Source organism: Melopsittacus undulatus, chromosome 5, assembly GCF_012275295.1.
Source record: "Melopsittacus undulatus isolate bMelUnd1 chromosome 5, bMelUnd1.mat.Z, whole genome shotgun sequence".
NCBI classification, from domain to species: Eukaryota; Metazoa; Chordata; class Aves; order Psittaciformes; family Psittaculidae; genus Melopsittacus; species Melopsittacus undulatus.
This window is the reverse complement of record NC_047531.1, coordinates 52,718,229-52,990,000: the sequence shown is the minus strand read 5'-3', so window position 1 is coordinate 52,990,000 and position 271,772 is coordinate 52,718,229. Positions and strand designations below refer to the sequence as shown.

Genomic DNA, 271,772 nt, shown 5'->3' with positions numbered 1-271,772 from the left:
GAGGGAGGAAAGAGTATAATACAGTCCTAGAGAAAGGAAATTAAATCCCTGTGTTGGTTTCTTTATATATCTCTCAACAGATTTCAGGGATTCATGGTATTTCAGAAGAAAGATCTCCAGTAGGTAAGGGATTTCTTACCCCTTTTTACAGCTTTTTAGAAATAAACCCTTACAATGCATGCAGCAGAGGAAATGTGGAACAGTCTCACAAATCTGCCAGGGCAGAAAGAAAGCAATACCCTTTCTTTTTCCAAAAGCCTGAAGAAAATAAGACATCACAATTTTGGCACAGAAGAAAGCACTACAAGAACACCATATTGGCACACGCTTAGCTTAATGAAGAAAGAAGCTCAAGGAGCCACAGCCTTCCTCCTCCTCATTTTCAGCAGCCAGTGAAGCAACATGTCCCAGGAACACATGATGTGCTCATTCCTGCAGATGCAGCTGCCATTTCTTTTCCCACATAGGAATCGGGGTTGCTCCCACACAACGTATCAGGCTTGTCATCAGCCCTTAAAAGAGGCCAGGTGTTTAGCATAGAAGGATTTCAGTGACTAGAAGAACCTACTGGCTACCCTGAATTCATAAGTGCCCAGTGTTGTGCTTCACTGGAAATCTTACCTTTCCACACTGCTTACATTTCCCCTCTTGCCTCCGCCGGTGCACCCAGTGATGGCGAACAAAGTTCTACAAAAGAAGGACAAAAAGATGTGTTATAGGAAGCAATGGCAGCTTGAACTTAGTGCTACCATCTGTGTGAAATTAGTTTACAGACACAAAAGCAAAGCTCCCTTCAATCAATGCAATCATCTCTGGAGCAAAATTCAGCAGTCCCAGCAGGAAACCCAGACACTGCCAAAACTGGAGAAGGAACAAGGATGAGATGATGTTCTTTTATCCATATTGAAGTGTGGCCAGGACTACTCTTTTGGTGCTCTTCTACTAAAAGAAGGAAGTTCATCATATGATGTGAAGATAATCGTCACCTAAATACAGAGTGCAGAAGTGCCCAGCCACTGCTGTGTTCAGCCACAATACAGGTCCCCACTCTTCTGCTTGGCAATACAACCTCATAACACAAAAATTCACAAGTCAATGCAGGAGAAGGGAAGGAGGGGGAGAAGTAGCAGTCATTGAAGCATTTTTTTCTCCATGTTTGGACTACTTACATCCAGAATGGCAGGAAGAATTGCGCAAGAGACGGGAGGGTGAGCAGGGCTGCTTTCCCTGCTGCTGTGCAGGCAAGGGAGTTAGAAGGGATATGCTTGCACCATGCTGTCACACCAGCCAACGTTAAATCGTTGATGTGGAAGGGAATTGAGCTACCTCTGCTAAGAGCCAGCTGGCCACCAAATCAACTATAAAAGTGAAGAGGTGTTTTTGAAACACTAGCTTCTAACTAAGTAAGGCAAATATACAAATATAAGAATAACAATAAATATCCAGCACCTTCAAAGGAGCTGAATTCATACAGTAACTGGAGGTAAATCACAAGGGTTTAGAATGTTTGATTACTTTTTCTTTTCTTTGTTTTTACTAAAAATATCTCAAGATGTTAGAGATAAGGGAAAAGGGAAAAGAAAAAAAAAGGAGGGATAGGTAAGTGAAAGGAGAGGAAAATAGAGAAAAAAGTAAAGAATGATAAGGAAGAAAAAAATACAGAAATGCAACCAAAAAAAAAAGACAGACAAAATAGCTGGATGAATGGAAAAAGAGAGAACGGAAAGATAAAATTGTTTCTGTCAGTTTAAGTAATGGAGTGCTTCAGCTAGAATTCATTTTACATTTATTCTGGGGAGGAGAACATGTCCCACTGGGAACCAATAATCTGTCTGAGATTCTTCTGAATCTAAAAGCACTGCTGCAGGTCCACACCAGACGGATCAGCACACAAATCAAATGAAAAGCAATCTTCATTTGTCCATTACTTACTTCTCTTGGAGACCTGGAGCCTCCTTCTCGGAAAGTTGGTTTGCAGCGAAAATTAATCTGGCATTAAAATAAAGCTGTTAGAACTGAAAACAAGCTAAGACAGAATTATTCCAATATGTTGATCTAGGCCAAACTTCCAAAATACTTATTATCTACTAAAATATTAACTTCAATAGCTGATCAAAGTAACTAATCTAGATGACAGCAAATATATGCCATAATAATTCTCCTTGCTAGACCTCTACACAACCCTCATCTTCACTAATGCTATTGCTGCCTGCTCAGCTCAACTATTTAAACTGTCTCCCCATTGCTTAGAAAGAAACACTTCATCTGTTTTGGCCTTTTTGTTGGTTTGGGGTTTTGGTTTTTTTGTGGGGAGGTTTGGTTAGGGATTTTGGTGGGGGTCTTTTGTTGTTTGCTTTTTTTTCTGATGAAAGTCATTTGCAACCTGAGGACTTAAGCTACAGTCTCAAAAGTTAATAGGACCTGGAAATCTAACCTCTGTAAGACCTCTTTGCGAATTCTAGTGTATAGAGAAAAAAAAAAGATACATTGGAGAGAGGCATGGGAAAAGACCAAAGGATATGTGAGTTAAGGATACACTAAATTAAATAGATTCAGGCTCAAGGTAACTATCTTTCAAAGGATAAAACACTTAAGGAAACTGCACAGCTATGTTTTTGTTATGAAAATAGAAGGATCAAGTTCCCCTAAATTTAAATACAACCCTTCCCATATAAAAAAAGTTTAATAGTGACCTTCAAAATAATAGCTCAAAGGAGAAAAAAAAGACGAAATACTCATTACTGAAGAAGAAACTGATGACATAGCAATATTAATCTTTCTCCTGGGACTGCTATTCATTTTTTTTTTGTTGTCGAGTTGTGGCAGCTTCACAACAAACAAGACCCACAGGTTATGTTTATTTTACTTACAAATGTACATCTTTGCAGGGAGGGACAAGCAGAAGACTTACGTACCAGTTTTAAACTCCACAGGCTTTAAGAAGAATGCAGACTTTATGAAATCTTCTGCTAAGAGGTAAATTTCATGGTCTTCAGAATGGAATAAACAAGCTCAACAGAATGGAGTTTTCTCTAAGTGCTTATTTTCTCTGGCTGGCAATGCCACCAGCTCACTGTGCTATGGAGAGTCAGTGAGCACTGCTGATGATGAAGGAAGTCATGAAAAATTCACTGGTAGCACTTTGTGCTGAAAGTGTGTGCTAATGCTAATTTCACTGTGGGTAAAAGCATTGGGGGTGGAAATGGTGCCTCTCCAACTTGGCATTATGGCAATCACTATGAGATTTGTCAACACAAGTCCAAATACTTGGAAAGGAAAAAACTCGTTCCAAAGGGTTGCTGCTATAAATTTGTTATGCATCAACTTATTTTATGAAGGACAACACTGCAAAACATACAGGAGTAAAAAAGCAGCTCTAATGAAATCAGCAGGGAAATTCCCACTCATATTTCTTTACACATATCCCACCAAAAAAGAAAAGGGTGGGGGGAGATTTCTTTAACACATTACCAGTTAAACTTGAAGACAAACTGCTGTGGGGAAAACTGAAGTCAGTGACAGATATTCTACAGGTGCTTGGGGGTGACAAGGGCTCCTTGAAGGAACTGAGAAGCATGACAGGTGCTCACAAAAAAAAAAAAAATAAAGGTACTAAAAAGCAAAGTTTTGAGCAGAAAATACTATAATCTAGTAAATACCGTGAAAAACATTCATTGTGCTGCTTTGCTTGTGATAAATACAGCTGTCATAAAATGAGTTATGCTGGGTTAATTGAGGAATTTTGAAAGTCCTGTTTTGTACGTGATAAGATTATGCATTTTCTAGCTTCAATCTTCAACCTAGAAGTAGAGGGAAATTAATTTTTAAACAAAAAATGTGGAAGTATTCCGTGGTGGAGTGGGGGTTGGTTTTGTTTGGAGCTTGCTTTGGTTTTGGCTTGGGTTTGGGTGGGTTTTCTACCTTGTTTTGTTTTTTTAATGGCTCTCGTGGTTTAAAGAAATATACTTTAAAGCATAAGCTGTAATTTAAAGTCAACAAATATATCGGTAAAACAGCTATGAAAACCCACTCGGCATAAGGCGTTTTCCGGCACTGAAGCCTCAGTAAGACTTAAGTGTTGTCTACATCAGGCTCCAGCAGATGGCAACCTCTTACCTTCTCTAACTGCTCCATGCACGCGTTGTGGACCACAATCTTGCAGGCAGCACACTTCCTCCGCAGAGCAGATTTCTGCAAGAGGAAAATGAGACGCGTGTGCATAGAGGTGCGCTATTCCCAGAGGAAAAATAGCTGTAAAAAAAGAGATGTTTCGCTCCTTGTGCAACATATATTTTTTTCCTGTCTTGGTGCTCTCAACTGTTCTGTATACTGAAGAGCGTTCTGCAGCTCTTCCAGTTTAGAGTTGGACTTTGTGAAAAAGACAGAGCCACAGTACTCCAGCTTCTGAACTAGAAGTAAAAGACTCCCTTTAAGTAGCAGATGAGGTTGTTAACAGTGCAGATCACCACTCCAAAAGGGAGCAGCCTGTGAAGATGATGAGCAGAGACAGTGAAATGAGGAGAAACACCACACATGCAAATCAGACAACTCAAACCAGTTCAGAACAGTCTGTCATTTAATGCTTTTTATATAACATTTAATTTGAAAGGCCTGACCATTGCATTGCAAAAACACATTTGGGTGCTTGGATGATTTAGCAGAGGATGATAACCTTCTCACAGAATGTTGTTTAATGATTATGAAATATTACAGCAAGGACAAAATTCTCAACCTAATTATGCTGGTTAGTTTTATTAATTTCAGTAGGGCTTTTAAAATAATTCCAATTGAATCCCCTGACCAAAGCATATCAAAGGCAAGAGACTGCCTCCAGGAGAGAAAGGAAATATATTTACTATTATTTCTTGCATATACTCAATGTAATAAGCCAGATGGAATTAATTTCCATAGAAGTTTGACTTATAAACTTGTGCTTGAGGAACAGAAAGTTTATTAAACACATAATAAGTAGAGACTGATTTGCTTCAGATTTTTACATTCAATTTATTCATATTTATTTAAATCTCATAAACTATTTCTTTAGAATTTTCAATATACTGTAAATAAACTCTAGAAGAAACAGGAAGTACAGCTTCATCTCACATTATAGATAAATTATTATAAATTATTATAATTTTACTGAGTCTCATAAGTCTCATAATTATCTAGTTACACCATATCTGTACGTGCTTACAGTATGTGGAGTGTTGTTCTAATGGTTCACCTGAAGAATGATGGTATCGTATAAGACTAAGCTTTCATGTGTTTTGTGATGTGCTAGCTTTAAGTGTGTTTTTAGTCTCTGTGTTTCCCAGGAAGAGTGAAACAATATAAAGTAATCCATCCCTAAGATGAAAAACTGCAAAAAGCAAACAAAGATAGTACCTTATGAGCAGCTTTTATATCTTGCTTTTTAAGTTCTCATGATTCTTGAATATTGGTGGCATGGCAGGTAGTTACAATCATTTATAGTGAGAGGCTATCTTTTCCATTACTTTTAACTACTTTAATTTATCATAAAATGTCATCTTCATTTTCCAGAGATTATGAGCTAATGTTCTTTATAGGCTAACATTATATGCAAAGTCTGTGCAGTTACAGCTTAATTATTTGTCACCACTTCTCCATTGAAAATATTTTATCTTAAATAATCTCCATGTAAAAGAGCTAAATCAAAGGAAGACGAGGGAGGGCATAGGAAAACACAGTGCCTTCAAAAGATTCAAACTGGAAAAACATTAGCTTCTTGACAGATCAGGTTAAACTAATCACTGTTGAAGTTAACTGGATTTTCCTTTCCATCTCTAGTTCTTAAGCTAATGAAAGCCCCATACCCTGGGACTATAAACTCAGATCTTACTTCCCCCAGATGGAACCAATATACTAGTACCTAAAGTGGAAAGATTCTCAGTAAGGTCAAGCAAAGTCCAGGCAATTAAGAACTGAGCAAAGTTCTGATGCTTCCTAAACATGACTAAACGTCTCTAGGCCTATTGGCGGGAAAAGCCTGTCATCACATAAGATGCCTCCTAACATTCCCAGATAAAAATGTAAGGCAATGGATCTAATTCATCAGCTACTGCAAACAGTCCTTCCAGCTCCTAAAGAGACACATGTTTAAAACTAAGACACAACCTTGAAAATCATATGCAGCATATTACTAAATTTCCATGCTCCTTTCAAGGAGCTAATTCATAGGGAATTATTTACTTAGTCTTAGAAAGGCAAACTTCTATTAAGACCATAAGAACAGTCATACTGGGTCAGACCAAAGATCCACTTAGCCAAGTAAATCCTGTCTCTAGCTTTGCCAAAGCCTTGTGCCTTCAGACCAGTATAAGCACAGGGTAAACACAGAATGACATTTCATAGAATACCAGCTTGGAAGGAACCTCAAGCAACCTTTCTTGGAAAACACAGCCTGGTAAGACAGCCCAACACCCTTTCCAACTGAATTGTAAAAGTACCCAGTGCTGGGGAATCCACCACTTCCCTTGAACACCACCACACAATCAGCAGGCTGTTACTGTTGGGACTTTGCTTCAGTATTCTTTGAAAGCAGGCATAGACTTCCCAGGCTTGAACTTAGTATTATATCCCATAAAGTAACTAATTTGCTTGAGAAGTTCTGGGGGATGGATATTAAATTTGAGCTACGGAAAGCACTAGTATTTTGGATCAAAGGGCCCCAAAAGCTGGAGGTGATTAGTGAATCAGAATGCTCTGATTTGGATCAAATGATCTGAGGTTTGGGCTCAGGGGTTGTTTTATTTTTTGAGCAAAAGCAAAAAAATGGTATCATGAAGAGCCACAGGTGATATTCAGAAACACCTTAGAGAGGAAGGATTCCCCTTATACTTTACAGTCTAAGGCCAGATGCTCCCTTAAGCGCTGATTCAAAGCAAGGGCTTGAACACGGGATTTCTACTGTCTCACCATATTTTCTAAATACCAGTTTAAGAGGGGTATGGTATAAGATGGGTTTGGTCTTTTTCTTCTCTTCTGCTGAAGCAGTTTAACTAAAATACTAGGTGAAGAGTTGCTGAAGCAGACTGGAAGTATGAAAGTAACTCCCCAGTCAAAGAAGAGATACACATGAGTTAGAGATCAACCCAATAAAATTTTCTTCATACACAGCAGAAAACCTTCAATACAAAAAGACAAACCTCAAATATTCTTGAATAGGAGAAAGCAAACACGGGAATATGAGCAAACTAATGAGTGCATTCAAGAGTTTGGAAAATTCAGTTCAAGTCCTTGCAGTGATTAAAATCACAAAAATTTGGTCACATCCTATTCTCAGAGATATTTTTGCACATAAATAAAGTAGGCTAATTTATTTGAATTCTGAAACAGCTCAATATTCTAACCTTTTTTCCCCTTACCATATCAATAAAGATACTCCTTAAAGCTATTCTCACTGTGTATATAATCTGGGTCACACAAAAATCCTTAGGGCTTTTTACCCAAGCAACAAAGTCTTCAACTAGAAGCTTTTTGTTCCTTTTGCATTCTTTCTGGAGCACAGGCATGAACAACAGCAAACAATTCAAGCTCCCAAGTGTCTGAGTACTGCATCAGTCTGAAGTCAGGCTTGTTACCTCAAAAAGAAAGAAGAAAAAGTGGAAATAACTCACTGAGAACTTGACTTGGCAGCTTTCCTCCCCCAGGTAGCAGAGGTCCCCAGAAACATTTGTCTCCAGCCACAGATGCTCTCCATTCACAGCATTTTCCTGAGGAAAGATGATTGTTATTCTGGTTTGTGAAACTCAGCTATGTGAGTACAGAGGGGGAAAATAAAGCTCTGATTTTCACCACAAATTCACATGTTGTTTTGTTTTTCTACAACGCAAAGACAAAAGCCATATCAGTATCACCCTGGGAGACCAGGACTGCTTAAAAGATGTTGATGATACAATGAATAATGTGTCACCAATCAGAAACACAGTATTTTTATGTACAGTTCAGTGAAACTTTGCGCTCATGTTCTTCCCACATGCTGTACAGTTTAACTGAGACTCTAGCATGACATATACACAGAGTTGTAAATAAACAGAAAATTAAGAGAGATTAATAAAAACCACAACTACTGAACTTTGAACTGGAGAAGACAAATATTGGAGAACCAGGCCCAGAAGTGCAAAATAACATACTAACTATGGCTTTAGGATAATGGGATCGTTTAGACAAGGAAAAATGCTTTCTTTAGAATGGCTGGATCAACACTGTATGTTTATGAAAACATCAACAAAAAGTTAAGTGGCCAGGAGAGACCAGACTTCAATTTTATACCTGAAAGAATGATACTTACACTGAGAGCACTCTCAGAAGAAAATAATCTACCTAGCACACTCACAGCTAGTCGTGATTGACGTGGTAACATCTGATTTTTCTTTGACAGACTCATTCGACCAAAACTGTACCTCAGTTCTGTAAAAAATCTAGTTCTGAGGAAATTTGGTTGTATGAGTTTTCACTTGACCATAATCCTGGCTTGACAAGAAAGCTTAAGAAGCCTACTGTACACTACCTGAGCAAAGTGAATAAACATGATTTCTGTTCAGCCAGAATTGGAGCACGATGGAAAATGCTTTGACAGTCTCTGACATTTGGTTCCCACACTGCAGAAGTCACAAATGATGACGCTTACCAAACAGATGGCGTCCGACAGCAGGATGCTCTGAAATAGCCATCTTGGTTAAAATAATTTATTTTAAATACCACTGACAGCTTCAAAGTGCTGAAATGAGAAAGCTTCTCTTGCTGCACAGATTTCTTAGGTAATGCAGAGAAGCAGAAGTGGCAAAATCCTTTGCCTTCTGGGGTACGAGTGCATCCACAATAGCCAAAACCTGTGCAAGTCTTTGTGTGGTGCCTACCACAACTATGGTGCTCACTTCAAATAAATAAAGACAACAAGAAAAACATCGAGGTTTTCTAGTACAAGGTCTACCTGTCCACAGGTCTAACTTCATCAGAGATGTTCCCATTGATGTCAGACTCAATGCTATCCTTCAGCACAAGGGGCTGGAGGAAAGTGAGACTAGGATTCCAGTCTACTTCCATTACACCCTAGTTAGTCTTCATTTAGTGGCACTGAACTATACTTCCATTTCTTCTCATCCTGTTTGCCTCTCCACCTCAACTATAGATTCTTTGGGACAAAGTTTTTCCTAAACTGTACAGTTCAGTGTACAATAGTTTAGGTGAGGATTTTTATTATGCAAAATAATTTCTGAGGACTTGAACTAGCTTAAGAAATTCTTTGAGACTTACTCAGATGATAAATCATTCAGACTGTAAGTTCTTTCCCTTCGAGTTTATATTCATATTAAAGTAATTTTCTTTGACGAGAACAGCACCAGTTTTACAGCATACTAATAAGACCACTATGTCCACAGTACTGCCCAACACATGAACTTCCTGTCTGGTTTGTGATGAGCCAGACAAGAAGACCAAAGCAGAAGTGTATGAGCTCAAAAAGTTTTTGACGTGAGCACATTCTTTGCTGATGAAACAGTGCAAACTCAACATTATAACCTAGAGTTAAATTTCACAGATTAGAAGAGATGTTTAGGAATGATCAGCTGTTAAAGCTAAGTAAGAAAGCACACAGCTCTTGGGACACAGTTTTTAATGAGGAATCAAAATTACATTAAAAAAAATAGATTAAACACCCTTTCATTCAGACCATGTCCACATAACTTGCCATCCAGGATTTCTAAAGATAAAGTGGCCTATTTCCATAACCTAGTTTTGACTGATTCTGTTCTTTACCATCCCAGACTGTATGACAGATTCACATGTTTGATTTTACATCCCAGTGTAAATAAAATCAGTAAGTAGCCTACAAGGATGACCTTTGTAGCTCATGCTATGATAGAGTTCTGACAAGAGTAGATAATAAAAATGTAAATATCCTGATATGCTGTAAGTGGCAAACCTCCAGATACCTACTGCCACAAACAATTTCACAATGCTGTGTGTCAAAACTCACAATTTCAATTCCATCAATCTGACATTGGAAAAAATCTTCTTTCACCCTGAATTAGAGCAAAGACCTGAGGCTTTCCAAGATGAAATGTCTTCTCGCAGAAGAGCTTTTCCTCTCTATTACTTTGTCTCAGTAAGATCAAAGGGAATTATTTGAACCTCACTGTTTTGAATTTTACAGGGCGCTGTCATTTATATGATGAGGCATTTGGTTGCTGCATATGAGAATCAAGATGATATAGTCAAAGGAAAATGCTTTGACCTTTTCTAAACCTGATTTTCCTTTCAATTCTAATAGTGAATTTTGTCTCTAGAAAATCAGCATTTTCTACTCCAAAATTTACAGGTGGTATTTCACAATGTGCAGGACAAAGGGGTACTTCATCTACCAACACATAAGCTGACAAAAGGTCTCCAGGATCATGTTTGGCACTATCTCTGATTTAACACAAAATTAAAGCACAATAAAGGCTACATCATCACTTATATATTTTGATACAGGTTTGGTTTTTTTTTCCCACAACAGTTTTGAATTCAGTGTTCAGCAACCTTTTCATAAGTACTTTGCCAGCTTGGTTTATTTTGCACTTGACATCTTTGTTTGGCTTTAGGAGTAAATAGCTACTAAAGAGGGTGTCATCCTCTTTCTGTCCTTTACGCTTTAAACTCCAGTCTCATGCTTTTGCTATTTCCCTCATGCTGGAGCTAGGGGCTGTGAAGCTACACATGAACCAGTCTAATTGCAAAAAATAGATAAATTTTATCTACTAAATCAGTGAGACAAAATTACTTACCCTGGGACAACATAACTGCTGAATCTGACAGCAGGAGTGGTGGCTTAAAGGCTGGATGAGTGGGACCTGATGGTTTTAGTACCAACTCAGTGTTAGAGCAGTTTAACTGATCTGTCAAATCACGCTTTTAGTCTGACACGCTTTGCTTTGACTTGCTATGTAGGAAAGGGACAGTGCATCATCATGGTTAAAACAGAAATGACCATAGCCTAGTATTCTGCTGTTAAAAAGAAAATTGGGAACTCTCCTTCCTTGCCTGGCTTCCTAGACTTTGCAAGAGTGGGAATTCAGTGTCCTGTGAAGACCTGCTCACTGAAGCGAAGGCAGCAGTGCTTCCTAGTAGATGCAGTCTGCCTCACAGGGGATGCATGAACTCAATATGCTCTCCCACATGGAGACCTCTCATTTGATTGCTCCTGATCCATTACCACCTTAATAGCAAACAAAAATAATTTCAGTGCAACAAACATTCCTTGCATATGAAACAAAAAACACACACATTCCCTTCTCTCCCTGATGTGAGAGAGAAATATGGATTCAAGGGCTAGGAGTTTGGGAACAGTGTAATTACATGTGTATGATCATAACTTGTGCACATTTCACCAATTCACCTACATTTCTTCTCTTAAATGCCTCATCATGGCTAAATGACAAAGTATTACCATTTTTCTAAAGCTCTTAAGTACCTCTATACCTCACTGTTCTTCAGGCTGCAGTCAGGATGGTTGCATGGTTTCAAAAGCAATACAGATAAACCCCAGTAATTTGCCATGACAAGCAGCTACAGATATTCAAACACATCAGTCAGTCCAACTTTCAGGTTCAAAAGAGTTGTAACTCCAATTGTAATAGGAAGAATGAAGCATTCCAACACTCCTGCCATGACTGGCCTTCTGCAAAAAAAAATTATAAGACAGATTCCTAAAATGAGCCATTAAGAATTTTTTCCCCTTGTTAACACTCCAGTGAGAGAGATTATTCTTCTTACGAATATACATTTAGGTGATAAACTTATTAGTGTAAAGTTAGTGCTCATCAATCTAAATTTAATTAAACATGTTTGTAAGCAAAAATTATCTTCATCCCTTTTCTTCAGGATGTTACTATTAAGCAGAAACAAACTTGTTTGAATGTCTTTTTCTCGAAGGCGTGTGTCTCACATTTGGCTTCTGGTTTACCCTTAAATCTGAAGTTCCAGAGTTTGTAATGCTTATGTTGTAAACAGCGGCAATGTCCTAAATGTTTTTCTGTTGAATTATATTCTCAATTTAGCGCATTTTAATTTCAGAATATTCTTCATGTAGAAGTCTCCGTTTCTTTAATTATTACAAATGTAATACATGGACATAAAAAAACCCCAACAAACCCCATTGTGCAGATGCAGTACTATATCTTTATTTCAAAATAACTTGCAAATATGTAGGCTCCAACTTTCAGAACTATTTTTGAACATGTAACTTTTAGGCCTAGTTCACCACATTCTCTATCTTATTCTATTTCCTTTTCCACCACCATGCTTTCCAGCATCCCTGCATCAGTTGCCTACACCTGTATTCTTTGTTGACCTCTTGAGACTACCATCATCTAAAATATCATCTGTATGCTGAAGCAGAATAACGATGTTTGTCTTCACAAATGGGCAATGTCCAGATGCTATCAACTGAGATGATGATTCCCTATGTTCTCATGAAGCATTATTTCATCTGACAAAAGCTTTGCTGCAAAAAAGAGACTGAAGTTAAGGGGAAAAATATACCTGTTTTCAAGAAGGGCATCTTCTGTAGTATTACTACATCCTCTATAATACTGAGGAAAAAATAGAAATGGCCACCATTTTGAAATATGACAACCCTCTTTTTTCTGTTTCAGTCTCTCTGGAAAGAATACTAGTTCAAGAAACCTCAATGAAAAAGGAACAGCAGGGTAAGACTACTGATTCTGAACACACAGCTTCGTGTGATCTGCACACAAAATTTCAGCAGTTTTTAAGTACGCACTAGTTAGTTAAGTGGAACTAAAGCTCCTAGCACCTGTACATGTTTTTATGTGACTAATGGATATCCATACCCCAGGGTTCTCCTTTCTCATGTGAGCATCTGATAATGTAGATCTCTTCAACTGAATACTCACTTCCCAATTACAAAACTTAGTCATGCAGAAACTCTAATGGAAGGGAAATATCCTTCAGTGTAAAAATCAGTATAGCTTTTAGGAATTGATGATACAGAAGCCAAACATTTCACGTAGAAAAAAAATGCATTTATCCACATTAATGAGAGAAATATTTCATCCTATGTAAAACACATTAGCATATTAAATGCATGTTAATTATCTGAAGTCTACATCACTAGGCAGTTATAAACACATACTGTCCATGAAAGTTAATGAACAGCACTACTGACTAATGCTAAAAAGACCCAGAACATAATGCACTGCAAAGTCACGTTCACTGATTATAAATACCTCACTAGCACAGGCCTTCTCACTGTCTGTTTATCTAGCCCAAACTTCGTCAGTTTGTCTACAAGGGTGTAATGGGAGATAGTGTTGAAAGCCTTCAAAAGTGAACGCAACAGCCATTGCTCCCGCCTCATCCCCTAATTAAATGACCAAACCAGTCATCTAATTATAGAAGGCTGTCAGGTTTGTCAGGCATCATCTCCTCTCCATAAATCCGTATTGACCATTCTCAAATACTTTATTATTCTTCGTATTTTTGGAAATGGCTTCCAGAAAGATTTGCTCCAACACCTTCCTAGGAATCAAGGTGAGGCTGATCAGTCTGTAGTTCCCTGGATCCTCCTCCTTGTTCTTGAAGGCAGGATTGACGTTTGCCTTTTTGCAGTCCTTGGGAACCTCGTCTGATCATCATGACCTTTCAAAGACAACAGACTGCTCCTGCAATTATATCAGCCCGCTCTCTCAGCACTTGTGTGTACATCCCATCAGGCCCCATATGTTCAACCTGAGCCTTCTGTAGTTGAATCATTCTCTACAAAAGTAAATCTTCCTTGTTTCAGTCACTGATGTCAGGGACCTGGCATTCTTGAAGGCAGGTCTTACAGTAAAAAAATAGGTTAAAAAAAAAATAAACATTGAGCACATTGGGTTTTCCAGGTTCTTTGTCACCACATCCCTTGCCCCATTCAGCAATGGCCTAACATTTTTTCAGTGTACCTATTGCTGTTGATATGCCTACAGAAACCATTCTTGATGCCCTTCACATTCCTGTTAGATTTAACACTGGATGAGGTCTGGCTTTCCTTACTCCGTATATATGCAATTGTGTAGTGCTTTTTACAATTCTTCTGGGTGGGCCTGACCCTGTTTCCATATATTGCTAAATGCCAGTTTTCAGCTTCTACTCAAATACATAGTTTTCTATTCCTGTTAAGATGTATAAGGTTTTTTTTCTTTTACACATACAATTTATGGTATAAGGTTATAATATTTCTCATCTGAAAAACATTCAGCTTTCACACAGAGAACTCTGACTGTGCATTCACAGAACACAAACCACAAATCAGTCTCACATTTTTTCATAGAACTCCAAGAATGGAAGTTGAATGTCTTCAAATGATTCTTTACAAGACATAAGCAGGGTTTTAAGTTTTGTGGTCATGGGCCATAAATGCCTGCTAAAGAAGAAGGTGAGAAATAGATATCAATAGACAAATGCATTACAGACAAACAAAATGAGATATATTTGACCAGCAGGAAGCTCAACACATGAACATCCTAGTGGATGTCAAGATTTTTGTAGGCACCAAACAAAGCAAGACCTAGAAGGCAGTACTTCGGAAGGAAATTACAGGATGACTTTGTGCAAAAGCTTATGGTTATTTTCCTTGGGAGTAAATGGCACCATGAATATATACAAATATCTAGATCCCCACTGGTACACAGGCACTGTATGAGGTGGTTCAATTAGTACTGGGCTAGAATCTCAGCCCAGATCTTGGCTAGAATTACTTAGTTTATCATTTAACACATGGGAGTGATGCCTAAAATGGTGCAGGGTGGGAGAAGGGGCTATGCTTAAACATATCACAGAGACAGGCATTTGGGGTGGTTCCTTTATAATAAGACATATTCTGCACATTCCGCTCTGGCTATAACACCACATACTCCAGAGAATATATTTCCTATGGCCCTGCTGTGAAAAGATTAAATTAGACAAAACAGCTAGAAGTTAACTTGCATTAAGTGAAGCAAATGTTATGAAACTAGGCATTTGTAAGTCTGTTAGAAAAAAAGAAACCTCAGGGATGATAGATAGTAGCAACAGCAATAATAAAGGCATACTGTTTCTTATGTAAAAGGGTTTCAGAGGCATCAGAATCCTCATCTCCATTTTACAGGAGAGAGGCTAAGGTATCAAGAGGTAAAAGAATTCATCTGAGCTCACTCACAGGGTAAGTTGGCAGAGCAGAGAATGGAAATCACACTCTCTTAATCAGTGTTCTGTTCACAAGACCATCTGATACTGGCAAATTACCTTGAAGGAATAAGCAAAAGTGGAGACTATAGCCAGGGAATTCCACTTATTACTGTGAAGACAACAGTGAAGAAACATTTCCTAGTGCAAAGTGACAGTATATGTTCATGTCATTTAGAGTTTGGAAAGTTCTCCCATCATGGGTCCTTGGAGAATCCTCCTCAGAAATACTGAAGAGCAGGATGACATAGATGGGGATACAAAATGTACTGATTAATGCTGCCTTCCAGTGACTAAACATGAAAACTTCGTGTCTGTTTCCAACACATCTTGATCTATCTTTTCACTCTACCAAATATTACTTCGTATTTAAACATTTGTATTTAATTTTTTTTTTAATTGACATTCGCTACCCATTATAAAGTTTGGTCGCTCAAGAGGATTCTGTGTAAGCTTTCAAACTATTCTTAGCACATATCAGTGCATAACCACATGGGAGATGCATGGGAATGGTTCAAAGCTGTACCAGAGGAGGTTCAGACTTTACGTTAGCAAATATTTCTGTAGCGACAGAGTGGTTAAACACTGGAACAGGTTTCCTAGAGAGGCAGTCAATGCCCTGAGCCTGTCAGTGTTTAACAGCATCTAGACAATGCTCTTAACAAAGTGCTTTAAATTTGGTCAGCCCTGAAGTGATCAAGCAGTTAGACTACATAATAGCTGTATATTCCTTCCAACTGAAATACTATATTCTATTCTAAAGAGGCACCCTATATAGTAGTCCAGAAACACAAGAGAAGGAAGATGAGAGAGATGGAAACACACTCTCTTTCTACAAACCAGCTTGGGCCCAGAAGATATCTAGCCCCACCTACAAAGCATTGTAAGCAAATATTTCTATTATCTACTTTACAGACCCACTCAACTCGACATGGATCTTTAGCCTTAAATAGTTTAAAAACCCTGCTGTGCTAAAATCAGTCCCTCTTTGGACGGCAAGAAGGCAGTGACCAAATGTAAGAAGACAGTTCCTGACCTGGAAAAACTGAACAGCTGTCCTGTGCTGCTCAAGTATCTATAAGTTTCCATCTCTCCCTTGTGCTTTGTTTCATAACAGAAGCATGCTCCTAATGACCAGCACTAATTCTCATAGCAATACAATGTCTTATGTTGATTTAAGGATGGAGACAGCACTAGTGAGAGATACTGCTCAAATTAACTGCCAAAAAAACCCAAATACCTACAGTCCACTCTAAGGCTGCCCTTGGTTCCTTCACAGGTCCATTGGAGACTGCAATGTTGACAGAATGCACAGGAGCCAAGTGCTGGAGGCCTGACCTGGAGATTGCTTTCCTGCATATTAAAAAAACAAAAACAAAGCAAAAACAAAACCAAACAAACAAATAAATAGAGTGTATATCCAGTATAACTACCCAACATAGTTATCCACCCCACCCTTCTGCAGAAATCAGAGGAGCCAGTACAGCATATAATTTCAGCTTGGGTGAAATGGGGCTTGAATTACATCCCCAGCTAAAGCAGTTTAGGAAAAGAATAAAGTAATCTGATCACTGAAAATTATTGTTTAATGAAGATAGTTACTCATCTGGCACTAAGCTGAAATATCAAATCCAGTGGACTCCATATGGTTCTATCTGCCAGTTTCAGTGGAGTCCTCATTTGTTACACCTATTCCTTACTTACCAGCTGAACCTGTTGAATCAATCTATACGTAATTCCAAATAGCTTTTATTGTAGGAATGAAATATGAGACTATATGAAGAGAGGAGCATCTGTTGCTTTTACCTAGTTTATAGGCTTGGAAAAATCATGCATTCAGCATCCGACTACAACAGAAGATGGGGACACTACGTAGTCAGGAAGGGGAATCGTACGTTAAGAACTTATTTGATCATAACAGCAGCCCTCAAAGTATTGCAGCTTCTTTCCACTTATATTTCAATTCTTTTTGGTCCCAAGTCATTCTAACAGCTCTTGAGGCACAGATATGGCCTTCCACAATTCACAGATGGTGACCAAAAACCCTCCCGGAGCCACACGAGTGCTGAGGGAAACACTGCCTGTTTCCCTAGACACATGCTGTCCTGTCGTATCCACCTGGAAATGGCAGAAACCCAGTGCATTGCTGATATAAAGCTCAGCTGCACTTGGACAATAGGTTTCATAAAGCTTAATATTATTGTGTTGCATATTTTAGCACCTGATGGTGGTGGCTGAAGCAATCTCACAGCTTCAGCTGCAATGATTCACAAGAGGACAAAAACATCTGAAGGAGAGATCTCCTTCTGAAAGCCAAATACACTCATCCCCCACAAAGCAAAATGACAGTCCGGTTGTGTAAAATGCATTTTTGTGATACCACTCCCACAGTGCGACAGCTATTTATAGCATTTCCTAATCTTACCACTGTCCCAAGGCAATAAAGGTCAATTGAGCCAGTGATGACAATCCAGGTCAGCCATATGCTAAATGAATCTTTTCATTGTCCTGAAAAAATACAGTGCAATATCTATCCACAGTAAAGGAGCTTGGAAGCCTCACTGCTCACAGTGCACGTCTGGAAAAATCAAGTGGGCCGAATCAGAATCTCTTAAATTCCCTTTCCTGTGGGTAGCACGAATAACTCAGAACATTAACATAAGCCTCTGATCATCTAATGCCCCCTTTCCACTTAATGTGGGCAAGACACTGACATTAAGGCTTTTTTCCAAAACATTTTGCATCTGATAAAAACTTTTTAGAGGGAAGGAGCCCAAGGAAAAGACTTGCACTACTTGGCAATATATGAGTGAACAACTTAGCAAGAAAGATTTTATGCCATATATGTCAGTACAACATAAGCTACACATCTCAATGACAGGATGAAGACCTTAAAGAAATAAACTGTAAGAAAGTACAATTTTTTTTATACCTATATTTTTCCAGAAAATTGGCAGTTTTCTTCCATGCTGTTTTGGGTATCAATTTAGTTATTAGTTCTTCCTCAGCACAAGAGTACATTCTATGTGTATTCATGGCTTTCAGTGAAAATAGGGCAGTATCACATTTTTCACCCTATGTCACTGACAGCAATAAACCTACCTAGTCCTGTATTGTAACACGGTAAGTTAGAACCCACTTTGTGCACAGTAGTTCTTAAGCAAAGGTGGTTGAATAATAAAGAGTTAGCAATTTATTATTTGATGAGAAATGCCAACATTTCCAGCCAACGTGGCTTACAGCCTATTACTTGTCAAGCAATACAGGCTGTAAAGTTGCATGCATTCACTAAGCAAATTTACTAAAGCAAAGTCTAATGGTGAGTACTCCTAAGACCAAATTTATCTGGCCAGTCTTCAGACAAGGCTTCTCCAGTTGGAAGGAAAATTCAGTAGAGACTTAAAAGGTAAATATGCCTTATGTATGGCTACAGACGTCTCAGCATCAAGCCTTGGATACAATTTCAAGTCATACTGGAGATGTGCAAGCCTCCTGTAGCAGAATCTAAGACTTGGCCCACATCCCTTCAAAAGCAAGCAGAGGCTGATGAGCCTTTTGGGGGAGACTTGGCAGTGTTTTATGCCAACAGCCTGCCCTTTCTCTGCATGCCAAGCTGGATTTATGGCTTTGTCTGAAACACAGACATGACAATAATGCCCTTTTTTCACTTTTGTTTTAAAGTAAAAACCTTAAAATTACCTCGGGGATTGCAAATTTGCATGGACCAGCCAGAGGTGACCCTTAGGCCCAGGGACGAACTAAAAATGTCTACTTTTGCACAGCTTCTTATCAGAACTTTGTCTCAGAACAAAGAGAGACAGAATGTCAAAACACACTGTGTGCACTGCAGAAGCCTTTCCCATTAAAAAAAAAAAAGAGGTCAGGCTAAAGAGCAAACACATGGCCTTCTAATTAATAAGTGCAAGGCAGATGAGACAGGGGAAAATAGGGGGAAGGGATGGTAGCGCAAATCTGATAACAGAACAGATGCTGAGTATCCAGGAGATCATATCTCATATTACTTTAACTAGCACATTACACCACCTGGCACTTTTCCAATAGCAAGGTAACACCAGTGGCTTTTACTTATCTTTCCCAGCAATTTCATCTCCACTGCTCTGAGTGCATGAATGAAAACACAGGCTTCACAGACAGCCTTTCCCATAGAAGCAGAAGTAATCGCTGTTCTATAGATAAAAGACAGCCATAAAAAGTGAAACTGTGTTCTCATGATATATTCCATTCCTGAGGCTACAAATCCACAACTTTGTTAAAATGGGTACACCAGCCAGCTTGCTGATGTAGCAACCAACAAGTAAACATTACATGATAAGTAATGAGCTGTAGTTTGATAATGACTTCTTCCTATCCAGTAATTTTTAGTAGATGTTATTATCAACTTAGCTGACACACCACCACTGTGAATAAGCATTGGTCCACATAGAAGTGTATGCCATTAAATATACAATAAACAAAAAGATCTGATACTAATTCCACAGTTGATATCATTAAGAAAATTTAAAGTAGTTCATGGTCTTGGAAACCAAAAGCAAGCAGGTATTCAAGATATTCAAGTATAACATGTTTCTTTTTTTAAAAAAAAAGCATTACATTTTCATTTTGCTGAAAAGTCAGGCGAGACTCAACCTACTTATTAGATCAAAGGATACATATTTGATAAGGGGGGATTTGAGTTTATATCCCAGTCTTTGGCTCTATTGAGCCTTTTCTTCCACCTCAGGCATGTAAAAATCCTCCAAAGATTTGTTTAGACTGAATAGTTATGCCTGAATCCTCAAAGACTGCAAAAGACAATTTGTCAATAGTGTGAAGCTTATTTAAATATTAGGAAAATCTATTTGGAAAGGAGAGAGTAAGCTAGTGCTGTGCATAGCTAACAGATCTGAGTATCATTTTAGTCAGTACAACTGTGGGAGCAGTCACTTTTCCAGGCTGGAGTTATTTCCCTTCTTTCCATAGGGGCATAAGTTACCATTGGAGTAGTCTTTCAGTTGCATGATTGAAAGATCATAAAAACAGAGACTGGCTTCTACAGATCCTATGGCTAGGATATCTGCCAGGAGAGAGATTTCTGTAAGTCTTTTCTCAAAGTTAATCCAGATATTTACACAGAAAAAGACAGCCGTTTCTATACCGACGCTTAAGTTACAATAGCTCCACTCTTTTTTAATATCCAATGCAGATACACCCTACACCTGCCAGCTTTCAGCTTTGCCAGCCACAACTTGAAAATCCTTGTACAAGGCCAGACAATACATGAACAATTTCTATGTGACCAAATTTATTTGGAGGCGGTTTTCACTCCCACCACTTGGTGCTTATGAGAGTCACAAACAAAATGTACTGGCTAAACTCAGTCTTTATTTAAGTATTCCCTATGCATCTCTGATGACTGCACAGTGCTCCTGCAACCTGCTGTTCCCGGCTTGCCTTCTGAGTATGTAATATTCTCCTCTCAAGCTGACCACAGGCCAAGGACTATTTCACTGCAACAGCAAGATTCCCAAATTTTTTCCAGCCTGTATAAAATAAGACAACTTCAGTCAAATCAAATAATTTGTTTAATCTAGTATCCTATCCCTGACAACAGCAAGTATCAGGTGTTTAGAGAAGCACTGGCACAAATTAAGTGGTCCTCCCCCTGATATACTCCAGGCCCAGCTTCCAGTAATTGGTAGTTTAAGGACTTCCTGAGCTGGAGGCTGCTTCCAGACCTTTGTGCTTAATAGCCTCTAATGGTTCTTTACTCTAGGAATGTGTTGGTCTTTCCCTGAACCCATTTATTCTCTTGGTCTCCACAACAGCCTGTGTAATGAGCTCCTCAATTTAATTAAGGCCAGTGTAAAGTACTTACTTCTGTCTGTTTTCAAAATTCTGCCTGATAATTCAATTGGTGCACCATATTGTGCAGAACAGCAAGTAATCACTTGCCTCTCTACACCTCCTGTGATTTTATGAATCTATCCATATACCCCTCCATCCACATTCCCCTCTGAAGTGGAAGCACCCTAGACTGTGTTGGCTTTCGCTGATACTGAAGCTGTTCGACCTTTGTCAGTTTTTTCTAGCTCGATTATATCTTTTTTTGAGGTAGGACTACCAGAATCAGAACAAGTATTCCAGAGGTTTATCAGTGATGTCATTGCACTATCCCCATTGCTGTCTTTTTTTCCCCTCCCTCATTCTGAGCCCTTTATTTGCCTTTTTATCACTGTGAGCACTAAATCTAAAATAGAAGTACTTGTAACTATCCAAAGATCCCTTTCCTGAATGTTAAATGGTAATATCAAGCCCAAACTTTTAAGCTTTTTTCCCCTCTGTGCATTATTTTGCCTTCATCAGTCTGACATTTCAACTGCAATTTGCTGCAGTCATTCAGCATCATAAGATCCTTCTGCAAATTTTCCCTGATTAATTGTGCAGAGCAGCAGCAAGCTTTCCCCTCTCACACTCTGCTCTCTATAAGCAGCGCTGCTCCCCATCACAGACCCTCAGTTTAACCACGTGGACATCATCCCTTTTAGCCCTAGTTTCTGTGCCAAATCCTTTTTTTCCTGCCTCACTGGAAGCTTTCTGAAAGCCCACATGTGCTCCCCTTCAGCTAGACCATGCCAGTTCATGGGTCTCATGCCTGTCAGCAATTTCAGCAAGACTCACAAGACCTGACTTCCTTAGGAAAAGCTGTGCTGGCTCTCCTCCAGCACATCACGTTCAGCTGTTCATTTGTTAATCCTGCATCTTATCAGCAGCTCTACCAGTTTCTCTGACTAAAAATTGCGGCTGGGTTACCCCATCAGCACTCTGTGAGCCCCGATGTGACTACCTCACCCCTTCAAGACTGGAGCTGGTTTAAGGGAGCTATTATAAAATCATAGAATAGTTAGGGTTGGAAAGGAACTTAAGATCATCCAGTTCCAACCCCCCTGCCATGAGCAGGGACATCTCACACTAAACCATGTCACCCATGGCTTAGTCCAACCTGGCTTTGAACACTGCCAGGGATGGAGCATTCACAACCTCCCTGTGCAACCCATTCCAGTGCCTCACCACCCTTACAGTAAAGAATTTCTTCCTTATATCCAATATAAACTTCCCCTCTTCAAGTTTCAACCCATTACCCCTTGTCCTATCATTACAGTCCCTAATGAAGAGTCTATCCCCAGCATCCCTACAGCCTCCCTTCATATACTGGAAGACTGCTATGAGGTCTCCACGCAGCTTTCTCTTCTCCAGGCTGAACAGCCCCAACTTCCTCAGCCTATCTTCACAAAGGAGGTGTTTCAGTCCCCTGATCATCCTCGTGGCCCTCCTCTGGACTTGTTCCAACAGTTCCATGTCCTTTCTATGTTGAGGACACCAGAACTGCACACAATACTCCAAGTGAGGTCTCAGGAAAGCAGAGTAGAGGGGCAGGATCACCTCCTTCGACCTGCTGGTCATGCTCCTTTTGATGCAGCCCAGGATATAAAGCCCTTTCAGCAAATTAGTGTTTGAGTTCCATCAGGACACTTAACAAAATCAAATCCTAGTGATTAGATATTGGCCCTTTTGTCAATGTGGTTTTTATCTTTTTACATTAACCTTACCATTTTCCTTGGGTTCACCTACACAAATAACGGCTCAGCCTTAGATACTCTTGGTTACCTTCAGCAGTGAACACTGATGCAAGAAACTCAATTAGCACTAAAAAAACTCAACTCCTTGTGAAATACTCCCTTATGTGTGTGTCATTACCTGTTGCCCAAGGAACCAGGGTATGGAAAAGCAAAGATCTGGGTAGCTTCCCAGCCACCCAACATCAATATCTCTAAGACCCCAACAGATCTTTCCTCCCTCCCTCTCAACCCTTCACCACACAGCCCAGTTTGATAAAAGTTGCATGGAAACTGGTACACCTCCATGAAACACTGCAGCTCTATGCAGCTCTGTCCAGCTTTGCTTTCAGCCTCAAGCCTATCTTTCCTGTACCTAATATGCAGCTTATATCCACTAGAGACAAACTTGAAGACAATGAAACAAATTTCTACTAATAATCTTACCAAGCTCTTCAAAGAGCAACCCCAGAGATGAGAGGCAACTACAGTACATCAACTCCCCAAATATGTTCTGGCAGGAGCATTTGCATCTATCACATCAAACAGCTTGTATTGATGAGGTGCAAGACAAAATAAACCATCCTAAGTTTTCTGCAACCGTCTCCTTGATTAAAGTAAGAAATCCAGTAGACACAAAAACCCCACAGGAATTCTATGAAAGGAAATAAGAGACAAAGTTGAAGGAGTATAAGACCTGCAGAAAGTTCAATGAGGATAACAGAGGAAGAGTCTGTATCTCATGATGTTGTCTTTTCTGAATTAAAACTGCAGTTCACTTGTGTTTCTGTGTTCTTCATACAAAAGGGATATTCTGTAAAAGTAAGTCCATTCAAACTCTGAGAGCAAGAGTGGTAGGTTACTTTTCCTATCCCAAAAGGACAAAACAGATTCATGAAACAGGTTGTATGTTAAGAGGCATTCACAAGTTGTGTCCTGAATTTACAGCTTTTTAAATGCAGACATGCAAATCGTTACTACTCTGCAGTTATACTTGGACCTCAGATTAGTGTCAAGACAACACAAGTAGGAGTAGTCCAAATGCTGGTCAAAGATCTGTAGTATTTTAATTTTTCTGTTCTCTGCTTAGCATCACCAGTAGACATATAGTAAGCAACGGATTTTACTTTCTGGAAAGTAAATTATGGATGCAATTAGATCCAGAGCTGTGTTAAATTACCCAATCCCTTAAATTTTATTTTACATCAAGAGTTAATCATCTCAGAAGTTGGAGAAAGCATATACCTTCATGTCAATTCCTATAAAGGTGTCTAATATCTTGGCCTAGATATATAAATCACTTCAGAGTCTATATTACATTAAAACCACTGTGACTTTGCTCCTACATGCCTTCATTGGTCAGGCCCTGGGTTCACCTAGTTTCCCTGGAAATTCCATAACAGTCCTCAGCTGGAGTGGGGAAACTAAAAAAGCCTTACATCCGAGAGTTGGATAATTAATCAGATACTTCATTATAAGAAAAAGTCAAAGTCATGTGGAATCTCTGAGCTCATATCAGAGCTCAAATATATATATATATATATATATATATATATATATGATTCATATACATATATGTATATGTATCACTGAGTATCACCCATTTCTTGGTCTTCTTTTTGTTCACTTCAGGTGTTTTTGTCTTCACTCGCAATTTATTCCCTAGATTTCTTTCTAAATAGGAAAAAACATCAAGGGTACTTTATAAAGTATCCTTTATAGGGTACCTTGATAGAAGGCAACAACATTTTAAGACAAACAGGGTCCTTCCCAATCTTTTGTTTAAATGGTATTTCTGAAAAGGTATGTTCAAATGTGGTGACTACTCTTAACCAGGAAAAAAGTGACAAACCTTGGAGGACTCCTTGCAGCAACAGAAATGTCAGTATTAATTTGTTCAGGGAGGAAAGGAAAAGGTTTATACAGTTGGTGATGCAATAAAGATTAGGAGTATCCTTTACCCTTGTAATTCACCAAGAAAGAGACTAATAAAGGAGCCTATGAAAACAGGAACAAAATACAAATGTTTTCTTGAAGTGAATTATTTTGCTTGATTTTTGCTGCAGTCAAAACCGATTTGTTTTAGGAGAGGCATTTTATTTCTTTTTTTAGCCTTTAGCTATGAGTGCCAGGTCTGGAAAAGTCCTCCTAGGACACGAAATCTAATATTCATTGTTTCAGACAAACTTATCGTCCATTTGAATTCAGAAAGTTATCAAGGTCCATCTCAACTGTTGTTCCTCCTCTCTTATTTCCACTGAGAAGCTATGCCAGATCTCTACTCCTATCAGTAAGATATTTTTTTTGTAATTTCCATCCAATATGCATCCCCCTGCGTAATCTTCCTTAAATTTCTACTACTAGAATTATCATATTTCATGCAAAGATTAAAGTTGAACTGACAAGCAGTGTTTTTTATATGACATTTCTACACAGTAAAGACACCTGAAAGCCTTGATCTAGAAATTTTTAAAGCCTTGAATCAAAACTTTTTGAGTGAGATTATGTAGGATGGAAATGTGCATTGCGACTTGGAAGCTCACATTTCAAAGATTCTGGAATCAATCAAGTAACTGGGATGATAAAATTTAATAACTGTCTTTCCAAGTAAACAATGAGGAATGCTCTAGGGAACTCTGAGCATAAAGCATTTCCAGCTACATTACAGACTGGACATTAACATTACAGAAGATTGATACACTTTTACTATTTCAGAAAGCAAAGGAAGTCAGAATGGGAAATATTTTCAAGAGAATACATTTGATCCAGACAAAATCACAGGATATGCAGAAGCTGTATTCTGCAGTTCAAGTGTAGACAAAACATGACAATACCTAATTGAAAGGACTTGACTACAATATGATCATATGATTTGGAGTTTTTTTTCACCATGTGCTAAGTAATATATACTGATTTTCAAAACGGTGCAAATATTCTATGCTATCACTCTGACATCCAGAAAAAAAGTCAAAAGATTAACATCTTGGTGGCATCAAATAAGCTTCATTTGTTCTGGAAGATAGGGAAAACAAAGCAAGACAAGAAAGGGAGGGAGAGAGAGGACTAAACCCTCAGCAATTTAGAACAGTTAATAAAGGAGTTATTTTTACTGTTTAACATTAGTCTTGGAAATGTTTTCTTGCTTCTCAGATGTTAGCACATTGTTTTCAAAAATAACTTAATTCAAGGTAATTTATCAGACCAGGATCCTCCACTGGCATAAGCTATTTACAAACTGTAATGTCATTAAGACTTGAGAACTATTTGGTCTCACAAAACTGTATAATGAAGTATTTTGATTTTCTTCTTTTCTATAAATCAAACGCATGCCTTCCAGTTTTGCACTATGAGCTTCAAAAAGTTGTTTCAAATGTGTATTTTTGTGAACCTGTTTCCAGGTTCCTGAATCAATAAATGTCCTTTTCTTTCCTTGCGTAGTTTCTCTTCCTTGAAAATTGAAATAATTGGAAATTCTCACTGTCCATCTCCACATTTTTTCCTCATTATAAGCTTCCATTTAGCAAACAGGTTAAAAATAAAGTCTTCCATTTCTGAGTATGGAAAAAAAATTGAAAAGGTAATGACGATCCATGTCACTAGTCAAGTAAAGAATACTTCAAGAGTTTTTAGACTGTGGATTGAAGAAAAAAAAGAACATTATATGTGATACTAGAAGAATTTTACCAAGTATTGATACAAGAATCAAATTCTCTTCCTCCCAGACTCACAAATATCCAGGACTGCAGGAATGACCCAGAACAACATCAAGCTTTAAAACAATCTAAAAATAACATTTTTTTCTAACAAAAGATTTCAAAAGCACATAGGACAGAAAAATACTCTCTTCTGAAAAGTCAGACTTGCAAATTCCAAACACAATTTTTACAGAAAGAAGGAAGTCTAAGTAACAGAGCAGGGAAGAGAGTTCAGGCTTTGCCTGTATAGTTCAAGATGGGGAGGGAAATATCTTACATTTTCTTTTCATTACAGTGACACTTGGCAAAGATAGATAAAAATTAAAACTACCATTCACTAACCAAATTCATTTTATTTTCTCTGTAAGGCAGCAAACCAAGAAACTGAGGTGAGACAAAGGTTTTATCCCTCACCTTCCCTCCCCAGGACTGCATGAGATACAAAGACACAAAAACCCAGTGAGTACCTTTTTCTTCTCATTCCTCACCACAAAGACTGTACAGTTCAATGTCATATACTGCTGTGCTTATAAGATCTTGATCTGAGCACCTGGGACAACAGGCACCTATTTCCTAGCAAGGCTGGACAAACACTGCCGAACTCCTGCACCTTTGTCCCCTCCACACCACTGTTGACTTTCCCCCATTTCCTCTGTCATGGTTTGTATGCAGCTGACTAAATCCTAAGGGAGCAGGTGTGTGTCCATCACTTCCAATTCCTCTGTCTGAAACAAACTGAAAGACTTCAGCAAAGGGCAGAGAAAGAGGATGTGTTGCAGTAAGTGAATAGCAGATGAAGAAAATGAAAAGCAAGCGACAATTCCCCAGCAATTCTGTGCAGCAACCTGTTCCTGCAGGACCTCATCCAAAGCTCAAATTCAGTCAAAAGGTTTTGGTTACTTTTAACAAGTGCTAGGATCAAAGTCTGGAGGCTTCAGGATGAATTTTCAGATTTTTACACAAGCCAAAAAAAATAAACAAGTAATAAGGGATCTGGGTAGAAAATATAAACCGTAATAAATCACCACCTTTCCCTCTTTCCATCACCAACAATTGCCTGGCGATTTAGACACAAGTTAAAAAGTATATCTGATGTGACAATATTTCCTCTCCTTCAATGCACAGAAAGCAGAAAAGTTAAGAGAAAAGCTGGAGATAAATTTTCAGAACTGGAAGAGAAAATGAGAGAAAAAAAGAGATCTGCTCTGAGGTGTTAACTTCAGAATACCCAGTATGTTTAGAAAACATTAATTCATGCTTACTTAGCCCTGAATAAAACACAAATTGTCTACCAAAAATACTTACATTTGAAATTTATTCTGAGTAATCAAATCTTTGTGTAACCGTTAAAAAAATGAATAAATTTTTTAAAATCAGTCTCTGTACCAAACCTTGTTATTTCTGCCTGGAGGAGTGTTTCACATCAGATTATGACCATAAAATCACCTATGTCATACAAAAGTACAAATCTCACTAGAATGCCATCGAGGGCTGCTACCTTTAGCATGCAGCAGCCACTTAAATGGTGCTGCAGTGGAGGTCCAAGACATGCTCAGTCTGGAGGGTGGTTATTGGCCTGCCTCCAGACCCCGAGGTACAGCTATCACGGAGTCGCGCCTAGGTCTCACTCTTGGAATAGGAAAGCTTTCAGTGGGACACCGAGGCAGAAAAGTGTAGGCAGTACATGAACAAGAGCACTGATCTTTACAGCTGAGAAGTGGAGAGCTTCAGCACTCATGAGTAGCTCTGCTCAATCGAATTAAAAAGATGCTGTAACTGGAGTATTTTCTTTTTTCTTTTGGAACTAATTTCAAAAATGCTCATTTTTCTCATGATCTGCCCTTTAAACATCTCTTTTCTTCATCTGAATTCTGTTAAAATATACATATGGGGTTTTTCTTCCTCCCTGTTGACTCACCAGTTGTATATAAGCAGGCTAAAAAAACCCACCACACAATACAAAGCAGTGTCAAATGCACATAACAAGAAAACAGCAGGGAGGAAGAAGATTTGATTTTCTTCTAATTTCTTTTTGGCTACAGTAATACTGGATATTGTTTCTGCACTGCCTATACAGCTAAAGGAAAAGACACAGTTTGACAGTGCTCCTTAAGGGTCAGATAAATCCTCAGACACCAGGACCTGACAACAGCCTTCCCACTTCAAGCCCACCTAGAGCTGGAAGGGATCTTGACCTTAACCTCTTTACAGGGCATGTCACACTACTTGCACTTTAGTTTAATTGGAAAGATTTCGAGAGTACAAAAGGGACTCATAATGCCACACTTAGCTTCTGTGTTGATGTATTACTTATTTGCTGGAGTCAATATACTAATATGAAACGAAGTCACTGAGCAAGACCACCATGGAATTGAAGGAAAATATTATGTTTATGCCTGGGTTTTATTATGAAATAACAAGACCAGCTTCTCAGACTTCTATCAGTGAGCATTAAGATGTGAATAAAACTGACAGCCTGAGACACAAAAATCCTTTACCACAAAATTACTAGAGCAAAAGGTACCAACTGTACAAACTTCCTGCCCACTTTTACCCTGGAGCTCCTCACCCTGCACCCAGAAGTAACACTTTGAGCAGCAAGAAAGTCCGTCAATAGATAAGTTCAACCCAACTTTGACCTCATCTTTTTTTGAGGCTTTTAAGAAGAGATACAATCGCCTTTTTCCTCCTGAACAGAATAAAAATACACGTCCCCTAACAGTTGACCTGTGCGGGAATACTGCCTTATTTTACAGTTTCACACAACTAAATAGTCATTAAATCATGGTGTTTTCAGCTAGAAATAACTTATGCTGTGTTAAAATCAGCAAGAGAAAGTGGATTGATCATCATGACTTGAACTGTTACTCCAGATGCAGAGTTATTAAAAGAAAAATAACACAACTCTTCTGAATTAAAAAATAACACTTTCCTTAAAAACTTGTTTTATTATCTCAACCACACCAAAACCCAGTAAGGTACAGAAATAAACTTGCTGTATTTTTCCTTTCAGTTATTTTAATGTTACATAACCTATTCAAAAAACACACACAGAAGGAAACCATTTCTTTAGACAGTAACAATCTGATGCACAAAATCACACCTTGACAATAAAATGGCCATTGCTACAATAAATGGGAAAAAAATATCCCAAGTGCTTTTTGCTGCTGATAGATACAGAAGATGCCAGGCCAGGCTGCCCTCTGCAAGCTCATTGCATGTGTATAACTCAGGAGAGATAAAACCTGACCTTTCCTTTGCATGGAAATCCAAACCACTTTAGAACATCTGATCCAATGAGATTGTACTACATATGTGAAAAACATCCAAGCACAGGACATCTAGGTTACTTATGGTTACTTCTTAAGTAATTTCCCCAGCACTCAAAATTGCATTGAATCACTAGGTGTTATGCTGATTTTGGTATTACATCTACTTAAAAAAGAGAAAGAAATCCATCCTGTATATCCCTTGAATAAATAAAACCTTCACAAAACACTAGTGGACAGTGAAGAGAGGTGGGAGAAGAATTGTTTCTCGTAGGGTGCTGCTGTAAATGTACCTTGCCCTCCTTCTAGCCATACTCATCAAGAGAGGTAACAGGACAGCTCAACCAATCCAATTTGGGGAGTTGACCCACAGTACACCAGTCACAAGGAGGAGGATGTGAACAAGGCTACATGCACACCCCCCCAGCATGCTACTGTATCAAGATGTTCCAGCTATGTTCTCTTAGCTTCATTTTCTAGAGCAGGACAGAGTGAACACAGTGAAGGTAAAAAAACAAATCAATGCCCCATAGCAAAGGATAGCTTGATCATCAGATTTTAAGAGGGGAGTGTGCTCAACTGCTGCTCTACCCAGGATTCAAATATACTTTTTAGTATTAACTTTTGCTGCTCTTAAGGTGAACACAGTCACTGCTGGTGATAGGGGAGGTACCCACAGAGGAACTACTAGTAGGGACTGAGGACCTGCTGGCCAGAACCATTACCGGCAGAAATACAGTGATGTTGTGCACAGCTGGAAAAGAGCTCACATACCAACATATCTACTACAGCAACAGAGAAGGGTAAACCACTGGTTCCAAATTTTGCAAGAAAAAGTACTGAACTGACAAAGTTACTATGCCCACAAGACCATCCTTGCTGGCTGCCTTGCTGGCTCTAGAGCCATGAAGTGATACTGAAAGGTTAAGAAAAGTTCCTACAGAGAAAAATTCACTGGGAAGGCAATTACAACTACCCAGTAGGGTCCTTGCAATTACAGACAGGTAAGTTCTGTAAAGCAAATACTACAGTAAAGCTCTTGCACAGCTAAAGTGGCATAACTCTGGACTTCAGTAAAAGAAAACTGCTTTGTATCACTTCAGGTGTTACCCACAAACTAGATGTTCCTAACAGTAACATACTAAATCAGTTATGTAAAAGGACTGAGTTTAAAAAATAAAAATAAAGAATAGGCACTTCCAGGAAATATTTAAAAGAACAAGAAAAACTCTCAAATCCCCATTGCCGTTGGAAGCACAGAAACAGGTAACTCCTATGTACTGGAACATTATAACCCACACCCAAAAAATCTTTTTCTTTTTTTTTCCTGAGAAAATTGCAGTGCTGCAATCTAATTGAATTTTTAAACTACTTTAGTCTTACTAGTACAAATCAGAATGTGAAAATTACTTCCCCTTAATGATGTGTCATTGTAATTGAGGTCAAATCTGCGTCCCTTGGACGTAAGCTAACTTAAAAACTTGTTAAGGGAGTGTTTACAGAAGTTATAGGTTCTCTGGAGCTATTTATTTCACACTAGTACATAAATCAAATATAAACTTCCCACTTAGTAAAGCTCTAAGAAAAACATAACAGTAAATTTTGTACAGTAATAAAAATTGTACTATCTACCATGTAATAAATACCAATTCAGATTCTCACATCTATTTTGCTATTCTCATTGCTTTGTATTTCAAGGCACCTGGTTGCAGAGAAATATTGAAACCACAGCCCATTCACAGTGCAGAAACATCTACCTCAATTTGCAGAGAAACTGGTACAGCAATTTTGCTTATGAAAGGGTCATGATTCAAATGCCAATGGCATTACTTTAACACTGTTGACAATACACTGCTTATCAAAGCATACAAGAGAGATGAGGATGAATACCTACACAGGCTATTTGAGTGACTGCTCATTTTGGTAGGCTTTTAAAACAACATTGCTGGTAGCAGCAACACTGTAAGCTTCATTTTCTTCACCAGTCAGGATTCAACTTTCAAAACTTGAGAAATGCTGTATTAACTGATGAAGACTGTAATTTCATCCGGAGGGAACACAATAAATTCGAGCTTTGTTCTCATGGTCTAACATGTCACCAGAAACCTTTGCTGGAGTTACAGAAGTACTACATACAGATGAGAGTGCATTACCTCATCAATAAAATGTTTCAGAAGCTTTTCCAGAAGCAGCAGCAAAAAACAAAGAACAATTGGGATTTGAGAGAAACTATTTGTTCTATCTTACGAGTTAATTTATAATGCCAAAATATGCCATTAACTAAAGTAACAGTTTATTTGTAACTTCATTTTAAAGTCATCAGTAAAAAGCATGTTTACAGCACTATAAATTGTGAAATTTCATTTCTACAGAGTTGTTCATATTGTAGATTTTAACATTCATTGTAGAACAAGGAGTAAGCCTTGCATTTGTAGATATGAACCAAAAGAAGTATTTTCCTCAGCCATATTTTTTTCTCACATTGCTCTGGATCTCAATTAGCTTTGGTCAGATCTGCTAATATTTTCAACAGATGCTGAGGATTGCGACTTTTTTCTTTTACAACAAAGAAAAAGAATTTGTCATCATATCTCATCTGAATAACTGCATCCTAAATTTAGAGCAATACTTATCATTGTAATCTGTACAAGATATTGTTCTGGGATCGTGTTCACTTTAGTGTGTCCATCTTCACTGGCTTGAAATTCAAATGAGAATGGAAAGCATAAACTGTTTTCTGAGAAATATTTCTAGGGAGTACATGGGGAGAAAGGAGAAAATTTTGCATAATGTGCGTAATCTGTCCCACTAACATTAGACTCTTCTAAAAGCTTCTTGAAAATGAACTTCTATTGAGCTGATCACCCCTAACTGAGCTACTCACCAACCTCATCTTTCCCAATAACTTCATCTGACAAGCAGACACTCTCAAGAAAATTAAGCCAGAGTCTATACCAAAGGAACAAGGCAAACCAGAATCGTGCAGGAAAAGTAGGTTGCCCAGAAGCAAGAGGTCTGTTGCAGGTACCCTGAGCCTCCCCCTACAATCCCCACATTTAAGAATCTCCTGTGTTGCACTGAAGACCAAGTGGCAAGTCTGGTGCTAGTCCCCTCAGGTGGAATATTTCCCCCCAGATACCTACACACCCTGATCTCATATTTTTTCAGAGCTGCCTGATGCTGAATTAAAAGCAAACACACTTGCCGTCTTTTGTTCAGCTCTGTATGTGATGTCCTACATTCAGGGATCTCAAGTGAAATGTTACCACCCTTCATCAGCAAGGTTTGGAGAGGCAAAACATGACTTTGTCAAGGTTGCAGTATAAGAGGAGGATTCAGATGGAAACAAAATTAAAGCCACTGCTAAATCCAAAGCCACCTCTGTATTCTGATTTTACTATTTATAGATGAAACATCATGCAGCTATCTAGTCACATTTTAGGTTTAATTATCTACATGCTCCTTTGACAGTCTGACAAGGGACATTTATATATGCAGTTTTCATTATTCCAAACAGGTTTTAATATTTGCAGTTGGAGAGTTTTCAGAAGGTTGTGACAGAAATGAACAAAGTTCAGATACAAAATAAACATGAACAGCTTTTATTCAAGTGCAGAAAGAGAGGACATCATTTAAATCAGAACAGGGACTTGACTCAGAGGTGGAAATAATCCGGTGATTTGTGAGGGGATGTATAACATTACCATTGACAGTGACTGGATCAGAATTTTATCCCTCAACTTCTGTAAATGTGTTAAAAAATGTAGTTTCTTGTGCAGCTAGTTAAGCCTTTTTAACCATATTATTTACTTTACCTTTTGTGCATTTCATCTCTCCATGCACTATTCGTTGCATGAAGTATGTTTATAAAGTATTTTATTAGTCTTCTATAGTAAAAATGTAATATATAAAATATATATCAAGCCTGAATATTCACGGTATCCAGATTATATTTAAGCATTCATTCATAGTGTTGTGTGTCTCATACTAAATGGCTACCAATATGCACCTACAGAAAAAAAAAGGTCTACACAGTTACTGGTTTCCTCTAACACAAAACAATGTGAAAAAATAAGCCATTTAGGCATTAATAAATCTTACATCAGGAAATCCATGAGCATAATAATGAATTAGAAAATGTTTTAGATGATCTTGTTCATTTAGCAGTTGGAGTAGAACTTATACTTCCAATACCTGTTCAGGGATTTGTCTTGTCAAGCTATGACTTTTGAGTGACAGAAGTCCCATTGGTTCCCTTAAGAATCTAACCTACAGACTATCAGAGCTCTGGTACAAATTTGTGGCTGTTGTAAAATGGTGTAGCTCTGTTGGCTTCAGGGTAACTAGTCTGATTTTTCACCAGCTGGTATATTTTTACAGGATTACAGAGCAAAGTTAAATGTCATTTTTCTAACTGTCCACCTCATTTAACACTCTATCTCTTAAAAGATTTCAGCACTGTAGGCTTCTTTGTTTTAAATGCTTAAACAGGAGAGAAAATGTTACCCAGTAAATAAAGGACCTTTAAGATTCCAAAGCCATTTCCCCATGTTTCCACGGAAATAGGGACCTTGATCCTTAACCAAGATCACATTAATGATCAGGTGCCCGGAGTCACACGAAAGAGAGAAAGAGGACAGAAATTACCAGCTACTCAACAGTGTGTCAATCTAGAGCACAATCTTCCCCCTCAGGGGTAGGACTTGATACCGATTTTGCAATCACAAAACTCAGCAGAAACAGCTCTCACAGAGTTAGACCAGAGAAGGGGGTTGCTGTTTTATTTTTAATCTGGCTTGCTAACTAAGTTTGCTAACTATAGAAGTAAAACAAATAAAACAATGTCATCATCATCTGAGGGAGGAAGAAGAGGAGGAGGAGAAAGAAAGGGCAGCTTCAATAAAAGCAACACTATAAATGTGTTGCCACACTCCAGCCCCCTCGCAATGTGTCTGTATCTCGGTTTTATGTAGCCCTGCCACCCATGGCTGCGGACTGTAAAGGATCACTCTAGATTGCTATGTCTGAGATTATCACCATTACACCACAAGTTGAAACCAAAAATCAAAGCTTTACTGAGCTAGGAAAGTATACTGTAAGTGAAAGACCTTGCTGTTAAAAGCTATTGGTGTAACAGCAAGTAGAAAGGAATCAGTGTGAAATAACTTGTTAAGGTTCAGTCTTTGCCATGGCCAAGACAAGAGAAGTCAGGTTTCCCCAAGACCCTTATTGCATCTGTCAGCCACTTGATAGCACTGCCTCTGTGCTGTGCTGAGAAGGTTTGCAACCTGGCAGATACAAACTGCAGTTGACTTAAGTCATATCCCTTTCTTCGTTCATTTGCGTCAGTGTCCCGACTCTCCACCTGTCCCAACTGCAAACTTACCATTCTTCTCTGAACAGAACCAGAGCTTTTAAAAGGATTCAGATAAAGAATGTGCAAGATCAGTTTGCACAGTGCCCACCCAAAGGAGAGAATTTGGGCAACGAAACATCACCCAGTACACAGGTGATAAAATGTCACAGAAACAACCCTCACACTTCAACCACAGAAACTTTTCAGTGTGCCTTGAGATCCAAGAGAGAAAAATGCAGTATGTGGGACAAACAAAACCTACATGTCACACACAGGTGTATATTTGGCAGAGAAAGTATCTGCCAGATTACTATTTTTCAGGACTTGAAGAAAGGATACCAAAACCCAGTATTTCGTGATTATTCTGACATGAGTATTTTTACTTTGGATCCTCCTGTTTAATGTTGCTCAGAACATGGGTCTCTTGAGGTGTCACTGGGACTAACCTCTTGGGAACTGGTGTATAACTTTGTGATTTTTAATACATAAATATTGCCAATAAAGTGAAATTAAGACTGGATCTGTAAGCAGGCTCGCCAAACAGAAGCCACATTGTGAAAACTAAAATCAGACTTAATTTAATAGCATGCTCTTCTAGGCATGCACAGCTGTAAAGAGACTGTATAAGGGACAAAAACATTTCCTTTCTCTTCCCAAATTTAGATCCATTAAAGAGAGTGGCTCCAAGTTAGTCTACAAAGAGACCAGCCTGGGGTCCTTTGCACCATGACAACCCATGAACACTGAGGATCTGGGGCAGTAGATCTAGAGGTGTGAAATCTTGTTTATCAATTCTGTACAAAAGTGTTGCCTCCCCCTTCAGATGAGCTCAGAGCACCAGAGGGTAGAAGGAATGCCAAAGGTGATACTTTAGTGTAGATTAGAATAAAAGACTAGCAAACATTCAAGAGTTTTTAGGTTTGTTTGAATATGAAACTCTTAGGAGATTTCACTGTGGACCAGAAATAGGGAAAACATATGCAAAAGAAGTATCTTATATACAGAATTTCCCAAATGCTGCTGTAATTCTACACGTAAATCTGGAGACAATTATAATTTTTCAGAATGTATATATTTACAGCATATTGTATAAAGAACTGGAATCCAAAGAACACGAATAATTTTCAGAATAACATGTATTGTATATGCATACAATAATACCTGCAACAAAAGTGTTCTGGCAAAAAAAGGTACTCATTTGACAGCTGTGGTGTTTCCCTTCTTATCTGAAATATGGTCAAATCAAAAACCTCCCCAGAGGCCCAACCACCAATCTGTTTCTGGATCAACTGTGATGCAAATGATCAGCTCGAAGCCTAGTCATGACAGTAACCTAACAACATGACACTGAAACAAGACTCTCAAGACACTTCGGCGAAATGGAGTACTTAACCCAGAGGAAAAGAGTAGTCAGTATGTTTTCTTCTACACTATACTGATCAAAAGAAGCAGTGCTTTGCCAACTCAGACTCCAAAAACTCAGCTTTACAGAAAGACCAGAACTACAAATAACTTCATGTTTTGGGTAAACTCTGAGAAGATACCAAATATAAACATTAAACACAATGTGCGATATTGATTACAGTAAATGTATGAATCATGGTGCTATATCTACATGTCAATATATTTTGTACCAGGATTGCCTTTGAAGCTAATATACTGGTAAATCAATTAAAATGCAACCAGCTGAGTAAAACAACAATCATCTTATTTGGCTTTTGCCACATTTAGTATTTCAGCACCCTCCGGCATTTATTGATTTTCCTAGTAGTGCCACCATGACAGAGAAACAATAATGTTTTGGCTTTTAGAAATTAAAATGGAAGCAAGAATGCACTGGTGCTTTGTTCAACTACCTACAGAAACTCCAGAGCACTGAAGGAAATCAAAGCTAGACTCTTAGACCATTACCTGAAACCAGAAGACCCACATGTTCTCCACCATCTGTTACTGCTTGTCGGTAAGAAAGCACTGTGCTAACCTACCAACATAAAGAAAGCTGACGGGTGGTGTTTGCATCTTCTCAAAGCACTAATTAAAGGAAACAAATGGAGAAATTTCACTGAAGCAGGCAAGACCAAGCATTTTGAGAAACACAATGGAAAGTGGATGTAAAAACCATTTTGCCTTTCCTGTTTAATTTTTCTCTCTCCTATGGGTCTCTAAGCATTAATTTTAGTAGAGATCTGGGGCTCTATTCCATTAGAGGATATCTCCAGAAAATATCTTAAAACCACATGTAGGTAAAAAACCAAAGAAATTTATGTATTAATTTACTTCAAAAAAAAAAACAAGTAAAAGAAGGTGGGCATTCATCCAGTGTACAGCCTTTGGAATAAAAATCGGAAACACGCAATCCATTATGGCACTCAGCACAGTTACAAATGTTGAGGGGTAAAGTAATAAAAAACACCAAGCAGCTAATGATATTATTGTTACTTGTGTTTGGAAGACAGGTTTTGAACTACCAGAGCAAGAGTCTGAATGGCAAAACACTAATGATATTTTTCGAGGAAAGTTACTCTTCTTTGCATCCAAACTTTGTTTAGGTAACTGGTTTTGAAAGCTGCTGGATAAACACCTCTGTTCAGTTTAAGTCTACATTGCGGCATGCTGTTCTCTGTTGAAATGCCAGAGCTTGCTCTGGAACATGGGCAACATACAGATCTGTTAGCATGTTGCTCTGGCTGGCATAACTCCCCTGGCCAAGAAGACCAGAGTTGCTCTGTGGTAACACAGGTGCTCTGTACCCTGCACCAAGCTGCTCATGCCTTTTCATCACACTGCACCACATAGTATACACACACCATCCATGTTGCATCTAGCTGTCAATTAATCTCAGCCCTCCATTTACTGCCCTACTCCCCAAAAAGATGAATCCTTGCTGTGAAAGCAGCTCTCTCGACAGGGTGCAGAAAGCACCCCCCCTCCCTGACCAAGCTCACCTAAATGCATCTAGCAGGAGAGCACAGATGGTAATCAGGAATAGAAATAGCACCCCTATAGCACTGGGAAGACCCAGACGTGACCTCTTCTGGTTGGTGCTCTCTGTGCCACCATTATAAAATAGCTGAGAAAAATAATTTAACTTCAATGACAGTACTGTGAAAAAAGATAAAATCAGATCAGGACCCATCAAGCAGCCATACTGAGTAAAGCTAAAAATGTTTATTGTATCATACTCAACTGTTCTTAGGCCAGACAAAAATTCCTAGTCGAAGGCCCTAGTTTTCTTGCATATGGGCTGTGCTATCCTTTGAACACACAGCCTGAATTTTCCTGTGACAGGTTGCTGCCTCAGGATGATGACGGGTTTTTTTTTTTCAATTTTAACAAAAATACTTCAGCTGTAACCCAAAACAAAACCAGAAGAACACATTGTTTGCTTGGTGTTTAAAATATTCAGGAACCTTTACTTCGATCTATTTGTTTGCAGCAGTAGCTTTGATTTGGCAGAGGACAGGGTATTCTGTGACAGACAAGCACCTTTTGTTGTCCTTATGAAAATCTGCTTGAACTTGCCCAAGGTTTTGAAATTTCATACATCTTTCATGCTTTCTGCAGTTTGCTCTGAATTAGAGCTGAACTGCCCAAAGACCTGCACCAAGGCTGAACAGGTTTTTCCCAACAGTTACCAGTCTGAGCTGCTAAATTCAGGCTCTGATGAAATTAAATGAAATTAAGAAGCCCGTCTCTGTCTTGCTGCTCATAATCACAGCCACATCCAAAAGGAATAAAAGACAAAGATCTTTTATGAAGATTATGAGATACCAGCTCACTGAGAGAATCAACTTAGGTATACCAAGGACTAAAGCCAGGCAGGAAGGGAGGAAAATCCTAGGACTGGGATTTAAAGTGGGACACTCTGGATAAGGATTATAAGATAATAGAGATAAGGAAATCAGAAACACTTGCTAAAGCTGTTTGGCCAAGGCAGACACTCAATGTTCATGTATTCCCGGTTTGTAAACGGGGCCAGCACAGCATCCAGGATCAGACCAGGCCACTGCAAAGAGTGTTCATGAAACACTGACCGCTTACAGTATGGTGAAGACAAGCAAGAAAACAAAACCATAAGGCTGTCAGTAATCCCTCATTCATTGCATGGCCTAAATAATCTCATGAGAAACAGTATGGAGAAAACAAAATATCAAATAGCTTCTCACTCAAACAGCCGCGGACAACCTGTGCACAGAGGGAAGCAGAAATTCTGTGGAAAAACAGCGTGCAACTGTGTAATTAAAGACTGAATCATAATGCACATGCACAAGCGGGTGGGAAAATTAACGTCCTGGCATTGCCTAACTTTTGCATGTTTGATTTTGCAGGCCTCATAGGACTCTTTTTTCATAGGGCACAAATGTGTGTCCAGTATGTAAACAAACTCTCGGGGCTGCAATTCAGCATTGTGCTCCACAAACGGAATGGTTGTACTCTGTTGAACCACTTCCTTGCACGTGCAGCCATCAGCTGGTGCACTTGGATCACAGCAGAATAGTGGTCATCTGGAGTACTGCTACTGGGGAGAGTGCCCAAGCCCAAACCAGATTTATTCTCACTCTATAGAAATACTCTGAAAAGGAACTATAAGAACAGGCCAATTTCTACAAGCAAAGGATCCACTAGAAAGGTAATAAATAAAGTGTGAACAGTAGATATAGAAAAAATAGCCTTTATAAGAAGATGGCAGCTGGTGCACAAGCACTAGCACTAGCAACTTGCTGTAACTCAGAGGAAGGGAGCCCAGAGAAGTCAGTCACTAAGGGAATAGGTTCCAACATCAAGCTCTCAAAGTGTTGTTGCAGCATCACTGAGGGGGTAGAGGAAGAAAAAATGAAAAATCTCAACAGTGTCTCCTTTTAAGGTATTTAGATTGGCTGCAGTCACCTAACCCAGCCCACAGGCCATGCTCCACTTCAAGCCACTTCTCTCTCCACCTTCCTCCCATAACTCTTGCCTGCCAATAAAACGTGATAACAAATAATGATATTTCAATAGTCTGTTTTATGATACTCAAAGCATTGTGTGAGCAGTTCAAAGGCTTATGATATGCATTGTTTCCTCTTCTTGCAGAGATATGCTTTTGGCTTTAATTATTCCACCCCAAAGCCAACATAATGACTCGATGATTCCAGGGCTGACTGTACTGTACTCACTTCCAGAAGAAAGAAAGGAGGAAGGTCACATCTTACATTTGGATTACCTATAGAAAAGCTTGTAATTAGTCCAGTTGTTTGATATTAAGTGTTATTTAATAAGAAGTGAAAATTAATTTATGATATAGCAGGTTTTGTAATTTTCACCTCCTCTGCCTGTGCCCTGAATACATGTGGAGGAGCAGGGGAAAAACAGATATATCAAGAAATGGAACACCAGCACATCCTAGGAATAGCTGCATTTCTGCTCCCACTCCCAGCTTCTCATCTCCCTAACCAGTTTTCCTCAGGCAGCATGTCTCATTCTCAACTCTCTCAATGACACCACATCCTCAAACCAGGTCTTGGGGTACAACACATCACTCAGCCACCAGTATCTTGCAGATAAAACTAGGGTTAGCCAGAAGTCTTCCTTTGGGGAAACCAAACTGTGGATCACATGAAAATAGAGTATCAATTAAGATCGGTCAGTCCTAAGAGCAAAGCAGAGCAAAAAGTACTGAGAGAGGGGAAGGGAAACAACTTACAACAAAAATGTCTTGCTAGCATGATCTCTTTACATCATCATAAATGGATGTGGTTTAGTATCTACATAATACAGGTGCCCATCTGTCTTCACTTCTTCCTGTGCTTTAAAACCTGTCTTATATATAATGCTGCCAAAATCATCTTGTAAAATTCAGCAGGTCATACTAGATCACCAGAACAAATGCATTGATAAGACTTTAGGATCCACTTCCTCTTCCCAACACACACTTTAGGACAATTATCATATTGCCTTAACACATACACACAGTAATATGTTCAATAGCCTTGCCAAGACTCCATTTTAATAAATCACATTCTGTTCTAAATCAATTAATTACGCATTTTACTCAGAATATTCCCAACTAGTTATTCCTTATCCCCTAGTAGGCAGTATATGAAGCTAACAGTTTCCAGGTTTGTTGCCAAAGCTAATCAAACGTCCATACTATAACAAGTACAATGAGCAACAGAATAAGGAATGACAAAATATGTTCAGCAAGAGTGTCTTTGTGCAGCAAATCAATTTTGTCTGAGATTATCCCGTGAAAAATGGATTTTTTCCTTTGCTGCAGGAATTAACCAATTCACACTGGGGCATCAATTCTAATGCATCTATTTGGCTGAATCTCCCCAGAAACATTCCTGTTGCTGATCCATGTAGACTACTTTAGAGGAAACACATGACAGCAGCAATAGTGGATATGACTCTGTGACAGTTCTGTTACCGATTCAAAAATCCCAGCACAACTAGGAATTTTCCATCCCAGTTCCATCTGCCAGCCAATGCATGTCGTCATTGCTGAGATTTCCTTTCCTTCAGCATTAACTCAACTTGCTGCCATTAACTTTTTTTGGGGCTAGTGCCCTCAGTTTTATTTATTTATACAACCACTGCCTACCACTAACAATTCATGCTAACAGTTGAACTCAATGTAGAAGTGATCTCAATGTTATGAAATAACTTCCAGCAGTACTTAATCTGGAATCAGGTGGTTTCAGTGAGGGAACTGTGGTTCTACTGCGGTAGAGTCCTGGTTAACAATTTGGTTCACTTCAAAATAAAAGGCACTGTTTTGAAAGAGGTGTACACTACAGTTTTCAAAAATTACAATTACTTGAAAACCTAAAAATATCCTTAGGAATTGAGTGCACCACGATTTGGCAGTCAAGCCTAGAGGTAGACCTTCAGATTGAGGGCAGAGGCAAGAGACAAGTGTCAAAGAAGGTGCAAGTCAAGACCAAGGAAGTCAACAGGGACACAGAGGGTGGGAGGGAAGGACAGGCTATGTGACAGGCTTGAGTCTGGCAGTGGCCAGACAGCAGTCTGACCTCACAGCCACTATCCATCCGTGTCCTGGCGATCCCTCTCCAGGGAACAAGCCAGGACATTTCCTGACAGCTGTCAGCACCCCCACAAACTGCTGCAGAATGCAACAGGGAGATGCAGCTCCTCACCCATGCCAAGACAGTGCATGCGGAGACCAAGTTTTAACAAGAAAGTGAGACCTCTGAGGGTTTTGGGTTTTAAGCTGCTGCCTCTGTCCACACAGGAAAGCTCCGTTCTTCTAAAAGTCACAGGAGAGTGCACCTCCTGCGTGAAGCCCTGGCTGTGGATTTAAATACTTCCTTTAAGCCTCACCCCAATCAGCAAAAGGTGTACTAAGAAATGCAGTGTCAGTCGAAATATTAGAGTCCAGATTAATACTGAAAGCTTAAATTTATCTCAGAAGTTAAAGTGTTACAACCTCCTCTCTCACCATGACCTTACTTTGCCAAACAATTTGTTTCCTTAATCATCTCTACTTCCTCTTTTCTTTGGAGCTTCCAGAAAAAAAATTAAAACCCCTCCAAAACTCCATAAAATAAAGCATCTCCTAATGCATTTAGAAAAGAAGAGCAAAGAACATAAATATTTGCAATGGTAATGTGAATGAGAGAGAAAATGCAAGAACTACTTTGACATGTAAGATCTGTTGGAGTCCTAGGTGATCCCTCTGGGATGTTTCAAAGTTCATTCCATACAGGTTTGGTAGGAGAAGGGAAGGATATTCACACTGAAGAGATCTGAAATAAAGAGCCTTGATTTTTCACTTAGGCACTTAGAGCTCTAATGAATTGTCTACATACGAAAGAGTAACAAATACAGATATCACATTAGAGGAATGAAATGTGTCCCCCTTCCAAAAAAAAAAAAGGTTCCTCATCTTTAATAGACACACATATGGAATATCTGACCTGTCAAGTTGCTTTAAATTGAAATGAAATCCGTTAGTGCCTATAGTCTTTCTAGAACGCAATGTGCTTTTCCATGTCAAAAGTGCTTTATAAAGCATGATTTAGTTTCCTTACAGGCCTCTACCAGTGCTCCCTCAAGAAAACACAAGTGACTTGAATATTCCCCTTATTTTCATTACTTTACTTATTATTCACCACAGAGATTAGACTCAGTATCCTCTTAGCTTACCTCCTGTGCCAGTTTCAATCATTATCTTCCTCCCTTTCAAATCATCTTTTCCTGCGTGACTTATGGAAAGGTAAGAAAGCACAGCTTTCGTTCCCTCTACCTGCTTATCATGTGGGCCAAGAGTCAAAGCAGGGGAAAGAGGGAGCTGAAGTATAACCACTGTTGGAGAAAACAGAACCAAGCACTTTAACAGCAATAAATCAAACAAGGCAATAGTTACCCAAATACATGCCTATCACTTGTAGCAATCATGAGCAAACCCTGCTGCTTGTAGCACCTTTCATCTCTCCCAGCCCTTTCAAATTCAAAACAATTATTACATATCCCACTTTTGGTGGTATAAAGTTAACCATAAATAGGTTTTGTGGGAAAATGTTTTCTTCTAAGTACCTACCCACAAAGATCGGAAGCAAGTAGGTATGTTGCTTTTTTTAAGAGCAGAACTTTCTGTCAAAGTATCTATTTTCTCTCAGTTTGACGCATTACCTTATGATACATAACATGCTGGGAGGTTGCTTTATGCGCTGAGTACACCTGAGAAGGGCTCTGAAAATGAGCTAGAGAAGGGCAGGTCCTTGCATGAACTTAGAGACTTTAAACAGAAGAGAGGGAACCCCATGTAATAAATCTTTCATGTGAATTTTCCAGGTTGTTCATTTCAGGCAAGCCAGAATATCCTTATAAGTAATAACTAACAAATCGCACTCAGCTGGCACCCCCACTGTGAAGAAAATAATTAAGCTCCCCTAAAACTTTATTTATGTATATATTAGATGAGAGTGATATTTAACAAGACCTACAGCTTTTCCTTCTCTAAGCTGAGGTCGCTGGGAGGAAAACATCTCACAAGCCAGTTAAAGCAATAAACCAATTGTTCTCCAAGCCCTTACCGCTAGAACAGAGAGGTGAGAAGTGCCAAATGTAGAGGAACCAAAGAGGTACCAGAAGCATGAGAGCAGGCAAAGGACACTGGTTGCTCCTTTGACTGGTAGCTGCATCCATGAATGTGTCAAGACCTGTTACACTAAGTGGGTGCCACCCACACCATTCTTCAGCTGCTATCAGAACAGGACAGAAACAGCTTGTGTAGCACCAGCCTCCACTCACCCAATGCTCCTATTTCCATACTACACATTACCCACTCCTCTGAAGGCTGGTACTGAGCAGGAGTCATCAAGCTAAGGGGGAGTGTTCCAAATCAAGCAATCTGGTCTGTGCAGAGAATGAGAAACCATTTGTTCCAGGTTAGCCCTGGACCCCATGGGGAGTGGGGACAGCAGTCTTCCCCCAGCACACCAGTACCAGGAAAGGTTGTTTTCCATGTGCAAAGATAACCTTAAAAGACCTGCATGAAGGCACAGAGGATCTCCTTGGAATGTACAGTGAATCAGAGACAATAAAATCTGATCCCATGCACCTTAGTTTTGATACTTTATACACAGCTAAGAATTAATACTGGTTTTTAAGATGTTTTTATTTCTCTTCCCCACATTTCTTCTTCTAAGGCCCATTTTCCCTATGTTTTGGGTTTTGGTATTGGTTTTTGGAGTGGTTTGTTGGGGTTTTTTGGTTGATTTTGCTTGGGGTTTTCTTTTTTTTATTTTTTTTCAATTTAATTTTGGGATGGGGCTGGGGAGGGTGTATTTAGGGGGTTTTCCCTCCCCACAAACAGCTTGGCATAAGCAAAGCAAAACATTTTTTTTCCAAGTCTGCAAGACAGTGGGATCATTGAGATCACAGTTAGATAGATTAAGGAACCTGAAAAATCATGTGATCCTCAAAACTGTCATTTTCCTCATGGGAGCTGTATACATCTTGTCATATGACTGAGGGGACCACCTTGACTTCTCCTTCAACTCCAGCTACAACCAGTCAGGGAAGATGCTCAAAATAAAGAGCATTTTGATTGTTCATTTTTTAAGGAAGGAAAAAACCCAGAAGGTTTCTGAACTGGAAACTGCAGGAAAGAGATGAGGTTTACAACAAGCCGATGTTTTTTTCTTTAAACCACATTACTCTTCCTTAATGTAACAGCCAAACCTCAGAGGACTGGTGGAGGGCACTGTGTACACAGATACAGGAACTGGAAAGAACTTTTCATTGTTTTTCCTGAAAACTCTGAGCCAGCTTCTGTAGAGAATCACTTTTTGGCATGGATCTCTAGGATGCCACATGCTGAAGGACAAGTGGATACAAATTGAGCTCACTGAAGTCAATGATACTGCCTTGCAGAAAACCTTCACTACAGCTTTGACCAAAAAGCAACTGCTGAACTCTTTGCAGATCAGTCTTTTAGCTGGTATAAACTGAAACTGGACAATAGAGCAACATCATGCAATGGCCTGCTTCATGCTGTAGTTTTGCAATGAAGACTAGAGCATCAGGAAAGTGAGGAAAAAAAGAAAAAAACACAACAAAACAGCTTCTATTTCTGTTCTTTTGCTTAGCAAACACAACAGAGATCTGACAGATGTAACCATGTCCTTCTTTTAGACTGATCTAAGTTATGAAGTTTGGGGTTTTTTTTGAGAAAGGGCTATATGTCTTCAACAGCAAAACTAGAAGCATGTGGGTAAAAGGATTATTTCAAGCTTAGTGAACTTTCTCTGCAGTTCCTAACTTGTTTTAGACCATTAAACCACACACAAGCGCAGCTAAAATTTCAGCTTTCAGCACAAATTGAAACACTGAAACACAGTAGGAATAATCATCCATAAAAACAAACATGCTCCAGAACAAAAGCTTGAGGCAGAAGCGGATTAATGTGTTTTGATGCAGAGTTTTGTAAGGAATACACATTTTTAGCTAACTGGCTCCACATTAAGAAGTATGGGCTCCCTACAAAATATTTTAGGGAGAATACAGTAACATATCAACTAAGCTGGCTAATAGGGAGATGCTAGGAGAGTGTGGCAAAGGTGTTCTCCATCTCAGCTCAAAATTCACACACTTGCCTCTGCAAGTGCCTCCATGTCTGTATAACCTTGTGTGGATGGATGTCAGCTCACTCAGCATGCTGAGCCACTCTGAGCTAGCAGGATCCAGAGATCCTGCTAGTAGGGGAGTTTGGATCAGTCCCAATCATGTCAATATGGTCAGCTGGTTTTCAGGCTCAAGCCCACAGCCTCTACTAGCCCAGGGCAAAGGGCAGAATAATCTCACCTCTGTCTCCTGTAGACAGATCCTAAGACTGAGACAGACCAAATGTTTGCCTAAGCCAGCAGCTTTTTCCCATGGTCAGTTGGTAATGGATGGTATAGAGAGAGCACAAGAACATGGCAAGCACAAAGGTATCTTGCCTTCAGCAAAACAAAGCTTTAGTCTCCTTGAGAAGGACTGTGTCAAATCCTTGCACTTTGTGCTTGCCAATGGATTTTTACAATGTTCATTTACCTGGTCTTTATATACAGGTATGTTTGTCTCCATGACATTGTGTGGCAATGAGATCCACCACACAATATTGAATTGTGAACAAAAATAATTCCATTTCTTTTAAACCTGCTTGACAAGTTTATTTGATGCTCTCTAGCTCTTACATCGTATGAAAGACTAAATTAGCCCTCCCTACCTGCCTTCTACTTGCTCCTCACGCCATTCAAGCTAGTACAACTTTTTCTATCAAGTCTTCTCATCCATAAACTGTTCCATTTCACTGATCAATCATTTCACTGATCACAATCATTTTCTATAGAGCCCAATATCTCCATTTATTGTCTCAGACTTCTTCCAATTTTAAGCCCTGTAGACTCCATTACTATTGCTCCATTTGCCTTCTCTGACTTCTATTTGCTTCTCTGAGCAATAGGCAGAAATATTCATAGAATTATCTACAATGACTACTAAATCTCTCTCCAAATGGGTAATAACTAATGCACAGTCCATCTTTGCCTGAGTTAACTGCAAAGTTGCAGATGGAGAAAGGCAACCCTATCAATACAGAATTGAAAGCCACATTTTCTAGTCCAATTCATTCACTACAAGTGATCCTTTGCAAGTCTATGATTAATTCTCATTTTATATAGCCTAGAGACAAGATTCAGCATCCCATAGTTTATTTCCTATTTCCAAACCATTTCCAAAAGCACATTTAGCAACAACCACGTTAGCTCCAAGTGAATTCCTGGTAGCATCCTTCTAAATCAAAAACTGATTCACTTGCCTCTAGGCTTAATCTTTAATTAGTTCTAGACCAAGAATCTTCACCCACAGACCAATGCAATTTAGTTTCTTTTAGACTAAGAATGTTGTTCAGAAAGAAAACAGAAAAGGCAGCAAATGCAGATACATTACATGAATCAGATCATAAAATAAACAGCTTTGGCAGGGGAACCAGAAGGAGTGTGACTAAATACTGCCACTTCAGCCCATCTCCAGCCTCGAGCAGGTTTACAGTTAGGCGTAGGGATTTGTCTGCATATCAGTAGTAAATCCAAATCCCTAGGGATTCACAGTTACCTCAAAGCTCAGATGTATGGGAAATAAAGCATTAGACACCCACCCTTAAAGGTGCAACATACCACAGCTCTTCCTCATGGGTTATTTATTGGTGATCCAAAGAAGGTAGCTGTAAAAGAGCAGTAGTTTTGATAAATCCTGGAACATTTCTGGAAGTTGAAGTGCAAGGGGATGACATGCCTTAGGAACATGAAAAACAGGTATCTGCCTTTCTTACAGATACAGCTCAAATACTGTATAAAACAGCGAGGTAGCAGGCATTACTCAAGGTTTTCTCTGAATGTATTTAGATTAAATAGATTTAAATATTTGCAGATTAAATGCAATCAAAGTTTGCCTCAATAGGACCTTCCACCAGACTGGTGAGACATTTATGCTGCCTTTCAGCTACCATTTAAGTCTGACAGTAACTGCGCTGCATCACTTCACCAGTAGGCCAGCATGTCCCAGGTGTCCACAGAAAACTGGGAATAGCTGCACAAATGAGAAGTGAAAGTGCTCCCAGCCTCTACAGTATGAAACTGGAGGATCCAACAAAGAGACTTAAATTATTGCAGCCCACTAGCAAGGCTCCATGAGAAGCACGACAATGAAGAAAAAACCCTGGGAAATCAGCTGCACGTATTTTTTCATTCCTGCAGCCCCCCTCAGTTCACTGGGCTGTGCAGACAATCATTTCTTATACAGCCCAATAGCTCCATTTTTTGTCTCAGACTTCTTCCAATTTCAAGCCCTGTATACTTCAGTTCTGCATTGTTTTAAGAGAAGCATTGTAAATCTATTCAAATTCACATGCATCTCTAAATTAAAGTGCACTTCTGAGGTCTTTCTTACCTCCTCTCCTTAAAACCATCAAGTGTTCCGAATCTGAGAGGAAGAATACAACTACAGATCTTCTGTCTGAATGATTTTGATCACAGAAAGGACAATAAAGACTGAAATTTGTTTTCCATTGAAATATATTTGAACAGTAATGCAAAATAGTTATATAAAAAGGAAGAAGTCCTTCTCTTAAGGATGAAAGGCAAAAATTGTTACCAGCACAGTACTTCTAATGCAAGCAGCAGAGACACAAAACTTTTTCTGGTAACTGTAAATAGGACATGACTGCAACAATGAAAACCCCACACTGTGCTAAATAAAACAGCTATAACCTGAGTACACCTCATGGAACAGGAAGCACCATGGTTAACTATGTTTGAAGCCTGCCCCTTTGCAGGGCTGAAGTAAACTCAGAAAGAGGTCCAAAAGCATGCCCAATAATTTATAAAAGAACTGAGATTCACGCTGACCAGGACCAAGAAACGCTCAGCTATAACTAAATCCCAGAACATATGGATTTGTTCTATGTTTAGGAACACCAACATTGATATCAGCAGAAACATTTTCAGAAAACCATTTCCTTCTCACACTGGGAATGACAGAAAAGGATGCAACCTGGAAAAACATCAATTTTCCTATAGATTAATTCAAGGATTTATTGACTCTATAATGACAGCGGTTTTGTATTTTCCCATAGAATGTAATCCTAAACTGCTCAAGGTCCTACTTTGTTCGTATAATACTCTGTCTTCAGTATACAGGAAATAACCATTTATTTACAAGTTCACCAAAATATGAGCTGACCCCTAAAGTCAGTGAACTTCTAAGCACTAAATAGCAAAGAATCAGTTTCGTTCTGTGACTAATTTTAGGCACATCTTTCATGGAAGTCACATCCCAACACAAGGTCTGCTGGCACAGGGTGATCTATATGAAGACCCAAGGAGATAAAATTCCCAAATCTTAAATAATACCACCATGCTAACAATTTTACATGCTGATTTTCTCACCTAAAACATCCTGCAGAACACATTTTAGGTAAAGTAGCTATGCAAGAAGGTCCTTGTCTGCTTTGAAGCAGATGAGATCCACCATCATCATCAGGAGTGATAAGGAAAGTCAACTGAAACATCAGACCCACTGTCTGAATAACAGGAGCTTCCACAGTTTCTCACACTGCTCTTCTTCCTGCCTTAATTTATCCCAGCTCACCTGGACCATGGAAGTTAGTTTTCAGCCTCATGTCAGGTGAAGGGAATGCTGCACTCATATGACACTTTTCCCTTCGGGCAGAAGTTTTTGCCATCTGCTGAGTGCTTTTAGTACTAGTCTGTACTACCCACACTCATTTTGACACCACCTGCTGAATACAGCAATTGGAGACACATTCCTGTTGTGAGCAAAATCTCAGACCTTACGCTTGCAGGGAGAAACTGAGCCATTCATCATCTGCTCTGCCCCTGTATCACAGCATTTCAAAACTATCCAGATAGCTGGCTATTTCTCTCCTGTGAGGGGGCATAAAACCCAACCTAGAATTCTAAAGGGTTAATCGTAGCAACCTCTATATTCTTTCCATGTCTCCATGCCTCTAATGCTTTTGTTAAGGGAACCATCTCCAACTTTAAAAGAATCTTTTCAAACCTCATTTAAAATGGCAGTTTCCCCCTGAAATGCAAGGCCACATGAGCTGCTCTCAGTTCTTCACAATTACATACATATTCACCAGAAAAGAGAGCAGAGAAGTAACAAAATAAACCATTTCAGATGCTTTCTTTAAATCAACATAACAAATAAAGACCTCTGTCTGTAGAGCACTGCACTCCTCCTAGGAGTTCTCCAGTCAAAGCACTCCAGTGATTCATTCACAATTCAGAATGATTAGACCAACATTTTCTACCCTGAAGCTGAGGGAAACCTTGAGTTAAGGGAATTTCAGTAAATATGGAAACACCTGGTGAGTTTTATTGAAGATCAGTGCAGGCAAGGCAAGAGTAGGAGTTAAGCAAAGGTTTCCTACCTCACTGCTGCATTTGATTAATTATAGTGGAAGTGTGCTCTTTCATTGACCATTTTGAAGTAGAATAAGATTATTACAGGAGAGGCTGATGCCTCAGAAATTGCACAAGACTTGGGTGAACCCAGATAGCCACTTAAATTTCTGCTTTACTTCCTTTGTGTTCCCCAGAAATCCCTTCTCCTTTTTTCCTTTTCTTTCCACAACTGTAGTAACACTGTTTGAATATTCTCACTGAAATATCAACAGTGACTTTTATTCCTTGGAGAACTCCACAGCTCCAGAGCACATCACTATATGTGAATTTAGACCATTTTTGCCAGCATGCATTGCTTGACATTTAGAGATTGTCACCATGAAACATAGTTCCTGGTGCACCGAAATCCACTTGGAGACTTTTGCCGTCCTTTACAGTCTGTACCATTTCTCCTCTCCCTCTTTTCAAATATGAATTTACTGCAAATAAAAACTGCCCTGCTGACATGTCTATGAAATGCTCTGCTTTTCCAAAGAACACACAGGATGACAAATTGATAGAAATTCCTACATTCAGCTTTACCTCAATGTGTTGATACGACAATGTAAATGGATCACAGCCCCCTACCCCCCCAAAAAAATAAAAGGAAGTGGATGCTCAGGATCTAAAGTCCAGAGTTCTTCATCTCCCCTTGTTCAAATGCCAGTTGGATTGACATTTAAAATCAGTGATAAGACAATGGGTTTGAGGTGGCATCTAAGAGTTAGATGCAGAGGTCCCCAGCCTCCTTTAAACGAATTTCATACAGCACTCTGTATGTATGCGCTTTTGTGTGCTTGGAGCATTCAGCTTGAAAGCAAATACCCATCTGGAGTTTTAAGAGAACATGTCCTGACTGTGTTCATCTTAGAGAATTTGGTTGCATTGGGGTTTTTTGAGACTATTTGAATGTCAGGAATATTTGATGAAGCAGCCCACTGCATACAGATCTCCCAGAAATCAAAGAATAAGAATACCCTGATGAGCTGTGTTCATCCACCTCCAGGGTGAGATATAAAATGTATAGACTGCTTCAGATCAAAACAGATGTAGACTTAAGAACCAACTACCTAAAATGAGCATTCCATTGGCAGAACAGAGATAAGAGCTGGCAGAAGTTATATTCACTTTCTAATTCTTATTGTCACCATTGCATTATGTGTACTCCAGGTCCTGAGATGTAGCTTACTCAAAGGAAAGGTCTTCAGTCAAGTCTGCTGCATCACACAGTCATGTGTTCCTGTACAATCCCACAGCTGTTCAACTTCATTCTTACAAAGTCTAACAAGTGTAAGATTCCTCATTTCAAACAAAGTGGTTATTTGACCCTAGACTTACATCCTGCCAGCTATCACCCTACTGTCATTCAGTCCTCATGTAGCAACAAAGCAACTTGCCCATCTCCTGATTTCCGGGACCTTGCTGCTCCAGTTTGGAGGTAGATCCCACACTGGTGCTTTGTAAATTGTCACTAACAGCTGCTGGTTTTTCTGGGTATATCACATGTCCTCATCAGTACCTCTGCTATTTCACACTTGATTCCCTGCAGTAACCCGAAACAAGTATCATCCGGTCTAGGTGATCAGCCACCTCTCAGGTTCTCAAGTTGCTTTATATAAAACAGGCACGTGCAGATCAAACCCCCAGAGTATTAAGAGTAAGTAATACAGAGTAATGGTTTGTTCCTGATGTAAGACTCTCAAATTTGCTTGCCATAAATATTTCTGTATGAGGTTAACTTGATTTTAAATTCAAGGATTTTAAATGTATTGTATTAGAAAACTGAAGTTTGTATCAAGATTACCACAAACACACACAGATCAGAGTTTGCCAACCTGAATCTGACTACAAACTGCTGCTGGCTGAAAATCTTGTAATATAAAAATAGAGTTAAGCTATTCTCATAAATTAAAAGTTCCCATCAGACTTAGTTTTCTCACTTCTTCCCCTCATTAAAAATCAAAACAAAACAAAAAAATACAAAAGGAAAACAAAAAGATAAATAACCACACAACAAAACCAGCATGAATCTATGTTTTGGACAATCAAGAACTGACACAGGGGTTCAAGAGTTTCCAGTGTAAAGCAATTACTACCATCACCTCTGACATACGTTGCATCCACCATTTCTAAAACACTTCGAATCACTTACATTTGAAAAGTTAATTTTAAGTAAGAAGTTCAGCAAATACACTGGTTCGAAAGAGGCATTTTCAAAAAGGACTGTGAGCTCAACCTTAGCAAATTAGCTTTGCAGTCTCAATGTGGGCAATGTTTTTTAGAAAGCAGTAATATACCCAATTTTAAATTTTATGCATGTTCAGAAATTACATAATTTTTCACTAATACAGTCAGTAAACACAGCAGAGCATTTTACTCCACAGAGAATATCATAATCAAAGCCATTCAAACAGGTGATGCTGGTAACAAAGCCAGAATTATTCCGAACTGTCAGACCTGGGAACATGCTCAGCATCCCCGGTTGTCCCTTTTCTCCAAGGTTTACAGTTGCTCCCAATATTATTTCAAAGGGAAAAGGATTCTCAGTTCTCTTTCTGTTTGCTTGAGCTTTTGTTTTTTTCTTAGGTTTTCAGCTTATCAGTAGTGCTGGATAAGCCTGATTAGAACAATGCAACTGAAGAGGCTTCCAAAAGCCTGCATTCAGACAACATTGCACTGCTTACATCCATGAAATCTTTCTGAAAATTGAACCCCAAGATGTCTGAATTTGGTTCAAGCATTTGTGCTTTTCCAGGAGTTTATTTGGAATTTTCCAGGCTTTTTTGCCTGCAAGATCAGTCTACACCTCCCATGAGAACCAGCTTTCCTCCTGGGCTCTTTGCTACTTGACTAGAGGCACAAAGGGAATATTTATGCTCAAGGGAATTCCTTATCCCTCCCTGCATAGGTCTGTCAACATCTCAAGGGAATGTCGGCAAAGGTCTATGCTTATGAGAGAGTCCCCATGCTGAGACAGAACAATGGATACACAAAGACAGAGGGATTAGACTGCAAAACAACAAATCAGAAACTTTCAGGTACTGAAGAGAGTGTTCTAATTCCCTAGAGATGTTTCAGCAGTGAAAGTTTTGTTTTTGACTTAGATAACCAACACATCAGTATTCATTAGTAGTCATTAGAGGATTTTTTTAATTGGAAAACAATAAAAAAGGGACAACTTTTTTAATACTATGAATTCAAAATGAGGCATAATTCTCACACACATAACACTTCTTACTGTTTTTTCTATTGCCTTGTAAATACATATTTCACTGAAAAATGACTGAGTGCTCAAACAGAAAATGTAACTTCACAAGTCCAGTTCCTCCATGTGCATACCACTATTTTCCCTACATGGACAAGTGCAAGATGTGAAGAATGACATCCTTTAAATGAAACTACAGCATCACAGCAACAAGACAGTTACAAGCTTCAGACTATTTTTGAAAACAGGCTCTCCAGAACGAAGCAGCACTTGAACTGTAAGTGTCTTGTTGCAAACAGGATGCAAGAGCTGAAACCAGGCTTGGAAGAAAAGTTCTTTAATTGATTGTCTGAAATATTCTGTCTTCAACAGATCAGTTTTAAATTGCTAGCTGAGGGTAGAGAATTATTCCCCTGCCTCCTTTAGAAGTGACAAATGAAAGCAATTTTCTTCAGTGGAAAAAGGGAAGAAGTTTTCAGGTTTCATCAATACATGTCAATATGGGATGAATATAAACCTCTCTTTGAATACCTCCACAAGTAATCTCAAAGAGTCAGAAAGTAATTTTTCTGTTACAAGAATAAACGCATTTAGCAGAGCTTGCTGATTAAATAGTTTAAGTCTAGAAATCTATCTCCAATGAATATGATGAAGTTCCTTTTATTTTTCCTAATTAATGAGCATTATTCAGTATGAAACTTTCTTTGTTTTGTTGTACGAGTGATTGACGAAGTGCAACTGAACAGCAGGATTCCTCTGGTCCATGCTCAAAATGATGCAGAAATTGTTGTGAAGATCACGCAGGAAAATAACTTCCTGCCATTAGTGTGTACCTAGAAAATGAGCGAGAAAGTCTACAAAGGCAGATGGAGGGGGGAAAAATCCAACCACAAAGCCAAGAAGAACTTCACAGGAACCAATGAGAGCTGTAGCTAAGCCTGATCTAAAGCCCCCTGCAGACAGCAGCAGTCTTTCCAGATCCATCAGGAAGCCCTGAATCAAACCTTCTGCATTGCATGGCAGAACTCTGTTGGATCTGTAGGTGAGCTGAATCCCTGGCCCCTTGTTTGGCAGGGGAAGGGATGTCGTTCCAATGACTCTGTTAGCTTTTGAAGAGAGTACTATTCCTTCCTCCTCAGCCAGGGAAAAACAAAACAATTTTCTGCAATGGAGACCCTTTCAAAGGGGGAGGAAAGGGTTATGCATGGGTACCTAAGAGGAAAAAATCACAACCCTCAGGTGTGAGAGCCACTCAACAGTAGAGAGCTACTGATTTCCAGAAGCTTATTCAAACATTTATTACCACAGCCCAGGAAAATGGTGTAACTGATGACTACAATCAAAACAACTGGCATTTCTGAATGCATACCATCCCATCCCTCCTTCCTCCCATTCCTCCCCTTCCATCCAGTTTCTCCTTCCTTCTCCTCTTCAATTCCCTTCTCAATTCAGCCATTTTCCACGGCACTGCGTATGCACAGAACCAAATGCCATGAGCGAACATGATTCAGTACAATCAGTGAACTGTGTTGAATACAGAGCATCTAAAAACATCAGCAGATACAAGACAGCATCATTTGTGATGATAACTGTCATTCTTCATGTATTTTTAGAGGAAGGAGATCTATAAAGCTTGAAACACATTAAGTGCTTGAAGCTGGCAGTCAAACAAGACCAGCATTATGTTACTGAAAAGCTTAAAATTCAACAGTTCCTGCAAAAGCCCACTTACCAGCTATCCAAGGAGCCTGGCATGGACAGTTTACACCTGTTCTGGTTCCTGCTGCTTTTGCAAAAGAAATCCATGCATCCCACATTCATAACTTGTAGGAAAAGCAAAAAAAAAAAAGTTTTATATATATATATATATATATATACACACAATAAAGCTGGAAGTCCAGCACCTCAGAGAGCCAGGCTAGGTAGGAAAAAAGAGAGGTGTTTAATTTTTGAGGAAATCTTCTCCATAAGCCCCTTCGCCTGCCTCCCACCACAATATGTCAAACTGGATGAGGGAAATCTAAAGCAGGAAGAAGGAAAGAAAAAGTATCAAAGGCCAATTCTTGTAAGAGAAATGGCACTTGCAAGCTGGTCAGGATGAGTCTGCTAAGATGATGTATGGCTACATGGGGAGGGTATATGTGCACACACATGCACACAGACGTCAGACCCTTCCTTGGAAGTGGATTAGGTGGCAGATGGTGTCAGAACGTGAGCTGCTGTCAAGAGCAGAGTTCACACTGTCCTGCTCCTCTGTGCTTAGAGAGGAAAGCAGCAAAGGCAAGCCAGCCAATAAAGAAAAAATAATTTCACAGAAACCAACCAACAAAGAAGCCAAAACTCTGATCAATAGCTGACAATCAATTTTGACATTGGCAATGCATGGAACAATGCCCCTTTGCTTGCTTCCTTCTACTTACAGAGCCAGGGTCTTTATAGGCAAAATCCTCTCTGAAATGGAGGCAAAAGAGGAAACACAGGCTCTCCAAGTGAGAGAAATGCCAGAGGCTCAGTTTTTCTACAGGAAAACTAGAACCTGCAATTACCAACCCAAACATCAGAACCCCAGACAGGGAGCAGGTAGGAGAACAGCCAGCTTAAGGTCTATTAAAAAAAAAGGAGAGGGAAAGGGAAAAAAACAAAGTCGAGAAAACACACTACTTTTGATTGTCAACACAATGAAAATAAATGAGGGAAATAACACTTGGGAAGGACGTATTAGCCGAAAGCAGATACAATGACTTTGTACAGACACCTTTGTTGTTAATAATTATTACAGATAATAAGGGTTTTCAGGCTGAGAAAATGTATCTTTTTCAGTTCCTAAAACCTCATCTCTCACTGTCCTGACACCTACCTCCCCTTTTTCTCTCTCCTCTGAGCACCTGCTTTACATAGTTTTCCTTGTATTATCATTAGCTACATGGATAATTGATAGCTGAGCTAGTCCAGCTGATGCTAAGAAAAGAACGACAAGGTGGTTAGACACACACCTACTATAAATAGACATACAACATGGCCAGCGTTTGCCAACATCTGATGATGCCTTCCCTCCTGGGTCCTAAAGTTAGCTAGTTTCTGAAAGTCAGGGAAGCAAAGGAGAGCAAGGTAAAATGCTTTCAATTAATTTTGCAGAGGTTGAAGGGATAAAAATAAGAGTGGGGCTTTTATGACATGCTAAAAATACCCACTTTACAAAACCTTTGCCACAGTTTGCAAGGCACAGTTTAAAAGCCTTTACTTTTTTCTTTTTTTTAATGGCAAACATGAGGCTCAAAAAATTTAGCTGGTGCTGGGGGTCTTTGCTGGCAGGGCTGAAAAGGGTTACAAGAAGATCTCTTTGCTGAGCACAGCGTGTGGGAGCTAGACAGAGAATAAAGCAAAATTCAATTGCTCTAAGCCCCAAGGTATCTCTGCAAAGCATAAGTGCTCATGCTCAGGAGCTTGGAGGGCAAAGGCTGTCAGTCGCGGAGTGCAGGGGAATCACAGCTGCCTCTGCACAGCTGGCAAGAGGCACAGGCTGTCTCAGGCACTGAGTCAGCAGCAAAACCTCCAGCTTCATCACCGGCTGGTTCTGGACACTTATGGGGCAACCTCCTGATCTGCCCTTGATCCCATATGCCAGAGGTAGGCTTCCAGCTGGAAAATCCTTTGTCTTGCTTGGCCCATCACCAAAGGTTGGAGGAGGTATGCTACTCCACTATGCAGTTGTCTTTTGACTATCCCTTCTCGCTAGTGACCCTCCCCCCACTGCCCCCTTCAGTCCTGCAGTACAGAGATTACCTTTGCATGGTTCACCTGGCAGGCTCACCCTACTGCACAGCTCACCTCACAAGCCCCCCCCCCATTCAGTCTGCACAGCATACAAAGAACAACCTGACTTTCAGAGCAACCTGTCCCTCAACAACCAGATGGTATTTGCTGCGTTTAATCAAGGGAGAAGTGCTGTTAGCTTCCTTGGAGCATTTCTACCTCTGTCTGTGGAAGTTAGGCATAAGCATGTGCCACTCTGTGCATTTTGCCTCCCTTTTACAAAAAGTTACCCCAACATGGTGTAAGCTCCAATATTACTTGTTCTCAGAGTAGGGCAAATGTTATTCTATTTTTGTCTTAGTCATTCTGTCCAGTTGCGCTTTGCAGATTGATTTTTTTTTCCCCTAATGTAAAATGCTTATTTCTGGAAACTCTTAGTGCCTTCCCACTACAAACACTAATGCAGCCTGTTTCTATTTGCCAGGTCTCACTCACCGGCAGCCAAATAAGTTTCATCAGTACAAATGAGACAAACAGCAGTTTAAAACTCCTCCTGCCTAAGGAAAGCAGCTGCAGCTAATCATTTGCCCCAGCACATGGTGAGCATCAGCACTGGTTTTCCTCACAGTACCTAGCTCTCTTTTCAGAGCTGATGAACTCACACATGCATTCAGGTCTTTCTTATTTTCTTTCTTGGTGGTAATCTGAGCCTGAAAGCCGTTTCGGAGTACAGCTATGTGAAGATAATCAATTATTTGTCCCCATTCTCAGTCAAATATTGAGATAGAGAAAATCTGGCATTTCCACTAGAGAAACCATGTGTCTCTCACAGCTTACCATGGCAGAGCTATCATCACACACAGTGCCCAGTCATGACACAAGAGCAGCATCTTAGACCACAGAGAAGGGGTAAACAAACTGAATCTAAGCCAAGTCTCCATGCAGCTCTGTGACAAGCACTAGGCACACAATGAGAACAGTGGTACAAAGCCACACAAGCCTGAGGAGTGGGAGGAGGAGTTTTTCTTTAGAAAGCTCCAGAGATCTGCATAAGGTGGAGGTTTCATCTTGAGAAACTTGTAGCTTGAAGCTACAAAGAAAAACTGCATCAGGAGCCAAATTAAAAACCCTCCCTTTTATAAAACTGCTTACCCAGCTGGTGCTGCAGGGCAAGCGCACAACTGGGGACACACAGAAGAAAAGCATTCAAACAGTTTTTCCTCTCACCAGCCAAACAATACACACAAAAATGGAAGCTTTAAATATTTAATGTCCAAAACAAAGATGAGAATGTCCGAAAACAAGAGTGCTGGTTCAACACAAGCCAGCAGCACTCACAGGTAAAACACTAGAGGTTTTACACGCAGCTGGACCAATACCAGCTGCGGACAGGTAAAACCCATCTAGAGATGAAAGCATACAGGTTCACTTTACAGTAGCAGAGACCCAGGGATGAGGTGGAGAACAACTAACCTTCCCAGTCTTTGTTACACTTGCACAAAGTGGTTAACACCACCAAAAGAGTGGGAGGCAGTTTAGCAGGAATCAGTGCTAGGAGTCTCAATAGATTATGCTCTTATTTTGAGATTATGTAACAGAACAAATTAACCTCCTTTATAAATCTTGGCTTACTTTAATAGATTTAATGGATGTCATAGGGTAGAAATCCCATTTTACATTCTTTCCATTTCCATACGGATTGTCCTCCTTACAATGAAAGGCCACTATTTGAGATGCTGGGGGGAGAGCACTGTTGCTGTTAACCACACAGTTAAACCTTCAGCTTCTTGACTAGTGTCTTGCTCATACAACCACTACTGAAGCAATCACCATCACAAGATCAGGAATGGCTTTCCCACAGGCACACACCACCAGAAGCCGTTGGCATTTTCCCACCCTTCCTTCTAACAAATGGTACTGTGCATCTCCCCAAGATCATCTGGGTATTTTCACCCTCAGATTCCCACTCTTGCAGGGAGCCAGGAGGCTGGCAATGTCTGACATATCAGATGGCTCCTTGTGGCATAGAAGAGTCTTTCAAAAGCTGTGCTAAAGGGCTTAATCTTGCTACAGGGATGTAAGTGTTCCTTACAATTTGCAATACACAAAAATGTGTTCCCTCTCCCTCCCAAATCCAGACCGAAATTGTTATATGGTTACCTGTGACCACAACGACAGGACCCAATGGCCAGCACAATCCCATCCACGCCTTTATTCCCACACTTTATTCCCTTGTTTTAATCTTTATTGGTTTTTTCACCATCTTTGCAAAAATTTCAAATAGGTTTTTGACAAGTACACGAGCCTGCACACCTCACACAATTTCTCTAGCTTAGGCAAAGGTGTGATTGATTTCTACTCATGTTCAGCCCACCACTGAAATTCTGCATTTCAGATGTAGTTCTAATATAACACCTAATTTAACTTCAAGCAGGGCTGAAAATCTAGAAGTTACTACTAACTAACGCAGAATCCCAGTTCCTTCTGTGTACTCTGCACTGGAATGGAATATTTCCAGATGGAGGAAAAAAATAATTTTCCAAAGAAAAGGTTAGTAAAAGTTGGAGGAGTGATGCACTAAAACCTGCTCCTGATGGTCACAATTGTAGAAGGAAATCTTCTGACTAGAGGTCAGAAGGGGCAAGGTGAGACATCAGGTAGGCTGAAACTAAGGCTGGGAAACTGAAGCCTGACTTAGAAACACAGTCACACCAGTATTAAACTCCATACAAACAGGTCTGGCTGAAGATGCCCCGAGGCCTCGCCCCATCCACCACTTACTCTGTTGACTCAATATTTGACGATAAAGGCTATAAATGGAAAAATTTATAAAAGCAGAGGTAAGCAGAGGGGTCGACTGGCTGCAATCCCCTCTAGAAGAATTCCTTCTCAGTGCTTACAAATCAGAGTGTGTATTTGACATTTCCCTGACAGTTTAGCCACAAGTGAGTGCCTAGGGTTGGTGTCACAGCTTTCCTTAATACACTGCTTTGCTGGCAGACTAGAACAAGGAAGAAATAATATGTTGCAGGCTACACTCATGAATGAATTCAGAGTGCAAGATGCATTGAGGTCTGGAATAAAGTGGTGGCATTTCTAGGCACATCACTGTTGCTGCAAGAACAAATCTCCTCAAAAGAATCCCATATACCCTCCTGGTTTTTGCTATTTATTTTTATTAATTAATTAATTAATTTTTATTTTTTTAAATTTTTATTTTATAAATATTTATTAATATTTATTATTGCTATTTAGCTGCCTGGGCAGCTTGAGCTAACGGGCATTTCCCTACAGCTCTGCTTGCCACAGCTTGTCATGGCTGTCCCAGGGCAGCCAAGACAAGCAAGAGAATGACAACGGGCTCCCTCCAAAGATAGTTTGGACATCAGTCACAGGACAAGTTTTGAGCATTATAGGGTCATGTATTGTATGGTTCAGCCTGTCAGCCACTCCAGACATACAGATCACATCTGCTTTTTGAGGAGAGCATTAGCTGCTACCACCAAATTCATCTTTAAAGTCAGGCCTTTGTACAAGTTACTCAAAACCACACATGCTACCCACTACCCATGCTACACTAAGGGCATTCTCTGAACAGTAGAAGTACATTAGAAACTTGAATTTAAGTGTGCCCTGACCCTAAAATTATGTAGCAAATGTGCGGACAGAAGCAGTGTGGAGGACATTTAGCTTGTCAAGACAGGCATACCCTGTAGCTGTGGAGATTCCATTTCCTTTGGGAAAGGCATCTGTGTCCTGGCTGCCTACTCTCATGGAGATGGGGGTTTTTACAGGTTCATAGGAAATACAATGATAAGCTTATACAGGAGCTCACAGGAACATGTCTATCTGAGGAGCTTCTAACTGCACAGTGTCTGCACAGCAACACACTGTCACACTTGGCTTTTCTTCCCCACTCCACCCCCTCCATTTCCTTTTATTTTCCCACATTTTTTTTATAGCTCTATTCTTGTTTTGCTGTCCATCTTTTTTGATGTCCACAGCTCTCCAATTAACCTCAGCTCTTCCTTTCCCCCCCAGACTTTAAAAGGAATGCTATGTCTCTCTATAAATCTTTGCTTTCCCCAGGTAATAGGATATATTCTCCTTCCCCTGCTCCCACCTCTTGGTGTTCTCCCCACACACGTCTCCAATTCAGCATTCTCATTACACTTAGTTTCTTTGCCTACCTTCTTTCTTCCACCCTCTCCATTAAAACCTCCTCCTTCCCATTGCCTTACAAATATATCCCTTTCTTACTCAGTTCATTTTCTCCACTAACCATTCCCCCTTCCCTTTTTATCCTGTTCAGTGCCTACTCCCCCATTTCATTCCTACCCACACAGCATGCATTGTGCCTTTCTCCCCCCGACCCAGTTTCAAAACTTCTCATTATTTTTCATTTTCCTGAATTCTATTCAGGTACTTGTATTAGCCTTCTCTAGGCTCAAATGCTCCCTTCATCATGTTACTGCATATTTCTCATCTCCTACCCTTTTCCTTTCCCTAATCATTCCCCATTCACCCTCTCCACATATAACTACAGTAGGATAAGTCCTATTGTTAACTGTTTTAACCTATAAAAATTTTAAACATAACTTTTTCTGATCAGTAATAAGACCCCTGCATCCCCTTGTGTTGTTTACATATCTATAAACTCTACATATTCCTCAGTCCTGCTACATGCAGTCTTCTGCTGCCACTCATCCTCCATGTGCTCTCTTAACCTGGGATGAGCCATGCAGTTTAACCCTAGATGGCCAAAGCTCAAGAAAACAGACACACATGGTATCACACAACTCAAACGGCTCTTTCTGGTAGGACAAGCTCACAACTTGCTATGTACTCCACGAATACCAGTATCAGTCCAATCTCAGACTTCAGACTTCAGCAGAGGTTGATTGACAGGCTCTCTCTCACACCCTTGCCAGCACAAACCGGTGTGTATCTGTGTGTGCATACTCCAGGATGAACAGGGAATGCTGCCCTGCATCTACTGCTCAGCAGTAACATGAGCTCTGACGGAAGCTATGCCAACCACCAGATGCCAAAGGACAAATACAATTCTTCCTCAGTGTGAGGTATGGTATTTTTCTCCAGTAGACAGAAGGGCATAATTATAACAAGCTATTAAAAAAAAAAATCAAGAAAGTGAGATCAACAAACAAAATCCAATTAAGGAAATCACTCAGTCTCCCAGGGCTGGAGCTGATCAGGGAGCCATTCAGTAAGACCTTCAATACAGAGTCTTGAGGGTGTACAAAGATGGTTATTTTCCATGCAGTGCTGATCTCAACAAAAGCTATACTTAACCTCTTTCAGCCTCCTCTCACCCTCAGAATCAAATGACTACATGCTTTGGCATTTTAACTCCAAATGGAAAAACCACAATACCTGGTGAGAGATGTTGTTCTCAGCAGGAAGGCTGGCATCAAGAAGATAACACACATAAGCACCAAGGCTCTTGAAGCTACTTCAGCATTGTAGCAAAAACACTCAAGCCAACACATCCCACCAACACACCACTAAAACAAAACTGAGATTTTAGGTTCTCTGCTGAAAGAGCAAGCTTGTAGATACACCTATCCTCTCTGATTTTGAGATGGGGTGATCTGAAGACCAGAGAAGAAAGCTGGTCTCCAACCTTCCTCAGATCCAGGAGAAGCAGCATGGCTCCTAGGACCTCCCAGAGTAGCGGGTGACAACTAGACATGATATCCACAAGCCTTAGCTAATGGCTCTTCTGCACATGCCACTCAGCTTCTGTGGTTCTTTCATCTCCCTCTCATCCCCTACCATCTTCCACTCCTCTCCTTAAAGCCACACATACAGGGAACATATCTCAGGGCTGTCTGTAAAATACTCTGCTTCATGACTTTAGGGCCCATCTAAACTCACACGGAGAATTTGTGCTCTGCCTTTGGTGCTGGTCACAAAGAAATGTCATTCTTCAGCAAATGAGCAGATGATTTTGCTGCAGCTGGGAAATGGTCTTTTTAATCCAGAATATTGGGGCTCTATGCTAAACCATTTCATTATTTCTCCCCTTCCTCCCCATATCTTTGAGGTGCTTCTGCTGGTAGCCAGTTGCCATAGGAACACTAATCTTTATCTGTTTTGCTTCTTAAATAAACTGGCATCAGTACTCTCCTTTATGGGCTGCTCAGTCCCTCTCGTCCCTTCAACCCTCCCTCCCCAATAAAGAGAGCTCAATAAGAGGAGAACCTGTTTGACAACCCTCCTTTCCTCCCCTTCTCCACAGCTCCTACAAGCTTTTCACGTCCAAAATCCAGAATTTGGCAGAAGCAGCCACCATGATGCAGAAGGGTACATTAGGCCTGTGTGTTCTCTGCTTTCGGCAAATATCAGAGGAAGCAGAGCCAAGACAGAGAGCAACAGGTAGGATAACACAGCTTGAGAACCAAATGCTACAATGGCAGAGATACTAATCCCAATTATTTCAGATGAAAGCTTTCCAGCACTTCCCATGACACCTCCCACTGACCTCCCACTGATGCTGCAGTCCCCAACATCAGCCTTGTCCTATCTCACTGCACTTAACAAGTGCAATTTTAATGCCATTAGTGAGGGGACAGCCCTGAAAAAATGTTTCAGAGCTGAGAGCTGAAAATGGAAAGTGAAGAAAGCTAAACACACAGGAAACATCAAAAAGGCAAGGTGTCTGCAGTGACCTAGAGCTCCTTAACGTGAAGCAGGTTTTTTCCCTTCTGTGGACTATAGATCTAGGCCAGAATTATGTAGGTCGCAAACAAACCTTGTTTCAGCTGGTCTTAAGCCAATACTTAGAAAGTGGTAACTCCCACTCAGAGATACCTTTCCTTCTTTTCCCATGTATTTCCTTGAAAGTTAGGCAAGGAACTGAAGTAGCAAGGAATGCTGGGTGAAGAAATAAAGCTGCCTGATTTTGTGTGCACGTGCAATAGCCTATGCACTATAGAACCATGCTTTCCATCTCAGCAGGCATATTCATATGCTAAATGCAGAAATTCTTCAGCAGTTCTTCCCCTCAGAACGCTTTCTAATGAGACAAATATCATCCAGAGACATACTGTTGCTATCTCGTTCATTCACATGGAAGAAAAACCTGGAAAATTCATAGTGTCAAGATGGGAAAGAACAGGCACAAAAGGAGTCTCAAGAGGGCGAATTCCCTACTGCATGCAACACTGAAGCAGGCGAGCAAACCAGGATACTACTCACCTGAAACTGTAATAACTACACAGTCCTTCATTCACACCACAACCAAAAAACCTCACAACATAGCACACACATCAGTTTCAGGGTCATCTGGGCATACCCAGGGATCTTCAGCATCTGTTCACTGGCATATGAATCACTGTTCTCATGGAAGAGTTTGCAACATCCAGCCTGCCTGCAGAGGATAAGGGCACAACTCCGAAAGCAGCTGGACTGCTGATTTCTAGCTAATTTGAGTCTTGGGCTGGCCTGCATTCAGCTGAAAGATCCAGTGTCTCTGGCAAGTCAGAGCCAGAGAAGCAGCTGCTGTTACAGTGTAATTCACAATCAGTTGCCCTATTGCTGTGTATTGCACGTAGGTCTCCTGCTTGTCCAGCATTCATGGATGCTCTTACATCTCTATTTAGCAGGACTGCAGCTAAGCATCTGCCTGCTTTTTGAGAGATATACCTTCTTGACTTAGCAGCCCTTTAAGTTCAGAGTTCAGACATAAATCAGGGGAAGACTCAAATATCCAACTTTACTAGTGCAGACTTTAGCTGCACTAGTCCATATTCTGCCAAATTATAATGTCTTGCGATCTGGATCTTCTTGACTTTCTTGCTACTTCTCACTCCCAAGAGGTTGGAAACAGCGCTCAAGCAGCCCTCTCTGGGTATATTTATTCATGTGTGGGTCAGGCCCAAAAATAGAAAAGAAACAAGTGAATAAAATAACAGTAAGTAAAAGTTCACCTAAGGTTCATTCATATTCTGGATGAAGATGTTGCAAATTCTTACTCTATGTTAATCTTTCCTCTGTCAGAAATCTCTTTTCCTTAAGAAACATGGACCTTGTTCTTCAGGAAAGCAATTTTTAAATTCAACCAAAGTTTCCTTTTCCTTTCTACTTTGCTTTTCCCATTTCTCCATGAGGGATGCATTTTTGAAGAGGTGCACATAGCAATCCCAGGTGGCTTTGCTAGCCCCTTTCAGTGATGTATATTGCAGACTGATAGAGTGCACAAATCCACAGTAAAACATTGTGGGGGTTATTTCATCTGCTTCAATCCCCATGAGCCTCCCACCTCCATTTTTGCTCAGATTCATAGCTGCACAACCTTAAAAAGAAACTCAGTTAAAACAATTGAGCTTCCTCTGACTCTGTATCTGAACTAGAAAGAGATGGCCGGGGCCGAGGGGAAAACTGTGCAAGATCTATTCAGTAAGCATTAATCATTTGCTCTTTATTTGAAATTAAACTCAGAAGGTTTGCACGCTCTGCTTTCACACACTCAGGAGATAAGGACCAGAATGAAATGGGTAGGCATTGTAAAGAGCTTGAGGGCTTCATGAGAGCTTGGCAAAGCTGTTTCGCTGCTTTCCTTTCCACAGCTCAGCACATGCAAAAATGTTCACAGGGTCCTCCTCAGTTTATGAATCCCTGCTGTGCTCAGACTTTGCTGCCACCACCCCCACTCCCTCAGTGACTCAGACTTATTAAGATAACTTTTCTTTTTCTAGTTCCTCACCTCCAACACACTCAATGCATTAAGGCACATACTCCTGCACATATGTAAAATCCTCCCCCAGCCACCCCCTCTCATCCAGCTTTCCTCCTACAGTTACTGCGCTCCCCAGCCCTGGATGACAGAGCCAGTCAAAACCCTCCCAAATGAACACATTTACTTACACTCCTGGCTTCTCTCAGGCAGCTCGTTGTGAGCTGATGCTTGTAGACACCAGGACAAATAGGTCTGGGGTAGGAGACCTTTCTTGTTGGGGTCCTTCCCCCAGCACAGCTTTAAGCAAAGTCAAGGTTTGTCACATACAGAAGACCATCCATGACCAGACACATGATGTGGAGACACCACAGTGCTGCAGCTGAGTGCATGTATTACATAGGAGGTCTAGGTCTGACCCAAAGGCTGTGTGCAGACCACAGTCATGGTGTGATATGGACTGGTTTTGGAAGATTATGACTGCTTAGTATTGCAAAACTTTGTCCCATGCGAGAAGAGGAATTTGTGTACCAGTATTTACTCCTGTTTCAAGAGGTTTCAGGCAACAATAGTTTCTTATCAGGTTTTAAGACCAGCAGGTACCCTAATTTCCCACCAGACTATGGATGCTCTGTAGGCAGTAACATTTGGGTGATCACTCTAGGCATAATAGATGCTGAGGCAAGACAAGGAAACAGTCATTCCAGTCCCTAGGTCCTGTTGCCTATTCTGGCAGTAGAAGGACCACGAGCTGCATAGACATATTGGCACTGAAGGGGAAAATATGCTTTTGCCAAAGCTGGAGATTTGCTCAGATTAACATCTCTGCTGCTGCACAGAGCTCTGCACACATGCTCACACTTGCTTTTGTTCCTGCTTTTCCATGACCAGTAACAGGTGGGGAGGAGTGGGATGTGCATGCAGAAGGATGAGAATGGAGAACCTGTTCCTGACATTCACAGATACATGTAGGAAGAATTGTCTGCATGTATCAGAAAGGGACTGAGAAGGCAGGGTGCCTGCTGAACTGTGGGTCACTTATATAGAAACGGGGACAGGTTTCTAATCCTGGCAGCATCAGGTGGGAGCAGGGAAAGTTATTGAGGAGAAGGTTAAAGCAGGAGGAGTGCACATATCAGATTTAAAGAGACAATCTGCATCCTTTGTACCCAATGTAGTCACTCTTCGAATCATCTGATGTCACATTTTTGTACTGATTAAGAGACAGTGTTCACTTCTGATGCATACTTCTGTACATCTTCATTTAATAACCACTGGCAAAATGCTGGAAAAACCTGGAGTGAGGCAAACAGCTTCACTTTCTGTGCAAACACATTTATTTTGTGGTTTCTCAGATCTTTACAGTTGTATTTGACATGCACCATTTCTACTCCAACATTATGGTATTTCTTGAGCAAAGATCTTCTAGGTCTAACCAATTTTTGATGTGCACAAGTGAGTGACCCTGCTGGAGATATAGGAGGGAATTTGAACTGTGTGGTCCACCTTGGGTGAAAGATCCTTCATTAATTGTACTGCAACCCATTCTCCACATGAGTGAGTTTCTCATTTGCCCTGCACTAGTCTGCTTTCTGGACAACAGGAGTTGGACTCATTTTGTTCCTCACACAGAAGCGAGCACTTTATCTTCTCCATGTCCAAATGTGCAGCATAAGCTTGACACATAAAACACAGAGGGGAAACAGAGCTAATGAGAAAAGACATAGGAGAAAGGTTACCCTCTTCACTTCTTCAGTTTTTTTTATTGGGTTGCATTTTTCAAACCCTGGAAAGCTGCTGGATTACTTTGCTCAAAGAGATGCTTAGTCATTATAATTATTGAATCTGATAACTGGATAGAAGAACCACGCTTTCACTATTCAGAGAACAGTTAAGACATCAAGCAGTAACAGAGAGGCAGCTGATAATCCAGGACATCTTTGAGCCTGAAGATGATATTCCTGCAAGAGAAGGAGGTACCAACATCTGGACACATGCTAACCTAAGCCTCTGTGATGAGCTGCCAATAAGTGTTTCAGCTCCTGTTAATTATGGTAGTGTTTCTACAATGATGAGATGACTTTTCTGTGGAGAAGAGCTCTCATCAGGAAATTGGTTCTATTGCAATTAACATCTTTGAATATCCAAATTTAACATCCTTCTTGAGCCTTTTCCCTTATTTCAGGAAGTTTATGATCAATCAAGTCCCGAAATAGAGCTGGAGATCTGGGATTCAGAGAAGGGGGAGGAGCTGTATGTTTTGGGGCAGGAGGGTTAAGTACACAACAGCTTTAAAATTGGCTACTTGATGTCTCTAGCAGCATTTCAACCTCCCATCCCCATATGTGATATTTCCAAGAAAGCTACTGCCATCATCACCACTGTGTAAAGTCAGAATAGATGACACATCCATTCACTTGTTTCAGTCCTGTTTTCAGTTCAGCTATAGACCAGCATCTGAGACAGACAAAAACCACAAACATCACCTCCCAGAGCAATTAATACTGCGTACCATACAATATACCTTTCCTATCCCTCCCCAGGCAAAACACAAACTCATCAATTTTCACTTCCTTCATTAGAGGAAGTGTCATTCCCTCAGTCCCCAACTACCGCAGCTCCTCATAGAGCCAAGGGGAGCACAGAGTAGATGCCAAAGGAGAAAACAAAACCACCAAAACACATCTTGCTGATCTTGGTCCGGACCATACTGCATCTGAAACATCCAATACTTCCATCAGCAGCCCTTGCCATAACCTAGCTCAATGGAAGAAGTCAGATAAATATTTCCAATACACACAATTTCTGGGATAAAAGAAAACAGCTTTTCTGTCCCAGGCATACTTGAAGACCTAGACAACAAATTTTTCCTCATCTTGTACCACAACAAGAAATCTGAACACTAGATGTACTTCCTTTATATCACTATGAACAACGGGGGGGGGGGGGGGGGGGAAACCAGCCATACAGAGCGAGGATCTAGTAAAATCTTCACTGCAAGCTATTAAATTTTAAAAATAAAATTTACAGCCAATGCCATCAGAAAGCTCAATTTTATGGTTCTTGGGTCATAACCATGAAATGGGATTGATTTTTTTAATAGCATGAGAAAGACCCAAAACAATTTTTGCTGTATTATATGCAGTTAGATAAAATTTGATTTCCTGCTAAATGATAGTAGACTTTTCCCAACTTTAAAAACCCAACGAACACCAAGTGCTTATATAGTTAGCTAGGCAAGTCACTTTAGAGAAACGCTACATTCAAGGAAACTAAAACAAAATGTAATACCACTTCAGGTTTTACACTGCCATCTCTTGTCTTAAATGCCAAAAATAAAAATTCGGTGACACTTGAAAAATACAAGAGGAACATGAATACGGTGCAGAGTCTTGGACCACAGCTACAGCTGCTTCCGCAGTCATCTACACATGTTAAATCAAGAAAATATCCCTCAAAATGACACTTGGGCAACAGAGTCCAGCCCAGTAACAGCAGGGATCACTACAAGTCAGTCTGTTCTAACAGATATTAAACCAGACACAGTATGAGCACAAAACTGAACAAGTTAGTCCTATAGGCTTTAATACTGAGTCAATCTTTGTTTTCAAGGAGGGATGTGGCTGAGACAAAGACAGGAAAAGTCTTGAATAAAAACTTGCTCAAAGAAATCTAAGCAGAATAAGAAGAGTGGGAACTAGTGAGCTGATGGGTTAACACCACGGCACAGCATGACGGCTTAATAGCTGAGAAAACAGGGCAGAGGGGGCTTGTGATATTCAGTCCCTGCCTGTGAGTGTGCCGTCAAGAACAGTGTCGAACCTTTTGCAAGGCTTCTTCTTTCAACTGAGCAGGCAACAGAAGACAAGGAAGTAAATAATTAAATAATATTTATGAAGAGAGCAATACCCAATATTATGAGTCTAGTGAAATTTAGGAACTAATAATTGGGGCTCCCTTGTACAAAATTACTCTGTATTTAATACCCTCTGTGCAGTGGCTGTTGCAAACTCGTCACCCTATCTTCCAAATCACTGTGATTTGTATGCATTCACAGGGGAAAACATCTTGACCATGAGGAGTTACAAATAAATTTGAGGGGTTCTGAAGTAGCTGATTTTGCTGCTCTTAAACCCAGGTTCATTTCAACACAAGAAGGAGGATAACAGGAAAGCCAGCCCTAAGGAATACCGTAAGAATTCTACCCACAGGTGAAAACCAAGTGGGGAATAACCATGGCTGCTTGATCTATCCACTCAGGTAACCAAAGGGCAGGCACAGAGAAAAGCTTGCTTCAATGCAACAGCAGTCTGAAAGTAGCTCAGCATCCTGTGCCTGCTGCCAGCAGATTGGCAGCAGAGACCACCTGCCACATTCAGAACATCACACCCTGACTGCAGGGGAATGGGAATCATGGAATCATAGAATCATAGGATAGTTAGGATTGGAAAGGACCTTAAGATCATCTAGTTCCAACCCCTCTGCCATGGGCAGGGACACTTCACACTAAACCATATCACCCAAGGCTTCATCCAACCCGGCCTTGAACACTGCCAGTGATGGAGCATTCACAACCTCCCTGGGCAACCCATTCCAGAATAACAGAGATCAGAAGCATTAAGCAAACTGCATTCTCAGGTACAGTCAAATTTGGGTCCCCTTGCCCTTGTCAAAACCCCTCTAAAATTTTTGCACTTAATGGCATAAATTATTAAAAGCGCTATTCAGAGTCTGCAAAGTCTGCTGTTATACCCCAGCACTCCCAGTGTTGCACATCATACATTTAAAGCCACTTAGTCCTTGGTGACATGTAAAGAGAAGATTCCTCTTTAGCTCTCCATTCAAATTGCCATGACAGAAACCAACAGGATGAAACTTTCAATCTTAAACAGTACTTTTGTTATTCTACTACAGAAGCTCTGTTATTGTACAGATATGGACAACATGCTGACATACGCATTACAACGACACGGACCACTTAGATGGTCCACACAGATATACACACATGACAACTTGGACCACATAGATATATACACACAAGCACATATGAAAGCTTCCAACCTCCGTGTGTTCCAAGGATGCTTGTCTTTCCATCGGTCCCACATACTTGAGAAGCTCTGCCGGCTCCTGCACCTCCTGCCCCAGTGCACAGTGCCTGTCTTTCTTGCCAGCTGCAGGTGATGCCCAGCACGATGGCAGGAAAGCAGTAGACCCAGGGAGGCTTGAGGAGCACCCTGTGACTACTCTAGGGTATTCAAGTGGGAAAAAGATGGGGAGGGAAAGAAGTAGTTCCTGAGATGTTACTGGAATCACAGTCATACCAGTAGGCTTCACTTCCCATTTTTTATATTTAGGTCAAAACATGAGTAATTACCAAAGGGGAAAAAAAAAAAAAAAAAAAAAACAACCAAAAAACACCAAAACCCAAAAACCTCCTTGGCTTATTTTGTCCCATGGAGGACCTGACAATGAGAGTCAGGACAGCAAGTAAAAATAGAGCAAGCAAAACCCATGCAATTTCCAGATCCTCCCGAAAACTTAAGTCCAGGGAACCTGAGCATCTAGGGTTAGAGTAGGAAATAAATAATCCCTTGCTTTTGCGTAAACCAGGTGACAACCACTGTGGCTTTGCTAAAAGCTCTAAGTGTTGTTACTCATTATAAAAGTCTACAATGTCAGGCAAAGCACATAACACTTACCTTTGTAATACAGTATAATAATAATACACTACCACAATTTGCTGGTACATCTTTACACACGTAGGAAGAAGCTACTGTATTCATCTTAGAAATAAAATGGAGTTTTGCTTATAGCCACACAAAAAGAGTGGATTCAGGAATAAATTTACTTAATTTACAGTGCACAGTAATAGTCCATCCCATGCTAATGGCAACTCTTCTGCTTTTTATCAATATATTCTTTCTATTGGGAATTTGGATGGCTGTTTAGCTGGTTCATTTGCTATTTTGTGTCACACATCACCAGCTCTCCTCTGCTGATGTTTTCTAGCTTTACAACTGAGGATTATCCCTTTGGGCTGACCGTATTGTGAAACACAGGAAGCAGATATAACTAATCTGGAGAGCAAAAACTTGTCATAGATGTCTGCCAACTCTTCAGTCTCTCTATTCCCTAAATGAACCTTTCCCCTTAGCACCTATTAACCTCCTACCAAAATGGCTGAGCTTCAGTGCACACAAAAAGAAGTCTCCTCCCTGTGAGGCCCTCACGGTATCCCATCTTCCACAGCTCTCCCAGGGTTTGCCACCCAAGGGGTGATAACGAGCCTCCAGTGTCAGCTCTGAAGACCAGCTCCAAAGGCCACTAAGCCAGCTCAGCCAAGTAGTTCAAGTTTTTTCCTTCCTGGGACAACCCGTCACTCACATTTGTCTATCAGCTGAGCCAAGGTACTCACTAACCTGGGCTTGCATCTCTGACCTTCACCTTGAGTAACTTCACCTTGAATAACTGCTGCCTCTGCTATAAGTGACCAGCATAGGACACTGGGCGCAGTACTCCCAGAGAAGCACCTTCAATTTAGAGTGATCTCATTATTACTACTACTTTTAACACTTGCTATCATTTCTGCATGGAGATAAATAAATCCCCATCTTCTCTCAGAGACTGAGAGACTCTTCTAAAATATTTCCATTCAGCACTTTTTCCAAAGAGCTCCTTTAAAATCTCTTTTTTAAAACCAAAGCTGACTCACCCTCTAATGCAAGATAGTCTGACTCACATTTAACACTTTGATCTCCACAACTCATTTTGGTCAGCAACTGGCTTAGCCATATCTTTGTACTACATGTGAGGGGAAAGAAAGGAGAAAGCAAGGTGTACTTTAAACATCTATTCAGTTCCAGACCATTGAGAAATTCTTAGGGTAAATCTGCCGAGAAAGGAAAATTGTTTCAGCACCCAGAGACCTATTATAAATTATAACAGAAATGAAATTTTTCAGCAAGAGACAGATTTGCACTTTCATATTCCCAGATTCAGATGAAAAGGGGGCTCCATACAAGAGATATTTTGCTAGAGGGGTTTCTTTTTCTCATTTAGCTTCATCAAAATCCTCACAATGAAACTGAACAGCACCACTTCAGAAATGAAATAACAATCAAGAAATAATTTCCCATTTACACATAGCTTGCAGTGGAATTTATTACTTAATGCTGCCAAAGTATATAAAAAGTGAAGCCTTAAAGTGAGCCCCAAATTTAGGCAGATATAAACTGCTACTGCTTCACCCATCGGAAACCAAATTCAAACAGCAAGGGCAGCTTCAACATCCGTGTTAGAGACACACAACCCTGACCAAGGGAAGGCTCCTGTGATGAGGATCCAGATAAACCATCTGCAGCACTTTTCCAGAGGAAACCAAGAAGCTGGGGAGCAGATCTTATAGATGTTAATGAGATCTGGAAGATTGCTTGCCTTAACTTTCTCTGAAAGATCCCCAGGTTAGCCTTGTGTATTCTTGCTGTGCAGATCACTGAAAAAAATAGGGCAAGGGTTTTGCCCACTTGGGAGCAAACTTATGTCTTCTACCGACAGGAGATATTAGGGGTAACTTGCAAGTGCTAATAGACTTCAGTCCCAGCTAAAGTGGAAGAACTATAAACCCACAATCTCAAACTTAAGAAGTTTTTTACTAGGTTTGGGTGGAGTTTCTTCATCATCATCTTATTAAATAGGATGAAAAGGAGATAAGACTGGGGAAGAAGAGAAGGAAGATTTTGGAAATTGATTTTAAGTGACAGCAGGCAAAACAGGCTTGGCTGTTTTGGAAAGCAGGGTTCAGGAACCTCGAGACACCCATATAAACACATAATGAAGCATTCTTGCTCACAATCATTCCTAGATACAGACAGAAAAAATCCCCTTGCTTCATGTACTTCCTCTGTGTTCTGGCAGATGTTAGCACTCAGACCTGCTGCACCCACACGTTTTTGAGTTCAGTCTGTGCTTAACATCTCATGAGATCACAAAGACCTGCACTTACAGCAGGTGCTTTTGCAGGCAGGACCAGTCTCTAGAAAACCCTCTGCCTGGAGGCAGAAAGCACTGACAGTGCCCATCCCTGCAGCAACTGAACTCTTCATGGGCAAGGTGACTTTGAGAGAAGTTATAGTAGCCTACAAATGTATTTCACATCCCATTTGAAGTGAGTAGCAGCTACATCCTGTCCCTCACCCACGGTGAGACACATCATAAGCTCTCCTGTCACAAGGGGCACCTCCGTCACTAGCCCCAGCAGCACAGCAAGTGCTCAGTGGAGAGCCAGGCTCAGTTTTTCTCCTTTACGAGGTAGCCAAAGGTCCGATGTATCATCTGTCCCCACAGTTTGTCAGCTGCATGTGACTATTTGTGAATAATGCTCTCCTGCCCAGCTCAGACAAACATACTTGTGCCCTCTCACTGACTGCATGTCATGTGCAGACAGGCACACACCTACAAGCCACAAGTGAGATATACTTATCCAATGTTTGACATGTAGAGCACTTACGGTTAATGTATACAAAGCAATATATATCAGACCAGTCAATCCTCTTTTTATCTCAGGAATACTAACATGACGTCTCAACCCACAACATTAGCAACAGTATGCACAATACATTTGCCAGACAACACAGGAACAAACCCAGCTGAACCATGGCAGCAGGACAGCACATTGTTCATCCCCTCCTGCTCCCACCAGGACACTTTTCCTTCCAGCTGCACACCTTGCCTTTGCTGTAACTGGAAAGGGAAGAATGTGGTGCAGCCTGTTGAAAACAAACAAAATCTCTTTGGTTTTACAGGACAAGGTCTTCAAACCGCATAGGATTTAAGGGAGAAAACTGCATCTGAAAAGAAGTCAGGGCAGAGCGTGTTCCCAGATGCACACCCTGAGCTCCCAGTAGGTCCCCACAAGCAGGCATCACTGCACAAAAAGCATCAGGTCCCTGGAGCAAACCTCAGGGAAGTCTGGCACTGAGCTGAGGTGTGACAGGGGCAGCCAGAGCCCCACAGCTCCATCTGGGTAGGGAAGACCTTATGGACCACTGAATAAGCATAGATGAAGAATTAATGAAGTAGCTCCTTGGGTATCTCAGCCTTGAATTAACTGAAGTTGCACATCCAATGGTGGGCACAACTCCTCAGTCTGGAAGAGCTAATAAAATTGTCAGTGCTCTCCTAGCTATTCCTCAAGAAATTACTATTGTGATCTTGTGAGGCACTCAGCAGAGGGTTTTAGCTCCTTGCTATGCTGGGACCAGCCATCCGGCCTGCTCTGGGCTTGTCATGCCACCCTGCCCTCCACTTACTGCTCTGGGACTTGGGAGCACAGAACTCCCCAGTCTGCCTGCACAGCTCAGAGCAGCAGTGCTCTTACTTTGTAAAATACCTGTCTTAAAGGGCAGGTCTACCAAAGCGCTGCTCATAGCACTTATAAACTGCTCTTCCCAAAGCATGCCACAACTGCAGAGTAGGATCCTCGGCAATCAGACCCGCTGCCTGGGGATACAGGGCAGACTGAGGTGAAATGCTGCTTTAACCAGAAGGAATAAAGGTTAAGGGCTTTGGGAGAGAAAAGACAGCTGAAACACTATACCAGGAAGGTAGCAGTTAGAGAAAGAGCATCCACACCTACCTTCACAACACCCTCTGAAATCATTTATAATGCTCCTCAGGCTGGATCTACAAAGATCCTCAGGCTGGCTAAAAGAGAAAGTCTCTTAGGTGCCCCAAGCTCATGTGCCCGCAGGCAGGTACCCCAAAAGGGCTATTTATGGTTCTAGAAAACTTTCAGAAAATTCACAGTTTAGCCTTTATTCCTGAGTTTCTCATCTCCTGTGGTAAGAGCACAGCTTGCCCTCTGCCCTCCCAGCTATGCTGCAGGGACCAAAGTATTTCTGCATAGGGTTTTGAAAACCACTTTAGAAGTTCCTAGGATTTGTCATTCTTCCTAGAAAATGCTTCAGAGAGAGGGGCCAAGAGCAGGGCCAGGGCCACAGTGGCCCAGCCTCAGCTGCCACCAGTGTCCTGAAGCAGAGGGTGACCTTGGCACAGCATCCCAGGGATACCTGGTGTACAGGTCACTGCGTGCAAGCCAGCACACGCTGGTAAGGATTCCCACACACTGCAATAGTGGGTGCAAGAGGCAGCTCTGCTCCAACGCCCAGCATCAATAACCAGATGGTGCTATTCTCACTCCTCTTCCAAAATCACAGCAAGGACCAACATCGAGGCAATGAGCAAGACAGCTGGATCTCCAGAAACCCCATTAGGAGCCCTGTTTTTCCACTCCCGTGTGGGCAGAAACACACATTCCTCTTCAGCTCATAAAAGAGACACCAAGAAGAGTGAGAAGGAGGAAGAGAAAAAGAGTTAAGCAAATGTCACAAGAGCAAGATACAAAACAAAAGCACAGACACCCACACAGAGCCCTGTGGCAGCTTCTTGCCAGTGAGTCCATCCCCAGTGCCACCCGCAGCTATTCACACTACTTTCTGTCCCCTGTTATGTATTAATAATTCTTGTTGATGGCCCTTCTGCTAATACATTACTGCTGGAGTGGTTCAGGCCAGGGCAGTAAACAGCAACGAGAACAGTCAAGCTGAGCAGAGCCTGCCTGGCTCCGAGGGAGCATGTAAATGCACCTCAGAGGACAAATATTAGCACAGATATTATGCTGCAGAAGTAATTCCGCGTTTTTCTAAACTTTGCTTTACAAACTGCATACAGTCAGCCACATGGAAAAATGTAACACAGTAGCTCAGATCCCATCAGCTCGGGTGCAAGAACCACATTTGCCTGATGTAGTTAAGCAGCCCTCCTAGCCTTTAGGTCACAGAGAAAAGCTAAAGTACCAGATGACCTATTGTTGCATATAATTTTCTGTGCTTAAAAACACAAAAAGATGATTCATGGAAGGGTAAAAAGTGTGGCTTGACACCTGGAAAGTGCACGTGAAACAGGAGATCTGTTTCTCCCTCTAGCACCTCTTAACGTAAATGAAATTTCCTTTACCTCACAGCATCCTGATAGACCCCAGAAGTTTAGAGCAATATCCTTTTGGATGCACAACTGTTCCTTTAGTGCATATTTACTGACTTTCTTCCAGCCTATCATTCTTTATTTGGAGTTATATTTTTATGCACAAAACAGTAGCTTTCAGAGGAGGCAGGAGTTATTAAGAAGTTCATCTGTTCCAGCTGCTTATTCCTCACTTAAACTCATCATTAATCCTCTTTTTATGACACCATAATTGTCCCTATAGCAACCAATTATGATGTCACAAACAAGATTAGAATTTTAGATGGGGGAACAGAATTAGCTTCTTCATTATTTGTTTAGGTTCCTAGCAGCTGTCACGCCTCATCAAATCACTGGCCAAGAGAGTTCAAGAATGCTCTTTTGAATATCCCACCAATATGTGGTAATTCAAGGGAAGGCAGACAGAAACAAACAGCAGCACACCCCCAGTGAAGGATGAAAAGCTATACTGCATGGAGACAACCCCTTTCCAGCCCCTGCAGATCATTCTTTCATCCCCTGAAGCAAGAAAGCATGGCTAACTCTGGTGACACTGTGGGTACTCAGTAGTCAGACTCACTATGAACATGATTTATTTCCCTATAAAAGTCTAATCCTTCTTTGGATCCTATTAAATATTTCCCTTCAATGATTTGCTGCAGCAGTGGAGTCACCATTAAATACACAGAAAATAATCATGTATGGCAAGTAAAGGAAAAACCCCTGAGCTCACTTATTTCATCATATTTTATTCTACCCATAAACTTAATAACAACAATCATCTCTCTTCCTGCAGAATAATCACGAACACACTTGAATGCCTGAAGTGATTTACATTACCCTTCTCTAGTCTTTTTTCATTTCATCTGTACTTTGTCAAGCTCTCAACAAATCAGAAAAAGAAGAAAAGCAAAAAGAACAAAGGGGTTAAATATCAGCCACCCCCACACCATTGTGCATATTGTCAACAACTGGAGGTGTTACATATTCAAGATAAAGATGATTTGTCCTCGCTAGGTTTAGGCTGTGCCATTCTGATGAGGTGAATGAGTTAAAGCAGCAGCAAGATTAAGCTAAAAGCAAAACTTGTCGCAAAAGGGGGCTGGACCATGTAATAACACCAGGACCTGAACAGAGACATCAATCACTCACGCCTCCAATACATGCTCCTTTCACCAGCCAGGTCTGGCTTTGAACCATTAAAGAGCACACCTCAAACGCCTGCACAGCCTTGGCAATCCATGCATTTTACTTTCCAGGTAACCTATTGTAGTTCATGGAAAACATGACAAATGTGCCCAGGGTCCATCGAAAAAGAAATGGAGAGGGCAAAAAATTTACTTTCACATCCTGCATTGGGACTGAATCACAAAACAAGTGCCTCCCAGCCACCCTTGCAGCTGGCAAAGTTCCTTTTGAAGATGCAGTTCACAGCAAGCAAAATGGCAACACCTTTATTTGGCTGTAAAGCTACTGCAGCACTTCTGAAAAGCTGACATACTTGCCAGTATCCACTAAAAGAAGTCACCACCTCCACTTCATACCAGAATTATCTCTTGCAATAAAAAATTAAATGAAAAAATAAAAATCCAAACACTCCACCCTCACAAAAAACCCACGTTTTTAACAGAAAAAGTTTCCATATTTTTCTTTTTTTCCTTTAATTTGGAAACATTTATCAAACACCAACAGGCACATACCTCTATTCATCCTATTTGTAGGAGGGGTCCACATGAAAACTAATTTTAGCTTTGTAAGACTGTTCTCCACAGACTGTCTGCAGTCAATAGAGATGGGCTCTTCAAAAGGACAATTTGGAGCCAGAGCATGAATTAGGCTTGCAAAATGGCCCTCAGGAGAAGACTCTCTCACTTGCTAATGACTGTTGAGGACATCAAGGGAAGGCAGCCTCCCCAGCCTGAAATTATCCTTCAGGAATAATGTTCCCCTCCTCATATTGACTTCTTCACACATATCAGCACTCACAGTTTTTCCAGAGCCAGTGAGAAGTGACACCCACCATCAGGACTTGCACAAGGGAGACCGATTCATAACAACAGAGCCATTAGAAGGAAATGCATTAGTCTTAATGGCAAGAACTGCATACTCACATGGCCTCGTCCCATGAAAGTTGTTAAATCCTGTGGGAGTCAGATGTCGGGAACAGCAAAACCAGTACAAGCTTGTACAAGTCAGAAATCCTTTGCCCAGACATAATTTTATAACAAACACTAGCTATTTTGCCTGTCACTTATATTCCTTTTTGGGCTGTAGTTACCAACACCCTTCAGCCTTGAACAGAAGACGCTTATCAACCCTCTACATGCAGCCATTATAAATATGCTGGCTCCCTCTTTCTCCAGTGCCAAAATTAGCTGGATGGGAGTTCTGCAGTCCTAAGAGCCAAATCTCAGAAATTTGACTTCTACAAAACTCTTGCCCTGTTTGCACACTGCAATGCAAACCCAGCAACCAGAGCATGGTGGGAAAGACCATCATCCAACCCAGATCCACCACCTTGGTTCCCCTCCCTGAGATAGGTTAAATGCTGATCCAACTGCTCCATGGTTGGAAAGGAGCAGCGGAAATAGTTAAAGAGCAGATCAACACTTCCTGGGGGCAGAAGCCTTTTCAGCCCTAACATTACACTTTCGTTCTCTGTGTAAGACAAGAGTTGGTGTCCATTAAGTTACTACTTGCATTTTTATTACCAGGTGCATTCTGTCAGTAGCTATAGAAGAGACTTCCAGGCACAGAATATTCTCAGAAAGAGAAGCAAAGGAAGCAATCCACCGCCATTAAGCATATACATGATGTATATTCAGCTTTCAGACAACCATGGAAAATGAATTTCCTGTTCATCCACTACCAAATATTACCCTGCTAATACACTTGAATCATGACATCAAGCAGCTCCTGCTACCAGTCAGAGGACAATTCACTTTCCATGATTCAGTCTCTGGTCCTTCACAAGAGGCTAAGTATTGTAGCGGTGATTAACACTAAATGTGGTTATTATAACACATTTCTATCATGGAAAATTAATCATGATCAAGAGGTTTTCACAGATGCTACCAAATAACAACTTCAGCTTACCAAAACGCAGCATTTCCATTCTTTGGGAAATTCTCATATTTCAAATCAAAACAAAATTACTTTTCCCTTTTGAATCAAAGTGGAAAAAAGGAAACCCACAAAACTCCACATGAAGAAATTCCAATTATAATATTAGCTATTCTATATTTCAGTTACCAAGAGAAATATACAATTGTGTTGCCCTTTATTTTTTATTAAAAATATATATTAAAAGAATTATTAAAAGTCAACATCTTCCCCAGAGGATTACAGTTGGGAAATATTACATCAAAATTCCAAAAAGGAAGAGGCTGAAATTTTTCAGCCACCCTTCTCCACCATGGAAAACTGGAATGACAAGAAAATGCATATGCTGTGATACCCTTGCAAGTATTACCTCACACCAGATTTTTAGTTAGCGCAAAATGAGTGAGGGGTTATTTTATTTTAAGGAACACTCATGTTTTCCCATGCAGACCCTTTAATGGATGTCTTTAAAATCTTCCTCGTGGCTGAGCAGCCACAGCTCAGCCTCATCAGGCACGAACCCTTCAGGCGTATCTGCTTGTTTCCACCACTGCCTTGTTTGTACACCTCTGTCGCTCGAGTCAGATGCTGACAAGCACTGTTGTGCCTGTGATCGCCTAACACTGAGACATTCTCACTGTTTCGCATTTATCCTCCTATTATTTGTTTTCACACATAACAGAAGCCTCTTTGTCTGCCTGCATAGTAAATTCATCTCACTGTTGTACAACCTTGCTGCAAGAAGCTGTTAGGATTGATTCACAATAAGGCCAACATTTCCATCAAGCAAATATCAGTCTCAACACGTGACAAATTGTGACACCATTTGTAGAGTGACTGAATCATAAACTAAAAGCTCAAGCTGGATATTCAGGCAAGGGTGGCTGGGGAACGGGCTACCATGTAGGAAGCAGGGGCCACTGCCTATGGACTTGGCTTGGCTGCAGCAATACCCAGGAGGGGCCCATGTTTTTTGGTCATGATCCCCATTTGCCAGTGGGAGCAGGCAGGAGAGCTGACTTGCGAAGGAACAAGTCAGACAGCAGGCTGCTGCTTGTACAGGAGGGGAATTCACACCTTTCTCTTTGGATCAAATAGGGAGAAGTCGCGTTATGATTTTTTGATCACATCTTATTTCCTGTTCTTTTTCTTTCTCTCTGTTTCATATCCCTAATGGCTTCTTTCAAGCTTGGAAAAATTACTGTTATAAAGCATTACCTAGTGCACTCTAAGCATGACTTCCCACCCTCCCTTCCTGTCCTCATCTCATCTTATAATTGCTAGTGGCTCACTGGAAATGCCTATCTTTGGTCAACTGAAGGGCTCCTAAGTCTCATGGGGTCCCAAATGATCAAAACTTCTTTTTACGACCTACAGCTCCCAAAACATAAGCAGATGGAAGAAGCAGACACACACTGAAGTTCCCAAACCCAATTGCAGTCCCACACCCTCCAGAGACAGTCAGCTGCAGTTTTATTTAGTAAGATGCACAGTAGCAAAGGGTAGTAAAATACGATCATTGGTGGCAGAAAGGCAAGGCCATCTGGTATCTTGGCACTTCACATGTGAAAGAGGATGATCTCCAATTTTCAGGAAGCAAAAGACATGAGTAATCTCATGATAAAGGCCAAAGACTGAAGGGAATGTGAATTACCTTCTTTTTCTGCTAAGTCAGGAGAGAGGCATAATCAGTGTGTGATGAAAGCTTTCCCTGCCGCTGCCTGCACTGCAATTCTCCCTGAGCAAAAAACGATCCTTAGCGACTGGGAAGCGAGGAGGAATGAGCCCAGCACTTTCACAACCACAGGTCAGCTCCCCTCTTCCTTCCATCTCCCTCCTAGTACTTGTTATTATATCTTCTGTTTGCACAGAGACAGCAGGAGCTGTGAAGAGAGGAGCCCCCACCACCGGCATTCAGCAGCTGTGGTTTACTCTTCTGTATTCATCTGTATGCTTGATTTACTTGAATTCGGTACAAGGCCAGGTACTAATATAAACACCAAACTCAAAGTCTTTCTTTGCAAAGAAAAAGGGAATTGGAAACATAATCAGCTATCATATGGGCAGGTTGAGGATATTTTCACAGTTCCATCAGAGCTGATGGCAGAATCACATTTGGTTGCTTGCCTTTCGGCACTAAGGAGGTGCTGGTAAGGAAAGAAGGGTGTACTGCACAATCCAGAGATTAATAATAATAACCAAGGGATTAGAGGAGGCTTTTCTTTAAAATTGCCTGTTACCTGATCTCTCACATTTTCAGCAAACATAAGGTCAAGAATGCATTACTTGATCTTGAATAGGTGACTCTATGGGATTACAGATGAGGAAATAGAAATATTTGTGTCATGCTTCCAGCTACCAGTTACAGCCAGAGATAGCTCAGCTCTATGTCTTCCATACGATTGAAAAGCAGCAGAATTTACTGAACTCAAAAAGAAAAAGGAAAAGGATCATCACATACGAGGTTTTTCTGAGACACAATCCTGAGCTTGCACACAAGCTCTGTGGTTCCAGCCTGCTCTGGAGAGCATTTCTCAAAGTGATTCTGGCTTGAAACTACCCACAAGCTTGAATGAGAGTACATAATGCTTGGCTTATGCTGTTGATGGACATCACATTCCCAAGAGGGGTCTGGTCAGAAGCTTGTTATGGGCTGGGAGACCCCAGGCTTTTCCCAGAGGGAAAGACATTCAGCATCGTCTCTGAAAAGCATAAAAGCTGTGTGCCAGCAAGCCCTCCCTTTGGAGGGCACCAGAGTCTTCCAGGCCAGACTATCGACAGCCATCCCTGCTTAAAGGTTCAGGTTTGGCAGGTAATGGGATGTTAGGGGTAAATCTGCCATGCCTGGGTCACTTGTCTGGAGGCCATCGGGTTAGCAGTTTCTAAACACCACATACAAACTTAGGGAGGAGGCATCTTTACTGCTATATTGGTCTCAGTCCAGCTCCTAACTGCCCCAGCATCGCAGCCAACATTAGTCATTCCTCCCACTATCTGCTGAAAGAAGGGAAGGAAAGAGCTGACGAGACAGAGACCAAATAACTCAGCACTCAGTAAATTTGCTGTTCATTCTGGATCATAGTGCATTTATCAAATGATGATATGACCCACGTCAGACTCAAGAAAATTAAAAACATTGTTTTGCTGTTTGCCATCCAGGCTGAATCAAGATTCTCAAGTACAAAAAAAGAGTCCACAAAGGCATCGCAACACTACCCAGTATCCAAGCCACTGAGAGACTACTCCAGCACTGCTAGTCCTGCATCAGCAAGACTTATCAAGCACCCTTCAGCATTAGTTCAACACCTGGGAAAGCTTGGAAAAAAAATAAAAGTTTAAAAGATGGAGAAGGAAACTGGTACCTCATTTTTGCCATAGTTTTGCATTACACTGACAGGGAGAGGTCCAAAGCCAGTCTCTATCTTTACATCAAATTGCACATAAAATAGGTACATAACTACTTTGCAGCATCTGCAACACAGTCTACCACCATAGGGCTTGAAAACTTCCATCACTGCAAATCTGAAGGGGAAAAGAAACATCTTATAAGCATCTTATTAGTAAAGAATCAGAGATACAGCACTGGACTACAAAGTTCACACTAGCCTTGGAGGCGGGAAAAGAACCTGTTGGAGTGAGCTCAATAACTTCAATCTAACCTTGTAGAAAGTGAATGCTTATGCATTTGTTATGTACTTCTGTGTTTTTTGTTCATTGTACTGTGCACCGCATAGCCCCAAACATAAACACACACAGAACACTGGGGTCTTGGCAGGAAGACAGGGCAACAAAGGAAAATGATGGAAATAAAAGGGAGAGAGAGTAACTCAAAAATAAGGAAATCCAGAAATTCTATCACAATGAAAACCGGCCAGGTATAAAACAAATAGACTACCAACTCCAAAGCCAAATATACTGCCCTGCAAGAGAAGTGACACTTGCAATTGTTGGCTACCTGCAGGGACAAAACATTAAAATAAAGAACTGGTTAATTTCTTCTCACTAATGTAAGGCTATGCACAACCAAACACACCAGCTGCATTGGTACTGCTGCTAATTCATTCCTCAACGTAATTTTAAATCAGGCTAAGACCTGGAGGTGACCATAGTGCCAGCAGCAAAAGATCCTATGAGCACAAGCACCTGGTAAGGCACTGGTACTGGATATCCCTTAAGGCAATAGCATCAAAAGCACTTTTCTTTTGTTTGCTATCTACACAAGTTTTTAACGTGAATTCTTTCAGCGTCTCAACTTACAAAGAACCTCAAAACTCATAACGAAACTTTATTCACATCTTTGGCATTTCACTTACTTTCACAGGAGAGTCCATTGTCCTCAAGGGCATCATCTCAAAACCATAAATCAGGCTAACGTCAACAATTAATAACCAAGGACCTGGCCCAGTATGTACCTACGCATGGCACTTCATTGCCTTCAGAGAAGCTACAGGATGCAGTACTCAAGTTGGAATGAAACTCGATGTGTTTTCACAACAAAAGGATATACTCCTGGGATCATTCACTAATTGGATAAAAGCATAAGAACTACCCCATTACCATCCCTAGAGGAAACTGATTAGCAACCTAATGAAATAAAGTGATGACAGGAAGGTATTTTCTCATCATCTTTTAATGCTAACAGGCTTCAAAGCCATTTTGCTTCCTCACCCTCTCCTATGGTGCCCAGAAACCCCATGGCACCTCTCAGAGCATCACAGGCAGTCCCCTCTCCTGCACATTATACAACATCAGGGAGCAGTTTCAGAGCACAGAGGGATTCTAAGATGTTCAAATCATCATCTTTGATGAATCTGTGCAATTGAAGCTTAATCCCTGCCCCACTTGGAAAATGTTTCCCAGTGGTTCAAGCTTCCTGATGAGTCATAAAATTTAAAAGAAATATAATCTGGCTATCAGGGGCTTTGTTGTTTATTTCTATGAAAAACCAAACTCAGGAACATTTGAAAGAAATTGACAAATACTGAAGTGAGATCTGCATAAGCATAGTACTTCTTATAACTACACCTATATTAAATATGAGAATTTCTTTTTCTCCTCCTGTAAAAAGTGTCAGGCCATACCCCCAAACACTTGGGTATCATGCAGCCCTAATCAGGCGTACTTTAGATATCCATATGAAATGCACTTTCCTTAGTAACAGTGGGGGAAGAATGGATAATTATGAATCCATCTGAAATATACAGCAAGACAAGCCACATTCCAGCTATGTGCAACTACACTTCTCACCACTAAACACCTTCCTCCAAGTCCCTGTACATTCAAGAAGAGCCCACACCTCTCCACCAAGAGTTCTTACAGTCAGATAGCCAAAGACATTAGTATTTATCTCCGCAGTATATCTATAGCCTAGCTAAGGCTGTAGGGCAGCCAGCAGCACCATTCCTCAATGCCAATACGTTCGTTGCATATACCTTACTGGCAGCCTGAAAGAACAGCATGCTACATCTTCTCACACCTCCTGCTTAGCCACAAAGGTACACAAGGAAAGCAATGATGCATTAAAATACTGTGCCTCAAACCTAAATACAATTAGACACCTCCATTCTCCCTGACTGCACAGCAATTTGTCTGCATAATGAGGATTAGTGTCAAGTAGTTAGTAGGGCCAGTGAGCTTTCTAAGTAAAATCTGAGGCCATAACCCTTAAAAAAAAAGGGTGGATGGACCAGATGATAAAAGGGCAGTTTCCTATTATGCAGTATAAATTCTGAAGTTAGCTAAGTTTTCAAACAGCTGTATATCAGAAGGGGATTGTGGCAAAGCCATTCAGAACTGCACTTGAAGGGAAATCCAGCGCTGACACATTCAGGTTCTCATTACCCAGCCTTTTTCTACCATATGAGATTCAAACCACCAAGCTTCCTCAAAAATGCAGCATAGAAAGTATCAGAGAAATACCAGGCTCAACCACAGAGTACAGACAAGGTTAGCCCTGCACCAGCTTACTTTGTCAAAAGAGCAGTATTTAGTGACCATTTGTTCTTCAGAACAAGCTGATACATCTCTCCCTTCCCCCTCAACACTTTCCTTATCTTTATGCTGAACCATTTCAGTAAGTTAGTTGGGGGTGCTGAGACATTCAGAAGAACCACTTAGAGCCCTGTGGCAGCCTCAGGATAGTGAAGTTCTTTAAAAATCATATAATTCAGAGGCAAAGCTTGGGTATATTGTACTCTATAAACAAGACCAAATTATAATATTCATGCACAGCTGTCCTCTGCCTCTCCCCACATTCCAGGTGTTCTCTGAAAGCTGTTGTTTCAATTCCTTTATGTTCCACTCTCCTTTTAGGCTAGGTGAGAGGCCTCATTGTTAAAATAGGGTTGAGGGTCTGTCACTTTGCCACACAGACTCCGTCTGCCATCTTAAATAAGTTACTTTATCTTTTGTCTCCGTTTCTCACAGTGGGTTTACAAAGAATCAGATTCAACAGTACTTGTGCTACGTAGGTATTATCACAGCTGTACAGCTGGAAAAAGCTGAGATAAAGTATAGCAGACAAGCATTAGACTTCTTTGTTTAAGGTAAAACTCTGACCAGCACACCAGATTTTTTGGTGTTAAGAAACAGCCTTTCCTTGACACTACACAGCCTCCTACCCCATTTGTGGATGGATATTTAGTAGAAAGCACAGATGTTTTTTCCACAGAGCTACAACCTGAAGAACACACAGCAGAGTCCTTGTCATACACCTTCCTTCACCCTGAAATTACTAACCAGAACATCGTCTTACCCATACGCAGCCATCAAATACCCAGCACTAACCCACATGGAGGCTCCTATAGACTATACATACATACAGAGTCTTCTCAATGTACTCTTACACATTTCTTTTATATAAACTAAATCCCACACAGCTTTTATCTGTTAAGAGCTGCAAATGGTCAAAATAAGAGGGGAAAAAAAACCCACCAATATTGGAACATGCAGGTGATCAGTAGAATTAAGGTAATGCATCATTCTCACATACAAAGTTTAAAAACAAACAAGCAGCTTTGTAGGGTGAGGCACAAAAAGGAGCTCCAACTTTCCACATCCATTTTATTCCAAGGTAAAGTTCCTTGTCATTAGTTCTGTAACTAGAAGAGGCTGCCAGAGAGCTGTGAGCCTCCCATGCCTCTTCTTTCCTTCTCCCAGATATCAAGGGAATCTGGGAATTCAGGGGAATTCCCAGATTTGGGATTCAAGGGAATCTTGATATCTGGGAAATCCTTTGGCTCACAGTTAGTATCCCATGCCCAGGTTGTGCTGGATTTAGCAAGAAAGAGCAGAAAGAGGTTGTTGCACATGCACATCACCTTTCCAACATTTCAGCCAAGTTGCCAAAACAACACCAAAAATCAACTAAACAGCACAAAACCACTGTCAAGAAAATCATTATCTCAGACCCATGACTGACCTAAGCAAGAACCACCAGCTAACTGCCTATTTATTCCATAGAAGTAGCCAGAACTAAAGTGGTTTTCCACCTCAAAGTTACATGGCATCTGATTATCTTTTATGCAACGAAGTTTTCCACCTGCAACAGTCTCAGGACACTCTTGGTCTATAGGTCCATTCCTGGGCTACGCAACAGTTTTATTATATGCTCACAGAGGCTTTCCCTTTCAAATCACTGATATATTAATCTCCTACTGGTTATGTACATAATTCCATTGGAGCTCACATGGAGTTTTATTTAGAATTATCATTCACAGTGTGTCTTTTGTAAAGTGCTGCTAACCTCAGATACAGAAGGAAGAATGCAATACATGCTCTAAATTCAGAGACAGTCCTTTCATTTTTTGTGACCCAGTGACATTGATGGCCAGACTTGCAGCCGTATCTCAAAGTCAGGAGATACTTTAAAGGTCAACCTGTTTTCTCCATGGTATTCTTCTCTCTGAACTGTCTTTTTCCACATTTTTGTCCAACACAGAATTTCCACATGAAAGTTTTATAAATCAAAGGGCTTCATGAAGGCCCCTTCATGTACCAAAAAAGTCCAATGATATGCCGTGGGAGAAAATGATAAAATGGTGATGGATGTTTTGGGTGACAAAGTAAATTGAGTCACTGTTATGGGAGTGGGTGGTAACAACTCTGTACAGTACATACCCGAAACTCTCAACAAAGACAGTTGTAAGCAGATCTTATGAGATTAGGCTGAAGAGTGAGAATTATCTTCTTGACATTTGGTAGAAGATAAAAATTCATCCATCATTTTCATGCAGAACAACCTCACTTATTTACAGAAATGAGATGTATTAAGATTCAAGGAAAATTAAGTAAAATAAATTGTCACAATCAAAAGATGAAAGGCTTTTGTTGGGTGTTTTTGTTTTTAGAAATGTCATTCAGCTTTAATTATTTATAATGCTTCACAGTACACTTGCAAATGCTGTCATATTTCATAAAATAATTAAGTCTTACTAATAGGAGACACCTCTACCATGCAGTCTGTAACATTTACTGAGAAGTGATGTGCATTTTACAATCATTATCATGTCTGTAAATAAATGAAGCAAAAGAATGAGCGTATTTCCATTCCTTAAAACTTCTATTTTGGTCTATTTTTGGAAAGCACACAAAGCATATCCCAAACAGATTCGTTTGGCAAGTTGAAGAGAAACATCAGCCAAAGAAGCTCAAGCTGCCTATTTTAGATGTTTCCAAGTGGAACCAGACAGCCAGTGGATATGGTAAGAAAATCGGTGCCTCCAGCCACCTCCATTACTAAAAATGAAACACATGGTTTCCTGCTCAGGCAAGCCACCATCACCAAAGGCAAAGCCTCACAACCATGCTGTCAATCTGCTGCCTATTAGCAGCACTGAATTACGAGAGGATTTGTTACAGCCCTGCTTTTGGAAGTCCCTGAGCCATGTACAAACAAGAATCCTAAAGACTGCCACCCGCTGCCTTGGTCAGGATTTCTCCATTTGGTCAAACTGAAACTGCATTTCTCTAGATAAACTACTCCCTTGTAACAAGCGTTTGCCAAACACCACTTTTTTCACCTCTCAAGAAGAACATTAAAACCTAAAACATTAGTTTTATTTCCAGTACCACTAATCAAGATTCCCAGCTTTCTAAACAGTAATCAATAAAAAAAATACAAAAATCATTAAATTTGCATTATTGATGGTTTCAGTTGTTTACTTTTTCGATTGTGTTGGTTGTTTTGGTTTTCATTTAGTTTTGTGTTCGAGTTTTGGGGGGTTGTTTTGTTTTTTCTTTTTACCTTTTACTATTTCCCTATGCTTAAAGAAGTAAACCACAAGACTGCATTTCACATCAGTTTTTCAGGCTGAAAGCACCTGCAGGATAAAGCTTTATTTCCAAGGTTTTCTCTGGACTTGGGGTTTTATTGTGGTAATATTCTTATTGAGCATTTCTTTGGTATAATCTGAATTTCTTTTTACTTCAAGAATTATTTAGGGAAAGCTACCTCAATCTCTATTTTTGCTAAAAGATACCATGAGTTCTTCCCAGATCCCTGCAGTGACAAAAGAATGAAAATCAAAAGGAAAGAAAAATTTACCCACCAGCTTTCTGTCATAGTCTCTTGTAAATAATCTACCTGGGCTAAATAATTACTCTAAGAACCACTATGCAGAAATAATTTCTCTTTGGCAAGAGCACATCTTTAATTCACTTCTTAAGAATTAGTTTTCATTTGCCAGTTTCTTCGCAGTGGGGTGGGAAGCGAATCTTTTGGTTCTATCTGCTTATTGGAAAAAAGTTTTCATTTTGTGAGCCCATCATTCAGATTTTAAGCAAAAAAGCCAAAACATCTTCAAGATACTTAATTCCATGTTTGTAGTGTAAAAAATTTACTGCTTAGTATTGCCATTCTGATGTTAGCATCCAGCTACTGCATCAGTTGGTGTCACTGAGTATGAGAGGAAGAAGAGGGAGCCATTTTTCTGAGCTTTTACTCTGTTTACACAGGGACCAGCTCTGCAAGATACTCTTCATGGGGAGAGATTGCCACTTTGGATTGCAGACCACCCTGCCCTCCCACACCAGTGGTACTCACCACTTGAACCACAGCAGTGGCAGCATCCCCTAATACATCACACAGGGCAGGCGCCCCGTCTGCAAATTAAGATCCACTTAAGGGATGTGTGTTGGCAGCACATGCACACACACAGAAACAGGCACACTTTAAACCCATTAGCTCACTCACAAGCACAGATAAGTGGCATATCCCCACTGTGTATGTATTCATAATTACAGTATATTACTAGAAAGAAAACAGCAAGCAAGCATCTACTCCTAACAGAATGAGGAGCCTCTGATGCAGACAATGAGCTTTGTGGATGTCAGGTGCATGGTGGAGATGGTTGGGAACATGGCAAGGTCAAGTGAGTTTCTGAGCTCACTATGAGGCACAGCTGTGCTATTTAAAGCAAGTTTTTCCACATGGTGGTTCAATATGGAGACAAACATGCCTATATTGGTATTCAGTACACAAAATTATTACATATTTAATACAGCAGCTTCCCCATTGTAAGCCACTGACCAACTGCATCACTATAAATCATTATTTTCCAAACTATGTTACTCATGGTTTTGGTACAGTGCTAGAGAAACTAAGAAATTATTTGTATGCAACAGCTATGTCATTAGCCAAATAGATCAGCATTACAATGAAAGCAGTTACTGTTTAGCAGCAATAAAAAGAAAGGAGGAGAGAGATAATACTACAGGCCAGGCTCAGGTAAACAGCAGTTTCATAATAGGGAGTGATTAACATAAAATTGGCACAGGATACCTTTTTCTTCTTCCTTTCTTCCCCCCTGTTATAATACCATGACCTCTCTTTCAGCCACCTGTTTGATTCCATCAGTTCCCACCGACAGATTTTGCAGCTCTCATTTTCATGAAACTTTGTTATTTTAAGCAAATTCCAACTGGTGGGGTTTTTTTTCTGCATGCATAAATACCAATATATGGGTGTTCTTTCAATGTAATGTATTTCAGTGTAATGCACCTGCATAGAGAATACTAAATGAGCTGTTTGGAACCCTGTATGAAGCCTTAAATAATTGCTATTGTACCAGCGGATAAAGGAGTCCAAGTGCCAACACAAGTAGATTTTCCTGTATGTAATATAGTCATTTACATTTACAAATGTGTTTCAGCATCACAATTTACTGACAGAAATGTTAGCAATTTAAGGAGCCTGGGAGTTGCAGAGTGCGGACAGCTCAGCGGAGGTCCTTTGTAAAAGTTTTCTATTCTTCTAGCTACTCAGATTGTCCTCGCTACAGATAAAGGAAAGTGCACATTATTTGTAGGAAACCAGCTCCAAATGAAAAGGTGTGGAAATCCAAGGATGCAAAGAAAATGGACTTTCTCGCACATATCCCAAGTCAAGTAGAATGAGTAAAGAGATGCTTAGGAAAACCTTTTTTTTTTCCTAAGCATCAGGAGATGCTTAGGAAAACCTTTTATATCTGAAGGTTCAGGACTTGTACACTTACCTACATTGAAGAAAGACAAAAGAAAGAAGAGAAAAAAAACCCTAGATTTCTTCCCACAAAGCTTGTATTATGAAACCCTCACAGAGACCATGCAGAAAATTTCAAGATGTCTTTAACACACTTCTAGCTAATCGAGAGAGCAGGACATTATAAATAGATTTTAACATCTTCTCCCTCTCCCAACTTCCCCCCCCCCCAAAAAAAAAAAATAAAAGGGGGGGAGATGCCAAAATTAATGAAATTTTTTATAAAAAACTAAACAAACACAGAGCCTGAATAGAGCTCCTCCAAGATTTACTGCTAACCCCATGCCTTCTGTACCAAGAGCAGACACATTAGCAATCCTGCCTCATTAGCAGCCCCTTTACAGCCCACCTACAGAATCTGCCTCCACCTAAACAACTTGCTCCTAAATAGCATGTGCTAGGAAAACTATCGGGATAGAGATGCAGAAGTAGAGGGAGGTGACTGATGGAATGCTCTTTAGGTGTCCAGTAAGTTTTTTTCCCCACATCAGTCACCTTCTTATGAACCATCCCAAACTTCACTCACCAGTGAGACCTTCAGCCCTTGTGTGGAAGTCTCTCCACATGCATGAAGTATTATATAAAACTTCAGCTATGAAGAGTGCTTTAATTACATCATTTTTATGCCATACCACGTGCAGAGACCCAAACCATTACTAAGCTATCTCACATGTACATGGACAGCACATTAAATAGAAGTACCTCCATGTTAGGAGAGATTCCTCAGCAAACTTAAAGAGAGCTGCAGGCACTCTTTCCTTGCACAGACAGAATAAGTAGCAGCTCTGTTTGCCATCCTCCCAGTTAAAAGGACTCATTCCTAAGCACATTAGACTACTAGTTCCTGATGGCGTGATGCCTCCACCGTGGCTTTGCAGCCAGAAAGCAGCCAAAATGAGGCAAAACTAACTTTGTGGCATGAAGCTTCACAGGCAGCAATTGCTTGCAGCAGATGCTGACCATTAGCAGATCCTAAGTGGTAACCGACAAGCCCCATCGACAGCCCCCTCACCCAGGGGACAACAGAAAGAAGAAATCCATTTATTTGACATCATAGATATGGGGTAAGTGAACAGCCATAAAAATCCAAGACGCTGGTTATGAAAGTAACACCCTGCTCTGGCTATAATGTGTCATGTGGCAACCCGGTGTTCACCGGCCCTCGGCCGCAGCCACGCTTGGGGGTGCTGGGCACAGCAGCTCACCCATCTTCTCAACTGCTGGGGCTTATGCAACGGCTGCCGGCACGGGTGGGGAGCGGGCAGGTAGGGGAGACCGGCGTTCCCAGGAACCTCCAACAGAGAAACCCCTTTCGGAAGTAGCAGTGCCACCAGTAAGGTTTTTCCATGCCTTTTGCTAGCGTTTGGAGGAGCCGGGAACACGGGCGCCAGTGCTTTATTAAAAGGGCAAAGTGTAAAGACAAACCTACTGCCCTGGCAGCCGGGGAAGATCCCTGACTCTGAGTAACTGAAGTTCACCCACGTACACCGTCCCTCTCCCCATCTCCGCTGACTCTGCCGCTCCGGAGGAGCACCGCAAACCTGACAGCAGCCGCGGGGCTGGGGATCAGGCCACCGGCATAAAGGAATACCCATCTGAGGGGCTCTTTGAGGCTTTGGGATGAAGATAAAAGCTCGCCCAGCGTCCAGGGTACTGCCCTCACGCCGCTGCCCTGCCGCTCCGCCGCCGGAGCCGGCCTGCCGCCTCCCCACCCGCAGGCATCCCGTGCCCTAGAGGTGCCCCCAAGGTTCCCAGAGCAGGTCCCGCCCGTCCGGCGCCCACCTGTAGGACACCTGCTTCCTGAAGGTGAGGCTCCGCAGCTTCTCCTCTAGCGACTCATCCGCTGCCGACAGCCCCGGCTCCTCCGGGACCCCGGAGGCACCCGCCGTGTCCCCACCACCCTCGGCCCCTCGGCAGCCACCGCCACCAGCAGCCCCGGTCTCCTCCCCGCCGGCTGCGGACGGGGGGTTCATTGCGGTGGGGCAGTGGGGCCAAGCAGGAGGAGGGGGCAGGCGGGCGGCAGCCGGCGGCTGCAGGCGCTGAGGGGCGGCGGCCGGGGATACGGCACTCCCGGGGCCGCGGGGAGCGCTGCGAGCAGCGGCTGCTGCAAATGGCAGCGCGGCCGCGCAGCATCCATCGGTGGCCGCACTGCAGCGGGGCATTGTGGGAAACTCCCGGCAGGCCCCACCCCCTGCCACGCCATGCCGCCCGACCGCCAATCACCGCTCAGTATCGTCGCCACGCCCCCTTAGGCCACGCCCCACCCCCCCCCCCCACCCCGCCTTGGCACGGGGACCGCGGCGCTGCCCGGGGAGACCCTGGCCTCAGATGCGCCCCGTTCCCCCTCGCTTCACCGTTAAAACACCGCTGAGAGGGGGTTCAGGTGCCCCAAAGCACCCAGAGGCCCTGCGCTGCCTGCAGCCTTAGCAGCTGCTCATGTCCTTCCCAGGCTATTTCAGCTTGGTGCACTCTGAATCAAAGCACCTGACTCCCGGGAGATGCGTTTGGACACAAGCATCACGGTGCCCTTCAGTGAAATAAATCGTCCTCTCACCTTATCCCCCACTTTTCCCTTTTGTTCGTTGACCAAGGAAAACTTGCCAGGGAAGCATCAGCATGGGGCTACTTAAGCACAGGTTGGCAGTGCCAGTAGGATTGAAAAGCACAGAAAAGGTCAAGGTCTGGGACTATGCATCAATGATAGCAGGAATTACGCTGTATTTTCTTTATTTTTACTTTTCTATTCTATTTTTCTAAAACTTCTCTAAGGCAATGTGATCCAAAATAGAAGGATGGAAGAAAAAATAAAATAGGAGAAGGTTGAGCAATGACATTCTACAGAGAAGACAAACCCCACAGAAACAGATTTCAGAACTTCTCTGTCTCCACAGGTGACTTCCCAAGTGGCCTTGCCCCTCCTTCAGGGTCCTTGTGCCACAGTGCAGCCCATGGCATGACCAAAAGTCAAACAGGTTACAGCATTTTCCAGCTGCCCACATCCACCAGTGGGCAAACGCTGCAAAATACTGGGCATCAGTCAGGCCTAGGACAGTCAATAGGTTCTTTATTCCCCATCCATATAAGTGCTCAAGGCTAGGTTGGATGGGGCTTGAAACAACCTGGTCTAGTGGAAGGTGTCTCTGCCCTTGGCAGGGGCATGGAACTGAATGAAATTTAAGGTCCCTTCCAACCCAAACCATTCTGTGAATCTTGCTCCTTCTCAAACCCTAGGTGAAGATTCAGCTTCTCCATACTTAGGGTATGCTGTGTATGCATCTTTTGCCTCAACTTCAGTAACAGCAGGCTCTCCAAGCCAGCCAGATACTTTCCTGTCCCTTGTCGGCAGTAGAGAAGGGTGATGGAAAGTTAACCTTTTTGCTACAATTTAAGGATTTGAAATTTTAACCAACTTTCAAATTCATGTTCTTCCCTAATGCATAGATGAGGCATATGTTACCTACATGTACATGTGCTTCCTCTAATATGTATATAAATGTTCCCATCCAAACCCTGAAATACTAATGAAGCACACAGATGAAAGCATAATTAACCAATGTAACACATTGCTTATTAGAAGCAAAACTAAAGCTCTTGCACAGAACTGTAAAAAGAAGATCTGGATCCTGCTCTGAGCTGCCTGCAGAGAGATCTGCAAACTAGCACAGAGCTCCAATGGAACCATCAATGCTTTTGCCGTGGAGAGCTGGGACCTCGGCTGGAAAGTCTCCAGTGGAACTTCCACAGAAATTAGCAGCCAGCGTTGATGGTGAAAGCATTCAATTTAAGAGTACATGACAAGTACTTTTTGCAGTAGGAAACTAAATCATCTTGAGGGAGAACTGGCAAAGACCATTTCAGAGCTAGCCCTACAGCCAGCTTCAAGGACAAGGGGCAGTGCCATGAGCCCCTCTCTCATCAAACATATCCTCTAGGTTTTGTCACTGGGGAAAGCAGTATGGTCTGTTGCTGTGAGATGCCAGCAGCATGTGCAACAAAACACTTTAATTACGAATTAATTTTGCACTTGGAGAGCAGAACAGTGTGCGCCACCTCACAGCTTTATGCTTTTTAGCCTCTGCTCTGCATGAGAGCAGCTCTGTGGCCTGTGCCCCAGCTAATCACTCCACCTCCCCCAGAGCATCTGGAGCAATGCCTAACAACTAATCAGAATCTCCTACCCCCTCTTCCAGCAAACATCCATGCCACTGAGCCACATCCTCCTCCTCCTCCTCTAGCATGAACTCCACTGTAGCTCCTGCCTGACAGCGACTATTTTGCCCACATGACCACATTTACCCTGTGCTCAGGGATTACCTGTTTTCCCTCTGTCTGCTGCAATTTGCATGACTCATTGGCAACATGAAGTGCTAAATCGACTTCCTATGCCTTTTCCTAAATATGAGCAATTATGAGAGAATGTGAGGCTCCTGGAGGAAAGCCCTGCTTACACAATTACACCTGGGGCATCACTGTCAATTCCTGTGGCTTGAGAAAGGCAGCAACAGAAGAAACTTCATCAGAGCATCACGTTCACTCCAAGATGTGGCTGCAGACATTCTGCTGCATCAGGAGGGAAGGGATGAGCACAAAAATAGATTTTTAGCAGGTTTTGCCAGTATCTGGGATCATCATCCTGGCAAAAACATTAATTCCCACAGCAAGGGTTTAATTTCTTAAGCTGGCAGCTCAGCCAAGGGCTAGGCTGTGGGGTTAAGAGGAGCATCTTGCATCGCTCTGCCATGGCTCCCCTGCTTACCTGGGAGAGCTGACAAGCTTCAGCAGTTAGGGAGCTCTTCCTGGGTGGGAACTTCTTGCATGCCTCAAAAAAGCAGGATGGATGGTGGGAATGAGAGAGGAAATGCAGAGAGAGGAGGGAATTCAGCCTTTGATAGTAAAGCCAAAGGAAGGAGATTTACTCCATAACCCATGTTTCTGTCAATGCCCACAAAAACCTTCACTTTTGATCAGCATTTGAAGCTCAAGTAGAGCATGGCTTACCCATTAGGGAACTAAGGGATGCTGAGGCTTAACACCCTCAGCTCAGCAGATCACTTCATTGGACAGAGACACTTCAGAGCCACTTTATCCTGCAGCTCTGCCAGCGCTGGCTCCAATTAGCGCTCTGGCAAGTTACTACTTTCTGCTACATTCTATTTATTACTTTTTAACCATTTTCCAGCTATTTCTCAGCACTGCTCCCCTTTCTGCACATAGGCTGCCATAGCTAGAAATATATCCCGATTCCTGTTGCCAAGTGGCAGTGACAACAATAGCCTGATCCTTGCTTGGAAGTGCCTGAATGTTGCCCCATTACAAATACCATGGATCAAATCCAGGCTTTTACCAAACAGGCTTAAAAAAAGAAGGGCTAACCAGAACCTGATGGTTCTCATTAGATAGTGGAAGTGAGGCACCCAACAGACATGGTCATACTCTACAGTGGTTATCTTCTCTCAGCTGTATCACAGCAAAGATAAGTGCCAGAACTTGCAATTTTCTCCTTACTGTCAATACACAAAAAAGTAATTTAATAGCAATGTATAGAACTCGTGCAAATACAGCTGGAGATTAATTCACTAATAAAAAGTTAAAAAGTCATTCCTGGCTTCTCTGTGGACCATTTGAAGCCCACAAGAGACAGCACCAAGAAAATGAGAAATCAAATCAGTCACTTCAACTTTTTGAAGCATAAACTGGAGGGAGACACGATACGCAGGTGTTACTCATTCCACATGGACTGGAACATTCTTTTCTTTCCAATTGTTATCTCCTCTGGATCACCTTGCTTTGGTTGATCTCAGTGTACTTTATAGAGAGGAGGAAGCCACTGCTGGCCCCATTTTGCAGACCAGTAATCTGAAGCATGGGGAAGGGTTAGCCAAATTCACCAGCACACCACAAGCAGAACTAGATCCAGAAGCTCATTTCTTTGCTCTCTAGTCAGTGTTCACACTCTACAGGACACAGCTCCTACAGAGTTATTTTCTTTCTGGCAAAGGTGCAAGCTTTTGCTCACTGCTTCTAAACTCCAAGCTAATGAGGTCCATGTTTCTAAAAACACCCCAAAGCAAATGAGCCAGGAAAGGGAGCACCAGTAATGAATCTACCATGAAATACCTGCAGGGGTGGCAAAGTCTGTGCTGCTGTAAAATAGGTATGAGCAATAGCCTACAGCAGTGTGAAGACTTACTACCCAAACCACACAGTGAGAGGCATTGCAAGCTCCATTTGGACTCCTTTCCTCCTGCCCTGCAACGGGAATCAGCCTGATTATCATAATTCAGGCTTGAATTCAAACAGTAACACACTCTTCAAAGAACAGCGTGTACTGGAGGGTGATAGGTAGCGAGGCTGACAGCTCATCACCCAGCATTTCTCCATTGTATGTGGGTTTCTTTTTTAATCACAGACTCCCTGCAGCATCTCCTGCTGTGTGATGCTTTAAGGGTAATTCTGAGACCCAGGGAGATTCTTAACCAATCGTTAATCACCAGTCAGTGTTTTGTATGCTTGGAGGAACTGAGCTCAGCTAAAACTAAACCGAGGGTAACTGCTCCAAGCAGTCACGATCTAACGATTTTCCTCTAAAAAATGTTATGTATGGCTTGGTGCTGCTAACAAGTGCTCAGATCAATAGTTCTGGCAAGAGAAATTGCCTGCTCGAAAAGCAACAAGGGGCACCCAGCAGCAGCAAAAAAGACGGCAGCTGCTATAACATCTGAAACAAGAGGAAAGGAGCGGGATGCAGAACTTCAAGGACAAAGTAAAGCCTTCCTCCTCCCACCTTCCAACACCACACACCTTCTTCATTCCAGTACAGAAGCCAAGTTTTGTGAGAAAGCTGCTTCATCATCTGCTGTGGCTGTGGTGGGGGATAGATAGTATGTCCTGGTGCTGGAACCGGGCTGTGCTTGGGAGAGCTGTTCTGTTACAACACAGCATAGAGGCTGTGTCTGCAATGGAGCAAACCAAAATGACTGGATAAACCAAGGACAAACCTCTCATCCCCATTCTCTTTCCTTGTGATAGTGAATGGTGGCAGGCAGCAAAGCCCATCCCCGGGTTAAAAGCACCAGAGCAGAGGTCAGGAGAGATGAGCTTGCTTTTTTGTCCTCACTGCCTATATCTTTTGCCACATTAACCTCTTTAGCCCCAAACTGAGACATTTCTGGAAATCAGCATGGGGCAGAAATTTAGTGGAAGCCAAAGTGTTCCAGTTTTCATGGTCACTACCTTCCCCTGCCTCTAAAGAAGCCTTCTCTAAGAAGCCTTCGAAAAGAGGCTCCAAAGCAATCTGTGGTGTTCCCATTTTCAGTTCAGTAAAGCTGCAACTATTATTCCCACAGCTAGTGTCTCCTGTGGAGAATAAGCTCCTAGTTGCTATTTTATGGATGCATGGTACTCGCAGGTGAGCTCTCTTTCCTAGTAGAAAACTGGTATAATACAAATGAACACATCATATGTGAAGCCAGCTCTGCACAGAGTAATTTTCACATCTGCATTAGACAAACCAACACCAAGTTCTCTGGGTGGCCAGCAAAGACACAGAGTCCCCAGACTGGAAGAAATTAGGTTTCTTTTCCATGTCTACTCAAAGTAACAAAAGTCAACTCTGTTCCCTGGCTGGATGCTGCTTCTGGGCTGAAGGGCATGGTGTCCACCATTCACAGAGGCAAAACATCAGGTTCCGGATTGCTGGAGTAAGCTCCTGAGCTATCTCGGGGGTGAGTCAGGGTAAGAGAAGGATGTGAGGCCAGGAGAGGACCCAAGCCATAAAAGCCAAAGCAGAAAGAGCCATTTTAAGAGTTCACTTTAGATCAAGCAATTAGTGGCCTGTGTAAAGTCAGGGCAGATAAAGACCTTGCTTTCAGAGGACTATTTGACCCATATGAATCAAATTCCAGCAAGCCCTAGCAGAGTGCTATCTCTAGGCTGAAGGCAGTGCCTCCTGAGCATCAGACTTCCTGGATGCCACTTGTACGGGGAGAGAATTTAGTATTAATGGGGCTGTATCACACAGTCGCACTCAAGTGCCATTATCATTATTAAATGCCATCAGCCTTCACCTAATTTCCACCCATCATTGACAGGTATGATTCTCAGCTAATCCCAAAAAAGGGAAGAGGCAGCCAGCATCAGTAAAAGCCTACGTCACTGCTTTTAACCTTCTTTGTCTAGCAATGTGCTCAATTACCAGGGCTCTGTCATGCTGAAGACAGACATACTGTGCGCAGCACCTTACTTGGGAAAGCCAAGGGACCAGATCTTTTCCAATGATCAAGAAAGCAAACAAACTGTATTGGCTTTTTCTACAGAAAATATTTATTTGCAAGAAATTAAAAGCATAACATACTTCGCTACATACATGTTTAGGCTACAAAAGCAGGTAGTCTGTTCTCTTGTAGAATCAAGCTGATGATTTAAAAAGGAAAACCATTAATTTCTTTCCACCCAATGGACATGTTTGCAGTGTGAACAACCAGGTAGGACTGTATCCAGATGACAACACTTGTACAAAAATAGGGAGGCCATTGAACACAAGTACTCAGAGCTAGACAGACTTATGGCAAAAGAACAGAGAGATCTACAGTCAGAAAAGGCTCCAATACAGCTTACCAGGGAGTACAGGTGGTGCTTTTGCACTAGTATTGCTCACCTTTTCATTTAGATAGTTTTAAATGCTTGCACAAACCCATACTGCATCCGCATGAACAGAGGGAAAGGGAAAGATCAGCTGAAATGCCTTAAGGGTACCACAAGGTATTGGTTTGCATGGACCAAGGCAATGGCTTGGGCTCTGGATATGTACTTCTCCTCAAAAAGCTAACACCAGGTAATTTACCCGTGGAAGGCCCAGTGCATCTCAGGGAAACTGTTATGTATGATGACGTACTTACATCACAGTGTGGCTCTCTAAGAGCAAACTGCTTCCCTCACTGGCATCCTACTGGGCCTGTAGGGCAGTTATGGCAGTAGAACCTCTGGGGAAGGGAGATCTTCAGCTCCTCTCCCAGACAACTAGTTCAACAAATTGTGTTCCTTGAGGTGTCAGCTCTCAGTGGCCACATTCAAGGCTAACTTACACTGTTAATAAAATCCCAAACATTGAAAGCCATAGTTCTGCAGAACAAAAATTACACCGGAAAACACAATAAAGCTGAAAGTAATTGTTCTTTTGTACCAAGCCAGAACAGTCCTACAGATAGGCCACACAGTCTACGCACACACACAAACAACGCAACTTTCACTCGACAACTGCTAATATGACAGACTTCAGACAGCAATTCACAGGACAGTTTTATGGGTGCTGGGTGATGTGGAATGTGAACAGGTTTCAGAGAGAAACACCTGGACTTTCTGTTTCACCAGGTGGAATGTGCCCCATGTGTTCAGGTAGATGTCTTTGTTTTACAACACTTACTAAATTAAGAAAACAACTCTTGTGTTTTTATTTTTGTTTTTAATTACCATGCACACGTGCATAGACACACACATGCGTGCATTCGTTCTTGCTAGCTGTACAAATGAAGAAAAGCAAGATGCTGTTACATCAGCACCACTGAATTAAAATCTGATATGGCAAAGTCAGATACAAGCAGAGTTCTGTTAAAAGAAATTGATTACCTGCCCCTGCTTCCCCCTCTTTCCCTTAATTATGGGCTGCTAAAGTTCAATAATGTTTTTACCTGCTGTAAGGGAAAATGGCATATACCACAAATGTCAAAAATGCATAACCAGGACTGCATAGTATTAAAGAGCAAGGGGAAGAGCAAAGCTGAAACAAGGGGGGAGCTAATGAAAAAGATTATCATTGCTGATTTACAGAATCAAGAACTAGAAGGTTTCCCTGGGATGCCAAGTGTCCCTTCACCTGCCATTTCTTTCATCTTTTCTGTAAGACAGGTCTACAAATCCAGCTTTCCCATATTTTGTTTTCACCTATTCAGTTCCAGCTCTCGGAGGAAAGAGTATGGAGATGGGCTTTAGGGCAGAGAAGAGACTACTGCTAATAAAGAATATTTAAACTTCATTTCAGCATCACAAATGAAAGCTTCCTGCAAGATGCACTCTTGTCTACATAGGAAGTCAATTCATAAGCTTACCTTTGTAGAGCAAGAGAAAGGCCTGATATGAATACCACAAAAACAAATGGCAATTTCACTCTCTGTCCTGAAGTCTCCAAGGAATGCTGATCACCTAAGCAATGTAGTGTTAGCTAGGATCACACCCTCAATATATCCCTGAACAACCACTATCACTCTATTGGCCATGAAAACGTGACAATATCCTGGTCCATTGATTGAATCCTTACCTCTTACTTGTAAAGGCCTTAACACATAAGCTGGTTCATTCAACTTTGAAATCCCCAAAGTTGTTTATCCCTAACACTATAGCGCAAAGCAGCAAAACATCACAGCACTACACTACTTAAATAGGCTAGTGTAACTTTTGTAGTTACAAAGTACTGACCTACCATTTCACCTTCAGAATACGAAGTGTTCCTTTCCTAATTAGTGACTTGAGAAAGAAATATTTTAGTCACCAGGAGTATAAAAATACTCTGTATACTTCTGTTCTTAAATGCGTGGGTTTTGTACAATGGCCTCTTGGCATTAACTAGAATCTAGAGCCCAAATACTCAGTGGAAATCCCTCCCAGCGTAGCAATTAGTATCATTCACTTATTTGACCTACATTCTAAATGTGTCTAGACAGAATTCATCACCAATAGTTTGGGGGGGTGGGAGTGGGAGGTGGGTTGGTTTCTTTGGCAGAAAAAAAGAAGTTTTTAGATTCATTTTCAGCTCTACATTAAAAAAAAATAAGAATACATTTTATATTGTTACATAGAGAGATATGGAAGAGGTCTCCTGACAGTATAAATCAGACCTGCAGCCTCCAAAAGCAGTAAGTAGAAGCGTGCTGCATTGTATCAGCTGGGATCTGGCCTAAGAACCTTAACCTAATCCATTATTAGTCTGTGCTGCTGAAAAATATTGAATGGTACAGATAAAGTAAGAGAAACGCAGCAAGGAACTATAAATAACCTGGGGAAAAAAAAAACATAACATTATCTACACACTGGTAACAAGGTTAGAACTGTCACATGCCCTCTGCTGCATACTTTATATATATATATATATATATATATATATAATACCCTACATTCTATCATAGTTATCCTCCTAGAAGCAAAGACCCAACAGATCCAGATATACTTTAAAGCTGTAGGCCAAAAGGTAAGTTTACTTTTGTGTATAAAATTGTGCTGATAAGCAGCATAATGTTATGGCCAAAGACTCTAAGGATCAGCTCAAAGTGCTCTACTGGAAAGAGAAATTAAGTAGGACATAAACCCTTTGCCTACCCTGTCTATGCACACACATTATTCTACAGCACCAAGTCACTGTTCAAGGAAAAAGTATACTGGCAGAAGGCTAAGACTTCAATATAGATGAGCTAATTAAAAGGACATACCAGCATCCTCCCTGAATACACCATACTACTGTTTCCGTATGCCCTTAACACAAAGTGCATACACATTCGCCTTTCCATGTTGTTAGTAGTGTACCAACACTTGCACTTGGATCCCCCCTGGACTGCTGAGGCCGGTATTGCGATCGCACAAGTCCTGCCTTCTCTGTCCTCCTGCTAAGAACTTAATATGGGCATCAGCTGCCTCTGGAAACAGTGAGGTCCTTGTCACGTAACAGCCTGTGGGCAGATGATGACAGAAGTTTCTTTGTCTCCTAGTATATAGCAGAGGAACCTGTTCTATTAGGGCCCCTGAAGAAAAATTATCACAAACATACCGAAGTAAAGCAAATATTTTCCTTATTATAAGAAGTCATATTTAATATAATAAATCCCCAAACAATGTGTGTGCTAGGTGAAAAGATTCCCCAGAAGAGTACCTAAAAATAACTTAGAGGATAACAAAAATTAAGAGTATAGAATTAGATTATCAAACAGGTAAAAAAAAAATTGGTACGGCGATACTAGCTTGGATGAGTTAGTTCAGAAGCCTGACCCAAGCCGTGGCCAGCTTAAAAACGCTCCAGATGAAAACGTGACTATCTCCCAGTGAGATTTCAATTGACGTGCCCGAATTAAGCAAACAAAAGTGCAAAGATTTAATGGTGGCTAATGCACTAGGTTTTGGAGAGAGGGGGTTGTTTGGGTTTTGCAGAATCATCTGTTCTTTAAGTATGGAGAAATAATTCAACTTCAGTTTTAATACAGTGGAGTCAGCTGTATCTGCAATGGGAGGTGATCTATTTAACTGGTAGCAGCCATGGGATCAGAGCGGCCTCCTACTTACACACAGTGTAAACTGCAAGACTAACAAGAGCAGTGCTGTGCTCAACAACCTGGGACCTCTTTTGCAGAAGACTTAACCATTCAGTTGCCCTCAGAGGTGGCGAAACCATGGGTGCTCTGAAGAAAAATAAAAAAAAGACTGTTTAAAGAATTTTCTAAGCTATGACCTTGCCCACTTACACTGACCAGCCATACAGTAATGGAAGGGTCACTCACAGCTTTCTCCTGCCACTTTGCTGACCTCATGTGGTTAAGCAATGTGGCCATCCCTTGTGCCAGCCATCAGTGCTTATTATTTATGTGAAGTCAGGTAGAATGGGACTTTGAGCAACCTGATCTACTGGAAGGTGTTCCTGCCTGTGGCAGAGGGTTAGAACTGGATGAGCTTTAAGGTCCATTCCAACCCAAACCATTCTACGAGTCTAAGCCTTAAATCACTGGAAAAAAAAAATCACACAAAAAATTGTTGGTGCATACTGGAATGATTCAGAGGACTCATCAGGATCACTGTGTAGGGAAAGAGGCTTCAGGGAGAAGACTCACCCATGCCAAGAACAAAACACTCGCAAAATAAGACTACAACCACTTTTCTCCTATAATTGCCACTAAAGGTAAAATAATCAAAAGGCACTTGCATAGAAGAATAGGGCATTACCTAGAAAGCACATTTGTACACCAAAACTCATTACTAGCTCATGGAGTCAGGCGGATGTTTCACTGTCACTAATCTGAAACACCCTCTTAAAACAGCACAGTGGAGACTGTTCCACAGCCCCCTGCAAAGTCTTTCCATTCATTTTACTGAGTTTTGAGTGTAGAAATTAGGACACTAAGTGAAGAAAGTCTAAGGAAAATGAAGAACAAGAAAGGAGCTGGTGTGGCAGCTGCTGTAATAAAATACACATCCAGTAGTATTTTACAAAATAGAATACATGCAGGAGATATCTACTGTACATGGTAAAAAATTACTTGTAAGGCTAGGTTAGTTTTTCCCTTATTTATCATTAGGAACAAAAAATAAAAGAGCTTCAAAAAAATTATTTTTTTTAATTAGTTTCTTCTGGTAAAATGTCAAGTAGCTATGCTGGCCTGCTGAATTAGGCTTTTCATATTAAATCCATCCTCAGTGGAGTCTGAGTGACTTTCTGTAGCAACCAGATAAAACGCTGCTCAAATCTTGGGGTAGGTTCAACTGCACCACTGCAAGGGTGAACTACAAGAAGCGCAGCTTGGGCAAAGACATGACCACAAACTGAGAGAGGAAGAACCCTTAAAGGCAACAGCTACATGGGACAAGGAAGAAAGAAAGCAGGAAGAAGAGTACTGGACCAGGATGGATATGAATACTGCTCTTGGTATTTCCACTGAACTTGGACCAGTGCCCTTTCATCCCTCTTTTGCCTTGACTCCTGCACTCAACTCCTCAGATCAAAGGCTGTTTTGCTATACATCCAGGTCTCAATTGCGCCTAGCTGGGGCTACTTGTACCCATATCTTTCCAGTTGATACATTATCTACTACATCCAGGGCTCAATTGCGCCTAGCTGGGGCTACTTGTACCCATATCTTTCCAGCTAAGCAACTGGTCTAAGATCATATCTCTGGAGAAGGAGATAAGAGGAAGATAAGACACGGCTTTATTATAAGACAACTCAAGTGTGTGGAGAGGGAATGGGTGTTCAGTGATACTTGTGTGTCCAATTTCAGTTTGCCCAGACCACTTGCAGGGTTAGGGAAGCTCAGCTCTCTTCATTGTAACTGCCTGAACAAAATCTTGCAAAGCTAATAAATACTATTTACAACAATAACAGGAAGATTGCAAGGAAAGGAAACACAGGATGATCTGAGACCAGGTCTACATAAGAAATTCCATCAACATATTTAGAAGCCAATAAATTAAATCCATATGGTCCTCTCGGGAGGCACTTCTGGTTTAAGTCTTACATTGATTTAGTTTGTTGGGAAGGAACTGATTTAAGATAAAGCAGACTAAAGGACATCCACCCAAAACATTGCATAAATTTAACAAAACCTGCTTTCTAAACAGATTTAGTTAAAACAGTGTAATTCTCCCACACAAGACAGCAACTGATCTTTGCTTAAATTCCATAAGGGTGGAAGCAATAAGGAAACCTACCAAGACTGCTTTTGATCCGGAGAGAAACCCACCTCACTAAAAAATAAAGAAGCTGAAGGAGAGAAGAGAAAGAGCTAGGGGAGGACAATTCAGCAGTATCACTGTCCATCCCCAGTATCAGGGACCTTCCTTGTCCCTTCAGAAGCAGGCTACATACATGCTTCTCAATCCCCATAAAAGGCTCAAGTGCTGTAGACCAGTAGGCATGGAGCTGTGGCTAGATTCTGAGCAGCATCATGTTCCTCTTTCTCTCAATTACCTTCTCCCAGAAAATCTATCACCAACATGCTCCCATCGGGTTTGCATATTTCACTCTTCTAAAGAATGTCTTTGTGCTCAGATTAGGATGTGTGCATGCACGCACACACACACCCACCAGTCACCAGCATGCTGTTGGCATCATCAGCCATCATAATTCAATCCTGCCCTTGCAGTGTTAGACAGGAAAGGAATAAAAGCAAATACAGGGACTGTGTGTGAAGTGAGAAAGGGAGTTACAAAGACAAGAGATCCCATCTGCAGTCACAGCCTCACCAGTCAATGCAGAAGTTGAACTCCCTCTCTTTTGTGCTTTGGTTCACTGAGGATGACAAGTCAGGGGGACTTTGGCTGAAAACATGTGGGAAAGAGGGAAGTCAAGAAAAAAAGGCCTTTTTTATTTTTAAGCGGTGGCATTGACTCTTCTATCTATTTCAATTATCTTCAGTGTTTCATTTCCTTCTAGTTCGGAGTTGATTCTGCAGGGAACAAAAAACCAAAACAAAGAAAGTTAACACTGACAGTGATTTTTAAAAGCACATCTCCTGCCTGAATTGACGAATGCTAAAAAGGCACCCAATATTTACCAGGTACTTGTCAGTTGGCGTATGGTAACACGCTGAACTAGTTACCTTTCTGGCTCTAGGTATAACTTTGACACAAGTACTCAGAAGTTATGCTTGGGGTGATATGGCTCATCCTAGCCCTCAGAATAGCACATCTTGAAACAAAATCCTTCACTCTCTGGTGTGCTTGCTACTGCTTGTTCACAGAGGCCAAGGACAACAGGACAGCGGCAGGATTAGGAAATGTACAGTGGAAAGAAAATTGCACACAAATACTTAAATTAGTGAATCTCTATCTTTTCAGAGGCCCCAAAAACTTAAATTCATGCTAAAAAAAATATGAAGGAACTCTGTGTTAAGTAGTTCAAATATCTTTACAAGTCTGTCTCTTTAGACAGAGTCCTGCAAACTTTCCTCGGTAATGCTTTAGAAAGATCACTGCTATGAGAAGCTCCAACTCTTCACACCCTAACCTCATAGAAAGCCCAGTGAGTCACAGCCTCACACTTCTACCCAACTGGCAAAAGCTTATTCCTTTAGGAGACACAGAGCTAAGTGCTTAAAGTGGGTAAGCGCAACTAACAGGCTTACAGGAGTTAGGTTTTTGGCAGAAGCACTGAGTTTGGTAGCTGTATTACTACAACACTGTTGCAATCACTTTTCCAGATAACAGTAACTTTTTAAATAAGCTCTCCAGATAGTGACCAAACTCCATATCTCACAGTGCCCAGCATCACTGAGCCCTAGTCTTACTGCTGACCTCCAGGCACAAATGACAGTGATATTGAACACCTGTTTGACAAGCAGCCCATCACCCTGTACTTACCTGTGCTGCTGCAGGCCCAGCAGCACCGATTTCTCTAGCCTTGTCTCATTGGCTATTGTGAACTGCATATCATCCTGTTGTGTACCCGGCATGGCTTCCAGGGACAGCGCTGTGTACTTGGAGGTATCTGCTTGCCGGTCACTGCGATCTGCAAAGGAGATCTGGCTTGACGACTCCTCCAATTGGTGAGGTTCTTCATAAATTAGCAGACTCCTTGACCTCACTGCATATAAAGATAGGAGGCAAAATTTGATTAGAAACAGGCAGCTTACAGAACAAACCTGATTATTTCAGAAAATTCCAGAGCAGAACTAAAGCTGCAAGTTCTCTTCATAGTGCTTAACTGGTAATTTGACAGCTGAGAAAAGATACCACAGCAATGGTCCAGGTAGTGATCAAAAAGTTCTGAACTATTCACAAAATAAGAACAAAATGAAACAACTGCTTTGATAATATATACTGAAGACAACTGGTTCATTATGGATATGTAATACTAAGAATTTCCCACTCAGTCCTCATCCTCTTTGTTGACACTGGCAATGGAATGCCAGCTGATACCAGCTACACATTTTAACAATATAAATATTTGCTACCAAGTAGAAATCCTGCTACCTTTTACACACTACTAGCTTCAGCTCCACAAATAGAAACAAAACTGTTTTACACAGAATTACCAAGCAGGACAGTGGGCTTTGCCTATGTTTCTGAAGTCTGCTGCCAGCAGCATAGCTTGCTAAACTATCCTTCTCTGAAAAACACAGGTATGACAAATTAAGAAGCAGAAAAGCAAGAGGTGCTTGAGGAGGGAGTTAGTTATGGGGGGTGGAAAACAAGTGCCAAAACACAACCAAGAAAGAAGCAAGACTGGGATAGTTGTCACTTACCAATGGAGTCTGTGTAGGACTCTGGTGAGGAATGCTGCCTGGGCAACACCATCTTTGTAGCAGAAGGATATGGCCCATAGCTCTGAGAGAAGCTGCCAAAAACTACTGCAAAGCACAGCACCACCATCTGGCAAAGGAAGGATGCAGAAGAGGTAAGAGCAATAGCTGTTGACCCACATGTGAATATCAAAACTAAAAATTAACACAACATAGATCTGACACTTTTCCAAAACAAATAATTGGAGGGTATTTCCATTACTACATTCAGTGTCTGTTAGCAAAGGCACATATACAATAACAATCCAGTGTTTCAGAGGAAAGTTCTCAACACTGGAGTTTGCTTTCAATGTCTGCCACCTTTGCAGCCTGTTGCCTTATTTACTTCCAAAGTTGAAAAGCAGAAACAGCCACAATGTATGTTTTACAGATACTGTCAGGAATTTCCAAGGTTATTCCTGCCACTGTCCTGAGTCTTGCTTAAAAGTGACAGAGAGGCCACATGACTAGAAAAATAACTTCCATCAATTTATAGCATTAGTATAAATGGAATTTGCTGGCTGAGTATCAGGAGAGAAAAGGGGAAAGTTTCATTCTAAGAGTTTTCCTCTCCTGGCTACTACTATTGAAATAGGACAGAGGCAGATTTACAGCTTTGGTCGTATTTTTATTTGGACAATAAAATTTTTCTTATGTTTATTTTTACTGGTATCAAAAGAACCAAGCATCATCGGTCACCCTTGTTTTCATTTTACAACCCTAAACATTTCTAGCATTACAATGTTGTAGGAAATTATAAAGCAGGTCAGTCGGAGCAGCAGTGCAGCACCTAACCAAAAGCACAGGTTCACTCTCTTCCAGAACCTAATGCCTTCCCACAACTATTAATCTTCATCAGCCAGGAGTCTCCCCTATCTCAAAACTAATTGTCAAGTTATGAAGAGAAGGTTTCCAAACTGAGAATTTGCAAGTCAGGGGCTTTGTAGAAGGGATGTGCCTCTGAGCAGTGCAATGAGATTCTCATTCCTCCACAATTCCCAGCTTTAGCAAAACTCACCATAAGACAGGTCCCTGTCTGTGTGCTAGCTGCCTTATATGAACGGGACACTTTCCCAGCAACCATGGCTTGAAGTCTCTGCAACTGCTGCAGAAGTGTTCTGGAAAACAAAGACAACAGACAAGCATCACACACACTGGTCTACCTGCTGGTTAAATAGCTTTTTGCTTCACATTCCACACCTGTGGAATAAAACAGCATGTATGATTAGGTACAGATAGTTAAAGCCCTCTCCTGGAAGTAAGTAGCAAGGAATATTTTTATTTTTACAAAGTTTTTACATGTAGTAACACTGGGATTTTCGAAAAGATCTTTGGCTTTCCCCCAGCTGACATCCCTGAACAATTACTACTTCAGTGCTGTCAGAAAGCTCTTATAAATAAAAACTGCATTTTCAGTGTTTCCACAGGAAATTATTCTGGTAAGCACACAAACAACTGAAGCTGCTCTACATGCAAGTGACTAGATGCACAGACAACCTGATTCTATGTCATGAACTCAGCAGGAGTTTCACCATTATTTAGAAAGATGCACAAGCAAGTTTATAACTGTGCTAGTTGGTGGTAGAGTATATGGCAACCTCATTTTTCTGAATGCCTGATCACAGAATCACAGAATCCCAAGGGTTGGAAGGGACCTCAAAGATCATCTAGTCCAACCTCCCTGCAAGAGCAGGGTAACCTAGAGTACATCACACAGGAACTTGTCCAGGCGGGCCTTGAATATCTCCAATGCAGGAGACTCCGCAAAACCCCCTGGGCAACCTGTGGTCTACATGCTGGACCATTTTCAAAGGGAAGGTCTTAAAGCCAGGCATAGGCACAGATTCATTTTTTTCAAATTCTTCTACCAATAAAGCACTTTATTGCTATTTCCTAAATCCTTCAGTAGTTGACAAAAATCATGGATGCTTCAAGTGGCCACTGTGACTGTCTTTCAGAGTTCCCAACCACAAAAGCAATTCTCTTGTGGTTGGAATCAACAGTCCCAGAGGATATTCTTCTGTCTTTCTGGCTGATTTTCTTCTGCTGTATCATCAATTACTATAGTCAGGATACTAGTCATTTAAGTGGGAAATGATCTCAAAGTATGATTGATATACGGTTTTCACAGCAGTTTGCATTAAAGCTTTTTAACAGATGAGGAGTAACCCAAATACCTGTCCTCAACAGAAATATAGACAGCTTTGTACCAATGTTACATTTGCTGTTTGTCTCCAACTTTACTTTTCACTCCTACTGTAGTCTCACAATCTATGGCAGAGGATAACCCCCACAAAACTCCAGGCAACGGCTTTGGAGGCTGTGACGTCAAATGCTAAAGCAAGAGGCAAGGTCAGGATGTCACAGAAAATAGAAGGATTATTTTAAGATCAAACTGGCTAAAAGCTAATTGTAGGACAGACCCAGAGGTGCCTTCACAGCTCAATATACACTGGTCTGCCTATTATAGGTTTTTTTTTATCATCAATGCTCATTGCTAATTAGGGTTTAATGAATTCAAGGACTTCAAGAATACATTCTGAAATGAGCACAAGGCATGCTCACAGCACACATTTATCTGGGCCAGCAGATCCTTCTCAATTTATTAAGGAAGGATGTCTTTCATGCTCTTGAGAGGATGGTTAATTCTGCAACTCAGTATTTAAAAACAGAAAGTGATTCGTCTAATTCAGTCCCTTATTCACTATTAGGGAGACCACAGGCAAATCAAAAGATGAAAAAACACTGTCCATCATGTAAATGAGACCATCCTAATTCCCTGCTGTCTTCTGTATCTCTCCCCAGTTCCTTCTATTATCCGCTACAAAGCATGGGGTTCACAAAGACTTCAGTACATGGTATATATCATTTTCTGTCACAGAACATGCTGCACACACTATTCGCACTGTATGTCACCAGCTATGCTACAGAGCGATGCCTTTTTAACCCCACAATTTCTGTGCTATTTTAGAAGACTAAATCTTGCCCCCATTTCAGGCCTGAGTCATTGGGCTCAACATGGAACAGCTCTGCAGAGTGAGGAGGAAAGAGCACTCCTCCTCCCCAGCTCGGGGGCTGGAAGCAGCCTTGAAATGCTGATCCTTCTTGCCACTTTTTGTGGAGGCGTCAGTGAGAAAACAGCTAATGGCTGTGAGGAAATGAACAGAGAAGAGGCAATTCTCCTCGTTTTGCTTATCTCTGCCTTTTTGTGTCCAATTTAAAAACCTGCTGGGCAGACTGGGCCCAGAAAGTCAATTCCAAAAGACTCCTTTTTGGAAAACATAATTAGGCAGGTATTTTGAGATGTCCTATACAGGGAGGAAGATTCATCCTCTACCTTATGTACCAACTATCTTCATATAAAATGTCTTTCCCAAGTCATTTATCTGTTAGAGAGCTGCTGTCTTCTCAACAGACAAGGACACTGTGCTGTGAGCTGACAGGCTACAGGTTAATTTTCAGACTAAGAGAAAGAGGCAAGGCAAGAGCAAGAAATAAGTTTGTTTGTTCAGAGATGATACCAGTTTACCTTGCCACTCCTTGGTGCTTTTATTCTCTGTTTGAATCTGGAATGGTAGAAGACTGGATGCTGAGGTCAAAAGACCTCCTTTCTCACGTGAAAGCTGCCTTCATTGTTACTGGATGGTTGCAAGAATTATTTGAACTGAGACAGGGGAAGAGAGCAGCTCTCTGCTCTGAAGAACAGGGATTCATGTTAAACTAAGATGCTTCTAAATAGCAACAGGAAGGCCACTAGTGCTTTTAGTGAAACACACTGCCTATGGCTAAGTTCTGCAAGGAGAAAATGCAATCCCAAGGCAGCGTGTGTAAGGGGCTTTGCACCCACTAGGATTATTTTCACTGTGTCTGACACATTTCTCAGTGATATTCAATTAGAGGGTCACCTCAGTAGGAGGTGTGAACCTGCTTTCACGCTTTTCTCTGCCAATGGAAGCACCTCATAGGAAAGCTGTAAAGTGACTGAAGACCCCTGCTCTCCCTTCCACACCCTGCCAGCAAATTCACTCTGCCTGTGATGTCTTGTTTTTATGTGCACATTGACATATTCATCTTCAGAAAAGCCCCTTTCACTGCGAAAGTAAGGAACAAGTCAAGGCTTCTCCTTTGCTTCCAGTGACACTTTGATTAAGGAGAGAAAATTTGTCAGTACAGGACATGGCCACCTGGGACATGACTTTCTTAAGTCAGTGTTTAAAATCCAACATCAATTTAAGCAAACAAAACCAGACAGACAGCTGCTAGAGGACACCAAATACTGCTTATTTTTATTAAGATTTTTCAGAGAATGCACCTACTTTGTGAGAAACAAAACCTAGTTTTCATAAGGGGAGAGAAAAATTATTCTGTCTTCCAACTCTATACACAGATTTCTTCTCTGCCTGTCCTATTTGTAGGAAAGAGAGCAAATCCCGAAGTAAGGTTTTCACTGAAAGACCAGAATACTTCAAAGCAGAAAAAGAAGAAAAAACCCACAATTTTTCCTTATTTGAATTACAGAGAAAAAAAATCAGCAATTTTCCATCAAAGATGTTTCAGCATAAAAAACCATGATCCTGAAAACCAGAAGTTGCTCCAGGGCTGCCATGCTTTGTCAGCTATTATAAGAGTGGTCTGAAATGAAGTGCAAGAGATCCCATTGCAACTTAAATCCAGATCCTTCACTCCTTGAAAATAACCTGGTAAAATGACTTTACCAGCCTCAAATAAATGAACAGCCAAACAAATCAGTGAAGTCTGGCAGTTTTGGTGCTGATAAGCCTTTGGTGGGTCAGACTGATATACAACTTGATCTTTAGATGACTGTGAGTTGTAACAATAGCTTGAACAGAAGCATGAGAAATGGAAGAACACCCCAATTGTATTTATAAAGACATTGGCTTTAAGGTGCCTGTCAGAGTGGTATCTACACAATTTGCTAGAGATTACACTACTGGAACAACTTTAGCAGCTGCTTGCAGGCACTGTCCATGTCTGACACTCTCACCCATATGCCAATTGGATCCTGTATCTATCATTTCTCCAGGAAAAACGATCATCAATATATTTATAAATACACATTCAACAGAACTGAAAAGCAGAAATACTTCTCATATGTCATACACAGTACCAGATGTTTCAATACCGCTTTTAAACCCGAATTGCCATGGCTCCCAGCTAGACAACACTGGTGCCAGAGAACATATTCAACCCCCTAGGTTACTGGCAGTTTCTGCTTTTAGGCCCAGTGCCAAAACATGAGTGGATCAAGCCTTCTTGCTGACTGAGACAAGTTGGTTAAACTTTTGGTGCTAGCTTCTTCTCACACCCTTTGCTTTCTAAGACAGGAGTGCCCCACATGTTTAGATGCTACTCTGAACCAATGAGAGACTGGCCCACTTGTGGCTACAAGACATAACAGATATACATGTAACAATGTGCTTCCTTAGTTTTGAGAAAACTGCCTAGAAAGGAACTTGGATGTGTTTCTTTTAAGGGACTGAGTCACATGAATTAGGAGAGGAAACATATGCTAGTGTTCTAATACTAAAGATGCCAAAAATGCTGCAGTCACCCACTCAAGAGTAATGACAATTAAAAACTCCCCTGCATCTTGATCCACAGCCTCCTGCTTTGCCTTTTAAGATGCATGAATGTCAAGGGAGGTGTTTCTGGATGCCAGCTCTTTGACCACACTTGCACCTTTTACAATACATCTTTTGAGAACCAGAATTTCAGGCTAAAGCAGGCTCTGAGGGATGACAGTCCTAAATTTTTTCATATTACTGATAATAATGTAGGAACTTTCAACCAGAAATTCTACTGTTTCCATGGTTTGGAGCCAGATTTTGAAATGTAAGCAGGGTTTCCCTGAAGTCTTAGGTATGTACCTGTGAAAATATGTTCTATATATAGAATAACATGCTCTAAAAACTGACTGCACATACTGAAAGGAAACTGCTCTTCAATCATTTTATGTTTTGGAAATTGCCCCTCAGTTCATCTCAACTCCAGCAAGACTGTAAGAACGTGAAACTGACTTACAGCACATACACATGCATGAACTTCTAAGGTAAGCAGCTATAATCCAGTTTTCCAACAGGGTAAAAAAAACCCAGTTTTGTCTTCATCTGCACTTGGATGCATGAACTCGTTTTCCTATTACCTTTCTTCCACCACTGCAATTTTTCCCAACAAAATAACAGCTCTGATATTTGTAGATCTACTTTTAGATAATACCTTCAATGATGTCTTAATTTTTTGCTGCACTGAACACTCAATGTTGCAGTTAAAGTTAACTGGGGCTGTGTTTTGATCAGATCAAATAACATACATGTGTGTATGACTGCATGCTAGGTACTTTGAGAAATAAACATAAATTTGGCCATGCAAGAATAAATCAATACTGCATAATTTTTACCATCACTGCTTTAAACTTTGATTCCTGACTGTACATAGGAGATGAAAGTACCAGTTATAGGATGCTGTGAAGAAAATTCTGAAATATTTGAACAGTTTCTGGATGTCCCCTCAAGCCTCTGTGCAAATACCAATAAGGAAACCAGACGTTTTGAATTCACTGTAGGAAGTGGGTAACATACGTTAAACAAGGGCCTGAAACCGTTCTCTGAATTATACAGTTGCACAATTATACACTGAACAAGGTAAGTGGCTCTGGGGTTAACCTGAAAAAAAAACCCATGATGTGGTATGTTACATAACAGAGGCTTGGAGAAAGCAGGCACTTTCATAAATTTCTCAGTACTTTAATTCAAAGCCTTAACAGATTTTAGAGATGATTTCTATCTAAAGAGCCAAAATAACATCGCCATTAATTACAAGAATTTCTGTGCAGAGGGTCAGGAAGATCTGCTTCTCTGCGGGAGATTGCAAATCAGTATCAATTCTATTGCAGAGGCAAGAAAACAACGCAAACCATCCCACATGCCCAAAGGATGAAGAATTTGGAGATACTATCACTTAGCTAAATATCTGTAGAGTATTTCATGTGAGAGAATTAAGATCATGAAATAATAGAGAATATGCTAAAGGTCCTGTCCAAAAGGATGGACAATATCAAGCAAGCTGTTTTCACAACCACGTCTACAACAACTCAGAGATTAAAACAGGTGGCCAAATTCAGCTGAACTGGCAAGAACAACTCTAGGCTTCAGCACCTCCTGGGACAGATACTGGGAGAGAAAACCCTACCCCACACCTACAGAACAATTCCTGGTTCTTTTATGTAAATCCCTGGAGGAAGATACAAGCAGCACAGAAATGGCTTGGCTCTCTTCAAACAAGCAGCAGATGTCTTTATGCATGAGCAGTGTGTGGGAGACACTCTCCCAGCAAATTTCAGAGCTGCAGGGTCTGGCTCCATGAAATTAGAGATTGGATCCGGAGATTAGAAACAACACATGCCACTCAATTAGCAATACATTGGCTGCAAGACAAGCTCTAGGGCCATTTTCCATGATCATGGATCTTATCTTCAAAACCAGCCTCCTCCCACACTTCAGTGCCACTATCATGTTCAATGGGAATAGTCAACCATCATTACACATGCCTGTAACTAGAAGGTGCTAACAGTGGGCTTTATTTAGTACCTACTAATTGAAATTTGCCATCTTTGGAGAACACAAGCATAAGTCATGACTGAGGCTTCAACTCTTGGCTAACATCTGACTAAAAGCTCAGCTATTCAATGAAAATTCAGAATTTTCTGCCCTGTGTCCTTTGAGAAAGCCACCACTGAGTTACCCATTTCTTCAGAAACGAAGAAAGGAGTTCATTCTTCTCCTCCAACTGAAAGAAGTTCTGGCATGTGAGCTGGTCAGAAGTGTGTGTAATAATTGAAGTAACATTTAGTAGTCCGGAAAGAATTAATGATGATTCCTGAGCTTCAGAACTGTGATTTTTGGAAGTGCTATGTTCCCGGTGAAGCTCTCCGGTAAAAGTACTAAATACAGACTATTTGGAGAGTAGGGCTGTTGTTTTCTGTTTGTTGTGTATCAATAATAATGTTTCCTTAAGCAGTGGAAGAAATCTAAAAGGTTTCTCAAGTGCAACACAGGCTAGGGAAACAGTTTAAGACATGACATCAAAGCCTCCATCACAATAATTGGTGTTCCTCATCCTTCTTTGACATTAACCACATCAGATACTGCTATTGTTCACATTTCAATTGTTCTCTTAAATACTTTTTCATTTTTAACTGTAATATTATGCTCAAGTTTTGGTTTACACCCTTCATACCTTACCTGTTAGTATTCTCCAGCACTTCAACCTTCTTACGCAGCTCACTATTTTCATTGGAACAGGTCTCAACTCTGGAGACAGCACCAGGAAAGAAAGAGGAACATAAAATCAGTCATTTACTAAAGAGACTGTAAAGCAAACCAAACTTGCTTTCACAGAGAACTCTATGATCTTGCCTATATTTAATGAAAAGTGACAACACCAAACTTAATCATAACCTTTAATCATACTTCATAGTGTAAAAGACATTGCAAATGATATTATTAGCTGTGGGAGCACCTGCTTACACTGCTCAACTACATCCCAGGAGGTACAGCTCATTCAGGATGGATTGTAACTACTTTTTGCCCTTTGAAATAGCAACAGCAAACACCCTGCTCTGGCTTTCTCTGTTCATTGGGCCCTGGATAAATACTTTAAAGTCACAGAACATGTTATATTGATGTTGTTAGCTAATATCTTGTGCAAAGGTGTTCCTTTGCATTTCATTGCTAAGATGAGGCACCAACCAATTTGGTGAATACCATGCTTCTGAAATCAGATCCTCAAACTTCAAGCGTATGGAGGCTAAACAAGCCAGGAGACTAATTCCCAATAGTGATCATTTCCACACTGCCCCTGGAAACACCCTGAACTAAAGGAGATTATCACATAATAAGCCAAATAAGAGGTACAAGTTAAAATATGGCACTCCTAAAAAGACAAATATGACCATCTGAAATAGCTTCAAAAAGGAAAAACATAAAGGGAAAAAAAGCTTTGACATCTGTATGCATAGGGTGGAATTTCACAAGAGTAACTCTGAGGAAGCAAGATTCAGCTATAAAGAGATAAAAAGAAAAAAAGGAAATTACATCAAGGGTATCACCAAAGACTGTACAAGGGCATTAACTGATCAGTCTGTGAAGACAAATACTAGAGCGTTTGTCTCTTGGAAAAAAATATTAATTTGGGATATAAATCACTAAGTGGGGGTTTGGCTTTTTCTCGCTAAGGGAAGTTGATGGGTCACATGCTGTTTTCCTGAATCCTGCTTATTTTCCCAGGCAGACTTGACTCACTCATTTCCTATTCTTGTCCTCATCTGGACTAGAAGACAGAATATATTCACTCAGAATCCACTTTTCTCTGGACACTGCCCACCTACCGGGCCAACAGGGTTGTATGAGGTGGAAGCTGATAGCAGATGGGTCTTGCCTTATTTAATGTTTAAAGTTTTTATCAGCATGCTAGCCATGTGTCGCAGGTAGACACACTTATGAATGCAGCACCCCAGCACACGTTCAAGCGGAAAACAGAAGGGCCTTTTCTCAGTCATAACCACGAGATGGCAGCTGGCACTCTGAGCAAGAAACAATCCCAGCATCAACAGCTGGATCCCTTCCCAGTCCAGCAACTAGTGCTATTGGCCTGCTTGAAACAGGAAGGAGGCTGGCTTACTTTTTTTCCAGACTGTCCATGTATTCTTTCTTTTTTCTTCTACTTTCTTGGGCAGAAATCTAAGGAAAAAGGAAGAAAAATAGCAAATATTTGTGTAGAAAAAGAAAAAAGCATCCGAGATGAATTAATAAAGTGGTAAAAAGCCCTGACTTTATTAGATTCAAGCCTCTGTACTGTTCTCATTTCTATTCCTGGCAACCAAAGCACTGACTTGGTCTGTTCTCACATCCTGAAGCTTCTCTCAGTAGTAGGAAAAAGATCATTCCCTGCTCTCACAGAACCAAACTTAAAAAGTAAATCAGATTCATCTGGAGAGAATATCCTAGGACAAACACTAAAAGATGATCCCAGGACAATGCCCTGCATCTGAGAGAGTAAAAGCTCATGCATGCACTAGAAAGCAGCTTTGTAGAAAAAATACTTGAGAGTCCTGAAGAACAAGTCAAATTAAGTCAGCAATGTGCCTCCGTAGCAATGGCAGCCAACCATGTCCAGGTCTACATTAACTAGCAGGTTGAGAAAAGTGGTTCTTTCCATCTGTTCAGCACCTGCAAGACCACAGCTGAGTACAGTGTAGAGTTTTGTGGCTCTGAAATAAATACTTTGGATGTACAGAAACAAGCCCAGAGGAGGACCACTGCTATAATAAGCATGCTGGAGCACATGACATATCAGGAAAGGCAGAGAAAGCTGGGTTTGTTCAGATTTAAGAATAGAAGGCTAAGAAAGGAATCCTATTGCTGTCTTCAACTGTCTTGCGCAGTAAAAAATGATCCAGACACTTCTCAGAGGTGTACAGTAACATGGCAAGAAGCATTAAATGCAAGCTGCAACAAGGGAAATTCCAATTAGATATTATTTGGTTTTACCACAAGACCAGCCCAATATGGGAACAGGTTGCCCAGAGATGCTGGCTAGGGACTCATCAATCTTTGAAACAGTAAAATGAGACTAGACGAGTCCCTGAGCAACTTGCTGTAAGCTACACCTGTTTCCAAAGCAAAGAGTTGGACCAAAGGACATGCAGAGATACCCTCCAATATAAATGGCTCTGATTTTATGAAAGTGGTATATGAAATACACAAGGTAACTTCCAACAATTTTCAAAAATGTATTATAAGACCAAATTCTAATTCAGTGTGGGTAAATTTACACCTTTATCTGCAAAACCAATAACAGAATGCATTAACTTTAAAAGATGTGATAATTTCAACAAGTGAGCTGGCCAGGTTTGAAATAAAATGCTTTCCTCCCTGTCAATAGGCTCTTCCTCAAGCTGGAAGAAAGAACAGAGTTGTATAGGGCATTTCACAGCCTTACTATCAACCATTTCTTTAAAGGTAATGAAATTCAATGATAAAAGACTAGGGCACTGAAATACACAGATTTAAAAACATGAAACAGTGGAAAAGAACACCTTCATCACCATGGAAAAAAATACAGAGGTCTTTGCCTACCATAAGGGTAGGATTGTCCTATTTTTAAAATGGAGCCAAGCAACAGCAACTTGATACCCTGCTTGCTAAATACTCCATTGTTCATGTGCTCAGGTAAATACCTAGACAGAGGCACAGAGTCAGTGACAGACAATTTGATGCATGTGTTTAGGAACAAAGAAACACACTTTATTAAAAGGCATCTTACAGCATTCAGCAGTACCACAGATCACTGCTGCAGAACTGTTGCAGCATGAAGGGTAAGTTAGAATGACCCAGCAAAGCTAACATTTACCTTATTCTTTATTTTCCTGCGGATTTTCTTCAGCACCTTCTCCTCTGCTTTTGTCAGGGGCAGTTTGGTAGGGATTGGGTACCCCTCTGCTATCAGTGTCCTCTTCTCCTCCTCTGTCAGGATGAGTGGACCAGTCCCCTGTAATTTCTGCAAGTGGTATAGAAATGAAATGATGTACCAGTAAGTGCACACAGCCCTAGAGAAAAGGGTGTAAGGGAAGAAAGGTAGCATCTCTTTCCAATTCAGAAAACTCTGCCTACTAAACCAGCAGCCTCTTGCAATCGTGAATGGGTGGAACTGGAAAACCTTTCAGGCAGCTTCCATTCAGAGACTGAACCTCTGGGACAGGATTGCTCTCAGCGCAGCTCGGCACACACTAAGGCCAAAAGCAAAACTTCTCTTGGCTCAAACAGGGAAAGAGACAAATGAAATAATCCTTCCCTGAAAATCACCACTTGCTTTCAACAGGACAAGAAGGCAGATTCAGATCTGCCAGGGACAGGTTAACCTAGAAGGGCTGGGCCCTAATGCAAAACACAACCCATGGTGGGACAAGCCTAAAAACACTCTTGAACCCTGTCTCAACTTAGAAAGAAGCACACGCTGTTCTCTGTGGAAACAAAACAGACCAGTGAGCAAGAATTACTGGCTGTCAGTTTTGACCAGAGATCTACTCATCTAGAGAACAACAGAAAGTTGGCAAATCCATGGCAAAACCAGCATTTAAGAGAGAGAGACAGTGGAAAAACCAAGCCCAACTTACATGTGGTGCAGTCAGGAGAGGGGAATTGGAGAGCGCTGAAGCTGTGCGCGATGTCACTTTAGCTGTGGCTTGTAGCTGGATTGGGCTTGAAGGAGGGAGCGATCTAGCTGGGCTCTGCCCTCCTTCAGAGTCACTGCCATGGCTGCTGGGAGGGGTTGGAGGCAAATGCAGAGGATCCACCGCTAAATGGCAAGAGAGACATATAACACAAGGTTTTGAGGTGCTAATTTAAATTTCCACTAGAGCCACAGCCACCATCCAGTTTCCAAGTCTAGGACTGTCTGCTAAAAAGTGGCAAAAGCTCTAGCAAGAGTGGCATCTTGGAAGATTTTCAGAGCATATAAGTCTCCCAAGAAGGAATGAAATGCAGCAGCTATCTTTAGGCTCAGACAAAACAGGACTCTGCACATATGCTCCAGACATTTCTACCTACACTACAGCTTCTTTTCCAAATGCTTTGGAGGTTTAAGCATATCCCTGCAGTACAGGTCCCTTGTTCCTGGGAAGCTGCATTAACAGAGGGGCTCTGAGCCAGCATACTTTCTCTCCAAAACCAGTAGTCTATCCTAACTTTGCTGTGGATTAAACTAATTGTCAGCATTTTTCAAGAGCACGGATCTCATTCAAGGTGTTCTATGAACAGGGAGGAGAGAAATAATCTGGCTCCTAAAGACCTGGTTTGGCACAACTGGAAGGAAGTGACAACCTTGTGACAGCAAGTGTACTAACACAGCAGGAGCAGCATAGGCAATCAGCACAGGAGCCTTTCACCCTGTGCTATCCAGGAACATAAACTAGCTTATACTGCACTTGCAGCCAAAAGAACCTGTGCTGGAATTGGCAAGCAAAGTCCTGGTTATCTTCAAATAGGTCTGGACCAAGAGAAATGGGGCAATGTCTCACCCACTCATATTACATGGATAATTTCCCAGATGTTCAAACCAGCCATAACTAAGCAATTTTCTGAGACAGATTTACAACAATGAGACTTGGGAGTAGCAATATATAGGGATGAATTTACCACCTTTCATTTCTGTTATATCTTGCAAATTGGAGTTGAAAAGATCAAATGGGTGGTGGCGGAAGAAGGAAAAAAATAGTAACAAAAAAGAAAAGCTATTACACATGAGCTCTTTCTGTCTAGCATCTGAACTCTAGTACTTGTCTGAAGATACACACTTGAAAAACAGCAAGGCCCTTAATCCCACAGATTGAGCAATCGAATCTACTCCATGGGTTAAGATATAGCCTCCCTTTTTCCACCTGCAACATCACTTGTTTCTCTCCCTAGAGAAGTTGTACTTACCTACACAAAGAGTTCACTAACAGAATATCAAGTATGAGAAGCAGTTATCAGCTAAAATTTCAGCCCAAATATTTGGCTCCTTCAAACTTTTCTTGTGTTAACAGATTATGTGCCACAAAACTGCATTTAACTTTCAGGGCAGGGATCACTGTTCCTCATTCCTCATGCACAGATTAGTGCAAAGGGATCCTAGTAATTCTTAAAAACTCTACTAGAACTAATATGCTACAAACAGATGCACCTAACTTTAAATTTCACATAAACTCACATCCTTGATTTTGTATCAGAGGTTAAAGCAATAGCATTTCCACTTACACTTTTCATGTTTTCTAAGCCCTAGTTAAGTCCCCTCAAATTGATTTCTAGCCTAAATAAGTAAGGATAAAGCCTAATTAAGCCTAAATAATTTAAGGATTCAAGCTCCCTCCACAAGAAAAACATAAATGGGTCAGAAAGAGTGGCTCTTTAGCAGCCTGAGTTGACTCCCTAGAAGGCAACAGCTTCAGCCTAAAGATTAACATGGCAAATGAGGAAGCCAAATATTTAATCAGGCTAAAGTACATTTATTATGCATTCTGGTCATCTCCCACTGCATTTCAGGTTGGTAACTAACAGACCTTCCTTAGAAGAGAGATTCAAGAACTGATCCACTTCATGGGGCTCCAATTTAATCTCTGGAAGAACTTTCTGGCTCAGTGGTTTCATCTAGAAAAGAAAAATTAACAGCATGAAAACCCAAAGCACTCATCTTACAAATCTTAATAGAGGGATTTGAGGAAGACTTCTCCATAAAATGAAGAGGTTCCCTCTCCTCCTGCTCTGCTACAGGCAAAGCTTTAACTGCTTCACACAGTTTGCTAAACCAGGCTACAGAGAATACTGCCCTGACTACTCCCACTATGGCTTTTCTTACTACTATATTTAGCTAAATAAAAGATTACGCCTCAGAGATGACATTTCAGACTGAAAGCTAGCATGCAACCCACTCAAATTACTTCTCTTAGCAACAGAGCTGCCGCTAGGATTTGCCGGACCGCACAGTCTGTTCGAGCAGAGACAGAAACACTCCTGGCAGTGTTGTCATCTGGGAGCAAGAACAAGGTGCCAGTTACTGAAGCACCAGATTATCAGACCTAAATTCATTTCACAATGTAGAGGAGCAGGAAAAGAGACAGTCATGGATGACTGAAGTTTGGAGGAAACATATGCTTGCCCTGTTGATGGGGCTGGGGCACTAGTCTGCCAAGCTGCTGCCCAGAGTCTGCCTGTGTGTTACAGATCCAGGCTTGAGGAAGTCAGTCTGGCACATCAGCGAGCTCAATGCAGCCAAACTCTCTAACTGTGTAACTAATCCACGCAATGGTAATGAGCCACCAGCTAGTCCTAGTGTACTCTGCAAATCATGGCATTGCAGACTACAGCAGGACTATGTACTGGGGATAGCACATTCAGACTAGACGAGAATTATGGGAAACTCATGTTGAATTTTTTCAGTTTCTCATAAAATAATTTGTTGCACAAATTTCTGATCCACATCCAAGTGGAAACATTTATTTTCAGCATATACTAACTCTACCCAGCCTGGACTGACACCCTAGGGAGTGAGAACAGTCATGCTTCTTCCTCAACTCACAGGTGAGCCTGGTGAACTATGAGCTATGGCAGCTCATTCTCCTTAACCCAACCACAGCCAAACTAAGCCCTTTAGAACACCCACTGGCTGCTCCAGCTGTGGTCACAAAGGCATCATAAATGCTCCTCATGAGGCAGGTTGGTGTGGAAGCAGCAGCTTGCATTGTCAAAACTTCACAGACCTGGCAGAAGTGACTTAGCGGGCAAACAAGAGAAACTCCCCAGTTGTTTCAAACAAGGAGTCTTCTGATTAGGGGAAGCACTGCAGCACTTAAGCAAATTATTATGAAAGACACTTAGTTTGTCACAGGCTTGACAGGGAAAATGGGTTAGTTCAGATGGGACTGGTTCATTAGAAACTCTTTAAATACTTCTAAAGCCACATGATCTCCAAGCTTTGGGGTCAGCACAGAAGAGAAAATTGTGCATTCAACCATTAAGAACAGAAGATGCAGATAAGTGTTTTGAAGCACAAGTTCTTACAGCAAACATTAAAAACCATTAAAGCAGACTGCAGTGTGCATCCTGAACTGACAAGCTTTGGCACCAACAAGGCTACACTGGTATGCAGTCTTAGCTGTAGCTAACTAAGCTAACTTAGCTGTAGCTAACTTATCTGTAGCTAACTAAGCAGAGAGAACAGAAAATCTGCAGGTACCAGGGCATCCGTCTGTAGCTCAGGTTGTTCCCCCTCCAGTGACGTGGTTGTGACAGTGAGACTGACTGAAGGAGCAAGGCCTGATGTCTCGCACAACACTTGCTCAGTCTTTATTGCTGCCGGAGTAAGCTCTGTAGCCAGACACCATTCCTCATTTTCCAGGTCACCTGCCAGGGAAGGAAATTGGACACCACATGTTTAGGTCAGAGACAAAAAGACTACAAATGAAAATAATGATAGTCCTCCTCCAGAGAAGAGAAACAAACACAGAAGGCTATCAACAAAACTCTGCCCTTACTATTCATCTCTCAGTCAATGCAAACAACCATGCCATTTCAGGGCTGTAACCTAATCCTAGCCCCAGGATACACAGAGGAGCAGTGTGGAAAGACACAGGACACTAATCACTGTACATTGCCGAAAGCTGCTTACACATAGGAGAACAAGACTAAACAAGCCATTTGGTAAAGCAGCCAGGGAGCTATGTCCTACACACGCTAATGCCTGCTGATTCAGTTTTATTCCTCCTTGTAGAGATAGCATTTAGACAGTTCTGCTCCTTCTACCATTTGCAATCATCAAATAGCTGGAGTGGTGATACTATACTTTTAAAACCAAGGGATTTTTCATACTTTTTAACTTCAAAATTTTCCCCCAAGGATTCATTTAGAAAGTATAAAAGAGGATAAAGGCTTTGATGATCTCACAGGAGCACCAATGCTGTGGTGATCATAGTAATTTCCTCCCCTGAGCCTCTGGAAGTCACAGCATAGGATGCATATTTTGACTGGCAGCAATGAAACGTGCATCACGCATTGGCAGAATTGTCCCATAGCTCCACTTACTGCAAGCTTACTACTTAGGAGAAAGTCAGGCAACTTTTCACCAAACAAAGCTGAAAGGTTTGCCTTGCACTGTCAAGAACTGGAAGATAGTTGGCATGGTAAGTTGGTAGTTTCCATTTATGAAGCAGCTGCTGTTTGGCTTGCTGAGAAGGGCCTTACTATCCCAGGTCTAAAATATGATAGAAGAGGGAAGATCTCAACTTTTAAAACACTCCTACAAGGCTATTAACAACCCCACTTAGAAAAAAGATTAAAAAATCAAATGCATTTTCGGCAACTGTAATTCTGACTTAAAGTTATTCCCATCCCTACTGACAGACTTCAGTCATATAAATTATGACTGAGTACCCTACACCAGCTGTACTGCATCCCAAGAGCACACAGCAAAGTCCTCTGCTACAACTCGTCAGTAGTTGTGGGAGCTCATTAAATTGAGCAGCTGAAATCTGAGCCCAAATATACATAAGAGATAAGAGTGCTGATTTTTTTTTCTCTCAAAGCTTTATTCTGCTTTCAAGCAGAGTATTTACTGCATATATGGCATTAAAGCAGAGAGCAAACACATACACCTTAGAGCTTTGAAATAACTGCATGCTGCATCAACACTGTGGGAGGCAGCCATGGTGCTGTGGCTGTGCCACCAGCAGTCTGAAAGGCTGACACAAGACCCTTCCTTACACATCTAAGTCTATGAAGCTGGTGAGGTGTCAGCAGAGTTCAGCCACAAACAGGTAACAAAAATAAGAGCAGGCTTACACCCTCCAAGCTGTTAAGACCACACACACGTACGGCACACAGGCACTGGGCAGAAGCTGGGTGACTGGAAGAAGGGAGAAGCATGTACATCTCCAGTTCTAGTAATTACTCTGTGGTGAGACCGAACCTCCACCACTGGCAAGTAAGGAGGTAATCTGAGTAAAGACACACCAAGGAATTAAAATGAAAAATATGTATCCTGTAATCAGAAGCTCAAGAGCAGCGAGCCCAGCTCTGCCAAGAGAAGTAACTCCTCAGCAAGGGCCAAACACCGTATTTAAGTTTCTGAAGAGCTTACTCCCAAAGCTTTCTGGGAAATGCAGAAATTAGAAATAGAAGTATTTATGAAAAAAAGAGGTAGCATTGTCTAAATATTAACTCAGAAGAGAGGACATTGCTCTCTTTCAACCCTCCCTGAGCCTCTCTACTCACAAACAAGAGAGCGCAGGTCACTCCCTGCTGACTGCAATGAAATATTCAGTGGATCTGTGGACTACCTGTACCTCGCTGTGTGAGGATCATTCAGATAAAAGCTTTAAAGTGGTATCTTTGCTAGAAATCCAGAATGCCTTGGCAAGTGCAACTTTAAAACACTTGTTTGGATAACTTTGCCAAAATCTCCCCCACATCATGTTGTGCAAAGCCTCTGCTTGCCGTCTCTTGTACCTTTGGGGCAAGCTACACACAGCAATGCGATCATCTGTAATCTGCTTTAGATGCCCTTTGGGAAGGAAGGTTACATATAAATGAGAGCTATCAGCGAAGCAAGTAATTAGCCCTGAAGTTTCTGAGATCTGTATCATCATGCAAGTAGAAGAGAAATCTAGTCATGGATGCCCAGCAAAACAGGGCATGTCCTCTAAGGCTGCACTTTGTGATGTTTGTCACCTCTAACTCACAGACTCATCACGAGGATTCAGCTGCTGTAAAACTATAAGATACGCAGGCCTTCAGCTGGTCAGTTTAGTCCTCTGGAATCTGATTTTGCTGATTAACCTGACATCCCTGCCATCACCACTTAGACCCGCACAAACTGCTTGGAGTTATTATAGGCTTGAAATCCAGTCTAACCAGTTTGTAAGGTTATGGATGGCTTTAAGCGACAGCAACACATTGCATTTAACACCAAAATAATTTTGAAGAACTGCATCTAACACTTCTTTGACACTGCCTGTTACGATGTACTGTGACAGCCTTCATTCCAAATGAATAACCCTGAAAAAGGCAGAGACAGAGCAATACATTGCTGGAATCCCACCTTGACACTTTCCCCCTTTCTATGTTTTCTCCTCTCTGCTCTAAGACAGCTACCAGAACATTCCCCATTCTCCCTCCTTTTCTTCATGAACACAGTGTGTTGACATTATCTGTAAATCATTCTTAGTTTACTCTTATAATAACCCATAGCACCTTAGTCTACTCTGCCAAAACCAGACAAATTTAGGCAAATGGGAAAAAAAGAGCAGGCTATAGAATACTGGTCATATTGAGAGGCACAGCACACCCTCTCCAAGAGAAGAGTAATTCAGATGGAGGGGTATGGGGAACCATCAGAGAGGTTTCATGTAATAAAGAGGCCAAGCAAGAAGGTGCTCATGAAATACTGAAATGAAAAGATAGAAGCTGGCTCAAGGGACCCACTGGAGGAAAAGGGTGCTGTCTTCTCCAAACCAAAGAAAGACATGGTATGGAAAAGAGTAGATTACTGGTGTTGACAAATTACAGGTGTTTATGTTTGACATGATCCAGAACAAACCTGTGAACTATTGAGACTGCCCAAAACAAGAAATAGAGAAAATTATCTTGGTGACAGTATTTTAGACAGATATTAATAGAGCAACACTGCATTGCTAAGATGAGGCAACATGTGCCTGCAAACCATTCAGATATAGAGGGAAGAAAGCCTAACCAAGAGATTTAGCTATCCAAATGGCTAGAAAAATCTACACCCCAAAGATGGCCACTCTGGCTGGTAAAAAATATCTTCTCAGGCTTCAAAACACTGATTCCAAAGTTCACTGTTGAACAAGTGATGGAGGCTGCCAGTCCCCATTCCCAGCTGAAACTTCCCATGAACTTCAGAGCTCTATCATGCACTGACTGTTTAGAGTAGAATTCTCCTCTCTTATCCTTGCATAAATCCATGAATTCTAGGCATTTTGGCACACAAAATATGGCAATGTAAGGAGTCTACACAGTATTTACCAAAATCTCAGCTAACGTTTCTCTGTGCAATAATTTAACTAGAACTGATACAAACTATGTGAACGGAGTATTACTGTTGCAAAGCACCCAGGTATTAAGAAATACTTATGAAGGTTCAATTCAGTATACTTTTGCACATTATATAAAAATAAGAATGTTTTAAAAACATGATCAAACAGTTTCTCTATAGAATCTGTGGTTTACCCAACAAGCAGAACACATGGTGCTCCCCTAACTGGGGAGTTATTTCACGCTTCGTTATTCTCACGGTCTCATGCACAGCTTCATCTCTCATTTACCCAATACAATTCAAATTCTGTTCCCACAGGGTTGTTTAATTCCCTTCTAGGGAGATGCTTCACAAACCTGAATTAATTTCCACACAGGTCCTGAAAATTCAAGTAAACCATGGAGAGATTTAGGCCAAAAAGTATCTAGTAATTTAAAACGGCTAACTGGAGATAACTAGAATTGGATTTTTCAAACGATTTAGCACTGTTGTTATACTTTATCAAATTACAGTACACATCGAGTTTTCAGGTGCGGCTGTGAACATTACCACTTCTGGAAGTTAAACATCAGAGTTTCAAACCAAGCATCCAGACAATCCATTCATCACAGCAACCCAGGGTGACACATGAATTTAAGATCTTATCTTCTGTGTCCATGTCTAAAATTACATTCCTTCAGAAAGCTTGTGTGATGCTTCCGTTACCAAGATCATCCCACTTTTCCTGTAGACTCACATTTAGTATGCATCTGCCACTTTTAAAAAAAGAAAGAAACACACAAACAAAAGCAAAGCCCAAAATGTAGGAGCTTTACAAAGTGACAAAGTAAGTGCAATCAGTGAGCTGAAGCAATGTTAATGTTGATAGGAAAAGCTTTAAACACGTCCTTTCCCATTTGTACTGCTTGCAAGTCTAGCCTGGTCCCAGATACAACATGCAGTATGTTCTAAAATGCTGTGTATGAGATAAATGCAAGAAGGGAAGCTCAAAATAGGACATAATTACCTCAGAACCATAAGTGTAAGCACTGCACATTGTGCTTATCTACAGCAAGGTGTCCAAGTAGCAAACTCCTTCTGTCCTCTGTTTTTACTAATCCTGCTGTAGGTTCCACCATCTGCTGTTAAGACGCGCAATGCTAGTGGGATCTACTCAACATACCACAAGTTGACTTTCCCTTTTCTCTTTTCTTTCTCCAGATTACTACACCCCAAAGGGAAAAGGCTATGCAACATTCCGCTCAATGAAAACTTAAGATCTTTAAAGTCCATTACGAAGGCTGAGTTACACACTTGGATTTGGGTGCACAATGCACCCAAGTCAACTTCTTTCTATGCAGCACACCATATACATTATAATGATAGTTTTCAGCAGACATGGATTTCACTGCTCCTTTATGCATCACAGCTGAAGCAATAACCAGTATGTGTGATTGAGGTGTACATTAAAAACACACAGCCAAGAAGGGCTGTGTTTGTACATGGCAAAATACTACTTCTGTGTTTGTCAAAAATATTTTTTAATATATCTGTATTTATATATATGTAAAAAATTAAACATAATCTCTTAACAACAGCATGTGCAGCTTTCTAAGATACTCATACTTCTCTGAAGAACCTCAACATTTTGCTTCTTTCCTTGTTCCATATAGTATTATAAGAAGGCAGGGGAGGAAAAATAGAAAACAAGGTCAAAAATGCTTACTTCAATTGTATATTTTTTAATATCAGTTTCCAGCAAGTTCTGCTTTCCTTTTAAAAAAATATTTCTATCCAACATTGCTCTATCTGAGTCTTCAATCTTGTCCAACATACCACCTCTTTTCCAGAGAAAAAATAGATCTTCTCCAGTATTGACTGAATTTCACCCTCTGTGATAGATGTACAGTAAAATAGAGCTTATGAAGTAAATAAAAAGTTCTGCTTTGCTCCCCACATTCATTTCAGCACTAGTCATTAAAAGTTTAACAGAGACACTTTCTGCATGGGTAACCACATTGTATTGGTGAGTTGTTGTGTATTTTTAAATAAATTAAGGTAGAGCTGCACTCTGTATCTCACCTTCACCCCTCCCAAGTACAGAGAATGCAAGTACTCAGAGAAACAACATCATTTCACCATTTTCACATGTTTTTCCCTCTACAGTAAAAAGGAAGACAGCACCACCAGGTAAACAAACCCACCTGAGGGGTATACTACTGAACCTAAACTTGAAGGGGAAAGAAAAAATACCCATACCATCATTACCACCATGACAGATCATAATCACACAGAAAAGAGATGCATGACTGCATGTCATTTGAAACAAGCCCACAAAGAAGACCTGTAGAAGCATCAAGGGATATGCTTATCTGCATAAGCAGAATGAAGAGGCAGATCTCACCTTCTCAAGTTCACTGTCCAACCAACAGATAAAACAGCTAGAGAAAGACAAACCCAGAAACTTAAGGAGACCACAACAGACTATCGGTCAAAGTGCTTTGTACTGGTAACAGAAGAGACCTCTCTGGACAGTGCAATGCAAAAAGATCCCTCATGAGTCAAACTGTTCTCCAGCAAAGTGTATTTAAATAATCCCTCAGCTGCGTCATGGATTTGAGCAAAAGGGCTTCAACTAATTCCTTCTGGACCATGACAGACCTTGTACTGCCATCATGAACCACAGAGATGCACAGCCTGCATTGCTTCTGCACAATAGCACGCAGACTCAGACTCAGATCATCACAGGTTAATAAGACCCTTTGACTCAGATGGCATTTACACTTCAACCAAGGGTCCACACTTGCAAAGCTGTACTTTGAATAAGCACTGCATCCTTGCCTGCATCCTACTTCTGATGTTGCTGCCCCTGTACAGCTAGCAGCAGGATCCAAGGGTGCTCACTAGCTCTATGCCACACAAATACAGCTGCAAACTGGGAACACAGCTGCAAGGGGAAAACACCTCTGGAATAGGGATACAACTTGCTTATGAGGAAAATGGCTGCTCCATCTCTGTCAGCAGAAACATCCCATCAGGAACCTTGAAAGGGGCCTCTGCTGATGCATGGATTCTTGGTATGCTGGTGTACATGCCACTAGTAAGGAAGTTCAGAGTCCCCAGCTCTGCAGTTTGAGCCTCTCCAGCCTCCTGAAGACAAACTGGACATTTCTGGAGGAATAACTGCTTCCTTGTCTCCCCTCTGGGCTCACACCATACCTAGTGCCCAGCTCTGTGCTCCCGTAGCACACCCTGGCAGGCACAAGCCCCATTTATCATGCCTGAAATGCTGACCTCCAACACCGCTAAAGCTACCCGCCAACTCCCATGAGGTAAGAGCCCATATTCATTGACAAACAGTTCCTCTTATAGATTTCCAGATGGCATTTCCCCCTCCCAGCATGCACACACACTCTCACCACAAATAATGAAACCAAACCCCTTGAAACAGCATCGACAAAGGAGATACTGTTTGAATACCAAACATCAGGGTCCTATTTTTTAAAGTGCCTGCCAGGAAGGAAAAATTAAATAAATGGGCAAAGATGAAAGGCAGTGATATACAGTAATCACTACACACAGCAGAAGTAGCCATTCTCCTAACAAAGGATCACCTGTCTTACCAGCATTCCCCCCCCGAGCAGCATGGAGTCCATCTAAACCCCACAGATTATTTGTATCACTATCAAAGTTATTAAGATAGAAACAAGGACACATTGTTCCTCCAATACATAAATAATCAGAGTTAATACCCTCTTTCCTGCAAAGAATTTGACAGTTTTCAGTCAGATGCCTGAGTTACAGGTTCTACTTTAACTTCCCTTCCCACTATGACTTTACCCAAGCATATTTGTCAGCTGTGATACAGTCCCTGATGTTTTTAATTCTTTTACTTAGGGATGTTATTTTTATAACATCACCCTTTACGTATACGGCAGTGAGGCACAGACTGAGGTGGTTAGCTTGGATTTACAGCCTTAAAAAAAAAATCACAGTCTTTTATAAGATATGTGAATATTATCCAAAGAAGTACTACGTTCAAATAAAACAGTTCTCTCTCACCCACCTCCATTTTCCTCCCCATGCCCCATGCAGATGTTGTGAAGGCAATCCATATTATGGCAGCAATCAGGCTTTGGCATTAAAAGGACTTGATGCTCACAGTGCCTAAGTAAGTGAGCATGAACTCCCAGTGCAACACTGCAGAGAAAATGAGATCACTGGTTTCAGAAACAGCAGGACTGGAAGTGGGAGGAGTATTCCCCTAATATACATCATTAGGGAAACTATTCCTGGGAAATCAGCTTCTGTGGTCACTTGACGCAGTTTTGGAAAGGAACACCAAATGTCCCTTTGCTTAGAAAGGAACTACACTAGCTCAGTTGCCAGAAGACAGCCCCTGTTGAGAAACACCAAGGAAGTGCAGTTCACTTAAACTGTATCCAAGCAAAAATTGAGAGGGGACTTAATTACAGTCTACAAACACCTGAAGAAAGAGGTTTCTAAGAGCAGATGATTCTTTGGTCCAGCAGGAAGAAAGGCCATAAGGAGATCTCATATGTGGAACTAGAAGGTAAAGGAGGTCTGACTGCAAATAAAATTGTCAATTATTAACAGTAAGCACCAAAATGCCCACCTCTAAATCAAAACTGATGTTTTTCAGATACGCTGCTGCCCAAGTAGAAGTTACAGGCTTGAAAAACACTGAGATTTTGGACCTCCTAAGGTCCTTGGTATATGGAAGTTCAAAAGTCTTCTTGTCCTTTAAAACTGCAGATGCGAACTGACTGTTACCCTTCCACATAAAAATCACCCAAATATAGGCTATCACCATCAAATGGCTTCCTCCCTACTTCCTAAACACAGAAAAATAAAAACCCACACAGGATACAAGTTACATTGGAATGTGCTCACAAAAATTATCAGTATGGCTTTGACAGCATCTTTTCAAAACACAAATTAATTTCTTTGTCCGCAGTTCAAAGTCAAGGCAGAGGAGGTTCCATTTTCATTTCACTGACTCAGTACTCGGATAAAAAAAGGCAGAGGCAGAACAACATATCTCTTTCTCTCTAGATATAGTCTATACAAAAAAAGAGAAAAAATAGGATATATAATCCCCTACACATAACATATTGTCTCATATATACACAATATATACTCATATACTATGTGTGTATATAAGAATACAAAATGTATGAAGACCACGGGTGCCTCTACACAAAGAGACAGCATGACACTGATTACAGCTTATGGACTCCACACATAAGTAAGCATTTCTCTGTACAAAGCACTGCCTGAGGTGATGCCTGCATTTATTGTTGAACGCCTATTTGTTCTGGAAAAGTGGGAACCACACACTATGATTTCTGAGGTTTTGTTTGTTTCCTCTGGGTTTCTTGTTTGTTTTTTCTTTTTCAAACCATGTAAGGAGACAGAGTTGAAGTTTAAAAACAAAATTCAAGTTCTAAAAGCTCATTACAGGAAACCATAACCTCAGCAGTAAAAACCCCAATAACAATACAGCTCATATTCTGGGGCCAGCCCCAGTTTTGGCACAGCTAAGCATAAAATAGAAACATACCATTTCTGCAATCACTCTGTCAAACCTTTAGCCAAGGCAAGCCGCTTCAAATCCAACAGTGACTTCAAAGCATTCCTGAGCAGGAAAGCATGAACAGGAGGGGCAGGTGGGGACCAAGACTAGTCTCAAAAGTAGAGCCCGCAGGGGCCAAGAAAAGAAAGGCACCCAGCCACCTGGCCACAGTTTGAGGAGCAGAACCATGCAAATGACTAGTCGGCTGACCACTGTACACTGCCCTGCCAGTTCACAAAGTAAAACACACAAAAACTATAGACACACACACTGAGAACCACCCCACCACTTCACCAGAGGATGAAGAGCCCCATACAGTCTCTGCCTCCATCCTCTGCACAGCAGCCCCACAGTATTACTTGTATTCAGCTATCACACACTTCCAAAGCTATGGGCAGCCACTACCATAAAGTCTGTGCCTACAGCTGACAAGATAAAGCATGGAAAGGTAGGAAAGGACCCCAACCTTGTATCTCAAGTCAGATAGGAGGCTAAAACTCAGATTTTGCCTTGCTCCTGGTTCTCTGACCCACAGCCCTCCCTTTCCAAAAGGCTGCAGAGACTGGAAAACTGAACAAAGACATGCGCCAACTGTAATAGAAAAAAAAAATCTTTTCCCCTTAACTTTACAACTGTCAGAAATTAATCTGTGCCCCAAAAGGCCCTGAAGTACAGCAGGAGGTCTCCCTTACCCATCAGCCCCATTCTCAGCCTCCCTGCCCAGCTTCTTCATTTCCTTCCAAGAGCACTTTTCAGTTCACAAATACCCAGTGTGCTTCTCCACAGCTACCCTGCAGTTTTCTCAAAAACCCCAGGGCTCACAACTTAGAACAAGGAAACCTGCTGTGAGAGAGGCAGCAGCACAACCGGTGTGGATCATTAGTACATGGGATACAGCCTCCTTTTTTATGTTACAACCTGGAGCCCCTCCTCAAGTCAGATGCCTTATTCACCAGATCAGGCAAACAGAAGTCCAGACAGCCTGCTTACAAGCAAGAAGGTCAGGCCTATAAATCTCTGTCTAGTATCATTAGTCTTAAAGTTTATGCAAAATTGAATATAAAAATAGATTCTCGGGGGTGGTGGGAAACCAAATAACTAAATGCCAGATGTCTTGAACACATATACTTTAAAATAGTTGCTCTTGCCAATGCTTTCATAAACTAGAGATTTAGCAACTGACACCCTCAGAGACCCCACACTAGCAACAAGCTGCGAGTATTCAGGGAAGTTCTCTGCACAAAGCTTGGGAAAGAGTCTCAATACAGTGAAGTTGCAAGAGTAAATAACTGGGGAAAACTGGTGTTCGGACTTTCATCCTATGGACACGTAAATGTTCTCTCACCTTGAGGTCAACAGGACTTACTGGAAAAGTTAAACTCAGGATTATGAGTTTGACAGGTCTTATGCTTCTAGCACTTTAAAAAAAAAACACTTTATATAAGATCTACAATTACATGAATAGGTCAATTTAGCAATTGTAGAAATTGTGGTAATAGCCAGGTAGTGGCCAACAAGAACAGCTCATGGCAGAAGTTAATTGTTCCCCTGCAACAGTGGACAATAAGGTGCTTATGGAGACAGAGTGACTGTTCATTCTACTGCAATGGCTGAAAGGAAATATTAAACATTTTCAGTAAGGTTGCTGGAGATAAAAGACAGAAATAGACACTGAATGGCTTAAACATGCCTTGAAGATCATGTGCCTAGCAAGCAGGTTTTTTTCCTCAGCTTGCCCATACTCCTGGGCTCTGGAACCCCCACACTTGTGAATACACAGATGAGAACTGCTGCAGATGTTGGGTGACACTGAACCAGATGGAGACAACTCCGAAAATCCAGTTCCCTTCTCCAACAAGCTGGCATGGACTGAAGGAGGAGGACATAAAGGTAGGCTGGGGGAGCAACAAAACATGGGGCCAGCCTGGCAGCAGATGGCAGGACCCTGACCCTGGATAAACCACACACACCCTGCTGTCATTCCTGCCTCCTGGACATCTCCAATAGGCCTGCTGCCATGGAAACAAACTTCAGTTTTTAAGGCTGTTTTTAAAGGGAGGCAGATAGGTTTCTCTTGAGGACACCAGACCTGTGTGGTAGAAGACACTCCTGTCCCCCATGGTCATTTGGCAGTGCACCACTCACTGGCAGGCCAGACCAGCACACAGCTTGGTAGCCAGCAACCCACTCCTGGCACAGAAATGGCACCTGAGGGCTGAGCAGCTCATCAGCATCACACAATTAACATGCACTGAGTTAGAAGTGGCATGGGGAGCCAGCTGGCATCTCAACATACACTAGCACGTGGCACCTGAAAAGCTGCCTTTTCTGAAAGGAGTTAGCAGCTCCAGGTCACGCTAACAGAGTAACTGCTGATGTGACAGTGACAATAAGGTATGTAACAGGCACTGCTTCCAAATGTCGGTTATCTGGTCATATGGGATAAGAGATCTGGACCTAGAAAATCCTTGGGTTTCCCCTCCTTGCTCTTCCCCTGTCTTTGCCTGCCCATGAATGCCCACCGGCCTAGGAGAGGATGGCATTTCTGCACTCCCTGAGAAATAACCCACCAGCCTCTCACTGCCAAGAGAACTGCTAAGAAAGTTACAAAGAAGAAACATTAGATTACTGACTTCACTGCAAAGGAAGAAAAAAGCCTGTTTGTCACATGCTTTGTGCACAATACCAGCACCTTGGTCCTCTAGAGATAAGGGCCAAGCTCTGAAATGGCATCCAGACCAACTGCTCAGTGCCATCCTCCTCTCACTGCTGCACTGCTGCTGACTGCAGGCACACAGGTCCACAGCACGTGTGTCCATAGCACATGTGCAAACATGTATGCAAGTGTCATGCATGAGCATCCTCACTAGTCTGTTTCTAAACCCAGTCCTGCAGGGCAGGGTCCTGCAGAATCATGAAGCCTAGTCACAGAAAAACCATGGAAACACAACAGCTGTAAGAGCTCATCAATTTGCAGTGGGGTGCTTATATGGACAATGTAATATTTTACACATTTTTTATATGTCCCTCAGCCAACCCCAGTTTTCAGACCCTATCACTCCACAAAACCATTCCCAGCTTCCCAGCAGTAAGAGATCATGCTGGAGCACATCAAACTCCCCCTCCACACCCTGTACCTCCTGCTCCCCAAAAGAACACTGGTACTCTCAATCTCTGTCCCCTTACTCCACCCTTGGGACTGGCATTCACCAGAGCTGTCAGGAGCACTGAGTACCTCCACCACATAACAGCAGAGATGCTTTCAGTCTCCAGTGTGAAACCCTGCAGCAATGCCGCCCACAAAATCCCGCTCTCCTGCTCTCATGGACTCAAGGACTGAAAACTGTCAGGGTGATGACTTTGAACACCTATCAGTCAGCCATGTGTGAACTGTAATTATGCATTTTCCTCAAGTATTTATCTGAGCTTCACTGTTTTGAAGTCAACAGGCATTGAAAGGTTAAGATTAAATAAAATCCCATACACCAAGAAAAACTCCTCCTCCTCCTCCTCTCTTATGAAACACTCTGCAGAGTGAACAGAACATGAAATGCTTTCCATTCATTTTCTATTTTTAAACCCACTTGTTAATGTTTCTTGGCTTTTTAAAGCACCATTTGACTACAGCTCTATTAATTACCCAGTGGTCTCAGCAGTATGAATTTCTTCAGGACTTTTCCCCAAAGGAAACTCCCCTCACTTTTAGCCTAGTTTGAATCTTCTTCCTGTTAACTTTCAGAGAAGCTTCGTTTTGGAAGTTTCTTGTGCTTGTTTCTCCTGCTACAATTAATATCTCCTGTATGTATTAAAGATATCCACATAAAACAGTTAGGAAATACAAAATAGGAAGGCTTTATACAGATGATGTTACCATTGAAAGCCTTCTCACAAGTTTTATTACTTGTCCTCTTGTGAAATCTCTAACATAGCACATCCTGTTTTAAGAGAGAGCTTTGGAGTACAAAACTGTCAGCCTCTGAAAACTCATGTCCTGGTGGATCTTCATAAACAGCTTAGCTTGTTAATGCTTAGACTAAGCACTAATCTCTCTCCCTTTTATTGTGATGCAGCTTAATACTCTACTTCTTTTTACTGTAAAGCTAAAGTTGAAGATATAAACCAATTATTAGGAGTGAAAGTCTGCAATGGTGATTATTCCTAGTAGTTAAAAGACATTATGGCCTTGCTCCTCCACCAACCACTAGCTTTCACTTTGAATTTCCCTTCCTGCCAGCAGGCATTTTCACACTGGAACAAGCACGTTGGATGTCTTCCACGATTCCTGCATTTCCCTTTTTGCCTCTCCAGATGTTTATACTGCTGAATTAACAATAACAGCTACAAAATGCCTTCGGTTTTATTAATTGTATGTGCATCACCATTTCCCGCAACCACAGAATCTATGTAAGATTGCACTTATGTCTTTACAAGACCACCAATAACTTCTTGATGGGCTTTTTTTCTTTTTTTTTCCCTTTTTTTTCTGAAAAGGAAAAAAAGGACTGTAAGACTTCAGCAAGACAGCCAAAGTTACATCCCTACACATGTATTTAGAAACAAGCAAGACTACCTGATTTTCGTTTTGGGATACCAGAAAACTCCAGGCACTCACTACTGAAAATAAGGGTAGTTTAAAAGGCTTATTTGCTTGGCTTTAATAAACAAGAAATTATGTAACTTTGAAGAGACCTCTGGAGACCATCTTGCCCACCTCCTCATTCAGAGTAGGCCAATTTGGATCAGGTTGCTCAGGGCCTTGCCCAGCTCAGCTTTGAATATTCCTACAGATAAAGACTTCACAGCTTCTTTGGACACCTGTTCGAATGTCTGACTCATGGTGAAAATGATCCTCCTAACACCCAACTGGAATTTCCCTCCTTGCAACCTCTTGTGCTATCATCATGTATCTCAGAAGAATCCAGCTCTGACTTCTCTGCAACCTTTTATAAGATAGCCATAGACAGCAGTAAGATCTCCACTTTGCTTTTTCTCAGAAGACCACACAAAACCCACCTTACCCTTTTGCTTACCTACCATGTTCTACAGTACCCAGACTTCATGGTGATTCTCATTGGGTTTATCAGTCTCCATTTTTCTTCAACAATCACAGATTCAGATACATGAAAACAAGCGCATTTCTGACCTTTCTCCCATTTCTTTTTTATAGGTACCTCTAATACAAGATGTTTATAGTGCAGTTAGGAACTTCTGTGAAGCACAGTTTCCCTGTCTATGGACAAATTTCTTTATTCACAATGCCTACAGACTTCAAACTAAAAAAAGCCCTTCTGTGATTTCACTGTAGGTATATCAATTAGCAAAGAGCATTAACATGCACCTTGAGTACATCATGACTTCACCAGGAACATTTAATTGCTGTATCATGATGACAAACAACAGCTCAGTGTGTACTACCTTCATTAAAGTTGTCATCAGTCGAGATGTGGGTCAAGGGAGATTGGGGTCGAGAGTCCCCGCAGAGGGAGTAGCTGTGTTCTGCCTGGATGAGGGGTGCTGGGGATGCCGGAGACAGTTCCACCTCCATTATTTCATTCTTCTCAGACAAGAAGGGATCATTCAAGAGCTGGCCTAGGACATCGGGTGAAAACTCATCCAGGAACTCTGTGAAGTGCTGTGGAGATAAGAAAGAGGAGGGGGAGTTCATCTCCTTGCTTGTCTGTCATGCCAACAACAGGAAAGCATTGATCAGAACAATTCTAGTATCTGCACCAGGCATCTGTGCCAGTCACCGGCAGGATCTACCAGCCCTGCCTAACGACCTCCTCCTCCTCCAATCACTACTTTAAGCTGAAGAGCTACAGCTAGAACAAAAAGTCCTCTCAGAAGCATACATTACAACAGAAGAGCATGTGATTAACTTGTAACGAAGATGTTAAATAGAAGCATGATAGTCATGTCCTGAAGCAGTCTCTTCACCCCACCAAAGGCACTGACTACAGCATGCTACCAAAAACATGTCCTGGAAAGCATATTTAACCCAGGCAGTAGTTAATGATCCTGCAGGATTTATCACCAGAACACTTTATGTGCAGAACAGAATATACTGGGTTAATGTTCACTGAAGCAGAGAAGAAAAAAGATATATACTCAGAAAGACTCTGACACCACATATGACTATTTTAGCTGTGCAGAACATACAGTGCGCTCCAGGAAAACGGGTCCATGCACATCCCTAGCCAAGCAATTAACACATTTGCCATAAAACAGGTTTCTTGGTTGATTTATGTATCTATTTTAGGAGTCACATTCCACCTAGAACTAGAGCCCATATCCATCTTCTAGGCCCCAGAGCTAAAGCTTCTGACAGCCAGTACTAATTACCACTTTTTCTTATTCAAAATAACCACAAACCAACTCTTGCCATCTACTTCCTTGAGACTTCAGCACAATTCCCATCAATAGCCAAAATTCTTCTTGGTTCTGATTCCAAGGTCAGACGATTACACCTTTGACAGACCAAGACACTGCATTGCACTGCAACAAACCATTCTTGCTCATCACAGTCACACAAAGAATTCTATTTTTGTACAAAAATGTTTGTACAGTGAATTGTAACAAGCTTTTCTGAACAACCAGGCATTCTCTACAATCCTATACAGGAGTCTGTTGACTGGGGGATGATCCTATGAATACCTATGTCTGTTTGATTTGCTCTGGTTTTGCAAGCAGTATTGATCTTGGCTCTTATCTTGCTCTCTCCTGCAGAAACAAACACTGAAATTCCAGATTCAGCTTCCTGAAGGCTAAATTAAGAATTAAACAAGTCAATATTGTACAAACCCATGAGACAAGCAGTGTGCTTACAGCCCCACGCACACGCATTTCACAGCTCCAGCAGCACCTGTGGCCTTGAAGCCTGATGCTGGAAAACACCGAGCACTGCCGGCTTCCAGAGTCCCCTGGAAGTTTGAGCACCTCTTCTGAGATGCACTTGAATGCTAACTGTGCCTTCTTTCACAATCAATAAGGCTTCAGTCAATTCTGACTGACACTGAGGAAAAGAAAATAGTTACTAAACATAAGGCAATAAACAGAGGACCACAGTTGCTATACTAGAACAGCGAGCTAGCTGAAGGAAAGCCTTTACAAATGGCAAAACAGATTTGTAGCCTCATATTTACTTACTGTAAATGATAACAGTACTAAACAAACTCTCAGATGACTCAGCAAGAGGGTCATGACCACCTTAAAAAGACTTATTTTAATTTTAATTTTGATACTGAACGACTCACTAGCCCATGACATCCAGGGCTGCCTCCCAACATCTGCAAGGATAGAAGTATAAACTACAATTCCTCACTACGCAAAGAAGAAAAAGGATGCTCAAGAATAGTTCAACACCCTGGGGCATCAATAAAGACACTGAGTAAAACAGGGTAGGCAGCCATTAAAGTGCAAACAAGACAGAGAAATGCTCCCCAGTTATGACAAAAGTTGAGGACAAGCCTATAAAAAAGCAGTCATTTTCTTAAAGACAATTTTTTCCCCACAGTCTACACACTTTATTTGGGGTAATGGTGAGAGTCAATTTTGTTTATTTTCCTCTTTCTAGCTCTTGCATACATTAATCTGACTGATGACTGGCAGATTCTGCAATAGGGCTGCAATAGTGTCACCAGTGTCATCCAATCTGAGGCTTGAAAATACCATACCTAAATGTTGACTTAATCTGACACTATTTAGATGTTCTAATTTAACAGACTCAACTGAAAGACAAAATGATCACCAACTATTCAGCTATTTTTGGCAAGCTGACAAACAAAGATTTCTATTAGCCTTCTGTCTATTGCTGCTTTGATATGGAAGAAATTAATATCAAATGTCATTTTACTTCTTCCATGTGATTAAAGGTAGCTGCATTAGCTTATTTTTATTATTTTTCCCTTTCTGAATAAGGAATCTTCCTAAAACCACTTCAGAAAAAGCAAAGAAGGGAACACACATTCAACTTCCCAAAGCCAGAGAGAAAGAGGACCTTAGGGTGGGGTAGGATGTTCAACATGTTCATCAGCATTGTGTGCTTTCTCCTTTTCACATGCAGCTGCACAGCAGCAAACTGTGAGGAAGAAAAGAATTTGCATTTACAACAGAATTGTCTGATAGCACATAAAAGGTCAATCAGGTTTTTTAAATGATTCTCTAGTTTCATTATAAATTTTAGTCTTATTTTTAATGGTCTGTGATACAACTCAGAATACCAGTCCATAGAGAAGCCTCAAAAACTTGCCTCAGGTCAGACCATGCAGCTACTGAACTCTGGGCACAGACAAGTTTAAGAATCTGGACTTCCCACTCAGTGATTACAAAAAAACACCATCCTTGATTTAGAGGAATCTATCCTATACCATATGCGTTCCTACTACAGCGAATGCCTAAAGCTAGCTCACTTTGAGTTTTTCTTCATTTAATAAAACAATTGTCTCATTGAAAGCGCGTCCATTTTCCCAGAGAATTAAACCAGAAAAGGCATCTGAGCAGCAGCTACAGCAGAATCCACCCAGGAGCAGTTAGGCCTCCAGCTCTTCAAAACTTCCACCTACACCTAAGCTGTTTGCTCTGTCTTCTCAAAGCAAGTTCCCACTGCCAACCCTACTTCCCCTCCCCTCCATGCTCCCTTCTGGGCTTCCACTTGCAATTTGGCAGCCATCAGCCTCTTCCAGGGCTGGAAAGCCACAAAGTAACCCTCAACTCTGATATGGCAGCAACCAACCCCTTGCTCTGGGAAACAGGAAAGGGCACTTCAGGGAGGAAATTCAGACTTTTATCCTTACTGCCTGTATATATATTTGCTTGCAAAAGAAAGAAACTCCTTGTCTGTGGCTTTCAGCTTGGCATCTTTCATCCGGACAGCTCACCTTTAAAAAAACATAGGAGAAAAGAGCACATGCATTGAAAACATGCCTTTTTTTTTTCTTTTTTTTTTCTTCCTTGTTTTTAATACCTTTCTAGATAGCCCCATTGCCAGCTTCCTGCTATCCTCACACCTCACTGGCAGTTACAGCACTAATTGCAGACTTGTGTTGGTACAAGGACTCTGCTTGAATTATTAAACTATTCTTTCTACCTAGCAGAGATGTGTCCAGCTGGGATTTTAACCTCTAAAAAGTCAGGGATATAGGATAGTTGTAACCTTATCTTCTGCTTCCCCTTCCCCCTGAGCCTTGAGAAGACAAACTAGCAGTGCTCCTGTTTAAGGAGAGAAAGTAAGCTGCAGCCTCAAAGTTCTACCACCAATCTGGGTGGACATGTGTTCTTGCCTATCTCCCAGGTGCTTTTGGGGAACACAGAACACCTACAGACATCACCCTGCAGTAAACAGAGGAGAGCCCTTATATCCGGGTGCACGGTGGGTTTCAGATAGCTTCGAAGGCAGTATCTGGCTGCAATCCAGCTGTGCCACAGGCTCAGCTCTCCACAGCATCTGCCTGTTCCTGCCAGACAAAGGCCCTCTTCTCCAGCTCTGCCCAGGGGACAAGGGTTAGTCTGATCAAACAAACACCTCTGAAGTAAAACAGAGACTCAGGTTTTGTGAGGTGAGTGGCAGTGCTGACTTCTCCACCAGAAGCAGTAGTCCCAATTGTCTAAAGATGTGACAGGGACTAAAATGAAACAGCCATGCTCAGAAAACTGACTTTCTAAGAACCCACTGAAAAAGGAATGAAGGGAAGTCAAGAGCCCCAGATGACACTTCATAACTGTACTTGAATTATCAAACGAGTGACAGGCTTTGCTGAGCCTGGAAAATGCACTGTGTCAGCTCCAAGTCCCACACACCGACTACAACAGCAGCACAATCCACCCCTTCCAGCAGAACCACCCCAGAAGGATGCTGCAGCAGCAGCATCCTGACACACTGCAAAACAAGCCTCACTCTCCAAGCAGCCCAGGGCAAGCCAGCTTACATGCAACATTCTGGGGTGAGAACCACACACAAACTCAAGATATTCCCCTCTTGGGAGTTAATGGCTCTCTCCTGGCTCACCCTGAGGTTTCCCCATCCTGAAGGAATCAATTCCCCCCCCTCCACAAGAGAAACTGCTCAGGTTAGAGGATCCCTTCTACCCAACAGACACTCACAGGACAAAAATGAAGCCCACCATCTACCAACAGGTACAACACTGCCTAATATTTATCTCTTGTAAAGCCTGAACAGCAGTAATGGGGGACGGCAGGAAAGATTCTTACTTTTGTACCAAAGGAATCAGTGTCCATGTAAGGTACAAGGCAGTGCTCCTTGAGAAGACGAGGAAAGAGGGGAAAAAGGGGACACCACAAACCAGCCCATATCCATGGGGAAGTAAACATGCACCACAAACATTAATCTGTCCCCTCCTTCCTGGCCTTCTTCTCCCCCAGTTTCCTCTCACATTAAGATAACAGAGAAAAAAGGGAATAATTTCTTCAGCAACTCTTTTGTGGTTTACATAAACAAAGGTGTGTAGGAGATAAAACAGTATCACAAAAGATAGCATTTCTAGTTAACAGCATCAAACACATCAAGAAGCATGACTACATGGAGATACCATCTCCTCTTCAAGGAATCAAACATACATTTCACAGATATCCAGCAGCTGCTTATATAGTAGCTGAGGAGGTCTGAGTAGGTGTCACACTTGCTAACAAAAGGCTTCAAACTCTGGGGTATACAGGCAAAGTGACAGTTGTTATAGATTACACAAACATGCTGGTCAACCTTCCTGGGTTGAGCTCTAGGCTTGACAGTGTGGCAAGAGCTGTAAAAGACATCATGCACCTTGCTATCAGATCTGTCTGGGTTTAGAAGTGCAGCATCTACCCATAGGGGCTTGGAGCAAAGACATGTCCCCTTTTAGGTAATGAACAACCATGCCTAGAGATGCTGCCTGTATCTCTAGGCATGTCGAGTTTCCCCTTATTTGCGGAAATCACAGGGGTCAGCACACCTGGAGTGCAAGGGATCAGCCTCGCCCTGGGAAAATCACCTGCCTGATCATATGGTGGGGGCTCTTCAGCAGGCATCACCTCCTCCTCTGGTGATGCTCCAAAATCTTTGCCCTCTGGCCAGTCCATGATCACTTGTAGGGTTCCTGGACGACTGGGATTTCCTATTCGAGCTCATTGTGTAATTAGTGCAGCCCACTTACTCCATGTAGCATCATTTACATGATGTGTAGAGGAGACCCTGCCTTTGAACATCCAGCCCAGCATGGGCAAACAGGGTGCCAGGAGGAGCTGTGCTTCAGTGTCAAGCACTTCCAAAGCAGCTCCAACTCCTTCATAGGCTGCCAGTATCTCTTTCTCCATTGGAGTATAGCTGGCCTCAGATCCTTTGTATCCCCAACTCCAAAAGCTGAGGGGTCAACCTTGAGTCTCCCCTGGAGCTTTCTGCCAGAGCCTCCAGGTAGCTGCGGTGTACAGTACATTTTTTACATCTGGTCCAAGGGCTACTGCATGAAATATCTCTTGCCTAATTTGTTCAAAGGCTTGTTGTTGCTCAGAGCCCCATTTAAAATCATTCTTCTTCTGGGTCACATGATAGAGAGGGCTTACAATCAAAGTGTAATTTGGGATGTGCATTCTCCAGAACCCTACAGAGGAGGACTGCACACACAAACCTACCAATGATGAAATTGCATCAGAGAACTCTGTGGCTTTCTGCATGTCAAATCCCAAGGTTAAACCCCAAGGCACAGGTTAAAAAGCTTCCTCAAGGCAACTGTCTTCTTCCCATATATGTTGCTGGTGATGCTGCTGACTTTCCAGTTGCAAGTTCACTGCTATCAGTGATGGTCTAGAGATGTCAGTATGTACCAGCTTCCAACAACCAAGTTGAGTTGTGAGTTCTCAATACTCACTGGCACTTGGGCATCAGTTAATTTTCAGAGATTAAAACACAAATTCTGCAGATTTTCAGGTGCATCACTTCTCTTAACGTCTTTCCTTTCTAGAAATCTTACTCGTCTCCACATTCAGCCACATATTATGGCACCCTGCGATACCCCTCTTTGTTAGCTTTGATAAGAGCTACTGATGGAAACCCTGCAGCCTCACCTCTGCAATTCACTCATATATGCCCTGCAGGGAACACAAGAGCTCCTCTACTGGCATAGGGTGTGTTGATGTACCACTGTTACAAGGCACAGATCCAAGCTCCTGCTGCATTGCTCTTAGAAGGATGAGAAGTGAAGGACAGCCTGGCAGCAGTACAGTATTTTTTTGTAAGCTGGATTCCAAAGATGAAGGCTGAAAGAGAGACAAGATCAACCCCACAGAGTCATTCACCAACATCCACACAGGGAGAAAGAGTGGAAGAACAGAAGGTTGCACCCTATAGAGTTTGATACACCAGGGTATTTATCTTTGGTATGCATTAATTTACAGGGAGAGAGGGCAAGGTGAGGAACAGGAACACCAAATATATTTGGCAGCAAGTATCTGAAAAAAATTAATGCAACCACAGCTGAAGTAGCTAAAGTTTCATTTACTGAGAGACCCCTTGGACAGATCACAGTGTTGAGCATACAACTGCTGGCATATCTAACTGCTTACTCTTAAACAGGACACAAAGATCCTCTTCCTTCTCAGCCTGATCTGATGAAGGAAGACTGGATACCTGGAAGAGCTTTCTGATGGCAGGAAAGAAGTCTTCGATGCAGCCATAGCAGAGAATAGATAGACTGAAGACTGTAAACAGTCCCCCAAGTCACACCTAAAACATGCTAACAAAGCAGAGGAATTTACACTACCCTTGTACCTGCCAAGAAAAGAAGGGTAGATTTCTAGTGTTTATCTGCTACAGTGTAAAAATCAAAACCAAGATGCAGAGAAACAGTTGCTCAATTATTTTACTCTACTGTAAAATTCTTTACTGTTTAGTCATTAACTACACTGCAATTACATCATTTGAGGGAGGATATGAAGAATAACATGCAATTGGTATTTGCAAACAGTAAAGAGATCTACCATAATAACAAATATGATTATTTGCAGTCTCACACCAGCACTTACACATTTTTAACATAAATAAATAATGAAATTGACAGATTTTTAAAAAGCCACCAAGTGAATAACTTTCAGGTTGTGTCATCAGCAAAACAAATGCCAGGAAATTCAGAGCTAATAGATTTACATGGTAATTAAACCTGCACATCTTCCCAACTTGCTCAGGTTACACAGTTGGAAATGCTGAAGGTCATGCTGAGCAAATCTTATAATCCACTCCATTATGCACAAATGCATGCACACAGTTCCACTGCAAATGCTCAAGTATTTCCAACCCACAACTAGTAAAGAAAAGACGTATTTAACTAATCAGGGGGATTTTTCAAGAACCATGTTTACTTCTTTGCCTTTCCCTGTTGCAAAATACTGTTTTCTTGAATTCCTTTACCCATCTCGTCCCCCAGAAAAGTATTTTGGATTTTAAGAGAGTTTTAAAAACCCCACAAAATTAAACTCTGTAATAACCAGGACTAAACATGGGCTGAAAGAAAAAAAAAAAAAGAAAAAAAAAAAGAAGCCTTTGTGCAGTTGAGGCAAGGGTGAGAAACAACCTTGAAGCTTAGTTTCTCTCAAGTCCACTATCTGCATGCAGAGAAAAGGATGCTATTGCTCACTCCTAGGCTAAGCCTCTTGGGAGTCACATAAATTAGGAAAATCCTTCTCACATTCCCCTGCCCTTCCCCTAGTGCATAGTTCTTGGATGTAGTCTAAGTTTTCAATAGGCTGGGTGCGTGTTTTGCTATTTCCCACCCTCTCCTCAGAAGAGCCAAAGTCAGAGGAATGAGTCATGGGGAGCAGGAGACCAGAGCACCAGAGCGGTGACTCAGCGAGCTGGAAGCCCTTCAACAAGGCTCCCCCCATCTGGGTTCCTGGCTAAGACCTCAAAATACATTATAAATTCTGTGTTGCAAGCAAGCATCTGGATTAAGCTCTCAGGTCAGACCTTTGTCTCAGCTACTTTTTTCCCCTTAATATTTTTGCCTCTTACACCAGGCGAACTGGTATGCACTTCATTTGTCTCCTAAATCAGCTCTCAGCTGCCAGTTTGAGCAGCAGAACCACAGAAAAACAAATCTCTCCATCTCTTCTCCCCATGCCCTTCTTTTCACCTGGTGAGCAGCAGGGTCATCATTCTTTACCACCAGTGATTGTAGAGCCTGCAAGACAAGCCTGACTGACAGGTCTGCCCTTCACAAACCTCCAAACCACAAAAAGTAGGGGCAAGCCTCTCCCCACCACTCCAGCGAGTGTGACTCACCCCAGACAGAGAAGGTAGCTCAGCTTCCAAAACTTAGTCATTGGTGTGTCTGATGATTTTTGGCATCCAGGCAAGATACAGAAGAGACTACTTATGCTACTAAAAACTGTTTAGTGAAGAAAGGAATAGATGCAGTTTGGGGTTTCTGTTGCCCTAGGTATGTAATGCTAGTCATAAATACTTGTTGTGAGATACTATCATCTTGCTGGGTTATGCCCCAGCTACACCTACAGGCAGTTGGGAAGGAACTTGCATTTACCTCAAGTTTTACATCTCACTAGTGTCTTCTGGGTAAGTACCCAGTGTTTAGCCAAAAAATGAGCAGTGCAAGAAAGTTTTCTAACAAGCTAAACCTTTGTGTACAAATTTTACAATTCACCAGTGGGCATTTATGGTCTTGTTTGCTGCCCAAGAACTCAGCAGCAGGGGTAACACATTTTGTGTTGCACAGCTGGTTTAACTTACAGCCACTTTTGAAAGAAAACAATTACTCCAGTTTCTTCTTGTATGAGAGCAGATAGATCTTAACATTACAGCAGTGTTTTATAACATGTGGGAGCACTGCACTCAGTTTCATTTATCATCTTCCCCCAGTATGGAAATGGGAGGGGATGACAGCAAAGAAAATTCATCTCAGTCTTCATGTAACAGCATCCCCCGTCAAAGGACACAGCTAAGCCCTTTGTGAAGAGCACAGCCAGCACAATTCCTATATTTTAAACAGAATCCACTATTCTTTCACTCATTTTAGATATCATAGGAGTTCTCAAGTTGGAAGAGACCCATAAGGATCATCAAGTACGTCTCCCAGATCACTTTACAGATATAACAGGAAGGAGGAGAGGATATTCAGGGAAAGAAGCCAGAAGCCACAGGGACTGTCCAAACAGCCTACACAGACACAAAACCCTCTTTCCAAGGATGACTAGCACCATGCAATTCAGGGATGGTTACTTAAAACAGAAGAGTTGTAACCTGCCCTGCAGGCCACTGGTAGTTTGCTCATCTGTTCACCTAGCAAGGTCTCAATGCAGTTCCCACATGCCAGGCAACACTAGAAGCTGCCAACCTTTGCCTATGGGCATAACCCTGCAGAAGCATAGCCATCCCAGTGGCACACTGTGCCAGGATGCCATTAGGGGAGCTCAGTAAAATTGTAACTCCTCATGCAGGTTCCCCTTAGTGCATGGGACCTCCTGCAGAACACAGCTGCTCTACAGCTCAGCTGTTTCACATTTAAAGTGTTCATAACAGCCTCCCCTGAGGACCAAACCAGTATCTTTCAAAGGAGGATCTTAAATTAGTCTGAGCAGTGTAGGTAGGAAACAACAACTTCTGCTCCATGCTCTGGCTTGCCACTCCTGATTGACAGGACACTTGACATTTAAAATAAAATCGCTATTTTCTTCCCCAACAATGTCACTTCTTTAATGGCTGCAAAGTTTAAATGGCAGGGTTCCAGACAGCAGGAGTGATCATTTCTTCTTTTTCCTAATGCTGGCTGCAAACCTACACACCACCCATCAAAATTAAAGCTGGTTATTATAAAATAAGCAAGGCTTTATTATCAGTATTGGCAGCTTAAGGAGAGATTGAGTATTTTATTTCACTAATGAGTGAGTAGGTCTTGGTTTACAGATTTATTTTTGTACTGGAGGGGGGGTTCTGCTGGGTTTTATAAATGTTGTCTAACATTTTTAGATGGTTAAAATTGCAGATGCCTGTAAAGTTTTAAGAAGACAAAACACACCACATATATATAACCCTTTCTTGAACTCAAGAAGCACGTGTTTAAGCACAAGGGAAGGAGAAAAATAAATCAGTGTGGTTTTGCAAAACAAATGTGAAGAAATCCATAGGTCATATCACCTTACCTGGGAGATGAACTTCCATGCCTGATTCAGAGCTCAAGGATCAGCAGACTTTGGCTAGCCATGACCTTAGCTGCCATGGGTTTTAGACCCTGCGCAGCAGAAACTGCTGCCACCTCTATCAGTCAGATATTTACTATCAGGGCAGAAAAAGAAACAACACTGTCAGGACTTTGTGTTCAGTCCTGCAGCTGCTGAGCATCACACATTAAGTACCAAGCACTAAAGTTAGTTTGATGTCAAATCCTGTTCCAGCGTTTGATCTCACCAGACAGTAGAACAAATTACTACATTAAAGGACCCCTTTCCAGTAAGTCCTATGCCTTGCTTTCAGTAGAAACATCTTAGGATTTGATCTGACATACCTCTCATCCTTCTCATTAACTTGCACTAAGCCCAAACATTGTGGATGCACACAGAGCTGATACTTTCCCAACAGCAGGTATAATCAAAGACTTCCCATCTTAAACTGTCAAAACCTTTTCTGCTTGCAACTTTGCACACATGCTTCATGTCAAACCAGCTACTGCCTCAGGAAGCTAAGGAAGACTGGAGCAATACTACTTGATGATAACAACTCCAGGAAAGAACATGCCTACCTGGTACCTGAATCTGTGACAGTAGAGCTGTTTTGAGTAAGTCAGCCCTGCCCAAACCCATCCCTAAGCAAAAACCCTTGCATTTGGAAGCTGCCTCTAGTGGTCCTTTATACCACAAGATGGGTATTTCAAGACACCAAAGTTGCACTTGTACAGCCATAACTCTGCAGATATTCACATAGGAAGCCACAAAAATCGTTTTGGCACCTCATTTTGTATCAGCTGGTACCTTGATCAGCACTGGTACTTTGGCAGCCTTCCTCTGAGGAAAGATGTATTTCATTTTATGTCAGTCACCACAAGAGGTGGTCACTCACTTTTTACTCATGCAAAAGACAGATCAGTTCATTTTCAAGCTGTACTGAAAGCTGTTGAGAGAGAGGAAACAAGGAGACAAGATATGAAGAAGATCAAATAAATATATACTTAAAAGCACATGCAGCATTTGTCTAGACAACTTATTTTAGGATACCCCATACTGGAGAGCCAGTATTCCGATATCCTATGACAAGTCTTTTGTCACCATGCTAGAAAACATCACTTCAGTCAACTTTGTAAAAATAAATAAATAAATAAATAAAATAGGAGTGGTATTGGATTAAGGTTCAGGACCCAAAATAGTAGTACATGGAAACAGCTGTGTCCTTAGACCATGCCTCAAACAAAACAGTTCTCCTCTATGCTTCTTTCTAGGGTTGTAGGGACTAGTGGGACAGCTTAGTTAGCAAGTGTGCTGGCTCCCTCACCTCAAGAGTCCTTGTAATATTGGGGGATTTTCAAATCAGTGTTGCATTCATTTGCCTGTGCACAGGCATTTCAGCTTCTTAGCCCTCCCCCATTCAGAGCATTCCCTCCTTCTTCTGTACCTCCCATTTCCAGACTTTTGGTCCCAAGCAGGTGAAAAAAAGAGGCCTAAACCCAACTCGTAACTTCACAGGATTGTAAAATTAGGGAACTTGGGAAGGAAGCTCCAAGTTGCAGGCAAAGAATCTGAAGGAGCAGAGCCAGAAGAGCAAGAGTGCAGAGGGAAAGCAACACGAGGAGGAGGGAAAGTCACAGTGCTTTGTAAGAGATAAAATTAACCTACAGCAGTTAAGTAGCGCATTAGGGTTGTGCAAGAACTTCCTCCATCCCCAGCTGTGTATTTTTGACAAGTGTCACTGACTTCTGCACCTTACCATTTAAAAGTGCCCATCCTAAAGTGGTTATTCTCATTGCTGCTATGGCGTTATCCTAGTTTATTCTTCCCCATTCAAAATGCAGTTTCAAGAAGGAAAGGAGACTTAATGGGGCCCGGCACAAGACTCCCACATCCCTGAGTCTGCAAGGCAGAGGTACCCTGCTGCGGGAGTGGTGCCAGCACACCCAGCACAGGCAAACCCTTCTCCTGCAGTTGACATTTCCTCCAGCTCATGCTCTGCAGTCCTGAGGAGATGGTCAAGCTCTTTGAGCTGCCCTCATAAAACAGAGGATTGAGAGAACCTGACAGAAAGTCTTTAACCAAGAAAGCACAGATGTTCATTGATATAAATCATTCATGAACATTTCAGCACACGCCTAAAACCCAAAACCCTCGCCATTTCATCATAGCAGGTAAAGAGAAAGCCACACTAGGCAAACAACCCTGCTTACCATGGAAACATATTACAAATTTGGGTTAACAAAAGAAAGGAAAAATCAATGAGAATTAACATAAATCAGAACATAGAGAACAAGAAAGAGTTAATGGAAAATACAATTCAGAGGGGAAAGAAGTTTGTTTCTGAGTTTGTCAGGACTCAGAAGAATGTTAATTATAGATCAGGCAATTGCTTGGCTGCAGTTTATTGGGGGAGGAGGGAGGAAGATCAAAATGTTTAATTGAATATTCCTGAGAGGGGGTGGTTCTGAATTACTGCTCTTGATATGAGAACAGATGATACAGCCATCCCACAGGATGGTAATGAAATGATTTTTATCCCAACAATAACAGAAGAGAATATAAAACCAACAGCTATGCAAAGCTGGCCATTTTAATTAGCAGACCTAGAAAGCCTCCATCTGAGAAGTCTAATCAGAGCTTCTAAGGAGCTCTTGAAACTATTTTCAGTATGAGACAATACTGATATGGACTGTAAAAAATAATATGTAAATATTTAAGTGTAAATAAGGCAAGCAAAGTAACAACAATTTAACCTATCTACTGTTCATTCCTGACTAAGTGAAGAGATGGAGAAGGGAATACAGTAGTTGAGTCCAAGAATTGAAAGGGAGAGAAATCTAATTTATGCTTATAATTCCACAATAACTGGTAGTTGAGCTTCTCAAATTTTATCTCTTTTTTTAGTAATACTACAATGTTAATACCCCTTGTCTCTTGTAAGACAACTGACATGGTGCTATACAAAATGAAGCCAGAGCGGTATGAAGTCAACAGGCTACATTCAGTGTGATAAAGAAATAAAAAATCTCCAGATGAAAAACACAACTCAGCTGATTGCACCACACGTTTTCGGTGGGTTCCCATAGGGAACAGTTCTTGGCTGCAGCCTTTAATATTTTATCAATGATCTGAGAGGAAAAGTCACAGAAGTCTGCAGATAACACAGCATCAGCAGGAGCAGCGAGTAATAAAAAGGTCAGGCCACAAACTCAAAACACAGAGCATTTGGTAAGAATCCATAAACAAGTGACATGTTTTAAAGAGAGCCGAAGGTTAAAATAAATCTTACTGTTGAAAACAGAAGGTCCCAATTCATGCCTGGGGGCCTGACAATCGGAAACAGAGATCTCAAAAGGACTTGGGACCCTGGGAGAAATGCAGCTGAAGAACCTAGAGCTGAAGAACCATCCATGGACATGACCACAAGCGCTCCCTGCCTGGAGAGGAATTACTGCAGGTGTGTGCTCACCCCCTGAATGTGAGACCCCTTGCTGCACCCCAGGTCAAGCCCCTTGGACAGAGCATGGAGGTCTCATGCAGGCCCAGAAGCAGTCAAGCAATGGGGACCCTTGCATGGCTATCCCATGCTGTGTGACCAGTGCCAGGTTACACAGCCAAAGAATAGCAGAGAGGTAGTGTTACTGTAGAAATTTTGCCTTTAGGGGATTTTTCTGTTTGTGGTAGTTTCTTAAATGAGGCTTCATAGTTAAAAGAAGCATCCCTGTAAAGCTCAACATCCAGCTACAGCCTTGTACTACAGACTCATGCTGACCACACAACCTGCTGCACAAGTCTGTGCCCACTGCACAGCCCAGAGGACATGAAGTTCTCAACTTCAGAAGACAGAAAGGTGTGAAGCAGGAATCCATTTTCTCTATACTCGTGGTGGACGCAACTACTAATGGCCACAGCCAGGATGCAATCCTAAACCATCAAATTCTCAAAAAAGGATGCTGAACAACTGGATTAAGTTCAGAGAGCCACTGTGGAGCTGGAAATCCTGCCTCATAATAACAAAAGAAGAAACCAATGTATTCAGCTTGTCAAAGAGGAAATGAATGCAGAACATGAACTTTCTGTAAGAACTGAAACAGGGAATAAGTCTTAGAGAATGGCTCTACTGGCTTGCAGCTAAGTTTACAAGCTGAAGCCAGATTCATTCATTGTGGTTATACAGGGTTGCAATATTAAAAAAAGGAAGAACAATTAATCAGGACAGAACAGAGTGAATTCTTTGACACAAGCCATTCTATAAATGAAGACTACAGGTTTCCCTACAAAGGAATTCAAACAGGAAACAATCTGGGGAAGTTTTATAGCCCTTGATTTACATGAGACTAAACTAATTAATCAAAACTGCTTCCTTTGGCCCTCTTGCAGCAAAACAAGGCTGTTTACTAGAGCAGCAGCATGTTCTGGAGAATCCAGTACAAACACAGAGCTGTGAAACCTGCTGATGCTGCTTTGCATTCCTATATTCCAGATAACTCGATATCCTTATCAGGAAGGCAGTCACGGAACACAGTTCAAGAACTTAGGTTTAAGACCAAAGGTTGTTCGCGTTAGACACAACTGAACTACACACAAGCAAACTCTAAATAGAGTGCTTGATAAACTTTGAGTGGCCGGCACATCCCACAGTACTAGCCCACCAAACACCTCCTCCCTTCTTTTATTTTTAAGGCTGGGATCTTGAGCCCTACCACACAAGTGAGTCAGCTTTCCTCCCTGTGCCCAAGCTATGCTGGTGAGGGCCACAGATACCCCAGCACCAGCTGGGAGAGGGATCCCATACCTCTTGCCATCACCCCAAGAGCTGCACCTCAATAGAGCTGGGAGAGTGTCACAGAGCAAAAATTCGTCAGGTTTGCGTTGGACTTCAGGGTTTCTCAATCAGAAAAAGGACAAACACGCAGCAACTCCCACACATGTGAACTATTCCCTACCCTTCTGATACCGATCTGTTTGTCAGGAACAGAGGGGCAGCTACAGTCATGCCAAAGCACAAATGCCTGCAATGAACTCCGAGGACTCGCAAGCACAGAGTGCCATGATCACTTTCAGAGTCCACATTTAATTTCCAAACAAACCACATCCGATACATGGCTGATTTCAGTGGTGATGGGAGATTCCACACAAGCCCAGACAAGGGGAATACCAGAATGCACAGGGAAATTAAAAGGGAGCTTTCACATGGATTGACTTCAAAAGAAATCATTTAGCAGTTGCTCATTTCAGAGTCTCTCTTACAGTGTCTCCCAGTTAGCAAAGCTGCACGTGTCTCGGCATCTTTTCCACAGCCCATGGTCCTTTCCAGCTGCCAAGTTCACAGCAGCGGCAGCCTGCCCAGAGCAGAGATATCAGAGGCAAGCTACTTTATTCTTTCCTTAAACCTGAGAAAGAGTACAAACACAAGTGTGTAATATGCACCCTGTTCAAACACACAGCGAGAACAAGGTAACCTGGGCTCTTATGTTAGAAAAAAACAGTGTTTTTTTTTTTATTTGATAAAACATTAAAAGCGAAAAGCTGACAAAAAAGGAAAGGAAGCGTTTAAAGGAAAGGAGGAGTTTCATCCTGTTTTAAAGATTAATTACAAGATTAATCCCACCAGGCAACGCAAGCTTCTGGCACGAACGCAGAAGGGTGCCTCCAGCCAACACATACACGTGCACCCCTGTGCAGCATCTCCCCAGTCCACATCCCTCGAGCGGTAATGCACAAACAAAGCTGCTTTCACTGTGATTTAATTAATTGGACATATTGAGCGAGCGTGCTCTGCGCGGTGCAGAAGATGACTCTCCCGAGGCTGCCAGAAAAGCCTGGCAGCGTCCCGGGGATGGAGACGGGCAGAGGGAAGTTCCAGACATTGCATAAGCACAGGCACACGTAATCGCTCGTTTGCGCTCTCCCGGCCAACACTAACCCAGACCCTTGCAGGTCGCAGCCAAGATCTACTCCAGCTAATTCAGAGGCAACTGGGTGCCCGGGAGAAGGGAGAGGCCCTGCCTGGGGAAGGACACAGGTACTGCTCACACGCAGCTGTACCAGCACCCAGTTAGCATGAGCCCCATGCCTCCGGAGGCCCCTCGGCTCCCGCATGTGTAACTGTTATCCCACAGCTTAAAAGAAGGGAAAAAAATAAAAATACAAGTTGTTTTTTTCCAGGCTCTGTCAACACTGCTGCAAGGAAAGAAATGCAGCCGAGCACGCCATGTGCTGTCCCACACTGCCTGAGCGGGGCCAGGCCTCTTGCCTCCTGGTGCAAAGGTGCCCTTTGTCTCTTCATTCCACGTGCCTACAGTTGGACTTGACAATCTTAAAGGTCTTTTCCAACCTGGATGACTCTATGATTCTATGCTAAGGGCAACAGTGAACCAACACTCTCCTATCACAAGAGATTTCATGAAAGATTGCACCACATTCAATGCCAAGATTGTTGGGATCATAGAAGTGCCAAAGAGAGTTCGGACTCTGCTGAAGCCTGGAGTGAAGGACCCACATAGCCACTTCAGGCTCTGAGGGTTACCAAGAGGAAAAGAGCAAGCTCAGGAGCTCAGAAAGCACAATTTGCATTCAAACTTCAGGTACCACCATTTGTTCCATACTGTCTGTAAGATAGCCATGGTGCATGGCCATGGAGAACACTGGCTGCTGAGCACCGACCCAGCACAGACCTCCACATTACACAACTCAAGTGGAGAGCACCTGAGGGGGGAAACACTCTCCCAGAGCTGAATGAGTCTGTGCATTTCTAGGAAAACACAGGTACATAGCCAGAAAAATCATCAGGAACTTTGTCCTGTTTATCAGCAACGCATAACTCCAGAGCAGTTAAGGCTATATATACACACAGATATATACTTGTGTGTGTGTGCATGCTTGTGTATGTGTCTGTGTGCATTAAATATAGCTCAGGTTTTTCATACGGTGCCGTTGGCTGTGGAACAGCTCGGATGAGCATCTGCTACAGACCATCTGGACTGGGAGGGAGAGCAAAACACTACGGGACTCGAGGAAAGTGAAACTTGCAGCGGATTTTACGCAGAAAAGTGTTGTGTAAGGTACACCAAAAATGTGTGGTATCAGGAAGGTTCTTTAACTAAAATAAGAGAAAAAAAGAGAGAAGTGATCTGCTGCTTCCTGTGGGGGATGGAGTTGGCTACAGTGTACTGACCTCATGCCACTGAAATTCAGCATCATTAAAACACACTAAACCAAGTTCTCAGGACATGCATCAGTATGGGAGAAGATCGAGCACTGGACTGGTGTTGCCCCAGTGAACTGGAAGTGGTACCTGACATTCAGTGGGTTACCATGGAGTATCTTAAGGTTCCATAAAAAAAATAAAAGCTCCTAAACCCCACCGCAAGTTTCTATTGATGCAATTAACATGCAAGAATGAATGGTTCACGTGTAAAGCATTCTGATATCTTTCTAAGACAACTTCATACTCATAATGTGTATGGATGCACACATGGAGATAGAATCATTGAATCATTCGGGTTGGAAAAGACCTTTAAGATCATCAAGTCCAACCATTAACCCAGCACTGCCAAATCCATCACTAAACCATGCCCCTAAGTGCCACATCTACATGTCTTTTAAATACCTCCAGGGACAGTGACTCAGGCTGGGCAGCCTGTTCCAGTGCCTGACAACCCTTTCGGTGAACAGATTTTTCCTAACATCCAATCTAAAGCTCCCCTGGTGCAACTTGAGGCCATTTCATCTTGTCCCATCTCTTGTTACTCAGTAGAAGAGACCAACACCCACCTCCCTCCATCCTCCTTTCAGGTAGCTGTGGAGTGATAAGGTCTCTCCTGTGCCTCCTTCTCTCCAGGTTGAACAGCCCCAGGTTCCCTCAGCGGCTCCTTGTAAGACTTGTTCTCTAAACCCTTCATTAGCTTCTCTTCTCCAAAGACTACAGCAAAATTTTATGAACTGGAAGATTTTATAAACCAAGGCTTATAATGACCATGTCTTATGCAGATTCACTACAAACACTCAAACAAGCCAAAACTAATCATCACGTTTTCAGAATTGCTGAGCACACTCTCTATTTATTTCCCTGGCTGCAAGATCTGCAAAGGGTAACAAACAAAACTAAAGATGAAGGAAGCTCAAGTTGACAGAGTCCTCAAACTTCCCTAGAAAATTGTTAGGTTTACAAAACTGATAAAGGGTTGAAAATCACTGCTCTGGATTCTACTGACCAGCTGTGGTTCCAGATGGCTCAGGATGGTCTTCAGCAAGAATCAAAATGAGCATGGTTGGCACTAATACCAAATGGGAACTCAGCACTTTGGGATTTCTATAAGCTGAATTGTACTTGTCCTGTAATGGTAGCAAGTCGCTGGCATACACACACCGGGAACTCAAGCATAAGACAATATGTAGCAAGTAACAACTCTTATTCTGAAAGAGCAGCTGTCCACCTTTTCCCCACTACCAGTCATCTTTATTTTTACAGTATTGCAATAAAAACACCTAATAGCACTTCAAAAGGCACAGTAGGGTAGCATTTTGTAAAAGGAGCCCCTAGGCCATTTTAGAGAAGGAGCTAATGGCTCTGTTCTATGAAAGGTTCCAGTTATACACATCTCCAGTTTGAGCTTCATGAGGACAGCCAGCCACAGTCAGAAAAGCCTACAAACAGATGGAGATAATAGAAATTTAAATGGACCATCCAGCTTTCAGTATAACCACCATATGTGGTATTTCATCAGTTGCCAGGTGAGTGGGAGAGGCGGGGGAAGGAGAGATCATCAGTCTCCTCATCCTGTCTACACTGGTCCAATCTCTGGCTCATGTAGCAGTAGTTAAAACTATTCCCCTTTCAACAGGATTTGTTAAGCCAGTCACAAAAGGTCAGGACAGAACATGGAAATTGATTTAGACCACATGCCCATGCTAATAGTAATTCAAACCACATATTCCCCACCTGAAATGAAAATACTAAATAAAAGCAGTGACAACCTGATACACTTTTAAAGGTTTAGTGTTCTAGCCATTTTTTTTATTTAAATAATGATTTATCTGATCCTGATGTAAAGCCATCTTTAAAAGTTCAAGGAGTAAATTAGGATACATGTGGAGAAGCAGCCTTTTTTGATGTGTAGGAATTTGTATTCATGGCTTTTTCTGTTGGTATGATAGAGGCTGTACACAAAGCTGTAACTGAAGAAAGCCTGATAGGACTTTTCATACATCATCATAGGAAATAACGCTTCCCATTATTAGACTACACCTCTACCATAAACCTCCAAGAGAGGTAACCAGAGCAATAATAATTGACTATAGATACAGCCAAAGAGTATGAAATCTCTCATTACTAAGGGATGCCTGCACCCAGATTCAGATGTTCTGCTGGTACACTCTGAAGTCGGTGTTTTGTTTAGGGAAGAAATCAAGCAGCTAAAGAGGACAACAGAGAGGCTCCTTGCCAGGACTTAGAACCACAGCACTGACCTACTAAAGCCTTCAGTGATGGGACAGGCAGAAAAAGAGGCACAAAGACACAGCTGGGGAGCAGAAAAGGCATGTACGCAGCTCCTTATCTTGCTTTCCAACACAAACTCCCAAGGCAATGACTCTTTTCTTAACCTGAAAACAAGAGGACACCTATGTAATCGGTGAGTGAAGAGCCACAGCCAAGCCTCCTCTGCTGATATATCCAAGCTTTGTCCTTGGCAAGACAGGCTAGAGCAGCCAAAAGGTTATCCAGTTGTTCACCTTGTTCAGCCTCTGCCGATGGCAGCACAAGAGCATGCTGCCTGTAATGGGAAGAGCCCTGGGGATGCTGGGAAAACGGATGACATTTCACCAAGAGCCACCACAGGTGCTTTTGGAGTAAGATACCTACCTAGCCCCGGGGATAACTGCACCTTTCAGTCACTGCCCCCAAAACTCACGCAAACAAGTTCTGGGAAAATATCCAGTAAATTAGCCCTGGTTTAAGATAAATGACATTGCCCGCTGGCTCCCTGCAGGACTATTGCTCTGTTACGATGGGAGGAGGTGTTCACCCCAGCCATTTCTGTTCACAGGAGCAAAAAGGTGGCTACTTGCCTTCCTCAGTGGTTTAATCTAAAACATCAGAGCATAGGGCCTGGGGCGCTTCCTCCTTTGTCAGCCTCCAGCAGAGATGCAAGAGGGACAACAGGAGGCAGCGACACGGATAAGCAATGCTGTGCCACAGCTCCCCATGTCACATAGACATGCTTTACAACCTGTACTTGAAATTAAAAACTAATCAGTGCTCAAATGATAGAGCTGATAACCTTTCCTCAGATATCAGAGCAACATCAAGAGCTGTGCTGCCAAGCCACTGATTTAATAAATGAAGTAAATACAGCTTCTCTCAGTCCCAACACCACCCTTGGAAGAACACACATTTTGGAAACCAGCAAAGAAAGACAAGCTCAGAGTGGCTTCAGAGCTACTTCAGCCCAAAGCACAGACACAGAGTTGTTGTCTTCAAGAGGCAAGAGCATCCCCACAATTCACCCCACCACGGCCCCAACCCTTCTCTCACACTTTATGGTTAACAGCTGGTAACTGACGTGTTAAGCCCCCTGTATTTACATCATTTCTCTGGCAGAATAAAACCATACAGGTTCAACAGGTTTTGGTTAAAAGTTACAAACTCACGCAAGGCTCCCACGGTCTCAAAAGCCTGACTGTTGGTGCTGACCCCTGCTCCTTCCCCACCAACCCAAAATGAAACAGAGACACATTTGTTGTAAGACTGCTCCACCGCAGGCACACAGAGCAGGGACTGTGCAGACAGGGTTTAAGGCAGAGGTGGGTTCCCCACTGAAGGGAAGCTGCGCTCCATTTCCCTTTCAGATGGTTTTCTGAGGCTCTTTCTTCCTTCAGTGCAGCCTGTCCAAGGCACATAGAGAATGAGACTTTTCTGAGCAGTGGCAGGACATTGGAAACCCCATTTCATCGCCCTGCAGAGAAAAAGCAGTAAGCCCAGCCTCCCCACCATCCCCCAAGCAGCTCCCCAGCAGAGCCCCTGCCTGGGGAGGGGGCTGGCAGAGGTCCAGCCTGCCTGGATACTGTGCTGGGAGCTTGCAGCTGCAGGAATGTCTGGGAATGCCGGGTGCATACAGCATTTTTTAAGTGCACGCTTCTGCTTCCAGTGCTTCAGTCCGTTCTGGATGGGTGTTTTTGAGGGCTGGTTTCTTTTTTTGCCTTCTTTTTCTTCTTCCCTGCATCCTGCTTTTATGTGGACAGGGAAAGAAGGGTAACGGGAGCAATTATAAGGTAGGCTATTGCTATGGCATGCTCCCCTGCTTATTCTAAGGCTTTGAAGGGACACAGAATCAAACAATTTTGGGGGCTGGAAAGGACCTTAAGATCATCTAGTTCCATCCCACCTGCCATGGGCAGGGACACCTTCCACTAGACCACATTACCCAAGTCTCCATTCAACCTAACCTTGAACACTGCCAGGGTTGGAGCATTTACCACTTCTTTGGGCAACTTCCCAGTGCCTCACCACCCTTACAGTAACGAACTTCTTCCTTATATCTAACCTGAACTTCCCCTGAACATCCTCCAGACTAGGTGACGACAGTCTTATCTTACCCTCATTTCTGTGTAACAGTTGGGTTTTTTCAAACTCTGAGAAGTCAGTTTTCGCTGTTGGTAGTGGTGGAAAAAGTAGGGCTTTCAGAGGACACAAACCAGTGCGAACAAAACTGAAGGAACACATTTCAGAAAACCTCGACATGCCTGAAAACCCAGCATGCAAGGAGGAGTGTTATAAAAATATCAAGCTATGAAACATAACTTTGGCAACCTGTCTTTTACACCTCAAGAGGCTAAATGCTGCCCATATGCAATGGATGAGAGCACATCTTGAAAACTGAACAAGTTCTGGCAGTCACATGCAAACTACTCAGAACGGCCAGCTCTATCATTAAAACTCAGACTGAGCACAACAAAGAGGCACATTCCAAATGCAATACTGAGCATGAAGCCATCACCCCAGATTTCAAATGCAAATGGAGTTCAGAAACATGTAGTCTATTACACCATGACCTTACATCTTATCTCTTCCACTGAAAGGCATGGTTCAGCTGTCTCAGCCTCTTTTCTGCATCTTGCGCCATCAGCACTCCACAGGAAAGAGCATCACCAACAAAATCCTAATGTTGCTGTGTCACTGGGAATTTTGAGGTAAAAATTTTCAACAGGCATAACCCTCCAGAAACTGTGTTGAATTATTACCCATGTTCAGCAGAAGTCACCATCCTTCCCAGTGGCCTCTGTTCCCTCAAGAGAGAGAACAGCTCAACTCCACATCTGCTGCTCCAGCCCAGGTCCATGAAGATGGATTTGAGCTCCACTATTCTAGCAAACACAGACCACCCTGGCAGAGCAGTATGGGGTGAAATCTAGTGAAATCCTTAATGGCTTATTCTCACTGAGAGCAGCCACATCTGCTTATAAATCCACCACCTGCACAAGCACGGCTCCTACACCAATGCTGTTGCTAGATGAAACCATCTTCCATGACAGGGCTGCCTCTGTTTGCCTGGGCTTTGGCTCCCACCAAAGAACCAGTCCTGCAGGCTATATTTACAGTATTGCCACTGTGAGCCCTGGGAGGGCACTAAGCAATACACAACTATTCAAGCCTTCCCACTGAAGACAACATCTGCTTCTGGCATATGATGTTCTTAAATGCCATCAAAAAAGACTGCACTAGGTGACAAAGTGCTTTATGATTGTTTATGGTCACCATGGGCAGCCTCAAATAGAAGTATCTACTCTTCTCTGGCCTGTTTGCTACCAATCAGACACAAAGTACCCAACTTGCTTCTTACTACAGAAACAACCCAGACATGCTGAAGCAATTGGTAAAGAAAATTCAGCTGAGGCTCTTTTGGTAAGCAGCCTGACCACTGCAATGATTTTTTTTTTCTGGTCTTCCATATATAGCTGTGACAACTGCAGTAAAATATTTGCTCAGCCGCCCTCCCATAGCCCACTGAATCTGTAACCACCCACCCACACTACAGATGTACTCAGAAGTTAAGAGTCCCTCCCTCCCTATTTACACAGTGTGACAAGCTGAGATGCCACCACTGCAACAGTGTTAGTGCTCCAGCCCTGCCACAAGATACTAAATCTGTGGCTCCTGTGTAAGGAGCAATGCCTAACAAATAGGACAAGCCACCTGGATGGCATCTTCAGTTCAACAGTAGTATAACTCCTGCATTGTTCAAGCTCACTATAGGATTAGAGCTGGCTGGAAACAACCATAAAATCATAAAAGGAAACATTTTATTTTAATGAACAGTTAATAAGTCACATTTTAGGCACTGCATATGCAGGGCAGACTGCAAAATATTTCATGGTGCCATGCTTTCTTCTTCACATACACATCTATCTAGCAAAATTTCACAATATTAATGAGCAAGATTCTCACTTTCCCTTATTGCTACACATCAACATAACTAAGCAAAAGATGCACCTTCCACTTACAGCTTCCAAAATTTCTTATAGTTATATAAACTCAGCATTTCAACATTACTTTGTCCCTACCTTGTCTACCAGCAAGGTAGGGAGCAAAAGCAATACCCCTCTGCCTTGACCATCTTCCTGTGCGGTACGATTTCTAGAGCAGGCATTAGCTCAAATAATACGCATTTCTCAGATGCTCTTCTACTTCTCTTTGCCCTTCCCTGGACCCCCTTATCAAATCCTACTGCTATATCATTTCCCAATAAAATACTAGAAGCCCTTTTTATTCCCCCGAGTTGTTACACGGTGCCCTTTCACATGAGCCTGTCCACCAGTCTGAGAGACTGAGCAGTAGATAATACTGGAAAAAGTACCCTAATGGGGCAGAGCTGCTCCTCACATAAAATTGTGAAGAATAACATTTTATAACCTTGTTTTCCCTCACCGTCAGAGAGGGATGGAAAAACTCTCTCCTTCCCTCCTCATCTCCCCCCCCCCCCCACCCCAACATTTTTGTTTTTACTTCAAATGAACACCACCAGGATAGAATCAGGATAGAAAGATTATTTGCTAAAAAGAAGACTGTGAGAAGTTAACATGGTTGTTGAGCATTTAAATAAACTGCCTTGCAGTACACTGCCCGTAAGGTCCTAGTATAGAGAGGCCTCACTGTTAACTCCCTAAGCAGGAACATCCCTGCTTGGCTTGGCTCAGCCTCCTGAAGCACTGTGTCACTAACTGGAAACAGGCGGGTTTGCACGGAGATTCCAAGAAGAGGTTCAGAGGAGTTATGCAACACAGGCATCCCCCCATCAAACCAAGCCAGGAAGAAACAGAGGATGCTGCTCAAGGAACTGAGTCTTTGCTGGGTCCCCAGCTAAACTAACTTGCAGCATGTTCTGGGAACTGTGACTGTTTTGTCTGCATGTTTACTGATGGCTGGGGCTTGGGTGTCTCTGTGGGTCACAGATGGGACTGCTGAGAGGAGCCTGAAAGCGCTGGTTATGTTAATTGTGCCCTTGTACTTTACAGAAATCTTTGATAATCTGTCGAAATACTAGAAGAAAACCATAACAACTACCTTCTCCCTGCTGCTACGAGACACTGCACCAGCCTATATGTAACCTCAGGGCTATTTCCACACCAGGTCCCTCTCGCCTCCAAAGTACAGAGGAAGAGATCAGCACCTGTATGGGTACAAACTGTCATAGCCAAAAGCACACTCAAGTCCAAGATGGTTCAAATATCCTTGCTTAAAGCAAGAGCTCTGAAGCAATGTATTTTATGGACACATTTTAGCTAGCCACAGAGCCACTTCCCAGCAGCCCTGAACAGCCATTTCTCTTTGGTACATATTGCAGACCACTGAAGTCACAGCCTGGCCTGCACACAATTCATTACACTTCCTTGTCCCATTTGTTGCCAGGTTTCTTCACACCCCTACTCGATCCAGATTTTCTCTAGCATGTGCTCATTCACTCTGGATTATCTCCACGGGCCTTTGACTCACATTCTTCTCTTGCTGCTAGACTAAACTGACGGAGTGCAGCCTTCTGGCTCAAACACCAGACCTCTTCTCAGAGATCTACACAGAAGCATGAATTGAGTTTTTTGGGACACCTGCCTGAAAGTGCCTTAGAAGGGTTCAAGGAAGAGAGGACACATAATTGAAAAAGTTACTGAAAAGAACTGAAATTTAAATTTGAACAGAAGGCCTTCCAAGGCCTTCTAGCAGTACTTTGAAAGTCAGGGTCTTTTAAAAATCACTGTTCTTATGGGGGGGGGGGGGAGGAGATTTGCACCTCACTTGTGCGTTTATTTCTGTATTTTCTGTTCTGTCTTGTCTGTAACCCAGGTGTCCAACTACCCAGAGGCTGCTTCTGGGGTGCAGGCAGCACTCTAGAACAGCAGAACTGGCCCCCATGCTGCTCCTGTACAGGCACAACAGGTCCAAGAAGCAGAGACCTGTTCCTAATCTGCCAACCATGTGCTGCAGCGTCTACTGCTGCAAGGAGCTCAGTTCCATTACATAAGCCAAGCAGAAATGAGATAAGGCAGCTCTGCAAAGATAAACCTGCTGTCCATCGATCACAGGTTAAGCACATGTCCAGGCTATGGGCACTTAGAGCAGTTTAAGGCATTGAACATCCTCTGCTATTGCTCCACTGCCGCAGGTTATCTTTCCACAGCAGGATGGCAAAGGCAGTCACAGAGTACCCCTCTGCTGCTGAAGGACCAGCACTGCTCATCTCTCTCCCATCCTTGGACAGGCATGAGTGGTGACTCCCAGCAGCACACGTAGCCTCAGCCTCTGCTGGTAGACCCAGCTGAGCCCAACCAGCCTGACAGGGCCATCAAGCTGACAAGGAGCTTCATTCCCAGCCAGACCTGTTGTCAGTGCTTCTCCAGGAGGCACCCCATGTCAAGCAGCAGGTCAGGAAGGTGTCACTTCATGAGTGCAGCTGCTCCCCCCTCAAAAAAAAAAACATCACAGGCACTATGGGAGCTTTATGCCCTGCTTTAGAGAAGCTGGGCACTCTCCTGGCAATCACTGCGTTTCCAATACAGCTTTTGCATGTTTCCAAGCTACATCTGCTGTCCACAGTATACTTGAATAAAATATTTTCCTCCTAGCATATTCCAAAGTAAATCCAAAGCAGCACCACCACCAGAGAAGGGTATGCCACACTATGGAAGATGTTTAAGGTGGCATCTTCTGTCTGCCAGCTACCTAATCTTAGAGCATGTTAAGGAAGACAAATCACTCACCCTTCCCAAAAGTCCTGGGCACTCTTCTCCTCCTGCCTCAACCTCTGTGCTAAAATTAAACACAAGTCCCATATAAAATACAGCGAGACCAACCCCACATCACATACAAACTACCTGGCTTCTTAGAATGCTACAGAAGTTCTGGATAGATGTCAACAAGGTAAAGACTGCTATAGGCAATGGATTTTAAGCTTCCTCCAGCTGGTGGTGTAGACAAGCACAGGCTTGTAGTACTGTGACGAAAGAGGCAGAGGGACAACAACAATCTTCCACTCTTAAAAATCAGGGTAAAAGTTGGTACCATTGGTACAACTGGGATCATATCAGCTGCCACCTTCAACTAGTTCTACTTTTAAAATGAAAGCTAAACTTTACTTTTTTGCCTGGGTATTCATCCCACCTCCTTATATGTTCACAGTCTATTTGGTTTTCCACATCTCACCATAACAGCTTTCGTTTCTTCCTTTCTTCTGCCCTCCTTCACCTTCCAGGGCTGAAGACCCTGCACAAACTGATACTGATCAGATGTGGATTAGCCAGTCTGTCCCAGACAGAGGTACAGGGAGTACAAGGTTGTCTTTGGTACTCACGTCCAAGAGAGAACATACAGAAAGGTAGCCTTGTATTTCAGGACTAATGCCTTTTTCTACCAGAATTCTTATCCTTCCCACATGCTTTATAAGCTGTCCCCTTTTATATGGGCCAAGGGGTGTCATGATACAGATAGGTTGTTCAAAACAGCTTGAAAAGATGAAAGCGCTTGCTTAGACTCCACTGAAATCAACACAATGTAGGAGAATGACCAAATGCTGTGATGCATTTGGACAGATTAAAGGAGTCACATAGGGTATTCTGTACATTCTGTCTTGCTGATCATGACTCCAGAGAGTCAACAGGCCCAGCAATAACGTTTTATAGCATTTAAAGCTAGAAAGGACTATGAGACCTTCCCAATATGACCCTTCCACATGTCCCAGTCCACAATTTCCCCGAGATACCCTTTTATAGGGCCTGATAATTTGTCCTTTGTTAAAATATAACTGCTAGAACAGAACATGGGTGTGCTGCAAAGATTGAGAAATGAGCATTTTTCCCCACCTCAAGTGTATTTTTAGCTTTTTTTGTTGTTAGTGTTGCTATGCTTTCCAGATCTAACATGAATTTTCAAAGAAAGTATTTTCCCTTCAGAATCACCTTAACAGAGCACACAGAGCTGCTCATCTACTCTGAACTCTAGACCATTTTCCACAAGTTCTGATTCCTACACACACATTCACCTGTCCCGTAGATACAGACACATTTTTTGTTCTTAGACACATAACTTTGCTTCTGGATCACAGATGAAAACCATGAGAAGCCTCCTGCCTGGTACCTTTTTGAAGAACTGAAGAAATCTATCTTCTGATACCAACTGTCCAGTAGCAACTACTCAGAGTCAAACACTTAATTTCACAAATTTTGTGGTAGAAATTTTTCATCACTACAATGAAATAAATACCCAACTACTTGCAAAGGGTCTCCATTTTCTTCTTCATCTGACAGAATCAAATCAGATTTGGCCAACTATACTGCTTTTCATAAAATCCTACCTTCCAGAGTTAAATCATATTTGTATCCTTCCACTCTAAATACTGAATCCTACAAGATCCCATGTATCCTTAAATATGTTTGGTTTCAGGATCTCCAGTACACAGTTTTTATTTCCTCCCCTTTACTCTTTCTTAATCAATTTAATGTTTTCATGATGTCATGACCCAACAAAATCAGTGTCAACAAGCCAAACTTCTCTTTTGGGACCTTTCAGCCTATCTGGATTTCCAGTTATACAGATTCATTGGTTCCAACATATTTTGTAACCTGATTACTGGCAATAGTTAATTCTCACACTACACCATAAAAAAAAGTTCCCTTTCTACTTGTATGTTTGCCAATATTGTCTTTTCTCCTTGGATAGTCCTAGCTGATCATCATCATCTCCTCCCTACCTCACATTCACTCTTTTTTACTCCTCTCTAATTTGTAGGTATTACTTTGGGCAAAATGAGAAAAGGTATTTTCAGAGGACATTAGCAGTTTAAAAAAATAATAGCATAATGATAGCTTAAGATTCATAATCCCCTGCATAATAATGATAATTTTATTCCAAGCACAAAGCTCTAAAGGATCTTGCCGTGGGTACAACAATATTAATTATCTATGTGTTATGAGAACCACAGCTGTAACCAGAGTTTTCACAGACTCTCTATTCTGATACTGATACTGAAAATTACATTATATACATCATATGAAACTGAGAACAATGTTTCCATAATATTAATGTAAGCTTAACATAAACTGCTTTGATCATATCACTTCCACATCCTCTTCCAAACACCTGTCAAAGCAACACGTATTTAAGGTTTTTAATCCTTCCTCATAAACCTGCTATTTCAACCACTTCTGCTGTTGTTCTTTGAATTCCCTCAAATTAGCCTCTCTCTCAGACATCCTGGCATCAAGAATTAAAAGCCCACAGCCAAACTATAGCATGCTGACACCTACAAGCCCCAGGTTTCATGCATCCCCCCAAACCATACTTTTCAACACCTTAATCATGGCAATGGCAGTGGTGCAGTTACTTGGCCATCCCCAATTACAACCTTGGCTCCTTTGACACACAGACTTTACAGCTTTCTGCACCGAGTAACTTCAATCGTCTCTTCCCTTGGCCTTCAGCAATGCAAGTTTCTGCAGATTCTCATCTTGTGCCTGTATCTCCAACCTCCCTTTTCCCCTCAAATACCTGCAAATTTGAAAAAAAACTAAAGAAAGTCCAGAAGTCCCTTGTAGTTCCAGTAGCTCCATCCCAGCTACCATATCATATAATGTCCCTCCCTCCTAAACACCGAAGCCACACCTTAAAAGCAAGTAAGATTTTTCATTCCCAACTAATCTTGCCAGAAAGCTGTTCCAAGCAAGGTACTGAGGAGAGGGCTGTCTGTATGCCTCTCTTCCAGATCTTTCTCATGAAAGCTAAAAAGGATGCTGTAGACATGAAATTACTTCAATTTTATTTTCTTTTTAAGAAAAAACACAAGACGTTTACTGCACAGTTTTCCAGGTCAGTGCCATTTTTTTGTTAGTTTTGATCTTGCAGACTTATTTGCAGTTGAGGAAAAAGAAAGCAACACAAATTGAGTCCATCTTTTCCCCGTAGCTTTGCAAGGTACTTCTAAGAAACCAACAAACAAGCAGCAACAATGGAGAAACATTCCTAAGTCCCAGAGTAGACTCCCTACTGTGCTTTTTCAGCAGAGAAAGATAACAGGCAATAGGAATTCAGCTGAATTAGTACAGCTGAATGAGAAGTCACAAGTCACCCTGGACGAGCACAAAAATAGGACTTTTCTTTCTCTTTTAGTCCTTCTTGTAAGTGACAGCATCCACTGAAAGCCATGAGGTGCAAACCAGGCAAACAGAAACAGAACTGCAAGAGCACCAAGGCACAAGGAGGAGATAAGTTTTGCATTCGGAAAGCTCATGCCTTAAAAATAGCGCCAAAGCTCATTTCTGCCACGCCTGTTTATCCAAGGAGTCCTGCGGAGCCATGCCTTCCAACTGCCAGTGGGACAAGCCAACTGAGTACCCCAAAGGCAGGATTGCAGTACAGCACCCTCACACATCTGGAGCCCTTCTGCATCCGCCTGCTTCTGCATTCCCCAGAGAGCTGTTATTATTGATCTGATAACCTTGGCCAGGAGCTTCCCAGCAAGTCTCGCTTTGGCTCCTTCAAGGGTGCTGGGGGGGGGGGGGAAGGGGCAGGCAAATATGCAGGCATCAGTCTGGAGAGGGAAGGGGGAAACGCTTTCCAATGAGAGGAATGGCAGATGGCCCACAGCCAGCCAGAACAGACACCTCTTGAGAGCACTCAGTCCCCACAGCATTTCACCAGGGAGCTTTTCATCAGGGAGACATCAGAGACTGTAGGCAGGGTCAGTTCAGCTTTCTTCTTTCAAAAAGAAAAAGCAAGCAAAACCAAGTCTATGCTTTATGCCTTTCCTCTGAAAAACACAGCTTCCCAGCCTGCCCCAAACACACCAGTCACAACTGAATCACACACACAGCTGTGCAGGGCTGATGGATGCTGAAGGGGAGGAGGAGAAGGGAGCTGCGGCACTGAGGAGCTGGAGCAAGACATACCGTCAGTGCTGATGACTAGGCCAGCTACATCCGTGATGAGAAATGCAGATGTTTTGCAGAAAGTCAGCCACTGCTTCATATTAGGAGGTATGAAAGCAGACAGCTTAGATGTCATATTTTCCTCAGCCTTCATCCTTTGCTAGCCAGGACAGATCCAAAAAGCCAGGTATCTGGCTGCAGGAAATAATGACCTTCTTAGTCTTGGTCCTTCCTGAAGATCTCATCGTGACCATTATTAACACAAGCTTTCCCCAAAGGTGACAGTCACATCACTTTTACTGTGAGAAAAGCTGCAGGAGCAGCTCAGAAATTTACTGCTCTTCAGTTTTAGTTCTACTCACACAAATCTCTTCTGCGGGTACTAGAAGCTCCACAAATAAGAATACACGTTTTCAGATAACCCCCACAAAATCAGTACATTGCAAGCGGATTACTGAGGCCAACAGAATATATAAGGAGACTGGGGAAAAAAAGCAGCCCTGGGATAAGCTTCCCCTTGTGCACAAAATTTACTGCAGGGGTGGAGGAACAAAGACCTGCTTGGTATTCAGGGCTTGGGGTGTTTGGGTTTTTTTGTTGGCTGTTTTCCAGGTTTTAGGTCTTATAAACCTCTAAGCTAGTCACACAAGCTACAACACAGGGTGGTCTCGTCCCACACCTACAGTTTCAGCATTAGCCACAAAAAGGAATTAGAACAGGTAGTAGCCAGTCCTTGTAGACTTGAGGCTGCATAATGACAAACAGCCTTGACACAAATGGTGTAGGCTCTTATATGGTCCTATCATATAGCAGAAGAGCAAGCAGGTAAGGCTCCCAGAATTTTATCAGGAAAATCCGTAACAAAATTTTGGGTGCATAACCAAACCGCAAGCCCAACACAACACTCTGCATGCCATGTGTGCTACACAGAAAGAAAACATACACACAGAAACAAACATCTGTCTGGGACAGCTGGAACTCAATTCAGTTTTCCTTCTGCCCATTTCAGTAAATCTAAACCAGAACATTGCTTTTGTGAAACTATGGTCATCAGAAACAACAGTTTTCTAATAAAAAAATCAGCAAAACCAGGTGGCCTTGGTACCACTTGGTAGTGTAACAAGGACATGAAAAACTCAGGGATCAGATCACTGCCTAGCAGTGCCGTATCTAAACCAGAGCACAGTTGGGTCCAGGACTGTTGTGGAAGGAAACACAGCACAGCTCCAGCTGGAAGGGGGCTCATGTGGTCTCTAGCCCAGCCTCCTGCCCAAGCATGGTCAGTGCTAATATCAGACCAGTTAACTTGGGGTTTTATTCAGTCAGGTCTTTAAAACATCCTTGTTTCACAAGACACCATATGCTTAAAAGCATTTTGCCACAGCTGAAGACCCTGCTTGCACCCAAAATGAGGGGCAGCACTCAGTGTCTTCAGTGCAGAACAAGGGCAAGTGACCTCTCTTTTGGAGGTTTGTGTATCTCACACAATGGAGTGCACACCTTACCTCTGCAGGCAACCCCAGCTCCAGCAAAAGCTGGAAGATGAGTGCTCCAGGGTGTCACTAAATAGCCAGGGTTTGTCCTGGCAGAGCTGCAGAAGAAGTGGGTGCCCAGCAAACGCAGCTCCAGGTGAGCCACTAAAGCATATCAGCAATATTGCTTTTTGCCCCTGTGCTATAAGGGAGAAGCTTCCACCAACACCAGTACACTTCCCTCCTGCATCTCTGCTCAGGACACAACAGACTTCACAAGGAGGCCTGAAGCTCCTTAAGGTGCCTGTCCAGAGGTCTAAGAGGTTATCAGATCATCCTGGTCTCTATTTCTCACCCCATATGACTAACAGATTGTGTGGGAAGACAAAGCACAGCTGCAGGGAAATGTTTTTCCTTGGCAGAGAGGAAAGAGATGAAGTGGGTGTCACATTTTTCCATTGGATTTTTGCTTGTCACCACAGCAGAGCCAGATCACGTACAGAAGATTGAAAGCCAGTTAGCAGCAGATGGCAGGAAAAAAAAAGTAGTGAGTAGTTTCCAAGACACAGTGAAGGCACAGAGAGGTCACTGGCACTATTTAGCTATACATTTGGATGGGTGGCAGCTCTAGCAATTCAGGTTTATCCCATTTAACCAGCCTTTCCTTATTTTCTCACATTGCCTTCCCTGCTTGCCAGGTTACCCTCATGACAGGGAGCATTCCTTATTTGTTACAGCATTTATATCCTTCCTGCACACATTTAGCACTGATGTAACTCAATTCAGTGACTCTTCTGCCGTCACAAGCTACATCTGACAGCTCACAGACAGAGAGAATGACAACTCCTGCTATGAAGAGCTTAGCAACTCAGTCTGGAGACAGTGGATGCAATGCCCTTATTAAAGGGTACCTGCTATGCTTTATTAAACCTCACCATTTTTGCCCTGACTTCTTCTCTGCCTATTACTCGCTTAAATGAGGTGAAAGGGTAATATATTTGCCAGTAAAATCGTGGCCCTAAGCCAAAATTAATTTTTGCACTCTGTTTCTGTCACTTTTATACAAGACAAACAAATTAGCTTCCAAGACAGCCTCCGCTTTTCACTAACATTCGGCACCACGGAGAGGTGGCAGTACCGTTGAGTGCATCCAACATGAGTGCTTCTTTGAACTTTGGGTCTGTCCATTTCTTTGCTACCATCCACATTACTCTCAAACAACCCTTTTTCCTACTGATCTTTGAACAACTGCCTCCTCTAGGTAATCCCCTTTCTTTTGAGATATCCAAAGCATAGTCCACTGGTATCAAATACACACATGCACGCATCAGTATTACATCTAAGCAGAACCCATAAAGCTACCCAGACTACTATTCACACTTTAGCCCACAAAGCAGTTCCACCACGCCTTTCCCAGCCAAACATTCTTTCCTGCCCTCCCAACATCAGCACCAGAACCTGGGCTGCTACAGGGTAAGCTGTATCAGGGAACTGATACCCCTTGAAAGCTTATTTCTTGCACAAAAGTCATTTAACTGGATGAGCTCCCCAGCAGCTACCACAACAGCCTGCGGTTACATCCAGGTGCAGAACCACACTGTTCAGGTCTTGTCACCCAGAAAAAAATACACAGCCAAAGGGCATCCAGACAGTAGTGATTCCTCATCTCCATAATTCAGAGAGATGAATAGGGAGCAGAAACGTGCCCTCCCTGAAAAACCAGATGTAGAGTTCTACTGTGAGAAAGCCCTTCAGGGGCCCACTCAGAAACCATCTCCCTTGGAAAAAAGGAAAGCTGCTCTTGGTAATCGGAGGAGTTAAAGGGAGGGCCTCATAAGCTCAGGGTAAGCAGCCAATACGGTCTGTGAAAAATGCCACCGAGCTAGGTTAGTCACCCTATCTGACTGGCTATCAATAATTGCTAAAGTCTCACCCACAAGAAGGGAGAGAAGCAACCCAAAACAGAGGAAACAGATGATGGATGTTTAAATCAAGCATTACAAAGTGATTGGAAAACAGCTTTTAGGAATGCAGGGAGGAGGAAGGAGTACAGACAATACGAAGGACAGCAGGGCCGGATAACTGATATTTGAATACAGCACAAATAAACAACGTATCTCTGCAAGTGCAAAGCCAGCAAGACAACTTGCCCAGAGACAGAGAGCTGCTTCCAAAGGACCAGCTCTCCACTTGCAAAGCAACAACTAAGCATCTCAGGGGTACCTTGGTAGCTGAGGCACCAAAAGAAAATGAGCCCACAGTGACAGAGACCATACAGCTCTTTGTAGGGATGAACAGAAAGACACAGTATAAGCTAAGTGCCTTGGTCCTTGCAGTCCTAGGTAGGTCTGTAGCCCCTGCAGGAGCAGGGCCATGGGACCTGTGCTGCTGCCAAGGTGCTAGCTCACAGAATGGTTTGGGTTGGAAGGGATCTTAAAGACCATCTAGTTCCAACCCCCCTGCCATGGACAGGACACCTCTCAGGTTGCTCCAAGCCCAGTCCAACCTGGACATGAACACTTCCAGAAATGGGGCAGCCTCAGCTTTTCTGGGCAACCGGTGCCAGTGTCTCATCACCCTCATAGTGAAGAATTTGTTCCTGTCTTCTGATCTAAATCTCTCATCTGCAAGCTTAAAGATATTGCCCCTTGTCCTGACACTATATGCCCCAGTTAAAACCCCTCTCCCTCACTGAGTCCAACATTTTCCTGTTCCTGCAGTAACAAAGCTGAGCACATCCACTTCAGCTTAACACTGCAAAAAAAGCCTGTTACAAGAGGCTTACAAGCTCCCCAAAAGCCCAGGGGCACCATCTTGTGTTACCACAACATGGTACCACTGTGCACAATGGCTCCTGAAGCACTTTTATTCTGCAGTAGTTACTTACCTCCTGTATTTGTCAGGCAGCTCTGACATAAAGAGGTTTTACCAGGTGGTGGTATAGGCGACAGCCACAAGAAGCTGAGACAGACTACGGAACAGCCAGTGGTACATCAGTCAAAGGCTTCTTGGCTTTATTTTTTATGTTTATTTTCACTGCTTTATTTCACAGCTGGAACAAAGGTGATCTGACCTCACAGTGTACAAGCAGAAGTGCAAAGGCAGACAGGCAGAGGAGGAGATAATATAGCTGCAATTTAACTGCTATGGCTGAAGTCAGAGTGCATCAGAGAGCAAGAGGAACACAAAAAGATCAAATCAAACTGCGCATCCCCCTCTGGGGTCTGCAGCTAGTCAGATCAGCCTCTTTCACAGACACAGGTGATCCTAAAAAGCGAGACTGCTTTAATAAAACACTGGTCACACACACACACCACCCCAGGATGGGAAACTTAGGTACCCCCAGCTCTGAAAGATCCCAAAGAAGGGACCCTTCACAGTGCAAACAAAGACTTGCAAAGAGAACAAGTTTCCCCCGGGCTCTGTAGATAAGTTCAACAACTCCAGACACAGGAAAACCCTGTCTGGTAAGGTGGTGAATGAATTCTTTTACCACAGCTATCGCATACAACCTGCTCCACACTTAATGACTGGCTTTCCAGAGTAAGGAAACATTTACAGAGGACAGTGCACATCAGTCACATCCATCAGAAGAAAAAACAGTGGGTTTGTACATTAAAAGCAGGCTTATTCTTATCTGCCACTCTTCAAAGTCAGTCCCAGGACGGACTAGGATTTTTCCCAGCTCCCAGCTTCGCTGCAGCTCAAGCACTTCACTATAAAGTTACAGTCAGTCCAAATGAAACCAGCCAGCAACTCAATACCCTCATTTTTCCAATTTTAACTGTCAGAAAACAGGAGGGTAAAGTTTCAGAGTATCCCACTTGCGTTTATCTCAGCTTTTAGAGGAACTGTAGAGCATTCAGCCCCATTTTTGAGTACCTGACATGTCCCTTGGCAAACAGGAATAGTTTTCTTCTTTAAATTTGGGAAGAAAATGAGAAAAGTGGGGGTGGCTTTCAGTGCAAAGCACTGAACACAACCAGTTCAGCTGTTCAGCACTTGTGGCCCTCTGTAGCTTTTTTAATATGGAAAGTAACTCTCAAAATTTAACATTACTGCTTTTGTGAAAAGTTTGCACATAACTAGTAAAAATAAAAAAAAAGAAAAAATATCACACCTTTACATTTCCCCTCTTTACTGGAGGATTTTGTCAAAAATCCTTGTAAGTACTGACTTTATAAATATTTCACCTAAAGTGAGCTGTCTGGTCCTCCATATGCAGGTGTGTAGAGAAGAAAGAACGTGAGATTTCAGCTGTCTTGTTTAAAGGGCAGCAGGCCAAACCCCACTTTCAAATAAATGAAGTATCTTCCACCCCCGAAATAAACAAATAAATGGATCAAGCTGTACTGACACCAGATTTTAGACAGCTACATGCAGCCACCACAAAATAAGATACAGCTCCACATCCATACATGCTGTGGTAACCACATTTAATTACATACAGACTGCAAAAATCAAGCCCTGCCACCCGTTTAAATTAACTACTGCCAGTGCTGTACTCTGAAATACAGAGGCAATCCCCGGCAGCTTGTTCAGAAGCAACACTTCTGCAGAAGTCATCAGAACACAAAGTAACAGTGACCATGATTTTTGCAGCAGAGGAAATGAGTCACACTCCCAGTGAGCTTCAGAGGCTTCTAATGGGTGATTTTTATCCAAGGAAGCAAGGCCAGCTCAACATTTCCACAACTCGTCTTAAGACAATAATCACAACCTATCACAAGCCATCCCTGAACACTAACCTTCAGAGGTGGATCACTCTGGTTTTGCTCTTGCAGGGAGATAGTAATTTGATTGCTAAGGCCTGGAATGTCTCCTCTGCTCACGCCAGCCTATGCTGTGCCTATGTTCCAGGGCTGAGCTGCCCGCAGCATCACCAGCGACATGGCAACAGGCTTGCTGAGCTCAAACATCACTCGGATAATGGCATCAGCAATGTGATATTTGAGGCATTTCAACATTTTTGTATGAGCTTCAAGTTCAATAGTCAGGCTCCTTAAAGAATAAGCAATTTGGGCTACTCAGCATTTGAAGTATCTTCCAGTTAACTCAGGACATGACGCGTGGGAAGTTAGTCCTAAATATATTAGCCAGCTGTTGCCCTCACGTACCTGTAGGGCAGGTGTAGTTCTGTATCTGCTATGCCAAGATCACAGCTACACTGACATTCAGCTGCATTTTGCTATCATCTGGAAGCAACAGCCAGCAGCTAACATGTTAATCATGAAAATGGGGGGGGGGGGGGGGGAGAAACTGCCTCCTCAATATTAAATAAGGAGGTTTTAAATGTCAAAGGCTCATAAGAACCATCTGCTTGTCAGCTCCCATCCAGCAATAGGACAGGTAGTTGGCATTTCACAGTGTGTTTGTCAGACATCCATCTGCATCAGATCTGGCATTTGTCACTGAAGATGCTGTCCCAGCTGGGCTGCATACAACTGCCAATCACCTCCAACAGAGGCCCACAGGCAGAGCTCTCCCATTTCATGCCCGCCTGTGTGTTATGGGAAGTAACAGCAGTGGCAAGATGGTGAAAAGTTTGTAACCTGGCCACACTTTTGCTCCCTTTGTGTAGTGGCAAGCTTTGTGCTTCCTTTCTGCTTGACTGCCAGGAAAAATAAACAGCATATAATAACAATAACAGTACCTTGCACAATGCTGGTGTATGGTATTACCAACACCCAATCACAACAAGCTACAGGGCATATGAAGATGATATATGCAGACAGATCACATATGCCATGAACACACCTCTAGGAAACCTTTCACCCTTTTCTTAGATGGGAAGCCAAGCTGTTCTGGAAAAATAACGGCTATAAAGCTATCTGGCATCCAGGTGATTACTATGAACTATGAAGATGTTAATGAGCCACCTCAAGTACTGCTGCCTGCCAACACCAGAGCTGAGCTCCTCAAGGTCCTGCTTTCTCCCATCATAGGTGACAACATCGCCAAGAGCATCAGCAGAGTGAGAGAACCACTCCTCACACTACTTTGAGTGCTGATGATATCATCAGCTGCTATAGAGAAATGTAAATCCCCAGAAGGCTGGATTTCACCCCTGGTAATTAAGGCAGGCTGGAACAGTTTAAAATAGAGGTCAAGTTTTTAAGTGTGTGCATACTTTCACACTCTTCTACTAGCTTCAAGTCAGCCTGACCCAGGAGCAGCCTTTATGGTCATAAAAAGGTTAAAGCGTAACTTAAGATACACAAAAAGCAGCTGGCTGGCAGAGTTCTCACTGTTACCTCTCTGCGCACACAGTGCAACTGATAAAGGACACTCATCCTTCCTGCTTGTGAGCTCTCCCCTCAGTTGTCATCTTTTCCCTCTTTCCCCTTGGCAGCCCAACTTGTAGGGCTTCGTGACCATACCAGGCGCTTTCTTAAGCCCAATCTAAAGTTTCCTTGCACACCCAGCTATGGGACACCTAATAAGTGGGCAAAGAACAGAAGACGACATAGGGCACATGCTCCTCAGCCCTGAAGATGACAGCACAGTGGTGAGTACCCAAGGGGACCCTCCTGTGCTCTATCTGTACATCATCGCAGTCTTTTCAGAAACACCCTACAATAAGTTTACAAGCACAGCAGAAACAGCCGGGTCAAACCAGTCCTCCCAGATGGAAAGTATAAGGCAGGAGAAGAACAGATGTTTTATCCAGAGGGTTTGTTTGTTTTGGGTTTTGAAAATGATTCCATGAAGTTTTGGACAGAGGTAAATAGAGAACTTGTGTTTCATGATACCAAGCACCGTATTTTCCTCCACACAGCAGGATGCAGGAACATATACTTCCCCCCCCCCCCCAGAGAATGTTCATAGAATGGTTTGGGTTGGAAAGGACCTTAATGATCATCTAGTTCCAACACCCCTGCCATGTGCAGGATCACGTCCCCCTTGACAAGGTTTCAGAAAAACTCTTTTTCCCCTCTAAAGACCCTAATACCTCACTACACCTACTTTATCTACAGCATTTAGCTGCTTTTACTTTTTTACTGATACCTTCTTTCAGAATTCCAAAAACAACCAAAAAAAGATGAATTTGTTTCAAACTTATTATTTTGTCTTCCAAGACCCTAAAGCCTCTTTATTTGACTTCAAGTGCCTAAAGAAGCCTTAAACTCAAAAAAAAAAACCAAAGAAACAAGACCACCACACAAATAAATCAAGGGTAATCTATTACTCTTAACAAAGGGGCTCACAGCAAAACACACATTATCACAGCATTTGAAGCTTAAAATGTCCAATAAAATGTGAAAACAGCAGAGGGAAACGCACTCCATTTCCATCCACCCAACAGCCAGGATGGCTTTTTTGCCAGGCTACACTTAAGCCCAAGTCCCAGGCTCCTTGAAACAGGACAGAAAACACACATATCCATGTCACTGCAGCCACAGGATCTTGCCCAAGCGCAAGATCCCCTTCAGGGCACTAATTAAAAACATATGAGAACACTAAATAAGAAAATAGAATTAAAAGTGGCAACTCCATTCCCATTGCAGGGATCCAAACCAGGAGGAAGTATTCCAGCACAACTGTAAAATCTCTGAAGAGCCTCTCCTTTCATTCACAACTTTACTCTTGTTAAAGACTCCGTCATGGTAAAGAAAAAAACACAAGAAACAAGCTGCTTGAAGGAAGAGTTTTCCATTGTTAAGTGTTCCTGTTTGCTCTTTAAAGAAACCCAACAAAACAACCCACCGTCATACATGATTGCTTTTCCCCAGATCTACCAGAAGATACACATTGCGCAAGAATCCCAAGCGCTTTCAAAGACAAAGAAGCCAAACAATATTTATAGACTGTCACATGCGCAGCAGGCTTGCTTCCTGCTGAAACGAGGCTTGGAGTTTGTGCCGGACACGATCCCGGATCAGCAAGGCCACTGTGCACCACACACAAGTGAGATTTTCCTTGGTTGCCTTTCAAGATTTAACACTGACATCTCCACACAGCACCAGCATGGTGCCACACCACACGTCACTCTGTGGAATCACCCCTGCTCACACGAGATCTGGGTCAGTCCCTCTCTGTAAGGTGATATTTACACATTGCTCTCTTAGGTACAAGGAAGAAACGCAGAGCCTGATCCAGCACCTTTCCCAAGGCACCTGCCACATGCTAGTCACCACCACCATGTTACACTGGGTCTCCATTCGAGTACCAGCTCAACAATTGTGCCAAGCTGGACTGCCCTGTGCTCTGCACAAGCGGTGGACTAGAGGAGTCTTCCATGCACGCTGTGCCAAAGTGGTCCAACTCACTTCCACTTAGGATTTGTGGCTGCACATCTGTACAATGATGTATCTCTGCGCTTCCAAAAAGCCTCCAGATTCACAAAGAAACAACAGAGCGGAGATAACAGGACGCATTTGCATGGGATTGCCCTAACTATGCGGATTGCAGCCAAAACAAACAAACAAAAATAATCACCAAACTTCTGTTACTTCCTTCCTGCGCTGGGGACACCAGACAGCGGGACGATGCCGGGACAGTCTCGCTTTGGAGAAGAAGACTCCCGAGGGAATCCCGGGAGAAGCCGGCGGTGCCGCAAGGGAAGCGGGGCCCGGGCCAGGATAAGGACTATCGGCCCCAGCGAGACGGCGAGGCCCGGTCAGGGGAGCACGGAGCGAGAGGCTGGAGACCCCGATTGGAACCACCAGCGCTCCGCACGGAGGGAGGGAGGGACCTGTGACACCGGCACAGAAGGGGCGAGCCACGGCCCCAGCGCCTACCCGGGAATACCTCGCTCCCCCGGGGGCTGCGGGCGAGCACCTCCTGGCCTCCGCACCGTAACCCTCGCTCCCACTGGGACACCCCACCCACCCCAGGGAAGGCAGAGGGCGCCCGGCACGACCCTCGCCACGGCGCCCCAAGAGGCAGGGGGCGTCTCGGCCGCCCCATCCGGCCCTCCCCGCGGCTCCTGGGGGCGCTGCCCGGCCGGAGCCGCCTCCCGCCCGCCGCTCCTCACCGTGTGGCACAGCAGGGTGTCGGGGTCGGCGGGCTCGCACAGCTCGCTCAGCTTGCGGTCCCAGTGCAACAGCTGCGGCTGCTCCCCACCGCTCTCGCACACTTCCATGGCGGCCGCCAGCAACGGGACACCCCCGCCTGCCGATCCACCACCACCTCCCCTCACACACACACACACACACCGCCTGACCCCTGCACGCCCACCCGCGGCGGACCGGCTCACACCGAGCCACCAGCTCCCATGGGCCGCGGAGCCCCGCTGAGGCCGCGTCGCGTCCCCGCCGGGAGTGTGCGGACACGGGGCGGGCGGGTCACCCCGCCAGCTGCGCGCCGCGCCCCCACCGCCCCGCGCCAGCGCCACGCCCACGCCCCCTCCTGGCCACGCCCCCGCCGCAGAGGCCGCCAATCGGGGGCAAGGAGCGCGGCTGACCGGCGGGCCGCGCCCCAATCGGCGCTCGGCCCCCGCACGGCTCCAGCTGTGGAATGTGGGCGGGAGCTCCCCAGGCGCGTCACGGCAGCAGGAGGGAGACCCCCGAGCCCCGCTCTGCCAATGGGACGCCAGGGACACCGGGAGCGGCAGGCCCGCCAGCCAATGAGACAGCGACAAGACTGCTGCCGCCGCGCGCCGCACCGCCCATCCGCCTCTGGTGTCGTGAGGGCTGGGGAGGGGTTGGCTGGGGCTCGGCTCCACCCGGGAGCATTTGGGCTGTGCTCCAGCAGTCCTTCGGCTCCAGCCGGCCGGTCAGAGGCAGGGGAAGGGGTTTCCTGCCCATGGGAGCGAGCGAAGGGTCCGGTATGAGTGAGCGAAGCCAGCCAGGGCCTCATACACGGCCTCGGGGAGCAGGAGAGCGTTCAGGGAAAGCGGCCGGGGCAACCACAGGCAGCCCCTAGCCTCTCTGTCCCTTCTGCACCAGCAGTGCTGGTGCCGGGCTGCAGCGGCCCTCAGCAGGGTTACTTGGTCTTCTGGCTTGGTTAAAAAGGAGGCAGGAAAAGCAGGTAATGCTTGGGATTTTTTATGGCTGAACGTAGTTTTCCTATTTATTTGAGAGATGTCAGAACATACCTCATAAAAACAGAACTTTTACAATGAATTATAGAATCAACCAGGTTGGAAAAGACCTTCAAGATCAAGTCTAACCGTTAACCCCAGGACTGCCAAGGCCACCACTGAACCATGTCACTGAGGGCCTCACCTACATGGTTTGTGAACACTTCCATGGACAGTGACTGCACCACTGCCCTGGGCAGACTGTTCCAATGCCTGATCACCCTCTTGGTGAAGAAATTCATCCTCATATCCAATCTAAACCTCCCCTGGCTCAGCTTGAGAGCTCCTCTCTCCATCCTCCTTTCAGGCAATCTTGGGGAGCAGTAAGGTCTCCCTGAGCCTTCTCCAGGCTAAACAATCCCAGTTCCCTCAGCTACTCCTCATAAGACTTGTGCTCTAGGCCCTCCACCTTCAAAGTCTCAGTTTTGAACTGCACTTCAGTGTTGTGTGCAGCTTTGGTGTTCACAGCAATGGGTACCCTATCACTGTCAGCATTCCCAGCCTGCTGATGAACCAGCAGCGAAAACAACCTCAGTCAATAGGAAATTCTGATATTTTAAGATTTGCTTTCATGCCAAACAGGGACAACACTGCCATTTCATTGCTCTTTACAAATGAAGGATGTCAAATCTTAATGATTCAAGAAACCGGGCATCCTTCAGTGCTTCCTTTCAGCTCCTGAAGCTCTGTCGAGGCATTTCAGTGTGGGTCAGTTTAATGCTAACTCGCATTTCCATGCTGCGGTGTTCATGATCCATAACTGGATTTCCTGGTACATCCTCTCTCTTCTAGACCTCCCATTCAGCCTTCATCTCTTGCAGCATATAATTTTCATTCACTCACAGAGCAAACATTTGTGCAGCCTGAGTGATACAGCCCTTGCTAAGGAGAGCCTAGACTAGTTCTCTGAGGAAAACCAAGTCATAAGGACTTCCTGGCACCCAGCAGCCACAACAGCAACCGATTTTGTGATTTTGTTGGGGTTGTCCCTTTAAGATTTCCTAAACTTTTTTTGATTAGAAAAAAGAGTTACAAAACCTATATTATTTGGTGAAGGATATGAAGGGAAAATGCCTAACTGCCCCAACCAAAGATCTCCTGCAAAGATAAGTCATTGCAAAACAGGTCAGCCCAGTATGTATGCCCTACACAGCACAAAAAACATCTAAAGCCAAATTACTAGTGCCTGAATTGCTTCCTACCACTGTGGCAAGCCCAACTGGAGGTACAAAATTCTTGTGTCTTGGCACTGCCAGGCACTGTTTTCAAAGCAATTACATTGTGCCAGTCCCAAGGTGCAGATTGTGAAAATTGGAAAGGTCAGTTCCTTTTCCTTACCCAGAAACCATTGTGTTTTCACTACATGTGTTCTTACTTTCAAAGCCTTCATGGCCTTGTGATAATCTGGTTAACAAAAGGCTCTCCATCAGATAACTGGCTGATATTAGATCCTTCTAAAATTACTGTTTTGACTAAGGGATTTTTTTGTGTTGGGGCACTAAGTTAATGCTTTGCCTGTATGAGAAACATAAAGGGAGAGCCATGTTTGCCTTGTAAGCCAACAAAGTAAAAGCAACTTTGTTGTTAAAAGCAGGTGCTGACTGGGTGACTGCAGCTTCATTTGCCAAACATTTCATTTGCTGAGGATGAGGGTCTCCTAAGGACTGGTATTTGACCAGGAATACTGGGCTGCGCTTTCTCATCTTAACACATTTCTCAGGAAGCAATCCTTATTTAGGAAACAAGTTGCACTTAGAATCATAGAACAGTTAGAATTGGAAAGGACCTTATTATCTAGTTCCAAGCCCCCTGCCATGGGCAGGGACACCTCACAAGGCTTCATCCAACCTGGCCTTGAACACTGCCAGGAATGGAGCATTCACTACCTCCCTGGGCAACCCATTCCAGTACCTCACCACCCTAACAGTAAAGAATTTCTTCCTTACATCCAATCTAAACCTCCCCTGTTTGAGTTTTAACCCATTACCCCTTGTCCTATCACTACAGTCCCTAATGAAGAGTCCCTCACCAGCATCCTTTTAGGCCCCCTTCAGATACTGGAAGGCTGCTATGAGGTCTCCACGCAGCCTTCTCTTCTCCAGGCTGAACAGCCCCAACTTTCTCAGCCTGTCTTCATACAGGAGGTGCTCCAGTCCCCTGATCATCCTCGTGGCCCTCCTCTGGACTTGTTCCAACAGTTCCATGTCCTTTTTATGTTGAGGACACCAGAACTGCACACAATACTCCAAGTGAGGTCTCACGAGAGCAGAGTAGAGGGGCAGGATCACCTCCGACCTGCTGGTCACGCTCCTTTTGATGCAGCCCAGGATACAGTTGGCTTTCTGGGTTGTGAGTGCACACTGAAGCCAGTTCATGTTCATTTTCTCATCGACCAACACCCCCAAGTCCTTCTCCACAGGCTACACTGACTTTCTTCTTTGCCCAACCTGTAGCTGTGTCTGGGATTGCTCTGATCCAGGTGTAGGACCTTGCACTTGGCATGGTTAAACTTCATGAGGTTGGCATCAGCCCACCTCACAAGCATGTCAAGGTCCCTCTGGATGGCATTCCTTCCCTCCAGCATATCAACCGAACCACACAGCTTGGTGTCATTGGCAAAATTGCTGAGGGCACACTCAATCCCATTGTCCATGTCACCGACAAAGATGTTGAACAAGACCAGTCCCAACACCAATCCCTGAGGGACACCACTCGTTACTGGTCTCCAGCTGGACATTGAACCGTTGACCACAACTCTCTGTGTGCGACCATCCAGCCAGTTCTTTATCCACCGAGTGGTCCACCTATCAAATTGATGACACTCCAATTTGGAGACAAGGATGTCATGTGGGACAGTGTCAAACGCTTTGCACAAGTCCAGGTAGATGACATCAACTTCTCCACCACTGTCCATCTGTTCCGTAGCCCCGTCATAAAAGGACTTCTGTTGTTCTCCCTTGGATAAGGCACTCATGGGAAATTAGGCACCCTGGGTGCAGCTTTTCCCAGTGGTCTCCATTCTTCGCTTCCCCAGTGGCTGTCTTGTGACACTGGTACTGAGGCACAGCTGCTGCTGTGGTACACAGTGCTGCTGAGGATTTGTAAGTATCTTGGAAGATTTCATTGTCACTGAAAGATTTTGATACACAGACTATCCATTTTTTGGACCTTATCACAGATAAAAACCACAATATTGGTAACCAGACATTGGTAACTGGGCATCCTGCCCAGTTCCTACCATACTATTAAAATCAGCGTTCAAAGCTACATCTCATTTTTGAGCTTCAACACTCCTAAAACCTGAAACTTCGTGAGGAAAGATGACCAGTTCACCCTGTCTGGTGGCAACTAACAGCATATGGACCACACTGAAGTTTTTTGAGCTGCAGCACTGTTTTTTCCAGGGAAAAGAAATCTGTAATAGCAAATTTCTGCTAAAAATTAGCAGCACGTACAGGGCAGCAAGAAGTACAAAAGCAGAGGAAATGAATCCTTTCCAAAGAATATCAATTATTCAGTGTCCTGATACAACACATGGGATAGCAGTCTAATGTGTCATGCGTTGCTACTCAAACTGATGCTACACCAGAAATCAGGCGTTGTGGAAAGCACCATGGAACCAGCAAGGACATTACACAAACCCAGCTATCCTCCTAGCTCTTCCCCGTATTGCTTGGAGGATTTTAAATTGTAGATTTCAATAGTTAGCAGCATGCTGCAAATGAAGGCTGTTTTTCTGTTTCATAACTTTACTCTCAGAGCTGCTTTAGTAGTATTTTTAAGTTCCAACTCATCTAATTCTGAGCATTTTGATTGCTCCTTTTGTGTAAGACCATTTCCTCACCACAGATTTATGAACTGGGTTTGAATTCACTCTCCAGCACAGGGGAGCAGTGCAAAAATTGACCAACAATCTATACAGAGATAAAAAGGTAAGGGGTTATTGTTTGCAGAGACAAGGCTGAGGGGAGAGGAGATATTAGGAAAAAATTCTTCACTATGAGGGTGTTGAGACATTGGCACAGGTTGCCCGGAGAACCTGTGGCTGACCTATGCCTGGCAGTGTTCAAGGCCAGGTTGGATGGGGCTTGAAGCAACCTGGTCAAGTGAAAGGTGTCCCTGCCCATGGCAGAGGGGTTGGAACTGGATGAGCTTTAAGGTGCTTTCCAACCCAAAACATTCTACGATTCTGTGACTCAAGAGAGCAGAGCTGAGCTCAACTTTATTTTCCTGAGTATTGTTGCCTTTCTGCAAGGAACAGTAAGCCCACACAGAAAAAACATACAGAAAACCCACACAGAAAACTGAACTAGCTAAGAAAGAGGAGGCTTTTAAGGCAGAGGTTCAAACAAACATCACTTACTTTAAATATCAAAGAAAAAAAGCTAGCAATAATACAAGCCTGTAAGTCACAGAAAGCCTGGCAAATGAAAGGTGCTCTTTCTTCCTTGTAGATCCAGGTTACAGAAGCGACTCCTGTGACCGCATCATTACTCAGTTCTAGATCAGGTCAGTTGCATAAAGGCTCATTAAATATTTACAAGTGACATTTTTCTGACTTGTGATAACCAGGATCAAGATAACCATCCATCTTCTACAGCCATTCTGTTCAAGTAAGTTTGAGAAGTCAACCAGTGAGAAAAGAACAAACAGCAACAGAGCCAAGAGGATAACAATTGCTAGGTTTTTGACTAGCTAAAATGAAAAATCTTAACCTTGAAAGCCATAGAAAAAAAACCATTGTTATAGGTTTCTTCAATAAACTTAGCACCTCTTAAAGGTACAGGGCACAAATTTAGGACTAAGAACACAAAGAATGACCAAGCAAGCAACTTCTAATCACAGTAGTTGTGGAGATCATTCTAAAATGGTAATGTGCTGATTTTTTTATATTGGACATAAAGCAACAAGTAGCAGAAAGCAATGTCACATACACCTGCATGCATTTCCCACAAGAGGACACCTTTGTTAAAAGCTCTGTGAAAGTTAATTTCTTTGTGTCGTGTGTAAACACATTACTTGCACTACCCAGTACCTGGTAATGCATTAACAAAGACAGTTCCTTGAGTAAATGAGATTTAAATCATGCTGTTGTGTGGGGAAGCTCACTATTGCCAAGATAAAACAGCCACCAAATCTCAGTGCATACATATAGACACACTCAACTATTTGGCAAAAAGGCTTCCACCACAGAAATTTCAGAGTTAAAAATAGAAGGTGTGCTTGAGAATAGTGTTTTCTTCCCACAATCCTGGCATTATATTCCTTTTCTGACATGAATACTTGTGAAAGAAGTAGGATCGCCAGTTCTGGAGACAGCCTACAGCTAAAAACCACATAATTGGTACACTGACAGGAACACAGGATCTGTTTACCAGAATATTCCTAGTTCTTGTACCCAGGGACTTCTCAAAGCGCTAATTCAGCTTCCTTGCCTTCGCAATTCGCAGCCTCTCTGCAGGGGCTCTTACCACTCTCCCACAGCCACTGCTGGTCTTCACAGCAGAGCTGGGACAGTGGTCAAGTGACTACCCCCTCATTCAGGGCACCATGCAGTCACCAGGATGCAAGTCTCCTGGCCCAATTAGAACCCAAGCCAGCTACCTGCTGGTAAAACCTCTAGCAATTCTTTACCAGTCCAAGCCTTCAGTCATACTTAATTCATCCTGTTACTCTGTTCAAAGAAATGATGGGCCATTCAACAGATGCAAGAAAAGATGCTACAGCCAAAGAAATCAAGCCTCACTTCACTTCCCTCTTATTACTCCCTGTGTTATGTGGGGTTGGGGAAATATGTTCCCAAATATAAGTCACACATCAATTAAAGTTGAAAATGTTTGCTGTGTAACACAGGCATGATGCCCATGTCTTCCTCCAACCAACACACTGGAGAACAGGGTTTCCTATTCCTTACACCAGGCTGATGGAAATAACTGAGTGGCATTGAGCTGCATTGCAGACCAGAATAGCTCTGTCTCAGGGCTGTTAAGAAATGCTCTGTCATTTTAAAAAGAAATAATCTCTATTTTTTATTTCTTCTAATTTATCTCCATAAATACATGAAGTAAATTCCTTGTTAAGATCAAACACTTCTAAATGTCCTGGCTGATGCAAGCAATCAGGGTTTGCTGAATCTAGTTTACACAAGAGGTTAACAGGGACAAGCAAAAGCTAAATGCCATTTACCAAGGGACCCCATAGAAGAATACTCGTTGCCTAGTTATAAACAAGGTATCACTGTATTTAACTCAGTAGATCCCACTTCCATTTTTTAATATTTCCTCACGGAACAAGTACTTGGCCATAAGGAAACCCCCAACACAAATGCTACACTGATTTTCTCATAACCAACCATACTGAGTTATAGATTAACTTTGCCCCACAGCAGCAAACCAGATGTAAGAGGCATATGCACAACTTACCTTTGCCACTGGTTATTTTTGCTGTAACTGTGGCTACTGCTAATGCAAAATCATTTGTGAAAATCTACCCTACTGCAAAATTGTGATGAACACTCAAGATACTGTACTGCTTATCAAACAGTGTGTTCTCAAAGTAGGTATGTGTGCCTTTGTAGCAGATCAATCTTAAATAGAACCGGAAAAGCAAGAAAAGTTTAAGTTCTTGAGCAACTGTTTTTCTTTGTTGGCACCTAATCCTATACCTTGTGCTAGCTCAGCTGTCTCCATCCCAAGCCAGTGGCAGAGACAAAAACCAGCTGCTCAGTCCTGAGAGGAGTTCTGGCAATTGTAGCCCTACCACTTGCAGCAGTGAGGAGAATCATCAGCCATTTCCTGAGCTCCACAGCAGACAGAGTTACAAGCTGCAGCCAGCTCCACCACCACAGCAGAGTGCAAAAAAGGAAGTAACCACTAAACAAAGGCTATGCAGATTCACTTGAGGCCTCTTACATATGAGGAAAGATGAAGACAAGCCCCATCATTCAGCAAACAGGAAATAACTGTGAGGATCAAACACAAACTGTGTTGAATCTGTGCTGGTTTTAGCTGGGAGAGTCTACATAGTAGCTTCTATGGGACAGTGTTTCAGATTTGTGCTGGAAGCAGCACTGATAATGCTGAGATGCTTTAGTCACTGCTGAGCAGTGCTTACACAGAGTCAAGGCTTTTTCTGCGTCTCAACCCACCCCACTAGTCTGCAGGCTGGAGTGCACAAGAAGTTGAGGGGGGGGCCACAGCTGGGACAGTTGACCACAGGGACATCCTAGATATGGCATCATACTCAGCACATAAAGCTGGGGATAGAAGGGAGGGGAATGTTTGGTGTTATGGCAGTTGTCATTCCAATAAACCATTATACGACGTAGGCCTGCTTTTCCGGGGATGGCTGCACACCTGCCTGCTGATGGGAAGTGGTGAATTAATTTGTTGGTTTTGCTTTGCTGTGTGCATGGCTTTTGCTTTACCTGTTAAACTGCCTTTATCTCGACCCATGAGTTTTCTCACTCTTACCTTTCCAATTTGCTCTCCCATCCTGTTGAGGGGGGAGCAAGTGAGTGGTCGTGGGGGGTTTGGTTGCCAGCTGGAGTTAAACCACAACAGGATCACTACTACAGAAGTGCACCGTCACAACTTCTCCCAGCAGTACAATAGGCTCAGACCAAACAAGAAGTAGTTAAGGGAATTAAAGTCAGGACTTCCTATTCAAAAAGATACCAGTTTCCTGTGGATAACAGCCCATTTAAGTAGCTAAGCTTTTTCAGTACATCTAACACCTCAGTGGGCCAGTGACATGGGATAGGATACCAGTGAAAGCATTAACTTCAACCAGAAATAAATGCTGAACTGAAAGAAATGAAGTTTTTGGTTGTACTGACAATGATCAGAGAGAAGCAGAAACAAGATCATGATTCTGTATGGGGAAAAGCTGCAAAAACTAGGAAGAAGCATGCCCTGTACTGAGCTCAGAGAGAGATGAGATACAAAATTCCACCATTTTTGAGGGCAGGAAATTGTCACCTCTAATGTTTTTCTTTCCTTGTTCACACCCTGCTGTCTTACAGTGAGAATTTCACTGCTTCTTCATGTAATAGAATGCAATGCCTTTTAGTTCTGCAATTTTTTACTAACAATACTACTAATTCTCAGTCTTTTTGACAATGAAATTAAGTTAAAGCAAAATAAATGCCACCCCTACATTAATTGAGAATCCTGGACCGGGAATGTTGTTCACACAGTTTCAGGCATCTCAAAGGAATAGCCACAGCAGTCATTCCTCCAGCTCCTCCTGATGGCAAACGATGGGTATAGCACCCTAACAAGATGTGAGCACATGCCCAAAACAGGGTTTGGTGGATGACAGCTCCTGGTTTGGTCAAACGCTGTGATCAGTGGAGGCACAGACACAAATGTACAGAGGTCCTTCTCTGGGTCTACAACAGACAAACTTCCAAACTCAGCACCAGTTGAAGCTAACAGCTCTGCTTTAAACTTACTGTCTAGTTGATTTCATTAAGCAAAAATGGCAAATGGCACCTATAGGACAGAATTATGTTAAAAGCAAGAGGTGGCCAGGCTGTCAGGCTCCACAAGACCCAACAGAGATTGTTAAGGCAGCCAAAGATACAGAAAGTTTGAAAATGGCTGAAGATGCAAAGAGTGGCTTCTACTTACATATTCACCAGCTCAGGAATTAATACAGCTGCCCAGGTTACCTTTTCTCTTCAGAACACAAAAAGGAAATCCAGATGATGAACAGAGAAAGCAGACAGGAAAACAAAAACAAAATACACACAGATACCCTATAGGTATCAAAGATTTTATTTACCTTTTAAAGAAACTACAGCAACATACATGATTAAAGAATTATGAAGCACTGTAAAACAGAAGGAATGAAATGGCCTGGGTCCAAGCACTAATGACCTCACACCTTTTCTTTCAAACCACTGTCACTCAGGAAAATCACATTATCTGAAAAGAAACAAATAAAATTTAATCTTCAGGACTGTTTTGCTCTGTTGCAAACCTGCGCATCCACAAAGGCAACATATTAGTGTTAAAATAAGCTGCAAAGGTATGTATTTTGTAAAACAGCAGATCATGAAAGTGTTAGATACAGGGTTCTTGCTCTGATCCCCTAAAAAGCTGACAATTCAAGGCAACTATATGTACTATGAAACAAATGTCCTGAACCTGATGAAAAGCTGCTGAAGTCGAAGATACCAGAAACATTAAAAATAATGGTTTAATTCTTTGACTATGATCTCTATCAGTTACAGCTTATCCCCTTTTTTTTTTCGTTGTTTTCAGTATGTGCTACCATGTCATCAGCCTACAGGACTATGAGCTTGTATTTTATCGAGCCTCAGTAATTTCTAAAGCATGTTGAGTCTAGGGGTATTGAACACAAAGAATAAGCCATTAGGATAAATACTAATTAAAAAAGAGACTTGCTTCTCCCCTCCAGCTGTTTATCAACATCAACCTACAGCCCTGCTAGATGGAACTGTTCATGTGAAAGTCTGATTACTATCATTTTATAGGGACTGCAGAGCCGAAAATCCAGAATTGTGGTTGGGTTTATTTTTTTTTACTTCTTTCCTTCTTCCATTTATCCTTCAGAAATGTTTGCTATACTATGCAATTATTTTAGCCCTCCATAAAAGGAAAAAGTTGAGTTTCCCAGTTCTCTTCATCATGTCTACCCAAGGGACAAGTCTACTCCCTATCCATTCTGTGCTCTTCTTCTACTATTGTCTACCTAACTGAGGTCTTTCTAAACCCTCCACCAAGTCACCCCCACATAGAATATCTTTCACAAACAGAAGTCCTTAAAATTGGTCCTTCCACACAGTGTATACCTCCTGCACCAAGTGGTTTGTGTGAGCAAAGGATGCAACAGTTCGCAACTATATGCTCTCATTTTCTGTGTCTTCACAACTGGTGCCGGAGGACACCTAGTGGTACAGCCTATTCGTTCTCTCAAAATCCCCAGGTGATGATACTGAGGATAAGACTAGCCATGCTCTACTTTAAAGGTCCTTCTCTCCATTTTAAAAGGGCAAGGTAGGCCTTGGTGTGTTGTTCCTTACCTGCTATAATTGTTGTGGCCTGACGCCTCACGTTGTTTTTATCGGTATATTCACCATAGTCTATCTTCCCTTCAACAAAGATTCGAGCACTGAAAAAAAATCAAGAATATGGTTATGGTCAGAGAACTGAAGTTTTCTCCTCTGTCTGTTTCTGGATACATAGGCTTTTGCATCAGTTGTTTGAATCAGGTCTGCTAACTTACTTTAGGACACTTCTATCTTAGCATAGCTTCTGGTCACCATAGTTATTGCATTAATTGAATATTAAGGCATTAAATCCTCAACCACATTTGTTATTCACTTACCCCTTCTTCACATACTGATACGTAACATCCCTGAGGCCCGGTCTGAAGACAGAGATCCTGTGCCATGTCGTCTTCTGACTGATATCACCTGTTACATAAAAACAGCAAACCTGGATGCTAAATCCTCTTTTTGATGCAAATCTCAGAAGTTAGTTTCAATGTGTTGGTGTTCTCAAATTATGAAAAGTGATTTGAGCATTCAGTCTCCCTCTTCATACTAGACCTCAGTGTTCCATTCACCTGCATCCAAATGGAAGTATCGTGCAGAAGCACAACTCAAACCAAGAAATCAGTTTTCCTGGAAGTCAGCGCTCATACTAGAATATTTTCCTCCCTCACACACACCACATTGAACAAAAGTTAGAGAAAGAAAGTGACATCTGTAGCCTGATGGAAGAATCAGAGAAAAAAATGCATCATTCTTCTTTTCCCCCCCCTCCTCTTGGAATATAAATAATAGTATGGAACCTGCTATACCTCTGGCAACCCCAGCAGTGAAAAACTATAACTCAATGCTTGTTCCCCTCCTCTGGAGGAAGCCCAGTATGCAGACCTCTCTTCAGTACATGCTGCTGGGGATCAGGAAGACACATAAATGCAACAGCTTCTCTACTGACCTCAAAGGGATTTCCCTGCACCTGAGAGATTTACATGGCAGGCTGAAGACAAAGCATGGTGCTACCCAATATGCAGATGACTTTGAAACACAGCAGAAGAACATTGCTCATTGCACTCACCTCCCTGGTTTACCTCACTTTCCCCCGTTCGCCACATCTCATTGGTTGCAAGAGAAAAGATGGTAACGGGATTTTTTCCTTCCACTTGCCTCATGATAGGGTCCTGTCCAACCCGACCAAGTAACTGAACACGATTCATGGCTGAAACGCAAGGCAGTAAATACATATACAGGTGAATTATGATGTTTCTAATCATGGCAAGTTGTAAGTCTGCAGGTTTTGTCAAGAACCAGAAAAATTCCTTTCTGCACCTCCTAGCCATTTTTCAAGCTCTTGTGACTTTTGGCTTAGTCAGACCCTGCAGATGGTTGACTGTGTCTCTACTATCACTATCACTGCTGAATAAACTCATTTAGAAAGCCACAGGTTCTTCATTATTTCTGTTTCTTTATCTTTTTGACAGACACAACCATATGTCACTTGAGACTATTCTGCATTTACTTGACATAATGAGACCACAGTATTACATTGTTTTGTCCTTAAAATAGTACCTTGAAAACAAGAAGACAGCATTATCACATCCTATTCTTTAAATTAGGTGGTTGCTAGTTTTTACACAGATACCAGGACTAGGTGGACACAATTTACTCCTTCTCCTTGGTACAGGACAATTGGAGGTGGTCAGGGAAGCATCACTCTTGCACAGTAAGCATGTGAATTGAATGGCAAAGTCTAAAGCATACACCTGGAGTAAATCATGCTGGGGCAGGAGCACCCACACAAGTCCCTCAGGCACATGGGATTCTGAGAAACAAGCACAAGAGACACCTAAAGGCAGGTATGAAAACACATAACAGCAGCACACCCAATTCACTACCACTAATAAAGCACAGCTACATGCCTTTTACAGGTTGTACTCCATGTCAGGGCTTTTTTCTGTTCCCCCTTAAGGACTGCTTGACTTACCAAAGACCAGATAGAAAGTTTCTTAAGAGGGTTTATCTGAAACAACACATTCTTCATTACTGCATTCAGAAGCTACCATTCCTATCTGATTTTCTCCTGGCCTTTCTAAAACTGATAAAAACCACACAGAGTAATCCCTAAGGCTCATCTCAGGAGCTACTTACATCTTTCGAGTACCAATGTACCAATTGCATCAGAGTCATGTCTTACAAACTGTCGAAGAACCTGATGGAACAGACAGATGTTAGTTTCCAAGATACAAAATACGAACAGTATCCATGTGCTTTTGCACCCCCTTTTCTAAACACAGAGGTTCTGCAAGTACATTCTTTTGGGGCAACTTATGGGGGGACTAAGAGAAGAAAACCATTCAGCTAAATGAAACCAATAGGATTATTTAAAAAAATACCTGGTTAAACTGGGGTTAAAAAGCTATCTAGGAAAAAGACTGGCCTAAAGGTATGTCTCCAGCAATTATTTCTAGGACATGTGGTAACTACTGCTCTTCTGTAATACATAACAGGAAAGGGTTGAAGCAAAGGGGTTGTTTAGTTCACTGAGCTTTGGCTTTTGGAAACAAGCGCAGTTTTGAGAGTTTCACCAACTTTCTGCTTCACTTCAGACATTAATGTGATGTGCCCCAAATGTACTTCTATCTACTGCTGTAAGGAGTGTGATGAGGCACTGATAACCCCTGGTTCCCAAGCAACCAGAAAATCAAGGCCACAAAAAACCTGAGTGCTGCAGCTAAACACAAGCAAGAAAAAGAAAAGGAACTGACTTGATTCTGGTAAATATAATGTCCCAGTAGAAAAGAGGAGAAAATAAGAGCCCAAAACATCTCTGCAAGAGACTCACATACAGGAACTGGAAGAAAAGCCCATCTCCTGTTACAAGTGGTTGCAAAGCTTAAAGGAAGGTGAGACCTGCAGTCCTGTGCTATACAAAAGAGCTAAACCAGAGATAAACACAACTTGCAAAACTAAAGTTCTTTGATATATCTGCATGGTTCATTGATGCAGATGCAAATTATCTAAGACTCATTCCATGCACAAGCCACATCTTTTAATGAATTGTTTTCAGTAGCTGAGTAATTAATGTCCAGCATTTTGCCCAGGGAGGTTGTGAATGCTCCATCCCTGGCAGTGTTCAAGGCCAGGTTGGACGAGGTGTCCCTGCCCATGGTGGGGGGGTTGGAACTAGATGATCTTGAGGTCATTTCCAACCCTAACTATTCTATGACTCGCACTGTTTACAGCGCAGGAGCGCAAACAGAACCCCCCTCTGTTCTTCATGGCTAGCGCCACATATTTTTCAAGAAATAACATAAACACCCCTGCAGTCCCACGGGAGAATCCACACTTTTTTCCTAAAGGCAGAACCGCGGCCGGTTCCCGCAGAAAAAGCCAAGGCCCCTCCTCGGAGCGGAGCAAACCTCCGGGCCCGGCGGTCCGAACTCCTGAGGCGAGCGGCCTCCCTGCCGCGGGGGGCGGGTTCGGGGTCCCGGCTTTCCCGTACCCGGCGAAAGGGTTATTACAAGTCCCGCGGCGGGAGAAAGAGCAGGAGCTGGAGCTGCTGCCCGCCGCTGCCACCATCACCCTGCCCCAAAGCGGGAGAGATGGACCGCCCCACCGTTCCACCGCCCCGAGCGACCCGGCTGCGCTGCGGCCATCCCGGGGACGTAAACCCAGGGTCAAGCTCCCGCCGGGGCCGCAGCCCGGCCCTCATGGACCCATTAAGCCGCCCCGCACGGGGCCTACCTGCCACGCTGGTCGCCGCAACATGCCGCCGTGCCTGAGGGGGCAAAAGCAGGGCTGAACCAGCGGCGGAGTGAGCCCGGTCCCGTCCGGCCGCCCGACCCCCCCGCCCTCTGCACCTCTCCCGCCGCAGCCTCGCCGAGGAACGGAAACGGAACGGGAAACCACGGGTCCTCTCCAAAGAGGGTCCGGGAGGAAACGCGGCCCTCAGACCACAGCGGCAGGTCTGAGGAGGGCCACGGGGAGAGCGGCCCGGGGGGGCGGGAGAGGGCTGCACACCGCGTGTGGGGAAGGGGCGGCACGCGTGTGACAGAGAGCGGCCGGGAGGCGGAGGGAGGCGCAAAGAGAGAAAGAGGCATGGTGTCGTAGGTAAAAAAATACTAAAATCTTTATTTGCACGTTTCCATTCTTAAAGGGTAGAGTCTAACACGTTCTAAAAGCGACGTTAGAAAGCAAACTTAGTAAAACCCGAAAATAATTAAGTTACCGACTTTAGCTTCTCCCTGGTACCAGCACAGCATTCGTGTCCGACTGCCACAGGTAGATGTACGGCCAGCAAGGATTGAGGAAGTTACATTGGGGGGGGGGGAATTTAACACATGCACATACATTTTACCTGGGCAATTAAAAAAGCAAAGAACAAACCCACACATTTTCTGATTGCCTAGAAGGCCACAGGCAGGTAACTTCACCATATGTAAGATAGGAAAGGAAATAGGTAGAGACCCATCTACCAGCACACCACAGTTATTTACCCCACTTCAGGCAAGAAGTCCTTGCTGACAGGCATAAAACAAGTCAGGCATTAAGGGCTAGTCTGCAAGAGCTTAACCAGTTAGAGCATTTTGTGCTTACTGCTGAAAGCTGAGGGAGGGAAAGTTTTCTATCAACTTCCACAAGCAAGGCTCCTTAGTTCAAAGTGTTTCCTTCTTGCCCTCCCTCAGTGAAATGCCTTTCCAATCTCATCCCAAGGCCACAGGACTGCTGTATAACCAGTCTGTCTCCTGATGTGTAGTTAGAACAGTCTATCATAATCTCTAGCTCCTCACTCCTAGGAGTACCCAGTTGTGGATGCTGTCTTCATGTACAGCCACTATCTCTCCTCTAAAGATACACAGGTGGCCAGAGCATTAAGACTACAAATAAGTAACAGGCCCCAACTAAACAAAGAGGGAAATGAGTAGAGGAAATGCCATCCTTTTCCTTGTACAGCAAAGGTGTTGTTAGTCTAGAAGAAGACCAGTTACACAAGAAATAAGGTAAGATAGGACAAAAATCTTACCTCATGATCTGACACTTGTAAACTAGTCATTCTTCCCTCAGCCAGCATTTCATGATAACTAATGAGGGAACCAAAAAAAACACAACAGGGAGAGCTAATATGGGGCATTGGTCTGTGCATACCCTCTGCTTTCACAGGGCCATTCAGAGCTTTTAGGACAACACAAGTTCAGTAACCCAAAGTAAAGCTAAATGAGCGACAGCTTTTCCCTCCCACCAGGCGCTTGTTCTTGTGTTTAGGAGAGGTTTCAGACTGCTGCAACTTGACATGTCCTAAGGGCTCGTCCTTCGTGAGGGTCTGGGCAAGGCGGGCTGCTTTAAGTTCCCTGCAGGAAGGGAGATGGTTGAGGAGAGGAAGAAAACCCCCATCAGCTGCAGAAGAAAGCTATGTTCAAGGGGGTTACTGCAGTACACCCGCATTGCTAGAAGATGGTGACTTTCCACCCCAGAGGGTGAGATGAAGATTACTCTAGGTATCTCCAGAGTTTCTACTTCAGATCAGCTTTGAAGGTTTAACAAAAGAAAGCTGTACATCACGTCAGCAACACACTGGCATCACCGTGAAGGGTCCCTCTCTCATTTCTTTTTTTTTTCCCAGATTTGTGAATGGTGGAACTTTGATAAGAGTCATCTCATGCAGCACAAATACCTAAAAGCACATGCTTTTTTTCCATTGCCTTTTCCCCCTGATGCCTGGCTACTCTTCCAGAGCATATTCTGTCCTGTCTACATGAAAAACCTGTTCCCCAGCTGACTGTTCTGCTAAGAGGATTCATGGGGCAGATCCTAAATCCCGGCACCTCAAATGTTACTGCCAAGAGCAGCGAGAGGGAGCAAAAGGAAAGAGGATTATTGCCACCACCTGATAGTTCTCTTCCTGCTGTGCTAGACCATTGTCTCAGTGCAGTGTGGATTCCTCAGCTGCCCATTGGCTGCATATTAGTAATTTTCATCACCAATGGTTGCCATAAGCATCCAAGTTCACTGTTCTAATTTAGCCAACTCCTCCAAGCAAGAAGTGAACCACAGCTGCTTGGGCACTACAGGTCCTTGCTACAGCCCCATCACCCTCCCAGCTCCAGGCAAAGGAGATGACTGGGTCTTTCTGCACTTTTGGTCTCCCAGTACTACTGGTGACCAGTGCTTGTCATGCCCATGTCTTCTTGCCTTCATGCTGACACCAGCCCTACCTTTCCAGCATGGCCGTCTTGCACTTCTCCACGTTTAGCTGCTTCTGGAGCTGCACTGCTTTTCCACGTGAAGGACAGAGGACTGGATGTTTAGTAAGAGCCGTGGCAGAAGGTCTTTCTGCTGGGTCAGGATGGATCATGAGCTGGAAGGCAGAGGAATTCAGGGTTTAACACTCCCTCTTGTCACATGCCAACCGGAAAAGCCTCCACCCTGTCAAGACTATTTCTTCACCTTGAGGAGCTCCAGAAAGCATTGAGGAAGCTTCTGGGGGATCGGTGGGATATTGCCTTTGCGGATATGGTGCCACAGGGCCCCGTTGTGAGGCAGTGGTGCTGTGCCAGCTGCTAGCGCTACTGTGAGTGCCAGGGCAAAGACGTCTGCCTTCGGCAAATAGCAGTATTGCTGCAGAGAGAATAAACAGATACGGAAAGGGAACATCATGATGCACTGAACAAAGGTGGGTTGGGGCACAAACTCAAATAGAAACAGCCAAACAAATATATGTACAACACCGCCTTCCCAATTAGCTGTTTTCTTCTCTTTAGGATAAAAACATTGATAGCAGATAGCCTTGGTAACTAACAGCACATTGGCTTTCACCCAGCCATGAGGAGCTTGCCTCCCACGTTAGCATCATACCAACAGATCCAGAGGATGGCCTAACAACTGCATGCCTCCAGCCTACACCACAAGGGAATAAGATAACCATGCCCAACTCAAACTAAAGAATGTATGTGACGTATGGACCTAATGGTTCCTCATCTGTCTGCAGCACAAAAAGATCCTGTCACTTAAACACCTGAGCTTATGAACATATCCAAGCTGGTTGCTACCTTTTGATTCCCTTCTTGTTCACTGACCAGAGTAGCAAAACCACAGCCAATGTAACAGGTGTGTTGTGTCTCCCATCTCTCCACACTACCTGATCAGTGCTTATATAAGGCATCTATCTGGGATCATATATTATAGAATCATAGAATAGTTAGGGTTGGAAAGGACCTTAAGATCATCTAGTTCCAATCCCCCTGCCATGGGCAGGGACATCTCCCACTAAAGCATATCACCCAAGGCTTCATCCAACCTGGCCTTGAACACTGCCAGGGATGGAGCATTCACAACCTCCCTGGGCAACCCATTCCAGTACCTCACCACCCTTGCAGTAAAGAATTTCTTCCTTACATCCAATCTAAACTTCCCCTGTTTAATCTTCAGTAATCACATCCAGCAGTTCAATCTCATCCGGATGTGTATATGAAGTATCTCCAAACTGATAAAAGGCTTTGTCCCATTCAATAGTTTCAGTAATCTAACAATAAAGTTACTTACAAGGTATGTTAAATATTCATGACAAGCCCCATGCCTGTACTACTCTTAAAGTGTTAATTTCGCCAATTTCACAGCAAGACCATACAAAAGAGGGGATAAGGCAAAGAATATGTCAGAGTAATGACTTTACTGCAGTTGGTCTCTGCCCACTTCTCACCACCCTGCCAGCAGCAGTACCTCTTGCAAAATCTCATTAGCCAAAAACCGTCTGTCTCCTTCCTCCACCTGGGGGTTTGTTACTGATGTCACATGGCCAAGGTCACCTGAGAAAGAACAAGCAACCGATGTAGCAAACTGATGTAGGTGTTCATCAATAAAAGCTTGCATTTCATAGGCACCAGCAGAGCAATTGAGAAATACTGTGTAAGAGAGCAAGCTTGCTCCTACTGAGGAATCTGGGCTTGGAAACAAGCACATGAGTTTTCTAGGACTTGTTTCTATAAAGGAATTAATTCTGGTAAGTAGCAAAGGCATTCAGGACTATGTTGCCAGTTTATTATGCAAGTCTTTTCAGCCAGCAAGATGGAGCAATATAAAGCAGGGGTGAGCAGCCCTAATCTTAAACCAGTTGTAAAGTGGGTTTAAACCTACCAATCTTATACACCACACCAGAAGAGAATTCATCTTCACTGTCACTCTCATCCTGCCCATCTGGGCTCGAAACTGCCAGCTTGTGACAGATGAAGATATTACCTGCAAGACAGTGAAGTTTAGCAGTTGTGTGATAGCAGCAGCCACATTGCAGCAGCCTGACAGCTTTATAAGACATCCCAGTTAAGCTAGTTAAAGCTTTGCAGCTAGAGAAACTATACACATGCTTCCCACCTGTTAGTTTGCTTTCTGCCCAGCTCACATACTCGGCAATAAAGCTGGCAAAAGACAGCTGTATCCTATACATAAAATATCCCAGTGTTACCAACTTCTCCACACCTTCTCTCTGCCTAGCCCCCCTCCCCCCCACGGAAAAAGCACTTTCATCAGGTAAAGTGAACTCCCCTATAAGAATATAACTATGTGACACTGGGGAGAGTATTGCCCCGGGGGCACCCATCCTCAGCTGCATAGAGAAAAGCTTGTACTGTTCTTTGCAGGAACTTAATCTCTCACAGTAGGTACAATGAATATTCACTCCTCAGCTCTCACATGCAAAGGTCAAATGTTGTGCAACTAGACAACCACAAATAAGGAAATCCCCATCGTTATTAGCAGCCCTACTTGCTCCACCAGTAACAAAGCAATTCCCATGAGCTGGGATGAGGAAGATTGTGAGACAGAAGTAAAATGCTGCCAACTGTCAGCAAAGTCTCAGATCAGCAAGATAAAAAAAGCAAACCAAAAAATAAGCTACAAGACATTCACCTTGTAAGGCAAAGTCCTCTTTCCTTTGAAGCATTGTAATAGGTCCAGACAGAAGGACCTGTTCCAGGTGCTGTCTCAGCAGCATCACTTGGACAACCCTCCATAAAGGAGAAGAGTGCTATACTTACTGGGTTTGATATCCAGGTGCACAAGGCCAGAGTTGTGGATGTATTTTAGCCCCATGGAGACTTGTAACAGTATTTCTTTCAGCTCTGTTTCTGAGAAATAGTGGCCAAGCTTTGCATTTTCCAGCAACACATCCTGGAGACTCCCACCTAGATGAAAACAGTCAGTCAGACCTGACAGAATTTATGGAGCAGCATGTTCAAAATAGCACAGTAGAAACTGTTGTCCAAAGAAAGTGCAGGCTTGCTAGTGACAAACCCTGACCAGACCAGTTATATATGCTCTAGTGATCAAACTAGGATATCGTCCTTTGGCTTCAGCCTTTCTGCTAGCCAAGGACTGAGCAACTGCAGTTCTACCTACAGCACCAGAAAGGCTGAGCTGATAATGATGCTGCTGCATGCCAAAAATGTAGAAGTTAATTACTTCTCCCATGCTAACAGGCAAAAAAGGTATGTGAATGGTGGAGCAAGGAAGTTAAGCTCCCACTGGCAGATTTGATCGAGGAATGTAACATTTGACACACAGAGTTTTGTGGGACCTCATCAAGGCACTCTGGCTATTTCAGGACTAGCCAATACCATAGCCCCTCTTCCCCATCAACCTGCTTTTTTCATCACCTTTCCTTTGGTCTCAGGTGTTCATCCTCTAGAACACAAGAAATGCATCAGTGCTACAGCAATGATAACCAATTTGATGGTTACCTCCACCAGATTCGAAGTCATTATTCCAAACAGCTATCACCACTCATCACTGAGCCCCAGGACTGCAGAAGCAGTTGAAAGATGAGAGCTACATATTTGCCTTCAGTTTCTCTGATAGCAGAAGTGTCTTTTACAATGTCTCCCAATGTTTGGGATTTTGCCAAGGGCAAACTCAAGTACAAGTCTTCCACCCTGCCTGCAGCACCCCACTTCTAGTTTACCTCATGATTTAGCTCCATTCCTCTGCAGCTGTTGAGCCCTAGTCATTCTTCAGATCATTACTCCAGTAAGGAGGGTTTGTTTGCAAGATACATGCACTTAACTTCCCTGCTTAAGTCACTTAGATCAGGTTTTACCTGAGCAGTTCCAGACACAGCTCTAAGCATCAGCATGAGGAATACTTCTCCCAGGCCAGCCAATACAGACAAACAGGTTTTAAATTCTCACAGATTAGAGGGCATTCACTACTTGTAAGGCATTAGCACCATTCGGAGCTTTGTCTAACTATTATGAACCCTTACTGGATTCTCCATGGCACTGTAGCCCCAATGCAGCTGGCCTAATTGTAAACCAAAACGTTCCATATTCAAGTACAAAAGCAGGTACCTGCACCCATCCCAAGACCTCAGGCTTTAACAACACCACAACTCTTACCATCACAATACTCATTTTGGATGATCATGTGGTCATCCTCTGCCCATGCCGAGTAATAGCGCACAACATGGGGGTGGTGTCCAAGAACAGCATGAGCATAAACCTCGCGCAGTGCCACGTGCCTGGAGAAGCATGCACAGAGAAAGCAGTGTGACAGGGTGACACTGTCCTGCTTGGGACCAGAAGGGGAAGCCTGGTTTGCAGCCTGGCTTGGGAAAGGAAAAGTAGAGGTGTTTAGGACTTTCTCTTGGGTTTCGACAGACTGTCTGGCTCTCGCAGCTGCTGAAGCAAAACTCAGCCATGCTCAAATGTGCTGAGCAGCTGTCAAAAAACATAAATCACTGAGCAAGGCTTGTTAAAGAGGTAAAGGCAGCTTCAAAGGCCTTACTTTAGTGTGCAGGACATTAGCTGGTCAATGTAAGCAGTGCTGGATGCACAGCAGGGCAGGGATGTATCACAAATCAGCTGTCTGACAGTTGTTCTAAAGATACCACCTGCATGGACATGAGGAGTTCAGGTAAGCTGTCATCTGTCTTTGCAATGTATGTGGCTTCTTCCCTTTCTCAGGCACTTATATCTGATAGTCCTAAAGTGGCAAATTCCCTCATTCTCCCTGCTATTTCTTGGCAGTGCAACAGCAGCTAGTTTTTGCTTATGCCACCCCTCAGATACCTTTAGATCCACACTCCCTCCCATCACACCTCCCAAGAACATGCCCATCATTTCATCTGGCAGTTTCTAGCTAGCACACTCACTCATCGGAGGATCCTGCCAGAGGCCTTTTGGAGCGTTTGATGGCATAAACACATCCATCAAGGCGCTTGATGCACTTGTAGACAGAGCCAAATTCCCCCACACCAATTCTTTCTAGCTCCAGGAACTCCTTCTTGTAACGGGAAACCATGTTGCTCTCTTTCAGAGGGTATCTCTACAAGGGTCACAGAAACAAGGCAAGTATGAGTTTAAATATTTAGATAGTAATACCCATCTGGTTTTAGAGCTTGTTGTCACAAAGCACCCATGTTGCTTCCTTTCCCATTGTGAAAGTTCCTTCCTGAAATGCTCCCTTTCACTTAAGCATGTTGTGCTTTTTTCCTGACCACCTAACAAAGGTGGTCTGCTCATTGTATGTGCCTAAGCCTCCTTGCACTATGGCCATCACACCTCTTCTCTTTGCAACCTTGCTCATTTTCTAGACCTATGGTTAATGGAATCAGGATGAAAAACAGGCAACAACAAAATACTTCTGCCCAGCTACTGCAGGCTCAAGACAACCTATTACCAGCCTTGCTAGATGGACATCCAGTACCTCTGAATTAGACTCCTGTACTGAACTTGTTTAAGCAAGTGCCATTGGCTATTTTGAGCTCAGAAGAGAAGCTCATTGTGTTGGCTTAATGCAACCACAGCTATGCAAGAACTGCTTTACTCTGGCATCTAAGGTAGCCTGCAGCAAGGACATTCTGCATGATTTCAGGCTCTCATCATGTTCGAAGTACCAGCTGTTGACTAACAGCACTTTAGCAGATCTTAGTGTATCTGTTTGTATTCCCAGCAATTTCTCACCAGGAGCCACTTTTCCACAAAGGGCTGAAAGCCTACAGAACAGCTGGAACATCATTATTGCTACACTAATGGTCATTAGGGAAATAGGAGCTGCTGGTACTGCTTGTAGCATGATGCCAACTGACAGGAAAATAACTGAAGGGGAGGTAAGTAAAGAAGGGACAAGCAGTGAAGCATGAAGTGAACAATGAGAGAGTGGACTAAGTAACTTCTCTTCATCCTCCTGCACCCCTTACAGGGACAATGGCTCATGTTGCACACTGATTTCCACAGACACCCCTTCTGTGATTGCTGTAGTATATGGTATATATGACCTTAAAGGGTGTGAGTAAAGAGTTGGTCCCCGCAGCCAGCAAGAAGTGGCCAGTACAAACCAGCAGCCCTTCACAACAGGTTGTATTTCATAAGGCAGCTATATTTTATAGTATCTTTAAAAGCTCAGGGAATACAGATACTTACTAGTACACAATTTTGTGTCTATATTATATATTCATTCTAATCAGCACTTCATCAGAATATTTCAGTAAGTCAAGTTATTTGAGGCTTTTTTCGGGGTGGGGGGTGGGGGATAAATTGTGGTAGCCCCAGGTGTTACCTAGTAGAACATTTAGTCTGCAACTGTATTTTTTCCATGCAGGTAAGTTTTTCTGCAATACCAGTCTTGTCGGCCAGAGGGTACCATTATTCTTCAGTAAGCCTAAGTATTTCACAATTACAATGAACAATTCTACTTACTTGCACAAGACAAGAGACTTCCTTCAAAGAGCTGCACAGGAAAAGTGAGATTTTTACCTCATCTGAAGTCAGGTATTTAATTCAGGCTTGGCTTGCTTTCCAGAAACCAGCTGGATGAGTACCTTCCCCCAGATAAATTGGAAATAAGGAAGAAGGCTGCGAGATACGGTTTCCCACACCAGCTGCCCATCTCTGCCAGTGCAAGTGGGGGTACATGGTACCTCATACTCTGCCCCATGCAGCCAGGTCAGCACACCCTACCACTGAGACTTGCCAGGAAAGCACAGACATCAGCAATAGCAAGAGAACATAGGTTTGAGTTGCAAGACAGTATTTGCTGTCCTGTAGCTACATAAGCTGTGAAGAGACCTTCCCTTGGGCCCCAAGGCACACAGACACCCCACAGCTGGACATTTTCTTCCTGAAGTACAGAATTTGCTGCCTTGCTTCAGAAGTTTGCCATTTTAACTACTGCAATTGAAACTCTGCCTTCAGTACTTACCCACATCAGAGCTGTTCAGCTCACCACCTGTGTTTTTGCAGTGCAGAGCCATACATTATTTGCAATATACAAGCATCCAAAGATGCTCAGTACACTGATTAATACAAGCAGCAATAAACCTGCTTTTTCAAACCACAGAGGTATAGTCACTACACCAACTCAATAATACAGCAGTACAGTTCCCCCTAAGGGACCCAAGTTACATTATATTTCCTAGAAAGACCTCCTGACAAAAAAAAAAAAAAATCAATGAGTTTTTAGGCTTACCTGTCAAAGTGTCAGATCTGCTTTAGTGCAGGCTTGCTTTAGAGAGAGGAATCATTTCCAAGTTTGTCTCAAACAAATGTTAACATTAAACATTCAGCTTGGGATTATTCTGTCATAAGTATTCATCCTCTGTCATGCTACCATGATTTGTACTCCAAAAGCAGAATAGATTTCATCAAGCACCAAATCTTTACAAACATCCTTTCCATGGGGTGAAATATACAGACACTCACCGGTGTAGGTAGCTCCCATTTTGTTTTACTTCTTGGATCAGGATCCTTCCTATAACAGAAGTTTAAGAAAGTCTGTATTTATCATTTCAAGGCAGCAATCCAACTGAGATTTGAAATGAAAATATTTTTCAAGAGAATGTCCAAAGCTTGTTTCACAGTTTAACTAAAGATTGATTTTGTAGAGTGTTAATATACAACCAGTTTCTAGTTGAGGCCTTAAAGACTGTAGTCCCAGGCTAGGAAGCCTTCTGTTTCCATTAGAAAGCCTCCACATATCAACTTCAGTACTGCTCACAGGACTGAATGATTGTTCAGGGGCATCATTCTCCTGGCCACCTTATTACTGGTGAAGCTATGACGTTGCACAATGAGCTCCAAGTGAAGAACAGAACTTCTCCACTGTGATTTCAAAGGGGAATCCAAGCTGGGCATCTGTTACAGTCAGGGCCAGGAGTTGCAGTGCACAGGTATCTGACTGTGTTTGTGTCTTGGTTAAATGAGATGAGATCTGAAGCTTTTGCAGGTCAGCAGTAGCCTGCACCCTTCTTAAAAGGTGTATTACATGCAAACATGCATCTAATTTCTTCCAAGCTGTGGGTATAAGCATACCTGAATCAAGCTCCACTCCACCCATGGCCAAGAAAGAGAAGTACAATTTTCCCCTACAGCCATAGCATTGAGGTTAGCTGTTGATGCTCCACTTACATTTCTGAACAAAAGGAAACAACTTACTTTATTTATATTTCTAATACCTTCATGTGTCTGCTAATGTTTGCTCTGCACCAATGAATACTATGGAAATGAATGATTCATTGTTAGCAAACAAGTCCAGGTACTAGACATCTCCATCATTACTACTTACAGCCTCCTTCCAGCCTATTATTTAAGGGTAGTTCACTTACAGCTCTCCTCTGGTCTTCTGCTTGGCATTAGGAAGAAAGAACATTTGTCGATAGGACTCTGGTGTAAAGGGGTTAATGTTGACAAGAGATGCTTGGGTAGAGTCATCCAGTTCAGCACCAGGAGTAAATCTCAGATGTTTGAAGCCTTTGGGTGGGACCTTTGTTCCAGGTGAAGGAAAAGCTGTCTTCGATAACAGGCTCTGTATTGAGGGAAAAAAAGGGGGGGAGCAGACAGCCAAGCATTGCTTTTGTTGCTGCAGTGTCAGAATAGTCTTTGCTCTCCTGCAAATCAAGGAGAACTCTGCTCCCTTCCTCAGAACAGCTGAATCGTTAAACCCCTGTGTCCCCAATTTAGTCTCAGTTTTCTTATCCTTTCACAGAGTATTATATTGCTTGCTAAGCCCTTTCAGACTATTCTCTGCTCACTTGGGTGAGGCCTGCAGAGCTATTTGGCAAGCACAGTCCTAAAGAGGAGCCAGCTGCTCATCTTTCCCACCTACAGAGACACAGAAATTACATCATATGTTGTATTAACATGGCAGACTCTGTTCTGCCAAGCAGGGATTGTTGCATCAGTTTGGCCAGGACAGGTTTGTCAGAAGATGAGATAGAACACGTTTCGTTTAGGTTCCCCAGCAGTAGGCAGCATTAACATAGGGGAAGTTGGTAGAAGTATTTTTATGTGGCTACTGGCAAAGTGACCAGAAAACAGTTCTTTTCAAGAAGAAAACAACGTTTCAGAAATCTATGTTCAGAAGGAACCTCTGGATCTTCTACAGTTCAGCTTCCCACAGAGCAACTTTGAGTTTCACCTACCCAAAGTCTTGTGCTGAATAAAGCATAACTTCAGAGAACCACCCCAACTTGATCCAAAGATGGAAGAATCTACTTGCTGTGATTTTACCCCTTGAGTAACCATCAACCTTTTGAAATACAAGTTTGTTTTTTGACTTCAGCAGAGTGGTGTCAGGTCCAAAGGAGGGTTTTAATATATCCCTCTCTTAGTTAAAAGTCCTTCAAGAATCCAGAACTCTCCCTGTCAGGAAGATCTAGATACTACTCTATGCTTTTGATCCAACAGTGGTCTTACTCTTGTGAGTAGAAACATCTCTCCATGATCATATCTAGTGCTTCTCCCTTCTCTTATTAAACCCTTTAAAAGCTGCATGCAGTATCCTACATCCACCTGATTGATGCTGCACTCATGGATATAGCTACTTCTGGGACATCTCTCTGTTTCTATATCACACTTGGAAGTTCAGCTACTTGTTTACTATGAACCTGGAAGTGCTTATTGATCACTTTCTCATGCTCTGTTTTGCATCTCCTTGCTCTTGGATGGAAAAGTTCTGCATACGAACATATCAAAGGCAGTAGCTGACCAAGCCCAAATTACCCAGAAGCCTAGAAGCTCTATAGAACCGTGGCTATGTTCTAGGCTAAACACAAGAAAGGGACCTAAAATACCATTGTAGCCTGTTGCTGTATGCATGCAATTCCCATCTGCTCTACTAGGGCTCTATTTTGTAATCAAGCAGACTTGCCTCCAGTATCATCATTTGAGAGTAGCTGCTGCCATACAGTGTAAGCAACTAGCTCCAGCAATCTGTTCCAGGACTGAGTAAGTCTGCAATCATAATGTATCTCATAAACACATGCATCCTAGCTGGGGCTCCAGTGCTCATCTGTCTCCAGTTGGATGCGACTCTGCTCTTACCCTTAGTCTTGCCTTCAATTGTTCCAAGATCAATGCTACCAGCCTTGTTTATAAGCAGATTAGGCTCTTCAGAGCCCACCTTTTGCAACATACTTGGAAACAAAGACCTTTATCCCAAAAGTCAGCAAAGGAAAAGAAATTGTTGATTTAGTGCAGTTGCTGCTCATGGGCTACAAAGTGACAAGTCACAAGTAGCATGTCTTAAAGCATCCAGACAACATTTCAGCTACACAAAAGCACACACTTAAAGCACCCTCCACTACCAGTAGATTATCTGGTCTGGAAGAGATTTGAGACCTCTCACCTATGTTCAGGTGAGATTCAGGGAGATTTCTTATAAATGGTCATTGCAGAAAATTCTTGGAGAGATGCCATTTAGAGCCACTTTCCTCTAGGGAGCAGCAGGCCATTCTGCAGTAAACATGGCCACATATGTGGGCACAGGGTCATCCTTCTCCCTACACAATCAGCTTTCTGAAGGGCAGAAGTACTAAAAGGACTGATCTTCTGTGTACCACTTAAGCAAAGCAGCAACTAGGCTATCAGTAGAGCAGGAGAGAGGACTGAAAGCGCTACTTTCATTGCAAGTCTCAAATGCTAGAAGCTGGTGCATACAACAGAAGCTATCTAGGAACAGAGGAGCTGGTGCCAAGCCTCCACTTGCGCTTACAGAAGACAAAGCAGATGCACTATATTCTGTATAAGAAATTTCACAGAAAACAGGTGCTGGGATTATTCTTCCAAGAAACTAACTCAATAGATACATTACATTTTAGGACAGTGACAAAAGGAAGACAGGTAACCTTCCTCCACAAGCACACACTGATTTGTTACCCCAAATCCCACAGGGGATTTGCTAACCTGGGAAAGTCCTGCTTTCCCCAAATTCACTGAGCAGCTCAGGTCCACAGAAAAAGAGAATGAGCATCACTGGACAGCAACCTGGTTGGAAGCAATCAAGACTTGCCAAAGTATACCCCAGCCACCACACCATTCCCAAATTTCTCTTTCAAGAGAAAACCCACTTGCATCCAAAAACTGTACAGAACAGAGCAGTCAGGAAAGGTGCCTGTCTCCAAGCTCCCCTTGGAATGATGAGATCCTTGAAGGGAGAGGGAGATGCATTTATCCCTCTGGGAGCACATTGCTACATAGACTTCCACTGCCCTAAACAGAGCACAAGGGGCACACAGGCAACAAAGGCACTTGGTTGCCTGAGTTTTAGTAGTTTTTTTTAGCTCAGAATTACCTGATGCCAACTAATGAGCTTTAACAGCAGCTTGGAAAGATTCAAGACTCTGCTCCCACACACAGGTGTCTATTCACACCTACAGTACAACCCTATGATGGCTAAGGACCTCATGGTCCAGGTTTCTAAGAATAGAGACAAGCAACAGATCCCCTCACCACCCATGGAGCAATGCAGCAGCAATGCTGGAGAGCTTGCCCACTCAGACAAGGAGCAGATACACACCATTACCTTGGGAGTGTGTGGGGTGTCACAGAGCTGCAGCTTTTTCCAGGTGATGTGCAGTGGTGTCTCGGCATCACCCAGCCTCTTGCACGCGCCTGGGGAATGCGCCACCGTAGGACTCATCCAGGCTTTTGTCCTGCTCAAGAAGATGTCACTATGCTTCTTTGGAGGGGTTGCTGGCAGAGGGCTGCTCCATTGGTGCCTCAGGAACTCGCAGCTCCTGGAGGGGCTCGAGCTCAGGGTGTCCTCCTCATTTATACTTCTGTCTTCACTCTCTTCACCACAGCTGGAAAAGTCCAGACGCTGAATGAATTCGTCACTGTTGTCCCAGTCATCCATCTCACCATATGAAACAGAACAGAGCTGGTATGATACTGGCCTGCCTTGTTAGAGAGAGAAGGACAGAGAGAGGAAGGAAAAGAGCATTACTTACACAGGCAGAGTAACCATCCTCTTCCTTGCCTTATCAAGACATTAGCTCTACTCATCACATGCACCCCACCCCAATCCCACATACACAGAAGCCTTGATCACTTGTTGACACTGTTTAATGGCATAGATTAAGGAAAGTACCCCAGAATTATCAAGCATAAATCCATTCAGCTACTGCTCATGTAACAGATCTTCTGTATGTCTTACTGGCACAAGTCAGGTACAACTCAGAAGTCACTGCCTTTCTCAGTAAACCTACAGGGAAACTTCTCCACCTACCAATACCTTACCTACTACTCTCATCACACATAAAACACAGAGCTTCCACATGCTAAATGTGGACAACACACGCCAGCCCTCACCCTTTTCTACTCCAAATTTCTTAACCAGAGAAAAAGAAAAGAACCCATGCTACATACAGCTGTAAAAGCAGAGGGTACCCCAGGGTAACTACCAGATACCCTACAGACAACCCTTCTCCTGGCTAGGCACATTTAAAACCACCCACACAGCTGAACCATTGCTAATGGGAAACTGACAGCACCTGGGCACGGTTGTCTGGTAGCTGAGGGGTTTTGCTGTGGATGTGGGTTTGATGTACTTGCAACCAGCTCTGCAGGGAGCCAGGGCTCCCTCCTGTCATCTTGCTTCTGCACACTCTTCCCTCCTCCAGCTTCCCAGGGCCTGCAGGGGGTTGATGTTTGCTGACAGCCAGTCTGCTCCACGATAATCCCATCAGAGATGTAGTCTTTGTGGGCTTTACTTGTATGAATGATTAGTCTAATGATAACAGGGTCCTGTGCTTCCTTAAGTCTGCATTTCGCTTCCTGCAATTTAGATGCATGTTAGTTTAGACAAGCATTGCAGCCTGCATGGAGAGGCTAATTTGGCCTAAGTAGCCTGTGATCAGGGGGCATTCCCATGAGAAAATAAAGGGACATATTGATCTGAGGTCAGGCAGCCCTCCTAACCTGATCTTTGAAGGAAACGTATGAATTGAACCCACACAGGTCTCTGAAGTTTCCTATTCAGACTGTGATGGGCAGTTCATTTGGTACAGGACACCCAAGCAGTGTCAGGGGGACATGCCAGGAGCTCAGTAGTATTTTTTACTGCTTGCATCTATCCTAGAGGCTGTAGTGTTCCTGCCAGGCACAGAGCCTGTTGCTGCTATGCAGACTCCCTTCTCCAGGTCCAAATGCCTGGCAGTGCTGGTGCTGGCTGTTTTTGCTGTGAAAAGCTGTCTCTGCAGCATCTGGGTAGCTGAGATCATGGGAGAGGATCACTTTAGTTGTGCTGTGATCTGACTGTATTAATGAGATGTTCAATACTTGGAGCCTTGGATAGGAATATTTAATTTTAAATCTGAAGAAATAATGCTTTCAGTCCCTGCATGTGCATTTTGATTAATAACCCAGCAACAGAACCCCTTCTGACCACAGCTTTAATCCCATCTGAAACGGTTTTTGAGTTATTTTTTCCCCTGAGGGCTTATAGGCAGTGTTCATTTTCCAAGGAGGAATGTGATGTGTAAAGGTGAAAAGTTGCACTTGCTGTGTAAAAAGGCCCCACTTGTTCATCTTGCATATTCTAACTTAAAGTCACCACATTTTATCATAGAATCATAGAACCATGGTTAGGGTTGGAAAGGACCTTAAGATCATCCAGCTCCAGCCCCCTGCCATGGGCAGGGACACCTTCCACTAGGCCAGGTCACTCAAGACCCCATTTCTGTTTCTTTTCTGGAGGACTACCTAAAGATCTAGGGTCAGTTTTCTTAGCCCTCAGTTGGAGGGAGCACACGTTCACTTTCTTTGGAGGAAGAGTATCTTTCTCCTGACAAGGTCCCATCCCCTCCTGGCCTATGTCTTTTCGTATTTGGTGAAATAATAAAGTAGAAAATGTGGCCTTTGCTTTTTGTATGTGTCCAGCATGCCCTCAGCTTGCTCAGAGTGCTGGCCAAAGCAGTGTAAAGCTGAGAGCTCTGGGGATGATGACAGTTCAGGTACTGCAGAACCGGTGCTGATAGCCTCTTGTTCCCCATCACAGGCTGCTCTCCGCACCGCATCCCCTCCTCCTGCCTGGGCGCACCACAAATAGCCCATGTGTGTGGTGGAGGAATTCTTATTCCAGATTTGTTTCCCCTGCCTGGATCTCTGGGGGACAGACTGACGTTCGTGCCAGCTCCACTGTGGGGATGGAGAGAAACGAGCTGTCGCTTTAGCATCACTGACGTGCAAAGAAAATATTCATCAGAATGAAGCTTGGCACTGTCTGTATGGGTAAAGTGAAGCATGTGGCCAAGTATTTGCAGAATCTGGCTTTTCTTTATACAGTAACAAATAATGTGCAGAGTTTGGGTTTTTTCTATACCAGTCACCTTCCACGAAAGACTCCATCTGCTAAACACCACCTACTGCGGTTTATAGCTCTGCAAAGTAAATTTGTGCATGGGCTTTGTGTAACAGAATGCCCACTCAGGTTCAGAGCTATCTGAAATGGAGCTCACAGCAAATGGACGCTAATGTTACCGAAAAACCGGGAGGAAGAAACCAAACCCCACTGCTGGGGAAACTGGATGATGAGTTTCTTAATGGCCTATCGAACACAGGGAGCTGCTCAGCAGGAAACAAAGAGAGACAATTAAAGCTTTTATAACAATATCTTCCCTTTAATTGTGGCCTGCTTAATTGGGTGATTCAATTAATCAGAGAGTCTTAGGGAACCGACTTAAACCTAATGACACTTAATGACATTGGCGGTCACATAATGAGGATGGTAATTACACAAAAGTTGGCAGCCTGTGGATGCCTTGGTCACACTTGTGTCTTCATCTTCCAACATCAAGCTGATTCTGCCTGTTTCTCTGACAACTGTTCCTCATCCTCCTATACCACACACTTATTTACCCACAGCCCCTCTATTCCCCAGTGTACTGTGGATGTGCCACTGACTCTTCCAGGTTTGTGCCTTGCAGCTTCCACTGCAGCAGCTTGGGACTGTCAGTGGTGCCAGCCGCGATGCTTCGCTCCTGCGGCTCCCCGGAAGATGGGCTTGACAGGGCTGTTCCTGACGGCTCCTGCTCAGGAAGGCAGCGGGTCTATACTGGGGTCAGCACACACCACTCTAGATGGCAGGCGGGCGGCAGGAGGCGGTGCGGCAGGAGCAGGGGATGCCCTATCGCAGGGACCCCGGCCGCCTGCTCCCCGACACCTCACGCTGCCCCTGCCCAGCGCTCCACTACCGACGAGCCCCGCCCCCGGCCGAAAGCCCCGCCCCCCCCACCGCCCTGGAGCCGCCCCCCTCCGGCGGCCGGTGCGGCGCGGCTGGGCTCGGCTGAGCTCGGCTCGGCTCGGCTGGGCTCGGCTCGGCGCCGTGGCCATGGGGGAGCGCGCGGACGAGGCGCCGCTGCTGTTCTGGGCCGAGGGCCCCGCCGTGTCCGCGCCGCCGCCCGCAGCCGAGGCCGGCGGCAGCAGCAGTGGCGCTCGGCGGCTCGGCGGCGGCTGGAGCTCGGCTCCGTGGGAAGGCGAGGGGCCGGAGGAGGCGGCGGGGCCGCCGCGGGCGGAGGCGGAGGAGGATCAGATCGTGGCCGTGTTCGTCGTCACTTTCGACCCCCGCACGGGTGAGGGGCACCGGTGGCGCGGGCGCCGGGGCGTGGGAGGGGGGGGCAGGCCGGGGCCTGCGGTGGCCGGGCCTGGGGTTCCCGGTGCCGCTGGTCTAAGATGGATGTGGGCCGGGAACCGGCTGCGGGACTCCCGCGGAGGGCGGTCTGCGGGAGCCGGGCTGCCCCCTGCCCGTACTGGGGAGCGCTGCTTCGCGGCCGGCCTCCGGAGCAGCGCCGAGGGAGCGGAGACGGTGGGGGTCTGTGTTTTATCTCCATCCCACCGAGAACTTCGGAGGCGAGGAAGGTGCCGCTCCGAGGAGAGCGGGGACCGGCAGGGACGGGGATAGCTCCGCAGCGGGACACGGCATGGGGATTCCGTGGATGATGGCGGGGCACCCCCTGCAGCCCGCACAGCCTCCAGCCCTAGGGCCGAGCCTCTGCCCAGCGCTGCCTGCGGGGCACCAACCTGTTAGCAGCATCCCCAGAGCATCCTTCGGTGGCATGGCCTGGCATAGACCTGCCTGCGGCTGTCAGCGGTGGATGGCGGCTATGGCAGGCATCAGTGTGGCAGGGGTACAGAGCGTGATCCCCAGCAGCAGCTCGGCGATGTATTTCTTGGTGGCCTGTGTGTTTAGAGGCTGGCCTCTGGTGGGATCTCTGGGACCCTCAGGGCTTTGAAGTGTGATGCTACAGCCCTGGAGGACAGAGGAGTGAGGGAACCTTTATTTATTTATAAAACCCATCTTTTGATTTCAGAAAACATCTTGTTTTTCTTAATCTTGCTGCTGTATTGGTATCCAGGAAACAGGGCATTATGACACAGAAGGTTAGCACCTGCTGCACATCTGTTAATACAGGTACTGTGCTTTAGGGGGCCGATGTCCCAGGACAGATCATTGGGTCTTTCCACTGCCTGGCACCAGTGTGGGGTGCAAACGCAAGAATGGGGCATAGCTTGGTATGAACAGAAAGTTTAGGAAGCAGCTTGGGAGATGCAGGAGTCCGTTTGCATCCCGATGTAGGAGTGAGCTCCTCTTTCTTCTGCAGGCCAACACTTTATTAGCAAATCCATAGCAAAAGTGCTAGAGACAGGAAAGGGCTCTGTGAAGCATGGCAGGGTTTGTCGTGGAGGGGGCAGGTGACTGGCATTGCACTCACAAGAGGGTCCTGATAGTGAAGTCTGAATCCTGGTCTTGAACTGCAAATCCCAAGGAAGTAATGAAGAGGACAGAGCCCAAGTGTGACATGCTGTCAGAAATGCATGCTGCAAAACGGCATGGCCACTGTGTCCTAAAACACCAAAGGGCTTTCAAGAAGTTACCCCTTTCATACTGCACCGGGAAGAAGTATCTGCAGTCTGGAGGTCAGAGGCTCTTGACTCATCAAAATCCACAATGAGACTGGATGCCATCTTTCCAGCAGGAGATGGGAAGGGGAGGTGTTTCTCCTAAGTATCCAAAACACGGAAGTATCAGGATGACTACAGCAGCAACAGGTTGTCTTTCGATCTGAGAGCATATGCCTTCTACAGAACAGTGAGATTTTCTGGTTGGCAGAAAGCTGAGCTTTCTCAGGAGCTTGTTTGAACCAGCTGTTGCTTTGAATGGAGTCCAGGGAAAGTTGGAAAACAGCTCTTCTCACATCTGATGTGCAGTTAATGCTGGGTGTCATCACCCTTGGGGCACTCTGTCAAGTCCAGTGAGATTCAGCTTCCTGCTGATACTCAACATGGATCCTGAATGTAAGGAGGCATGATAGGATGGTGAGAAACACATGACACCCTCACAGGTGGAGTGCAAAGCGCCTCATGGAGGATGAGGACTTGGAGAAAAGATCTTGAAGCTGCAGTAGTGTGAACTCGTTAGGATCACAAAGAGGATATGGGAGTGCTGGGTCAACCACATCAGGTGGCATGAAGAACCTTCTTGTCTGTAGGTGTGACCTGAAGATCATCCAGTCAGTGTCTGAGCTGGGAACTGGGACCCAGCTTGCTCCTGTCCAGAAAAACACAGCAGATCTCCTCTGCTAGTTTGTTCAGGAATGTGGAAGGCTGAATTTCTGGTGGTGGCTGAGGGGTAGTTGTGCCAGGTAGTGTCTGTGCAGATACAGGCAAGCAACTGATGTTTTACTGTAGAAGGATGAAGTGGCAACTATGCTCCTAAAGAACCTAACAGCTTTCCTCCTAAATTTAGAAGGGCTTGAGGCAGACAGATTCATGTATCTAGGAGCTGCATGTGAGTTAGTGAAGGTAAGTAATGGGGTTGCCAGGCCACTGTTACAATTTCAGTGCCCAAGGACTCTTACTGATGCTTGTGTGCATGGCTGAACATAAGAGCCAGAGGCAGCTTCTAAATCAGTGGTACTGTCCTCACCTCCAGCATGGTGAACCTTGTGGCACTTGAGAAGCAGCTCTTTTCTCTGTTATTACAAAGACAGCTCTCGCGCTGATGCGGAAAGTGAACTGTACATTAAGTTCAGAATGGCGGCAGCCAGGAGCCAACCATGTCGTCTTCTCATTGCTCCCTGCCCTTTGGCAGCCCCCTCCTTTGGGGAGTGAGGAGTTGGGAATGCTCTGACCCTTCAAAAAGTGTGAGCACCAAGACTGCACAAACACTGCTCCTTAAAGAGCATGGTCACAAGGGGCTTTAATGAGGCTGCTGGATTTCCTTGTGTGGGTGGTTCATTGGGCAGGTAGTAACAGAAGACCCAACACTATCTTGGGCAGCAATGGGGATACCTCTGGTAGGCGTCATGTACTTGACATTAGGTTCAAGTACGTGTGCTTTACAAAACTTATCTTGGGTAGAGCAAGTGAAGAAAACAGTAGAACAATAAATTTTTCTCTGCAAGGGAGATGAAAGAAGATGAAGTCCATGGCCACATCAGCTCTGTCAGATCAGGATAGCTGAAGAGAGGCTGAACCTTCTTAGCCTTTTTCTGTGATGGAGATGATGATAGTCAACCTTGTGGAGGTCCCACACTGTCTGTTGGCTTAGAAGGTGGTGTAAATAATGGAGGGAGACATGGAGGGAAGAGAGGGAAGTAGTGTGTATTGCACCAGTGAACAGGAAAATATTGTGGTTTTCTGTCCTGCATTTCTTCCAGGCAGGAAACAGAGCCAGAGTAACAGCTAAGTCACACTTTGTGCCTCTTGCGTCCTGACACAACACAGTAGTATAGCACAGCTGGGGACCTGAAGGATCTAATGGTGAGGAGTACGAGGTAATGGCTACCAAATGCTAGTGCCACTGTCATTTCTCTAAGGATGTGAGAATCCAGAGGGGAGAAAATACAAGAGAAAGAGGAAGAGCATCCTTAACTTTGCACACCAGACACGGAGTGCAGCTTCTGACCTGGCCTGGAGCTGGGAGATAGCTCCCATGAGATTTCCAGATTTCACTCTCAGCAAAACCACTCGCCTGCTCCCTAACACTGGGTGACTTTCACTGGGAAAGTTTCCTGTGCGCACGAGACCTGTTTCTGCTCAGTGAAGGGCAGTGCTTCCTGTTTTTCCACAACTGCTCCCTCCTCCAGTTTCTCGGGAAGGCTGGGAGTCACTGCCGTGTCTGGGTGAAGTCTCTCCTTTGTTTGCTCTGCTATTTCACCAGACTGACTTTCTTAGTTCCCTTTTTCAGCCCGTGTTTGTTCTGCGAGTGCCACGTCACCCCTACGTCCATGGGACAAGGTGGTGTGAGGAGTGCCGGAAGCGCAGGTGTGGGCTGCTTGTCACAGATCCCAGGGAAAAAAAATGGCTGGATGATGTGTGAGTTGGTTACACAGAGGGCAAGGAACTGTTTCAAGGTGTCTTTTCCTTACACACTGCTACAGAACAGGCATTGTTTGGGCCATGTCCACTTCACCACCTCAGTGGTGGGTATTAAACCTGACAGTAAGTAGTGTTTGTGTCTTGGCTAAACAAAGTCAGTTTCCTTTGCTCGTTGGTACTCTTGTGTATCGATCTATTAATCTGTAGGTAATAACCAATATGTGCTTCTCTGTGATGTGAGATTTAACAGCGGATCTAGCCTTAACCACAACTTTGTGGTTAAGAAGCAGCTAGGAGTTGCCTTCTTCACCCTTTCAAGGAAGGGTCTTGTGCCTTTAAAAAGAAAACCAAACACACACACAAACACGAAACCCCAAGCAACAAAGGCCAACATCTATATATAATAGGCAAACCCTACGGGGGACCGTGCAGGCTGACATGATGTCACTGGCTTTCTCTGCCAGCCTTACACACGCCTCAGAGGCGAAGCCGCTTCACAGCAGAGCTCTGTGGTTTCAGATATGATTGCACAGAGGGGTCACGAGGCTGCCACCACTCCCCAGCCAGCCCGGCTCTGCGGGAGAGATCTGCTTGTGCACTGGAAGTGGTTACTTGGGTGCAAACCTTCTTGTGTGGCCATGCTTCATGCTGTTGTTTGGGGATTTGTTTTGAAGTCCTTGCCAGGCAGGGCTGGGGGAAGTCTGCTGAACACAGTATCTATGGGAAAAGAAAAATAGCCCATTTAAATGTCAGTAGCTAAGCCTGATTCCTGTGTGAGAGTGCATGCATATACTTGTGAAGTATGAGTAATGACACAAGACAGGCTTCAGAAATGAAGCCTCATATTTAAATATCTTTAGTCTCAGTTGGGTGTAAGGCTCTTCCAAATGTCCAGTCCATGGGATGCTTATCCCCAAAGGGCAGGAGAAGGACAGTACCTGTAGAAAGTATCTTCATGCTGCATCTGCTATTCCATTATACTGAAGAATGCTTGTTTGCTTTGTTTTTAAAACTAAGCCACATTACTTCAAATGTTGTTGCTATGGGCAGGCTGGCAGAGGACAGAACGTGTAAACCTGGAGCACATCTCCGTGCAGTGGGAGTGTCCAGAGGAGCAGCTTAGGCTCCAAAGTGCTGGCATGGGAAATCCTGAGAAGTCCCCTGTTTTGTCCATGGTAAACTTGGCAGTGGCAGAACAGGACTTTAGGGACTCCTTGTGACTTCCCTGATATCATCTGTTCCAGGATCAGGCTCCTTGGGTGGCCTTTTCCCCTGAACAACGGCATGCTTTCTGGCTGGGTTGGCAGGTGACAGATGTTTCCCAATCTTGATCTAGCCTGCAATTTACGTGTTTTTTGTTTGGCCATTCTAGTTTGCATAGACGTGTTGCAGTACTCTGATCACCTCAGCCTGCCTCCATATAAAGTTCAGCTGATTACTCCTATCCTAAACCAAATGTGAGAGGTTCCAGGGAAGTAGTGGTGTTTGGGATGCTAGTTTAGGGGTTCCTGTTTGACCAGCCCTGCTAAGTACAGCCAAAGGACAATACTGATGGTGGTATGAGCTATCACAGAAACTCATCCTGAGAAAGAGCAGCAGCCTATACTCCAGATGCTTTCTGTAACAGATACTCATGCAGACAGCCTGCATGGAACAGCACTTAAACCTCATCCACTGTCAGGTAAAATTGTAGTTGCTCTATGATTGAGCTTATAAAGTATAAACCTACAAAATAGCACTAGCTTCAAAAATGGCTCTAAAAGTCCTGCAATATCTGGGCGTTGTGCTGCAATAAGTAACATTCGCAAAAGATCTGTGTGGAGTATAGTATGTTAGTTACTGCCCATGGCAATTTGGCAGTTTAGGAGTTGCATTAGTGCACTGTTAATGGTGATGTAAAAGCAGCAACTTGATGGTGTTTGCCCTTTTGGAGATGAGTTAAAGTTTACCTAAATAAATGTGCTTCACTGCAGGCAACATGGTGGAGTGGTGTTTACCCCAGGATATTGATTTGGAAGGCGTGGAATTCAAATCCATGGCAAGCGGGTCCCACAAAATCCAGTCGGATTTCATGTGAGTACGTCTGATCTAAATTACTTCTTTCTCTTACCTCTGTATCTACACCACCATCCCTTAGTTCAGAACATGCAAGAAAATTACCACTCATAAAGTTAAGTCCTGCATAAATGTGCTGCTAAACCGTACCTAGCTGAGCTGAAGATACTCTTCAGATACTGTCAACATCATACGCAGTACCAGTGAGCTGTGGGGATCTGCTGCATGACAGCTTTGGCTCTGGAGGCCAGCTCGTGAGTGGGCAGGGCAGCTTTGCAGTGGTGTGCAAAGTTTAATGGATATTGGGCAGATCATACTGCACTGCCACTTCTGGGACTGTCAGCAGGGGCCTAGGGAAAAGGGAGAAGAATTGCAGAACTGAAATGGGAAGGATTTTACAGGAACTGGACTTAGATAAAGATTCTTAATTTTGCCAGTGCTTTGGGTCCTTTAAATGTTGGGCTGTATCCTTGCTCACTTTTTTCTTTGGCAGCTCCCTCCTTCAGTGGAAAGAGATAAGCTTGGAATTTTCTTCATTCCCATCCTTTTAGTGACCCAGTGTTGCAATGCAACAATGTTTTGCAATGAATTGCAGTGTCACAGTTCCTTTTGGTCAGGAATAACAGTTATGTTCTCAAAGGCATGTGAACTGAACATTTACACTCAGCTAGAGCATGCTTCCATATGCTGGCACCCAAATTATGATGAGGTAGCTAGACTACAATCCAGACTTAATGCACTGCAGGCTTTTCTTCCTTGAAAGATGGGAACTGCATTGAATGTCCTGTCTCGTTCTTGAGAAGACTAGGACACCCCAGGTCTGTCCTCAGCCCTTCACATAGCACAGTGGGATTTAAGGGGTTCCTTAAGAAGGAACTATGTTCCCAAATCGATATTTTAGGGGTCAGTTACCTTGCTTTCTTCCTTTTCCCTGTTTTTTAACATTAATTCTTTTGTCAAACATTTGTTTCCAGTTACTTCCGGAAAGGGCTCTGTTTTGGCCTGGCCTGCTTTGCCAACATGCCTGTGGAGAGTGAGTTAGAGCGTGGTGCCCGCATGAAGTCCGTGGGGATTCTGTCCCCTTCCTACACCCTGCTATATAGGTACATGCACTTCCTGGAGAACCAGGTGAGGTAAGTTCTCTTGGGAATGGGACTGGCCACTCCCCACCAAGGAGAGGTAACATTTCCTCGATGGAGAGCAGTTTTAGGCAAGAGTGAGAATTTGACTACAACACTGAGCCATGATTTCCTTGAATTATTGCTTTTCTAGAATGAGTTACATATTCACAACAGGAAGGAGACATGGAACTGGTTAGCAGCAGCCTGTTCATTGCTAACAGGCTAGTCAGATGCGTTCCAAACCCTACTTCCTTTGTGTGGATATAAATGTTAGAGGGAGAGTTGAGAGGACAAGAGGTTTCACTGTTCTTCTGAAAACCATATTACTAAGGGCTCACAAAAGGTTTCTAAATCTGCAGTGGTGATCGTGGCTAGCTGCATGTTTCAGCTGTGTTGAGTGGATGTGTTTCTACCTAAGCATATTTAAAACAGGACCAGTACTACGCACACATCAGCTCGCTGTCTGCTTCAGTCTGGCTGCACTGAAAGCTGGTGTCACTCCTGACTCTTCAGCTGTCCTCCTGGATAAGTCTGGGCAGCTGAGACACCCAGGGTTCCTTTGCTAGGTGGGTGGCAAGACACTGAATAAGTAGAGGCTGGAGACACTGCAGACCTCCCCTTTTTTACTTTGTTTTCCAGACACCAGTTGGAGATGCCAGGGCACTACTCCCATCTAGAGGCATTCTATGATGACAAGAAAGGAGTTCTCCCCAGTAGCAAGGGCACCTCCAACTCTCAGCAACCTGTCCACTGGCTGCCATCCATCCACAGATACATGTACCCGGAGATGAAGGTGAGGCAAGGTGCTCTGAGGCTTGCAGGAATGGTCAGTGTGCTCCTGCTTCTTGCTGGTGTCTCATACTTCTTTATGTAAGCAGTAACTCCAGCATTTTGTGGGCTGCTTTAAGATTTTGTTACTTGGACTGTTAAAAGCTGCAGTTCTCTGTCATTGCTGTGTGCTGGTCTTGCTCCCACATTTAGACTTAGCATCTGTGCATGTGTCCCTGATTCACCTCTGAGCTGTTTTCTTCCCTTCCCCTCCACCTGCAGATCACACACCCTGCTGGCTGTATGTCTCAGTTCATCAAATTCTTCGGTGAGCAGATCCTTGTCCTCTGGAAGTTTGCCCTGCTGCGCAAGCGCATATTGATATTTTCACCACCCCCAGTTGGAGTTGTCTGCTATAGAGGTATGTTTCCAGGGACACTGCAGAGCTCTAATTTAGTAGGCTGAAGCACTGCAGAAATGCCTGTGGGTACTGAAGGGACAGACATCCTGCAGGTATCCATTGCAACCATTCCCTGTGAAGATACCATTCAGCCTGCATTTGCCCATTTCCTGCAAAATGCTTTTCTTCAGATCTTTTGGGAAGGCCATAGCTGGCACTGTTGAACACAGTTCTTGTCAGCACAAGACAATATTGTGCTGAAGGAATTTGTGGAATCTAGAACATGGGATTAAATATGCAAGGCCAGGTTGGATAGGGCATTGAGCAACCTGGTCTAATGGAAGGTGTCCCTGACCATGGCAGGGGGTTGGAACTAGATGAGCTTTAAGGTCCCTTTCAACTCAAACCATTCTATGATTCCTATGGGAGAACTGATTATTTCCTATCCAAAACAGGATGTCTCCACTTGAGAAGTTCTGGTGTTCAGAGGCATTAAGTTCTAAACATCGTTTTCAAAAGAGTGTGGGGAAAAACTGCATAACTGGGCTTCAGAATGCCCTTGAGGGAATACTGAAAGCATCTCAGGATATACTTCTTTTGTCTGCAGTCTACTGCTGCTGTTGCCTTGCCAATGTTTCTCTGCCTGGTCTTGGAGGAACTGTCCCAGAGTCCAAACCATTCTTCTATGTGAATGTGGCAGACATAGAAATGCTGGAGACAGAAGTATCCTATGTGGCCTGTAAGTATGATGGATTAGGTGTGAAGTTAACTTCAGGCTGTAAAGTGTCTCGAGACACCAGACTGTGGAATAAAAGCGATGAGAAATTGGATGTGTGTGGAATGACTAACTATGAAAGCAGGAGAGAACAGTTGGTCTGCTGGGAAAGCAACAAGCTGCTCTGAAAATCTTCCTTGATTTTGGCAGGCACAACAGAAAAGATCTTTGAGGAGAAACGGGATCTCTATGATGTCTATGTGGACAACCAGAATGTGAAGACGCATCACGAGCATCTGCAACCACTCCTGAAAATTAATAATGCTGACAAGGAGAAGTACCGGCGGCTCAATGACCAGAGGTAACAACGGGCATCTGGGTGATCCTGATAGGACAGCAATGTGATGTGGGATAAAGAGGACACTGCTCCTTTGTGCTTTGTATTTTCAGTTACGCACTGCTTCAGCTCATCTCTTTGAGATTCTGGTTCCACTGAAGCTGACTGGTATGAGAGCCCTTGGGCACTCTGCACACATACAGTCACTGCACCAGTGAGCTGATGGAGCAGGCAGAGGCAGGAACTGAAGCAGAGGTTGTGACTCACCATTCATTCACCACTGAGCAGCAGCACAACTGAAAACAGCCTGCTTTTGAATCCAGTGCCTTAAAAGACTACCCTGTTGCCTCACATATTGGGGCAAGAGTGTCAGTCTGATTGGTCTCCAAGAAATGGACGTGATGTTTTTAGTTGTACTTCTCATAATGCTTCAAGGTTCACTATAGGTATGCGCAATTAATCTGTCTCCCTTCTTTCAGGCAGATGTTAATGTATTCTCAGGAAGTGGGTGATGATTGTAATTCCTGTGAAGAGGACCTTTTCATCTTGTGAGTAGCTACCTCTAATATTTAGTTGGTCTCTGTTAGATTTAGGGAGCTGAGCCTCTTTCACTGATTTCATGTTGTGCTGGTTTGGTATATTATGAAACATCATGGTTAACATAATTCCACAGTCAGCTCTCTTCCTCAAGGGATTCAGGAACCAAACTGACCCTTCCTCTTCAAATCATCTTCCTTTCAATTTGACAAGCCAGATGCAGCCATATATGTCCCCACTGGAGTCTCTTAGGTGCTGGGAAGGAGAAGAAAATTGTAAAAACACAATTAGAAATGCAGGAATCCCCTCCCATTTTTTAAAACCTAAGCACTATAGGACCTTTCATGCCAGAACATTTGGTTCAGTAAAGGAGAGTGTGGGAAGCAGGCACTGTACTGTGCTGGGGGAGGTACATTGTGCAGATAAAAATGCATGTGAAGGATTGTCCCACTGATGTGGCTGGCTTTGTACTTGGCAAACAGAAGAACCAGAACTGGCCATAGAGTTAGAGGTATGGAATTAGATGAAAACCACACCTCTACCACTTCTGAAGCCCTTCACTGCTTGTTGCTATTGTTCACAGTCTGCAGCAGGAGGCAAGTAATAGGATGAAACTGTGTGAAGGGCTGTCAGGACAGAGCTCTGATGGCTGAACTGTGAAGATGTAGTCAGAGCTCTTTCTGAACAGCCTTGCACATTCCTAGGAAAGCACTAGGTCAGAAGTAGCTCTCACTGCTGTGTTCTGCACCAGTAATGGAGAATTTATTTACCCAGTGGCTTACTAATGGATGACAATACCGCTTCCTCCTTTGCATTACGGGAGCTATAGGTCTGGTGTATCCACTTGGCTACCACAAAGTACACATTAGCTGATAACATAGCTTGCTTCTCAAGAGTCAAATGCCTAGCATAAATCATCAGCCTGACAGAAGCACTGCTATGAATTAAAAGTTACTCCTTCATCTTTGTTTATTCTAGGTCACCCATAGGGTGGGTGAACAACTACTAGAGCATCACCTAAGGTGGGATTTGTGATTAAAGGGGGTTAAACACAGTTCTGGGGCTGTTTGGTAAATATGCTGTTGTTTTGGGGGTTCAATGCCATCATCTTAGCTGACTTTATCCTGTAGGTTTTTCATGGAGCAGAATAACCGCATATTTCAGACGCTGATGGAGGTGTCAGCCAGCCAGGACAAGACACTGACAGCTGACCATGCACGAGGCATGGGCCTGGATCCTCAAGGGGATAGAAGTTTCCTTTTGGACCTGCTGGAAGTATACGGCATCGATGTTATGCTAGTCATTGACAACCCCTGCTGCACATAAACTGTGGGCAAGAGATGGGGAGCAAAGAACACTTTTTAAAGACTACCAGACATTGCTTAGGAGGATCACTGGAACTCACCGCAGCCACAGTTACTAAATAAAGTTAAAGGGAGAGTATTTATAATTTTAAAACAAAATGTGATTTTATTTTCTCTCCCTCAGCCTCCCAGTGAGTATCTGCTCCAGGTTTGGTTTTGTTTGGTATTTGGTTTTGTCTTCCTTTCTCTTTCATCTGTGTTTTTTCTTTTTTTTGTTTAGCTAGGACCAGGGGCATGTTTGCAGCAATCTTTGCTGTTGCCAGTGATAGCTAGGTTTTGGGCTAGCCTGGATACCTGAGGGCTTAAGGCTTCAGGAAAGCACTTTGTCTGATAGGGACCAATGTGAACTGCTGTAACTGAGCTCTCAAGCCTTGACTGGAAAACCCTCCTATCATCTCCTCTTCCACCTGGGACTGAAGAGAGCTTCAGCACAACTCAGTTTCATAAAACATCTGTCCTACCATGTTTATTGGTGGGGACAGTTAAGCCAATGATAAAAACTAGGACTCCTTTAAGTACTCCTTACCAGCTTCTAGCAGTTGGGTTGGAATAAAGCTACCCGTCCTCGTCAGTGGCAGAAGCAACTTTGGAATAAGGGGGTGCTACAGGACCATATGACTTTGCTTGCCATAGTGGCACGGTTTTACTTCCAGCATCTGAAGTAGTATAAACTGGCAAAGACTGCACCTACCCTATCTCATAGCTGGAGAAGAGCAGCATCTCTACCTGATTCCTTCTACCACTTCTTCTGGTCTTCAGTTGCATCACACCTGCTGCTTTGGTTTAAAATCTTCAAACCAGCAAGATGGTCTCCCATTTAACAGGGATCAATATCACTGAACCACCTTGCAGTCAGTATGTTTTACATCCTCAGTTTGGATGGTGCTGGGCCGGATTGGGTTGAATAAGTATGCTTCAACTAATGTCACTAGCCCTTCCTTTGTAGCACATGGTACTTGTCACTCCTTTGCTTTAAAACTGTCTGCTGATCCACTTTTTGTCAAGCAGCCTTCAGCACTGCCTGCAGCTGTCCTTGGCTTTCAGTGTGAGGCAGAGTGCCTTCACAGTTTGCAGGAAGTTCCCTTTGAGTTTGGTGTTCTTAAGTAGCACAGCTGCAGTGTCTAACAGCAAACCTTTTTTTTTTCCTGGATAGAGAAGCAGTAGAACCACATGAACAGTGTTTACTTTTGTACTGTGGAAAGAGTAGGATTCAGCTCATGCAGGACCAGTGGTTACCTCCACGAAAGCTATCCCAGTAAAGAGTAATCCCTTTGCCATGTGAAATCCAAGAATGGTACTGTGGATTTTAGGTGTGACATCTTGCTTTGCCCCAAATCCTTTAGTCAGTAGAAGCATCAGCTTTAAGCTAACTGTTCTTCCTGAACTGTGGCTATAGTTAATTAGCTGCTGTTTCTACCATAATAGACTTCAGCACCCTTGGAGGCTTTCAGTGGTTTGCAGGAACGCAAGCTGTAGCTGATGTATCTATTTATCCTACCATTTTGTAGACTCTCTGTGGCTTGTCTCCCTCTGGAAGGAAGGAGGCTGGCATGGCCTGTTTTTTCATGAAGCGTCAGCAGCAAAGGGGTAGTTTTGCTTGCTGTGGATTCAGGTTTTAGTGTCATGTGGAACTGGGGGGCCTCACAAGACTTTCTGCACAGTTCTTGGTATGAGCTTCAGCATATTCTGTTCCTGTGATCTGTCTGTCTCTGAGCAGTCACTCCCCTGCCAGCTTTTTCAGGGCTTTGGATGGTTTTGGGTGTTACAGGAGAAAATGTGCTACTGCTTGTATTGCCAGTTGCTCACAGCTGTAACATTATTCTTAGAAGGTTGGGGGTAAAAGGGAGAAAGGAAAAAGGAAGAAATGGAGAAAGTGATAAAACCAGAGCTGAGTATCATTTAATGCAAAGACTGGCCTCTTTTCCTTAAGAAAATGCTTTGGTTTTAAATTGGCACCTCTATTATAAAAGTGAGCCACAGTCTCCATGTTTTTTTTTTTTTCTAACCTCCACTTCAGTTGTAACATGCTGTCTGCAACTAAGATCCCTGAGGAAGTGTAGCTGTCACTTGATTTCCTTCAGATACAAAAAAGAGGAACTGAAACTAGTCTCTAGCAATTCTTCCTCTCACTTTCTTGAAGGTTTGCTACATAGTTAAGCTGTGGTCAGCAGCTAATGACTTCCTATTCTCTTTGATGTCAGTCTTCTTTTGCTGAACTAACTAGAAACAAAGCTTTGTAATTGAAATCTTACAGCCTCTGCAGCCGGAAGCTTTCTACCACCTTGCATTAGAGCACTCTGTTCACAAGCTGTCAGAACATCAGGTCTACTAGACAGCACTAAGAGCTTACTGAGCAGAGCCTCATGAAATTACTATTTGACGTTTATTAAACTTCTGCTTTCCAGAAACTAGGTCTTCAGCTGCCAGCAGGAGTGTGGGTGCAGAAGCATCAAACCAAGTAGGATATTGTAAAAGTAGCATTCATGCTACATCCTGTCTGGGAGGCTACAGCCTGTTCTGCTCTTCTTTGTAACACTACTTCTCTACAGCCTCTCCTGGCAGGTGACTGCTAGGAAAGTCAGGAAGTTGCCAGACAGAAAACAAGAAGATGATTTCTCTCTCCTCTTCCTTCCTTCCTTAATTTGCTGCAGAACTTTCCACCTGCACTCTCCTTTTCTGACAGACACTGCTGTTGGTGTTGTCACATGTGGAAAAAAATCCGTGATAAATGGGTACATAATACAAACAAATGGCTACAGCTTAGGACATGATGGCTTGTTCAGCAGGCTGGTTTCATCTGGAACCAATTTAACTGAATCTTACCTTTCCAGGAGATGATATAATTCGAGGTAGAACAGTTAAGTGCAGACATTTAAAATCCCCTCCTTGGCACTTAATACTTGCTTTTTTGAATACTAGCAGCTGGAAGGGAGGCAGTTACTGAGTGTATTTTGAATTAAAAGAGGCAGAAAAATGTGGCATAAGGTAGGTTATTGCTGATATTCATAAAATCTTCTTCTCCATACTTTGCCTTTACAGTGGTGCCTTTAGTTTCTGTGGTGTGATGCCTCTGGTCAGTTGCTTGTGATCAGAGCCCAGGTTGAATGGTGGTTACTGTAACCAGGTATATCCTGTGCCCTGGTAAACAGAATCTGGAATGTTCCTCTGTAACAAATACCCAAGGCCATAAATCCTGTGGACCCCTGGGTCCTATATAGCCACTGCAGGTTCTCAGTTGGTACTCACTTGAGTTTAACCAGCAGAGCAAGAGCTTCATAATTGCATCTTAACTCAAGTTGCACTAGAAATGTATAATAAGAAGCAATGAATTTTACTACTCGTACTATCTCAATTGGAGCATAAAGCATGAGAGAAATAAAAACTAGATTTTCAGTCTGAACAAAGGATACCATACCAGACACTGAAAATGTGCAAAAGTCTTCTCACTGCATGGTTAGGACAAGCTGCATAGAGCCAAACACAACTAAGAACTATAATGGATACTACAAAAAAGGTATTTTACTGAATTAAGAGTTTAGGTTTGGCTTAGAGACTTCTTTTCTAGTATATATGAAGTAATTACTCCAGTGTATGTTAGCACCAATGCTTGTGTCTGTCACAGGAGATAAGCTCGCCTATCCAGCATCCTTAAAGGCAGAAGAAAGTTCCATCACCTTTTCAAGAGAAAGCAGCTTACTCTACAGCTTATTCTATAAAGCAGTTACTGTGATACTGCTTCCAGTTTTAAAAACTGCCAAAGTTAATGGGCAAAAAGGTAGGAATAGTTATGGCCTTGCTGGGGACAGACTATACAAGGGACAGGCATGTTTTGCTCCAAGACATAGAAAGGCAGCTATTTCTGGAATTGTAGAGCAAGAGCACTCTGTCCTAATGCAGCAGCCTTGGTACAAAGTATGCCCACTAATCCAGATTCTCTAATCCTAGCTCTTACTTCTAAGTAAGTTGATTGCTGTCTACTTTCTACCCCCGCCAAATCTAGTGGTCTAGTGATTATGTTAGAAGACAACATAAATGTCTTTTACAAGGGACTAGGATGTACTGACTTCACAGAATGGTATGTCTGTCTAAAACACAGGGTGTTAAATGCCGGTGGGTCAGGATTTCATGTCCTGGTTAATGCAACTTGCCATTCAAATGGAAGCGTTTAATTGTGGTTAAAATAAACAGGTGCCTTGGGCTGTCCATCCTTAAGTTGTTATCCTTCCTTTTTATTTATGTTACAGTATTCAAAGCCCTTCTAGAACGGACTGTAAATTGAAGCCAGGAAAGCATTTTCAAGAGTGGGACCTAGGATTCTACTCCTCCTTCCTGTCTTGGAGTTTATACGACATTGTTTGTCTTGCTGTCAGACAGAAACATGAGAACTGAGCCCTTTCCTCAGCACTGCAGATAGCAGGTTCAGACTCTGCTTATTTTATTTAATGTTTGCCTCACACACCCCCCTCTGAATGTTCCAATTCAGAGGTCTAGAACCACCTCATGGTGGAAGGCCTTTGAACGACAGAGGAGGGGGGAAATTACTTGAATGGTATTTATACAAGCTATTCAACCTATGCTGATCTGAATATTTAATTATCAGCCTGTGTCTCAGATGATATTTAGTACTTTAACATCAGAAGAGAATTAACAATACCAATTCTGAAGGAAGCTCTTGGTTATGCTCAAGCAAGGAATCAACACTGCAGTGGGAGCCATGTGTCTGATACTGTGGAAGAGAATTAGTTGTTTTCCCTGTAAAATGGTAGAGATGAACCAGAAGCTAGTTCTTGCCATCTCACCTCTTGCAGCAGGCTGGTTGTAGTTCTAACAGCTCTGATGTTGTCTGCAGCTTGCAGATGTGTGGCTTCTCCCATAGGGCTGTGGCTGTGAAGAGAAACTGCTTACTAAAATATGGGTATTTTTTAATACAATTAAAGTGTGTGTTTTTGAAATGGCTGCTGCCTTGTCTGTCCTGCCACTTGAGAGAAATAAAAACAACACTGCTGATTTCATTAGAGAAGCATCAGCTTAAGGAAAAATTCAGTAAGGTGAGAACTGTCTCTGACTCTCAAGGAGTCAGTGGCTGCAGAGCAACCTTCCAAGTGTCTCTGTCACACAGCCAACATACTCCTTGGAGAGTGACCCAGGGGTCCACTGAGCACCCTTAACTGCTGCAGATCAAAAGAAAGACAGCACAACTTGGGCCCTATCACCAGCATAACTATTAAAAAGAACTAGCAGGCTTCTACCCTCTTAGATCTTAGTCAAGAAAGGGATGAGTGCTTGCCCAGTAGCTGAGGTAATTAGTTTTTCCACCATACAGCCAAGGGTAGGACAACATTCAGTTTGGTTCCAGAATCCTGTGGAAAATCAACCCTATTTCCCCTTGCAAAGCATTTTTCCTTCAGCAAGTCTCCAGCAGAGGATGCTGCTGCAGCACCCAGGATGCAGTCTAACAAAGCTGCAATTCACTAATGGCCTTATTTTGATTACAGCAAAGAATCAACAGATGAAGTTAGACTAGATCACAGCATAACACAGGGACTACGTACAAGCAACAGTCACATCAGAAAAGTAAGAACCCATTTTTTTTTCCTTCCAGTAAGCAAAGCAGAATCATGTAAACTTGTAAGCTGTAATAAAATGGGCAACAGATAACCTTGCCTAAGTCAGTAATATCTCCTTTCAGCAATTAAAGCAAAGCTATAAACAAAAGCTTGGAAAAGCAACAAAACTAATTACAGTACTGAGGCTCAAGGGGATGTACATTGTGTAAGAAATGGTGAGCACTGTTTACATTAGAGAATAGCAACCAGACACAATGAACAATAAAAGTTGTTTGGATGCTCTTATTTGTGTTATTCTACTACGGGAATAAAAGGAATACTTACAAAAAAACAGACTCATTTGGCTTGTTAAAACATGTGCTTCATACAGTTTTGGGTCAATGATGACATTTTCCAATTTGCTGCTCTGTAATGTACCTAAACTTGAACAAAGGAATAGATTTCTACTGTATTAATAACTGGAACGCTGTGCTGTTTTATCTGGCAAGATGGAAGAAGAATAACATACCTTACCCAGGTACATATGGGACGTTTTTAACTTCCTCTGAAGCTTTGAATCCCCAATCAATTTGCAGTTTATTTTGAGACAGAGTAGATAACCAACTGTTTTAATGTAGCAACTCCAATGTTTCATAGACTTCCTTAGTATTACTGTCCAAAAATAAATTTTTCCAAGATCCGTGGTTTTGTAGGTTTTATACATAGGTAACTAAAGTTGACTTCACCTCCTAAAGCAAGGACAAGTGTGCTTTCATTTTACTTTAATATACAGTCGCATTAAAACAGTAGCATCTGGCACACAGCACTCAGCCTGCAGTGCTGTAAATGACTGCTGATGCCTTCTCTGGGGGAAAAAAAAAGATGCTATCAAATTAACATGCATTTCTCAGAATTTGCATTTGCATTTTTTACCCCTCTGAGATCAGCCAAATCAGCTGCTTCCAATGGAAATACCTCCCACATAAAAATAGCCAAATGACAATACAGACAAACAGACTTAGTCTGGTGGGGGTAATCAAGTTAGCAAGGTCTTGTGTGCCTTGAAGACACCCCGATAAGACTGGTAAACACTGGCCCCTTTGACATGAATTCTCATTGTACTGCTGCACGGAGCATCTGCTCTCTTATTCTGGGATCACAGATGAACTGGAGTTTCCGGGGTAACAGCTTCACCTCCACAGGCATAGCTTCATACTCCTCATTATCAATGCCAAAGGATCCCTCAGTGCCCTGTGTACAGATAACAGTGTGAGCAGGGTTAAACATCAAACACATTATTGCAGCAATGCTGTAATGCTGATACCTGGTTTTACTGATCAACTCAGTTGAATATCTAAGTCTTAACACTAAGATGACCCCCTCCCTATGCCTTCCAGCCCGTTTGGTCCCAACAATGCAGTGAGAGCTATTCTTTACGTGATAGATTCAGAATCTGTTGCATAAGATGTTACCTCACTTAGTTGCTAACTAGTGGTAATTAAATGCTAGGGAGCCTTAATCACCCACACTGTTTATACTGAAGGATTCTTTGCTATTGGAACCACAATTATAAGCGCTTAGATCTTGGTCTGCCAGTGGTGACACAAGCTAATCTGCAGAAGTGCCTAAATAACTCCTATTAAACCCATGTTACAAACATCTTTTGGTATTCTTTTACTATATTGATCTGAATGTGAGATGAAAAGTAATTCATAGCTCAGAAATTACTCAGCAGTAGATTTTTTGTGTTTTCTTTAATGCTGATAAAGTCACCAATGATTACACCATTTGTCAAATATGGCAGGCTGACTTTACCCAAGAACAAATCTGGTGACTGCCTGGCATGCGCTTGGCTCAGATCACTGGGAAATTCCAGTATGTGTCTCCTGGACAGAGACTCAGATGCTGCACTGAGGAACTGAGTGTCTTACTGGCGGTGTAATCAACCTCCCAGATTTGGAGTAGGGATTTCCTTATGTATTCCTGGTGTAGCATCAACTGGTATGATGAAATAATGGGACAGTTTTCCAGCTCTCTCAGCTTCTCACCTCTGGAAATTGCAAGATGCATCTGCTGGCTTGGATGCACTGACTCCCTTCAGGGCATATATGTGGATCACGCATCTTTTGACTTCTGTTCAAACCAAAAGAGAGGTGAGGTTAGGATATGTTTCTCTTGGAAACAGTCATCTTTAGGAATCACATGTCACTGGGGTTGGTAAATCTACGCATTTAGTAAACTTGGAGGTTATGCTTATATAAAAATATTTGCAGGTTTAAATGTGAGAAAGGAAAATAGACATTCCCTATTCTGCTGCAGTCAATACATATCGGTATGCATTGACAGTCTCCAACCCGCTTCTGCACTGAGGCTCACTGAATATATTTGAACAGAGTTTTGTATATTTGAACATACAGCACAGTTTGCATTCTTCACTTACATGCTGAACTCTGCAATTCCTGCAGTGACTATCATCTCCTCATATCCCATGCAGCCACATGACTTACCAGCAACCTGAACAACCCTAAGCCAAAAAAACCCAGGTAGAATTATAGTTAAATTGAACCACTAAATTACAATCTAAACTCCAAAGAACTCTCATCTCACATCAACACCAGTCAGCATAACATTTCTTACAAGCTGCTTTTATATTATTGCATGTGAAGAAACCCCCCAAAAAACATCATTTTATACATTCAAAATAATCTATCTGGTTTTGTCTGTAACTCACTCTCTTCTGGTACCTGTGAAATTCTTATTTACGTACTATACTTCGAGAAGTGCTACTCTCCCACTTCTGTAGATGTCAAATTGAAGCGCAAAGGCAGACGCATGTCTTAGAAAGCTGGTGGTGCAAGTGCCACATGGTCTTTTTCAAGACTTAAGCTGCTGTCCTGTCATTGGACCAACTGTTAGAGAACAATGTGTTGCAATTCCTTTTCCCAATGTGTGCTGCTGCAGAGTAAGCACAAGCTCTTGGGTATGCTGACCTACTTCCGGTCTTCTGACTGAAAACACACATAACCTTTTGGCTGCCCTTTGACAAAGGGGACACCACACCCCAGGCAGTAACCCTTCAGTTTGGGTCCCTCTCCCAAAACACAGCAGCAAACAAGTAGTATGGGGACAGCAGAGATACAGCATTAATACATCACAGCTCTCAAGCAGTCTCTCTATACACCAAGCTGCCTATGCCCTGAGGAATGCAAGCACCCCTTAAAGAAACAATATGAGAAGAGAGAATTGAAGCGAGATAATAAACAAAGATGAAGGAAGAAAGGTTAAGATACTAAAGGAAAGGGCAGAGAAGGACAGAAGCAGGATTGTGGAAAGTTTGGTTTTAATCAAATACATATATAGTAAAAGATTAATGAGTGCATATGAGGGAATTAAACATCCTCCTGGCAATATAAATTATAAATCATTGATGGCATGCAATACTGTCAGTTTATACAGTGCTGTACAAACAAGCAGCAAGATTCCCTGCTTAAAGTTTAACAAACAAGGTCTTTCATATTGCACTTTGATGAGCAGTGGATGGGTTTGATTCATGAGGGTAAGTAAGGCTCTATACATATGCAATTGTAGGGTCAAGGTAAGCTCGAAACCACAAGACATGGAATTAAAGATCAGCCAAAGGCAGAAGCAAATAGACACAACTCCACTTGCAGTGATTGCCTCTCTAGTGACTCAGTACAGAAGGATCAGAAATAATTTCCATTTGATTCTTTTATTTCCTTTTGATCCTGTACTACGTGGTGACATTGGAACAGGCTGCCCAGAGAAGTTGTGGCTGCCCCATCCTTGTCAGTGTTCAAGGCCTTTTTTGCTGAGCAGCTTTCCAGTCACTCTTCCCCCAGCCTGTAGCACTGCATGGGGTTGTTGTGGCCCAGGTGCAGGACCCAGCACTTTGCCTTGCTGACCCTCATACCATTGACCACAGCCCATCGATCCACCCTGTCCAGATCCCTCTGCAGAACCTTCCTACCCTCCAGCAGATTGACATTCCCAGACAACTTGTCATCTGCAAATTTACTGAGGGTGCATTCGATCCCCTCATCCAGATCATCAATTAAGTTATTAAACAACACTGGCCCTAACACTGAGCCCTGAGGGACACCACTAGTGACTGGTTGCCAGCTAGATGTGACATTTACAACCACACTTTGGGCTCACCCATCCAGCTAGTTTCCAACACAGTGAAGAACACACCTATCTGGGCCATGAGCAGCCAGTTTGCCCAAGAGGACACTGTGGGAGACAGTGTCAAATACTTCACTGAAGTCCAAATAGGCAATGTCTACAGCCTTTAACTCATCAACCAGGCAGGTCACCAGGAGATCAGGTCGGTCAAGCAGGACCTGCCCTTTATGAACCCATGCTGACTGGGCCTGATCAGCCCGTTTTCCTGCATGTGCTTTATGATCTCAGTTAGGATGATCTAATCCAGTGGAAAAAAAAATAGAGCTCTGCATTGGCCGGGAATCGAACCCAGGTCAACTGCTTGGAAGGCAGCTATGCTAACCACTATACCACCAACGCCTGATGTTACCTGTTCTTCCCCCACCTTATCTTAAACATCAGCTCCACCCCTCCTGCAGATGCTCTTGTTCACACAAATCTGATCCACAGCCAGAGGGCACTTCCATACACCTGGGATGATCTACCCCTTTCTCTGAAATCCAACAGCAGTTGCTCTCCAGCACTCTGATGCATCCCCCCCCCCCCCCCCCCCCCCCCACACACACACACACTGCACAGTAGTTTCCTGCTGGATATGTTGTTTCCTCTCTCTGATCATCAGTTCTGCTCAGCTTGTGTCACTGCCCTCTTCAATATAAAAAAAAAATACCCTCAAATACCCCCCCAAATTCAGTTGGAGTTTATGCGTTTTAAAAGAAGAAAAAATAAAGAGCTTCTTCACACATTTCCAAAGACAAACTTGGTGCTAAGAAATGGGAAGCCTTTCACAATGGGCTTGATTCAAACCCAGCTGCCCAATGGCATTGTGTGGTGAAGACCATTTCTGAACACCCCCATTTTGCCTTGCAAAAACAGGGTGAATTCTGACTCCTCTCTGCAGGACTAACCAGTCCCTCCTGCTGCTCCTCCACCCCATACACCACTTTCTCTTTTTTTGTTATCAACACACTTTTGGACACTATTTAATCAAAAGAGCTTGTTTCTTTGAACTTTGCTTGAATAGCAGCTCAAAGGCTTTGGTACTGCCTCTAATTAGCTCCAGCCAGCAGGGCACATTAACCCTCATCAGAGGCTTTTTTCTGCATGACAGTGCAATTCCAGCCAGAAAATGTGACATACTACTATGTGAAGCATGTCCAGTCCACACAGAAGACATTCCTTATATTGGGTGTACACTCAAATACTCCTCGCTTAAATCCCACAGATTCATCCACATCCCAGTATAGCATCTCCTGTGCCTCCCTCCTTTAAGAAGCCAGGTTCCTCTTGCTGTTAATGGGAAATCTCCTCCTTTCCTTCTCTGGCCTTCAAAGCAAAAATTTCATTTCCAAGTAACCTATGGTCCACATGGCTCATGCAACTTAGAAGCAGCTGTATTATCATGTTAACATGACCTATTGGTTATGCGTAGGTCAGAAGATCCTATATCCACTGAGGTTCATGGGATGCTCAATAAGAAGCCCGCTCTTGCTATCAACATCATATACAAGATATAAATGCAGGAATTATCAGGGTGATGACAAACAAATAAAACTGTGTTGAAATCTTTCCGTTGCTTTCACTAGAGGGTGCTCTAGGATTAGAAAATGATATTAGCAAATAAAAAGGTGACATGAAAAAGAGCACTCTGATTTAGTAGGAAAATCTGGTGCTGGCAAAAACTGCACTGAAGATGCAATGTATTTGCTACTGGGACTGCACAAAAAAGCTTGAAAAACCAGCTCATATTTGTGTCTGGTGAGAACAGGGGGAACAAGCGCACTATGAGATAATATCTAAGCCCAAAGGTAGCAATATGTTTGCTTTTTCTTTCTCTACATTCTGCCGCTTCATACCTGCAGCCTTCTTACTCCACATACAAGCAGTACCAATATATTTGCTTAAAGTCCCTGTTGAAATTCGTATCTTCCAAAAGTTCTTCCAGCCCACACCTAATTTCTCTCAAGGGTTAAGAATCAAGGGAGCTCTTCACTTAGAAGCAGGGACTACCTAATCAGGGTTCAGAATTTTGGGCACCACTGGTACAAATACATGAGCTCTGTGATCTGCCTTTCAATCCACTGCACAGCTAGAACTGAAGGATGTTGGGGATAAGTCTGTATGGCTTTCTATAAAACTTGGTTATGACAGTATTATCCAAGTAGCACTGATCAATAGCAATGGGGAAAAAGATTAAAGGTATATCAAACTCAGAAGCGAGGAAGAACCAAGGCAGACTGCTCTGCCTTGTTTCCAGAAAGAAAAGTAATAAGAATTTTAAGGAACAGACTCAGTAATCCCCATGAAGCATTACTGATGGGTGTGCTTTGTAGTTCTCTGCTTCTGAATTTTGCAGCACAAGATTAGAGGAAAAACAGCACACTTCCTAGAATCAGTGTTCCGAAACATACAGAGATTGTGTCATCTTTTTACAGCCTTCCCATACTCACCCTCTGCTTACAAACTGCCCTTTGCTGACAGTATCCGCTTCAATGCAAATATCCATGAAGTCTTCTGTGTGCTGTGCAAAGAAAACACATTCAGAAATCAAGCAGTTAACATTTCAAAGTGTCACACCCATGATACTGCAATGCGTTCACACAATGCCCAGTCCTTTGTCCCAAAAGGAGGCAGAAGATGCATTTTATGCTTTTTTCCATTCTCATCTTGAGATTCAGGTTATAAATTGTAAGTAGACATTTCTCATTGATAACTATTCAAAAATAAATACCACAAGTGAAATGATTCACACATTTGGTTTCTTGTTACACTTCACACTTATTAAAGACAGTAAATAGCACATCACTTGGGTTAACTTATGTTCACAAAGAGTTCTAATCAATGGGTCTTTCATGAATTTAAGCAATAGTACAATGATGCAACATTTAGCCACCAAACACTTCAGTAAGAGAATTTAAAACAATATAAATTGGAAGTCAAAGTGTTCTTGATATCATTCCTTTAAACTCCTTACTTAGCTTCTTTTCTATTTACAACCTGTCCTTAAGCCAAGTATACAGTAATGCTTTTGCCAGGAAAGCAGTTCAGATTAAGATACAATTCATTTTTTATTTATTTTAACATTTCTGTCCTGGCAAAAGTCCTAGTGCAGATGCAATCAAATGACAGAAGTAAGAATAAATGCACCTGTTAGTAAAACTCTTTTTATTTCTCTGCTGTATCTGCAGAGGTAGGCTTGGCACTGCCTGAGCTGCACCTGTATGCCTTTATCAGCTTCTCTTCAATACGGCAGCCTAGTAATGAATCTGAGGTGAGACAGAGACAGGAGTCTGACAATACCCAGCAGACATGCCCTGGTATTGATTAGAAAGCTGTTGCTCAGCTTAGATGACTACAGGGACAATGGCTTCACAAGTGAGAGTTAAAAGAAGTCCACATATGTAGAAGAAAGATGCAGCATCAAAATATTTCCAGCCCTAGAAACAGAGAAGTACAACGTCCCTAACATAAACTTGTCCATTTCTCTAGGATATGCAAGAGAACCCTACACCACTTCTTTGTTCAATGCCAGGATTTAAGGTTATCTTGAAGGCATAAAAGAAAAATAAAAAGATGTAAGGGCTAGTCTGTGGCAATAAGATACTCTTCCATTTCTTGGCAGGTCTGTTTTTATTTCACATCACTGACTCCAATCCAAGTCAGTGACCAAAACTGTTGTGTTCAAGTGCCATCTAGAAAACGCTAAAAAACCCAATACTAATCTCTGTCTAGCTTCTACCATTACTAACATATTTGTGATCCAAATCATAAGCCACTGATGAAGAAACTAAAATTTACGTGATACGTTCTAAGAGAAAACAGGAGGACATTTTAAGATTTGCCTGGGTTTTTTTGCCTGATCCTACAAAGACAACATATGAATATAACACAAATTTTCAGGTTCCTAAAGACCCAGAATTCTGAGCAAGAAACATGTTTCAGTAAGTTCAGCATCTCCTGTTAGTGTGGGTGTAGGGCAGTGGCTTCCTGCAGCCATGAGGAAGACATGAAGAGCAGCTCACCGCTATGGGATCACTGTGTTAGCATTTCCCAGTAAAATTAAAGACTGACATCTATCCAAATAGCTTTCACAGCAACCTAAGTTTCTGTTTGGCTAGTGGGACCTCCTTGTTGTGTAATTCTTCCATCTCCATTTTACATGGGTCTCTAGTGCTTTTTCATTGGCTCTGAAACTTGCCTATTTCTGGATTCAGTCATGGGCCCCCCCTGCATGTGATAGTAAGTTTTATTTATATAGACACAAGAATGGACTTTAGCAAGAAAGGAAAATGGTGTGGGCAGGCAGCATGTGGAATCCAGTTATACTATGGTCTTACTGTCAGATCAAGCTGCCTGTTCCGAGTTGCAATGGAAAGCTCAACAGTAGACAGCTTCAGCTCTTCCCAGTCCTCCGGGGCTACCTCCCGGGGGATTTCTGCAAATCAAGAAAAGAAGGTATCATTAAGTGTAGTTTGATTACACAGATCATCATTTCACTGCTATGAAGCATGGAACATCAATGCCAGCTCCAAAAAGTCACTCTGACCCATTGTGACCACTACTGTTGTTTCTTTCAAACGTTAAAGTCTTTAAAAAAGGAGCTTGGGAGTACTGAAGAAAAGAAAATACCACCAGCATTCACAGAGCAGCAGAAAAGAATATTAATCACATTATATAGCAGCTCTGTGAGACCTTATGCTACGGGATTGACCCTGGTCTCCTGGACTAGTATTGCGAGAACATTTAGAAAACACATGAAGTGCTGCTAACAAAATCAAACAGAATACAATATCCAGGATGCTGTGGTAACATGTATTTTCTATAGGAGGAAACTATGGTTCAGTTCTCATATATGGGTCACTTAGCCCATGCTTCTGTCTAAATCACCTCTGCTAGCCAAAAAGGAATGAGAAGGCCTCTGCATCACACCTGATTATGCAAAATACACAATTCCTTTCCTTCGGCTGACTGCCACACTCACCGCCTGGCTGAAAACCCAACCCAAGAGAGGCTGCCAGAGCACACAGAAGAAAATCTATGGTACAGGAAGAATTCTGATGTACTAAAAGACACTTAAGGCTTCTGCATGGCCCAAATTTCATTGTTCTATTTTAAGTAACATTTGTTGCTCTGTGTCTGCAACTCCCTCACCTTGGAAAACAAGGGCTGCTTCTCATCAGCTCACTAAGAAGTCATTCTGTGGGAGAAAGATTTCAAGAAGCTCACTCACAAGTGCCAAGTATCACCTGTGGAGGCTTCCATAGCAATGACAAGAAACATTAAGCCTAGGAAACACCCTGTGTTCTTTACAAATGCACTTTGCTTTATGAGACCAGAAGCAGTGGCAGGACCTACTCTGCTCTGCTCCATTTCTGGCAGATAACATTGTAACTATCTTGAAAAAGTCACAGTTTTAAATAATAACCACAAGTATAAAACCGAGAAAGCAGAAAACTAAAGCATAAACCCTTCCTCCTCTGATCTATTAAAAGAGTAAAGCCTGCCTTTAACTTTATGCCCAGCTACACACACCTCACCTTTTGAAGGAGAAGACCAGTATAACCGAAGACGTCTGTAAAGCCTCACATACAAAGGAGGTCTGGACGGTTTTTCCTCTGGCTCTTCTGGAGGTCTTTCAGTTGGACCCAGATACATGAGAGCAGCCTGATGTTTCTGAGGCCATTCCTTGGATTTACATGGAAAGAAAAGACGGAAGATAAAGGGCCTTTTATTTAGCACCTACCTGTTTATTCTGCTTAGTCTTTTAGCCTATTTATTTTGTGTTCCCAAGTAATCCTGCAGAGCTACTCAGATCCCACCACTGCGTCAAGCCTACTCCATCTATCTACAGCCTTCAGATTCATACATAAGATGACACTTTTTGCAGCTTGAAAATATTACCCACTGTTCCCAAATCTACCAATCTATTCCTTCCCCACACAGAAGGAATTTTACAGAGAGGTATTGTCTCTGTAAGCAGAAGGTAAAGGGATGTTTTTCTTGCTGCTGATGTGTGGTAGGGTGACACAGCTGCTGCTGGCTGGAGGGAACAACCAAAACAGGCAAAGTCAACATTAATGTTTGAAAGCACAATTGCTTTCTGCATGGCACAAGGCAACCTCAAAGAGAACTACACAGTGGGGTCTAGTGCAAACAAATACTACAGTGCTGTGTGCAGCCAAGGGGCACTAACACCTGGCAGGCCTTTGTTCTCTAACAACTCAAACAATCAAAATCTGACCTTACAGTCAGGTGCTTATAGACAGCAATACAACACATCTTAAGGCAAGTCAGGTGAGCTTTATAAAGCATCTGGGGTGGGGGGGGGGGAGGAGAAGTAACACATTATTCTCTGTGATATTTCAGATTCCCATGCCAGAAACTGATGGACTTAGTTCCAAAAATACTTTCAGGTGCTGACAAAGTTTATTTCCTCCCATCTTGTTTTAAAAATGATTTCTGAAATGCTCAAACCACAGGACTTATGGAGGGAAAAGTACGATTATTTTTTTAAATGTAGATACTAAAACAACACAGCCAAGAGCCCACATGTACTCAATACAATTGGTTTTCTGCACACAGAACTTTGGAAGTAGTTTTGGATCATATAGTACAGGCTATTACGGGAATTTACCTCACGCCTCTAAGAGCAAGGAAAGACTCCCCTGTCAAACTCACATAACAAACAGGACAAACAGAGGCTGTATCAGTAGGGCAATACACAAATGTTAAGTTTTAATTATTTAAGGGAAAAGCAGAGTAACAATGTCCCTGCCAATATCAGCGGTGAGCACTTTGCTCTTACACTGTTTTTGGCTACAGGTCATCCTGTTTCAAAGGACAGCCACAGCAAACCCAGAAAAGATGAAATGCACAGCAGCAAAGACAAAAAAATGTCTTTAATGGATGCATTACAATTTAACTCCCCTTTACAGAAGTTTCCTACAAAGGAAGCATTGGCACTATCATAGACAGCATGGCTGGACTGCACAGTCTGATCTACCATCCCAGCTCCTGGGTATTTCCACAGCCTTTCATGAGGCTCCTTATATGTTCAGAGAACAGGAAGAGCATGCGAATGAAAATGCCTCACCTTTCATGCAGGTCAAATTTTAATCCTTCCAGGACCAATTTTAAGCAATAGAGAAGTTTAAGGTGAGATATAAGCTATTAATCTTCGTGTTCACTTTACTATCCATGAAAGCCTGATTATCAATATGCATGAGCAGTCTAATTATAGACACTTCTACCCGATTAATAAATCAGAATGAAATGTTATCATAAGAAAGACTGTTGAGAAAGGTGACAGAGCACTTAATGATTATCTTCACCACCACTACTGCTCTCCAGTTTCAAAGGTGGCTACTGGCTCCCCCTGGTGATCTTGCAGCAACAGATCCTACAGTAAAGAAATTATTTAAGTATTCCTCCTCTCCTTCATCTCTTCAGAAGTCTGTCAACTGGTAAGTTTTTAACAAGTTGAATTTCACTCCCATTTTATATTGGTACCATAATCCTTCCCAAAACTTTGCAGATAAATTACAAAAAGGATAGTCAGCCTTTTCATTTCCCAACTACAAAACCACTTTCCTAGTAATTACTCTTTACCTTAAGTGTACTGAAAAAGTGAGCTGCTTTGGTTTTCAGAGGCCCAAGGTACCAGTACCTGAAATAAGGAACATAAATACTACCTTTAGAATATCCAGGGGTTGATACTGTGAAACGGATTAATCTTGAACAAAATCAGATCACACAGATTTGTTTGCTTCTGAAGTTAGCACTCCCCTACCACCTTTAGCTTTGCAACACTGTAAGATGTTTTTACATATCACCAACAGCTTAGCAGCTCCATCCCTTTCCCAAGTTACAGATCAGCAAAATGCAGTATACAATCTTCACTACAGGCAGCATGACATCTCACTAGCAGAATTTTACCTAGTTACGTGATACTATTGGGAATGATTTAAAGGTCCGTGGTCTAACTGCTGGTGGAATGCATCTACACAATATACAATAAAGAATGAGGTTGGAGGAAACAAACAAACAAAAATCAACAGCTTCAGTGGAAAAAGAACAGAGCCAGCAAATATTGATTTTGATCTGAGAATCCCTTGGGACAAATGAATGCTTTACAAAATAAAAATCCTGCCAGCATTACAGCATTGTATAGAATCTAAAGATGTGACTACATTTAGGCAGGCTTGGCACATATTTTGATCACTGTCTTCCACCAAAGAAGGTCAACAAAGCACATTAAACACCATCACCTCAAGAGTACTGCAGATCTAAGTATACCATTAATTACTAAGGCAGGCCAACAGTCATATCCCTCCCATCAAGCTATGAATTTGTCTGTAACATAATAAAAACTCAAAAACATAAATCAGCGGCATGTCTGCACCAGGACAGTGCTTAGCAGAGGGACAGTCAGACAGATTTCTAGAACCGTGTCTTATAGGTTAACTCCCTATGTAATAGGTGTCTTCTTTTCAGCGTAAGATCAGTTGTACCGGAACACACCAAATGTTTATTTAGCCCAATAACCCATCTCTTCGTGGACATCAAAAGCAGAAGTATAAAAACAGGACAAGAACATATGGTCCTTGTCCCAGGCACTCTCTGAGCACCCATTCATTTGTGTTTTTACAACTGGGCATGTCTTCTGTGTATTTGAAAATTCATGGAGAAAATGAGGTTTGAGGTACAAAAGGTGCTGTCATGCCTCCAGCACCAAAGCCAAAGGACTCATACGAAAGAGAACTGCTGCAGAAAAAGATGTGAAGGCTGACAGTAGGCAAAGGCAGGATATGGGCAAAAGAGCCGTGAGAGGGAAGAGGAGTGCACTTCCTTATTCTTGGGGCTGTAATTAGCAGAAGAGCCTGCAATACAGCCAAGCTGGCACCTACACAAGCTACCAAAAATGTCTCTTGCTTCCCATGGACAAACACACTGACCATTTACTTCCCCACCCCACATCACCTCACAAACCTACTCAAATATTTGCCAGGTCTGGTACCTCTTGCTTTCAGACAAAGGTAGCTCATTCACAAAACACATGGTATTGCTGCACAACAGAGGCATGTGCTGCAATTCCTCCATAACAGTTTGAGAAGCGAACTGCTTTGGCCCTGCTGCTCCTGCACCAGATAATGTTAGTCATTTGATACACAGACAGTGGCATATTAAATGTCCATTTGGAGAAAGCCCAACAATTATTAGTTTAGCATTCAGAGAACAGTCATCAGACGGCACGGTCCATGCCATATCTGGCAGGAACTGAAGGGCATTTCTACTGCATCTGATGTCCCTTGTTGGAATTGAGTTACGGAGTCTGTGTGCCTCTTTTTATTGGCCACTGATGAAAAACAATGGCCAATTACTTTACTTAGACTTTACTCAAGGGAGAGCTTTTTCCACTTATGCAATCTGTATAAAGTTCCAGAAGTGGGCACCACAAGGCAAGCAGAAAGTAAATGCTTAAAAGAACAGGACAGCACTGAAGAAGGGTTTATTTCAAATGACAAAAAGCTGAAATGTCTTACATACCCATGTGTGTAATGCAAGACCTAATACGAGCGATTGCCTCTGCCTGTCAAGTGCCTACACTCAAAAATGACTTCTTTATGAGAGAAAGTATGTCTTTTTAGGTAGCAGATGCTTAAAAAGGTACAGTTTCAAAACCCAGCATTTTCTTACTTGCTAGCTTTAACTCCTGCATCTCTGTAAGATCCCCATCTTAAACCAGTCACAGCAAAGACAGGCTGTTCCTTTTCTCCCTGTAAAGAAATACAAACATTGTGAAATGCTTTCCCTTATCTTGTTTCCGCCTTTGTTTTTCACACCTAGAAAAAAAAAATTCTCTGTAAAACCTGATTTCTGATTAATCCCAAAACCGAAATTTCACAGAACGGGTATGATAAGTAGCTAAGAGCAATATAACTAAGCAGAATTTAAGCATTATACATTCCGTCTGCTCCCAGAGAGAACAGAAGAGTTGAAGTTTTGAACAGGCTGATTTGAGTTTGACTACACACCCAGCAACAGCCATTTCATTTTGTGGATACTGTCAGCCAGAAGCAAGAAGCTATGCAGTGACACTAAGTTCTTGCTGCAGAAGTGTCCATTTTACAAAATAACAGAAAAATAATGTTCAGAAACCATACAGACATAGTTCAAGGCTGGTGGGTTTTTCTGTATTTTTCAGTTTGTAAAAGAAAGCTATTAACTTCACAATACATATGAATGCATTAAATCAGCTCAGACAGCTATTGTTATCTCTCACCATCTCCATAGAAATACCAGTGTTATTAAGTTTTGTATTCATCAATACTGCCCGTCCCTCAAGAAAAGATTTTCAGGCATTCTAGTATTTTCTCCAGTTTAGACTATCTGATGTCATTGCATACAGTAGAGAAATTATTGCCATCAGAACTGCTAATATCATAAACCAAAATTCATGACAGCATTACAGAGGATAAACAGTCCACCTAAACAGAACATAGAACAGGAAAATTTAGGGCACACTGCGTGCCAAACGAGCAGATGTTTTTACCTTTATTTGCAAGACATCAAGTGGAATTGTCTCTCCCTTCAAAATGGCCAATGTAGCATTAGTAATATGTCTGCAAAACAAACAGGAAAGAAGCAAAGGAAAACAAACAGGAAGGGAGTAAGCTTTAAAGTGACACTTTTTGTTCAGCAACCCCACCCCTACGAGTCCATATGGGCCTTTTTTTGCAGCAATCACAACTCCAGAGAAAGAACTCTGGCAAAGCACTTCTGTGAAATCAGACAGCAAACTGGGTGGCTGCAGCACAGGAGGAACAGCAAAAAACCTGAAGAACAAGAGGAAATTCTCCGCCTAAGGTTTTCAGAAATTCCTCCTTCTTCAGCTAATGTGGCACATCAGGTGCCAACTCTGTTATCTGCCATTTTGGATACTTACCACACTAAAGACCCAAACAATGGCTTTATTTTACTGATGGCAAGTATAATAACCTGGGAGACAATGGTCATGAAATTGGTATCATGTATTTGGGATTGAATTGCCTGAGTACGTTAACTTGTTTTGAAATTTTACTCAACATAAATCTACCTATCAGCAGCGCCCATATGGTTTTTGTCTCCATAAGTTGCAGACCAAAGCTAAGACACTTTCTCATTTCAAGTCATAAAGCATGGTACTAAAGATTTTGTAACTACAACTTTATAAAGAAGTCTATGTCCAGACTTTTGAGGCATTTACTTCATTAAAACCCCTTCCTTGTTTTCAAAGTTCAGTAAAATTTAACTTCCACCTTGTACACATTTACAGTGTCTCAGCCGGAAAGGGGAAAAAAATGCAAAGAAACCAAACCCTAGAATCAAACCAAAATAAAGCAGTTTTCAGATCCTGTCTCATATCCCTGTGAATTAACAGAATTTGCCCTTAATTTCATCAGGATTACGTACTAAGGCAAAGGAGAACGCTGTTCTTCCCTCAACTCTTCTTTTCTCCTAGGTCTTGAGTTTCTGCAAGACCTCTACAATTCCTGCACTTCAAAGGTAAGATAATGCTGAAAGAACCAAAGCCCAAGTATTTATTGTTAAGATCTCACTTCTTAAGTCAGAAGCTGTTATTGGTGTGGACTGTTAAGCAGTCTGTTGACTGAATTCCTTTCAACTTCACTAATACACTGCAGTCTGACCTGCCCAGTTCACTACCTTGGGACAAGAAGATCATTCATTTCAAACTTTAGAATCCTAACATAAATTATTATGTTAATGTTAGCTGCTGATTACAGGCTTGTCCATCTTGCTGAGCTTCAAAGCACTGGTAGCCTTAATGAAGGATGTTACACCAGTTGATATGTGGGTTTTACATGTGATGGATACCAGCAGGGTTCCATGAAGAAGAATGCTGGGAGAACCAGACTGAACAGATTTCAGGAACAAGGAGAAATACATTCATTAATATGGGAGGAGAGGAAAGGAAAACTTGAAAAGAAATAAAGTGTGGGGAAAAGAAAGATTAGTTGACTGGCCTTTTTACTTTAGAAATGGACAAAACCATCTTATAACAAACTGAAATGCAGGCTGCAATTACTGGCAGACTGGCCCATACCCAGTAGGATACTGCCAAACTGGCTCATACCCATAGGGTGGTCATGGGGAAGACTCAGGTTGCTGCAGAGTTGCCAGCATCAGTCCTATCGGAGGGATGGGCAAGAAACTGAAAAAATCAGTAATGGGATCCAGCCTTTCCCATTAAGGTATTTCTGTATGCCTTACTTTGCAGGCACTAAACAGGTTATATACAGACTGGTTTCTAGAATTCTCAAACTACAGAAAGAATGGAAAAAGGACTTCTTTTTGTTTTGTTTTTTCATACCCTTGTCATATTCTTTCTGACTATTCCCAAGAGGTGTGATCTTTTTAATATTCCTTTTTTTTCAATCTGAGTATCACACAGTCACACATAAATTAGCTACAGCAGATTATTTAATGTTCTCATAATACATACATTTCCTTCTTTCAATTTTTAGTCAGTTTTTGGAAGTTGTTAACTCGGGCAAGTCCAGAGACTCATCAGGCTCTGCCCAGAAACCGGCAATCTCTATGTAACATAGAAGAAAAAGAGAAGTATCAAGCTACCAAGGAGCACTGCTCCTTGAAAACAAACAAAAAAAAGCCCCCTTTCAGAAACATGTAATACTTACTCAACTTGGTTTGTGCTCTCAGGGTAGAGCGTGTGGCTTAGGGTGCTGGTCTTTCCAAGAGGTATGAATCCTATAGGAATCTTACTGAAGGCAGCCTGGACACATGAGGAGAGCAAATTAACTTTTGCATAAGCTGAACAAACCTCCCTATGTGGAGATCACAGCTGTGTCTGGTATCAGCCTGTTGGCACTACGCAGCCAGGCACTTCCTTAAATGAGGCAGTAACATGCAATGACTCAGAACATGGCATCTGAATCTGTGAACCCACCCCTGCCAACTGGGTACAAAGGAGCTCTCTGTAACCATTAAGAGCATTGTTACATGCAGGTTGGCAGCCGCGTCCTAACCAGTGCATGGATTCTGTCAGCAATCTGCAATCTTTCTTAATACTGGCAGTGGCATCACAAGCTCTGAATCTCATTTACCATTGCAGAAATCCCCCTCTGATAGAGTAACCTTGCATGGCAAAGAGATTTTCCCAGTTAAGGAAAGAAAATTAACTGATTCCTCAGGCATCCAAATCATGAAGCAGCAGAAGGTCTAATTTTCGGAAGTCATTGACCATGTTATTTTTCTGTACCATAGTTCAGCAAAAGGTCTTGTTGAAGGACCAACTTATTATACTATACCTCATAATAAGCTGTGTTTCTTGAAGCGTGTCAGCAAATCAATGTAAACTACCATATATCACAATGTACCATCTCCCTCCTGGGCACTGCTGCTAGCAGCACGATGATACTGCAAATCTGCACTGACTAAGTAATAACCCCCTCACTTCATGCTCACCCTTGCTATCTCTGTGTCACCTGCAAGTCTTCACACATCTCAAACACCCTTCTCTCATTTTCTTCAGAATAGTTTTACAGTGTGCTGATGACAGGCTGGCTGCAGCTCATGCAGTCATGCTCTGCTCCCCTGGCTGCTAGCAACAGTGTTTTAATACCTTTGCACAGGCTCTTCTTATCCAGGCAACAGCAGCATAACATACCCAAGCCAAAAGGGGAGCAGAGCCAGAGTGAAGGGGGCTGAACTGCAGATCCCTACTCCTAGGACAGACTGATATGAAGGACAAGAAGAACTTGCTGGCCAAAGACATAAAGTTACACAGTGGCAATACTACTATACAGTATTCCACACAAAATAGTGCCAGCTGCAGAATTTTCTAGTCTATGACAAATCAACCCAAGTTCTACCAAGAAAAGTCAGAAACTGAAGAAGAAAAACTAGCCAGTAAAGCCTCTGGAACTTTTCTTCCAGATCTTTAGATTACAGAAGTCTTAGGAGCCAACCATAATAATGATAAATTTAAAAAACTGATGTCTCAGAATTGATATAGCCAGCACCCCTTTAAACATTCTGGCTTGGTTGCAAAGTTTTTCTTGTCACATTCAGACAAAGCAACTGCCTAAACAGATGTAATTCTAGCTGCCAAGGATATCATCATAATCTTGTCTGGATCATTTAATTGAGTTTTTGCCAGCTCCTGCCAGAAGGTTTTGGGAACAATGATTCCCTTCTTTCTTCAATAACACTGTCTTCCCTCTTCAAAAAGAAAAATCTCTCTCATTTCCATTTGGAGTGATCCACCTTGAGAGGTTAAAATTTGCTCTCTGCAGCCATCTGCATAGGTAGATATTCACCCCTTAAAAAAAATAGCAAAACAATCATAAAGCAATAGGAGCATGGCCATAACTGAATTCTGTTTCAAGCCTGTACAAGAAAAACATGTACTTTCGCCCAGTGCTTCTGCCAAACAAAGCAGCATACACAGCTGGTCCATGGGTCTTTAAAAGTTGTGCAGTTGGCTTCTCCACAGTCCCTAGTCTGATGCTGGAAACCTCCCAGAGCAGTGGCTTGGGAGCCATTGCACTCCCCCAGAGAGGGAATGAAGAACAATGGGCAGAATTGCAGGACACTGACATGGCTGATTTACTACCCAGCAAGCTGGCTCCAGATAAATAAACAACCTATCTGTAGGAGACAGCTGAGGCCGAAAGATCAAAGTGGATGCACATGACACTTCCTCTAATAAATAAACAACATTTTTAAAATGACACTTGCTCACCTCATCTGCTCTGCGCAGAAGTCCAGTTATGACCTGAAAAACATGCAAAATGCTTTGCTCTGAGAATTCTGTTTTTCAGTTACAGCAGAAAGCTCTAAAATTCATATACTATTTGGAAAAGACTTAAGCAGCAGCTTCTCTTTTATGGAAGGTACTACAGTTGCTTACGTGGGAAGGAGGCACGTTCAGTGTATGAACATGCTAGAAACAGGGTTATAAATACACAGGAGTATATGCTGGCACCACAACCAATGCCAGTGTAAATGTTTTAACACTGAACAGTGGTCTGCATAATGCAAAAATAGCACTGGTCAATTCTAAGGCCAGGAGAAACTTGCACATATATTCTAGCCATTTTCTCTTAAGGCTACTGCATTTTATTTATCCGTTGCCTTATGAAGCCAGTAGTTACCACCCCAGGAAATGCTTTCATAAAATACAGCCTTCATTGGAAAATAGAGTATTCCCCAGCCCTCCTTGGAAAATAGAGTATCCCAGTTTGTTCCTGTCATTCATCCTCTTGACAACAGGCATTTATTAAATACATACCATGCTTTGTTATCAATCCCTTGTAATTTTCATATTATTTGATTCCCACTTAGCAAAACACATTCCTCTTAGGAAGTACAGACAAGAATGAATGTTGAAAATTAAACCATTACAGCTACATTGCATAGAAAGAAAAAGTCTTACACAGAAACCATATGCCCCCAAATAATTTTCTCATTCTATAATAAAATTCTGGAAGATATTTATGTCACATACTCTTTTTGCCCCCATTCCCATCATGACTTTTAGACTAGTAACAATTGGCAGAGTTGTTCCCAGAAAACTGTAATATTGGCTGAAAACACATATAGCAAAATGGAGAAATCACTAGTAATACTTCTTATGACATTGCTACATTAAACAGACTCAATCTTCTCACCCTCAGCCTAGGATTCTCAACAAACCAGGACAAAGCTCCTGCAGTACCTCTTGTACTGTGCCATCTCCTCCTGCAATAATGATCAGATCTGTGTTTTCCATCAATTCCAGCAGCTTTTTTGCTTGACCCTCATAATCAGTCTGAAGAAACAGAAATCCAAACATCAGAACTCAAGTGACTATTTCTAGGATTTCTTTTCTATAGGAAAAAAAAAGGAATCATCTATCCATTTGCTTAATAGTTACTCTCATATAGGCACACAATACTGTACGTCACTTGCAATCACTGAAATTTTTTCAATTTATAAAACAAGTCTGCTGCCTAATACAATATGTGCAAGCATATAAAGACTAAATGAAACATCAGAGTAAATCTCATTGAATAGATCTAGAATATTGAAGCCATAATCTTATTCCCAGGTAGTTTTGCATTGCAACAAAACCAGAAGCAAATGATGCTCCAGCAGCCAAAGTGCTCAAGTGTGTCTCCTGAAACACAACACCAGCTACATAAAACGCTGCTTCCCAACAGCAAGCTGTTGACAAGGGGCTTAGCAGTAAAGAGTACGCTGACTTTTGAAACCATCAAAAACATTTTCTGCAAGATCAATGTTTTTTACAGGGATATCTCAGGCTCAGTTACCAGCTCCACACTGCTTTGCTAACTTGTAGGTCTGAAGCTGCAAAGCATCAGGTTTAAGTCTTGCAAAATAATTTTTCCTCTTCGGGTTGGGCTATGTATTTTCAATGATGAGAGAAAGGCATTAATAAAACTAGCATTTTAACACTAAACCATGTGAAAAAGATTCCAAGACTGAAAGGTACATATTAGAGTACTTCACTGCTAGGACACTGTGACTGTTAAACAATCCACATATCTCAGCCTCAAAAACTTGCAAAAACATCAGAATCCTTCATGTTTACTTGTTTTTCTTCTTTCAAAAGAAATGCCCCCCTGCTAATTCACACCATTTAGAGCCCAATGATCTGCCTTCATAATGGAAATTCCAAATTATTTGGGTATACACTGAGATATTTTCAGTGTAAAAATAGAAGGTTATTTTTAATTATTCTGAACAGGTCCACTGTACATCAAAGTTCTTAGCTTCTGAATTCTGCAAGTTCAGGCAGAATGGACAATTTCAGCAGTGATGGGCTCACACCTCTACCCAGCACTCAAATATTTAGAGAGTTTTCTCTCAAACACAAATTATAGAAAGGCTGCTTTAGACTGACAGAGAAGCATGTATACTGCTTTAGCTGAAAATTAAAAACTCAGTACATAGTTTGTAAATTAACTGTGAATTAAAAAGAAAAAGATTAAGTAGCAGCTTAATAACTCAGTATTTATTTCTTACCACAAGATGTCTACAGGACAACTGAGAACTTCAAATGAATACAAAATTTAATTTCAGTGCTTCAAGAGAAGAAAGCAGAGCAAACAATATATCAATATAAGCAAAACCTATCAGCTCTTACCTTAACTACAGTCACATCCAAGCCAGATAAGTGCAAAATTGGAGCAGCATTTGCTTCAAAAAGGTTTCTGGCTTTGCTAGAAATAACAGAGCAAAAGACATTCCATTAGTCTGGTAGCTAAAAAGAAATTAAAAAGGAAAAAAATAAATGAATAAGAACACAAAATCTACTTAAAAATGAGCATATCATCTACACAATCAGTCACTCAACCTGCCAGTCAGGAAAGATGAGATTTCATTTGGTTCAAATGTATTACATTTCTAGACTCATCTCTCAGATGTCAGGTTTTTATTGCAGTTTTAATAAATGCAGAAGAGGTTATCTAGCTTTCTCCAAAAATAATATAAAAAACCCAACAAAACAAAACAAGGTCTCCAGAAAGAAATTTATTAGAAAATTAATGCCTTTCAGAGCACCAGGCTTTAAACCACAAAGAAAGCTCATTGTAGGTTTTCAGAAACATTTTTAAAAAACCATTTACTGTTGAATATTATAAGTTTAGAAGCAAAATCTTATGTGACCTTCTTTTGTTAAAGGACTGATACATTTTCTGCCTGTAACTGCATAATAAACCAATTATGCCATTATCTATAAATTGCTTACAAGCAAACATAAGTCTAGAAGTCAGAGACTTAATTTATTAACACTTTGCATTTTCTAGTCATGGTTGTTTTGAACAAAAGCACTTCCATGTCAAATATATGATTCCTTTCATATTATTACTAACAACTTCCTGCTTCTCCCCCAAGATGCAACCGATACGAAGCTTAGCTGACCAGCAGAAACAGACACACAGCATATCCAAGATTACTGGTTTTCTGCTAATGAGCATGCAAAAATAGCAGCCGACCTCTTCCAGAAGTCTTGCTCTGAGCCCACATTTAGCTTCTCAGTTTGTGGACACATCCCTTTTCAAGGACAGGTTCACAAAGAAGTAAGGTCACTGCTGGCTAACTTCAAGTCTTGAAGCAATCAAGGTCATCTCTTTATTTCTATAGTTTTTGAGGCCAGAAATGCATCACATACAGAAGTTTGGAAGGAATATGAGAGAATTCCACGCATGAAGGAATGACAAAGGCCAAAACACAGAATAAAAGAAAATTTAAATATATACATAGGTTTAGAAATCACTCTTTCACCTCAAGCTTCTAGTTCTATTTCTCATCCCAATATTTTCAGTGAAATAAAGTCTGGCATAGTTACATAGTACCAGCTTGGCATCAGAGGGAGGTAAAAATGAGCTCAAAAATCTGGCTGGCTTTTAAAGTGAATGGTAGAGCAAAAATACAGAAAGAGGGCCTCACATATGAGTGTAGGAAACACGGAATTTTACCCTTTGTAAGCTGCTGGGTTGAGGAACACTGTTGCTTTCTTCAATGGCATACTGGAAGGGATCAGCTGGTTGCCAAAAACCTAAGTAAAAGAAGAAGAGCAGAGTTCAATTTATCTTTACATCACACTGGTAAATCATTTCAAAAGAATGCATCTCTACAAACACCAATGGGCTTTCAAGCCTCATGCCATTCAAATGACTTCCATCTTTAGCCATTGTATAGGTCTCCACTTCAAAGACCTGCCCTCTTATCAACAGCTCACACCATTGTCACAAGTACTCTTCATTTTATAAATCCACCAACATTTGGTTTGTGTCAACCTCTGGTTTTCTGCCATGGGCACAGATCCAGGGAGGTATCCTTGACTTGAAGGTTACCTGATTTTCCTTCCTTATGTAATTCTCATACACCTGCCTGACACCTTTCTGCATCTTTTTCGACTTCTGTACTTCACTTCTTCAATCTCTTCTGCTCATTTTTGTATTTTCTACGCTTAAATTTCTGAAGAAAGACAATTACCAGAGAAAGCAAACCTCTTTCAAGTCACCTAGAGTCATCCTCACCTATATACTAAAACTGGTTTTGAGTGCAATGATGACAACATGCTCAGCAGTAGCACCCAGAAGCCCCAGAAATACAGTAGGAACAAAAGACTACTGTGCTGAACATAAGACACAGTCAACTGTCCCTGGGCTTTTTTTGTTTATCTTGAAAATTAATCCCACTAGCAGGAATTTTTATTTTGAAGAAGATGGACACTGTACACAAGGTTAGCTGTTTAAATTTATAATCAATTCCACTTGCCAACTTTGCTTAGGGAACCTCAATGAAAAGAAGCATGAAGCTGGCCATGTTGCTTAAAACATTCACATTTCTCCTTCAAGAAAGAAAAAGGAGAGAAGTTGCTGAGAGAAAAGGAATCTTCAAAGAAAGGGAAACAAATCAGTAACTCTTAAGCTTTACTCAAAAATCAGCTCAAAAATAGACCAACTTCTTTTATTGCAATTATTAGGCAGGCATGGGGAAATATAGGGGTCTGTCTAGCACATTAGAGCTGTTAGAAACAACTAATTATTTGCTTGGGGGGGACAATGTGCTGTATTTGCTTGCTTTAAACAGCCTCACAAGACTCATAAAGAATTTATGAGTAATGACATAATCACCTCTTTATGTAATGTACTTAGACATTCATGTTACATACAGGGGCATTGCTCCAGCAAATGCTGATTTTTAGGACAGGAAATAAAAAAATAATAATGCAACATTCTAGAAATCCTTTTTTTTTTTTTTTCTTTTTCAGAACACAACATGAGGAAAGACAGCTTAATGCCAGGCATTCAAAATGGTTATTAAATCTATATATGAAGGTATAATTTAGGAAAGTCAATGTCTTTTTTGCTTCCTTGTCAAATGCACACTTCCAGGTATTGTATTCTGGACTTTTAAGATGACAATCACTATTTTGCAACTATGAAAACTCCTTTATACAAAGGCTTTATAATGCTTTATGAAAACTAACAGAGAAACTATGTTCCTTTAAAGGAAACTGTCCCTGCTTCAGAGAGTGAATTAATCTTCAGCTAAACAGGATCTCCTTAACACATACCCAGAGTTCAGCACCAACAAGGTCAATCACCCAGGCCACACTTGCAGAGGATGTCCACAGTCAGCTGACACTAGCTTATTCCACAGAGCAAGGTGGAAAAGGTTTAAGATATGATCAATGGTTTCTTTATTATAGAATCTTCCTATGATTATCTACTACCCAAAGGCTGTCATCATAAACTGATATTTAAATTCAGACATGCATGGTGGAATCATTGCATGAAATACTGCTGTAGCAAATACTTCAGCAGCAAAGTGGGTGCCTCATTAATTTAGTATTGTGACAGGCTTAAAAACTTAGAAATCTGATGTAAAATAATAGGGAACCCCCCCTCCCATGCTTTATTCAGACTAAACCTTTTCTTGGGTGTCTGTCTCTATTTTCCCCCTATACTTACACAGCACTATAAAGCAAGTACCATTTTTCAAATAGTTACAGATTGTTGTTTCTCTAAAGAACTTATCAGACATTTAATGCCTTACTGCTGTATTGCTCTGTGGTTTCAAGCAGTATTCGGCCCTGACACATCCGTGAGAATGAAAATTACAGCAAGAATTGATTACTAGGCTTTCTGGTTCATTCCTGTCTAATGCAGGAGTCTTCTGCAGGATATTTTCCCAGGCTTTAACCACTGAAACTGCAGGAAGCTCTATTGACAGTGCTTTTGCACTTTCATTTATGGGAATAAGCCATATTGGAATAGATCCCATCACTTAATAGCTGGAAATGAGAAATAGGAAAGCCAGAATTTCCTCAAGAGAACTATCTTCTTGTAACAATCTTTCCTTAGCAGTTACACCTTTCTGACTTAGGACTTTATAAACACTTTATAGGACTTCTCCTTATGTATGATCTCATGAATGTTTTTTGGGTTTTTCCTATATATTTTTTTAATTTGGTCAGCATGCTTTAAATACTGAGGTATTAACTGCTATATTCAGTGATATAAAAAAAATTTCCAACACTGATATTATGCAATAAAAATGAGTATTGAAAACATAACAATCAAGAAGAAATGACAGTATGAGTTGGAAATGCTTTTGATTTGGAAGCTGCAAGTTCCACTTATGAAAACAGTACTTTCAGGGAAACATTTTTCCTATTCTTTCATGAGACTTTCTTACATTTATTCTGGCATGAAGTTCTACTGCACACGCTAAGGTGCTGTGAATATCTTTCCCTCAACAGCAGGCAGGCTAAAACTGGGATTATTCAGGTGCACCTCAGAAGCAAGATAATCTCAGTGGAAGAAGAAAACTAATTTTCACCACTCTTCACAGGCATCAGGATGTAGCAATAATGGGAGCAGTGTTATACCCTGCCAAACCTCCAAGACCTGGCACAGAGAAGCAAGTTTAGAATAAACTTCATTTGTGGGAGGCAGAAAGACTCCTAAAATCCTGCAGCACAGCACCAGCACCAAGGTAACCAGAGCAAGTAGGCAGTACCTGTGCAGCAATGTGGCAGCAGCACTTGTACCCCTGAAAGACTTCTTATTAAGAACAAGATTTATTTATGGGAATACTACAGTATGGGAATTTGTTCATTGCTGGCTGCCCATACAGGTGACAAACTACAAAATGCAACAGTTAGTATACTCAGAGAATAACTCTCTCTGAATACTAGTTTTCTTGTCAGTAATCAGCAAATGGGTTGTCTCCATTAAAGTCCCAGTACACAGCTTTCAAAAGTGCTGGGTCACCCATCACAATTAGTATCCTTGATAAAGTCACTCCAGATCAAATTGACAAGGGCAAGGTCTCTCCAGCTGAGCACTAAGCTGAAGCAGTTTGCACTGCTTCTGTCCAGACTACACCCATCATAGTGCAGATTTCAGTCCCTGTTTTATCAACAAATCATCTTCATACCACAATGTTACAGGAACAGAATACACCTGCAGAAATGGAGGTCTGCATAGCTACAGCAGTAACTAAGATTCCCCCAACGATAACACTACACCACCCATCGCAACAGCAGTCAGGGCGCAAAACGTACGGAACGCAGCTGCAGGCCAGAGGCCTCCATCCACCCTTTGGCACTTCAGCAAAGGAACACAGATGGCATCATTATAAAGCTTGTCACGTAGAGAGGGCCCACTGGGAAAAATCTCAGGAGCCCTGCACAACCAAGATAAGAGGGAGATTTTAATCTAATTTTATCACTTTAAACAGTATTACCTGGGCTTCTTGGCACGCAGATCTTCGTAGCAGGTTATCACTATTAGGTAAGCCAGAAAAGAAAGTGGATATTAGATTGTGTAAGCTTAAAACAATTTGCTCATTTTTAAATGTAGGTGCATACCCATTTTACACACATTCTGAGCACCATGACAGATAAAACCAACCAAACAGGTTAAGACTTATTTAACACATTTTAAGGATGAAACATACCTATTTAAGCACACATGCATGTTGTCTTTCTGCACCTGCACAAACACCCTTTCTATAGTAAAGAAAAGCAGAAAACATTCATAAGAAGGACATGGACCTTCTTACTGAGCAAGTCCAGAAGAGGCCACAAAGATACTCAGGGCTGGAGCATGTCTCCTGTGGAGACAGGGCTGAGAGAGTTGGACTTGTTCAGCCTGGAGAAGAGAAGGTTCAGGGGAGACCTTAGAGCACCCTTCCAGTACCTAAAGGGGGCCTACAAGAAATATATGCAGAAGGACTTTTTACAAACGCATGTAGTGACATGACAAGGGGTAATGGCTTTAGGTTGAAAGAGAGTAGATTTAGGTTAGATATTAGGAAGAAATTCCTTACTGCAAGGGTGGTGAGACACTGGCACAGGTTGCCCAGAGAAGCTGTGGCTGCCCCATCCCTGGCAATGTTCAAGGCCAGGCTGGAGAGGACTTTGAGCAACCTGGTCCAGTGGAAGGTGTCCCTGCCCGTCATCTTTAACCAAACCCAAACCAAATCCCTTCCAACCCAAAACATTCTGTGAGTCTATGAAAACAAAGACCAGGATGCCTGTGTACTAAGATGACATAAACTACGAGACACTGTATAACTGTGATTTATTATTTACATTGATGCATAACTTCTCCAGATCTAAGTTGTGCATTTTTCCAATGTTAATACTGTCTGTTATTTGCACTGAAGGCACATACCATCCTGCAACACAGAAGGGGTTTAGAGTAGACTTAAGTGTACTTAAGACCATGGACTTAAACCTTTGTGCATTGTAATTGTGAACTCATCTCTCCATTTGCTCCTTTGTAAGCTGAACACATGTTAATGCAGGACTTACCACCCACCTAGGCCCAAAGCAGTAACTCAAGAGAGGTGAAAAATGAGTCAACTCATTTAAGTGAATTTAAAAACAAAGAAGAAAAGGTAAGTATAGCAAAGTCACTGACAATCATTTCAGAAATAAATTCCAGACTAATCCTTGTGCTTGCCATTGGTGACAGACCACATTAGCAAGGTGCCAAGCAGGGTACAGTTGGCAAGCAAACTGGAGACAGACCTACTGGGTGAGGAACAAAATTCCATTCTTCCCCAGACCAAAAATGCCCTTGCAGACAAAACAGGGAGTCCTGTTCTGCACTGCTCAAAGCCTCACCAATCCTCTAGATACTAGACACTCCCCCTCCTTGCTAAAACCAAAGAACTCCTTCAGCATGCCCTTGTCAGTAGTTGGCAAGACAGTATATTATTGCCTCAAAAATATCTAGCACAAAAAAAAACCAATTACAGTCAGCATATCAAATCGAATACACCAATTAAGAGGATTCAAGGCCAACCAGGAAAAACAAGTGACTAGGAAAGCAGAACACTCCCGCCACAAAGTGTGGCTCACCAGGCCATATCCTGCAATGGGAAGGGCAGAAGGCAAGGCCTTGGTCACATCTCTGAACCCAAACACGAGTGCTATCTATTCAACTCCATGCATTCATGGTGTTTATCTGTCTGTGGAACTATGTAAGCTGCTCTTTCTGGCATCACCAAAAGATGCTGCAATGCCATAAAAGGAGAAGCAGGGTGACTTCATGTGAGATACAAAGCTCGGTTCTGAAAAATAACTCTACCTCGAAAAAGCTAGAGATTTATTCCTGGCAATAATAGAAAGACAAAGGAAAAATTCAAGCATGGAGAAAGAAAACATATGAATTTTGGTTGCAGTGATACGATATTAACCTATCATAAACATATGAATTTTGGTTTTGGTTGCAGCAATATAATGAAAGCACTGTAGTTACAATAACTGCCTCTGAGAAGGTTTTGCATTCCAAAGTAAACAACACTGTCACAGCTAATTCCAGTTCAATCAAGGCAGCATGACAGGCTAAGTCCACACTGTGCTACTGAGGGCACAAGCCCTCATTTAGGACTTCTTTTCCCCCTGTGACTATGCATGGCCAGAGCAAACACAAAGCAATTGCAATTTCAGTATGTGAAGTTGAAATACAATGGGGTTTCAAGAAAAACCCACTCTCAAATGATGGCTGCATAGTTGACAACTGCTGTCCTAACCATACTAAAAAATTCTAGTCAGATTCATGTTATCTGTTTACTTCACATTGATGCCATTTTGTCCCCAAGTCTAGCTGTGTCACACTGCCAGCCAGTACATCTTCTTGGTGCCTGCAACCTTATGCTGCAGTGTTAATCACCTTTAAAATGGAGTCCAGCACAGCTTTTCAAATGCAAGTAAACAGATACTGTGCTCTCTGACTCAACCTCAAAACAACTGTCAAGGATGCAAGCTTGAGTCAACTAACTGGAGTCTTCAGCATAAAACTTAGGCTTGACAGTTTAGATGTCAAAATTTATGCTTATGTTCTCTTGCACTGAAGCACCTACACAAACAAAAGAAGTCTACCCTGACATATATCATTTTTGTGTCAAAAGGAGTTTAGGTTCAGAGACCAGAAGAACCTGTCCAGTAATTTACAGGTAATTTGTCTCACCTCTCCAGTAGCATAGCACTCAGAATCGCATGCCATCCCGGCCATACTCAAAGCATTTCCACTGATTCAACTAGGACATATACTTCAAAGTCATCTCAGTTTGGCTTAAAGATGTCCTAAGTTTGGCCTAAAGGTGCCATGTAATAGGAAAAAAATTATTTCCTTAAAATGTAACATCAACACTTAACTTCACAGCTCATTAGAAATAGCACATGTGCACTCACAGGTGTGTATCTGCAAAAGTAGCAATCATCCTCCTGGATCAGGCTCTTGCCTTCACTTATTTCATATGGCTCACTTAAAGTACCGTAAGCGGGTCTGGAAGTCCTGTGCAGGTCCTATCAACTAACAAATATGGCTAGAAAAATGATAATAATAGCAAAAAGGTAGTTTCTTAATGTCTTCTGTCTTGGTATGTATTCAATTATAGATTATCAAAATAATCTATACCCTAATGTAGATTAGATTATTCTCTGTCTTGCATATCAGCACCCAGAGAAAAGACTTTGATAATAAACATAAGATTCTGTTGATTTTTTGTACTTTGTTGACCACTACTACTACTACGTAGTAACAAAGCCTCTTCAACCATACCAGAACATGGGCAGGTGGAGGCTGAGGGAAATTGCTGCATTGCCTTAAAGAACACAAAGAGATTTCTTCTGACTTGCACCATATCCACAGCAAACTAAAAATCAATTTTTACTTAACGCTTCCCTGAAAGGCTTATAGACACAACTCTAGCCTTAAAGCAAATGGACGGGAAGTATATCTTCTGGTCAACCCAGGGCTGCCTTTCTGCTGTAAGAATTAAGGATTACACAGTTTACAGCCCAGCCAACTTGTTTAAGCAGTAAAAGACTGGGAGACAGAGAGGAACAAGCAGTGGCAGTGGGGTATGAAAGAAAGAGGTTGTCCTAAGCTGAACCCACAGGCAGAACTTTGACTGGTTCAACAAAGATAAAGTCAATCCTGCAAGGTTGGCAGCCACTGCAGTGGGGGTCTTTGGAGAACAAAGTAGGCTTATGCCAAAGCAAGGAACCAACACAGAAATAAAGAAAGAGCAACTGTGCAGAGCTCACCATGTGCCAGCCATGTCAGGCTGCCAGAACACAGCAGGCTATGAGAGCACAACTTCTGTACAACTTGCTTAAACGGGCTGCTCTGATTTATCTGCAAAATCTCTGGCACAGGACTGATGGTCACTGCTCCTGTTGTAGGTATTTTCAGCTAGAATAGGGAATTAACACTTACATACAACCACAAAGATCCACGTAGTTGAGTATGCGTGCTCCTCCAGCTGAGACTGCATCCTCTGCCCAAGAGCTGGGAGGGGCCAGGGCTGAAAGGTCAGTTCCCATAATGAAAAGTCAGCCAGAGACCCAATGAACTCAACAAGACGACAGCAAACCGGAAACAAAGAAGCTGTTTGAGGCCCACAGTTGCATCAAGGGTAAATAAGCCTTCAGCTTACAGACAACCAAAGGAACTCCCTTAAAAGTGACCATACTATGAATGTATAAAGAAGCTCATGTGTGAGATCCCATTTTAAAAAAAAATTAACAGTATTAAATCTAAAACTGTTAGGTATATTCAAGCAAGAAGCAGACTAAAAAGTCTCCTGTTCAGTGTCTGCCTCAAACCACAAAGTTTTGTGAGCAGAAACACGACTAAAGGCTCATTCCCTCAAGAGCTATAAAAGAAATCCTAAAAGAGATTTTATCTTAGCAGAGGGCTTTTTGGCTGCTTCCATTATGGCAAGAGCAGATCCTCTTTACTGGATATTAGCATTTATTTCCAGCTTGGCTTCAGAAGGGAATGAAAGACAAATCTTAGTTTTCATCAGCTCAGAATTTAACTGGTTTTTGACAAGGTTTTGATGAAATAAAGTCAGCCACTCAGAAACTACAGGCAAAAAAGTGGCAAATTGAGTTATCAGTTGGCAAACAAGCAGAATAGACTAACATCCAAATTACAGATAACAATAATACTCAGATTACTGGCAAGCAGTCAAAGATGCTTTGCCAGCATTTTCTATGGAGAAAGTCAATAACATCTACAGAGCAAAACTGAGAATCTGATGAGTCCACCATTTCAGTGCAGTACCAAAGGTTCCTCCCCACCGTGACAAAGTGATGATCACTCACCCAGTGACACCACTGTAACAGTCTGGCCAAACCTGACAATCAGCTAAACTCATGTCCATCATGTCAGAGATTAAATTTCTGCTGCTTTGACACAGCTGGTGAATCACTGCACCACCTGGACATACAAAGAACAGCCGCAGTTCAGTTCAGGAAAGGTGGCCCAGGACATAAACGTGAGAGAGGCTTCCATATTTGGTGGAGATTTTTAAACAATCATGTAGTATTTTTATCTGTAATCATCTCCACATGTCTATGTTAAACAGAAGTACATAATGTGAATGAGCATGTATCAGACAATATGCATACCCTCTAAGCTTTGATCTAGTACATTAAATTCAGTGTACCTGTAGTATGATACACTATAGACTGAAATCACACTAATACATAAATACATGCAATCCAGAGAAATTAAAAGGAGACAATCTCACAGGTGACAGTTACCTTCTTAGTTCTCCAATGCCACAAGAGTATTTGCTACCCTAAATGAAAGATAATGGGTTTTTAAAACATGTTTGTTTATGAGGAATAAAGGAATTTTGAGACTCACTAAGGTTTTGTAAGGACAGCAATAGGATTTTAGCTAACAGTAGTTCAACCAGACATAAAGCCAAGTATTTTAGTTACCACCTCTCAATCAATGTCTATTGATGTCTAATGTCTAATTATGTCTAATACTCCCAAGAACTGTATCACAGATAGGGGAGAAGGAATCAGCACAAGGTTCCCGTTTTACTCTTCCCATTCATTCAAAACCCCCTTATTTTTAAATCAGTCAGTATCTGAACAGACACCTCCAAAGATGAAAGGCCAACACACTGACTCAGTAACTAAATGCTGCATGAGGAAGGTACTGTACAAGACCGGGCTAAGAAGCTCCTCAACTTTTAAAGCTATCATCATCCGCAACCTTTAGACTAACCTATTGATGAATCATTACACGAATGCCCTTCTTTCCTCTACAGCCTGTGGAGCACAAGGCTGTCCACATGCAACCCCAAAGCACAGACTGCAGGAGAGAGACGCACAGATCCATTTCCAGGCAGGGAAGAGTCATGGGAAACAAGTCTGGAAAAGGTAACATTCTTTTTGTCCTTATTTGTCTACACAGCATCATACAAAGTCTTACAGGTACTCCAGAGCATTTGTGTCGCGATAGGTACATAGACTATAGAAGAGTTGCCATTTGCAGGACATATTGTTATTTACAATAGCTCCACTTAATGTAGGCTCATAGGCTCTGCATACAAAATGGGAATTAACCTTGAGAAGACAAAAAAGCAAATTATCATTTCCTTGCAAAACAAGTATCTTAGAAAACACATGAGGATGGAAAAGGGAAGAAGAGGAATGCAGGATGAGAAACAAAATTTTCCTCAGCTGCCAACAAAGAGCAACAACTCAGACAGCTAATTCCAAGATGTCAGAAGCTAATCTAAACTCATGATGTGCTAAAAGCAAGCCCCTTCATCAGACACTCCAGTGATGCCAGGAACCAAAGCACAAGACTTCACTAAACCTTTAATCTATTCTAAAAGGGGCAAATACAAGTCCAGGGAAGTATGCCTCATACATAGTAATTTGGCCTCTGATGTCAATAACAGCAAGCCTCAGGGCCAAAATAGCCCTCATTAACCTCTTGAAGTGTTGCCTGCAGGAGTTTGCGCATGGGGCAAAAGGCACATCTGACAAATGGTACATAAACTGGGAGGGAATGTACAAAACAAAACAAAACAAAAAACCCCAAACCAAAAGCCATTACCACATCTGGAGGCACAATAAGCTCTAAAGAAGGATCCTGACCTATTCCCTGCTGTCCAGCAGCCACTAGGTAAGGTCTTCACTGTGCAGTGTACCACACATGGTAGGGCTGCTGAGACTACCTCTGAATTTTTACACTCTTGCCACTAGGTTCTTGTGTCACTCCTCACTTTTTCTATTCCCTGGCTAAAACAATCTTGCAGCTAAATGGTTATCACTTTTTGCAAACAGTATTTAAACATCCGAAAGCAGTACTTTACAGCTGTGCTTCAGTCTACATCAAAATCACACAGACCTGTTCGTCATCGCAGGATTTCCTGTCTTGCGTTTCCAATTTTTGCTGTTTTTTTCCTTCCAAATATGAGGAGATATTGAAGAATGGGATGTGTAAACATTTTTTCTTCCTCCACTACATTGTATGGGTTAGGCACCAAGCCTACAACTTGGTGCAAATAACCCCCAAGCACTGAAATTTAGATACCAAAAGTTTCCCTTTCGTTTGCCTTTCATATTTTCCTCTTTATTTACTGCAGTCAAAGTGGAATGGGAGCTCAAGGGTCCACTGACATTTTACGAAGGCATCAAAACCCCTCAACTTGTTTTGTGCTTGCAATACTTACAACACAGCAGTATACTATGTACTTCTCTGTCTGTGGGTACACCTGAAACCATGACCTTGTTACCACTGCTTTCAGGCAATTATTCTCCATCCTACCCTAGCCTGCCTTACAATCAGCAATTACATGGAAAAGGTAATGAGGGAAAGGGTTTTTTGCTGTTTGCCCTGCAGCCAACCAAGCTTTACTGCTTCTGGTAAGAAGTAAGCAGCTAAAGCAGATGCACGATTCAAAACAAAGACTGATTTAATGCAAAAGTCTCAGCAAAAGGAAGCAAAGAACGAAAGTATGGCAAACAACATAAACTGATTTATTTTCCTAAGTTTTCCACCGAGGCTTCCACAGCATTTTCATATAAGTGGAAAAGAACACTGCTAAAAACACGATGTAATAATTAAACAGACTTTGAGACAGTGACAGAATAAACAGCACCAAAAATATCCGGTTTTAAAAATAATTTGGCTATACTTGCATTCTAGTGAACTGCATTAACCATAATCTTAAAGGACAGGGATTAAAAATAAGCCTGGCTATTCAAAAGTTGCAAGAGGATTTTGCTCACTATAAGGAACATGCTGTCCACAGACAATGGAAATGATACCCTTCTAGGTATAATTTATGCAGCAGCTGAGGGGCTCCTTCTAAGTAGGTGATAACAGCAAAGCAGGCTCACCAGGGAGGCACAGTGCACGGTGGCTGCTGCTAGGACCAGGCCTCAAGGCACAAGTGCTGATGTGACACAAATCTGGCATCGTTCATGAGGTGTATGGCACCATGAAAACAGAAGAGGGAAAACAGGCTCAAGACCACCATGTTGTGATGGCCACCCTCTGCACATCTTCCCTGCCCATCCCTGGCAGTGTTCAAGGCCAGACTGAACAAGTTTTGAGCAACCTGGTCTAGTGGAACGTATCCCTGCCCATCGCAGGGTGGTTGGAACTAAATGATCTTTAAGGTCCCTTCCAACCCAATCCATTCTGTGATTCCATCAGCTGGTACCAGTAGCACCATTTGTAGGTGTAGGGCCTCTGGTTTTAGTCATCCTTATATTGGTTCAAGGTAATGACACACACTCGGCTGATGACATTTGCTTTTTAAGTTAGAAGAGAGACATATTTTGCCTCTCCAGTAGGCCCCCATACTACCCAAGCCACCACGACCACACCTCTGTTTAAAACTACCACCTCAAACTTACAACACGGCCAAGGCACAAACCACAAAAAGGCACCAAGCCCTTCCTGGGTCATTGCCTCTAAATGGGAGGGAGAGACATCCCCTCAGGCTGCCGGAGCCCCTCTGAGGGCAGACCTCTAGACCTGGGGAGCGAGAGGATCCCGTCTTAGTCAGCGGACCAGCACCCTGGGCACCCGAGCTGACCGCGCCAGCGGGACCGGCCGCTTGAGGCAGCCCGCGGGCACACAGCCGGGGCGGCGGCTCCGCTCTCCCGCCCCCAGCCCGCTCCGCTCCGCCCCGGCCCGGCCCCAGGCAGCAGTTACCAGTGCTGCCCATAGGGCCAGCTCCCGCCCCAGCTCAGCAGTTACCAGTGCTGCCCATAGAGCCAGCTCCCGCCCCAGCTCAGCAGGCAGACCCCGAACGTGGTTTTCTTCCAGTGAGTCCTCAGCGTCGCGAACACCTTCCTCGCTGCGGCCATGCCGCCCGGCACACCCGCCCCTCAGCAACGGCCGGCGGGAACCGCCGCGGCGCTGCCCAGCCCGGCGCGGCTCGGCTGGAAACGGCTCCCCTTGCTCTGGCGTTCCGCACGGAGACGGCGTCGCGGCCCCGCGGGCCTCCGGACCACGGCAGTCAGGGGATCTTTGGCTAACCTGTGTGTCCACCCCCCCATGGAGCGCAGGGCTGAGATCTCATCCCGCACCCATGTAACGGTGCCCCAGCCTTTGGCCCTCAGTGCCCCAAATGCCACCCTGGCACCCTCCCTCGATTTTCACACTCATCTGAGTGCCAGCCCTCAGCGAGCCTCCCTGTGTGGCTGTCCTGCAGCACATGAGGTGACCTGCATCCATGCGTGCTTGTCAGCAGGCCCGAGCAAGGGGAGCAGGAGACTTTCTGTGGAGCTGAAGGCAAAAGTGAATAGGGGGGTTTTTTCACACTGATGAGAAATATCCATGGTGTCCCCCAAAAAAGCTCCTAGGAAATATTTCAGAAGATTCAGCTAAAGCAATGTTGGCTAGGGAGTACTTGGGTTTTGCTTTTTAAGCCCCACCAATGGGATGACCAAAGGCACTAGGGGGAATGTCTCCAGCCATGCATGGAACACAGGCTGTGCTCGCAAGGATGCCATGAGCAGCATGAACATCCTGCCAGAGAAAAGTGAAAACACAGCCAACTGGCAAGACCAGCTCTAGAAATGCTGGATTCAGTGTTCAAAGCCTGGTTGGACAGGGTTTGGAGCAACCTTCTAGTGGAAGCTGTCCTTGTCCATGGAAGGGGGAATGAAACTGGATGAGCTTTGTGGTCCCTTCCAACCCAAACTGTTCTATGAGTCTGTGGTTCTGTGTGACCTGAGCTCACTTTGGGACAACCTAGTGGTGGTGGCCTCTTCTAGCATTAATGCCTGAAAGATGGTGAGCAGCCTCGGAGATTTCACAGCAGTGATGAGTGGCTGATAGCCAGAGAGACCCTGTCCTATGAGGAAGGAAAAGACACGTTGGGCCACTCAGAATGAGCCACTGGCTAAATAAGTGGGGTGAGGAAGCAACACTGCTTTTGTAGACAACAGCCCTTCTTTTGACAGGGCCCTGGACTTGAGGGTTCAGGGCAACAAGGAGCCACTCTGTCAGGGACCAGCAGGTTAGGGTAATGAACACAGCACTGGACAGAAAGTTTTTTCTCCAGAATGTTTTTCCCTCTTGCCAAATGCAGTTTTCAACATTTACAGAAAATGTGAAAGTCAATAAAATGGATTTTCTGTAAAGAGCTTGCCAAAATCCTTCTACTTAATGCTGTCTGGATGGGATGTGAGTGGCAACATAAGGGTGCCTGCTTGGGGCCAGATTAGGGACTATGGGTATGCAAAAGTCTGTTCTGCAAAAAACAATGCAGATGGTCCAGAAAACACTTGGCTGTTAGTGATAAGGAAAGCAGATTAAAGCCTATGGATTAGTTTCCCTATGATGTTTTGGGTTTTCTTTTCCCCTCATTTTGTAAAGTAGAAACTTGGGATCTGTTTTTCTATAAAAAACATTAAATGATCAGCTCCTGATGAATATTTCAGGCACACCCCATCCAGTAGCCATTGCTTCCCACATGAATATTCCAGGTTCATCTGTCCAGTGTATCTCAGCATGCTGAGTACGGGTGCTTGATGCTGCTGAATGTTCCAGGCAATGTGGAGTGATTAAGTGTCCTACTTTTTTTTTGGTGTTGTCCTACTTTTTGTGAGGATTCAGGTGGTGTGGTCAACTGCTGACAGCAATGATAACAACTGATACTAGTACTCCCATCTTTTCCTTAGCTTATGAATGTATTATGTGCCAATAAATACTTTCCAAATTCATAATTCTCATGAGGTGCCATAAATAATTTATAAGCATCTATAACTTCCTGTTTCACAATCAACTCTATTGAGTACAGTTGTGTTTATTAATGGTGCTTCCAAAACAAACTTGAATTTTAAAAATAAGTCCTCTTTAATTTGCCAATACATGTTTAGAGCAGTCAGAAAAATGCTTAAGTGCATGAAAGAGCTGAATATCACTAAGATGTCTGAATGGAAATGTTCCTGGGTTCCTATGTGTGAAAGCACATCAGGGTTAGTATAAATGTGAGTTTTTAGCTCACAATTACGTATGTCTTTCAACATCCCTAGCAGAGGGACTTACCCCTGCTCTGAGCAGGGTGGCTGGACTAGATGAGCTCCAGAGGTCCTGCCCCACCTCCACCATTCAGGGACTGTGTGATGCTGTCTGACAATTTGGGGTGGTGATTTTGAGATGGGGCTTTTTTAAGAGAACTGCTCTTAGAAGGCAGAAATGCTGCAGACAACAATAACAGATTGTACGCTTGTCTCATTAGTTGGCTTTACTTAGGATGCAGCATCCATTCTGAAATCCCTCCTGGCAAACATGTATGTCCTAGTTCTTGGTTTTGGCTGTCTGATCACCCTCAAGGTAGATCACACCTGCCATGCTGCTGTGCACACCAGGTACTTCTCTTTTACTTGTCCTAGTTTTCTGCATGTCATATCAATAAAAGCAGCTATTAGAGTATGTGTACTGGAAAATGAGAGGATAAAGTGTTGATCTTGAACATCCTCTAGATTATATAGTCTATTGTGTACTATAGGCCAATTAAAATGTTTGCTGTCTTTTCAGAAAACTGCTCAGAGGAGGCTGGAATACATGTAACTGTAATTTCTGTAACTCTAATACTTGACTGGTGATGTGTCACCTAGAATTATTACACAAATTATGTGTGAAGACAGATGAGTAACTAATCCCTGTTGCTCAGGTCTAACCCATTTTTGAAGAGCAAAAATGTCATAGTGTCTCTACCACCACTGCCAGGCCTATTAGAAGAAGAAACCTCAGATACATGACTGTGCTTCAGGGACGTACTTGTTTGTAACTTTAGGAAAGCCACATACTCAACTATCTAATTTCCCTTCTAAGCCAGAGAATAGGGGTGAAATAATAGATTTTTGTCCATTCCTTGGCAATAACCTACAATTGACCAGGCCAGAGAATGATTTAGTTTTCTGTCCAGCACAATCTGTCCTGAGGTCCTCATCTTAGCTAACTCATCCGGACTGCTGTTTTTCTGTTGTTGCTGTTTCTCTAGCAATGGGATTGAACATAGATAATCATTTTATTGAAGTTACTGGTTTAATCATCTGATATGTAATTTTGAGTGGGAGCTTCAGAATCAGGAACAGAAGTCCTGCTCACAGTCACCACTTAGTACCAGTGGGGCTTTGTTCAAATTCGTGGTCTGAAAGCTAATTCTAGCCATGTGGTCTATAGGTAAGCCTCATATGGCTGAACTGGATGACCCCATTTGCATCTCTGCTAAGTCCTGTATCAGCACTGTAAAAGGGCAGAGTTTTTGCGTGATGATAGCATAAGGGATATATGCCTGTGCATGCACAAAAGAAACAGACAGTGTAGTTGTTCTATGGTCCTTATAGTGATGACGAATTGAGACCCCTCTGCCTGCTGGTTATTCTGGCATTCATGACTCAGCTAAGAATAGCCTGAGGGTATAAAATTCATACCTCCTGCCATCAGGGTGGTCGTATGTCTTCAAATGCTTCAGTGCAAGTAAAATGTAGATAGCTGCTTGTATTGCAAAGAGACCAGATTTATTGCTGTGTAGAAGCTGCGTGTTTGTCACACCAATGTAAGCCTGTGTTACTGCTAGAGTGAGGCAGGGTTGTTTCTGGTTGTAGTCTTCTCCCCCGCTTTCTACACATGATTAATATCAGTGCAAAGCTTTTGTGCAGCTGATGAGAAAAAACCCAGGCTTTAAATTTCTCGTGTCTGGCACAGCGAGGGAGGTTATAATTTGCTTTACTTTAATTCTACAGCACCTGAACACCATGCATGATTTAAGGAGGGGAAAAGCCCTTTTCCTCTGTGAATGGCAGCAGGCCTGTCTCTCCAGATCAGGCTGTGGGACTGAAGCTCCAGCCTTATAGGTGCATCACCCTCCAGCTTTTCTCTCCCCACCAGCCATAGGCACAGGCTGGCTGCAGACAGAGCTCTTTCTCTGTTCCACCCCTGGCCACCATCCTGTGTAAGAGAGTGCTGCAGCCACTGAAGCTAATCAAAGACAGTTCCTACCTGTGAGAGCAGAGAAAGTTCATGATGGATTCTCTTGCCCTCATTTCCAGCTCTGTCTGGAGGTGTGAGTCCCTGGGGTAGTCATGTCCGCAGTTAGTGCCTGCTTCACTGGCTTGGAGAAAGATCTGAATTCTACTGGCAGGGTTTTTTGTTGGGTAGCTCAGAGATACTCTGCACAAGAATAAACTCTCCCGTTTCTTCCCTTCCATGCTCTTCCTTGGCTCTTCTGTACGCAGAACACGACATGTGCTTCACCATCCCTAGAAGGCAATTCAGGACTGCAGCAAAAAAACACCACCTTTACACCCTGACCCCTCTTCCCACAACTGAGCTATTACATAGAAATATTCCGTGATTCTCGGAGTTTATTAACCTTTTTTTTTCCAAAGGAATGAATAGAGATATTCACAGCTTTTGAGCAGCCACAGAAACCCATTAAATTGCTCTGTGGCAATCTTGTCAGGAACTTGTTCCTTTAGCACAGACAGGTTTCAAAAGGCTCTGCACTCACTCCCAACCTATTTGGATTCAGTAAATGCAGGTGCCATTGTGGAAGTGTCTAGTGAAAGGTGTCCCTGTTGCAGGGGGGTTGGAACTGGATGATCTTTAAGGTCCCTTTCAACCCAAACCATTCTGTGATTCTGCAGTTAGGGTAAGCAGCCCTGGACCCTAAGTTTTAAATGTAGCAGGGCGAGAGACAAAATTACTGTTAAGAGAGTCCTGCTGATGCAGGCTAAGGGCACCCATCTCTGAGCTCATGCTGTTACTATGGCACTGCTACATATTAAGGGACTTTGCATAGCAAATAGTACAATACAGGGATGGAGAGAGAAAGAGAGAGACCAAATGCATAGCTCAGGCATGCTCATGGTATGTGCATGCCACTGTAAGCAGCATCTATTTGGAAGGGATATAGCCATCAACCAGCATGCTGGTAATACCTAACTTCTCCTGGGCTTACACCTGCAATCAGGTATTTTCACTTCTGCAGACAGAATCTGAGTGATTTAAACCATGAGAATCTCCAGTCCAGCATTTTGAGTCTGGCAGAGATTAATGCTCATTGTTCAATAGCCAGAATAAATGTTGTATTCTCTCCATTTATCCCTGTTGTACAGTGGGATGAGACAGTCTAAAAATTTAAGGCTTTTCTTGCTTTCTGTCTGTCCATAAATGTGATGTTGCATACTACTTACTCTCATTTATGTTAAGATATCACCTACCTGAAAATCCAGCTGCTGCTGTATGCTGTCCTGGTTACATCCTATAGCCAGATGATCCTATATTCAGAATAGCTTCTGAAAACTACAGTTACATCTGTAACAATGATTCATTTTTTCACTGAGGCAGTGACAGCCTAATCCATGGACCAGATGGAGTGGGGCCTTGGGCAATTGTAATCAAAGAGCAACAGCCACGGTTTGAAGGAAAAAAGAGAGTCCCAGTTGGTTTCCTATTAAATGCTTCTGTTTTCATTTTGTTCTGACTCAATTGTGTGCATCACCACAGCCCACTGAACACATCTGGCTGACATCTTAGATTGCATACCCAGCACATTACTGTGTTTGCTCAAAGTTTCACTTCTTCCAATGTCAGTGGCAGTGCTCTGTGATGGCAAGTTGGTTTATCCTTCTA

General features: G+C 42.6%; 4 protein-coding genes and 1 non-coding gene across 8 annotated transcripts; 1 reads left to right on the top strand and 4 right to left on the bottom strand.

Moving 5' to 3' along the window:
- Positions 1-100,210: 100,210 nt before the first annotated feature.
- Positions 100,211-181,387, bottom strand: CREB3L2 (cAMP responsive element binding protein 3 like 2). The gene is made up of 12 exons (XM_034062934.1): positions 181,129-181,387; positions 139,534-139,750; positions 124,728-124,894; positions 123,055-123,142; positions 121,132-121,313; positions 120,369-120,515; positions 118,638-118,696; positions 117,200-117,268; positions 109,957-110,056; positions 108,903-109,029; positions 108,019-108,241; positions 100,211-107,105 (listed from the first exon to the last, which is right to left on the bottom strand). Exons 1-12 carry the CDS (start codon positions 181,234-181,236, stop codon positions 107,030-107,032), a joined length of 1,563 nt encoding a protein of 520 aa, XP_033918825.1. The 5' UTR covers positions 181,237-181,387; the 3' UTR covers positions 100,211-107,029.
- Positions 181,388-190,932: 9,545 nt separating this feature from the next.
- On the bottom strand, positions 190,933-210,307 carry LOC101871971 (WEE2 oocyte meiosis inhibiting kinase). Of its 2 annotated transcripts, XM_005151737.3 has the most exons (16): positions 209,975-210,307; positions 206,778-206,977; positions 205,876-205,924; positions 203,328-203,500; positions 202,573-202,694; positions 201,217-201,363; positions 200,321-200,422; positions 199,907-199,992; positions 198,635-198,805; positions 198,403-198,545; positions 195,935-195,968; positions 194,339-194,399; positions 193,269-193,409; positions 192,532-192,619; positions 192,227-192,315; positions 190,933-191,105 (listed from the first exon to the last, which is right to left on the bottom strand). In XM_005151737.3, the coding sequence occupies exons 1-16, from the start codon at positions 210,305-210,307 to the stop codon at positions 191,059-191,061; spliced, it is 1,986 nt and encodes a 661-aa protein (XP_005151794.2). In that variant the 3' UTR covers positions 190,933-191,058. The 2 variants fall into 2 exon arrangements, with proteins under 2 accessions (XP_005151794.2, XP_030907254.1); XM_031051394.2 differs by lacking the exons at positions 198,403-198,545; positions 198,635-198,805; positions 199,907-199,992; ... (5 more) ...; positions 206,778-206,977; positions 209,975-210,307 and adding an exon at positions 196,051-196,151.
- A 3,474-nt stretch (positions 210,308-213,781) lies between these two features.
- Positions 213,782-228,629, top strand: DENND11 (DENN domain containing 11). The gene is made up of 9 exons (XM_034062720.1): positions 213,782-214,022; positions 219,744-219,843; positions 220,800-220,958; positions 221,586-221,739; positions 221,997-222,135; positions 222,722-222,853; positions 223,040-223,190; positions 223,646-223,714; positions 224,834-228,629. The coding sequence occupies exons 1-9, from the start codon at positions 213,782-213,784 to the stop codon at positions 225,027-225,029; spliced, it is 1,341 nt and encodes a 446-aa protein (XP_033918611.1). The 3' UTR covers positions 225,030-228,629.
- Positions 228,630-229,295: 666 nt separating this feature from the next.
- On the bottom strand, positions 229,296-271,461 carry AGK (acylglycerol kinase). Of its 3 annotated transcripts, XM_031051483.2 has the most exons (16): positions 271,361-271,461; positions 270,138-270,397; positions 257,083-257,122; positions 253,299-253,378; positions 251,966-252,041; positions 250,535-250,627; positions 249,560-249,592; positions 247,494-247,588; positions 245,348-245,417; positions 244,492-244,571; positions 242,404-242,461; positions 240,333-240,480; positions 239,133-239,230; positions 237,246-237,316; positions 232,662-232,746; positions 229,296-231,864 (listed from the first exon to the last, which is right to left on the bottom strand). In XM_031051483.2, exons 2-16 carry the CDS (start codon positions 270,344-270,346, stop codon positions 231,727-231,729), a joined length of 1,374 nt encoding a protein of 457 aa, XP_030907343.1. In that variant the 5' UTR covers positions 270,347-270,397; positions 271,361-271,461; the 3' UTR covers positions 229,296-231,726. The 3 variants fall into 3 exon arrangements, with proteins under 3 accessions (XP_030907343.1, XP_033918610.1, XP_030907344.1); XM_034062719.1 differs by lacking the exons at positions 270,138-270,397; positions 271,361-271,461 and adding an exon at positions 265,881-266,044 and having other exon boundaries at positions 229,298-231,864; XM_031051484.2 differs by lacking the exons at positions 270,138-270,397; positions 271,361-271,461 and adding an exon at positions 257,296-257,342 and having other exon boundaries at positions 229,298-231,864.
- TRNAG-UCC (transfer RNA glycine (anticodon UCC)) lies at positions 235,084-235,155 on the bottom strand. Its single transcript has one exon. It is a non-coding gene; the product is annotated as a tRNA-Gly (tRNA).
- Positions 271,462-271,772: the final 311 nt, after the last annotated feature.

What these genes read in the sequence shown, in the direction of transcription:
- DENND11 (XM_034062720.1), top strand. Translation starts at nt 213,782, where the DNA reads ATGGGGGAGCGCGCGGACGAGGCGCCGCTGCTGTTCTGGGCCGAGGGC. An exon ending in TTCCTGGAGAACCAGGTGAG is followed by an intron (nt 220,959 to 221,585) that starts GTAAGTTCTCTT and finishes TTTGTTTTCCAG; the next exon opens with ACACCAGTTGGAGATGCCAG. An exon ending in GAAGAGGACCTTTTCATCTT is followed by an intron (nt 223,715 to 224,833) that starts GTGAGTAGCTAC and finishes TTTATCCTGTAG; the next exon opens with GTTTTTCATGGAGCAGAATA.
- CREB3L2 (XM_034062934.1), bottom strand. Translation starts at nt 181,236, where the DNA reads ATGGAAGTGTGCGAGAGCGGTGGGGAGCAGCCGCAGCTGTTGCACTGG. An exon ending in ACACCCTGCTGTGCCACACG is followed by an intron (nt 139,751 to 181,128) that starts GTGAGGAGCGGC and finishes TTATCTCCACAG; the next exon opens with CACTTCACAGAGTTCCTGGA. An exon ending in TGATGACAACTTTAATGAAG is followed by an intron (nt 124,895 to 139,533) that starts GTAGTACACACT and finishes CTTCCCTGGCAG; the next exon opens with GTGACCTGGAAAATGAGGAA.
- AGK (XM_031051483.2), bottom strand. Translation starts at nt 270,346, where the DNA reads ATGGAAGGGAAGAAACGGGAGAGTTTATTCTTGTGCAGAGTATCTCTG. An exon ending in GCAGGAGTTAAAGCTAGCAA is followed by an intron (nt 242,462 to 244,491) that starts GTAAGAAAATGC and finishes TCCTTATTTCAG; the next exon opens with GTACTGGTACCTTGGGCCTC. An exon ending in GCATCTTGCAATTTCCAGAG is followed by an intron (nt 231,865 to 232,661) that starts GTGAGAAGCTGA and finishes ATCTGTACACAG; the next exon opens with GGCACTGAGGGATCCTTTGG.
- LOC101871971 (XM_005151737.3), bottom strand. Translation starts at nt 210,307, where the DNA reads ATGGATGACTGGGACAACAGTGACGAATTCATTCAGCGTCTGGACTTT. An exon ending in TGGTGTGGTGTATAAGATTG is followed by an intron (nt 199,993 to 200,320) that starts GTAGGTTTAAAC and finishes GTTCTTTCTCAG; the next exon opens with GTGACCTTGGCCATGTGACA. An exon ending in TATCAGTATGTGAAGAAGGG is followed by an intron (nt 192,316 to 192,531) that starts GTAAGTGAATAA and finishes ATTTTTTTTCAG; the next exon opens with TGCTCGAATCTTTGTTGAAG.